The 224944-nt window shown below is 44.9% G+C and overlaps 2 protein-coding genes and 1 non-coding gene across 3 annotated transcripts; all 3 read right to left on the bottom strand.

Moving 5' to 3' along the window:
• Positions 1-2210: 2210 nt before the first annotated feature.
• On the bottom strand, positions 2211-112716 carry LOC137548607 (very low-density lipoprotein receptor-like). Its single transcript, XM_068271159.1, has 20 exons — positions 112608-112716; positions 108024-108197; positions 103226-103438; positions 101393-101628; positions 94690-94819; positions 91777-91955; positions 70865-71051; positions 66077-66295; positions 65816-65999; positions 64885-65086; positions 64649-64813; positions 38747-38947; positions 34601-35159; positions 33945-34070; positions 33133-33240; positions 28065-28310; positions 25404-25845; positions 23789-23930; positions 5358-5388; positions 2211-2281 (listed from the first exon to the last, which is right to left on the bottom strand). The coding sequence occupies exons 1-19, from the start codon at positions 112687-112689 to the stop codon at positions 5377-5379; spliced, it is 3807 nt and encodes a 1268-aa protein (XP_068127260.1). The 5' UTR covers positions 112690-112716; the 3' UTR covers positions 2211-2281; positions 5358-5376.
• LOC137532811 (small nucleolar RNA SNORA71) lies at positions 42286-42416 on the bottom strand. Its single transcript, XR_011024008.1, has one exon. It is a non-coding gene; the product is annotated as a small nucleolar RNA SNORA71 (small nucleolar RNA).
• A 55-nt stretch (positions 112717-112771) lies between the features above and the next one.
• Positions 112772-173323, bottom strand: LOC137507124 (very low-density lipoprotein receptor-like). The gene is made up of 15 exons (XM_068233656.1): positions 173025-173323; positions 166116-166229; positions 161845-161964; positions 159203-159427; positions 156578-156688; positions 149147-149266; positions 143274-143399; positions 140062-140271; positions 135045-135213; positions 132022-132190; positions 123906-124134; positions 120590-120712; positions 115540-115761; positions 114160-114468; positions 112772-113016 (listed from the first exon to the last, which is right to left on the bottom strand). The coding sequence occupies exons 1-15, from the start codon at positions 173179-173181 to the stop codon at positions 112772-112774; spliced, it is 2649 nt and encodes an 882-aa protein (XP_068089757.1). The 5' UTR covers positions 173182-173323.
• Between the last annotated feature and the right edge of the window lie 51621 nt (positions 173324-224944).

The following is a 224944-nucleotide window of genomic DNA, read 5'->3' as shown; positions in this document are numbered from 1 at the left end:
GCGCGCACCATGCGCGCGATCTCATGCAAAACAGAGCCCCAGGACTTTACGCCAATTGGCGTTAGGCGGTCCTGGGGCTGCCGCCGCGGCCACGCCTACTGGCGTGACGCGGGCGGCAGAAGGTTAAGAGGCCCAGCCTAAAAGACGTCATAATCAATATTAGTCAGTAGTGGGTGCGTAGCTCACTATAAACAGAATATTTATAGGTTAACAGGTTTACCTCTGGAAAAAATATGCAACACTTAGTTGAATTTTACAAAATAGATAAAAAAAATAGATAACGCATATACACAGGAATATACATCTCTCCAGTTGTTGTCCATCCAATATACATTTTCAAAGTTCCTTTAGTGAAACAAGTCCATATCATTATAGCAACTTCTGCTGTAGATTTTATCCTCCATCCATAATTATCTCGAGATTGTACAGTGTATGGTACTCACAAATATAGCTTTAGCCTTAAAAATGGTATGTAGAGTTCTATTCTTGTATAAAGAACTTTAAGTAGCTATATCTTCATCAAGCAAAGCTGGGTAGTTGTCCCTAAGCTTGCTATTGCATTTAAATAGTAATGCTTACTGACTGTGTATGAAGTATAGGATAAAAAGTGTTATCTAAAAACTTAAAAAACTGCTGAAGTTTGAAATCACAATTCTTTAGCGTCTATATAAGCCATTGTCAAATTCACCAAGAATAATGCATATTACCTCCCTTGTTTTCTAGACTCACGGTGGAAGGTAGAGTTTCTAGGCCTCAGTCAGTCAATCTGAGTAGAGTCTCAGGCTCAATGATAAAATATGCTAGCCTGCAAGGGCTTTTTATTGTAAAGTGTCTAAGATGGCATCCGTTAGGGGATTTTATGGTGACGCACAAAATTCAAACTTAGTTTAAAATGCCAGAATGTACCAGTTCAAAATATCGGGTTATCTGAGCAGGTGCATACATATGACGCTACTTGGCTTATTAACGTATGCAATTTACGTGTAATAACATTGGATTGAGACTGCACTATTTTATACCCACCACACAATGACAACTTGACCCCTCTTTCAGAGCTAAAGGAAGTGGACAGAAGGGGTAGTGGGGGAAGGAGAAGAGGAAGAAAAGAACAAAGGGAGGGGGGGCACAAAGGGGGAATGCTGGAGAGACACATGGGTCTCTGTCCCAGCCTCTGCGTAAGGGACCTGTGTGGGTCAGAGAAAAGAACCAGAGCAAAAAGTGCAGTAAAAATCGAGCCCCAACTGATGCGTTGAAGCCAGGATAGCAGGAGGGCTGATAGTTGGATCTGAAACAAGCCACCAGCAACAAGACAAAAAGAATCGTCTCATCCAGCACAGAGGACAAGCCATTCCTGAGTGTTGCTTGCTGCAGCAACAAGACGGGTGAGAGGCCCGTGGCCACAGTACTTTGTGTTTAATTGTGCCTTCACCTGGCGAGGGAGAAGGGTTCCCTGCCCCTCAGAATGCAGGAGCTAGACTCATCCATTCCTCCCACCACTCTGCTTCCACTTCTTCCCTCTGCAAGCCCTACACTGGCTCCCTATCTGTTTCAGGATCAGTTTTAAAGATTCTGTGCCTGGCCTACAAATCTGTGCACAAGACCTACCCAACCTAAATCTGAGCTCATCCACAGATCTCAACCTGCCTGCCCCCTTCAGTTCTCTAGTGATCTCTGCCTGACCACCCCCATGCATTTCTCACTTCCATGCACAACTACAGGACTTCTGAAGAGCCACCCCATGGAACTCCGCCCCCCCCCCCCCACTAACTCTCAGCCGAGCACCATGACCATTCATCTTATACCCTGGTGCATGTATATCCTTGTGCCATGTTGTATAACCGTGCGCTACCTCTGTCACTCCACGTTTGCTTTGAATGTAAACACATTTAACCTAATTGCGCCAATACAGCTTGTTGCTGCAACAGCCCTTGGTGTACCATGTGCCTTTCTGTTCTATTTAGTACCAGCAGTAGTGTCCCTGAGGGACAACTGGTATTGGCTGACTGTGGTTCTATACCATCATAGGAAGACTCATCCTGTTCAGGGAGAAATTACGTACTGATTTGATGCAGGATTATGCAAATTGTGTATCCAAATGTATGCATATATCAAACTTGTTTTGGAAAAACATTTGTAGATAATGGAATGAATAAGTCCTGTAACAGTCAATGCAGTAGTTGTATGAAAAATTCCTTTATTTGTTATCCAGCCCAAAATGTATTGCATTTATTGTTAATCATTGCAACATAATTGACAAGTATGAGAATGCAGTAATCGGCTCCTGTGAAAGAAACAGAATAGATTTCAGAAAATGTAATGCTATTTCTCTACAGCCTAGGTTCTCAACATGCGGTACGCGTACCCCAGGGGGTACTTCTGATGGGTCCAGGGGGTACTCGGGCTTGATATACTTAACCAAGAATAACAAATTTAGAGATATAGAAAATTATAATTCTTATTTAAAGGAGTACTATCGATTGAAACGACTTTAATACTCTATATTAGTGTACACATTACCACTAGTGCTAGGGGCACTTTATTTATTCACCCAGGTCTCTCTCACTATCCCTGCTTAAAAATTCATTTCTCACACAGCTCATAGTAGTTTGGGTCACCCTGAGCTGCTTGGTTACTCTGTCACACAGCTCACAAATATATTTCACTGTGTCACTCACAGCATGCAGCAGACATGAGGAGAAATAGGCTGATCTGAGGTGGTAACAGGTAACTAAATGAGCTGTAATATTGCTGGAATATAACTAGCTATACCAGGAGTCTGTGTTTACACTCAGACTGGCTGCCTGCTTGAGGCGATTCACTCCAGGCTGCATCCACTTTACAAGCTGCTGAGAGGGGCAGACCACTGTCTACAATTAGCATTATTAGTATCTTTATCAGTAAAGAGAAGCAAAGATAATAAACACACATTGCTAGAATCTTTAACCCCTTACCACCATATTAACAAGATTCTTTCAGCAAGGTGATAATTAAACTATAAACTGAGGAGTTGATAGCATCTCCCCTTTGCAGAGACATGGTCTAGCCCTCTGGGAGCTCAGTATTAGATTACATTTTGTATCCAACACTGACGCCAAAACTGACGGAGGATGTTACAGCTGAGAGGAACAGCTGTGTGGGGAATCAAATTGCTCCTAGTACCTGCCCTAATGTGTGCTACAACATACAGCATTTAAAAATAAATGCATACATCGATAGTATTCCTTTAAACAACACCAAATTAGTATTTTAAGCTAATTAAAAGCAATAATAAATGCTTGCACGTTGTTTAGAACCAATTATGTACTACATTTAAATATATATTTGTCAAGGGGTACTTGTCATGTTTATTATGCTAGGGGGTACTCGATGAGTACAGGGTTTTAAAAGGGGTACACACTTATAAAATGTTGAGAAAACTGCTCTACAGTACACTGGGTGTTAAGTACATTTCTATCTTTAAAGGATACATCCAGGCTAATAAAAAAAATCTAAATCCACTTACCTGAGGCTTCCTCCAGCCCCTGGCAGCCATCCTGTGTCCTCGCCGCAGCTCCGCTCACTGCCGGTGTCGTCCGCTGCAGAAGCAGACCTCGCCAGGTCGGCTTCTTGTGCACTCCACAGCGGGTCACATGGTCTAGCCAATGTCATCAGGTCTCTACTGCGCAGGCGCAGAACTACTGCGCATACTACTGGAGGAAGCCCCAGGTAAGTGGATTTTGATTCTTTTAGCTTGGACCTCTCCTTTAAAGTGGACCTGAACTCTTGCACTTGAGAGAAGGAAAGCATAGAGAAATGCACAATGTATTTAGAGAGTTTAGCCTCTCCAATCCCCCCTCATCTGTGACTAATCACAGCTGTAATTTGATCTCAGCTGATTCAGCTTACTGCCATGGCAGAGCAGCTAATTTGTAAACAGGATGTTAATTTGTCTTCCATGAAAGCAGGAAGTAGACACTGCAGATTTATTGCAGGATTTGTATCAGCTGTATGGCCTAGTGCACACCAGAGCGGTTCTGCTGCGGTTTGCGATCCGCTTGCGGGTGCGGATCCGCTAGGGTAATGTATTTCAATGGACTGGTGCACACCAGAGCGGGAGGCGTTTTGCAGAAACTCATACTCCCGGGCTGCTGCAGATTTTGGATTGTGGATGCGTTTCTGCCTCAATGTTAAGTATAGGAAAAACACAAACCGCTCTGAAAAACTGCACTTCAGAGCGGTTTGCCAGGCGTTTTTTTGTTACAGTAGCTGTTCAGCAACAGCTTTACTGTAACAATACATGAAATCTACTACACCAAAACCGCTTCACAAAACCGCAAAATGCTAGCTAAAACGCTACAGAAAAATAAGAAAAAGCGTTTCAAAATCTGCTAGCATTTTGCGGATCTGCTAGCGGTTTTTGGTGTGCACCAGGAATACCAGATGTTTTTCTTTAAAGGTTAGTATGTTTCTTAGCTTTTAGAGCAGAGAGGAAGTTCTGAGTTCATGTCTTTTTTTCCTTAAAGCGAAGATCGATTTACTATATCTACAGGCAGTGGCGTAGCAACAGGGGTTGCAGCGGTTGCGACCGTATTGGGGCCCTTGGGCCCCGCTGGGTCCTCCCTCAACTACAGTATTACTCTTTAATGATTACTATTAAAAGCATCTATAGAAGTGATAATTACCAGCATAGAACCAATAAACTGTTCTCCATCCCCTTCTTGCAGCTCATACTGTGGCTGTGCTTGGCAGGTTTTGGTGCACCCTATCAATTGTTATGTATAGAGTGCTTGGGGGGCCCCCCACGTGAAACTCGCTTTAGGGGCCCATAGCTCCTTAGCTACGCCACTGTCTACAGGTAATGGAAGTTGGAGCCAACTATTATTGGCCTCCCTGCTCCCCTCATCTGCTGCCTTTGAGGATGTGGTTACATACCACAACACAGCTTACAGTTCCAAACTAACCCTGCCTATGGACTGCATACCTCACTTCCCTCACTTTTTAAGGATGGCCATTTCTGATGAACTATTTCTTCACATAAATATACATACTCCGTTTTATTAAAGCACACAATGTAACAATAGGAGAATGTGGCTAAAGCTGACAGAAGTTTACCAGCAGTAAGTAGGCCAAAATTTGCAATAAAAGGAAAAATTATTAACTTCTTGCTGATGAAGAAGTTAAATTATACATTTTTGCAAGTAGACAAGACAGCTAGGCAATTAAATCATTAGCAATTCAGACATATAAAACCGAACAAGTATACAAGACATAGGTAGAGTACACTGTATGGCCTGCACATGAGCAAAATCGCCTGAATGGAACTTGGCAGCAAGTAAAGCAGCATCATGTAATGTTGCAGTTGAGATTATGATGTATACCTTAGTGATTCTGTATTTTTCAAACGTGTTCCTGGGAAAAGAAACAAAAATGTTAAACATGAAGCCGGTACATAGGAAGCCCACGCGCCACAACAGCTTCTCAATCACACAATGCCTGTGAAGGGGCATTTCAAGCTAAGCATGGATGATGGAGGTGGTCAATGAGATGCTAGTAATTTCAGCTTGCATGCGTTATGCCAGTGATGGCTAACCTTGGCACTCCAGCTGTGACAAAACTACAAATCCCATCATGCCTCTGCCTCCCCGAGTTATGCTTAGAGGTGTCAGAGTATTGCAATGCCTCATGGGACTTGTAGTTCCATCACAGCTGGAGTGCCAAGGTTAGCCATCACTGCATTATGCAAACTGTTTGCAGCTTGAGATTGGACTATTTAAATTTGCTCCCTGTTGATTTTCACTGGATCAATATCAAGCGTCTTACGAGACATTTGCATGTCTGAACATATCTACCAAGTATAAACATGTATAAGGTAAGTTTAAAGTGAGCATTGGGGCATTTCAGTACATTTACTCCACAGGTACAATGAGAACATTTGCATCAGGGCAGTAAGCTTTATGTGCTTTAGAATTGTCAATGAAATGCCTATGCTGGGAATACGCCATACGTGTTTCCGCTCAATCGATTGGTTCGATAGATAATTTCCGACACGTCAGATATTCCTTCGGATCTTTTTTGGGTCGATTTTGCATAGAAGTGAATGGAAAAATAGAAAACTAGCAGAATATGAGAATCGAGCGAGGGAAAAAAAAAAAAAAAAAAAAAAAAAAAAAAAAAAGCAGAAAAACAGTGTGTACCCTTACATTTGCATAAAATCTACATCACTATTAATGATTTATAAAGAACCAACATATTCTGTGGCGCTGTACAAAGTAAAAAAAACATGGGTTCATAATACAGACAATGGTACACACCAAATATGGACCCTGGTACAAAATACAGAATTTAGTAATTATAGTGACAAACGTAACAGGATGAATAAAAGGTATACGAATGTAAGATAGAAATCAATGAACAACAATTTCCAAGACAAAAGATCCTTACAAGCTTACAATCTAAAGGAATTTGAAGGGGGGAGGGAGAAGAGGTAGGGTAATGTACAGTTTTCATACATAGTGTGCATCTATTGGACCTTCAAACTTCCCCCATTTACTGACATTGCCCAAATGTGTACATGTAAGGCACCTGGGGGAAAAAAAGGCGTAGGTGATTGCCACTAGTATAATATTGGTAAAATTATTATCTATATTATGCTATTTCTGATAGTAAAATATGGGGAGAGACTACCAATATTTTAGTTTCAAAAGTTTGACAAGACGTCAACATAAAATCAGCATTGAAATGTCCCACTGGGACAAGAATTCACGTGTAAAAAACAGGGTATAGAAACAACATACAAAAGGAACAAGGCATGAACATATATTCCGATATTTCACTATGACCTAACCCTCCTCTCACACAGAACCCTCTACCAATGCAAAATACTTAACCCTCCCTTCTACGGATCCCTCACCCCATGGTAGTGCCCAAAACGTAACCTCCCTCTCCCCCCCCCCCCCCCCCTGTGATGCTTATCCCTTTAACCCCCGCTCCCCCTCCCCTGTGACTCCTAACCCTTAGAGTAATTAAATGATAAATTACAGTTTGCTTTAAACCTTAAAAGTTGCCAAGATATATAAAGATCACACGTGATAAAGTAATTTTCTAATCCCCAAGGTCCGTATTCCACATATGGTCTTGAAATCCCTGCCCCAGTATGAAATTGGGCCCTGGTCTTTAGTTTTCAAACCATACGTGCAAAGGACGCTGGGGGATTGATGTCAACTCCACCTCATGTCCATGTGATCCATGTAATCTAGGCAGACATCTGAAATAAGAATTATAGCAAACAAACATGATAAGACAGGCTCAGGGCTGGTTCTCCCATGAAGCAAGGTGAAACATTTGCATCAGACGCAGAGATTACAGGGGCGGCATGTTTGTACTGTATTTACACTAACAGCATGCAGTCAGAGTAAGAGGAGAGAAGAGCGAGGTGAAGAGGTTATAATTGGGGAAAAGCAGCTTGTGCTGTGTGAGGAGTCTGACCGTGAGTGAGGGGGAGGGGGGGGGAGGCAGGAGAGCAGCAGTGTTGTGTTTGACTTGCACAGCAGAAGAGAGGAGGCGGCACTGCTGTCCTGACTGAGGAGGAATGGAGTGGATAAGGGATCATGCCAAATCGGGGAAGGGGGTGGGGGAGGGAAGAGGCGCATCCTCAAATTTGCCTCAGGTAGCAAAAAGTCTAGAACCGGCCCTGGAGAGGCTGCAGCAGTTTTCCTGTCTCTTCTCTCTCCTACACACTGAAAAGAGAAGTAAATTTCATCCAGGCAGGCAGAGAGCAGGGGAACTTATTCTAGAAGAAAGGAAGCGCTCTATAGTGCATTACCCAAGGATATACTTTAATCGCAATGTAAGGTTATACTCAAGATGTGAATGGTTAAAATCGCTCATCAGCAGTACAGTCCACCGCTACTCTCAGGCAGATGGGCAACAACGCGCATTGGCCGGCAGCGCGTTCTCCGATGCTCAGGGAAGCAGTCTCGTTGTGGGAGTGGGCGTGACTGTGGATTCAGCGTGCGTATGGCGTCATTACGCGTTTCGGCGCTCTGCGCCTTCGTCAGATCTGACAATTGTATGTGTAGTTATAGCAGAATGCAGATAACTTGGGCTCTGTCTTTGAAACCCTGCCACCCTAGCCGATTCTAGTCAGCTGGATGCAACTGTTCTGGGGATCACAAGATTTTCTTTTAATTAAGACCAAAGTGTTTCCCTTCACAGGCAGATCAGTTAAGTGTTAACATGCTATCTGAAAAGATACCAGTTGGTGACACCAGCAGAAGCAAGCTTTCCTCTCAGCATGACCGAGACCTGCTGGCTCCGCTGGGAGCGGATTGAAAATGAATGAGTTTTGGCCTGGATATTGCAGCAGGGATATCGGTCGGTTCAGCTTTTATTTTGCATATGACCATCGGGATACTACTGAAGATCAGAAAGGACATTGCCATCACACGCAGTGTTTTTGCATTTAACTGGAAATCTGGTTAAGATAATAACTTGGAATGTGAAAAGTCTTAGATCGCCAAGCAAACTATCAATTTTGAAACATCTAAAGAGACTCAAGGCTGATATAGCCCTGCTGCAGGAAACCCATCTATCTGAAGACCAATTTAAATTTATGCAGAAACTTTGGGTTGGGAAGTGTGTGGGATCTGCTGCGGTGGGGAGGAAAGCTGGGGTTTTAACTCTGATCCATAAGAAACTGGACTGTGAAATTGTGTCACGATACGGATGAAGGGGAAGGCTATCAATATTGCAGTTAAAATCAAGGGGGGAGATTTTGGATATCGTCAATGTGTATGGACCGAATCAGGAAATAGTAAATGTTTTGATTCTCTGAACAGGAAATTGGCGGGTAGAACTAATACAAATTGTGTGATGGAGCGACTAATTGTGTGGCCCAGTTTAAAAGTCCTAAATCAGATGCAACAGCGCACAGAAGGGAAGTCGTTTGATACATGGAGATACTTACAGTCCATTACCCATTGTCGAGAATTGATTAGATTTTCCTGGATGCTGGCTGTGCAACGAGATTAACCACCCTGGTGTTCTATTGATTGTGCCAGGGTGGCTGTGCAGCACTTTTTTTTTTTTAAATCATGTAGCTAGCCTAGCTACACGATTCCCCCCTCCCTGCGGCATCCTTCCCACCCCTACGATCACCGCCGGTGATCAAGCCCATCCGGAAATCCAGTTCTGAACGTGATTTCCTTAAGGGCTTCCCCGTCGCCATGGCGACGAACGGAATGACGTCATCGATGTCGTGATGTCACAGGGAGTCCCGATCCACCCCTCAGCGCTGTCTGGCTGGCACTGATTGGCCAGGCTGCGCACGGGGTCTCGGGGGAGGCCCTGTTGCGCAGCGGGTAGCGGCGCATCGGCGGCGATCGTCCCCAACATGCAGCTAGCAAAGTGCTAGCTGCGTGTTTAAAAAAATTAAGAAAATTGGCCCACCAGGGCCTGAGCAGTGCCCTGCGGCGGTAATGGACGAGCTGAGCTCGTCCATACCGCCAAAGAGGTCAACAGTCAGAAATCTCAGATAGGGTTATCTCTGACCATAGCCCAGTGATCTTAAATATGATATAATATTAAGGGGTAATTAATATATATGGAGGTTTCTGGGGTTTTTGTAGAAGGATGAGAGTTTTGCGGGGCAATTAAAGGGATGGTGGCTGGAATATTTTGAAACAACTTATACGTGATGTGGCTTTATTTTGGGAGACAGCGAAAGCTATCATCAGGGGTCGTATTATAGAGCATCTGGCATTAAGGAAAAGGACAGTTCATCAAGAGTATGATTCAGCAGTAGCAAAGGCAAGGGCGGCATATAATGCTTTATCATCAGGGGGAGGAAAGATAGAGAAATTTGGAGGGAGGCAAAAAAGAACTACGATTATTGGCTGCTTAGAAAAGAGCTATATTCGAGGCCAATTAGCTGCAAAAATGTATCAATATGGTAACAAATCCGGGAGGCCATCGGCTAAACTTGCGCAACGACCAGGGGGTGGAGTAACTTTACCTATTAAGAAAAGAGGGAGTAATGAGATCTGCTCCGATGCCAAAACTGTGTTCGATATAATTCAGTATAATAGTGTTGAAATATTATAAAATATTATATAAGTCCAAGCTATGATCAAGGGGCAGCCCTGCAATTTCTTAAAAAAGGGTTAAATTACCCAAGATTCCTCAAGATGACCTGTCCTTTTTAAATGCGGAAGCTACTAAGGCAGAAGTGGAAGAGGCCATAAAAAGTTTAGCTGGGGCAAGGCCCCGGGACCTGACTGCTATTCCCCTGGAATTTTATAAGTTATTAAAAACTGAGGTTTCTGAGACACTTGGGAAACTATATCGTGCAATCCTGGAAGGTAAAATTTACCTTAATTCTGCTAACATGGCATATATCAAGGTGTTACCGAAACAGGGCAGAGATTCAACATTAGTGGAGTCATAGACCCATCTCATTAATTAACCAAGATATTAAACTTATCAAAAATTTTGGCAGACCGACTATACACCATGATACCCAAAATTAATTTCACCCAATCAAGTTGGCTTCATCAAGGGGAGATCATCTGTGGCAAACATTCATACAGTATTAATGGAACAGGCTAGGGCGTACCCTATTACATACTGTATAAACAGTGCCATCTTGAGTGTTGATTTGGAAAAAAGCTTTTGATAATGTTAATCGTCAATGGTTATAGGAGGTTTTGGGGAATATGGGTTTTGAGGGGCGGTTCCTGCGATTTTTGAAGACCATGTATCTTGACCCCAGGGCTAGGATTCACTTTCCAGGGTTTTGATCCCAATCATTTCCATTAGCTTCTGGGACTAGACAGGGTTGCCCATTATCTCTATTATTTAGCATAGCATTGGAGCCTATAGCACAAGCCTCGGAAGTTGGGAATACTGATAGAGGGGATAAAATTAGACAAAATGGAAATTAAACAGGCCCTGTTCACAGATCTTGTTCCTGGGGAATCCGCAGGATCAAATGGACCTCATATAGAAGTTTTTTAATGATATTGAGAGTTTTGCGGGATTAAAGATTAACAAAGAAAAGTTGGAACTCTTCTTAGCTAAACAGGCTGATAGCAGATGGGTGTCACCTCTTCCAATAAGGATAGCTCATCATAGTATAAAATACCTTGGTATTAGATTAGCAAGAAACCCAGGGGTACTTTAGGACTTGAATGTTACAAAATTAATAGATAAAATCATAGGGCAGCATGGTGGCGTAGTGGTTAGCACTCTCGCCTTGCAATGCTGGGTCCCCGGTTCGAATCCCAGCCAGGTCAACATTTGCAAGGAGTTTGTATGTTCTCCCTGTGTGTGCGTGGCTTTCCTCCGGGTACTCCGGTTTCCTCCCACATCCCCAAAACATACAGATAAGTTAATTGGCTTCCCCCTAAAAATTGGCCCTAGACTACTATACATGCACGACACAATACATAGGACTATGGTAGGGATTAGATTGTGAGCCCTTCATAGGGACAGTTAAGTGACAAGACCATATACTCTGTACAGCGCTGCGTAGGAGGTCGGCGCTACATAAATACTAAATAATAATAAGGCAGATTCAAACTTAGAAAAATCTACCCCTGAATTTAACAGGGAGAGCATGCCTTCTTAAAATTGTCTCATTTGGGAAAATTTTGAACCCTTTTGCAAAATATTCCAATGCTACTTAGACAATGATATTCAGAGGTTACATAAGGCTTTCACGGATTTTATGTGGAGGGGTAGAAACTATTTCACTATGTAAATTGCAACTGCCAAAGATGTGGGGAAGGTTGAGTCTACCTCATACCAGACTATATAATCTGGCATGTCTGATTAGGCACGTTAAAGACTGGCTTGATGACACAAATCGTTTTTCAAATATAGCTATGGAGAGGGAATTGGTGGAACCCTGGACTTTAAAAAGGCATCTCGCATGCAAGATGCAAAAATCTTCCGGTTAGGATCAGGAATAATGTGATGTTACGGGAGACCATAGCCTGGAGAGAAATCAGAAAACTGTTACGACTGCCATTTCAATTATCAAAATATATGACCCTCTGGGGCAATCCGGAATTTCCTCTGGCAATTCAACATTAGAGATGTAGCGAACGGTTCACCGGCAAACTGTTCCAGGCGAACTTTGGTGGTTCACGTTCGCCTAAACCAGGCGAACTTTTGCGGAAGTTCGATTCGCCCCATAATGCACTATGAGGGTCAACTTTGACCCTCTGCATCACAGTCAGCAGGCACATTGTAGCCAATCAGGCTACACTAAGCCCTGGAGCCCCACCCCCCCCTTATATAAGGCAGCCTCCGGCGGCCAGTACACTCACTCGTGCCTGCTGCAAATAGACTAGGGAGAGCTGCTGCAGATTGTTCTCCTAGGGAAAGATTAGTTAGGTTCTTGGCTGCTTAGCTTGCTCCTGGCTGATTATTATTGCTTTTATACCACCCCTCAACAGCTCTTTTCAGAGCTAATCCTGTACTTTTTTTTCTGTGTGTCAGCAAGGCTGTGCATGCAACAAAAGTGTCTAATTCATAGTGTGTGTGCCACTGCCAGCAGCCCAGCACATTTAGTGACTACCTGTGTGTGACAGGGAGCTGCACATTGTACTACCCAGTACTGCATATACCCAGTACCTGTTGTGTTTACTTAACCCACCTCATCACTGCATATACCTAGCTTTGTGTTGAGTGAACCCAGCTCACTGCATATAACTACCTTTACTGTTGAGTGAACCCAGCTCACTGCATATAACTACCTTTACTGTTCAGTGAACCCACCTCACTGCATACAACTACCTCTATTGTTCAGTGAACCCACCTCACTGCATCCAACTACCTTTATTGTTCAGTGAACCCACCTCTCTGCATCTAACTATCTTTATTAATCAGTGAACCCAGCTCACTGCATATAACTACCGGTTGTGTTGAGTGAACCCACCTCACTGCATACAACTACCTTTAGGCTAGTTACACACCAGGACGTTGCGTTTAGGGGACGTTATAGGGCACATAACGTGCCCCTAACAACGCCTGGTGCTCTCTGGTGTGGACGTCGGAGTGAGCCGCGTTGTGCAGCTCACTCTGGCGTCCGTGATGCGTATTCGGACGAATGCGGCATCACGTGGTCCCGCCCGGCCAATCGCCGCACAGAGCGGCCGCTCCAGGAAGTAAACACTGCACGTCACTGAGTGCAGTGAATATTAATTAGCCATGTGCCCGGCCGCTCTCCCCTCCTCCCCAACATAACTGAGCATGTGCAAACAGTCTAACGCGGCTTAGCCGCGTAGAACGCACAGCATGCAGCACTTTGCTGCGTTACAATGTAACGCAACGTGGGCAGTGTGAACAGCCCACTTGTGTTACATTGCTGTGCGTTGGGGGAGCATTACAGGCTGCACTAACGTGCGCCTGTAACGTCCCTGTGTGCAAGAAGCCTTATTGTTCAGTGAACCCACCTCTCTGCATCTAACTACCTTTGTGTTGAGTGAACTCACCTCACTGCATATACCTAGCATCCCCCTGAGATGGACAAAAACCGGTAGAGAAAGAGGTAGAGGCAGACCCAGAGGAAGGCCACCTAACACCGGCAGGTCTGTGCGAGGTGGGGTTGCTGTGATTTCGTGCGGACCTGGCCCAAAGTACAGTGCTCAGAAGAAGTCACGTGCCATCACTTCCCAAAATTGTGAGGACGTGGTTAGGTATTTAACACAACACCTTATCTCCCGCAGCCAGTGCCACCAGCGCTAGTACAAGCACCACATCAGCTGCATTTGACACTTCGCAGGAGTTATTTGGTGGAGAAATCACTGATTCACAGCCACTACTGCAACAAGAAGAAGGCGCAGGTACACCACCTCATACGTCTGAGTTAGGTGGCGATAGTATGGACGTAACGTGTGAGGAGGGGGATGATGAACCGCCTGATGCAGTTGTGGAGGTGTCTGAGGAAAGCGAAGCTGGGCAGGAGGATTATGATGACGATTATACGGATGCGACGTATGTTCCCAATAGAGGAGATGACCAGGGGGACAGTTCAGAGGGGGAGTCAGGAGTAGGAGGAGACTAGTCCATGATAGAAGCAGAGGGAGCTCGTCCTCAGAAACAGCTGGGGGCAGTGTCCGGCGCCATGTATCGCCAGCTATGGGCACCCAGCCAACATGCCCTTCAACGTCAGCTGCTGATGCCACCGTAGCACCATCACCCCAGGGGGGCTCAGCGGTTTGGAAATTTTTTAACATGCGTATCTCCGATCGGAGCAAAGCCATCTGTTGTCTCTGCCAGCAAAAATTGAGCCGTGGAAAGGCCAACTCTCACGTAGGGACAAGTGCCTTACGAAGGCACCTGGAGAAAAGGCACTAACAGCTATGGCAAGAACACCTGAGGAAAACAGCACCCAAAAGACAAGCCCTCCTTCTCTTCCTCCAGGTGCATCGTCTTCATCCGCTTTCTCCCTTGCACTTTCACAGCCACCCTTCACACCGACTCTGCCCTTGAGCGGTTCCTTCTCTGCCCACAGCAGTAGCCAGCTGTCGGTAAAGGAAGCATTTGAGCGGAAGCAGCAAATGTCTGCCAGTCACCCTCTTGCCTGGCGTCTGACAGCTGGCGTGGCGAAACTATTAGCTCGCCAGCTATTACCATACAAGCTGGGGGAGTCAGAGGCATTCCGTAAATTTGTGGCCATTGGGACACTGCAGTGGAAGATACCAGGCCGCAATTTTTCACAAAAGGCCATACTCAAACTGTACCGTGCAGTTGAAAGGCAAGTGGTGTCATCTATTGCGAAGAGCGTTGGGTCAAGGGTCCACCTGACCACGGATGCCTGGTCTGCCAAGCACGGGCAGGGCCGCTACATTACGTACACAGCCCATTGGGTCAACCTGGTGGCCGATGGCAGCAAGCAGGCAGTACGTGGCTGCGCAGCAGACCAACTTGTGACATCTCCACGGCTTGCAGGCAGGCCTCCCTGCCACCTCCTCTACGCCTGCTACATCCTCTTCGCTGTCGTCATCCGCCTCCTCCTCCTCCTCCTCGGCTGGTGCCGCGATCTCCTCTCCAGCTACACAGCCCCCGCACCCCAGGGCCTATGCTGCATGCCAGGTACGACGGTGTCACGCCGTCTTAGACAGGTCTTGCCTCAAAGCGGAGAGTCACAATGGAGCAGCTCTCCTGGCTGCTCTTAACAGGTCGAGCAATGGCTGACCCCACACAAGCTGGAGATCGGCAACGTGGTGTGTGACAACGGCCGCAATCTCATTTCCGCGTTGAATTTGGGAAAGCTGACAGATGTACCCTGCATGGCACATGTGCTGAATCTGGTTGTGCAAAGATTTGTGTCCAAGTACCCAGGCTCAGAGGATGTCCTGAAGCAGGCCAGGAAGTTGTGTGGGCATTTCAGGCGGTCTTACACGGCCATGGCACGCTTTGTGGAACATTCAGCGTAGAAACAACTTGCCGGTGAGACGCCTGATTTGCGATAGCCTGACTCGCTGGAATTCCACCCTGCTCATGTTCTCTCGCCTGCTAGGCCAGGAGAAAGCAGTCACCCAGTACCTGTATAATTACAGTAGGAGGACACAATCTGAAAAGATGGGGATGTTGAGGCCCAACAACTGGACACTGATGCGAAATGCATGCAGGATCATGCAGCCCTTTGAGGAGGTGACCAAACTGGTGAGTCGCGCTGAGGGCACCATCAGCGACTTGATCCCCTACGCTTACTCCCTGGAGCGTGCCGTGCGTAGAGTGGTGGATACAGCTGTGGAGGAGCGTGAACGAGAACAGATACTGCAGGAGGAGTCGTGGGAGCAATTTTCATCCGAACCAGATGTTTCCTCAACACCTGCGGCAGCACAGAGGGGGGAGGAGGAAGAAGAGGAGTCAGACTCGGAGAAGGATGATGAGGAAGGTGTTTCTGTGGAGAAGGAAGAGGCGGCGGAAGAACAACCGTAGCAGCAGTCACAGGGGGCTTCTGCTGCTCCACGTTCCCATGGTATTGTTCGTGGCTGGGGGGAGGAAGAGGAGCTGCGTGCCGTCACTGAGGAAGAGCAAGAGGAGATGGAGAGTATGTCTGCATACAGCTTTGTGCAGATGGCCTCTTTCATGTTGTCCAGCCTGTTGAGGGACCCCCGTATCAAAAAACTCAAGGGGAATGACCTGTACTGGGTGGCCACGCTACTAGACCCTCGGTACAGGAACAAAGTGGCGGACCTGTTAACAACTCAACAGAAGGCGGAAAGGCTGCAGCACTTGTAGAACAAGCTGGCAATGATGCTTTACAATGAGATTTAGGGTGATGTGACAGCACAACGCAATCTAGGTACCACTGGCAGTAATCCTCCCCCTTCCAAATCCACGCAGGCAAGGACAGGACACTCCAGCGATCTCAGGGTGATGTCGGACATGCGGACATTCTTTAGTCCAACGCCTCGCCATAGTCCTTCCGGATCCACCCTCCACCAACGCCTGGACCGGCAAGTAGCAGACTACCTGGCCTTGAGTGTGGATGTAGACACTGCGAGCAGCGACGATGAACCCTTGGACTACTGGTTGCGCAGGCTTGATCTGTGGCCAGAGCTGTCCCAATTTGCCCTGCTGCAAGCATCCTGTCAGAAAGGACCTTCAGTGCAGCTGGAGGCATAGTCACTGAGAAGAAAAAAAGTCACCTAAGTCACGACAGTGTTCAGTACCTGACCTTTATCAAAATGAATAAGGCATGGATCCCGGAGGGCTACCGCACGACCGAAGACTAAGTCAGTCCCCACACACAGCATCTCTGCCTGCAGGCCGCTTGACTGCCTTCTCCGCCACCACCAACAGGGTCCAGGACTCTAGGCGGATTCCTGAATTTTTAAGAGCAGTGGCAGCTATACTAATTTTTCTGGTGCGTGTACATGCCTGCCTAATTTTTCTGGCTGCACTGCGGGCGGCTGCAACAAAAAAAAAAATAAAGGCATGTACATGTGCCCATCCCTCTTCGTGATCATTACCTTGTCGCGGTGAAGGGGCTTGCGTATCACAATGAAGCAATGACCGCCGGCTATTTGACTGTCTCGGGTGGGGGTGGCACACAAAAGATAAGGTCGTTGCTTCATCGTGGTCAGACCAAATTTGATCAGCTGGACAGTCACTGTTCTATCATTGAGCTACCACAGCCCGGCGACCATATGGGCTTGAAAACCGCCACGGCCTACACTCGCCATGGTGCGCACCAGTCCAGCACGGCCGTCACTACGCAAACAGCTGTTTGCGGTGCGTTACAGTGAGTTTGGTGTGTCAGTGTGAAGCAGTACTCTACACTCCCTGATTGATGTATACACATGCAAGATGTTTGAAAGCACTTTAGACCTGCAATTTAGCATTGAATGTGATTTCTGCCCTTAAAACGCTGCTTTGCATCAAATCCAGATTTTTCCCTGCAACTTTGGGCATGTATCCCACTCTGCCATGCCCCCCTCCAGGTGTTAGACCCCTTGAAACAGGTTTTCCATCACTTTTGTGGCCAGCGTAATTTGTTCTATTTTTCAAAGTTCACCTCCCCATTGAAGTCTATTGCGGTTTACGAACTTTTCTGCGAACCAAACCTTCCGCTGAACGTTCGCGAACCAAAAAAAAATCGGAGGTTTGCGACATCACTATTCAACATAAAGGGTTCCGATTATGGGAGACACTGGGTATTACTAGGTTGGGCCACGTGTGATTTGAGAGAAAAAAAAAATATTGCTCACTTTTAAAGAAATTAGGCAAAAATATGGTATCCCCTCTACTCATTTCTTGTACTATACACAGGTGGTGTCCTTTTGTCCATCAGTGCTAAAGGATATAACCCCAATATTAGGAGTGACCCCATTTGATAGACTTAAGCCAGGTATTAAAGAGGTTTCTTTGTCAATGCTCTGTGCCACTTTTTCCTGATTCCAGGAAAGCATATCCTTATACTTAAAGAAAACCTGAACTGAACATTAAAAGTCAAAATAAACATACACAAGTCATACATGCCTCCTGTATAGTGTACTCAATCTATTTTTCCTTTCCTGCATCCTGTTTGTCCTCTGTGATCAATGGAATTCTCCGTCCTCCATTTTGAAAATGGCCATTACACCATAACAGCTTTCTGGTCAGCACACAGTTAAACTGTAACATCACCTACTTGAGCCATAGGGAAACATGGACACATCAGTTCTCCTCTCAGCTGTAACTGACAGCAACTGATATATAACCGACAGCAACTGATATATTTCAGTTCTGACAAACTGTCAGAACTGGAAGGGATTATTGTCAGAAGAAAATGGTGAGCTTCTGAGAGGAACTGATGGCAAGGTAACTATGTAATGTTCATTTGAAGTTACCTCGTGTTTATTTTAAATAATTTTACTCAGTACAGGTTCTCTTTAAGTTTGAAAAGTTGGGACAGAACTCTAAGACCCCGATTCCCCCACAAAGTTACTCACAGGTAATGTACTCAGAAAATTCATTACATATGAGGTTTGGAGGGAATCGCATTTGCTCTTTTTGCATAAAGCCAAATATGCGTTTGACATCAGATCTAGAAATCCCTCCCTGACTCCATGTCCGTATTCCTGCTCTTACCATGTCAGGTTCTGCTGCCTCTGCTGGCAGCGCACCTGGGACTTCCGGTGCGGCTGGCCGCATTGACAGGGATGGTGTCAGCAGCCTTCATGCGGAGATTCGGCCGCATGATGCTCAGACTGTAAGTGAGGGTGGACGCACACGCTGTCAGCGTCGCTCCTCTTATGCTCTAAGGAAACGTGTCAGCTGATTTCCTGTCAGCTGACACACATGGCTCCACCTCCGGTTCCTGATTGGCCAAGCGGCTTGGGGGTGTGTTCTCCTGCTTACCCGGGCTATTTAAGCTCTGTTCTGACACTTGCTCACTGTCTGCTCTAGCTAACACTTCACAGTGAAGGCTTCAGACCCTAGTCAGTTCCATGTGTGGCTTGAACCGGCAGGACCCCGGGGATTCCATACTAGCTCAGCTATTTATATATTGATTATTGTGTTTGACTTCTGCCTTTTTCTCTGACTACTCTTTGCCTGCCGACTCTGTACCTTTGCCAATCTGACCTGTTGCCGACCTCTGCCTGATTAACCACACTGTATTTGCCTGACGATTTTGTACCTTCTCAATCTGATCTGTTGCCAACCTGATTTGTCTGACCATTTTCTATATCTGTACTCAGTGTTAGTACTGCCTTCTACTGACATTGTAATACATTTCCCTTTGTGGGAACGTCTGTTACTTGTCTGTCTGCTAGTACTCACACACTAGCAGATTACACTCCACTTATGTCCCCCAGTGCCCCAAGTGTAAACGCCAGAATGCCAATTTATTTAATTGTGTGGGAATGTCCAATGATCGTGAACTTTTGGAATAAATTATGCAGATTGATCAAAATAGTGTGCAGGAGAGATGCAAGGAGGGATCCATGGATGTTACTGTATTGGGACCCTAAATATGATAGTAACATGTCGTTTGTAGCGGGTCGTTTATAAGTCGGGCGTTCATAAGTCGGGTCTACCTGTACTTGTATAGCTGTGATAGCAATACAGCAAATTGTATTTGTGTTTTTTGGATGGTTGGCTCAAAATATCTGTATAATGTAAAATCGATCATTGCTCAAAAAAATAGTATTTCAAGAAAATGAATGTTTTTGTGTAAGAGATACCGTACCTAGAATAGTTATGGGCGTTATATCATTTGATTTGTGGCGTCTGAACATTGTTATACCAATATTAACCATTTCAGCCCTTTTGCAGGTTTTTCACCTTATGCATCCGAGCAATTTTCACCTCATTTATTCGCCAATAACCATCACCAATTATAACAATGAATTGATCTATATCTTGTTTTTTCCGTCACTAATTAGGCTTTCTTTGGGTGGTGCATTTAGAAAAAAATTCTTAGCAAAATGTATTTCAACAGTACTAAGAAAAAGGGAAAAAAAAAAAAAAAAGTCATTTCTCAGTTTTCGGCCATTATAACTTTAAAATACATGCTACCATAATTAAAACCTATGTATTTTATTTGACCATTTGTCCCGGTTATTGCACCATTTAAATTATGCCCCTATCACAATTTATGGCACAAATATTTTATTTGGAAATAAAGGTGCATTTTTCAGTTTTGCATATATCACTATCACCATCACTATTTACAAGCTTATAATTTAAAATATATTAGTAATAGACCTTCACATGCATATGAAACAAGTTCAGACCCTTAGGTAACTTAATGTTAATTTTTTTTCTCATTCAAAATTTTATTTAGGTAATTTTTAGTGTGGATGGTAAACAGTTAATGTGTTTTATTAAATACAAAAATGTATACAGATGTAGTTTTAACTACTTGGCCACAGCTTGTTTTTTTAGTCCTCGAAGCGAATGCTCTCACTTCCAGGAAGTATAGGGAGGACTGAAAACTCTCAGAAAGACTGCGGCTTTTGATAAGAAGCCATCTGTCTTTCTGCTGGGGACTTAGATCAATGAATGGTAATTATGTTCCCATTCATTGATCTTCTGGTCTTCTGGCTAACGGGGGGGGGGGGGCGCGTGGGAGCACGCAGCAGCCGAATGGACGTGACCGTAATGTCCATGTCCATTTGGCTAAAATGGTTAAGGAGTGGCAGTAAGCCACTGCCAAGTTATTAAACTTCAGTGGCAGAACATTGCAACATATGGTGTCATAAGAATTGTTGTATTCTGAAGATTATGAATTTGTGTTTGTGTGCGAGAAGCATGGGCTAAAATATGGAAAGGTCATTTTGTTGGGCTTAAGCTTCCCACCCAAAAAAGATAACACCCAGTCCAGCCCAGGGCTGACCCCGAGATCCCGCCCGAAAAGCTAGATCATTGAAAAGGACCAGGCTGGAACACCTCCCCAGTTCTATTTTCCATCTGAATGGAACCAGCTGGAGGACCTTGACCCTGGGTTCCCTGCTACCTTCAATCTGAAACAAAGGACTTTAACTTGCTTCCACAAACTGACATATTTCTTCTGAACTTAAAGCGGTATAAAATCCTGACACAATATTCAATAAAAACAGGTTTTCCTACTTTTTATATACCATACGGTTATCTTTGCATTTGTGCATAGGTAGTATAATTTAGAAATTATACATTCCCAAACATACAGTTTTTGCTTTGAGAGCAAACACTGCATTTTATTCATAACTGGTTTTATTCATTATATATTGAAGGCAGAAATGCTTGAGTTTCTGTCTGTGTCCAGGAGCTTCTCCAGTCAGAGAATGTCACATTCCTCACTTGATACAAGTAAACAAGATAACATTATCTACACTTCGGATGAGTCCACATTTCTCTGCACTGAACTATCCAGTCCTGTGTGTAACCCTTTAAATGCTGTTCTAGTAAAAAAAAAATGCTGGTTGTATACAATATGCTGTAAATTTTTTAGAGCAAAGAAATGCTGGGTTTTATTCTGCTTTACGTATCAGTTTTTTTTTTCTTTCCCATTTTACACTGGGTTATCGTCTAATTGTTCCTTTTAATGATTTTCTGTATTATGTATTATTGCATTTATAAATAAAAGACTGTCACTTATTTTCTCAGCTGCACTCCATTATTTAGCCAACCAGAACGAATCCTAGCTTTTCGAAGAGACGCTACCTGGAATTAACTGTATTGCTATAGCCAGATAGGGTGTTCTAACAGTTTTATTTGCAGGTCTTAGAATCAGGAAGATTAGGTCCTCTGTCCTCTACAGAGGTGGTGGCAACTTTCTACCCTGAAATAGCGTGTAGTTTGTATTCTTGTAGCTCGCAAGCTCCCTTCTAGCCCGTCTGCTGCCAAAATTCCAGCTGTTTCAGCTCATTGATCAAACCACCCGATTGGACAGGCTGTGGGTTTAAACACATTGAAGGCATTGAGCGGTCCCGGCCAGTAGGGGGCCTGTGATACTACTTCTAGATATAAAGTTTACATCTGATACATCATAGTGGACAGAACAGACTCAGATATATGTATTCTTTGCACTGTACAGTTAGATTAACATGTATTGCCATTCCTACCTTTTTTGTGGCTGGAGGTGGTCTTTAACCTCCCCCCTGCATCAAAGCCTGGATTAGCAGTAAGGATCAGCAATTGGAGTGCCCAGAGGCTCCCAATAAGATAGTGGGCACAAGGGTGATCCTCTATGCAAATAGCTATACATCACTTGCCCTACATCCACTATGTATAGCCACGATTTACATAGTGGACAGCCCAGACACCTGCTATTTTATAGGGAGCCTCCGTGCGCCCAAATTTCAGATCACTGTGGCCAATTGTGGCTATTCTTGCCATAGGGTTTTGTGTGGGCCTTTTTACCAGCTTCGGCCCAAACTTCCGCCACGCCCAATATTTTCGTTTACAGCTAAAAGTTTGCAGTGGGGGATATCGGGGCACTTACGATTATGCATCATTCGGGGTAGAGTTAGGTTTAAGCATCATTGTGGGTGTTAATTAGCATGAGGCATCATTTTAGGGGGAGAGGGGGCCAGTTAAGCTTAAGCATTGGTGGGGGATTGGTTATGTTTAGGCATCAGTGGGGAAGGGGGGGGATTGGTTAGGTTTCGGCATAATTTGGAGGGATCAGTTAGGGTTAGGCAGCATGAGGTGGGGGAGGGATCGATTAAATATCAGCAATAGGCAGATTTCTTAAGGATTGGTGGTAAGGGTGATCCGTTTGGGTTAAGCATCATAAGGAGAGGGAGGGGGGGGAATAGGTTAGGGTACAGTGGGGAGGTTGTTATTGGTCAGGCATCAGTAAAGGGAGGTCTCTGAATAGGGTTAGGTTTAGTGATAATATATTGGTAAATCTTACCAATATTTTGCAGTTGGAATTACCACTGTACAAGAGTGGAAGATTGGTAAATTTACCTTTATTGTACTAGCAGCCAATTCTGGCTGTTTTCCCAGTAACCTTTTGCACGTACGCCCTGCAGTAAGGCAAAAAAAAAAAATTCTAAACACAGCCTCCTATTAAACCAAAATACACAGCTGGAGAAGTGCCTTCTATCAATCATCCCTGCAATTCTTACTGGCATGGGATAAGGAGTAACCCTGTCCATCTGAGAGGCAGGCGCATCTGTGACCTACGTCTCTAGGAGGCCAGCCCATCTGTGATACAACCCTCACATGCAAATTAAATGCAAATTTTTTATCCCAAAGCCAAGTTTAAATTAAATGCATGCCTTGTCAATTCTGAGCGGCTCTATTTTGCATTGGATATTCATGCAAGTCAGATTTATGAGAATATCAACGACCATTTCTACTTGGGAAGAACTTTGAGTGATGGAACAGAGATTGAAAGGTCTCCATTTAGGACCTATAACCAAAAGTAGTCATAGGTCTGTGCGCCATTAACTATGTAGAGAATTTGTACTAAAAGGGACACTTAAGTCAGGAATATATTAAAAAAAAAAAACAGTTCCCAGTCCCTTGCAGCCAGCTAGCTTCATTTTCACTGACAGGGAGACTGTGGGCTTTCTGCACCTGCTCAGGCCTGGCCACGCGTATCCTTCATGTTCCTGTGCTCAATAGCATCCTGCACAGGTGCAGGATGCTATTACGGACAGGAGCGCAAGGAAAAATACGCGTTGCCAGGCCTGTCAGCGAAAACTAAACTTGCTGCCGCCGCGGGACCGGAGGCTCCGTGAGTGACTGCGAAGGCATGGGATGGCTGCAGGGGGCTGGCTGCAGGGGGCTGGCAGAAGCCCCAGGAAAGTAAAACTGATTTTTTATTCCTGGCTTAGGTGTCCCTTTAAACTGTACAAGCAAAGTTATGCATTACCTGTTCAGTATTGGTATTCCCTTCGGCATCAAAAGCCTCATTAAGGAAGGTTTCACTGGATTCTGTGTGCTTTGAGTCTAATGGAAATAAGTCTTTAGCAGACTGCCGAGTCAGAGTCCTTGAAGAAGCCGAACTAAGGGTTCTACAGATGGAGATAGAAAGCATGTATTTTAATCTATCTGTATATATATATATATATATATAAAAAAAAAAAAAAAAAAAAGCCTACTCTTACTGGGCAAGCAAAAAAAAAATGCTGGAGTTCCCAGAGGAGAAATGCAACATCTCAAATTAAAATCTTTATACATTTATCACCATATAGAGCGTCCACTTTCTTCTGGGCCACCCCAACACTTCAATTTAGCACAGGGGTATCAAACAAATTACATCAGGGGCAAAAATCTAAAATATAGTCTAAAGGGGCCATACACTGATAGAAATCTGATGGTCTATTCTGCTGCAAATCTGTCAGATGCCTGTCAGGTTGAAACTGACAGTAATCAATCTGATGCGTGCCACACTAGGAACAGATTTCCAATAGATTTCCTAATGAAATCTATTGGAAATTGAAAATCGATCTAAATACATTATTGCACCATTAGATCCAATGCAACTCTATGGGCCATCGATCTGCTGCCAGCCGCAGATCGACCTAGATTTTCCCTCCTGTCAGATCAAAATCGATCAAAATCTGCTGCAAATCAATTGGCGGATTTGTAAGAACCGATTTTTGATCGATCAACTCTTGAATTGCTGAAACCACTAGTGTATGGGTCCCTTAAGTCGCAGGCCAAATTTTTAGTTTGAGAGGATTCAATAAATTAACCTTAAGTGGCATAGCTATTGCGACCTTTTTCTTCTGCAGAGTAGCACAGTGGAGCAGTTTAATATTTACCTGCTCCAGTGCTGCTTCATCTCTCCTCTGATCTTCCTGACAGACACATGCTCTATGTTGCATACCTTTAGCTCTGAATACATCACGTGATTGGGAGGTGGTGGTAAGGAAGCACAGCACATTCGGCCACCAGGAAGAAGAGAAGAGAACTGGAGCAGGTAAATTACACGGCACCGCTGTGCTAGTCCACACGGTGGAGAGATTTGGTGGGGGACATGTGTGTGTTACCAGTAGGTGGGGGGGGGGGGTGGCCACGTGCGATATTGCTGCACTCTGGCTCAATCTGAGAGTTTCTAATTGAAACATTATCACTGGTGTGTTCTTCTGGATGGGAAGGCAGTGTGTGGCCATTCTTTTACTGCTTACAATGATGCACATTTGAAGCTCTGGAGGGCCACATAAAATGGCAAGGAGGGCTGCTGCATTTGGCCTGCAGGCCTTTAGTTTGAAACCAGTGTTAGTACTCCAGTAGCAGGTACATGTGACTCCAAGCACTGTACTAGATGATGCAGGCAGGGCCGGTTCTCTCATGAAGCAAAGTGAAATATTTGCATGAGGTGCAGAAATTACAGGGGCAGCATGTTTGTACTGTGTAAACACTTCCCAGGACAGGGTTTCCACTTTATTGCAAAAACATGGCAGTTGCAATTTGCAAAACACATCCTCAGCCTAGGGCTAGGCTGCACAACCATAAAAACAGGTAGCAATTTTCAAACTAACCTTTTTAAAGCATTTCTTCGAGAAATGTGCACAAAAACTCCCGCAGCTATGCCAAACACCAGAAGAACAGCAATAGTGCTCCCAGTTAAGGCAGGAGCAAGGGAAGATAATCCATCCTGACAATAATCTCCACTATATCCCTCATCACACTGACATTTCACAGCACCATTTTCAACCACGCATGTTCCTCTCATGTTGCAAGACTCTCTGGTACAGGGCTTAGACTCCAGGATTCTCCCAACTCCATCTACTGTCAACTCATCATCCATGTCCTCAAATTCAGTAGAGGGTGCGCTAGTTACAGGAGTTGTGGCTCTGTTTAGTGTGATTTTGCCTTTAGTAGAATAGCGAAATCTTGGATAGGTCATGTGTTTAACTGTTGTCCTTTTGGTAGTCAGTGGTGAAGTACTAGTATACTTAGTGTTTTCACTGACATGCACACCTGAAAAATAGAGATCATGTTAAGCTAACAAGCAAACTACTGGTGAATTCACTTATGGTGAAACAAACCATAATGTAGTAAATGTTAAGGGTCAGTATACTAATGTACTTTTGCACAACAATCAGGATTTGCTAGTATGACAAAGAATGGCTGAGCAAGTGGAAAGTCAGATTCTGAGAATGTTGAAGTACTTAAGTGAACCAGCGGTGAGAGTGATATGGAGGCTGCCCTGTAGTGGCTGGATCGTGTACTGGTTAAGGGCTCTGCCTTTGGCATGGAAGACCAGGGTTTGAATTCTGGCTATGGTCAGTACTTATTCAGTAAAGAGTTCAAGGCAAAACTCCCCAACACTGCAGGGTGGCCTGTTGAGAGGCTGCAGCTCTTGAACACATTGGGCCATATGCAATTCACTCTTTCACCTGAGTTTTTCTCCTAGGAGAAAATGTTTCATCTTTGAGTTAACAACTTTTTAGCACTTTGCAATTGTAAAAGTACCAAATGTAAGTGAAAAAGTACTATCAAAATTTAAAATTTTTGCTTGCTGGTTGTTTACAAGGCATTTTATTGACCAGTTTGAAAATTTCACCTAGGAGAAAACTCATGTGAAAAAATGAATTGTATATGGCCCATTGAGTCAGATAGGAGAAAAGTGCTATACAAATGTTTGGATCATCATCACCAGTTGCCTGGCAGTTCTGCTGGATGTATCTGGCTGCAGTAGTGACTGAATTACACCAGAAACAAGTATGCCGCTAATCTTGCCCGATCTGACTAGGTCAGGAACACCTGATCTACTGAATGCTTGTTCAGGGTCTATGGCTAAAAGTGTTAGAGGCAGAGGATCAGCAGGACAGCCAGACAACTGGTATTGCTTAAAAGGAAAGGAATATGGCAGCCTTCATATGACTCACCTCAGTTTCACTTTACAGAATATGAAAAAAATTGTGACGTCAATTGTGACGACAAGGTCTTTAAAGATTAATACAGGACAACGAAATGCACTTTCAAATTTCATGCAGCCACTCCAGAGAAATGCCCTCTATAAACAAAAGTCAGCCACATTAGCTATAAATCTGCCCACAAAGCATAGATGTGCCATGTACCAGCACAGAGGGTGTAACTTCCTCAGTACGGAGACACCTGAAATAACACCTCCTTACTATGGTGCATAGGTGGGAGGGTTCAGGTAGGGCCGGTTCTCTCAAGCAGCAAGGTGAAACATTTGCATCAGGCACAGATTACAAGGGCAGCATGTTTATATTGTGTTTACACTAACAGCATGCAGTCAGTAGGAGGAGAAGCGAGAGGACAGTGAGAGGTGAAGAGGCCATCATTGGGGAAAAGCAGCTTGTTATGCTGTGTGTGGAGTCTGACTGTGAGTGAGGAGGGAGGAGGCAGGAGAGCAGCAGTGTTTCACCTAGACTTGCACAGCACAAGGGAGGACTGGAGGAGGTGCTACTGCTGACCTGACAGAGGAGGAATGGAGTGGCTGAGGGCGAGCAGTATGTTTTACACAGACTCTCAGCCAGCCAGTGTGCTATTGTGTTGAGCTGCAGCATGTCATGTGAGAACTTGAAATGAAGCAGCCCAAATTGTCGGGGGCTGTACAATCATTCCAAATCAAGGAGGGGGTGCGCATCCTCACAAGTTTCAGGCAGCAAAGTGTCTAGAACCGGCCCTGGGTTCAGGAGTAAGAGTTTGTACTGAGCTGTCCAAACAGTATGGTTTTGCAATGGACTTCCTATGATGCCAGACAACCAAGTATTAGAATGCAATTCAAAAACTTTTTATGATAAATGCACACAACTGTATGGAAACGAACATGTGCAATTCACAAAAGAATATGTTTTTATACTTGTAGGCAAACTGGAATTGTGCCAATAAAATGCAGTAGGACGTACGCTTCATTGGCCCAAACTGCATAGAAATGCATTATATTTTATGCAAGTCGGAATGATTTGCATCTGATTGACCACCCTTAACCAAGTAAGTCACTGATGCATAATACACTGAAATTTGACAAACCTAAAAGGAGGTCTTTAGCATTATATAAAAGTGTAAAATACTGCTCAGAGCACACATCTGTGATTGGCCAGGTACTTACATGGTTACGTGAAGCAGCAATAAGGAAGACATTACACTTTGGGAACATTATGGTAACTGCTACTTCACAACCTTTAATTTATCAAAATAACCAATTCAAATATAGAGATACTTACAATTCTTTTCATCAGATGCATCTGAACAGTCTTGTTTGCCATCACATACATATGCTTGGTGGACACATTGTAATTGTAAACCATCTGCACAAAGGTGAAATCCTTTGGGGCATTTTAAGGCTTCAAGGCAATACGTATTATTTATGAGATAATGATGAGCTGAGCAACGACATTTGCGGCGGCCCTCAAAATTTGGCAAACAAATTTGGCTACAGTCACCATTCTTTTCAGAGCAAGCATTGCTTTCTGTAATACAGAATTAGGGTATTTATGGAAATCAAGCATAATCATCGATTCTAAAAACATTACATATACACTTTATAGAGACTATCCTTAAATTGTTTCAGCTGAGCAAACTACTACCATGTCTAACAGCATTTGCTGCAGTTTCAATGATCCTGCAGGTTGGGTAGCTCTTTCCCAAACAACTCTTGTTTGATTATATTCCCGCTGTAAGGCACCACTCAATTGTCCAACCCTCCATAAAACAGAGCACACCACACACTTGGAAGATATTGCTGCTAAACAGTCACCCAAAACAATAGTTTGGGTTGACCGTTAGCCAAACCTCTGGTCATACATACCACAAGGAATAGGGGTGCAGCAGGGGTGTGTCTTAAAGGTATCCCACCCATCTAAAATTTGGTAGTTATGCTTAAAATGACAGCAGTCCCACTCTTTCATGTGATTAAACAGGGGCATGTTTCAGGCTATATAAGCAGGCTGTAGTCTGAGGAAGATCTAGGATATGCTGCAGCAAGTTTCCAGTCACTGACCCCATCCTCTCACCCCTAAGGTGGCCACTAATGATCCAATCTTTTCCATACAATTTTACCAAATCTATGTAGTATAAGGGTAAACAGTGAATATAGTGAATGGATAATTTAGGCACACCCTTATATTACATAGAAATGGTAAAATTGGATGAAAAACATTGGATCCTTAGTGACCACTATTTGAACAAACAAGATACTGGCTGGAAGATGTGTATAGCACAGAGGTTCCCAACCGGTGTGCCGCGACACATTTATGTGTCGCGGCAGCACCAGCTATGTGTCGCCGCTCTCTGCTCCCCCTGCTCGTCTCCCCCGCAGATCGTCCTTCTCAGGGCTACAAGGAAATGGCCGCCGCCGTCCACATTTGCAGACATGCGGCGGCCATTTTCTTGTAGATGTGCACTATCTACAGGCAGAGGGCGGATGCAGCGCATAGAGGACGGAGCCACGGAGGAGAAGAAGGGGCGGAGTGGTGGCTATGGAGGGGTGAGTTAGGGCGGGGATCGCCATCCTGTGGTCCGTGGGACGCTCCCAGTTGGGCCGCAGGACTGTCCTCTTCCCTTTCTGGGGCACTATACTGGCTATACTGGGGCATTATATTGGGGCACTATACTGGGGCGCTATCCTGGGGCAATATACTGGCTATACTGGGGCACTATCCTGGGGCACTATCCTGGGGCACTATACTGGCTATCCTGGGGCACTATACTGGCTATCCTGGGGCACTATACTGGCTATCCTGGGGCACTATACTGGCTATCCTGGGGCACTATACTGGCTATCCTGGGGCACTATACTGGCTATCCTGGGGCACTATACTGGCTATCCTGGGGCACTATACTGGGGCACTATACTGGCTATACTGGGGCACTATACTGGCTATACTGGGGCACTATACTGGCTATACTGGGGCACTATACTGGCTATACTGGGGCACTATACTGGCTATACTGGGGCACTATGCTAGCTATACTGGGGCACTATACTGGCTATACTGGGGCACTATACTGGCTATACTGGGACACTATACTGGGGCGCTATCCTGGGGCAATATACTGGCTATACTGGGGCACTATACTAGCTATCCTGGGGCACTATACTAGCTATCCTGGGGCACTATCCTGGGGCACTATACTAGCTATCCTGGGGCACTATCCTGGGGCACTATACTGGCTATCCTGGGGCACTATACTGGCTATCCTGGGGCACTATACTGGCTATCCTGGGGCACTATACTGGCTATCCTGGGGCACTATACTGGCTATCCTGGGGCACTATACTGGCTATCCTGGGGCACTATACTGGCTATCCTGGGGCACTATACTGGCTATCCTGGGGCACTATACTGGCTATCCTGGGGCACTATACTGGCTATCCTGGGGCACTATACTGGCTATCCTGGGGCACTATACTGGCTATCCTGGGGCACTATACTGGCTATCCTGGGGCACTATACTGGCTATCCTGGGGCACTATACTGGCTATCCTGGGGCACTATACTGGCTATCCTGGGGCACTATACTGGCTATCCTGGGGCACTATACTGGCTATCCTGGGGCACTATACTGGCTATCCTGGGGCACTATACTGGCTATCCTGGGGCACTATACTGGCTATCCTGGGGCACTATACTAGCTATACTGGGGCACTGCAGCATCAGCAGATTGTTTCTGAGCCCCTCATTGTGCCTGCAGCATCAGCAGATTGTTACTGAGCCCCTCGTTGTACCTGCAGCACCATCAGATTGTCACTGAGCCCCTCGTTGTGCCTGCAGCACCAGCAGATTGTCACTGAGCCCCTCGTGCCTGCAGCACCAGCAGATTGTCACTGAGCCCCTCGTTGTGCCTGCAGCACCAGCAGATTGTCACTGAGCCCCTCGTTGTGCCTGCAGCACCAGCAGATTGTTTCTAAACCCCTCATTGTGCCTGCAGCATCAGCAGATTGTTGCTGAGCCCCTCATTGTGCCTGCAGCATCAGCAGATTGTTACTGAGCCCCTCATTGTGCCTGCAGCATCAGCAGATTGTCACTGAGCCCCTCATTGTGCCTGCAGCATCAGCAGATTGTTATTGAGCCCCTCATTGTGCCTGCAGCATCAGCAGATTGTTACTGAGCCCCTCTTTTCTATCATACGGGATGTGTCATGTATATCTGAATGTTTGGCATGATGTGACGTGTCACGGATATCTGAATGTTTGTCGTGATGTGTCACGACCTGGAAAAGGTTGGGAACCACTGGTATAGCAGAAAACTCATGATCAGATGATGCCCCTGGGCAAGGACATAAGGCTCCTTCCTTTCCATAGCAGATTTCTTAATTTCACCACAGTTCTACCTCTACAGCCTCACTTCAGGCAGCATGTATATTAATTTGACTATTTTAAACTCTGCTAAAACTTTTTTTTACAAAATGTTTTTGTGCAAATAAAAAAGGAAAATGTGGCAGTTCATAAGTCCTCAAAACCTTCCAACTCTTTGCTCCAAGCCGTGCCCACCCACCCGTCAGTCTGAGAGTCATGCCCCAAAATAGGCTGCATAACAGTAGGAAGGCATAGCTTTAGCTGACAGCATCACTGTCATTTACATGCCCGTGTCAGTAAAGGGATGATGAGCTTGAGGAAGCAGGAAGCATAGCACTTATTTCGCATGAGAAATGAAAATAAAATTATATAGCCTTAATTTTAAAGAGTGAATTGTAAACAAGTACATTAACCAGTTATGCGATGACCACAGGAACTGAAAACTTCAAACAGGTCATTATTGACCTACATACTGCTGCCTCCCATAGGCTTGCACAAATGCATAGCAAAGAATATGGCAGAATACAAGATCAAAGGCAGTACAAAGAAAACTACAATTGTCTAACATGTTCAATGAACATGTAAGATAAGACCGAAACGTAAGTACTGCAATACTGAGACAAAAGGCAAGAGTACCCTGCAATCTAATTGCCGGTACACACCAAATATAAGCAGTTTGAAAATGGACGTGCGATACAGTTCGTCCTTTTTCAGGCTGCATACATTTTCATAATCCTGTATCAATTTATTATTGCATCTCTATTTACATCTCACTTGACTCATCCTAAATGAAATTCATCAAAGCACAACCAATCGCCGACTTCTGTTCTCACGTTTCATGGTCTATAGGTCTCCGTTCCACGACCACTTTCGCCACTTATGAAAACAGAAGGCAGTGTAAGTGCATGTCAGTGAGGCAGAGTACTGACAAAAATCCTTTAGTCTTCACCAGATGTTGCATTTAAAGCAGACTAAAAATATTTTAGCGGTGGATAGTGTGGTAAGGGGTGAAAACCTAAGATTTTCACTGCTGTCCTCTGGAGAGGAAATTATACAAAGTCTCCCAGATGGAGACATATTGGAAGTGGAGAACAAGAGGGTGAGGCAGTTAAAAATTCTGTCCAGTGGGGAGAGTTCAAATCCTTGGCCTGTGCCTCAGACTTTACAATGGTACCAGTTCAGACAGTAAGTGGATTGATACCAGTACAAGATTTTTATTTTTGCACAGTGATGAACAGTTAGAATCCTCAACTAGTTTCTTGCTGTACTTAGTTTGAACTGGTAGACCTGGGAACAGGAGATTAAGACCACAAATCCTCCAGGAAAACGTAGCAGGGTAACCTGAAGGAGCTTTCAGAAATGGAAATCTGTCCAATGGGGATACACACATTACTATCATTTCTGACAGCAACGTATCTAGGCCTTTTCCTCATAAGTCAAACCAAAAATAAACCAACTCACGATTTTTCCAATGATTAACCAGACTGGCGATTTCCTTGAGCAACATGCATTTGTTTCTGCAATCTTGTGATGTGGGTACTAGCGTAATCACGCGAATGCGGTTTAGCATTGCGCAGCGATAACAAGCGTCATGGTGGATCCCATCTTTAAGATCCCCAATGACTCCCGCGCAAAGTACCTTGATCACTTGAAGTCTTGTTTGCACCCATCGTGTGCAGTTGCGCATACCAGCCAGCAGGAGTATGCATCCATGAGCACTCGTCGTGGGACATCGCAGTGACCCATCTTCCCTAGTCACAAGGTGAATATTCAGCTTCAATGATTGTGGTGAAGTCAAGGAGTACAGTATGCCATACTAGATTGGGCTTAAAAAAAAAACAAAAACCTATTCTGAATTTGTGTTATCCTGCTACATGCTGCTGAAAGATCTGTGCTTCTAGGACAATAACAGTATTCCTTAACAGCTGGCTGCATTGCCAACAGCAAGTAAACTACAATACCACATCCAGTATTACAGGCATTATCACACTTACCTTGCCTAGTTGGTTTTCCATAAACTTTTAGATCTACCACTTTCTGCTCCATTTCAAAATACTTAATGTCTTTCATGTCCAGGTCAGCAAAGAAAACGTGTGTTGTACCTAGGGAGAAAAGCAACACATTGGGCTTTCCTAGTATTCAACTTTAACTCTTGCACTTGCCATGTACTCTTAGCTTTCAAAAATAAAAATCATATGGCGCCAGATAAGGAAAGTAACAAAGTGTGATCAGCACAGGAATGGTTTTGTAGGTTGGAGAAACTGCCCTATCGCAGCATTCCATTCAACTACAAGCCAGGCTTCTTTCACCTCATTCTGGGCCATTTATAAATATATTTCTTGGTTAATAAAAGACCAGTTTGTCAGTCAACCATATTTACAATTTAAACTATTCTTACAGTCAATCATCTCTGCATGATTTTGTTGTTTGCTCCGATCATTTTATATGTAGAGACATCCCGGGCATGAGCTATTCTTGACCATAGTTGAAATGGTTATTACTTTCTGAAACAGCCTTGAACTTCTAGTTGTTACACTGTTCTATTTTGGGAGATGGGAGCAACAATATAAATAATATGTGGGAACAGAATATTCTGTTCAAAAAGAGGACCCAGAGTTTCTGAAACAATATATTCACAGCGCTTTTGTAACAAAGCTATCAGTCTTTATAGCCTTGTTAGTAGCAGCAGCCTACTGCTGATGCACTAGGAAGAAGTACAGCATAGTGGAAAAAGTATAGGTTTATTTACCTATAAAATTTACTCAGATTTCCATAAATTACTATATACAAAACATTTTCTACATACTATTCGCGTAAACCGTCCAGAACAAAACTCCATTTCCAGCAGCAAATTTGTCCAGTCCTTGTAATCCGCTTCGTAGCACTTTATAATTTGATCCATCCACATTTATTGACTCAATAGTGTGATGTACTGCAAAACATTGGAGGTATGCATGTCAAAATTCACCAATGTACAAACTAAAGGTCAGTAAAGGCAATTATACATTATGAATAAAAATTAAAATTGCATCAATTGTGTTATCCATATGCTACAGTAAGTGAGTGAATGGCAGGAAGCAAAAGAACGACAGGAGCGTGCACACAACATTGTTCATATTAAGGGATTTACTATGAAAGGGATAGTCCGTGAGATACAAAGGATTCTGCTTTGATGCAGAATTATGCAAATGTTTTATGAAACTTGAAATCTGACCTATGCAATCCACCTCAGCTTCCGTTAATTCTTGTATTACTGTGTAATGTGCAAAAATTCAATACAATTTGAAGTTTACCTTTTTAGTTTAGCATATTTGTAAACCAGTTCCAGATTTAATAAGATTATTGTGCATTTTGGCAGCAAGAGGATTAAAATGCCACAATGGTGATTACTCAAACTAAAAATACAAAGAATACTGATTTATGACAACTTTCATAACCAAGATATATAAAAAACCCAGTTACCTTCATCAGCCCAATACAATTTAGTTCCAGAGATGGCCAAGGTCAGTCCCACCACTGCTATGCTTTTCCTCCACAGGACTTTCCGATCTATTCCATCCATATTGGCAAATTCAATCTTTGCACTGTTCTCTTGTCCTAATCCAGCATCAAAATAGCACATGATACCCAGGGCTGGGCAGATAGTAAGGCAAATAGGCTTGTTCAGATCATCTTTTATCACCACTGCTCTGTACCTGCCATTTGATGTGGCAACCTGAATTAATGGTCTAGCCGTGCTTGTCCAGTAAATATTCCCAGATATCCAGTCCACAGCAACTGAAGTCACACTATTCTCTACATTTATTATGGTTTTCCAGTCCTTCAAACTGCCATCACTTAGTTTCAGAGAAGCTATGTAGCCACCATACTTTACAGCAAACACAAGTGTTTGATCTTTGAAAACGTAGTCAAAGCATGAGAATTGATTTGCATTGGTTAGAGCTGCAATCTTTGTCTTTGCTGCAGTCTGAGTCTTTGTTGCGGATTTTTGATAGCCTAACTCTGAAGTCTGCAAGATAACCTGAAATGAATGTGTCAGTTTTAAAGAATCTGGATGGAATGCATGGCGATTTATTCATTAGGTTAAGGACTACATTTTACAATTTCAAGCAGGAAACTGATTTCATTGTTAAAAAAAAAAAATGGGATGCCCACATGTTTAAGTATAAAGAGTAAATAAATAAATGATTCTGATTCTGATTCTGATTCTAATTACAAAAAAAAGTCTCAATGCAGGCTGCAGCAGTTCACCCACCTTCAACTCCCTCTTTTTCTAGTCCTCTTGCAATCATTAAGCTCACTCTGCTCAGGCAAATGCAGGAGGGGGGGGGGATTACAGCTGCCCAGAATCCCCCTCAGACCAGGGCCAGTGCAGTGTCTGGGGACAGGTTAAAGTTGAGACACCAGAATATCTGTAGGTATCCTGCAGCTTACAGCACTGCCCCCTTTCTTTCCCTGCTACTGTTGACTGGATGGAGCAGCAGCGTGTGTACGGAGCGTGGAGCAGCAGCGTGTGTACGGAGCGTGGAGCAGCAGCGTGTGTACGGAGCGTGGAGCAGCAGCGTGTGTACGGAGCGTGGAGCAGCAGCGTGTGTACGGAGCGTGGAGCAGCAGCGTGTGTACGGAGCGTGGAGCAGCAGCGTGTGTACGGAGCGTGGAGCAGCAGCGTGTGTACGGAGCGTGGAGCAGCAGCGTGTGTACGGAGCGTGGAGCAGCAGCGGGGAACTTAGAGTCAGGTATGAGCACAGCCCTGTGCCCTGCTGTGTGAATACTTCACTTTCCCCTTCATTACCAATGTCGGCTGTCATATATATCCAAACTGCTCCTGATCGATCCTGTTGTCAGTCGGGAGCAGATCAGACATGCCGGAAATAATGGTCAGATCCTGTCAGTCGGACGGGAAATTGCATTATGTGTACCCAGCATGATGTCCTACCATATTATTATACTGTACGTGGCTGAGGGAGACCTTTCAGGAACCCCCAACCCTCTGTAATATACAACAGTAACAGTTGGCTGTACTGCTGTAGGGTTGGAAAAGTAAAGGGGGGGGGGGGGGGTGCTCTGCTGCAGTCAATTTATCCAATATTTATGAGTCAGAGAGTTTAATTTTGTGCTGTTAACCACTTGCCGACAGCACGCTTATACCGTGCGTCGGCAAAGTGGCAGCTGCAGGACCAGCGACGCAGTACTGCGTCGCCAGCTGCAGGCTGATCAATCAGGAAGCTCGCGCGAGCGGCTGCTTCCTGTCAATTCACGGCGGGGGGCTCCGTGAATAGCCTGCGGGCCGCCGATTGCGGCTCGCAGGCTAGATGTAAACACAAGCGGAAATAATCCGCTTTGTTTACATTGTACGGCGCTGCTGCGCAGCAGCGCCGTAAGGCAGATCGGGGATCCCCGGCCAATCAGAGGCCGGGGATCGCCGCCATGTGACAGGGGACAGCCTGTCACTGGCTGCACAGGACGGATAACGTCCTGTGCAGCGCGGATCACCGGGGGTGGACAGGTAGGAGAGGGAGGGGAGGAATCTCGCTGCGGAGGGGGGCTTTGAGGTGCCCCCCCGCAACACCCAGCAGGCAGGAGCGATCAGACCCCCCCAGCACATCATCCCCCTAATGGGGAAAAAAGGGGGGCGATCTGGTCGCTCTGCCTGCACCCTGATCTGTGCCGGGGGGCTGCACAGCCCACCCAGCACAGATCAGCTAAAACAGCGCTGGTCCTTAAGGGGGGGGGGGGTAAAGGGTGGGTCCTCAAGTGGTTAATATAAAACAACCTTTATATAAGGTACATTTCAAAATTTAAATACGATATATATGCCAAAATGGCCATTTCGTATTTGGAACTTGTCTGCTGGTGGTCCCAACATCCTAAAACTTTTAAAGTAGAAAATAGTTTTACACAACTGTGCCATAAAGCTTCCTCAGTAGCTTAAACCAACTGAAGGGACCCTGTAGTGAATCTAAATGCAGGAATCCTATATCAAAAGATCAGGGTTTACTGAAAGTATGTTCAAATTTCTTACACTATAGTATTTTCTTCCAAAGGGCTCAAACCGACTAGCCTTTTCTAAGCACTAGTGATTTGAAAAAGCACTTGCTAATGCAATGGATTGTTATACAATCACATCGCTCTAGTGGGATTACGCCCATAATATATTAGCAAGAGCTTTTCAAATCACAAAGCTCAGAAAAGCGCTCCTAGTGGGTTTCAGGCCTAATCCAGCAATGTGAACCACAACAGCGCCACTACAACAGCATTCAGATTTACAGGTCTGTACATTCTCAACACCTCCCTTCAGATGAGTAGGAATGATCAAGGAGATGCCAAAAATTCCTAGTGGCAGGGGCCATTTCTTGGGAAGAAAACACCCAGGGGCGAGTGCACTGCAGTCTGTTGCATCTCAGTATCCATTTAAATTGAATTAGGCTAGGTTCATACTATTGGAAAAAAAAAAAAAAAAACTGAACATTTTCCACAACTGAGATTCACTGATAAATGAACACATTCAGGGATCCAATGTTATCTATAGAACTCATTCAAACTTTAATGACCATTTGTGGCACTGCAGAACTGGAATGCAAGCCAACTTCAGGTCAGTCCACACTAGGTGCGGTTGCAGAATGCAATCCACGGTCCGGGCTCCGGTTTTCACAAACTGGAACGCAAAACGGATCCGTACTGCCCTTTCATAGCATACATTTCCAGTCAGTTTACATTTTTTAAAACTAGTCCTCAGCCCTGGCCGTGGGGGGGGAATTTAACACTCCACATCACGAGGTCCCGCCGGCCAATCAGCAGCCGCCAGTGAAGTGCATATTAAGTAGCCATGTGCGCAGCTACTGTAGCGGCTTCTCCCCACCTCCTCTCGCCCCCCACTGAGCATGTGCAAACAGTCTAACGCGGCTTAAGCCGCTCAGAACGCACAGTATGCTGCACTTTGCCCGAACGTGCAGCGTTACTGTGTAACGCAACGTGGGCAGTGTGAACAGCCTCATTGACTTTGTAGTGCTGTGCGGTGGGCTGCATTACAGGCTGCACTAACGTGCGCCTGTAATGTCCTGGTGTGCAAGTAGCCTCAATGTTAGGCATGAATGCCCCTTCTGAAACACCACATCCCTGTGGCGGATATCAGTTAATCCCCTCAAAATCCCCTGGGGAAGATTTGGGCAGTGCTTCCACATAGAGGCAAAGCTTTGAGCAGTAGCTCTGCCTCTCCTGCGTCAATCTGCGCAGATCACCGCCTCTCCCCGCCCCTCTGTCTTCTTTTACTGAGAAGTGCAGGGAGAAGTAGCAATCAGCGCTGATTGACACGCATGGAGGCAGAGCTACAGCTCAAACTTCTGCCTCCCCGGGCAGCCAAATCCACGACCAGGAAAGTTGTGGATTTTTGCCTTGTGGTTTTGGGGGATTGAGATTTCAGACGCGGGGATGCGGCGTTTCAGAGGGGGCATTCATTTCATGCCTAACAACATTGTAAAATAAAAACTGAGTTTTCAAGAGGCTTCAGGGTCTCTTTAAGCACTTCATAAGTAAGATTATAGAATACATGGTTATCTGCAGGGAAAAAGTGGTTAAGCTTGTTAAATTCAGCCTGCAAACTAATTATACCTGGAAAATTGACTTTGGCAATGCCACCATCAAAAATGGCATATGCTTCAGGGGTACACAGTCTAACAGGTTGCTTGAAAGCACAAGTCCTGTAGGGCACCAGCAGCTCCCATTTAACGAAGGCCCAATAAGGCACACGTGTGAGCACTTGAGCGTTTTGCAGGGGTTGTCCATTCTTGGTTGTAGAACTTCATGTATAACCTGAAACCAGAGGCAGAAATACACTGTAAATTACTTTCGTATATGTGATGAGTGATCTTTTCTACAACAATTGTAATGGTATGTACAGACCATTTTTTAACCAGTTTGCTTTGAGTATTTGAATACTCTGTTTAATCTCCGTGGCATTCAATTCTGCTGGATTTCTGTCCAAAAAGTGGTTCCAATTAGTTTTCATGACATTTTTGCCTGTAACTTACCAAAATGTGTCAAGCAAGGGTCTAGTACACACTGATTATAATAACTTTCAACAGGGGCGTAGCAATAGGGGTTGCAGAGGTAGCGACCGCATCGGGGCCCTTGGGCCAGAGGGGCCCCGAAGGGCCCTTCCTCAACTACAGTATTAGCTCTCTATTGGTCTTGTGCTCATAATAATCACTTCTATAGATGCTTTGAATATTGGTAATCATTAACAAACTGCTCCCCATCCCCTTCTTGCACCTCTGACACTGTAGTTGCCATTGGCAGATTTTGTTGTGCCGTATCAATTGTTACGTATAGAGTGCTTGGGGGGGCCCCATTGTAAAACTTGCATCGGGGCCCACAGCTCCTTAGCTACGCCACTGTGTTTCAAACAAATGTAAAATTTAAATTTTTCCCTTCTGTCTTTCCACAATTTACACACTTCTGTTTTTGTCTACCCCCCCCCCCCCATCCAGAAAGTGGGCAGTTTTCTGTATGCATTTCTTGTATTAAAAATTCCTGTGTGAATTTCCACATGCAGGTTTCCAGAACATGCAATAATTTGCATATGAATGCAAATTTTAATGCAAAAGCTGCATGCGAAGAAATGGAACCCCGACTTATAACAGCTGGACGAGCCTGACTCATGCATACTGAGTTCAGCTATTTTTCCTGGATGAGTCCGGTTTGCCCATGCAGTCATGGTGGTTAAAATGGTTATAGAACAGTGGGGACTGATTTTCCTGTGCCCTTAACTCAAATGTGTACACACAGATGTGGCGCTGCACCTGCCAAATATTACATGGCATATCTTTTGCTCAAATAGTAGTAGATTTGTATAGGAGTGCTTACACAATGACATTCAGAAGCAACAGTCATGAAAAAGGGCTTGCAAATACACCAAATTTCCTTCATCAGGGTTATCAGATGGCCAGTGAGATACAGATATTGACCAGCATTCATGTAAATTGTATAAAGCCTGACAATTCCTGTCAACTGATTGATCCAGTTACAAACTCCATACAGATCATGTGAAAAACATACTGAACACGTGCATGTACGCACGTGCGTGCGATAGGCATAGCCCTTGCCTTTTGTTCCCCTCTGGTCACCACTGAACCATACCAATTCAAAAAAAATAACGCATCTGAAACCCAAAGCAGTATGACTGATGGGATCAGTACAGCTTATCAGTAGAGATGTCCCAAACGGTTCGCCGGCGAACTTTCCCAGAAGTTCGATTCGCCCCATAATGCTCTATTGAGCAGAACTTTGACCCCTCCTTATAAAAGGCAAGGTCCTTGTGCCATTTGACTCACTCATCTGCCTACACTAATTAGTTAAGGGACAGCTTCTACACACTGCTAGGGAGTTTTATTAGCCTCTTGTAGGCTTACCCCTCCTCCCCCTCCACCTTCCTACCGGAGGGAGGAGGGCCTCATCTGCCAGGGAATTACAGTATTTCAAAAGCCAGCTTACATACAGTGGCTGGGAATTGAACCCAGGTCTCAGTGTATGGTAGGTAACATCCACTATACCACCAACACTACTAGCTGAAGCTAGCCTAGCATGTACCATTTATGCTCAATCCAAGAGAAAAATTAGACAAGACAAATATTTATCTCACGCTTTACTCCTGGCGGACTCAAAGCGCCAGAGCTGCAGCCACTAGGGCACGCTCTATAGGCCGTAGCAGGAAGACTTGCCTAAGGTCTCCTACTGAATAGGTGCTGGCTTACTGAACAGGCAGAGCCGAGATTTGAACTCTGGTCACCTGTCCGAGGCAGAGCCCTTAACCATTACACCATCCAGCCACTGCTTAAGGATTTGTAGCCAGGTATGGCCTTGCCTTTTGTGTTCAACAGTTGTCCAAAGAGAACCCCGGATAGCCAGGTAGATTCATCTCTCTTAGTAGGGATGGCCACCGCTTTCCGCGGACTTGTATTTTTGAGCATAAAGGGATTGAGCATAAATGGTACATGCTAGGATGGCTTCAGCATGTAGTGTTGGTGGTACCAAATCCTTAAAGAGAACCTGTACTGAGTAAAATTAAAATAAACACATGAGATAAATTCAAATGAACATTGAATAGTTACCTTGCCATCAGTTCCTCTCAGAAGCTTACCATTTTCTTCTTACAGTGACCCCTTCCAGTTCTGACAACATTTTGTCAGAATTGAAATATATCAGTTGCTGTCAGTTATATATCAGTTGCTGTCAGTTACAGCTGAGAGGAGAACTGATGTGTCCATGTTTCCCTATGGCTCAAGTGGGCGATGTTACAGTTTAACAGTGTGCTGACCAGGAAGCTGTTATGGGGTAATAGCCATTTTCAAAATGGAGGATGGAGAATTCCATTGATCACAGTGGACAAACAGGATGCAGGAGAGGAAAAATAGATTGAGGAGTAGACTACACAGGAGGTAAGTATGACTTGTGTATGTTAATTTTGACTTTTAATGTTCAGTTCAGGTTTTCTTTAAACAGTGGCTGGATGGTGTAATGGTTAAGGGCTCTGCCTCTGACAGGTGACCAGAGTTCAAATCTCGGCTCTGTCTGTTGAGTAAGCAAGAACCTATTCAGTAGGAGACCTTAGGCAAGTCTTCCTGCTACTGCCTATAGAGCGTGCCCTAGTGGCTGCAGCTCTGGCGCTTTGAGTCCGCCAGGAGAAAAGCGTGATATAAATTTGTCTTGTCTAATTTTTCTCTTGGATTGAGCATAAATAGTACATGCTAGGCTAGCTTCAGCTTTTAGTGTTGGTGGTATAGTGGATATGTTACCTACCATACACTGAGACCTGGATTCAATTCCCAGCCACAGTATGTAAGCTGGCTTTTGAAATACTACAATTCCCTGGCAGAGGAGACCCTCCAGAGGGTAGAAGGGTAGGAGGGTGAAGGGTCTTTCTCCAGGTATTAGATCTCTTGAAATATGTTTTATATGTTTTATATAATTTTTCTAGCCAGTAGAAATTTTTCTAAATTTTTAAGTTCGCCTCCCCATTGAAGTCTATTGCGGTTCGCAAACTTTTTCGCGAATTGAACTTGTCACGGAGGTTCGCGACATCACTACTTATCAGCTTATGCACCACAACTTAGAAGCCACTCACCCAATAGATAGGCAGTGAAAGTATCAAGTGTGTGAAGGCTACAGGGTGTGGTAGCTAGAATGATTAAACTCCAACACGGGAAAGGTCTTCACATGATTCTCTTCCTGCAGTATCGATGACTGGGACACAGACAGTACCACAATCACTTTCAATGCAGGGCTACATGATTTTTGAAAGGTCATTTGCCGGTTACGGCAATGGCAAATCATGTAGCATAGGTTTACAGTGAACCTGTAACCAAGGATTGCACTTCATCCCAATCAGTAGCAGATACCCTTTTTCTAACGAAAAATCTTAACCTTTTCTCAAATATATCATTGGGGAGGGGTGGTCTGTATAGCTGATACTGTGGTAAAACCCCTCCCACAGTGTGATATGTCACCTAGGTCCTGACAGTTGTCTAGGAACCTTGTTGCATTATGGGAAATAACAGCCATTTCCAACTGCCAAGCAACCAATATCTCCCTCTTTAATAGATACATACACACAAAAAACAAACAAACCCAACACCTTTTAGCCTATCGTATTATAAGTGGGTGTGGTTCTAGATAGTGGCAGTTGGTTGAGTTCCTGCAAGTAGTAAACATGATTATGTGCATGATGATTGTGGATTAAACAATATGAACAAATTACATGGAGGATATCATTTCTTGATCTCTATTTAACTTTTCACTTTGTAATGGATTTGTTTTCCCCCCTTTTCACTACAGTTCCTCTTTAAGGCAACTTTTCTGAAAGGAGGAGAACCCTAGGTTGTGAAAAGCATCTCCCTAATTACATCTGCTAATGTAATTAATCTTCACATACTACTTACCCTTGCATAACATGCTGTGAGCCATTGTTGAAACCGTACGCATTTTTGCTATTAAAAATACCATCATGAAGGGGGTTTACGTTCACTGCCAGAAGCACATTCCATACCACTTGTTAGGTTAATAACCAGCCAGACACTATTGTACGAGGATATTGTGCTTGAAACTGATGCAAGTTCTGCTTATCTTCCAACTCATTTAAATAGAGTTTGCCGTTTGCTAGCCCAGCTACATAGTATTTAAAACTTGTTCACTTTGTAACCAAGGCCTCTTTCACATTGGGACGTTGCGTTTGATGCGACATTAAAGTCGCACAACGTGCCCAACACAGCGCATGTAGATTATGAAATTAGATGTTATTTTGCACTGTGTTGTGTCTGTGCGCCGTTTACGTTGCATACTGATGGAACGAAAACTGCGCATGAGTCTAACAAAAAACCTTACTAAGCATGTGCAACACAACAATGTATTGTTAAACGCACAGCTTGCAGCACTTTCTAAATATTGCTACACGTTACACACAGCGCAACGTGTGCACTGTGAAGGTCGCACAGACTGTATTGCTGTGCATTAGTCTGCGTTTAGACTTATGTCGCACTGTGAAAGAGACCTTAAAGCAGATCCGAGATGAAAACCGAACACACCACACACACCACACACACACACACACACACACACACACACACACACACACACACACACACACACACACACACACCTGATCTAAAGTTTAGATAGTTTACACAGTATCTAGCTGCAAACCGCTTCAAATGTTTAGGATTTATTCATTCCTGTGATACAATGAGGGCAGCCATGTTCTGTTTGTCACAGGCTAAGGGCTGGAGATGCCATCAGCTTGCCTGTGTGTAAATTCCATCCCTTCTCCTCCTCCCCTCTGCCTCTGAAATCAATGGCTAGTAACCTCCTCCTGCCCAGACTGAGCTCCCATAAGCCCTTGCTACAGTGCCAAGGCACAAAATGAGCTGTGGGCGAGGCTTGTTTAGTTTATAGGGAATAAGTATTAAAACAAAAAAGGGAAAAAAAAGTATTTGGCTTGAGGAATGCCCTATAAACTATATGAAAAGAACAAAATTATGCAAAGAGTAAAAGTTTATCTCGGATCCACTTTAACATTTGTAATGTATACATTATTAAACCTTATGCCTACTGGCTATTCGAGTACTTCATGAAATTTTTGTTGGGTTGAATACATTTGTCACACGCCCCCTAGTGGCCAGACCGCATAATGCCTTCCAATCGGTTTTAGCACATAGACCATGCAATCTGGTCGCAATCGTTGCACATACACCACTGGAATTTGACAGCTAGAAGGGAGCTTGTGAGGTACGGTAACACAAATTACACACCATTTCAGGGTAGGAAACTGACACCATGCTGCAGAAGGGCAGGAGACCTAATCTCGCTGATACTAATACCTGCAAATAAAAAATGGTTAAACACACTATTTTATCTAGCTAATCAACAGTATTAGCGACTTTTTGGAATGCTAGGATTCTTTCTGGGTTGCTGAATAGTAGGTGTAGCTAAATAAATAAATGACTTTAGAGTCGTTTATTATGAATGCAATATAAATATATGGAAAATCATCAACAATTAGAGACAATAGTAGCGCAGTATGAAAATAAACAGGGAAGAAATAAATGGATACTTAAGCTCAGGGGAAAGTGTCCTTTTGGAAAAGAAATGCTAAGTCCTTGGTTTCAGAGTCAGGTGACTCAGTGTCCAAGTCCAAACAAGCCGGATGCCAGCATGACCTCAAGCTGGCAAGGATATAATCAGGATGATGTTTCAAAGTGGAGGACATGGATTTTTGGGTCCTCCTTACTGTGTCTGGGGTATAAAAATAACAGTGAGGGTGGGGACCACACACCCATTTAGAACCTGAGATGAGCCCTCCCCCTTTTCCTGGGGACCAAAAATCATATCTAATCATATATGGGCTCTATCTCACAGGACCGTCCAGGTCAGTCCGGATTTATCCAGCACAATGATACCAAACACTAGGGGTGGGACCCCTGTGGTATCACCAGGTTACTTTGGACCTACCTGACCGTCCATAACTGAGACAGTTCTGGAATCTTCTCAGTATCAGTGCCAGGCAAGGAATGACTGAGTTTGAAGGGCCTGGCAGCTTTGTAACAGGAAATACGACAAATATAGCAGTTTATGGATTATTATAGACCTCTAATGGTGCGTACACCCACTACATAAGCTAACGACTGGTCCGTCTGACCCTCCCGCTGGACGGACTTTTAGCAGACTGTAGTGCGTGTATATGCACTGTTGGCGGACTGATAAGGCTGTTCCTGAGCGATCTGCTGAGCGGATCGTTCAGAAAAAGCCTCATCAGTCCGCCGACAGTGCGTACACACACTACAGTCTGCTGAAAGTCCGCCCAGCAGGAGGGTCCGACTGACTAGTCGTTTGCTTCTGTAGTGTGTGTATGCACCTTAAAGAGAACCCAAGGCTGGGTCTGTCTATAGAGCCCAGCCTCTGTTGCTAGTTAGTTTCCTCCAAATATCCCCCTGCACTCAGCCAGACCCCATAAAACACAGCCGCGCTATGCGGCTGTGTTTACCTCATTAATGTCAGTCTCGGCTGCTCCCTCGCCTCCTGAATGGCTCCGGTCCCCGTACGCGTCCCTTCCCTCCAATCAGCAGGGAGGGAAGGGACGTGGGCGGGGACCGGTGCGATTCAGGAGGCGGGGAGAGCGGAGACTGAGTGAGAAACACAGCTGGCTGTGACAAGCTTCGTGTCCCCAGCGCGGCTGTGTTTTATGGGGTCTGACAGCGCGCAGGGGGGGCCTTTGGAGGAAACTAAATCACAACAGAGGCTAGGCTCTATAGGCAGACCCAGCCTCTGTATGGGGATTGCAATGGAAGAACCCCACCTCGGGTTCTCTTTAAAGGGATTTTGATTGGGTTTGAAGATTATTATCTGCATACAGAGGCTGGATCTGCCTATACAGCCCAGCCTCTGTTGCTATCCCAAACCCCCCTAAGGTCCCCCTGCACTCTGCAATACCTCATAAATCACAGGCATGCTGCTGACAAACAGCTTGTCAGAGCTGGCTGTGTTCATCTCTATAGTGTCAGTCCTGCCTCCTGCAGAACTCTAGTCCCCGCCTGCATCCCTTCCCTCCCTGCTGATTGGAGGGAATGGACAGGGGCAGGGACCGGAGCTATGCAGGAGGCGGGGGAGCAGCTGAGACTGACACTACAGATGTTAACACAGCCTCACAGCACGGCTGTGATTGAGGGATTGCAGAGTGCTGGGGGACTTTAGTGGGGTTTGGGATAGCAACAGAGGCTGGGCTGTATAGGCAGATCCAGCCTCTGTATGCAGATAACATTCTTTAAACACACCTCGGGTTCTCTTTAAGAGTTAAGGCCCATACACACGTCGGATTTTAGCGAACGACCCGTCGTTTGAACGTTCCGTCGTTCGGACGTTTTCGCGTCAAATCCGACGTGTGTACAGACTATCGTTCGGGTGATAAGACTGGTTACCAGCGATCCGCCCGGCGGATCGTTGGTACCCAGTCTTATCACCCGAACGATAGTCTGTACACACGTCGGATTTGACGCGAAAACGTCCGAACGACGGAACGTTCAAACGACGGGTCGTTCGCTAAAATCCGACGTGTGTATGGGCCTTAAAGGTGGTCAGTTCTAGTTGCTGGGGTTTATCAGATCAGATAAGGGGGTTTTTGAAGTAAGGCCACCAGGCTAAGTGTCAGACCCCTGCGGAGAGTCGACGCCATGGGGTCTCAACTATCCTTGTTAACCACTTTGTCCTCCTTGACGTATAAAAACGTCGAGGACAGGCGTGCTCCCGCGGCCGATCGCGCGCGTGCACGCGCACTCCCGGCCGCGGAGTCGGTAGCCACGGAATCAATGTGTCAGGCTATGGAGCCCGATCATTGATTCCTCTCCCCCGCTGAAAAAGCGACAGCTTCTCTCGGAAGCTTCACTCTTTCTGAAGCTGTGTCCCTCTAAGCGTACATTGTACGCTTAGAGTGACGTCATGTAAAAAAAAAAAAAAAATCGAGATTGCCATCTTGTGGCCAAAAAGTAAAACTACAAGTAAATACCCAAAAAGATTACACTACACCAATATTTCCCCAAATAAAACACTTTTATATCCCACCCTCCCAAAAATGCCCACATAAAATGTTTAATAAAAAAAAAAAAAACACTACTATAAAAAAAAAAAAAAAACACATTAATATTTACCTAAGGGTCTAAACTTTTTAAATATCTATGTAAAGATGAAATTTCTCTATTTTTTTTATAAGCTTGTAAATCGTGATGTGTGCAAAACGGAAAAAATGCTCTTTTATTTCCAAATAAAATATTGTCGCGATACATTGTGATAGGGACATAATTTAAATGGTGAAATAACCGTGACAAATGGGCAATAACAATACATGGGTTTTAATTATGGAGGCATGTATTTTAAAACTATAATGGCCGAAAACTGACAAATAATGAATTTTTTCATTTTTTTCTTATTCTTCCTGTTAAAATGCATTTACAATAAAGTGGCTCTTAGCAAAATGTACCCCCCAAAGAAAGCCTAATTGGTGGCGGAAAAAACAAGCTATAGATCAGTTCATTGTGATTAGTGATAAAGTTATAGGCTAATGAATGGGAGGTGAACATTGCTCGGATGCATAAGCTGAAAACGACTGAGATGTTAAGTGGTTAAATTAGTTCTGTCAAGCTCCTATCTGACTTCATCTGATGGATGGGCCCTTAACACTACTGGGTGCCTGGGAAACTTCCCCGAGAAGGCTTCCTGCCATTTTGTGAAAGGAAAACAAGTTGTCTTTTAAAAGAAGAAATGTCATTCTGATTGTTGTAATGACTGCAGTCTACCAGGAAGCGATCAGAAAATAGACTGTGCAAATCTTCCCGATTCGCCTGCACTTCTCACAGCTGTTCCGTGACACCATTTGCTTTAATTACTTATGTTTAGTGCAAAGTTTAACTCCTAGATAACTTTCCATATGTTTCATGGTTAGCAAAAAGATTAAGGTATTATGCCATTACTGAAAATGTTAATTTTTTCTGTAGTGAAAATATGAAGGCTGCCATATTAGTTTCCTTATAAATAATACCAGTTGGCTGGCAGTTCTGTTTATCCATTTGGCTGCAGTAGTGTCAGATCTGACAAGATTAGCTGCATGCTTGTTTTTGGTGTTATTCAGACAATGTCAGAAACACCTGATCTGCTGCATGCTTGTTCGAGGTCTATGGCTAAATGTATTAGAGGCATATGATCAGTAGGATAGCCATGCAACTGGCATGGTTTCAATATACTATTGCTTTATCTGTTCTATATGTATAATTAACACCAGTTATGGCTAAATGCAAGGTTATCTGCTAATTATTGTAATGCCATTTTAAATGTCAACAAGAAGGGATCCGCAACCAGGCCGATGAAAAAGGCGATTTATTGAAAAAAAAAACCCACGATAAAGTGCAATAAAAACCATATTGTCTTGTGAATAATACAGATACTGACTTTAACCACTTCACCCCAACGCGGTTTTTACCCTAACGGACGAGCAATTTTCACCTTTCAGTGCTCATCCCTTTCATTTGCCAATAGCTGAATCGCTACTAATCACAATGAAATGATCTATATTTTTTTTCACCACCAATTTTAGCTTTTTGAGGTTGATTAGTTTTCAGTAATTTTCTATGCATTTTAAAGGGAAAAACAAGGAAAATAAATACACCTTCATCCCCTATAGTTTTAATATAAAACACTGCTCCTGTGCAAAACCCACACATTTTAGCTCACTATTTGTTCTGGTTATCACAAGATTTTAACCACTTGAGGACCACAGTCTTTTCGCTCCTTAAGGACCAGAGCCTTTTTTCCCAGACCACTGCAGCTTTCACAGTTTATTGCTCGGTCATACAACCTACCACCTAAATGAATTTTACCTCCTTTTCTTGTCACTAATAAAGCTTTCTTTTTTCCCATTTGGAAGCATCTCTGACTTTTCTGAGCACCTGTCATGTTTCATGAGGGGCTAAAATTCCAGGATAGTATAGATACCCCCCAAATGACCCCATTTTGGAAAGAAGACATCCCAAAGTATTCAGTGAGAGGCATGGTGAGTTCATAGAAGATTTTATTTTTTTGTCACAAGTTAGCGGAAAATGACACTGAAAAAAAAAAAAAAAAAAAAAAAAAAAAGGTTCCATTTCTTCTAACTTGCGACAAAAAAAAAAAAAAATGAAATCTGCCACGGACTCACTATGCTCCCCTCTGAATACCTTGAAGTGTCTACTTTCCAAAATGGGGTCATTTGTGGGGTGTGTTCACTGTCCTGGCATTTTGGGGGGTGCCTAATTGTAAGCACCCCTGTAAAGCCTAAAGATGCTCATTGGACTTTGGGCCCCTTAGCGCAGTTAGGCTGCAAAAAAGTGCCACACGTGGTACCGCCGTACTCAGGAGAAGTAGTATGTGTTTTGTGGTGTATTTTTACACATACAGATGCTGGGTGGGAGAAATATCTCTAAATGACATTTGATTTTTTTTTTCACACATAATTGTCCATGTACAGAGAGATTTCTCCCACCCAGCATGGGTATGTGTAAAAATACACCACAAAACACATACTACTACTCCTGAGTACGGCGATACCACATGTGTGACACTTTTGCAGCCTAGATGCGCTAAGGGGCCCAACGTCCTATTCACAGGTCATTTTGAGGCATTTGTTTTCTAGACTACTCCACACGGTTTAGGGTCCGTAAAATGCCAGGGCAGTATAGGAACCCCACAAGTGACCCCATTTTAGAAAGAAGACACCCCAAGGTATTCTGTTAGGTGTATGACGAGTTCATAGAAGATTTTATTTTTTGTCAAAAGTTAGCGGAAATTGATATTTTTTCTTTCCTCAACTTGACAAAAAAATAAATTCTATGAACTCGTCATACACCTAACAGAATACCTTGGGGTGTCTTTCTAAAATGGGGTCACTTGTGGGGTTCCTATACCACCCTGGCATTTTACGGGCCCTAAACCGTGAGTAGTCTGGAAACCAAATTTCTCAAAATGACTGTTCAGGGGTATAAGCATCTGCAAATTTTGATGACCGGTGGTCTATGAGGGGGAAAATTTTGTGGAACCGGTCATAAGCAGGGTGGCCTCTTAGATGACAGGTTGTATTGGGCCTGATCTGATGGATAGGAGTGCTAGGGGGGGTGACAGGAGGTTATTGATGGGTGTCTCAAGGGGTGGTTAGAGGGTAAAATAGATGCAATCAATGCACTGGGGAGGTGATCGGAAGGAGGTCTGAGGGGGATCTGAGTGTTTGGCCGAGTGATCAGGAGCCCACACAGGGCAAATTAGGGCCTGATCTGATGAGTAGGTGTGCTAGGGGGTGACAGGAGGTGATTGATGGGTGTCTCAAGGTGTGATTAGAGGGGGAAATAGATGCAAGCAATGCACTGGCGAGGTGATCAGGGCTGGGGTCTGAGGGCATTCTGAGGGTGTGGGCAGGTGATTGGGTGTCCTAGGGGCAGATTAGGGTCTAATCTGATGGGTAACAGTGACAGGTGGTGATGGGGGGTGATTGATGGGTAATTAGTGGGTGTTTAGGGTAGAGAACAGATGTAAACACTGCACTTGGGAGGTGATCTGACGTCGGATCTGCGGGCGATCTATTGGTGTGGGTGATCAGATTGCCCGCAAGGGGCAGGTTAGGGGCAGATTGATGGGTGGCAGTGACAGGGGGTGATTGATGGGTGGCAGTGACAGGTGATTGACAGGTGATCAGTGGGTTATTACAGGGAAGAACAGTTGTAAATATTGCACTGGCGAATTATTAAGGGGGGGTCTGAGGGCAATCTGAGCGTGTAGGCGGGTGATTGGGTGCCCGCAAGGGGCAGATTAGGGTCTGATCTGATGGGTAACTGACAGGTGGTGATAGGGGGTGATTGATGGGTGTTTATGGTAGAGAACATATGTAAACACTGCACTTGGGAGGAGATCTGACGTCGGATCTGCGGGCAATCTATTGGTGTGGGTGGGTGATCAGATTGTGACAGGGGGTGATTGATGGGTGATTGACAGGTGATCAGTGGGTTATTACAGGGGGAAGAGAGGTATACAGTACACGGGGGGGGGGGGGTGATCAAGAGGGAGCAGGGGGCAGTTTAGGGTTAAAAAAAAATAGCGTTGACAGATAGTGACAGGGAGTGATTGATGGGTGATTAGGGGGGTGATTGGGTGTAAACATGTGTCTGGGAGGTGGGCAGGGGGGGTCTGAGGGGTGCTGAGGGCGATCAGGGGGCAGGGGGGGAGAAATCAGTGTGCTTGGGTGCAGACTAGGGTGGCTGCAGCCTGCCCTGGTGGTCCCTCGGACACTGGGAGCACCAGGGCAGGAGGCAGCCTATATAATAGGCTTTGTATACATTACAAAGCCTATTATACACTTTCCGTGCGGCGATCAGGGTGCTAGTAACCTGCCGGCGCTTCCGAACGGCCGGCGGGTTACAGCGGGGGGCGGAGCCAGTCGCCGGCGGCTGATAGCGTCACGAATGACGCGATCGACGCATAACCACGCCCGCCGCCGCCACCGCCGATGGGCGTATTGCGGTTGTTTGGGCCCAGCCCTTGCCGCCGCCCATCGGCTTAAGGCGGTCGGCGAGTTGTTAATTAGTAGGGACATAATTAAAATCTTGTGAACAAAGTATGGTGACAATATAGTATTTGGAAATCAGGTTTTTTTTCCATTATTTTCACATGCATGAGTATGCACGCGCACAGCGGCAGCAGCACTGTCTGACTTATAAAAACGGCCTGGAGCCATTAAGTGGCTCTAGCAGGACGTTTTTATAAGTCAGCATGTCATTAAGTGGTTAAGGACACCTGAAGTGAGGGGTATGGAGGCTGCCATATTTTCTTTTAAACAAATCAGAATCATTTATTTCACCAAGTACAACGGGGGTTGTACCCGGAATGGTTTTTGGCTCATACAGGGTCGGTGATGGTACAAACAAACACTTACATGCAATCTACAACACATACAATCGGGTACAGCATGGTACAAAAAAAGCATATACCTATTATACATACAGAACATAGCTATAGTGAGGGACATGTGGGGAAGTCTGGAGTGCTATGTGAGGGGAGCAGCCTGCCAACTACCGACGGCGCTCGCTCTGCAGCAGTACCAGAAGCCCCGCAGTGTGTCCTGGAAAAGAGTGGAGCTGCAGAATAAAACTCCCTGGGTACAGTTCAACAATCAGTCTTATATCTGAGGTGGAGGAGATGAGGCCTTCCAGAGCTCGCGGCCACGGGGATCCAGGGCTGCTGAGTAGGCTGGTCTGAGTGGCCTGGTGGATGATGGCAGGGCGGGGGTGGGGGGGCATGTGGGGGGAGGGGGCGACTACAGAGCAGCGCCATGTTGCTGATAACTGCAGGGCTCGGTGGTGGGGAGCAGGGCCTGTCTTAGGCAGACTCCAGGTCCTTGGATCGTCGCAGGATGGCTGCATTCCTCGGCGGCATTCGGTTGCCCCGGCAGTAGAGTTGAGGCTGCACCACGTGGGATCCTGCGGGTCTCTGTACCTTGGGGCGGTGGCTGGAGGGGCTGGCTCGGGGCAAAAGTTGGGCAGCGATGAAGGTGCCGGAGCAGGAACGCCCCCGAACAGCTGATAAGCTGTCGGCCCACAGCCAGTGTGTGAGACCGGGCGCACCCGACCAGCAGTGGCTGCAACGTGCGCAGGACGGGGGCCTCTCTGCTGGGAGCCGTCCTAGATGACGAGCTGCGGTGGTGGTGACACTGATGGTCCGGAGGCAGCGGTGGCAGGTCAAAGCAGAGCTCCATGCCTGCGCACTGCACGTGGGCCCCCAACAGCTGATCATCTTGCTGTCCTGCAGACCGCGATCCGTGACCGGTGCAGATCAAGACCAGTAGCGCCCATGTCCTCCGCCTCCTACCTCAGCAGAAGAGGAGCTCAGAGGTGAGTGGAGGTAGAGATTGCATTTAAAAAAGCAAAAAGGCCAGAACCCTGGAGCCGTGGTGTCGAGTCCGGAGCCATACATTCGTTCCATTTGCAGCAGATCATCAGATAGATCTCTGATCTGATGTGTTTAGGAACATTTTTTACTTGGAACAGCTATTCAATAGATTACAGTATGAAATCTATTGAAAAAAAATCAATCTGATGGCATTTGTTTGCCATCAGATTTCCATTACATCCAATGCGAAATAAGCCATCTCAACAGATCCACCTAGTTTTTCGATGTCAGATCGAGTGAAATCGATCGAAATCTATCGAAATCTATCGATAGATCGGCCACAAATTGGGCAATTGATTTGCGATTTTGATCGACCGGCCAATAATCTGCTGAGTGTATGGGCCCTTTACACACCTGTAGCAAGCATGTGGCTTATAGCCAGACTTCAGTCAGAGCACCTAATCTACATGCTTGTTCTGGTCTACGGCTAAAAAGTATTCGAGCCAGTGGATCGGCAGGGCAGTCAGGCAATGCGCATTGTTTAACCTCCTTGCCGGTTATTCCGAGCTCAGCTCGGTGTAACCTGCGCAGGAGGATTTCTCAGGCCCCACTGGGCCGATTTGCATCATTTTTTTTCCTACACGCAGCTAGCACTTTGCTAGCTGCATGTAGTACGCGATTGCCGCCGCTCGCCGACGATTCGCCACTACCAGCACTGAGGGGCGGATCGGGATGCCCTGTGACGTCCCGACGTCCATGACGTCACCCTGTCCCGTCGCCATGGCGACCGGGGAAGCCCTGCAGGAAATCCCGTTCTCAACGGGATTTCCTGCATACTCTGATCGCCGAAGGTGATCGGAGTGGGTGGGGGGATGCCGCCGCTCAGCAGCTATCATGTAGTGAGCCCTGGGCTCGCTACATGATTTAAAACTTTTTTTTTTAAAAAGTGCGGCGCTGCCTCCTTGCCGGATTTTTTAGACCGGCAAGGAGGTTAAGAGGAAATAAATATGGCAGCCCTCCATATTCTCACTGCAGTCGTCCTTTAATGCAGCAATTTAAAGGGAACCTAAACTGAGAGGGATATTGATGTTTCCTTTTAAACAATACCAGTTGCCTGGCAGTCCGGCTGATCTCTAGCTGCAGTAGTGGCTGAATCACAGACCTGAAACAAGCATGCAGCTAATTAAGTCTGACTTCAGTCAGAGCACCCAATCTGCATGCTTGTTCAGGGGCTGTGACTGAAAGTATTAGAGACACAGGATCAGCAGGAGGGTCAGGCAACTGGTATTTTAAAAGGAAATATCCAGATCCTTCTCAGTTTAGGTTCCCTTTAAGGAAAATTCCCTCAGGAGTGATTCAGCCACACAACCCAGACAGAGCTCAAAGTATGCTGTATTCTCCAGTACTCAAAATCTTCATACCCATTAAATCTACTTTAAAATCATGCAATAACGTTTTTTCAGTCTCTTATCACTGGATTCACTGTTACGGTCTCAAGTGCTGTTGACCCTGACACCAGTGGTTAGCGTGGACTCTCCTGGGGTGCAAGTGGCTACGGGTCTTCACCAGAGCACCCAGCAAGTGGTGGGCTGGTACCCCTAGCAGGCAATGGTCTACTTTGCTGCCTGTAGCCACCAGGTCACGGTCCCCAGGATTGCCTCACTGGAGGCAAAGAGAATGACAAGGATTATTCCACTGTGGAAAGCTTGGGCATGGTAAGTATATATTAAGCTGGAGATCAAGCTAGCAGAATACCAGCATAATATGATAACATGCTGCAGATCAAGGAAGGAGGGAGACAGGCGTAATCGGGTAAAAGGCGGTAGGTCGAGGCAGACAGCAGACCAGTATAATTGGGTAACAGCTGGTAAGTCGCAGCAGGCAGGTGTAATCTGGTAGCAGGCAAGGTCGGCAACAGGCACACAGATCAAGAGTAGTCAGGCAGGCCAAGGATCAGATAACAGGCAACAGGCTCAAGGTAAACTTGCACCAAGCTGAAATTAAGTCAAAGCACTGGACAACTGTGACCTCTCCCCTTACTTTGAATTCTGGCGCCAGAATTAGCGTTCCTGTGCAATGCGCGCAGCCAGAATACGCCTATGCGCGGCAACACAACGCTGGCCGGGACCTATAAAGAAGAGGGTGCGCGTGGCCGAATGCCAGAGCTACTGGTGTACATTTTAACATTGCTCTCCCCAAGGGTCTATATCTGGGTGCCCTCAGGTCTAGGTCTTTCAAGTTGTACAGAACTGAACTTTTTGATCAATCAGGGGCATGGATATTTAGAGACTGGTTACCAAGAATTTTCTTCCACCCCATACCCTTTCCACTTAACCAGATAGAACATCTGACCAGATCTTATTTTGGAGTCAATTGTTTCAACCTCAAATTCCTTGGAACCTTCAATCAATACGGGTGGAGGAGACTGTCGGTCCAAAAAGGAATCCAGAACAAGGAATCTGGAACGTGAGATTTCACACGATATGGAATACAAGATGAATGTTAAATCGACTGGGAAGTGTTAATTCTAGGGCCACAGGATGAATAATTCTTTTAACATGGTAGGGACCAATAAATCTAGGACCCAGATTTTTGGAGGGGGATCTGCAAATTTAGGTTATCGGTAGAAAGCCAGACCATATCCCCAGGCTTGAACAGAGAAGCTTTTAAGTTCTGTCAGCATTTTCTTTGCTCTAGCCTGGGCTTGGGATAACAGGTCAGAAATGTATTCCATTGCTGGACAAAAATCGATCCTGAAGGGCAGGTACAGCAAAGTCCTCCGGCACTCACAGTGATTAGCTGATGCTGCATAAGTGTGCTTTTTGGTTACTTGAGACTGAATGCTAAAAATAGGCCTAGTTAATAGAGTACAATCCCCGACTGTATACATACCATGAACTCTGTATTAAGTGTTAAAATACAGTAACTGAAAGTATATTAACCTTGTTAGGGCCATGGAATCTAGTTTTTAAGCACAGCAGAGCCTACAAAAAGCCTTAAAAGTTGGCCTTCACTGTAGTACTGCCAAAGAATAGTTCTGGTTGGTTGAGACTTCTGGTTAGTTGCGTTCTAGATAACTGGGACTCTGCTGTACATGGGACTTCTGGGACGCTGGGAATGGATACAAAAAACCACCCAAAAAAAAAATTAAAAAAAATAAAACCCCTTTGAGCAGAGTTCATGGAATTATACGAAAATGCAACCAGCTCAAGAACCGACCAATCCTCCTGTGAGGCTGAGGCAAAGCAACAATCAACAGACCTTGTTCCAGAGTTTGGTTAGTCCTCTCAGTCTGGCCATTGGACCGAGGATGATAGCCAGAGAAGAGTGACACATGAATGCCCAGACTTACACCATTCCCTCCAGATCTTAGATGTAAACTGTACAACCCTGTCAGAAACCATATCATTGGGTAGCCTGTGGTGTCATACAATCTCTTGGATAAAGATTTCTGCAGTTTCCAGGGCCATACCTATCACAGGGTGGCCAGACCCCTACATTCCTTCCAATGTATTTCGACCCACAGACCATCCAACCTGGTGGATGCAAATACATGAGCTTAAACAGCTGGAATTTTGCAGCAGACAGGCTAGAAGGGAGCTTGCGAGTTACAGTAACTACACACTATTTCAGGGTAGAAAGCTCCCACCACCTCTGTAGAGAACAGAGGACCTAATCTTACTGATTCTAAGACCTGCAAATAAAACAGTTAACACCCTATCTGGCTATAGCAACAGTTAATTCCTGGTCTCTTCCGAAAGCTAGGATTCGATCTGGTTGGCTGAATAATAGGGTGCAGCTGAGAAAATAAGTGACTTAAAGTCTTTTATTTATAAATGCAATATAAATAATATATACAGAAAGTCGTTAAAACTAACAATTAGACAATGATAATCCAGTGTAAAATAAAAGGGGAAAGAAAATAAACGGATACTTAAAGGGGAACTGAAGAGGTATATGGAGGCTGTCATGTTTATTTCCTTTTAATCAATACCAGTTGCCTGGCAGCCCTGCTGGTCTATTTCTCTGCAGTAGTATCTGATTAACACCAGAAACAAGCATGCAGCTAGTCTTGTCAGATCAGACTTATAAGTCTGAACCACTGAAACACCTGATCTGCTGCATGCTTGTTCAGGGGCTATGGCTAATAGTATTAGAGGCAGAGGATCAGCAGGGCTGCCAGGCAACTGGTATTGTCTAAAAGGAAACAAACATGACAGCCTCCATATACCTCACTCTTCAGTTCCCCTTTACGTTCAGAAGAAATATGTCAGTTTGTGGAAGCAAGTTAAAGTCCTTTGTTCCAGACTGAAGTAAACTGGGAACCCAGCGTTCAGGTCCTCCTGCTGGTTCTGGTCAGATGGAAAATGGGAAAACTGGGGTGGAGTTCCAGCCTGGTTCTTTTCAATGATCTAGCTTTTTGGACGGGACCTCAGGGTCAGCCCCTGGGCTCCCTGCCCAAAAAGATATTTCCATATTTCAGCGCACGCTTCTCACACAAATCACAAATTCATAATCCTCAAGAAATAGACATCAAAATGATATGAAACATTGCTACTGTAGAATGTCCAGTTCAAGATGTTTAATTGGTCATGGCTTACTACCACTCCTTAATATTGGTATCAAAAATGTTCAGCAAGACACCATGAATCAAATGATAACTCCCATAACTATCCTAAGTATGGTATCTCTTAAACAAGCAAAAACCATACAACACATTCATTTTCAATCTGCTCCCAGCGGAGCCAGCAGGTCTCAGTCATGCTGAGAGGAAAGCTTGCTTCTGCTGGTGTCACCAACTGGTATCTTTCAGATAGCATGTTCACACTTAAAGAGGAACTCCAGCCTAAACAAACTCATTAAAATACATTAGTTATGTTAATTAAAATAGATAGGTAATATAATTTCTTACCCACACTGTTTTAAACAGGCAAATGTTTGATTTCATGATGGCAGCCACCCTGAGCACCTCTCCCAGTTGCTAGGCAACATGAACATAGGAAATCCCATCATGCTCTGCACAGTATCAGGGAAAAAAAGCCTTTTTTTTCTTTGATGGGTGGAGCTTAGGTAAAAATGCAGCTAAAGATGATGCTTTGCTTTTCTTACCAAAGTTCTGATGCTGTGAAACTGTTAAAGAGAACCCGAGGTGTGTTTAAAGAATGTTTTCTGCATACAGAGGCTGGATCTGCCTATACAGCCCAGCCTCTGTTGCTATCCCAAACCCCACTAAGGTCCCCCTGCACTCTGCAATCCCTCATAAATCACAGCAGTGCTGTGAGGCTTTGTTTACATCTGTAGTGTCAGTCTCAGCTGCTCCCCCGCCTCCTGCATAGCTCCGGTCCCTGCCCCGTCCCTTCCCTCCAATCAGCAGGGAGGGAAGGGATGCAGGCGGGGACTGGAGTTCTGCAGGAGGCAGGGAGAGCAGCAGACTGACACTATAAAGATAAACACAGCCAGCTCTGACAAGCTGTTTGTCAGCAGCACGGCTGTGATTTATGAGGGATTGCAGAGTGCAGGGGGACCTTAGGGGGGTTTGGGATAGCAACAGAGGCTGGGCTGTATAGGCAGATCCAGCCTCTGTATGCAGATAATATTCTTCAAACCCACCTCGGGTTCTCTTTAAACACCAAGCCTTTTCAGTTCTGCTGAGTAGATTTTTAGTCAGGAGGTTCACTTTAACTGATCTGCCTGATAAGGGAAACCCTTTTGTCCTTGAGGGAATTGCAATCTTTTCTTTTAACTAACAACAAAGTTATTCCATGAAAAGAGCCCTAGAATGGCCAGGTTTCAAAGGCAGACCCCCCCAAGTTATTTGCATTCTGCTAGAACTACATACAGTATACAATTGGAATTGTACCATTAATCACAATCGGTGCAGAAAACAGATTGCGATTTTTAACGGCTCGTCCGTAACAGTACCTTTCATGGGGATAAAAGTGACTCATCTTGGCGAGATGGTCAGATACCACCTAGATGGTACTAAATCCTCCAGATGGGGAAATTCAACAATAAAATTCAAGGACAACATACTCCAGGGGCAGGAAGGTAAAGGGTTCAGTAGGCCTCGAGGTTTATTTCTACTAGGCACAGACAGGATTGTAGGCACATACTGCCTACAATCCAGGAACATATGGGGCCACCACAAATTCCTTTACAATAAATCAAGGGATTTAGAGAACCCAAAATGTCCTGTCAGCAGTGAATAATGACAGTTTTAAAACCCCCAGCTTGGCCTTGTTGGTTGTTATTCTTATGCATAAAGAGACTTTCCTTAATACCTAAATCTAGGCTTGTGTCTGGGGGCTACTCCCTAGAGGCTTCTTTAATGAAGTCAACTAGAACGAATGATAGTTTCAGCAGGTGTCATTCTCAGAGTTCATTCTAGACTGGTCATCAGCCTTTGCAGTCTTGGATCCAGGTTGGTATGTTATGTGCAAGTTGAACCTAGCAAAAACCAATATTCAAACTTTGCGAGGTCTGAGCAACTTTGCAGTACGAAGATATTTTTATAATTGGTTAGAACTAGAACTGGATTACTGGACCCTTCTAACAGGTATCGCTTCTAGTGCAACCTTGATTCATGATCAGCAAAATCATTTTTTTCTCAGCTGGTGACAATTTATGTGAAAAAAAAAAGGCAACAGGGTGCAGAACAGCACTAGGCCCAATCCACTGAGACAAGATTGCGCCGAGGGAGTTTTCGGAAGCATCTTCTAGCACAAAACGGTAGGGACAGATCAGGATGACACAGTATAGGAGCAGATACAAACTTGTCCTTTAATTTCAAAAATGCTTCCTGGGCCTTGTTATTCCAATAGAAAGGAGTGTTGGCAAGTTTTGTGAGGGGAGTGACAATAGCTGAAAAAATGAAATAAAAATAAAATCTTAAATCTGCAATAAGTTTGCAAACACTATAAAACGCTTAACCCCTTTTGCGATCAACTGGAGCTTACCAGTCCATAATAGAGGCCACTTTCTTAGGATTCATGCGGATACCTGCTGCAGATATAATGAAGCAGAGTAAGTGGATAGATTTTTTTTTCAAAAATCACATTTTTTCATGCTTAGTGTAAAGACCATGAGAGCAAAGACTGGAGAGAACTTTTATACGGTCCGTGTTCAGTGAGGCAACTAAAGGATCGATTAGGTCTGAAAATATAAAAAAAAATGCTGGAAAGTGGAAGGAGCATTACACAGGCCAAAAGGCATGATTAAATATTTAAAATGGCTGTATCTAGTACGAAAGGCAGTCGTTCACTCTTCCTCGTGGATACATACTAGGTTGTAGGCCCCTCAGATCAAGCTCAATTAAAACCTGAGCTGTGCATAAACATTGGAAGAACTCTGGGAACAGTGGCAGAGGGTAACTGACAGTAATTTTGTTTAAATCACTGTAGTTGATGCAAGGATGGCGGGTATAGTCTCGTCAACAAAGAAGATGCCAACTCCAGCCGAGGATGTGGAATGTCGAATAAAGCCTTTGAGATTCTCATCGATGTAAGCTTTAAGAGCGGCTTGCTCTGGTTCAGTGAGGATAAATGCACCCAAAGGGAACCTTTGCCCCAGACAAAAGTTTGATTGGGCAATCGAATTCTGTGAGGAGACAACTGATCTGCTCCCCTCTTATCAGATACACCAGCAAATTCTCTGTATACTTCGGGAATTCGTTTGAGGGTTTCTGTTCTTAGGTATAACAGAAGGAGAGCGAGATCAGCATGCTTGTAAACAATAGCGGGACGAGTAGGTAACCTGGCCAATATACCAATCAGAGGATTGTGAGCCTGTAACTAAGGCATACTCCGGATGACTGGATACAGCAGAGAAGGTATCGGATCGAAAGCGAGATATTAGGAATGACAGGATGAGGAGGTAATGAGAAAGGGATGTTTCTTGCGCAACAGGCCCATCTAATCTTTGATCCGTTGGGTAGGCAAAGATTCAAGATCTTGGTTTTGGTACCAAGAGGCAGTTGTAGCTGATGGGCTACACTAGTCGGTAAAAAAGCTGCAAGCCCTGGAGTCTATGATGACCTCAATTTCGGGTGGATCTCCTTGGCCCTGTAATGACAGGACAAGAGACACATGAGCACCAGAAGCAAGCCTATGGGTTAAGTATATAGGTGAAGGATACTGCTCCTCACCTATAGATCTGAAAAGGCAAGCTTGGAGGAAATGGGCAGAGGCCCCACAGTATAGGCAAAGATTGGCTTGACATCTGCATTGGCATTCCTCAGGTGATAAGGCAGGATGAGCCAGACTTATTTTCATGGGCTCGGGCTCCTCTCCAGTGGACCTCAGGTTGATGTTTCAGGGCTGCCTCGTTCCATTTAGTCTCGATACTCTACTGCCTAAAATCTGCTACATAGTCCTCTACAAGCCTCTTTCATTGTTGGTTACATAAAGCACTTTCAGAGGCAGCATGGCGAGGATCATCAGATTTCTGCTGAAGCCTTAAAACAGATAGTGGTAGCCAATAGTGGGCTCTGTTTATCTCTAAGGCAGAGGGCCCAGGCCGGAGGTTCATCTTAAAGTAGAGAGATAACAGTTCCAACCTTTTTGCTTCATTGATAAAACTGCGAGGTTTAAGAGAAAAATATAGCAAACTGGAACTGCCGGAACTTGCTGCAGTCAGAGAACCAGTCAGGCTCAGGAGTAGCAAACGTAGGCAAAGCAGGTAGCACTGACCAACACGCTCAAGCGTAACCTTGTGCCTCTTCAACAGATATTAGCTCAAATACAAGTATGCAGTGATTTTCCATAGTGGGGTATGCAGAAGCACCTTCCCTGGACACCATAATGGCTGTGCCTTGCTGTTATGGTCTGGAGTGCTGTTGACCCTGACACCAGTGGTTAGTATGGGCTCTCCCGGGGGGTGGATTCTAAGTGGCTACAGGTCTTCACCAGAGCACCTCACAAGGGATGATGGGCCATTCCCCTTAGCAGGCAGTGGACTACTTTGCTGCCTCGTAGCCACCAGGTTGCAGTCCCCAGGATTGCCATCCCAGAGGCAGAGAGAACAACAATCAATCAACTGCAGGAAGCTGGAGGCAAGGTGAATATATAATAAGCTGGAGATCAAGCCAGCAGAATACAAGTGTAATCAGATAACACTGTAGGTTAGGGGAGGCGGCAGACAGGCGTAATCGGTTAACAGGCGGTATGTCGAGGCACGTGGAAGACATGCATAGTCAGGTAACAGGCAAGACGGCAACAGAAACAGATCAAGAATAGTCAGGCAGGCCAAGGGTCAGACAACAGGTAACAGGTAATAACAGGCTCAAGGTAAACTTGCACCAAGCTGAAATGAAGTCAAAGCACTGGACAACTGACCTGTCCCCTTAAAAACATTGAATTTTGGTGCCAGAATTAGCGTTCCCATGTTCTGCACACGCGGCCAAAATTTGCATCGTGGCAACACACAAGATGCTGGAGGGGCCTATAAAGAGAAGAGGGTGCACGCGAATACCAACGTACATTGTAACTGCTGTATTGAAGGGGCATAGCTGTTCATGTTTTCTTTAACCTCTTGAGGACCGCAGTGTTAAACCCCCCTAAAGACCAGGCAATTTTTCAATAAATTGGCCACTGCAGCTTTAAGGTCAAGCTGCAGAGCGGCACAACACAGCACCAGTGATTCTTCCCCCCTTTTCTCCCCACCAACAGAGCTCTGTTGGTGGGGTCTGATCGCCCCCCCCAATGTTTGTGGTTTTTTTTCAAAAATGTCGTTTTTTTTAAATTGTAACCCCCCCCCTCCCTCCCCCGCTAGCCAATCCCCGTGATCAGCTGTCATAGGCTTCAGCCTATGACAGCCGATCACCTCTGCTGCTCAGTAGGGGACAGCCGTGTCACACATCTATCCCCAGTACAACACTGCTGCTGATCGCAGCACTGTACATGTAAATAGACGGCGATTACGCCGTCTAACAGTCTCCCGAGCGGCAACCGCTGCTCGGAGACTGAAGGCGGAGCTCTGCTCAGCCCACCAAACAGGAGATGCGCGCGTGCACCCTGCACGCGATCTCCTGCAAAACAGCCCCAGGACTTTACGCCAGTTGGCATTAGGCGGTCTTGGGGCTGTTAGCATTAAAAGACAATTAGTTCTACATTGCAGGCTGATATATTAGTAAAAAGGATGTTAATCAGGCAGTTGAAAAGTTTAAGTTTTTTTTTTATATGCAGTTTTTCTTTCTATGCCCCCAGGCTCTAAGAGCGTACGCACTGCCGCAGAAGAGCAGTGACAGGCAAACTGAATCTGCCTGATTGACTGATGCCTGTCACTCACTTCTCTGCTCTTTGATTGGCCGCCTTGGTCTCCCCTTCTCTCCTAGGTCCAGCTGCTGTAAGAGCGCAGGGTGTGGGACCAGAGGCCATCTACTGTCACTGTCCTCTGCCCCCCTCCTCCAGTAGCATGTCCGCGCCCCTCCCCTCAGCCTTTCTTCCCCACACTGAACATCAGGGAAGGATAAAGGTGGCGCACACAGTCCCTGAATGATGGCTCCAGGCACTGCAGTATCTTTTTTTATACTCTGCACTGCCTCCAGTGGTAGTGCAGAGAATAGATGGGAATGGCAGCACTTGGATCCATTAGCAGGCGAGTCTGTGGCTGCTGCATTTATTCCTCCCCGCTGTGCACAGAAAGTGCGGTAAGGAGGGGGATGGGGGGGGGGGGGTTGGGGGAGGATCCAGCCGGAGGACACAAGATTGCCCCTGCCAGGAACAGTCCTCTAATTTTACAATTCAAAAGACAAGAATAAAAACGTGGACACAATAGATCTGTTATACAGGTAGAGCAAGTATTTATCTACTTACATGCGTTTTGGGCGGAGGGCATTTTTTAGCTAATAGTTCCTCTTTGACCACTTGAGGACCATAGGCTAACACCCCCCTCCCCATGACTATTTTTACAATTTAGGCCACTGCAGCTTTAAGGCCTCGATGCAGGGCCATACAACCTAGCACACGTTATTTCGCCTCCCCCTTTTCTGCCCACCAACAGAGCTTTCTGTTGGTGGGCTCTGATCCCTGCCAGCACTTTGTTTTTCTTAAATTTTCCCTTTTTAAAATTATTTTATATCCCTCCCCCTGCCAGCCAATCAGGGCAGGTAGTTAACCTATAGTTAACCATGCAACTATAGGTTAATTACTTGCCGACAGCTCCACGCATTCATGCCAATTGGCGTGGAGCGGTCAGCAAGTGGTTAACCTATCATTGCATGGATATGTCAGTTACCATCTTACTGCATGTAATGAAAGATTTGGAACCAGGGATGGAATGTGGTACAAAATCCAAGGATCCTGCACAAACAGCCAGATTCACACAGTGGCTTAGGGAGGAGCCATGATCTTTTCTCAGGAATGATTCACTACTTGTTGGATAATTAACTGGGTGCAAATAAAAGAAAAAAAAATGTATTGTGGCTGGGTCCACAGGCAGGAAGTTCACCCAATAAGATTTGCAGTTACATGTAGCAAATCATAATGATCCTCCTTTCTTCAGGCTTCTTACTATTCTATTAAAAAAAAAGTCACACATGAGATTGAACACTTAAGTACTTTCTAATCTATGTACCTTGAGTCCATATGGCTGTTCATGACGCTTTATTAATACAGACACGTTCGTGGCAGTGTTCTTGTTCATTTTTTTCACAGTCTGTGCTTCAGATTCAGACCAGTAAATCTCATCTTCAAACACAGTCAAGGCAAAAGGTCTTTGAATGGCTCCCATTTGAATTACCTAGGAAGAATGAGCTTTCCAATGAATAGTCTGCAGTTTACAAGATCAAAAAGAATAAGTAAACAAAATACCTTTATGTTTGTACCATCCAGATTAGCTGAACCAATGGAACGGAATTTCTCATCTGACCAGAAAATTTTCCAGCTGAGTAGGTCAAGTGCTAAGCCCGTTGGCCAACCAAGTTGCTCAGAGATTAGAATTTTTCTTTGGCTTCCATCCATACCTGCTTCCTCTATTTGTGGTTGTACTCCAATTTCAGACCAATACATTAATCTAAAACAGTTATGTGAACACAAAGATATTAATGCCCCTAACTCAAGTTTTTCGGTTGGTTTAGTTAAAACAAAACCCATACAAGCCATTTCTCTTCCAGTAGCTTCATGTACATTAGCAAGTAAGTCAGCTGTCACTTTATATGCTCTGTGACAGGCTTCTTTCAGATACAGAGCTGAACTGCTGGTTTGTTGAGCAGTTCAGTGACCCATCTGCCACCCACGAGAGCCATTTAGGTACAACTTCAGTGCAGCTGAATGGCAATGGTTTTAATACAAAGCATGTCGGCGCTCGACATGTGGTGGTGTTCCTCCATGGCAGAAACTATATAGCACCTGAGAAGGTCTGTGGCTAGATGTGATTACGGGGGTTGGGGGGGGGGGGCGCATGTGCAACTATGGGGATGACATGGCAGTATTGAGCGCTAGCAAGCATCCGGCCAGAGCATGAGTGCAGCTAATTCGCCACCTTCAGCTGCCCAGCCGAAAGAGGCCTTACTATTGATCTAGAACCATGTGCAGACAATACATTAACATTGCAGCAGGCCCCTTCTCCCCTTCTGTTAATGAATACTCTAGGATATTGGAAGGAGTTTAGTAAATTCTTTGTGTTGGCTGGAAAGATTTCAGATTTATTGGAAAAAATAATAAAGGTTGTATCCCAAAGGGATGAAAAACCAAGTGAAAAGATCGTTCGAAAGAAACTTCTTACAAACCAAGAATAACTCACCCACTAAGAGGCTGCAACACTAATGCATGTGGCTGATCTAAATATTCATCAATTACTACGACATGTTCTGGAAGACCCTTCCATGTTGCATTCAGTGCTGTAGCAAGAATCTGCCCAGAGGTTCCATCTGTCCAGAATAGATTTCGGCCAATCCAGTCTACTGCTATGCAATCTGATTTTACTCCTGGGAGGGAAATAAAAAAAAAGTTAATTGAAATTCAATGGAGATGGCAATCAAAAGAAACGTGAGTATTTACCCACCTTTAACAAGGGTTCTTTTGACTTTTGTGTCCATGGTTATCCATTTGATGGTTTCTGCATTATGATCCACATAGAAGACTTTCTGATCCAAGGCATCATAGTCCACAGAGAAGATCATAGATTGCTTCTCAGTTGAGGTCAGAATCTCCACATCTGATGTCCGCAGCTTGTACAGTAGGAGACTAAACCGAACTGATACCAGCAAGAGAGGCTCAGTACCTAGGAAACCAGCAGATACATGACTGATATCAATTTCATTATCAAATGTCTGCCTTAATTATAAATGCAAACTACTTTGGTCCCATTTACAAAGTAGTTTTATTCAAATTTTTTGCATTAAAAAAGTTGTGACCTACAACTGGTGCGTGAGGTCTTCCTAGACTGTCATACACCTATGGCAGTATAATAGAGACAGTATAACATGACCATCCTATGACCAGACCTGATCTTGCTCTGGCTGTGCCCTCCCTAATAACTCCTGTACCCGCTCTTCAAAAGTCCAACATGACTACACTTTTTTTTTAAACATCTTATGGCATTTCCTTTGCATATAAACACATTTAACGCCATATCAGATCCTTGGGGACATACATTGACCATTTCAATATAATAGTGAGGCAACTTCCATTTCAATGCATCGGTAATCATTCTATATGCATAAGCTACAGCAGGTCTAAAAGTTTTGGTGAAGACGGGGTATCATCTAAGTACCCTAATAAGAGTTTCAGAAGACATTGAAACTATTCTGGAACATTCTCTGCAATTCTGCATGCACTAGTGCCCAGCAACGTAGTACTGCCAGGCAACATGACTCTTGGTAGTATCCATTATATTTTCCCTGTAGCTGCAGTGTCACTTTTCTGCAACCTGGCAGGAGAAATAACTTCCATGTAGAAAATAGAGTCAATAACCTATCTCGCGCTGCTACATTGACCATAAAATAGGACCCCAGACTTTTCTTCCGCATAACTGTTAGTTCAGGGATGTACACCTTCCACTTCTGCAGTAGCTTATTCAATTATGTTATTTAGGAGGCAAGATTTATAACATTCCAAGATGACCTGGACTAGCTCCTCTGCCATTTCTTCGGTAGCATGGGACAGCATCATCATGGTCTGCCCACTAGAGCAGAGTTGTGCCTTGAATGCATGCTTTAATTGGCTACATCTGAACTGCACACGATTAGGAAAATTAAATTCTCACCTAAGGGTCTGTCCACACTTCTGTGCATTTGTGCATTTTCTGCACAGGAAAACTGAAAACCAATGTTAATCAATGGGCTAGTTCACACTTAAATGTGTTTTTCACATGCAGATAAACAATTGACAGCACTGTCGACTCACGCAGAAAAACTGACGCAGAAAACCAATAGACAAGTGTGGATCCAGCCTTAGAGTGGATTGACTCAAATATTGTCAACAATAATTCTTTTAAAAGGTAATCTGAAGCGAAAATAAACTTATGCGATAATGATTTCTACAGGGGTGGAGGACAAGCGGTCGTGCAACCGCACGGGGGCCCGTCAAGATCATTCAATTAAGGGGCCTATGAAGTATCAATGATCAGTTTGTAGATCACGTCATAGACATCGCAGGCAGAGCACCGCTCTTTACCGATTCCTGCTCTTCGTGTGACGTCCCTCCCAGTCTTTCTGGCTGCAGAGCGGCAAGTTGGGATTTCTCTGAGACTCGCAGCCACTCGCTCCTCCAGGAATAGATCTGCACAGCAGAAGGGTTAGAGATGGTCGGGAGTGCTGTATTTATTTGCCATCTGACTTTCATCTGTTATCTCTGCCTGCGTCCCTCTGACCCCCTCCCTTTCTCTCCTGTCTCACCCACAGTAAATTAGCTGGTTTTCCTCTGCATGTCCCAGCCTAGCAGAGAGGTGAAGACTGGAGCCCTGGTTAGAAATCACCCTGCCAATTCCATCTCCCCCAAGCGCTCGTGTCTTCCACTTCATCTTCCCCTCTCTCTTATGCCCCCCCCCCCTTTTCTCTTTCCCACATCTATCTCCCCTCCCCATACACATGTCTCTCTTTCACACAGTCCCCATTATTGTTATTAAGGTGCCAATACATGGGCAGATCGACCAAGAGACAGATCTCTCTGATCTGAGAGAGATGTCTGCCCACACACCACAGGCCAAATTTCTGATCAATTTCAGTATGAAATTGATCAGGAATCATCCTCGTGACACCACATCCACCGCCTCACCGTTATCCCCCCTCAATGTGTTACAAAGTACATATTCAAGTCACTGACTACCCTCTGAGGAGCTCATAGTCGTCTACTACCACCACCACCACCACCACCACTACCACCACTACCACCACTACCACCACTATGTACTTATATAGCGCTCTATCCTGGATACCCCCCCTTATAATCCATTGTCTTGTCCTGCAACTGCACCTCCTGCCTCCTAGCTTACTCAGCCTGTCAGGGCCGGATTTACCATAAGGCACTGTAGGCACGTCCCTACAGGTGCCTCTTGATGGAAAGGAAAGGAGACTCACTCCCCTCCAAGCGCCTCCCTCCTTTCCTATGCAGCATCTTGAGCAGAGCGTAAATGAGGTTACTCACCCAGCTCTTGACAGTCCACTGACGAGATCTTTCAGTTGGGGGCACCTCTGGCTACCTAATGCTAAGGGGCACATGTATCTACCTATGACGGGCAAGGGAAGTAACAGCTGGGCCAACCAGCACACTTGTGGTGTTATTCAGCAGGTGTTTGTAGGTTCATGAAGCACAAAGTCTCGGGTGCCAGGAGATCTGTGCCTATAGGCCCCAGTGATGTAAATCCGGGCCTGGCCTCTGTTCTAGGTTCCAGCCAGTTAGGGCTGGTGCACACCAGAGCGGTTTCTGGAGCGTTTTTGCAGGGGGAAAACCGCTTGGCTAATGAAAGTGAATGGGATTGTGCACACCAGAGCGGGTAGTTTTTCGTTTTTTCCACAAACGCAAACTCAGGGGCTGCAGCATTTTTTAGATTTGAAGCTTTTGCCTCAATGTTAAAGTATAGGAAAGTGGAAAACAACTGAAAAATGGTAGATCAGAGCGGTTTTCCAGGCATTTTTGTTACAGAAGCTGTTCAGTAACAGCTTAAGGCCTAGTTCACATACTCTTCTGTGCGCATTTGGAAGCGCATATGTGCTGAAACACCGGAACGGTAGAAGGGCATAGACAGCCCTTCTACCGTTCACATCTACTGCGCTGCGCAGCAGTATGATGCGCTATGAAGTTTTTGCGTACTGCTGCCTGCATTTTGCCCACAAGTGCAAGGCTGATCCCATCACGGTCAATGGGCAGGATAAGCAGCGCAGATAGCATGCGATGGTAGGCGTTGCGTTCGGATCGCACGGCCATCTGCGATAGCTAGATGTGAACGAGGCCTTACTGTAAATATGTATTTACTATACAAAAACGCTCCAAAAGACGCTAGGCATGTTAGAAAACATGCCTAGAATCTAGCGTTTTGCAGATCTGCTAGAGGTTTTTGGTGTGCACTGGCCCTACGTCTAGACTACGCACTGCCACTGAAGACTGCACCATTTGGCTAGTCAGTCCTAGATTGATTTGCATTTGCTCCAGTCAGCGCCACACTCCAGTCAGATCGGATTTGCATACTTGTTCAGGGGCTACGGCTAAATGTATTAGAGGCAGAAGTACAGCAGGACAGCCAGGCAATGTGCATTGTGAAAAAAGGAAATAGGTCAGCCTCCATATAACTATTACTTCAGGTGTGCTTTTAAGTATAAAAGACATGAGCCTGTCATGTCAGGCTCTGTCTTAATGCAGGATTGGGGGTCTTGGGGTGTAAGTTTTGCTTTTATTCATCAAGCTGTATAATGCAGTTGTCATGTGCATGCATCAAGAAATAATTCTGGGCCTCAGGGAAGGTTGCCATAGACTGCCTTGGTAAATATATGCAATGTGTAACCCCACACAATTTAGTTATGCCACACCCACTTTTAGCTGCATGTCAGGGGCCCGCAATTGGTATTTTGCACAGGGGCCTGCTGCTGGCTATGTCCGCCACTGGATTTATGTGTAGTACAGCGGAGTCTGGAACATACTTAGCAGATATGTTAGCGTTGCTTAAAACGCAGGGTTAATGCATATAAACGATACTCAATGGGCCACATTAAAAACGTATGGGTATGCATTTTGTGATAGGAGTTTTTAAAAACGTATGAGTTTTTCATGCATTTTAAAACAGATTTTCTGATGCATTTCTGCTTCCTGTTTTCCTATTGATTTGAATGCAAACGCATTAAAACGCACGCAATATGCAAGAAACATGCATGCACAGGGGAAAAAAAAAAAAAAAAAAGGCAAAACCGCAGAAAACCCATGTAAAACGCATATGGAATAAAACGCAACCTTTTCCGAATTGCCAAGTGTGCACCCAACCTAAGAAATGTAACAATATTAGGCTCATATCTGTGCTACTAATGTTCTATTGGACCAAACCTAAACCATAGATTTTTTGATGCAGTCAATCAAGATTGTATTGTAACTGGTAACTAATTTTCACCATTAACAGAGCTGATGTCGTAACGTTTTGCGATTGTAATGAACATTCATAAATTTCTTCAATATGCAGAGTTGTGATTTGCACAGAGAGATGTTCATGGGAAGTTCAGAACAGGCAATTTGTAAGTGATCCATACAGACTAAAAAAAAAAATCACAGAACAAAAGGCTGCAATGTAACTAAAATTTTATAAAAATAATGGGTGGATTAAATATACCATGTAATGAGAGCTGAAGATCTAGAGAGGATATTTTACCTGTTACTTTACACTTGTGACCATCAGACTGTAGGCTGTATCCAGGATGACAAGTGCAGGTGTACGAGCCATGGTTATTGATGCAGGATTGGCTGCATGGCGATGGGTCAAGTTCCTTGCACTCATTTATATCAATGCAGTGACTCCGATTGCTGCTCATCCTAAAGCCCCCTTCACACGTGCATTTCTGAAAAACAGTTGTGTTTGTTTTTTAGAACATATGTAAATTGTACAGTGAGGAACTTCAGAAAAATGTAATTGCTACTGAACAAAATCAGTGATTCAACAAAGGACAATAAAGCAAGCAAATGACAACAACTTGTGACATCGGTAAACTAAATGGCCTCATGGTACAACAACAAGATTGCAGTCACACTAAATCGTACAAGACTGCTAATTTTGGCACAGCCATAGGCCATGATGAGAATTATGGCTATTGCGGTGCTCTGTGACTAATTTGGGCGCCAGGAATAGCTGGTGTCTGAATTATGTGCCCTCCCCAAGTTTGCTACAACACAGGGGGGATAGCACCAACGCTACCCCAGACGTGCAGCAGGCGCAGGGTGAGCAGTCTGGTCTTCACATGTATGCCAATAGTATTCAATTGTAGGGGAGATCAGAATAATTGGTACACCCTATGCCTATACAGGGGCACAGGGGTCTCATCTCCACCTGCAACCCAGACAGTATTACAGGGAATGCCTACTAAGATTTAGGGTAGGAACACACTAGGCAGAACCGCATATGAGTTTTCAACTTTATGCTATGGAAAACTCATATGCGATTCTGCCTAGTGTGTTCCTATCCTCACTCACCAGTGTGCTCCAACTAAAAGTGCATGAGTATAATAATCAGGTAGAGGGAAAACAGCATCCAGTGAAATGGATTTAAAGGTTTCACTTACATGAGAAATAGCATTCTGTTTTGAATTAGTGTACAGGTAGATATGCAGGTAGGTGGGTGCTGAGGAAAAATACTTGAATGAGTGACAGCTGCATTGCATCTCATGACACTTGCTCGCAACCTTGGCCAGAAGATCACACCAATGGTTATAGTTCAGTTGGTCTTTGTTGAGGCAACATAGCACAGCATTTTTCCTGTTTAACCACTTGAGGACCACAGTCTTTTCGCCCCTTAAGGACCAGAGCCTTTTTCTCGATTCAGACCACTGCAGCTTTCACGGTTTATTGCTCGGTCATACAACCTACCACCTAAATGAATTTTACCTCCTTTTCTTGTCACTAATACAGCTTTCTGTTGGTGCTATTTGATTGCTGCTGCGAGTTTTACTTTTTATTATATTCATCAAAAAAGACAGAAAGTTAGTCATTTTTTTTGACAAAATTCATGTGCTGACATTTTTCAAATAAAGTAAAATTTCCTATACATTTTAGAGCGAAAGTTATTCTGCTACATGTCTGATAAAAAACCATTCAGTGTATATTTATTAGTTTGGGTAAAAGTTATAGCGTTTACAAACTATGGTGCCAAAAGTGAATTTTCCCATTTGGAAGCATCTCTGATTTTTCTGAGCACCTGTCATGTTTCATGAGGGGCTAAAATTCCAGGATAGTATAAATACCCCCCAAATGACCCCATTTTGGAAAGAAGACATCCCAAAGTATTCACTGAGAGGCATGGCGAGTTCATAGATTTTATTTTTTGTCACAAGTTAGCGGAAAATGACACTGACAAAACAAAAAAAAGTTTGCGACAAAAAAAAAAAAAAAAAAAATCTGCCACAGTCACACTATGCTCCTCTCTGAATACCTTGAAGTGTCTACTTTCCAAAATGGGGTCATTTGTGGGGTGTGTTTACTGTCCTGGCATTTTGGGGGGGTGCCTAATTGTAAGCACCCCTGTAAAGCCTAAAGATGCTCATTGGACTTTGGGCCCCTTAGCGCAGTTAGGCTGCAAAAAAGTGCCACACATGTGGTATTGCCGTACTCAGGAGAAGTAGTATAATGTGTTTTGTGGTGTATTTTTACACATACCCATGCTGGGTGGGAGAAATCTCTGTAAATGGACAATTGTGTGTAAAAAAAAAAAAATCAAAAAATTGTCATTTAGAGAGATATATTTCTCCCACCCAGCATCTGTATGTGTAAAAATAGACCACAAAACATACTACTTCTCACGAGTACGGCGGTACCACATGTGTGGCACTTTTTTGCACCCTAAGTGCACTAAGGGGCCCAAAGTCCAATGAGTACCTTTAGGATTTCACAGGTCATTTTGCGACATTTGGTTTCAAGACTACTCCTCACGGTTTAGGGCCCCTAAAATGCCAGGGCAGTATAGGAACCCCACAAGTGACCCCATTTTAGAAAGACCTCAAGGTATTCCGTTAGGAGCATGGTGAGTTCATAGAAGATTTTATTTTTTGTCATAAGTTAGCGGAAAATGACACTTTGTGAAAAAAAACTTAAAATCAATTTCCGCTAAGTGTCATTTTCCGCTAACTTATGACAAAAAATAAAATCTTCTATGAACTCACCATGCTCCTAACGGAATACCTTGAGGTCTTTCTAAAATGGGGTCACTTGTGGGGTTCCTATACTGCCCTGGCATTTTAGGGGCCCTAAACCGTGAGGAGTAGTCTTGAAACCAAATGTCGCAAAATGACCTGTGAAATCCTAAAGGTACTCATTGGACTTTGGGCCCCTTAGCGCACTTAGGGTGCAAAAAAGTGCCACACATGTGGTACCGCCGTACTCGTGAGAAGTAGTATAATGTTTTGTGGTCTATTTTTACACATACAGATGCTGGGTGGGAGAAATCTATCTCTGAAAATGACAATTTTTTGATTTTTTTTTTTACACACAATTGTCCATTTACAGAGAGATTTCTCCCACCCAGCATGGGTATGTGTAAAAATACACCACAAAAAACACATACTACTCCTGAATACGGCGATACCACGTGACACTTTTTTGCAGCCTAGGTGCGCTAAGGGGCCCAACGTCCTATTCACAGGTCATTTTGAGGCATTTGGTTTCTAGACTACTCATGGTTTAGGGCCCCTAAAACGCCAGGGCAGTATAGGAACCCCACAAGTGACCCCATTTTAGAAAGAAGACACCCTAAGGTATTCCGTTAGGTGTATGGTGAGTTCATAGAAGATTTTATTTTTTGTCACAAGTTAGTGGAAAATGTCACTTTGTGAAAAAAATAATAAAAATCAATTTCCGCTAACTTGACAAAAAATAAATAATATGAACTCGTCATACGCCTAACAGAATACCTTGGGGTGTCTTCTAAAATGGGGCCACTTGTGGGGTTCCTATACTGCCCTGGCATTTTACGGGCCTAAAACCGTGAGTAGTCTGGAAACCAAATTTCTCAATATGACTGTTCAGGGGTATAAGCATCTGCAAATTTTGATGACAGGTGGTCTATGAGGGGGCAAATTTTGTGGAACTGGTCATAAGCAGCATGACAGGTTGTATTGGGCCTGATCTGATGGATAGGAGTGCTGGGGGGGGGGGGGGTGACAGGAGGTGATTGATGGGTGTCTCAAGGTGTGATTAGAGGGGGAATAGATGCAAGCAATGCACTGGCGAGGTGATCAGGGCTGGTGTCTGAGGGCGTTCTGAGGATGTGGGCGGGTGATTGGGTGCCCTAGGGGCAGATAGGGGTCTAATCTGATGGGTATCAGTGACAGGGGCTGATTGATGGGTGATCAGTGGGTGATTAGATGGCAGAACAGATGTAAACAATGCACTTTGGAGGTGGTCTGAGGGTAGGTCTGGGGCAATCCGATGGTGTGGGTGATCAGATTGGCCGCAAGGGGCAGGTTAGGGGCTGATTGATGGGTGGCAATGACAGGGGGTGATTGACAGGTGATCAGTGGGTTATTACAGGGAAGAACAGATGTAAATAATGCACTGGCGAATTGATAAGGGGGGTCTGAGGGCAATCTGAGTGTGTGGGTTGTTGATTGGGTGCCCGCAAGGGGCAGATTAGGGTCTAATCTGATGGGTAACAGTGACAGGTAGTGATAGGGGATGATGGGCAATTAGTGGGTGTTTAGGGTAGAGAACAGATGTAAACACTGCACTTGGGAGGTGATCGGACGTCGGATCTGCGGGCGATCTATTGGTGTGGGTGGGTGATCAGATTGCCTGCAAGGGGCAGGTTAGGGGCTGATTGATGGGTGGCAGAGACAGGGGGTGATTGATGGGTGATTGACAGGTGATCAGTGGGTTATTACAGGGGGGATAGAGGCATACAGTACACAGGGGGGGGGGGGTCGGGGGGGGGGGGAATCAGGAGGGAGCAGGGGCAGTTTAGGGTTAAAAAAAATAGCGTTGACAGATAGTGACGGAGTGATTGATGGGTGATTAGGGGGGTGATTGAGTGTAAACAGCGGTCTGGGGGGTGGGCAGGGGGGGTCTGAGGGGTGCTGTCGGTGATCAGGGGGGGGGGGGATCAGTGTGCTTGGGTGCGACATAGGGTGGCTGCAGCCTGCCCTGGGGGTCCCTCGGACACTGGGACCACCAGGGCAGGAGGCAGCCTGTTTAATAGGCTTTGTATACATTACAAAGCCTATTATACCCATTCTCAGCAGCGATCCGGGTGCTAGTAACCCGCCGGCGCTTCCGAACGGCCGGCGGGTTAATGCGCAAGGGGGCGGAGCCAGTCGCCGCCGGCTGATCACGTCACGAATGACGCGATTGCCGCATAACCACGCCCGCCGCCACCGCCGATGGGCGTATTGCAGTCGTTTGGGCCCAGCCCTTGCTGCTGCCCATCGGCTTAAGGCGGTCGGCAAGTGGTTAATAGAGTTAGTTTCAAGGTAAGGGCTGGGACCCACTAGGGCAGGGGTCTGGAACCTTTTCATAAATGCCACACTTTAAAATGTAATTCCGTGAGAGCCATACAATATGTTTCAAACTGGGACAGAAAGTCTCACGTCTGTTGCCATGGTGATGTGTATACAGTTTATCCGCCGGGCAGTGGAAGTGTCAGACATCTTCTCTTGTGTTTCAGCAACATCAGCAATTTCCCTGAGAGCCAGACAAGAGAAATACCAACTAACAGCTTGTACAGTTAGCTAGCCAACTTGGGGGTTGATTCACTTTTTAGGATGAGATCCCTGCACTTTGGCCCAATAGGCTGCCTGTCAAGTGACAGGCAGCCTATTGGGCCAATCAAAGTGCGGAGATCTCGTTTTACAAAGTAACTGGACCTGACAGGGTACAGAGTGGGACAATTGGAGCAGCTGTTTGTTTTGGGGTAGCGTAAGTTAGTGCATGCTACAGCAGTAGTGCGCTGCCACACTAAGCTGTGCGAGTGGTGTAGCTTAGTGAATCAACCTAATTTGTCTGAGCCAGCATGTAGCCATCAAAAGAGCCACATCTGGCTCCCGAGCCATAGGTTCCTCACCACTGCACTAGGGCATTTACTATGTAGCACTTCAGAACAGAGCTAAATATGGTCACAATTGCCTTAGGAATCGCTGTACACAGTGCTGCCACAATTTAAAAGCGCTGCTGTGATTCCTAGTGGGTTCCAGCCCTAAAGGCATCTTGTAATAAACTGGATGGTAAAAGGACTTAAAAATATTTAAAATGTATTCAAAAATTACCCAACTTACAATTTTTGTTGTGCTTAGTTCATACATTATTGCTGTATGTCAGTTATTTGTAGGTTCACACTGCATGCTGACATTTTAGCATCATACCTCTTTTGGGAGCAGACTTATATCTTAAACTTCACATAAAGCACGCCAGAAGTGAGGGATATGGATTATTTCCTTTCAAACAACAATAGCAGTTTCCCAGCATCCTGCTGATCTGTTTTGGTGCAGTAGTGTGAATCACAAATCTGAAACAAGCATGCAGCTAATCCAGTCACCAGTGGCGCAACTAAGGAGCTTGGGGCCCCGGTGTGAGTTTTACATGGGGCCCAAAGCACTATTGATATGTAGCCCCAAAACCTATCAAAGGCAGTTGCAGTGCCAAGCTGGATTCATATGACATAGCGTGAAAAAGTAGTGTTTTAGGATGGTGTGTTTGTGATTTTCTATTGCGTTTTTGGTGCATTTTGCGTTTGCATTTTTTATGCGTTTTCGGTTCGCTAATGCAAAACATGCGTTTTGTATGCTTTTTTAAATGTAGCTTCTTGCAGACCGTTCTACGCTGATTGAAGTGGACGCAGCGACAGCCCCAGGACCGCTCCACGCCGATTGGCGTGAATGGCCTTCTATGGGGCTAGCCGGAGATCATGCGCGCTGCTGCGCGCACAACCCTTCTTGGAAGGCGGAGCTTGGAAACCGCTGTCTAATATACATGTACACAGCTCTGTGATCTAAGGCAGTGCTGTACTGGGGACAGCCATGTGACATGGCTGTCCCCCTGGGGGACAAAGAAGCGATCGGCAGTGGTAGGCTGAAGCCCATAACAGCTGATCGCAGTGATTGGCTGGCCGGGGGAGGGAGGGTTGTAAAGATAAAACAAAAATACAGCATTTCATTTAAAAAAAAAAAACACATTGGGGGAGCAATCAGACCCCAGCAATAGAGAGCTCTGTTGGTGGGGAGAAAAGGTAGGGAAACTCGTGTGCTGAGTTGTGCGGCCCTGCAGCTTGGCCTTAAAGCTGCAGTGGCCATTTTATCAAAACATGGCCTGGTCACTAAGGAGGCTTAACACTGCGGTCCTCAAGTGGTTACGTTTATGCAAATCACTAGGAAGACAACTGGAAGCAGAATCACAAAGCTTCCATTTTTAATTAAAATACATAAAAAACCCCATGCAAAACGCAATGCATATGCGTTACCATAGACTAATTATGTGCGTTTTGGCAGCATCCTGCATAATATGCAACACTACCAGCATTTGTGAAACATACTGTAAAAACACATTTAAACGCAGCTTCTGCTGTGTCCCATAGACTAACATTGCTGCATAAAACGCAGAGTTTTCCCACTATGCTAGCGGTTTTGCTGTGTGTGCACCCAGCCTCAGTGGTGTATTTAGAGTAAGGAAACTGTTCAGGATTACCACTATTCTAAGCACATAGAGGTATTCATTTCCAGCATAGCACCAATAAAAAGCTAATAAGCTAATAAGAGGGATAGAGGGCCCCTAGTGAGCCCCTCTGGTCCTGGGGCCCTGATGCATTGGCATATTGAAACATCTGAATGCATGCTTGGTCAGGGTTTATGGCTCAAGTATTAGAGGCCGAATCAGCAGGACAGCCAGGCGACTAGTATTGTTTAAATAAATAAATCTGCCTCCATATCCCACTCAGTTCAGGTGTGCTTTAAAAGCTTACATATATTTATACAAATGTATTACATAGGTTTCATGCATCTACCAATTTAACAAGGGAGCAACAAATTGACACCAAGTTAGCCATTGACTACTGACCTCTTTGATTGCTGTGAGCCAATCACAGATCTTTAAAGTGCACAGACCACTGATCTTAAAGCGGCCAGAGCCATTTCGTCTGCAACAGGTTAAAAACAGACTAGTTAAGAACTACAAATATGCTACCAATAGAAGTATGATAGCATAAAGTCTGCTTGGTTTTTGAGGAGGGACCAGCTCAGAAGGAGAAAACCGACTTCTGTGATTCTGCTTTTAATGTAAAATACAGCAGTGCTCTGGTAACTAAAATAATCCATTTCTAACACCTTTGCCCGACTAAGTTACTTGTAGTTTGCACACACAAGGGATTAATGCATTTTTTGTAAAAAAAAAAAAATCACTTAGGCCTGGTTCACACTGAAAGCTTTTGAAGCGCTTTTGATTCGAAAAGCTCTTGCTAATACAATGTTATGGGCAATTTTTTATAAAATGCGTACATATATTAAGAATTTTTTTTAAATCAGAAGCGCCTCGAAAAAGCTCTTGCAATGTGAAGCAGGCCTAGAGTTGATCAGTTTAGAGCAAGCATGGGCAAACTCAGCCCTCCAGCTGTTACGGAACTACAAGTCCCACAATGCATTTGCCTTTATGAGTCATGACTGTGGCTGTCAGACTCCTGCAATGCATTGTGGGACTTGTAGTTCCTTAACAGCTGGAGGGCTAAGTTTGCCCATGTCTGGTTTAGAGTGTCCTGGTCAAAAAGGCTGATATCCCACTGAATCCAGAGCCTTGAGACAAGGAGCTAACAGGAGGTCTAATCCAAGCCAATGTGATATGCCTCCGAGTCCCCCAGAGTGCATGCACAGCAGTTTTGTTTTGCGCTGTACACAAGAAACAAATAGTGTTGCATAGAAAACTACATAGAAAACTAAATAGAACACTATGTAGAAACACTACATAGTGAGATGAAAAGAATTGTGCCAGTCAAAATTGCCAGGAACTGTATTTGATTGGCTCAGTCCTAGGATGCATGCAATTTGCATTACTTTTGTATGCAAAGTGAAATTTGCATTTCATTGGCCATCTCTAAAGCTCACTCCATTACCTCAAATCAGAGTAGTCTTCACCTGTACACTTAGTGCAGTTATTTTCCTGGAAAGTCATTTTTATTTTGGCTGTCCAAAGGAAATCTAGATTGGCAGCTGCCTGAAAAAGGGAAATTCTACCTTTAAAATGAGGAACAGAAACTCGGAACTCCAATATGGTACATTACTGCAAATCCTTTGCAAATACTGTCCTTTACCATTAAAATTAACCCCTGACTTGGCCCCACTCTCCCATGGTTACCAAAATAAAATATTTGTATTGTATTAAAAAAACATTAAAAAAGTTGAGTCCCTAAAGTAACTATTTTTTTTTAATCTCCTTAGCGGTAATCCAGAGTCTGGTTTGGGACTGCAATCTGCAGTTCAGAGCGGTAATACTGTGCCAGTGTGTGTTATATGCAGGAGCTGCTGCAGATCTCTCCGTGGTATTTTTTGTTTAGGGTCTTAAAGCTTGTGAAAAAAAAAAAATTGCACAGCTTTTAGATCCCAAGTCTGGAAATAATCATAATGCCAGGGAGGTTAATATGTATGTCATGAGGGTATATAAGGGCCCATTCACACTTGAGCGTTTTGCCGGCGATTTCGGCAAAACGCTCAAATGCTAGCGCTTTTCAAAGCGCTAGGGTAATAAAAGTCTATAGGCCCGTTCTCATTTGGGTGATTTGCGCTAATCACCCCAAAACATTAAACGCAAACTGGTAGCCTGCACCATTTTCAGGCGATTTCCTGGCAATCACGTTTTAGTGCTATAGAAGCGCAAAACACGATCGCCAAAAACGCCAGAGCTAGCGTTTTGCGATCAGCAAGTGTGAATGGGCCCTTACTTTTATTTTTGTATTCAAGGCGTTGATTGCGTGACTGATTCAAAACTGAAAAAAATACACCTTAATTTCCAAACAAAATATTGTCGCCATACATTGCACTAGGGACATCATTATTGGGACAAATGGGAAAATAAAATCTGTGGCTTTTATCCACACAGCAGTAGGTTTTATTTTAAAACGAATTGTTGAAAACTTAAATAATGAACACCTCCCTCATTTTGTTGTGAAAAGTACTGATAAAGTTATTGGTGAATGAAAGGGAGGAGCGTTAAAAGCTGAAAATTGCTCTAGTCCACAAGGGAAAAAGCTGAAAATTGCTCTAGTCCACAAGGGGAAAAACCCTCATTGGTGAAGTGGTTAAAGTGAACCAGAGGTGAAAATTAACTTAAGAGAAACAATTGTATTTATCTTACTACTCCTAAATTGACTTTAGATTCCATGGGTTTATTTTATATTTAAACATTTACAAAGTAGATTGACTGTTTTATTGTCTCTGCTCAGTGGTGGCCTATTAAGTGTCCCAGAGTTAAACTTCATGAACTATTAAACTCTCCCCCCTTCCCTCAGGAATTGTATTCTGCCAGGAAAACTTTTATGGCTGTAATTTTATCAGTGTCGTTTACTATAATTCTGTCAAGATTTTGACAAGACACAAGCTGTCACTTGCATGCCTGAACATGAACTCTTTCAGGCAGCAACACAAAAAAAAAAAAAAAAAAAAACAGAACAGCCAGCTTATTCAGGTTTTGCACTTTACATACACGTTTATATTATGTCACATCGGGTACACTTTAAGGTGACCATTAGCAATACATGGTAATCTATCGGAAAGAATTGGGCATGATTTATGTCAGAAAACCCACTAGTCAATTTGATCTGATTAATAAATCAATCCATTTTTCGGATTGATCACAGGTTTTCAAACAGTAATGGACACAATCCTTTCCAATAGATTACTGGGTGCAATTTTGTTCAGGATTGCATTGTTAATGGCCACCTTTAGGCTCACTTCTAACAGCTGTACCTTGGCAGGGTGTACTTTGTTCTCAAGGTCCTTTGTTCTTTTCTAAATGCCTCCTTTTAAAGTAAGCCTGTAAGAAAAAAAAAGTGCCTCTGGTAGGTACGTATCTCAGGAGGGGGAAGCCTTTGGAGCCTAAAGAGGCTTTCCCCATCCTCAGTAAAGGGGAGCTAGTGCTGAGACACCCGAAGGATCTCCTTGTTGGCTCCTGTAGCCATCATGGTGACAGACTGCTTGGGGGAGTTAGCGCTGGATCCGGATGCCTGGGGAAGCCTCATTAACATCCAAAGGATTTCCCCTCCTGAGCCCTCCTTTTATTCTTACATGTTTACTTTAAGCACAATATTAGCAGTCCCCTTGTGACAAAATTGCTATTCACCTGATTTCAGCAGAGTTACCATTAAAATTAGTTTGTAAAGTACATGCGATCAATAGCTTTAGTCTTGCAGTGTACATGAGAAGATCATTGAGAAGATCATCCCCTCTAAAAAGGGACTCATAGGACTGCACTCGAGAGGCCACAGATTTTCCAGTTGGGTACCAGAGTCCCACGGGGATTAAACGCTAGTTGGGATCTTGCCCTCATTACACATTGACTGTCATTAACTTTGGCTCTCTCCCTAATGGGCCCTATGTATATTTTGGCTTTGCCTCTTTTTGGTTAGCAGACAGTGTTTTGGAGTGGCCCAGCCAGAGTCCTGACTTGAACCCAATTGAGAATCTGTGGAGGGAGCTAAAGTCAAATCAGGGTGATGGCAAGAAGACCCTCCAACCTGAAAGATTTGGAGCGCATTACTAAAGATGAATGGGTAAAAATACCTGTGGAGACATTAAAAAAAGCTGGTCTGCAATGTAAGGAAGCATGTAATTGTTGTAATAGGTTTTTCTATTGATTGAGAATGGTATAAATTTTGGACCGGACACTTTTTGCTCAAATGTAAAGAGATGAGATTTACTCCACAACAATGCGTGTGTATAATATACACATACACAGAGATGTCTGTAGTGGCATTTTGTAATCCACTATGATTAAGGACTAGATTTGTCTGAACATGTCAGCTTGAGAGGTCTATGGAATTTTTTTGCGGATACGTCCAGTAGCCTCCTTCCGGGGAAGCACGTGTAGTGAGTGTTGCAACGCGTCCAATAGAACGTGTGCAAGCTATTTGGAGCACACAATATACCATGGACTTAAGAGTAAATAACCCCTTGTGTCCCCACTGCACAGCTGCCACAATTAAGCCTCTTAAATCCAGTATTCGAGTGCTTAGCCACTTGTGAGTACTTGTGAACCCATGCATATGCACCACACACCAAAGGGCCTTACAGACCGGTTAATGCTCAATCTTGGCAAATGCGGCGTTTGGTCTGTCAGCATGAAGCGGTCATAACCCTTACACTACCTAATCAACATGTACACACTCCTACATTTGTGGAATAAAGTGGTGCTTTAAAATGTCCGGAATGTAATGGGATTTCTGCCCTTTAGTGATTAAAACACTACCCTGCATCAACTATGTAATTTTTGGTGGGACTTGCCATGAATCCCCTTCTGACATGCCACAGTCCAGGTGCTAGGCCCCTAGAAAACTTTCCATCACTTGTGGCCAGAAAAAGCCCATGAAGATTTTAGAATTCACCTGCCCATTGAAGTCTATGGCAGTTCGCCTGTTTGCAAACTTTTACAGAAGCTTCAGTTCTAAGTTCACAAACCGAAAATTTGATGTTCAGGCCATCTCTAGTTCTTATGCTAGGTTCACAATGAAATTTTCTGACAGATTTACTGTCAGATCAACTATTTCCAACATGTCCGATCTGATTTCTGATCAATTTTCCGATCGATTTTTAATAGAAGTGAACAGAAAATAGATTGGAAATTAGATCAGACTTGTTGGAAATAGTTGATCTGACAGTAAATCTGTCAGAAATTAAACTGCATTGTGTGTACCTACCATAAAACTGCATAGATCCACACTAAAGTAAAATGACCTTAGAAAAAGATCCAAATCTTACAATATACATTGTACACAATAAAACACTGCAAAGTCCTTGATGGTGTTAAAGCATCAGTGACCTTAATTCAAAACTGCTCCAGTTAATATGTAATATTTAAAAATGTATTGCCTTCAGTGGTTGGTGTGTACAGGGAGCACATCTTTGGCAGCACAGCACTTTGCTTGGGAATCTACTTTGTGCTGCACTGCCATCTTGTGTCAGTTTATTGTAAATGCACATTTGTTATAATAGAATGTTAAAGAGAACCCAAGGTGGTTTCTAAGAATCCAACTAGCACAGAGGCTGGGTCTGCATATAATGCCCAGCCTCTGTTGCTATACTGTTTTCCCCAGTCTCCCCCCTGTGCTCTGCTGTGCCCCCATAAATCAAACGCTGCGCTAGCGACACGCAGCATGTCGCCAGCAGGCAGTTTACCCCTCTGACGTGTCACTCTTGCCACTCCCCCGCCTTCTCCATAGCACCGCTCCACGCCTGCTTCCCTTCCCTCCCCGCTGATTGGAGGGAAGGGACAAGAGTGACACTTCAGAGTTAAATAGCCTGATGGCGACACGCTGTGTCGCTAGCAAGGAGTGTGATTTATAGGGCACAGCATAGCACAGGGAGAGACTGGGGGAAACAGTATAGCAACAGAGGCTGGGCATTATATGCATACCCAGCCTCTGTGCTAATTTGATTCTTAGAACCCACCTCGGGTTCTCTTTAAGGCTTGAGGCTGTACAGTAGCCTGGATGAATTTTAATCACCTGATTCCAATCAACAATAAAACAATGGTTAAATGGAACATTATAAAGAGGTATTGTCAGCCACAAAATCAACTTCCATTTACCCACTGCTCTGTGTTTAATATGCAGCCTGCAATCTTACCCTGCATTGCAAGCACTCCAATCTATTCAGAATGTTTCTGCTGTAATAAATCTCATCTCAGTCAGCCTGGCCCTATTTTTTCCATTGCCAACAAGAAAGCTTATCACCCTTCCCACACTCCTGCTTTCCACCGATTAGCTGAGGGCAGTATAGAGAGTTGCTGAAATCTGATTTATGCTGTGCTTATTGTTTATAAAGCAAGCTAGCTATGAGTGTAGTTTCTAGGAGAAAAAAAAAAAAAAGTAAGGGAGCAAATGACATCAGGATTGGCTCCAGTCAGAGGGAATCAAGATGGAACATGGCAGTAACAGAATGCCATTTAATATATGGAATACACTAATCAACTTGGACAGTATAAACTTATGTACTGTATATACTCGCGTATAAGCCTAATTTTTCACCACAAAAATATGCTGAAAAGTAACCCCCTCGGCTTATGCAAGTCAGTGGAGCAGATAGTGGAGCTGGTTTTGTTACTGGCAGAGTAGTGTAAGGATAGTGCAGTAGTCATCCTGCTCTTACCAGTTGGCTCCCTGCTGTGTGTGCCCCCCATCCCCTGCAACATGGTGTGCAAAGTGCGCTGCTCAGGAGTCAGGACTACCTGTGTCCCCCAGCTTGTTGAGCAGAACGTGCAACGTGTCAGCAGTGCAAAGATCAGGGATTCTTCCTGTTTGACATCTTGAGACAGCTGTATCATCCTAGGGGCACATCTGGCTATGGAGAGGGGGCTATATTGTGGAGGGGCTTATACGCGAGTCATTCACCTTTTTCCTGGTTTCTGAGGGAAAAGTGGGTACCTCTGCTTATACACGGGTCGGCTTATATGCGAGTATATAGGGTAAGTAGAACAAGTAGTTATCTACTTATGTGTTTTTTCCTGAGAGAGTTTGGCTGTCCATGCTGTTTTAAAAAATTAAGAATCTGAAATCATAAATGGGTTCTAACTAACATAACAGAATGTTATGTAGTCTGGACCAACTCCTTTTTATGGCCATAAAGAAAATCAGCTAGTGAAAAATAGAGGTTGAATTTTATGCTGCACTGCCAAAAGTTAAATACAAACCTACTTTTGCATACCCAGAGTCTCTACCCTGTCATTTGGAGACTAAAAAAAGGGTATGTAGCTTACTATCTAGTTGGCTTACTCTCTAGGGCTGGTGCACACCAAGAGCGCTTATGAACACTTTTAAAAAGCTTTGAAAGGCGCTTGGCTAATGTGTTTTTTGGGGGGAAAAAAATCCCTCTGGTGTGATCAGTCCCATACAAACTCAAACATGGGTCCTGCAGCATTTTGGAGGAGATTACACCTCAAAGTATAGGAAAAATGGAAAAATGATCTAAAAAACGCTGAACAGAGCAATTTTTCAAAGCATTTCTTGCCCAAAGCTGTTCCAATTCCAGATCAAAGTTTACAAGAACGACAAAATCCCTACAACAAAATATTCCAAAATCACTAGGCATAAATAGGAAATCACTAGGCACATACCCAGGATGGCTACTGCAAATCAGGGCCGGCCTTTGACCTGAGCGACCGGAGCGATCGCTCAGGGCGCCGGCTTCCAGGGGGCGCTCCTGCCACCAGGCTGCATGTGGCTGCTGCGGGCCCCGACTGGGTCCCTTTCGCTCCGCCCCCTGGTGCCGCTGCTGGGGGTGATGGGGGCAAACATGTGGCCGCCGTGATGGAGGGGGGAGCCGCAGCCGCGGGGAGGGCAGCCTGACCTCTCCCTCCCTTCCTCTTCGGGCCACCCTCCGTGCTCCCCCCTCTGATGCAGACTCGGCAATGCAGAGAGAACAACTCCCCTCCCTGGTTCCGATCGCCGGCGCCTCTCACTTCCCGCTGTTCGCCTCTTCTACATTAGTTACTGATACACACTAAACTTCCTGTTAAGCAGGAAGTTTAGTGTGTATCAGCGGCTATGTAGAAGAGGCGAACAGTGGGAAGTGAGAGGCGCCGGCGATCGGAACCAGGGAGGCGAGTTCTCTCTGCATTGCCGAGTCTGCATCAGAGGGGGGAGCACGGAGGGTGGCCCGGAGAGGAAGGGAGGGAGAGGTCAGGCTGCCCTCCCCGCGGCTGCGGCTTCCCCCTCCACTATAAGGGGAGGTACCTACCTATTTAATCTATACTGGCGGCAGCTAACTATCTAGCCAATACTGGGGCACCTACCTAATCTAGCCAATACTGGGGCACCTACCTAATCTAACCTATCAGCACATGGAGCAAATAAGCAGAAGAAAACCGGCACTGCAGGAAGCTGTGTTTAATCTTGATATTCATGCAAACAAGGATGTGCACATAGGCAACAAGCAGGATTGTCTTGCACATATAAAGCATGCAGTAAGATGTGGGGTACCTGGAGGTGCGGTGGGTGCTGGGTGATCAAGCCTGACGGCCGTTTCGCGCACGTCTGCGCATCTACGGAGGCTGCAAGGCGGAAGGGATAAGTGTCCGGCATTTGTAGCCGAAAGCATAGGGCGGAAGTATGCCGCCCCTCTCTCCCCGCCTCTACGTGAACCTTCTCGTATTGCCAGACCGCTGGGACGCGAAACGCGTCATCAGCGTCTGACGTCATGGCGGCCAGAGACGCTGAAACTATTGTACAGCGTAGCGTGGCTTACGCATGCGCGCCTATGACACTCGTTGGGCTAGAATAGCACCATCTTGTGTCAAAACATGAGAAGGCATCCACAGCTGAACATCAGGTGAAGAATAGTGATGAAAAGTAGGTACATGAAAAATAGTGATTAAGACAGTGTGGAAAAAAGTGGACAAAGGCACAAGAGTGGCACAAAGATGGAAGAATACCTGGGTGATCAACTACAGGATGCTGTCTCAGCAGCAAAACATGTGTTCACTAATTCAAGTAACAACGCGCCTGAAGTTACTGTAAAAAGGAAGGGGAAGTGGAGAAGTTGTGACGTAATAAAATCAATAAAAGATCGACTATCCTGCAGAAAAATCCCCATTGGGGTATCACCTCATAGGTGGGGCTGACTAACAGGGCAGTCAATCCTTCAAGGGAGGCAAAGGAAGTTAGGAGGGATTGAGTGGACATGTAGCTGCCATGTAGCAATATTAAATAGAGCAAACTGTTCTAGAGGGAACATGGAAATGACCAAAATTTCAGCACATATTATCACATCGTATTTACAAAGGGTAGAAAGGTTAGGGGTCCAGAAAGCAAGAAAGATCAGTATAGTCATTTAGACCTAAGGGGCCCATCGCGTTGGTCCTTAAAATCAACAGGACCTCTTCACGTTTTAATTTCCTTTCACGAATGCCGCCCCTGGTAGGAGGTGGGACCTGGAGTATGCCGGCAAAGGTAAGTTTGTCTGGATCTCCTCTGTGCTCATTCCTCATGTGTTCCACTACTCTAGGGGATCCTTTTCCGGAGCCTATAGAATTGTAATGCTCCCTAAACCTCTCGCCTAATGTTCTGGTGGTCTCACCAATATAAAACCTACCGCAGGGGCACCACAGGGCATACACCACAAATTTGGTTTTACAGGTGATGAATGCCTGTACATTCCGTCGTAGGGGCCCAATTTGTAATTTAGGGCCTGTGACCATTTGTTTACATGATTTGCATCGACCGCATTTGTGGTTGCCCTGGGGTTGGCTCCTGCGTAGCCAATCACTTCCATCTGATGAATGAAATTCACTCCTACTAATTAGGGACCCAATGGTTGGTGATCTTCTAAATGAGAATAGGGGGCCCTCCTCTACCATTGGTTTCAAACTAGCATCCTTCATTAGAATGTCCCAATGTCTCATTACTGAATTCTTGATGGCATCTGACATTGTGCTGAATTCAAAGGAAAAGGGGGTTCTCCTATCCCTGATCCTCCTAGTGTCTTTTCTTTGGAGGAGTGTCTGCCTACTTTGCGAGCAAGCTCTCTTGAATGCCTCCTGAATTGAGTGTTCCTCATAGCCTCTAGCGGCTAGCCTGCATCCCAAGTCCTCAGCCTGGCGGCGGAACTCTGTATCACTAGCATTATTTCGGCGAAGCCTGAGGAACTGGCTGTAGGGAGCACTACAATTCTATAGGCTCCGGAAAAGGATCCCCTAGAGTAGTGGAACACATGAGGAATGAGCACAGAGGAGATCCAGACAAACTTACCTTTGCCGGCATACTCCAGGTCCCACCTCCTACCAGGGGCGGCAATCGTGAAAGGAAATTAAAACGTGAAGAGGTCCTGTTGATTTTAAGGACCAACGCGATGGGCCCCTTAGGTCTAAATGACTATACTGATCTTTCTTGCTTTCTGGACCCCTAACCTTTCTACCCTTGTAAATACGATGTGATAATATGTGCTGAAATTTTGGTCATTTCCATGTTCCCTCTAGAACAGTTTGCTCTATTTAATATTGCTACATGGCAGCTACATGTCCACTCAATCCCTCCCAACTTCCTTTGCCTCCCTTGAAGGATCGACTGCCCTGTTAGTCAGCCCCACCTATGAGGTGATACCCCAATGGGGATTTTTCTGCAGGATAGTCGATCCTTTATTGATTTTATTACGTCACAACTTCTCCACTTCCCCTTCCTTTTTACAGTAACTTCAGGCGCGTTGTTACTTGAATTAGTGAACACATGTTTTGCTGCTGAGACAGCATCCTGTAGTTGATCACCCAGGTATTCTTCCATCTTTGTGCCACTCGTGCCTTTGTCCACTTTTTTCCACACTGTCTTAATCATCACTATTTTTCATGTACCTACTTTTCATCACTATTCTTCACCTGATGTTCAGCTGTGGATGCCTTCTCATGTTTTGACACAAGATGGTGCTATTCTAGCCCAACGAGTGTCATAGGCGCGCATGCGTAAGCCATGCTACGCTGTACAATAGTTTCAGCGTCTCTGGCCGCCATGACGTCAGACGCTGATGACGCGTTTCGCGTCCCAGCGGTCTGGCAATACGAGAAGGTTCACGTAGAGGCGGGGAGAGGGGCGGCGTACTTCCGCCCTATGCTTTCGGCTACAAATGCCGGACACTTATCCCTTCCGCCTTGCAGCCTCTGTAGATGCGCAGACGTGCGCGAAACGGCCGTCAGGCTTGATCACCCAGCACCCACCGCACCTCCAGGTACCCCACATCTTACTGTATGCTTTATATGTGCAAGACAATCCTGCTTGTTGCCTATGTGCACATCCTTGTTTGCATGAATATCAAGATTAAACAGCTTCACGCAGTGCCGGTTTTCTTCTGCTTATTTGCTCCATGTGCTGATACGCTTGTCTACACACCTGAGCACGCTCAGCTGCCTGATCAGGGATACCTGTATTTAAGCTACCTTAGCTCACTTGCCGCACCATAGTGCCAACCCGCTTTCCTCCGTTTTTGTCTAATCTAATCTATACTGGGGGGCAGCTACCTATCTAACCTATATATGGGGGGAGCTACCTATCTAATCTATATTGCGGGTACCTACCTATCTAACCTATACTGGGGCAGCTACCTATCTAATCTATACTGGGGGCAGCTACCCATCTAGCCAATACTGGGGGCAGCTACCTATCTAATCTATAGTGGGGGCAGCTACCTATCTAATCTATAGTGGGGGCAGCTACCTATCTAATCTATAGTGGGGGCAGCTACCTATCTAATCTATAGTGGGGGCAGCTACCTATCTAATCTATAGTGGGGGCAGCTACCTATCTAATCTATAGTGGGGGCAGCTACCTATCTAACCTATATTGTGGGCACCTACCTATGTAACCTATACTGGGGCAGTTACCTATCTAACCTATATTGCAGGTACCTACCTATCTAACCTATAGCTGGGACAAATGCCTATCTAACCTATACTGGGGCAAGTATACTGGCTACCTATACTGTGGGCACCTACCTGGCTAACCTATACTGGGGGGATCTATACCTGGCTACCTTTACTGGGTCACCTATGCCTGGCTACCTGTACTGGGGGGACTTATAGCTATATGTCAGGAATCAGGATGGACGGAGGCGCGCTGAGCCTCAGGCTGCTACAGAGAAGTGTGCAGCATGTCCTGAGTGATGACGAGTCCTCTCCTGCTCGCAGAATCCTGGCACCTACACTGGCACTAAGTCTGCAGACTGCTCTGCAGACAGTAAGAAGAGAAGACTGACCAGCAAGAAGTAAGGCTCCCCAATATCCCTACGCTAAAGGGGGAATATGCTTATGCTGCTAGAGTAGATACATTAATATGGGGAGGGGGGGGGGGGGGGAGGTCAAGGGGGGGGATCTGCTGCCTAAATACACTAAAAGGGGATCTGCGACTGCAAGACTAGTAGCCTAAGCCTATATACACTAAAGGGGGGGGGATCTGCCCCCCGTATGTGTGTATGTGTGTTCACACGCGAAGAGGATAAATGTGGGGGGGCACCAAAATCTGGTTACGCTCAGGGCGCTGTGAAACCTAAGGCCGGCCCTGCTGCAAATGGTTACAAAAATCGCTGATAGTTATTACGCCTAGCGATTTTTGGTGTCCACTAGGCTTAAGACAGACAGCTTTTGCTGGAATAGCCCACCAACTCTAATTAGGCTATGTTCGCATTATAAAATCGCCAGCGCTGTTGCAAATGCTGAGCGATTGAGAGTTTTGTCAGTGCTTTTCTCTGCACTTTGAAGAGCGCTTTTCTAAGCACTTTTGCAGAGCGATTTGTTTTCTTCACTTCCTGATGTCAGTCAGGAAGTAAACTTTCACACGGAAATTAATACAATATTCATAGAAGCGCTCCGGAAATCCCTACACAAAGCGCTTGAAACAACGCTTTGTAATTTCCCTATACCTTCCAATCAGAAAAGGTACAGGCAGCACTTTTGAAAGCATATCGCAACCGAACTGCTCACATGTGAACACTCATAGGGAATCATTGCACAAGCGCTTTTAGGGAGATTTCTAAAAATCGCCAGCGCTTAAAAAAAATACAAACGCTCAGTGTGAACAAGCCCTAAATGCTTAGTTCACTTATAAAAAGGTGTCTAGTCCTGTCAGTTTTTGATAGTTGGCAGTTTCGTATGCGTTTCTATGGCTGTGTTCAGACAATTTTTTGGTCAAGTCTGGTAAAGCTGATCAAAAACTGATGCAAAACTGACCGGAAATGTGCAGATTCCTTTGCGAACTAGGCCTAAGGAAGGACTCCTAACTCAAAAAGAGCTGCCTCGTTAGAGGAAATTTGGTGAAAAGGAGGGAAAAAAATATAAATCAATACATTGCAAAGTGAGGCAAAAAAAATAGAAATCATTGATATTTGCCATGTAATTTGTTCACCAGCCTGCATGTAATCACCTTTACTACTGGCAGACCTGGGAAAAAACAAACAAAAAAAAAGCAAAAAAAAAAACCAAAAACACACCAAGTCATCTATAACCACACCTCGTAACAATACGATAGGCTAAAAAATTATAGATATCCATTTGCACAGTGGGAGATATTGCTTGCTTGGCAGTTGGAAATGGACACCATTTCCCACAATGCAACAAGGCTCCCATAGTGAGATGTCAGGACCTATACTAAATCCGCTCACTTCAACTACACTCTAAGGCTCGTACATCACTCGTTGGCGGATCGTAAAAATCCAGTGTTATCAGCTGAACGACCGACCGTATACACGCCTGATCTGAAGTCCAAACGACCGATCATTTAGAAAAATCAGACACGTGTAGGAGCCTTAAACACTTCCTTGGAACTGCACACAGCTGTCATTTGATGAGCATACAAACTCATTACATTGCAAATGTCAGTTTCAATCCTCCCTTTAAAGCTTCAGAAGTGAAAATCTTACTTACTGGACCATACGGTGACCTAAAACAGGACAGCAAGCACCTTTCTTCACATGGCTCACCACATTTCCCTCCCTCATCTGATTCATCCAGACAGTCATGTCGTCCATTACAAACAAAGCTGCTTGGAATACAGTCAAGGCTTTTACACTGGAACATGCCATCACTGCAATTTTTGGCCTCACCTAAAGAAAAAAATAAAGCCTTACAAATAGAATATGTATGTTGCCATTTCATTTCTAAGTGATTTTAAAGTACTCCTGAATCTTGTATTGCTTAACCTGTAAACCACAAAAAACAAAGACACTAACTCACCTACTCCTCGTTCCCTTCGCCATCTTCTCCAGTGGCGGAATAGGAGAACCGACAGAGCAGATAAGACGAAGGGAACCAGGAGTAGGCAATAAATGCATTTTCCCCCCTCAGACGTTATGCAGTATAGGCAATATACAGCATTACAAGGGGCGTGATCATATCCTTCCTGCCCATATTCTAGGTTCTAATCAGTCGAGAATTTTTTTTTTTTTTTTTTGGGGGGGGGGATCAATTTTGAGACGTGGGAAGAAAGTGCCTGGAGGAACCCTATACAGACTGAGCACTAAAAGTTTGCAAGTTACCTCACAGGTCTAATCATGACAGATGAGGGATCTGACTACTGTTTACACCTAGTTCAATTTAAATGTAGCACAGGGAACACTTTACTGAATTAAAAGGAATAAAACTACAGTAATTAAGTAAATGATTTGGGTGACATTTGGGGAATGATGCTGTACAGACATAGCCCTAGCACTGAGGCCAATGATGTGCTCTTTTGCTATGGAGAAGGGATGAGGGACAACAGAGTGGCTTCAGTCTGTTGACAGGGGGTTGTGAGCACAAAAATCGCTTGTGACCAGTCATGCTCGGGCATCGGGGATTGAGAAGCCAACAGGCAGGATCCTGAACTATGCCTAAGCAAAAACTAAAGTATCTTGCATGAAAAGGCACTATAACAGTCTTTAGGTGCCCAATAACCACAATTTCACTAAATGATCTTTCAATGCGATTTGAATGATCATCATAAGTAATCTGAAGCCAATTATTGATTGTTCTAATTTACTGAACTATTCTTCAAATGCGATTATAAATTCCAACTTACGGATCGATGTGATCCTATTGAGTGATTGACCAAAGAATCGTTCCTTGTAGATTGCATTCATAAACTGCAAAATTTTCAATACAATGCAATGCAATTGTAAAAATTTTAAAAGATCACATTTGGTGAAAAAAAAAAAAAAAAAAAAAAAAAAAATTGTACTGTTAACGGGCACCTTATGGCTGTGTTAGTTAAAACTGAGGTATTTAAAATGCCAAATTTGCGTTCCTATGATAGGTTTATAAAGGTGGCCACTAAATGTCCAATTTTTAGCGAAAAATAGTTTGAGCGATCAGATAATTCTGATCGGATGTGATCAGTTTGGTTGTAAATCTCAGTTGATGGTCACAATCGATCATTAACGATTATAAAAAAAACAAAAAAAAAAACAGTTGTCAATTTGGATTTTCTTGTCAGTTGTGATAGGAAGCAAAGATTGGTTTGTTGATTGTGTAGTACGATATTTCACTTCCGATCGGAATTATTTAATTGCGAACGATATTTCACCAGAAATTGGTTAGTGGCCACCTTAAAGGTTTCAAGCTGTAAAATGTTTACAGTCCTCATCCAGCCTTCTGAAATTAGTCAATTAGAAATTAGTCAAATTAGTCAATTAGAAATTAGTCAATAGAGTTTCACTTCTAAAACGTGATGACGTTTCTCTGTAGAAGATATCAAATGTGTACAGTTGTATTATTGTATATAGTGCTTAAGGACCTTCAATAAGTTACAATTCTCAAGGACAAAAAAAATAAAAAAAATTTAGTGGCCACCTTAAGAAAAAGGCTGTTCAGTATTCTAACAGTCCAATTTCTAGCAAAATACTGTTCATGTGATCAGAAATTCTGATCGGATTGATCGTAATCGATTGTGCCCATCAACTGAGATTTACAAACGATTATAAAAATAGTCTGATTGGATTTTGGTCAAACCAAAATTTGGATCTTGTTGGTTGTGATAGATAGGAAGCAAAGATTGGTTTGTTGATTGTGTAGTGAATGATTTTGCTTCCAATCAGAATTATCCGATTGCTCGAATTATTTTTCGCTAGAAATTGGACCATTAGTGGCCACCTTAATAGCTAGAAATTTACCAGTGTAGAAGATTTTATTCAACTGTCAACTTGTTCTAGGGCTGAGGCTGGGTTCACAGTGGTCAGTTGTATAACGAACAAGTTGTGATGTGTGAACTGCAATGGAGACTGGCGATAAACGATTACCAAAAACCTGCATGCAGAGATAGAGAAATGCGACCTGTTGCTGTGAACAGGCCAATAGAATTTTGTGGGCAGTGAGAGGACATGCAGAATTATTCTGCAACGCTACTGACCACTGAACAGGACCTGAACGCTGAGTGACATCTTCCGCAGCGCTTTACAAATGCTAAATCTCAACAATATAGCCATTTCGTCATGATCTCTGTAGGTGGTCTAGCTTGAAGATTTACAGTCTACATAACTTTCTATAGTGCAAAAATGGCATCTATGCCATCTGTCAGGTTATATGATCGAAGAGGACTGAATATTTTCTACTACATTTAACCTTCTGTATTTGAGGATGCTTGTATTACTCATAGACAATGTGTACATGTATAACTCAGGGACAATGTGTACATGTATAACGAACTGGACAGTTTCTGCACTAGGATGTGGTGTCAAGAATTCTGTGAAAGTACTGTAGATCATTTACTGCATTCAGAATATATAGTTTGCAGGATCTGTAAATCTGCATTGACCCATACGTGCAAAATACGCCACACATTAGTAAACTTTATTAAATCCTTACATTGAAGTTCATCACTGCCATCTCGGCAGTTCTTGATGCCATCACATCGCCAGACAGATAGGACACATTGATCTTGGCTAGTACAGGCCCATTCTGCACTCTCGCAAATGAACTTCTTGAGTTTACAGCCCTAGAGAAAATATTTTTTTAGGTAATCCGTGTGGAAGCAAGCAAGACATTCACTTACATTAAAAAAAAAGTTTTAAAAAATTAATGAGATCATTATCTCCTTACACATATTAATGTTCCATCTTCTACCATTTGTTGAGTTGTCCCCGCTCTTTGACCATATGTACTTTTGCATGCCAGAAGTGTGTCAGTCACTGCCTCTTTCAGCTGTTGTATAGGCACGTTCATAGCTTTACATATGCTATCCATGCTGTCTATCAACCTTGGCTTCTGCAGTCCTCTTATGCCCTCAGATTTTACAAGCATCAAGGATTTCTCCAAAAAGGAGTCCAGTATTTGTGTCCAAAGAACTACTACTTTACACCATCAATTAAAGCAACAGCATGAATTCTGATCACTATTTGAACGATTTTGTACCATGTGTTTGACTTGAAGGACAGCTGGAGACAGAAGCAACATTATTCCCCTGTATCGCCAACTTTAAGTCCGTGAGGGAATGAGGTTTAAAAAGGAGTGGAACAGAGACTTCATTTCTCAAGCAGGAAATAACTAGCACCTTTACACTCAGAGTTAGAACGGGGAGGGGGTAATAACCTCTGCTCAACACCAGAGCTGTGAAACAGACACTTGAAATAGGACAAAATTTGGTATGAATGCACATGAAATAAGACTATAGGATAATATTGGCAGAGAAAAGTGATGAAATGGTAACAGGTGCTGCACATGAAGTAATATAGGGTGGACAATGAAAAAAGGCCTTACAGTCTAAACGTTTAAAAGTGAACCTGAAGTAAAATTTAAAACACGACGTAGCTGCAAATTACATAATTACCTCACCATCCGTTCCTCTCAGAAGCTCACCATTTTCTTCTTACAGTGATCCTTCCACTTCTGACAATATTTTGTCAGAACTGAAACATACCAGTTGCTGTCAGTTACAACTGAATGTGCAAGGTAATGGCCATGTTTCCCTATGGCTCAAGTGGGCGATATTACAGTTTAACAGTGTGCTGACCAGGAAGCTGTTATAGGGTAATGCCCATTTTCAAAATGGAGGACGAGAAATCCATTGATCACCATGAACAGGAAGCAGGAGAAAAGAAAGATTGATGAGTAGACTGCACAGGAGGCAAGTATGATGTGTTTATTTTGACATTTAATTTTCAGTTCAGGTTCTTTTTAAAGGTATAGGACAGTAACTAAGGGAAGCTGTGTGTGGAGTGGTAGAAATGGTGGTTAGTGCCAGTGGGCACAGTGTACCAAGTAGGAGAGTATGCTTGCCTGAAGAGGCAAACATGAAATGTATCGATCAAAACAAGCTTTGCCAGTGTCTACAGAGGACTAGGAAAGCATTTGTGCCCATAGTTAGCTGCATACCACCCTTGGGAAGGGTCTACTGTATCTTTGATTTCACAGTGCACAGTCAAGAGCCAAAATCAATCCAAATTGCCCAGGAAACTATCAGTTCCAGCATGCACCCATACTCCGGTCTAAGGCAACATGTAAAAAAAAGGGGAAAGTTCACTTTTGCTGACAAAATGGTTAACAGTTTAACTGCATGTCTATGAAATGCAGTGTTTTCTATACACTGGTTGACCTCTATGGACGCATGTCTTTCAACCCAAAGAACTAGAACATGTACAGTTGTGTTTAAAATTATTCAACCCCCACTGAAATTGAGAGTTTTGGCCAGTTTGACATGGATTTTGATCATTTCAGTCATCTTGTTTACAATTAAATCAGAGGCACTTGTAAGTCAAATATAACATTTATAATTCAATAACCACAAATGTCTTTTCTGTGCTCACATTATCAGTTTTATTCAACCCCCAAGTGACATTCATTCTTAGTACTTAGTACAATATCCTTTTCCAGTTTGAGACAAGCTTGACACGTGTCTTGCAGCGATCTACGGGTATCTTAGCTCATTCTTCATGGGCAAAAGTCTCCAGTTCAGTAACATTCTTAGGCTTGCGCGCTGCAACTGCTTTCTTTAAGTCCCACCAGAGGTTCTCAAATCAGATTGAAGTCTGGTGACTGCGATGGCCACTCCAAAATGTTCCAGCCTCATCTTCAACCATGCTCTAGTGGACTCGGAGTTATGCTTGGGATCATTGTCCTGTTGAAAAGTCCAACATCTAAGCCTCAGGTTTGTGATAGACCATCACATTTTCATCCAATATCCCCTGGTACTGAAGAGAATTCATGGTACCTTGCACACACTGAAGCTTCCCTGTACCTGCAGAAGCAAAACGGCCCCAAAGCATGATTTGACCCCTCCCCCCGCCATGCTTCACAGTAGGCAAGGGATTTTTTTCATAGGCCTTGTTCTTCCTCCTCCAAACACAGCTTTGATCCATGGGCCCAAACAGTTCTAATTTTGTTTAATCAGTCCACAGAACACTACCACAAAAGTTTTGGGATAGTGTTCTGTGGACTGATGAAAAAATTAGAACTGTTTGGGCCCATGGATCAACACTGTTTGGAGGAGGAAGAACAAGGTCTATGAAAAGAACACCTCACCTACTGTGAAGCATGGCAGGGGGTCAATCATGCTTTGGGGCTGTTTTGCTTCTACAGGTACAGGGAAGAGTCAGCGTGTGCAAGGTACCATGAATTCTCTTCAGTACCAGGAGATATTGGATGAAAATGTGATGCCGCCCGTCACAAACCTGAGGCTTGGGAGACGTTGGACCTTTCAACAGGACAATGATCCCAAGCATACCTACAAGTCCACTAGAGCATGGCTGAAGATAAGGCTGGAACATTTTGGAGTGGCCATCGCAGTCACCAGACTTAAATCTGATTGAGAACCTCTGGTGGGACTTAAAGAAAGCAGTTGCAGCACGCAAGCCTAAGTGTTACTGAACTGGAGGCTTTTGCCCGTGAAGAATGCGCTAAGATACCAGTAGAACGCTGCAAGACACTTGTCAAGCTATGCTTCACGTTTAAAAGCGGTTATAACTGGAAAAGGTTTTTGTACTAAAAATGAATGTCACTTGGGGGTTGAATAAAACTGATAATGATGTGAGCACAGAAAAGACATTTGTGGTTATTGAATTATAAATGTCATGTTATATTTGTCTGACTTAAAAGCGCCTGTTTGATTTAATTGTTAAACAAGATGACTGAAATAATCAAAATCAATGTCAAACTGGCCAAAACACTCAATTTCAGTGAGGGGTTGAATAATTTTGAACACAACTGTAAACGTGCTGGTTTACTGGTCAGATCCCCAGCCAAACTTTTGGCAAGTAAAAAGTTTTGGCAAGCTCCTTCATAAGATTTATTGTTCTTGGCAGTTATAGCGCGTTTCCTATTCTGAGGACTCTTTCACAGTGTGACGTTAAAGTCGCACGTTAAAGGACTCCGAGGCCAAAATTAATAAAATCACACTATACCTTTTTTTTGCAGAATCCACGGAGGACGTCCTGCCCGTCCTCCGCTCTGTTCCGCCATCAATGCACGTCTTATTGTTCCCCTACGGCTCGGCCCGACCCCACCGAACGGGTCGCATGGATGCCACCTCTAATATGGCCGCCGCCTTGCTCCGCGGCTGCGCAGTACGCTTTGTCGCTAGCGCGACTGCGCAGCCTATTGCCCGCCTCCCGCCGCGTACTAGGTCCCGGCATGCTCCCCAAGCGTACGTCGGGCGGGCGCACACAGGCTGCGCAGTCGCGCTAGCGACAAAGCGTACTGCGCAGCCGCGGAGCAAGGCGGCGGCCATATTAGAGGTGGCATCCATGCGACCCGTTCGGTGGGGTCGGGCCGAGCCGTAGGGGAACAATAAGACGTGCATTGATGGCGGAACAGAGCGGAGGACAGGCAGGACGTCCTCCGTGGATTCTGCAAAAAAAAGGAATAGTGTGATTTTATTAATTTTGGCCTCGGAAGTCCTTTAAGACAACATTTAACGCAGAATAACTCACTGCAATAAAAAATAAATGCCCCATTCACAGTGCACACATTGCGTTGGTGACTAACACTGCATGTTAAAGTGAAAGTACTGCATGCAGTGCGTTATACACGTTATTTGCTGCATTGGACTGTTTGCACATGCTTAGTAATGGTTCTTCAGTAAATGGTTAAGCGCTCTTCTCTGCCTGTACTTTCTGGTACACTTCAAATGTATCATAAAAAGAAAGCCCCCCCCCCCCCCTTCGGGAAAAGACTCACCAGACTTCTAGGCCTCCAAGGCCAATGCTCGCATTCGGGGTATTGGCCACCCCGCAGCCTCTCTGGCAATCCTCTCTTGGTTATTCCCAGTCGGTATTCCTCACACCTCCGGTTCCCTTTAACTAATTTGTTTCTACTTTCCTGGCATATCCCATTCAGCCTTAGCACAGTATATTGACTTTCACGTCTCCTTACTCGCTAGGGACATACTAGGCAAAAACGCAAGTGGACGTCTGTCAAGCTACCACACAGAGACCGCATGGGGAGAGCCAGTATGGGGGAGATAGCTTGGGGAGAGCCAGGAGCCGATAACTGGCTCTCCCCATGCGGTCTGTGTGGTAGCGTGACAGACGGCCACTTGCGTTTTTGCCTAGTATTTTCCTAGCGAGTATGGACATCTGAACAAGGACATTATATATGTGGTTACTGTCTGTAATTGTACCTATTCTTTTAGTGAGAATTTTAAAGTGGATGTTTTTATTTCTCTTATGCTTCAGAAGTACTATTTACAACAGCTGACGTGGTATATGAGCGCAGTATAAGGGTGCTGAAATTGTTGTAAACATGCTTAGTAATGACTTGGAAACACTTCATTGCCTGTATGCTCTACTGTATGCGACCATAACGGGGCATTAAATTGTTATTTGCATTGCGACTTTAACGTCGCATCAAAACGCAACATCCTACTGTGAAAGAGGCCTGACTGTATTATAACCCGTTTGCATGGTCATTTTACCATACACGGTCAAGACAATATCTACCAGCTTATCCAACTGAGAAAGTGAAAGTATTTATTAAATTTTATCTATAGACAATCTGATTCTTATGATTGTATCAGCCATCAAGTAGTAAGTGGAAATATAGATGTACATGGCAATAGGCCGTTTGTTTTAAAGCCCTAGACTAAAGCTTGGTACACATCAAATCTGATTGGCCAATTTTACTACTTCCACATGGAGGTCAACAGATTTTTATTACTTTGAACAGATTGTATAGGTAAGCTTTCGTATTACATGGAAATGGCAAAATTTGCCAAACATCACTGGACTTTTCTATGCACCTTAATGCTGGGAATACATGGTAAGATTCTGGCGCTCGATCCTGCACCCAGACACTTTTTGCCGCTCGATTCTGTGGGCGATTCTATTACACTCGATTTTCTTTTGCCATTGTCTCCCATGCAGAATCGAGTGTGGAAAAGATTGGGCGGGAGATCACACGTGACGGAAATTATTGAGCCATCTAAATGGCTCAGAATCTTACCGTGTATTCTCAGCATAACGACACCTAAGGTAAGAGGGATATGACTGCCATATTTCCTTTTAAACAATACCAATTGTCTGGGGTCAATCAGTACAGTGAATCACACACCTAAAATAAGCATGCAGATAATCCAGTCAATCCTAAAACAAACATCTGATCTGCATACTTGTTCAGGGTCTATTCTTAAAGTATTCGAGGCAGAGGATCAGCAGGGCTGCCTCACAACTAGACATGTTTAACCAGAGCCTCAGAGGACCGGATGGCTAAAGAATGGCTGCCAGCATCTGGATTCAGCCTGATGAAAGGAGGACTTTGTTTCCTGAAACACGTTGCAATATACTGAAATTTCAATCAACACTATACGGCAGTCACAGTTTTTCCTACACGCATCGCTGCATTACAATTAGACCACTATGCCAACTTCCCGTGTCCTCTCCCCTGGAGCTGATGCTTTAAAATCCACCAGTGTTTGTGCGGCCACATATAGTGGACTCGCACACAGACAGGGTGTACAACCTCAGAGCCGCTCGCTGCCAAACAACAACCATCCAAGTGAAGGAGGAATCCAGCTGCCTTTGTGCCTGATCCCTGGCTAAAGGGATAAAGGCCTACACACTGGCTACTCCTGTACAGGTTCACCAGCAACTTCTAGAGGGGAGATTCTGAATTCACCCAATCTACTGCTGTACTGTTCCCCTGAGTGCGCTGTCCCTTTTCTAGAACTGCATCTGGATCCTGGGGGAGGGGAGTTGAAATACCCGCTACTCTACACTGTCTCCCCATACCTCCCAGGGGGCTACCCAGAGTCAGGCTGGGGAGTAACGCTCAACTTTTTTCCACCCAGAACCTGACTCAGGATTACTGCCATGGAGGTTAAAAGAAAAAATAAATATGATAGCCTCTATATCCCCCTCACTTCATTTGTCCTTTAAATCAGACACTCAGAGCAAATTCTCCTACATCAAGGTGGGAGATTTGACAGCCTCATGGCAACACTGCTGAGAAGTTGTAATAAGCCCTTGAATTTTTTTAGTTAACTGCAGCTTGCAATGGGATGACTATTTTTTTTCAAAAATTAAACTCTGCACACATGCATCTATATTTAGTATTTTATAACAAAAGTAAAGTAGCTCACCCTTTCATCACTTCCATCTTCACAATCCGTGGCGCCATCACATTTCCACTCATTTGGAATGCATTTACCATTCTGACATTTGAATTGCCCCCTTTGACAAAAAACAAGTTTTGAGACTGTACAATTTTGTTCATCCGAGTGGTCCTCACAATCATTGTCTCTATCACAGTGCATGCTGTATGGAATACACTGGCCGTCATTGCACCGGAACTGGTTAGCACTACACTGCTTAGGTTCTAGAGGGGAAAAAAAAAAAAATATCAGGCCAAGCGTGCAGAAGATGCATCTTACGGTGGCTACATACTGCAAGACTCACTTGCTATGTGTATAAAAGTATCAAAAGGTCACAGGTAGGAAACTTTAGTTCTCAAGGGCCATATCCATGCCAGTGTTTAGAATGAACTGAAATGGAGAAATGGGTTCTACTTTATGAACCATACAGTTTCTAATTAAGTCTCAATTTGAGATGTGCCAAAAGCGTGAGAACCACTGCCCATCCATGGTAAGGGAGATAAGTGAAGAAAAAAGTGGTTTTATTGTGATAACTTGCTGCCATGTGCAGCAATCATACCATTTTATTTTCTCAGGATGTCTGAAAACATTAAAACGTCAGAATATTCTGCTTCAGTAGACCAGCTGCACTGTACCAAGGTGCCAGCAGCATTATATACAAACAATTACAAGACATTATTCATGGAAGGCATAGGGCTCAACACAAAATGTTAATATTTAAACATTGCCCTGGAATGCATCCAATATTTTTTAAGTCACAAGGTGAAAAGAGGCACCCAGGGTATGCTAAAACTAAGTTAATACCAGTTAAGAAAAATGAAAAAAGTTGGTGGCTTACTTTAAAGACAGTCATACAATTAATGACAATGTGTACTGGCAACACATTTCGTGGGACTGTGCCCACTTAGGCTAAATAAAAGTGTTTAGTGTCAAGTTCAGACCCCTCAACATATGATATATTGAATTGTATGTGTAGTACGGATAATTACTAGAATATTAGAGGCAAAGTCATTTTTATTTTCAGTTATATAGCTTTATTTTTATAACATTGCATCATTCTTAATATTTGCAGTTTACAAACTACACTATTAAACTATGAAAGAGCAGAGCTAATGACCCTTTGAACTTTCCTGTAGTGAAGCCTTTGAACAGTGAGAGAAGTCTAGATAAGTGCTTTAGAAAACAGTACTGTAGCAGACCAAGCTTGGTCGGAGAGCTCAGAGAAGCTCTTTTGCATAGGTAACAACTGAAGTTTAAGGCTTCCTGTACTGAAATATGCAACTCCTACCTGTGCCACTATTCTATTTTTTAGCTTAGCTGTACTACACATACAAATCATTATCTCACAAGTTTATTTTCACTTCAGATTCCCTTTAAAGCATTGAGTCTTGAATTTTAAAGAATGCATTTAGGGTTCTAAAGCATAAGGAAACTGACATTGTGTACTTGCAGCAACTCCCATAGCGCATATACCAGAAGTAATTACTTCCAGTATACGCGTGGCTTATGGAGATGCTGCAGCTCACACGATCTGAGGTCTACTAGATTCAGGACAAGCAAGGGGGACCCAGTGTGCCTGTCCTGCTGTAGGAGGGAGCCGCCGCTGAAAATCAGAGGCAGCTGGGAGCGAGAGGAATGGGCGGGATGTCGCCACCTGAGGAAGTGGCATCACTTGGTGTCATGGGCGGGACGGTCCTGCCTCTACAAGTCGATTTTTCAAAATGATTCATGTAAATTGGATGCTAAAGCTGTACAAGACAGACACTCATGTTTGACATGGGTTTACTAAAAAGGGAAAAAAAAAAAAAAAAAGTGACCCACCACAGTCGTTCTCATCAGACTTATCAGAACAATCTGGTTTGCCATCACAGATCCAGCTTTTAGGGATACAGCGATTATCATCACACCGAATAGCACATGACTCTCGCGGTTTCCAGCAATTTTCTTCATCAGATTCATCAGGACACTGTGGCACTCCATCACATCGGTGTTTCGCTTCGATACATTTAATGCCTTTTACACATCGAAATATACCTTAAAGAACATTTGGTTATAAGAAACAAGCATGACAAACCAGCAACAAGAACAGTGATAATTCTCCATTACCCATAAGCCCATTTCTAGAAAAGCCATTTCCGCTTGGTTTATCAGTCTCAGTAACATCACATTATATACGGTGGTTAAAAAGAAAAAACAAACAAAGTGCTTCTGGCCCTGCCACATGGCCCATAGTACCCTTGCACTGTTATGTGCCATGTGATTGACAGGTATGCAACTACTATCGGAGCACACATGTAGCAAAGAATGCAGGGAAGCAGCGCAGCTTCAGGTAGCAGTCAGTTTAGAAGCAAGTGTCCCAAACAAGACATATGCAACGTTGCTGGCATAGGTTAAAGACAGGCATATTTTGTTTCATCTGTAAGAGTCTCAAAGATTAACGCATCACCTTCAGGAATAAGAAATACTTTATAAAGTTTTTGGAGAGGAGAACTGTGCAGCAACGTAATCAGATTTATATTTTTCGGACCATAAATTGCTCTTCACTTTAAGATGCACCTAAAGGACAAAAACCAGGGTAAATAAAATAAATCTGGCGGTCCATGGTGCAGAGACATCTTGTGGATCTTTTCCACTCAACACTCCGCCCCCCTCCAAATCCCCCCTTATACCTCATGTTCACCTCTTTCCTATATCTTCTCCTTGCCTGTGTCATCCTCTGTCCCTTTGTGTCCTGTCTCCTCTCACCCTAGGTCCTCCTTTTCCCCTGCTTATGCCCCTTTGTCCCCCTTCGGCCTGTCTCAGTGACTTCCTTTCCCTCGTCTATGTCCCCCATCCCCCTTTAGTCTGTGTGGTTTTCTTCTTTCCCCCCACCCACCAATGTATGCCTCAGCGTCCCATTTGCCTTGTCCCGGTGTCATCGGTCTAGGACTCCGCTTCCCCCTTTGCCCTCCTTCTCACTCCCACCCCGCAGTAGGTGACATACTTATCGTCCCAATCTGTGTGAAGGCGTGACAGGAGTTGGGTCCCACGACGAGTAGCAGAGCGGTCAACCGGACCCTTCCACATGCAGGCGGCTTCAGCTTGATGGCAGTCTTCAGCCTCCAGATACTGTGCGGCCAATCCGGTGGAGGAGTTGCAGCGAAGCCAGTTAATCACTGCTGACCGGCTGTTCTGACAGGATACGATTGTCTTGAAAGTGGAACCATGGCTCCATCAATAGGACAGTCAGAGGGGAAAAGGAGAACACCGGATAGGGGAAAAGGGCAAAAGGGGGGGAGGGGACTGACCTCGAAACAGATTGGGAAAAGGAGAAGATAGGACATGGGGACAGGGAGACAGACAGGTGAAGGACATGCCAAATGGGGGACCCTGAGGCATAGGCAGAGAAAAAGGAGGACACAGGACAATGCAAAGGAGGACACCTTTGGACCCTAAGATGCAGGGATTTTTTCCACCCACCTTTGGGGGAGAAAGTGAGATTTAATTTATAAAGCGCCAACATATTACGCAGCGCTGGACATTAGTTTAGGTTACAGACAATATTTAGGGTGACATACAATAATATGACAATACAGGAAAAGAAAAAAAGATCAGGCAGCACAGTATGAGTACAAGGTAATTCTGGGAGGGAGCATGTAGATTAGGCAAATTGAGTTCACTCAAATGCATAGCATGGGTGCACAGTAATGGAGGTGCATGATCAGGTAAGACGAAAGAAGTAGGGCCCTGCCCGAAGTCCTACAATCTAGAGGGAGCGTTTGGGACATGAAAGGTAGGGACCAGAGTTCAGCTGTGGGTTTAAATCGCTTGTGAGGGGTGGTAGGCCAGAATAAAAAAAAAAAGTGAGTTTTGAGGGCATTCTTGAAGATGTTGGAGGGGGCTGCCCTAATGGGTGGAGGTAAGAAGTTCCATAGTGCTGGTGCAGCTCTTGAGAAGTCCTAGAGCAGTGTTTCTCAAACCTGTCCTTGTGACTCCCCAACGGTGCATGTTTTGCAGGCAACCTCCCTTATGCACAGGTGGGGTAATTAGTGTCTCAGCTAGGTGGATTCCATGCAGCTCAGACGCTAATTACCCCACCTGTGCATAGGTGAGGCTGCCTGCAAAACATGCACTGTTTTGGAGCCACGAGGACCGGTTTGAGAAACACTGTCCTAGAGGCATACAGGGGACTGGGTGATGCAGGGGGCGGTCAGGCGAAGTTCATTGGAGGAGCTGAGCGAGCAGCGAGGTGTGTACCTCTGAGTGAGATCAGAAATGTAGGTTGGACAGGTTTTGTGGACAGATTTTTAAGTCAGGCACAGCATCTTGAATCTAATTCTGGACTGGATAGGAAGCCAGTGGAGGGATTCAGAGGGGAGCCGCTGTGGTGGAGCGATGGGAGGAGTGCATAATTCTGGCTGCCGCATTCTTGAGGGACTGCAGCGGGGCAATTCAGGTCATAGGGAGACCAGACAGAAGGGCATTGTAGTAGTCAAGGGGGGGGGGGGGAATTATGAGAGCATGGATGAGGAGTTTGGTGGTGGCAGAGGAAAACAAAGGGCAGATCTTGCAGATGTTACTGAGGTGGAAGTTACAGGACTTTGTGAGGTTTTGGATGTGGAGAGTGAAGGAGAGTACGGAGACCCAGACAGCGAGCTTGAGAGGTAGGGCGAATAGTGTGGTTAACACAGTGACATGCACATCTGGAAGGTTTAGGCATGGCCAGGGTGGGAAGATCATAAATTCCATTTTGTCTAGATTTAGTTTCAGGAACCTAGCGAACATCCAGGAGGAGATGGCTGATAGGCAGGAGGAGACCTTGTCCATGGTAGTGGTGGACAGGTCAGGGGTGTGGAGGTAGACCTGGGTGTCATCTGCATACAGATAGTTAAAACCCATGGAGGAGATAACCTTGCCAATGGAGGATGTTTATAGGGAGAAAAGTAGGGGGCCAAGGACTGAGCCTTGGAGAACTCCAACAGAGGTTGTTAGGGGTGGATGAGGACTCATTGAAGGAGGCCGTGAAGGAGTGGTTGGAGAGGTAGGATGAAAGCCAGGTCAGGGCATAAATGCCCATGGACTGGAGAGACTGGAGGAGTAGGGGATGGTCTAGTGTGTCAAAAGCTGCTGAAAGGTCAAGGAGAATTGAGTATTTACCTTCAGCTTTGGCTAAGGCAAAGTCATTGACCACTTTGGTGTGAGCAGTTTCAGTTAAATGGGCAGGCAAAATCCAGATTGCAGTGGGTCTAACAGTGAGTTGACATGGAGTTACTGGGTCAGGCGTCTGCCTCAAAACTCCTTGAGCGTCTGGTTCATAAAAGGGAGGAGGGAGATAGTACGGTAGTTGGAGGGCAGTGAGGTATCAAGGGAGGGGTTCTTGAGCATAAGTAGTACAGTGGCCTGCTTGAAGTCTGAGGGGAAGGTGCCTGTGGATAGGGAGAGGTTAAACAGGGTAGTGAGGACTGGGGCCAAATTATGAAGTGAGGCTGGGGTAAATCAGAAGGGATGGGGTAAAGGGGGGGGGGGAGGTAGTGGTATGGGAAGACTGCAGTAGGTGGTCAACTTCCTCAATGGTAGGAGTGAAGGATGTGAGGGGAGGATAGGGTGGGGGAGGAGCTGGATGGGAGGGGGTGGGAGGTGAAGATTGAAGATTGGATATTTCCTGATGGATGGTGACAATTTTGTTGGTGAAGTGGGCGGCTTAATATGTGGCAGAGAGGGAGGAAATGGTGGGGGGGTTTAAGCAGGGAGTTCAAAGTGGCAAAAAGACGCCGGGGGTTGGAAGCTTGTGCTCCAATGAGCTTGGTGAAGTATTCCTGCTTCGCATCAACAAGGGCAGTGTGGAACTGCAGCAGGTTAGTCTTGTACTGGTTAAGTCAAGTTTTCCTCCATTTCCATTCAGTGGCGCGCATTACCCTCTGGAGGTTGTGAGTATGGGTAGTGCACCAGGGCTGGGGGTTAGGGGCAGTTACGGTGGAATATTGGGGAGCAGCTTCCTCTAGGGCTGATGAAAGTTTGGCGATACTGAGCTGCAGCAATATTAGGACAGGTTAGGGTTGGGAGAGTGGAGGAGAGTGCATGGAGGGGGTCACCAAGGACACTAGGGTTAAGCTTGCGTAGGTCTCGCTGCCATCGAACAGGTGAGTGGGTAGTTTGGAGGTGCCTTCCGTGAGGAGGTTGAAGGTGAGACGGTAATGTCTGAGGGTGGGAAGGGTGCTATGTTAAGGTCTGTAATTGTGGTGGATTTAGTGAATATAAGGTCGAGAGTGTGACCTGCAGTATGGGTGGGGGTGTTGGTGTGCTGAACTAAGCCAAGGGAGTTTGCTTTGGTGAGTAGCTGGGTAACAGTTGTTAGGTTCATCAATGGGAATATTGAAATCTGAGGATAATGGTGAGGAGGTCAGGAGAGGATGTGTGGGAACCAGGAGGCAAAGTTGACGAGAAATTGTGGTGTGGATCCCAGAGGGTAGTATAAAACTGCAACAATGGCTGGGAGGGGATTGTAGAGGCAGATAGTGTGGGCCTCAAATGATGTGAATTGTAGAGAGGTAGGTGGAGTGAGGATGCGGTATGTATGCATGCATAATTTTTTTATATATTTATATTATACATACGTGCCATAAGGATTTGATTAGATTACCTTGCTTGCTGCAAAGGGTTGTACACGCTTCCTCATCAGAGCCATCAAAGCAATCATTTTCTCCATCACAAACAAATTCAATAGATATGCATGCTTTCGCATCCCGGCAAGGTACAAAAGTCCTTCTACAAACCAAAGGCTCCAACACAGGAAGTTTTTCTGTAGTTTCTTCACCTGGTCAAATAAGTTAACTTGCTGAGTGCCACAGTAACTACACTTAACAGAAAAAATGCAGTGACATGCATACATTGAACCTGAAGCATTTAGAGTTTCTCCTTTTGTATATGGGGACTTTGGCATTTTCCTTTTCTTTGATGGTTGCATCCAGCAATCTCCACTTTCTAAGCTCAGGCTCCTTAATTAAAAGTGGTCATTGACGATACAGCGTGAGGCATTAGTGGTAACTGCTAAGGTGAATATGGGGAATCCTGTTCCCCAAGTACTTACCAGGAAAATCTGTTATACCAGTGTGAGGGCAATACCAAGCAACTGCTATGTAGAAAGCCTTATTAAATCAGTACTTCTGATTTAAATTGAATAGTTAAGTCCAGTTTAGTGCCCCATCCGGTCAACAACCTTCGCAACAGTATTAAAGAACCTGGTCATTGAGTCCAGTAAATACACTATACTGCAAAAAAGGTATTGGGACACCCCTCCAAACCATTGAGTTCAGGTATTTCAATCACTTCCATGGGCAAGTGTAGAAAATAAAGTGCCAAGCATGCAACGTACTTCTACAAAGCTCATGGTGAACCAGCACTCCTAGAAGTGTGTAAGGGGCTATAAAGGACCCAAAATCCCCCTTATTAAATGTTATGCAAAACAGAAATTTTCTGTCTTAAACCAGAAGGTATTTGCAATTCAGATTGGAGTGAGCATCTATCTATATCTCCTTTGTTCATGTAAGCAAAACACACCTTCAGAACCGCTGGAATGCAATGAAGTGTCAGCTTTCTAAGCCACCAGGGCTGGATTTTCCATGAGTCACTGTAGGCAGGTGCCTACAGGCGCCTGATGGAAAGGTGGCTCACGCCCCTCAAGTGCCTCCCTCCCTCTTTCCCTATGTAGAGTGCAGAGCGCAGATGAGAGGTTACTCACCCAGCTCTCAGCATTCCACTGATCTTCCTTCTGGCAGGAACACCTCTAGCTGCGTACGAGAGGAATCTGTTCGGGCGACTTGGGCGCAGGATACAGCCGGTATATGGCTGATCCTGCTGCTGCATAAGTCCCGTCCGTGTTAAACACTATTCCCCTCCAGGATGCCATGGATGGTGGGGAATGAGATAATTCGGCTTCCAGCAATTGTTGGAAGCCGAATTATTGTGTTTTAAAAGTAACTACAGATCGGTCTTCTGATGGCACCAAAGTTATTCCCTGTGCGCCCAAGTCTCCTGCGCTGGATTCACTTTGTTCGCCTCTAGCTACCAAATACTTGGGGGCACATCTAGCTACTCAATACTGAGGGTATCTCTGGCTACCTAATGCTAAGGCACACCTGTATGACGGGCAAAAGTAGTGAGGGAGAAGTGACAGCAGGGCCAGCCAGTACACTTGCAGTGCGGTTTGGCAGGTGAAGTCTAAGCTGCCAGGACATCAGTGCCTATAAGCTCCTGTGATGTAAATCCGGGCCTGATTGCCACAATAATCCAACATGCATACAGACTGTTTTGCATTGGTTGACCCTCATCCGTGAATGGCATGGATTAATATAAAACATTTACACTAATATTGGCTCTCCTTATTTAGTTGCTTTAAAGAGATCCTAAGAAGAGGATGAATTAAAGTTTAATACATACCTGGGGCTGCCTCCAGCCCCCTCCGTGCAGATCGCTCCCATGCTGGCATCTAAATCCTCCAGTAGCAGCCCCATTCTCCACAGCCGGTCGGGTGTAATGTGCATGTTCAGCCTAGCCACATGCACTCTGCTTTTGTTGCTGGGAGCGTTCTGCGCATGCGCGGTACTACTGTGCAGGCGCAGAATGCTCCCAGCCACAGGAGTGAGATGGGGAGCACACTTGGCCGCATTGCGCCGACTGGCCGTAGAGATTGGGGCTGCTACCAGAGCATTTAGGAGGATTTAGACACTGGTGTGGGAGTGAATTGCACGGAGGGGGCTGGACAAAGCCCCAGGTATGTATGTATGTATGTATAAAAAAAAAAAAAAACCTTTAGTCTCCGTCTCTGGTACACTTTAAGGTTGGTTATTTGGAGGGAAAAGTGGCTTCATTAAGATGGGACTGCAGCCCGAGAGGTGGTGCTGCTGGAACAGATGGGGGGGGGGGGGGGGGGGAATTGAAAGATTGATACTTTGAGCCTGCTGAACTGCCAAGTTGGGAGCACAAGTGAGAACCAGTTTTCTTCCATGTGCAATTTCTCCATTTTTTTTCCTGCATGTGTGCCTATTTGTGCATTTTTCATGCAGTTTGGTTTTGCTTTAGTAAATATTCACATTCAACAAGTGATAAAGTATTCTGAATCCCCCCCCCCCCAAAAAAAAAATGCATAAAACATACGAATCGAATGGATTTGTGATTTACCATGGGAAACCATTGCATGAGAATTGCATGTGATTTGCATACAGGAAGTAGGAACTGGCAGTGCGAATAAAAATTACATTGGAAAATGCACTTCAATGCCATCCACAGGCTTTCATTATGTGCAATTACACACAAGTTTTACATTCCATTGCAAAATGCATGCAATTCTAATATGTGTGATCCCTGCATTATATAGTTTAGGCAGCATTGGAACAGGGCGAGAGGCCATCCAGTGTAGTACACAGTTCAAAGACAAAAATGAGGGTAGTGAAGTCCCCCTGGTGCGATCAGGCCCCCTCACTCCTGTGCTCAGCTGCTCCCAATATGTCACTGCAAAATATAGAAAAGAGGAGGGGCGCTCTGAGCCTTCAGTTTTCCACAAAATATAGTCCCCAAAGGACAGGTCTTACCTGGGTTCAACCTGGGTTCAAAGTGGCTGGCACAGCGTACACAGCCTCGATGCGCCTTGTCCCACTTAGCCGAGCCGGGGACTGAGCCCTCCACAATCGTGGGTGAAAGGGACGTCACTCGCTCAGGGAACTCCTATTAGTTGCCTAGAAACGTCAGGACACCTCGGGCTGAGCGTCCTACACAGCGTATTAGATAGCAAGTCCCCGTGGGGATAAAGGAATGCTAAAAAATAGCTATAAAAGTATACATTTATTTAAAAACACTAAGTGTGCATTAACTTGAAAAAGCGGAGACTTTCTCCGCGAAACGAGTTTTTAAATAAATTTACACTTTTATAGCTATTTAGCATTCCTTTATCCCCATGGGGACTTGCAACCTAATACGCCGTGTAGGTCGCTCAGCCCGAGGTGTCCTGGCGTTTCTAGGCAACTAATAGGAGTTCCCTGAGCGAGTGACGTCACTTCCGCCCTGCGATCATGGAGAGCTCAGTCCCCTGATTGGCTAAGTGGGACAAGGCGCATCGAGGCTGTGTATGCTGTGTCAGCCACTTTGAACCCAGGTGAGACCTGTTTGGGGATTATATTTTGTGGAAAACTGAAGGCTCAGAGCGCTCCTCTTTTCTATAGTGTAGTACACAGGCAGAGGTTCAGAATAATGTGCAGGCATATAAACATGAACGGATGTTTGCGGTCTTTGGTGCGGCAGCGAATCAGAAGGATGAGTGGCGTCGAGAGCAGTGGTGGAAGAATGAACTGTCTTGTATCCTTCTGGTGCACAGCCAGCTGATCACAATGGTGTTTTTATCTGAGATATGTTGAAATTACCATTCATAATAAAGGTTATGCTATGCAGCCTATATTTGATTTTGTTTTTCCCGAGGTTATCATACTGCTAGTTTAATTTGTATTGGATGGATCAAGGGGACACCTCAGGATAAGAACGTTAATCCTTCACAAGAGTGCACTCCTTGGAGTCGGCACTTTTGATCCAGATATTGCAATCTAATTGACTGGCCTTTTTAGCAACTATAGGAATGTTTAAATAGGGGGGGGGGGGGGGGGGGTACATCCTATAACCAGCTACTTGTAGGAGTTTGTTCATTATGAACATCAGCAGATTGCTCACTCATCCCTAACTCCCAAAGTATACCTTTGGGTTCTTAATGAGGTAGTGAACTGCCACAAGACTTGAGTCTACAGCTATTCCATATGCATATTGTGGCCTCAGTGTGACACAAGTTATGTTGGTCTGCAGGACTGTGAGACGGTAATCTGCACAAAGATGGTATGCTAGCATAGGACCTGCTTTACTATGTACCAAGAGATGGGCCATTTTTTAGAGCATCTCTTGGCCTGCAGGACTGTTCTACAGTTTGGGAAACTTGCAGTTATAATGAACCCACTCTTCCACCTACTGTATCTGCTAACTCACTTCTGTTCATGACGTTAATGAGAAGAGATACCAATTCCGTCCAAAAACCCTAATGGTCTGCCACATCAGACCACATGCCTTGCAAGGAACCCCCCCTCCCCCCCCCCCCCCCAAAAAGCACATTAATTCAGTACCAATGTACTGTATAATGAATAAAAGTTGACTTCTTACATAGAAGAAAATCACTTGAAAAGGTTGAACATACCATGAGAGCAGGTACGTTTATCATCTGGGCAGAGACAGCTTACTGTATTTGTAGAGCCAGATATGCAGATTTCCTCCAGCATACAGCCACCGTTATTCAACACACATGCAGAGTGACTTCCTTAAAGAGATAGAACTTGTTAAAAAACAAAAAAATAAAAACCTTTAATAGCGAATACTAGGAAATGTTAAAGACTTGCCTCTGACATGACTTGAGGTTACCATTACAAGTTTGGACAGGTTTGTTTCATTAACCGAGGCAAACAACTTTAAGGTCCTTCTATCCCATATTTCAATGAATGGATCGTTATAAGACAATATGAAGGGCTCAAAGGCATCCATTAATGTGCTTGTGAAGTTATCCTTCAACTGAGAAGGTTTACCTTTTAATATTCCAAATGTATGCAATCCTAAAACAAAAATTAGACAAAGTTGAAGAAGTAATCAGCCAGCATTGTCAATGCAAAAGGCAGGGCCTGACTATACTGGGGGGCTACCTAATACTGGGAGGCTCATCTGGCTCTATACTGGGCAGGGGAATATGCCTAATACTGGGGGCATATCTGGCCATCGACACCGGGCAGAGCTGCCCAATACTGGCACACATCTGGCCATCTATACTGGGGAAGGATGCTATCTAATACTGGGGGTCATATCTACCTACCTATATTGGGGGTTGACCTATTTAACACTTGGGGCACATCGGCTACCTGAGGCAGGCACAATTAGCGGGTGCTTGCATGCCCTCCATTTAATTAAGACGGCATTATGGGGTGGTTAACACCAGCTTCTGGGTATAATCGTGCATGAGCCACCGAAGTAAAATTACATTTACAGCAAACTTTTTAGTTTATGTCACTTGGACAACCCTGGAACAAAAATTAATCCAGAAGACAAGACTCCCATTGTGTGTGTCAATGGAGAATGAAAATAGAGGCCAAAAACTCCTGCATGACGATTCACAGAACCCTGCGATCATGAATGGATGTTTGAAAGGACAGTGAGAGGACAGTGAGAGGACAGTGAGGGAAAAGTATTTGATATATTTAACATCTTTGCACTGCTTGCTTATGGGAAATATAAAATGAACTTTTTTGATGGGGTAGTCATCTCCTTGCTCCCTCACTGGATCAAACAGGTAGCACCAAGCACCCTCTGTGACAAAGCAAACACCTCCTAACAGAGCGAGACTTCAAATGAAGGGAGATTAACTTTTGCCTATTATTGCAGCCCAGGTGTACAAAATACTCAATAGTAGTAATTAACATTGTCCCATCTGTGGCTTTACTATAAAAGTTGGGATGCTTTACTACAATTTTGCTTTAGGAGCACTTTATATTGCAGTAACAGTGAGAGGTTGCTAGTAAACAAACAGGATGCCTACTCAGGAAAAATCTTGTACCCGAGATATGTTGCATGGCCTATTTTAGATATATTCTGCTATCATTGCGCAATCAGTTTAGTACATTCGTAAAACCCTCAAGCGCTATTGTAAAGTAGCCTTTTAACTGCCATTTAGATTTGTAATCAATATTTGTTATTAAATTACTTACCAAAATCTTCTGTCTTCCACATAATACTATGAGAGCTTATATCTAGACTCATTTGTTGAATAGCATTTGTTTCATTCAATAAATTCTGCACATCACCACCAACTAGATTCATTTGTTGTATGCTCATCCCATTTTCCACCACATATAGCAACCTGGTGTCCCAGTCAAGCAGCAAGTGTTGTATGATGTAGCTGGACAAATAGATGACTTTTGTCCCTGACCCGGAATGCTTCGTGACACAAATCTTCTTTCCTTGGCAAGGCACCCAGTAAATGTTGCCTGTGGCTATATCCACTTTCGCCATGCAGACTAAGGGAGGAAACTGTAGTTAGTATTACTATTTTGTTGACTAAATTAATCATTTTAACAAGGTTGATCATTTTCTTGAAAAAGGGTATTACACAACATTGAAACATGCAAAATGCAATGATACAGTTATCCTTATGTTTATTGTGAGGAAAGGGGAAGGGGAATTAAAGCAAGTGAAGACAACTCTAGCAGTATTGCCCAGATACTCTCCCTTTATCTACATCTGCTTTGAGCAAGCTTGCTTTAAGTGAACAGTGTAGACATTCCATCCCATAGAACAAAAAACAGCATACTGTGTTATAGACCTAGCTGTGGATAGCAGGCATTTTCATTAAATTTGCTTTGTCATTTAGTTTCCCCCCTCCCCCCGTAAATATCCCTGAGCATGGCTAATCCTACACTTGTACATGTTGGCCTCAATTGTGTTAAATTTCCCATTTTTAAATGCTTTGCTGACTTTGCATATGGTCAGCGATATTTGTATTTCATATTGGAAAACACTGGTAAAACTGCTATACACAACAGACCTCTGCTAATCTTTTTATGATACAAATATAGGTCATTATGAGGTTGCATACATCCTTATCCAATTTGACAGCCAGTTATTAATTAGAGAGAAACTCCAACCAAGAATTGAACTTTATCCCAATCAGTAGCTGATAACCCTTTTACATGAGATATCTATTCCTTTTCACAAACAGACCATCAGGGGGCGCTGTTTGACTGCCATTGTGGTGAAACCCCTCCCACAAGAAACTGAGGACCGTGGTACTCCTGGCAGTTTCCTGTCTGTGAACCTTGTTGCACTGTGGGAAATAGCTGTTTACAGCTGTTTCCAACTGCCAAAAAAGCATGCAGCAGCTGGATCACCTGCCAACAGTAAAAATGGCACCATGTAATAAATGTCAGAATGTAAATCAGGGTTGAAAAGATTTTACAATGGGCAAACACTGACTAAATCATTTATACATAATTACTTTTTTATTACATTATTTTCACTTGAGTTCCTCTTTATGGACATATAAAATGTGGATCCATTCTTTATCAGCTGAATGATTGAAACGTGAATACCTGCTTCACCAGTGTGAATTACTTTCAGATTTCCAAAACTTTCATTAGACCGCTTGAGAAGCCCATGTTCATCTATCCAGTAAATAAGATCTCTCTTCCAGTCAAAATCCATCAAATTAAGGTTTGCTTCTTGTCGGACAAATGTCTTTTTGACAAAGGCACCTTGAAACCCAAGTTCAACCAAATGGATACTATTTGCACTATTACACATAATCTTCAGAGCTAAAGAGAAAAGTAAATAGTTCGAACTGGTATTAGTCCAAAGGCACAGATCTTTAGAAATGTTATCAGGGGTAGTTACCCATCTTATCATACCAGCCTATGTTAGATGCCAACTACAATGCATGGGCCTATATATGCAATAAACTTCCAACTACTTGTTCAATTGCAAAGTGCTGAAGTTATTTAAAATATAAATTTTTTTCTGCTAGGACAAGAGTAAATTGCATATGGGCTCTGGCCTCTTTTTTCCATCTTGTCTTTTTTTTGGGATAAAGAAAAAAGTGACTTTTCACCCTCACTAGGGTATAATCATCTAATTTACTGCTGTTGGTATTTCAAAATGATAGTTTGCTACTAGTATGCTTGGTGTTTGCTATTGTCAAAACAGAGTTCATCAGTTACATTTAGATCTACGTACTTTGAAAAGTCATACTAGTTGTCACGGACGGCTGCGGGGCTGCAGACGCGTCCTTGAACCGCCCATGAAGAAAGAGCGATCGCAATCGATTCTCTGCATCGATTGCGATGAAGATCAATAGAATCTGGATTGGTTGTGTTGGGGCTACCTGTAGCAACCTGGAGTTTCTCTTTCTCCCAGCTGTCACGGAACAGCCGGAAGAACCGTAGGCGAATCTGGCAGATTCGCCGTCAACTTTCCGATGTCTTGGTCAGATTTGCCAGTCATTGCAGCGATCAGAAAATTACTTCTTTCTGGGTTTTTTAAACCAGAGATCTGTCTCCCTGTGAGCCAAGCATTCCCCTCAAGAATGTCACACGTGGCCAGATTCCCTGCAGGGACCAGCTCATTTCCTCCCCCCCCCCCCCCCCCGCCAGATGGCTCCATGAAATGGGCCAGGAAGCTGGCTCCCCAGGGGGGCCCTAAGGAAGCCAGTCTGTCCGGCACCAACCTGGGCAGATCTGAAGGCATGTGATGTATGGTTTCTTGTCGAATATATGGCGACTGTACATCGCACAGCTATAAAATTCATATAGTCTTATGCGGTAAAATCTGGCCATCGTGCTGATATGAAATTCATTGCGATAGCCCATCCGGTTATTGAGGTATGACCCTTCTCAAGAACTGGGTCCACTGCACTAGCCATGTTTGTCATATTAATCTGTATTTTCCGACAAGTTTGAATCTGTTATCCACCTAAATATGGCTTGTATCGTTTGTGAGTTACGGCGTTTTATAAATTTAAACTTAAAATCTCAGAGGGAATGAACCGTCATTGGTGGGCAATTCAGAGGGGGCCAGCATTGCCACACCCCCAAACCAGCTTCATCAAAAGCACATGGCCTGCAGGCGGACCTCAGTCCTCCAAATTCCACCTTCACGAGAGCACGCTGCTAGCCAGGGGACCATGTGGTCAGAGCCGGGACAAGGTCCTCCAGCACCCAAGGCTGAGACACCAAAGTGCGCCCCTCCATCCCTGCCACCCCAGCCATCACACACTGATTGCTATTAGACTAAGAGGCACCACAGGGCCCACAACCTCCCCAACACCTTAATATCTAGTTATCTGACTTGCAGTCACTGCCATGTATCCCTTTTTCTTATTTCTTTCTGCTTCAAAACACAATTAGGAATGACAGCTGAATGAATTCTGCGCCCCCTCCTACACTGCGCCCTGAGGCTGGAGGCTCTCCAGCCTATGCCTCGGCCCGGCATGTGGTTAGCGGCCATCTTGTCTGAACAGAACAAAGGAACTTTGCTCTTGAACTGAAACCAGGAACTTTACAAGTTTTCCCAGAACGGACATATTTCCACAAACCCTAAGTATTTTCTCCTTTTTTTTTATTTCATACTGGCTATTAATGTTTCAATAATTGTTGATTTTAATAATTCTGTATTCATTTATGTTGCACGTAAATAAAGACTTTATCAAAGTCGTTTACTGTTCCGCTACACCTGCTATACAGCCATACACAAACTGAACTTAGGACTATGGAGAGACGCTACTATTGTATTGTTAGCTAGACAGAATAGTGTGTTTAACCGTTTTATTTGCAGGATCAGTCAGTAGGGTCCACTGGCCCATACCAGTGGTGATGGCAGATATACTCTGAAATAGTGTGTAAAGTGTATTTCCGTAACCCACAGGCTCCCTACTGGTACCAATTCCCAACGGTTTCTACGCATTGACTGCGACCACAGTTTGCACGATCCGTGCGCTGGAACAGTTTGGTAGGCATTTCGCGTCGACCACCAGGGCTCCTGTGACACTAATATGATCTTTTTACTGCTCTAGGTTATAATTATCTGCCCGTTTTACTGGTTTACACTCTTCCACACTGTTTCAGTGGTTAGGGCCTTCTCACCAACATCCAAGAGCAGCCCAATGGCTGCATAACCAGAGAGTCCAATGTAGAAACAGAAATGGTCTGCTCTACTGATACCATTTCTGTTTCTACATGGTTTACAATCTAGACAAGCAAGCAGCCCACTTCCACCCCCTCATACACCGACAGTACTTGGCAATATCTTCACAGGAGCATAAAATGAAAACCGTACAAGAGCCCATAGCATACCGTGAGAAGGTAAAAATACACATTCCTTATTGGTACATCCAAGAACTCAAATGGCACCTGAGCGCGTTTCAGACAGTGTCTTTAGTCAAAGCTTAACCAAATACAGACAGGAAGTGACATTTATACAAATGACTCCTATACAAAAGCGGATCAGCCATTAGCTGACAGAAATGACCAATACCCATAGTTATACAAACTGGACCAGAGTCCCAAATACACAGGTAAAAAATTGTTTTTATACGAACACACACACACACACACACACACACACACACACACACACACACACACACACACACACACACACACACACACACACACACACACACACACACACACACACACACACACACACACACACACACACACACACACACACACACACACACACACACACACACACACACACACACACACACACACACACACACACACACACACACACACACACACACACACACACACACACACACACACACACACACACACACACACACACACACACACACACACACACACACACACACACACACACACACACACACACACACACACACACACAAGATACCATCTGTTCAAACCATCTTGCATTCTAGTACCCAGTTGAAAGATTCACTTAGCTTTGCATAACAGTAGTTTGTGGTTGCTATCCCCACCTCTAAAAACTGGACAAATCAGTTTTTCTAAGCCCTTGAAAGAAAAGGATTTCATATCATCCTGGTGTACTTTTACTGGCAATATTTTGAATGTCGCAAAGCATTTTGTCAAAGATTTAGATCGTTAGAATTCCAGTATCCAGGGGAAATATCACCCAGAGCCTCCATGTGATCCCTCTAAATTAGCAGCAGATCATCTATCTGCCGTACCAATAAACCATCTGAAAAAGGGTTTCCAGCTCCAAAGATATAGAGCTCTTCACATCAACCCATGCAAAGGTTGGCAGCGGCGGTAGTAAACACTGATAAACATTAGTTATGTGTCAACCGATTTGCTGCCAAAACCAGGAAGTCTACCAGGGAGGGAGAGATGGATGCATACTGTTTATGTGAAAGTCTAAGGCCTTAAGGGCCAAGATATGTGGGATGGAGGAATAAAGGATGGGACATCGATAGATCCCTCTCTCGAGGCAACAGAGTCCAAGCTCACTAGAAGATGTAGGTACCCTGGGAGCTTTCTCACCAGTGGCTGAAGGCAGGAGTCAACCCAGTCCCTCAAATGTTTCCCCAAAGAGCCAATACCCTCAACAATGGGGCAGCATCTAAGGGGAAACAGACTGATGAAATTAATAGCTTTATATGAGGGAAACCAGCTAAGCAATTAGATGCATATTGCAGTATTATGCAAGTTAAATTTAATTTGCTTGATACAATTTGATGCAAATTGCACTGTGATGCAAATTGATAGAATCAGTATGCATTGCAGATAGCCTATATGAGGGAATACAGCTATACAATTTGATGCAAGTTGCATTGTATGCAATCCTCTATGTGCTTTTGAGCTCTTTGGCCATTATTATATACAGTTTTCTTATGACATTACTGTTACCCGTTAACACTGTCTGCACAGGGATGTTTTTGCCCCCTCTTATATGCATTATTGTAATCATTACTGATAGTAATTTTATCGGTCCCTGTATCTTTAAGACCGGTGAGACACCCAGTGGGTGTTCCTCACCTGCCTATACATTTTCACTTTAACCATTTGGTGTTTAAACTATGACTAAGGAGCAAAGCTATGCTCTGATATGCATAACCTTATCAGTTGTCCATGTCTACACAATAAAAAGGTCAGACTTATTAACGTATGCTCCATAGAGGTGGGGATAGGCATCACAAAATACTGTTACACAAAGCTAAGTGGATCTTTCAATCAAGAACTAGAATGCCAGATGGTTTGAACAAATGATGGGATCCCTAACCCTTTATACCTATATTTTACCCTGTGTATTTGGGACTCTGGTCCATTTTTTGCATAGCTATGGCTGACTAGGCCCCACGTGGGAGGCGTTGACTTCCAGCATTGGCTTTGCCCGGCTTATCACACTGACATTATACAATGGTGTGTGCACATAGCAGGGAATTTCTGTACACCCCAAGATGCAATTCTCTACAAATTAGATTTGCTTGAGCAATTTACTGCTGATAATGGGTCATTGTGGAGGCGATCACCTATGACATTGGCTGTAGACAGTTGATTCAAAACTGCTAGCCTATCAAAATGACTAAGATAGAATAGAAATCCACTCACAAAGCTGAATATAGAAGGTACAGAAAGTATCACCAGTCCAAAAACTTACTTTCACATTTTCCAGATGGAAGGAGAAAGAGTCCAGCAGGACATGCACACTTATAAGATTTGGAGAGCACTGGAGATAACAAGCAGAGGTGACTACAAGTTCCTGAAGAGCAAGGAGAGGCACCTGAAAATTAAAAATATAATATGGTATGAAACGTTTATACTAACTTTCAACATGATTCATGATAATACTGTATATTAGTTACCGGTACTTATGATTTCTGTACTTATCCAAACTGACTACGAAGTCCCTTATGTGACATTCTGCAAAACTGTTTGCAAAAATGGACAAAAAAAGGGTATTGGTAATTTTTCCAGTACTTAGGATATTGTAACTCATGTCAGTGTGGATATACTTCGCTCTAAGTTTAAAAACTTGAAAACTTTATAAGGCTTTTTTGTGCATTAAATAGCTTGATGTTTTTCCTTGGAGACAGGGGCCAGGTACTGGAAGTCCAGTGATGCGGAGTCTGTGGGACAGCTTCACAGGACAAGGCTTTTCAGGTGAAAATGTTTTACTAGGAGACAGCAGGACTTTGAAGTTCACTCTGGAGGTCCGCTTTAAAATGAAGTCCTTAACTTCTTGCCGACTACTCCACACCAATTGACGTGAATGAGCCGGCAGCCCCAGGACTGCTCAAAACCAATTGGCGTGAAGTCCTGGGGCGGAGATTGCAGGGGATCACGCGCGCTGATGTGCAGTGATCAGAGCCCACCAACAGAAAGCTTTGTTGGTGGGCATAAAAGGGGGCGTCACCTGTGTGCAGAGTTGTACGGCTCTGCAGCTAGCCCTTAAAGCTGCAGTGGCCTGAATTGTAAAAAATAGCCTGGTCACTAGGGGGTGTAAGCCTGTGGTCCTTAAAGGGGCACTAAGGTGAACAATTTAATATATGTGCAAACATATACAAACAAGTACTTTTTTCCAGAGTAAATGTAAATGAGTCATAAATTACCTTTCTCCTATGTTGCTGTCGCTTACAGTAGGTAGTAGAAATCTGACAGAAGCGACAGGTTTTGGACTAGTTAATCTCATGGGGTATTCTCAGCAAGGCTTTAATTCTTTATAAAGATATTCCCTAAAAAGCATTTAAACAACGATGCTGGCCAGCTTCCCTGCTCGCTACAGTTTTTGGCAGTTGGACAGAGCAACTGTCATTCACTAAGTGTTTTGAAAATAAATTCCTGAGCATCCCCTCATGAAGAGATGGACTAGTCCAAAACCTGTCGCTTCTGTCAGATTTCTACCACCTACTGTAAGTGACAGCAACATAGGAGAAAAGTAATTTATGGCTCATTTTACTCTGGAAAAAAAAAAATGTACTTCTTGTTTAGGTTTGCACATATTTTAAATTTTTCACCATAGTGCCCCTTTAACCCCCTTGGCGGTATAATAAATCCGCCAGGGGGCAGCACTTTTTTTAAAGCATGTAGCTAGCCTAGCACTAGCTACATGCTTCCCCCCTCCCTTTGCTATCCCTCCCACCCCTCCGATCGCCACTGGCGCTTTTACCCTGCAGGGAATCCCGTTCTGAACGGGATTCCCTGTATGGGCTTCCCCGTCGCCATGGCGATGGACGTGATGACGTCATGACGTCAGCGGGTGTTCCAATCCACCGCTCAGTGCTGCCTGGCATTGATTGGCCAGGCAGCGCAGGGGTCTCGTGGGGGGGCGGCGGATCGGCGGGCGGCGGCAATAGTTATGCACACGCAGCTAGCAAAGTGCTAGCTGCATGTAGCAAAAAAAAAAAAAAATGTAAATCGGCCCAGCAGGGCCTGAGCGGCACCCTCCGGCGGCTTACCCAGTGTCACACGGGGTTACCACCAAGGAGGTTAAAGCGGATCAGAGATTAAAAAACTAACTATAACAAGTAACTTGTCTATATATCTTATCTAAAGTTTAGATAGTTTACACAGCAAATCTAGCTGCAAACAGCTTTAATAGAAGGATTTTTATTCATGTCATACAATGACAGCAGCCATGTTTGTAAACATTACACAGAGGCACGCTTATCTGCACCATCAGCACTCAGACTGGGAAAACAAAAAAGTAATCCTCCTCCCCCCTCTGAAATCAATGGCTAGTAACACCTCCTGCCCAGACTGAGCTCCCATGAGCCCTTGCTACTGCCAAGGCTCTCTGAAAACCTGTGGGTGTGGTTTATTTAGTTTATAGTGAATTAGAGTATTAAAACAAAAACAAAAGAGTATTTGGCTTGAGGAATGCCCTATAAACCATAGGAAACAAACAATTATGCAATGAGTAAAAGTTCACCTCAGATCCACTTTAACCTCCTTAGCGTTAACCCAGTGTGTAAAACTGGGTAAGCCGCCGGAGGTTGCCGCTCAGGCCCTGCTGGGCCGATTGACAATTTTTTTTCAAACACGCAGCTAGCACTTTGCTAGCTGACTGTTTGGTCTGATTACCGCCGCCGATACCCACCGCGGATACAGGGCCCCCTCACATACCCCTTGCGCAGCATGGCCAATCGCCGCCATGGGGTGGATCGGGACTCCCATGGCGACGGGGGAAGCCCTCAAGGAAATCCCGTTCAGAACGGGATTTCCTTATGGGCAAGCGGCGCCGATGGGAATATATGGGGGATGCTGCAGGGAGGGGGGGGGGGGAAGCATGTAGCTAGCACTATTCTAGCTACATGCTAAAAAAAAAAAACCCCCCAAAAAAACCCCTCCCGCGGCCATGCAGCCGCGGGAATTAAACCACCGGGGGGTTAAGCAGTTAAAAGGGAATCAGAGGCCATCTTTGGGTATAAATACCCCAAACATTTTGCCCCCCCCCCCCCCCCTCGTTGCTGCTTGCTGGAATCCTCCAAAACATTGAGGCCGTGCTCCTCTCCTGGCACGAGCGCGGCTGTGGTTGCACAGTACTATGGAACCGCTCATGCACGATGTTCTTACCAACAAACCCTAGTCTGTTTTCCTGGAGGGGTCTGCACTCAGCAACAGGGGACTGGAGGACAGTGTTTGAAGCTTCTATAGGATCCAGATGCTTTCCTCTTATGCAAGTATGGTACGCGTTTTCGTACCAGGAGGTTCACCTCATACATTTTAGAAAATAATTTATGAGACATTCCAGGCTACTAATGTTCAGTCTACCATTAGTAAGACCTACAATCTCACAAGTGTATCTTCACTCAGTACTAAAACAAATATTTTAGGATTCAGAAAAAGAAATGCAGGCTTCCACAAAGAAGGGTTTCTAACTTACCTCTCCAGCCCTGACACACACACACACACACACACTGTATGGTAAGGCATATAAAAGATAAAAGAAAGACAAAAAACCAACAACAACTCACTTGTGGATTGCTGAAGTTCATGTAACACAGTGAAGGAAGAAATGTTGGAAGTGCTCAGCAATAATCGCTTCTCTCTTGGCTCATTTCTCGATAAGGAAACCAGTTGCGTGTTATCAGCCAAAAAGAACCATCCCTCAAACACTGCAAGGCCCAAAGTCTCCTGCTTTTTCTGTAGTACATCTGGGAAAGTATGTCTACCACTTCCATTTACATGAATTGTTTCTATAGACTGAAGCAAAGTAGAAATTTTAGAACTTCGCAAAGCTAAGATATGACATAAGAAAAATAAGTAAAACCAGTCTTTCCCTGTTGCTGACCCACTGCAGAGTTCAGTGAGATGAAGGGTGAATGCTCCCGATACTGTATTGAGTCACTTTTAGCTGTCAGAAATGGCGACTTATAAGATGGGCGCCTCCCTTAGGAGGCAGGTTCCACTGTTGTGCATGGCTCAAAGACTACTCTTTTCTGCTTCTTGAGTCCTCCTGTAGTACCCTGCTGATCCACAGCTGTTATCACTGCATTAGGCAGGCTCATTATCTCCCTGGAGACTAAAATTACATACACACATTCAACAAGCGCACAACGGACAAAGACCGCCCGCATTACCTGTATGTCCACACATCCGAACGGATAAATGACCAACTCATTTACATACTGCGCATAATAGCGGTACGACGGACTACACATTGAAAACAAGTACAAGTCGGTTAACAGTCGCTCAAACAACTTGTACATGGACCAACTGCTCAATATCAGACAACTGTAAGCCAACATAGATCCGACAGTTTGATCGGGTGCAATGCCTTATCAGTTGCTTGTCAAGTCGCTTGCACGTGTACACATGCCTGATTGTCGTCCAACAGTCTAAAACGACAACAATCAGGCAGTTTTGTTGAGTGTATGGGTCTAAAAGGACTGTGTCCTGTTGATTCGCTGCAGTTATCACTGCAATCATGTCCTGCTGATCATGATCCCCTGCCACTCAACCTCTTCATCAATTATTATGCCATTTAACCACTTGATGACCCACCCTTTACCCCCCTTAAGGACCAGCGTGGTTATTAGTGATCTGTGCTGGGTGGGCTCTACAGCCCCCAGCACAGATCAGGGTGCAGGCAGAGAGATCAGATTGCCCCCCTTTTTTCCCCCCTATGGGGATGATGTGCAGGGGGGGTCTGATCTCTTCTGCCTGCGTGTGGCTGGCGGGGGGCACCTCAAAGCCCCCCTCCGCGGCGAAATTCCCCCCTCCCTCTCCTACCTGTCCCCTCCCCGGTGATCCGGGCTGCACAGGACGCTATCCGTCCTGTGCAGCCAGTGACAGGACGTCCCCTGTCACATGGCAGCGATCCCCGGCCGCTGATTGGCCGGGGATCGCCGATCTGTCTTACGGCGCTGCTGCGCAGCAGCGCCGTACAAATGTAAACAAAGCGGATTATTTCCGCTTGTGTTTACATTTAGCCTGCGAGCCGCCATCGGCGGCCCGCAGGCTATTCACGGAGCCCCCCGCCGTGATTTGACAGGAAGCAGCCGCTCGCGCGAGCGGCTGCTTCCTGATTAATCAGCCTGCAGCTGCCACTTTGCCGACGCACGGTATAAGCGTGCGGTCGGCAAGTGGTTAAAGACAAGATAAGACAACAGCTAGCAGTTCTCTATCCTGCTTGGCTTGCTGCCTATACTGTCCGTTTTTTTGCTAAAAGTGACAACTTACAGTATGCTATGTCTACTTTGTTTCTTGGCCCATGCTTTACAGTTTCTGAACTTTTTTTTTGGGGGGGGGGGGATTTTTCTTCAGCAGTTGTAAGCCCTTACCAGTGGCGGCTCCAGCTTAATTTTTTTTTGAGAGGCACAAAGGGGATGAAACGATGGCTGGCTGGTGGGGCCCATTTCAGTGATCAAAATCAAGGTTTGTATGGCAGCTTTAGATATTTTTTGGGTGATACAATTGGCTAGTTTGCCGGTATGCTTTAACCACTTAAGCCTAACTGGACGAATATATATTTGTCCAGTGTAGTTGGAGACTGCACAACCAGTTTGTTACTAAATGAGGCACATGTGGTATTTTAACCGTGAAAAGTTGTAGAATACATTGGTGCGTCTGAAAGCTTGGGCCCACGTTGCATAAAAATGGGTAGGGACAAACAATCCAACAAAGTAATTTTCAAAACTATGATCAAACGTGGGAAAATCTTAGCAAAATTACAAGAGACATGTGGTAACATTTTAACCCTAATAAGTTGTAGAATGGAGTTGAGAGTTTTAGGGTTGAGGCACATGTCTTGTGTATTCTTTTAGTCACAAACTGAATTAAAAGCAATTACATTTTCACATATACTGTACCAAAATAAAAGACTTGTAAAATGAAAACAAAGTAACAGAAAATCTCTCCCTCTCAGGAATGGTCACCGCTTTCCACGGAAGTGTATTTTCCGCAATTTTAGGCAGAAATTGGTAATTCCGTTTGTTCAGAACGGAATTGCTTTTTCAATCTGGCGGAATTCCGAAATTGCCTGTGAAATTATGCGGTTATCAGTTGATGGTTTTAAGCTGAAAATTCAGTTCAATGGCATTAAGTCCTAGAAAGAGCTCATTTTTCTCTTGGGTATATCCCAATGGTACATGCTAGGCTGGCTTCAGCATGTAGCATTGTAGTGTGTTGTGTTGTGTTGGTGGCATAATGGTTGGGATAGCAGCCTACCGAGCACTAGACCTGGGTTCGATTCCCAGCCAATGTGAGTTGGCTTTTGACATGCTACAAATCCTTAAGCAAGCTCATTTTTCTCTTGATAGATCATAATGGTACATGCTAGGCTGGCTTCAGCATGCAGCATTGTAGTGTGTTGTGTTGGTCACCAGATCAAACGTTATGTTGTAATCACTATTTCCCAAATGTTCTTGAACCTGCACATTTGATACATTATCTGGTCTATTTAAAATTATCAAATCCAGTAACGCATTCCCCGTAGTTGGTTCCGTTACCATTTGAGTCAGGTAACTGTCCTGAAGTGTTGCCAGAAATCTGCTGCTTTTACCAGAATAGGTAGCCTCAATACTCCAGTCTATGTCTGGAAAGTTGAAGTCACCAATAACTATGACATTTTTATTGCAGCATTTTCAATCTGCTGTAGTAATTGCAGTTCTGCAGCTTCATGAATATGTGGTGGCCTGTAGCATACCCCAATAAGCAATTGGTAACCTTTATTTCCACCATGAATATTTACCTAAACGGACTCCACATCTTCGCAATCTTCATCCAGCTCATCGTTCAGGACAGCTGTAAAAGAGTTTAGAGAAAAACTCCACTTTTCCCTGTTCTATCCTTCCTAAACACATTGTATCCCTTCTAAATTCGCTATCCAGTCATGGCTTTCATCCAGCCATGTCTGTTATTCCCACAATGTGATAGCCTTTGTCAATCAGAATGAACTCTAGTTCGTACATTTTATTTGCAAGGCTCCTAGCATTGGTTACCATGCACTTTATATTTTTACCACCATATTTTCCAATTTTGGTTGCATGAAATGGGCTACTTGAAGTTTTACCAACCTCCTTAATCTACACTGTCCCCACCCCTCTCTCCACCCCCATAATGTTAGGCTCCCACTGTCTGACTTATCTTGTCCACATATTGAGACTTTACCCTCCCGCCTCCCCCCATATCCTAGTTTAAAATCTCCAACTGTTTAGACATCTTCCCCCCCCCCCCCCCCAATGCAGCTGCACCCTCCCGATTAAAGTGCAGCTCATCCCTGCTGTAGAACCTGTAGCAGACTACTAAGTCTGCCCAGCTCTCCAGGAGCCCAAACCCCTCCTTCCTACACCAATTTCTTAGCCACTTATTTAACTCCATATGCTCCCTCTGAGACATAGCACTTGGCACTGGCAGCATTTCAGAAAACACCACCTTGGAGGTCCTTGCTTTAAGTTTATCTCAAAGTATCTGAAAATCATTTTTGAGGACCTTCCATCTCCCACTAACTGTCATTGGTGCCAATGTGTACCACGACAGCTGAGTCTTCCCCAGCCCCACCCAATGATCTGTCAATTCGTTCTGTTACATGCCGAACCCGAGCACCTGTGAGACAGACTACGGCATTTACGATTTGTTTGACAGATTACCCTGTGTGCCTAATAACTGAATCCCCTACCACCAGTATTTGTCTAGCCTTAGCTGCACTCCTATTCCCTTTCTCATTGCAGTGGTCTGCCCCTTGGTTGTTAAGGGACACATCCTGCTGCAGCGTTGCTACTCCAGAGTCATCATCCCCAATATTACGCAAACAAGCATACTTATTAGGAAGGGACAAATCGGGACTAGCCTCCCTACCACTTTTTCACCTACCCCTTCTAACTGTGACCCAACTAGCTGCTACCTCTGCTTCTTGCTCCGGCTACACTCCACCCACTTCATCTTCACCGGTTCCGTTCAGTGTCTGGACCGTGCGATCCAAGCTCTTCATGTTGTCTATGCGTCTCAGTGTTGCGAGACGCTCATTTAGCCCTCTGACTTCAGCCTTTAATTGAGCAACACTCACACACCCAGGGCAACAGTAAACCCTCAATCTGCTGATCAAGTCATGCATACATGTTGCAGGATGTACACTGTACTGCATTGTCCAACATGATGACTATTGTATGGAGAAAAATTACTTAAAAAGTAAACTGTGGTGGTAAAAGATGAAGCAGAAGAGTGAGTGAAGCTGGGGTGAGGAGAGGGAGAATGAGTGAAACTTGGATGGAGGCGGAGAGTAAGTGTACAATGAGAAAGCAAAAAAATACAATATTGTCACCATACATTCTACTAGGAACAGAATCTAAATGTTGTAATAACCAGGATGGATGAGCAAACAACATTTGTAGGTTTAACTTATACTTAGTACTGTTTATTGTAAAGCTGTTTGGATGTAAATGGAGAAAGTGTGTTTCTTCTATTTTCTACCTTAGTTTCCCTTTAAAATGCATAGAAAATAAGGTAATTAATTTTTACACAGTCCAATTTGTCCTGAAAAAAAAAAGATAATTTAGATGTGACTAATGAATAGGAGCAGCGCTGATATGTGAAAATTGCTCTCATCCTGAAGTGGTTAATCTTTATTTGCTAGCAAGTTTGTGTGGAAAGCTCACAGAAAAATCATTCCAGCCCCCAGCCTGTGTCACATGTCTGACTGCAAGCAAGGGGATGGGGAAGAGGCAGGAGGGAGAGAAACAATATGTATTGCCTTATGTTAGTAGCTAAGCATTGCTGGAGACTAAGCTCTAGTTTATTGGCTAATATAAAAGAAAAATAAAAGTGCCCCAGCATGCTTCCGTGTAACGCCGCCCATGGCCCTAACTTCAGTTTTTATCAAACAAGAATCATTTTGAAAAGAGAATCAAATTCCTTTTTATAGGCTATACTTCCATGCCACATTTCAAGCCTCAGCGCTCTTATTGCCAATATTAAAATAATTGTGCCCTTAACATTAATTCTGTTGGATTCACTAGAAGCATTGAGGATTCACTGTAGCGTTAAGCTATAGTCAGAAACAAATGCCTAGTCTGTGGGTAGGGGTCTAAAACCACTAGACAGCTAGTGGCTCTTGATAACCGTTGTGGCTATGCAGACAATAAGACATCTTGGAAGTCTGAGGGTTAATGGTGAATCATTTGATGAGAAGTGGTAATTTATATTTTATTCTCAAATGCATTCATGAAGTCACTCATCTCCCTCAGTGCAACTTCATGTTTAGACATCTGTATCACGGGAAGGCCATTTATTTACTTATAATCTTGCTCAGCAAAGGAAAATCTTAATGCAAAGCCCAATCTACACGATAAGATTCTTTGTACGGTTCGATTACGATTCTATTTATGATTCGATTAATACAACATGTCCGATCGGGATTTTATTCGAGTCAATTCGATTTGCCATTGTTTTGCAATTGCAAATCGACCTGAATCAAATCAAATCCCGATCGGACATATCGGATTTAATCAAATTGGTAATCGAATCGTACAAAGAATTGTATCGTGTAGATTGGGCTTTAGGGAAGCAATCCACCTTCTCTTAGGACTTGATCACACTAGAGCTTTTTAAGCGCTAGTGATTTTGAAAAGCTCTTGCTAATGCAATGCTATGGGGGATTTTTACAAAATCACATGGCTCAAGTGTGATCACAGGATTAAATTAGAAAGAGCTTTTAAAATTACAAAGCTCTTAGAAAAGCTCTTGTAGTGTGAACAAGCACTCAGGGAAATTCTAATAGCATCTTATGCCTAGTACACAATATTTTCAGGCAGATTTCCTGCCAGATCAATTATTTCCAACAAGTCTGATCTGATTTCCTGATCGATTTTCTAGAGAAGTGAATGGAAATCAGATCGGAAATCAGACATGCTGGAAATCTGCCAGAACAATCTCATCGTGTGTACCTAGCATTAATGATCTGAACTTGAAAAAGTACCAGAAAACATGACAAACTACAAAATGGGAAGCATCCAGATTTGGGTTTAGGGGTGTCTGTAGGCTTTCTGGATTTACCCTAGGATTACTAGCCTCTCTAAAAAGGCAACAATAAGTATGATGAAAATGCACAGAGTATCAGAGAAAATGACAGCTGTATGCAGATCTCAGACCAAGGTGAACAGTATATATGGCTCAGCATCACCTAAGCAGAGGACATACCACTCCCCTTTAGCCATCACAGATAAAGCTACACCCAAACGGGTCTCAACCTGAAATGGCACTCTTGTATAGATGGTTAATGGGTTGCTAATCATTTTTAGATGCCAATCTTGTTACTTATGTAAATTTATGTTTCTTGAAATTATCCCAATAAAATAAGTGAGCTACTACATTTGGGACCTATTCCTTCCTGCATAAATTAACATAACATTTGCATATATTGTAAATCACAACTCATTGAACACCTCTACTCTGGCAGGATGCATGTTCTCAGCACCCTTTTCCATTGTAAAATGTATCAATGTTCATATCAGAAATCCTGAGTTGACACAAGACATGAAATAAAAGATGTATGTACAGTGCAAAGCATACAAATACCGTAACTAGGCGGTTTCTTTTTTTTTTTGTACAAGTGTGACAAATTTTCAGGTGTGCAAATTTAAGTTTCTTTCCAGTTAAGACCTAGTCAGACTATAGCATACCCCTCACTGATGGAGGGCTAAACCCTTTCCTGGCAGAGAACAGCTTCAGAGTGTAAAGAATACATAAATATAAATAGTATAGATTTTGGCTTAGAACTGCGTCGGAGTTAAAGACTCATTCTGTGCAATCTGGTCAGCTCCAATAGGAATGTTTATGTGCTCAGTCCACCCTAGGAGTTACAGGGAATGTCACAGTAAGGATGCACACCATCTAATGGGTTAATCTTTATTTCATCTTTACAATTTCTGTACATTGACATCCACAGGATATTAAAGGAAATCTTAAGCCTGAAAAAAAACACCTGGTGCTTCTTGCAGCCCCTTGCAGTCATCTCGTGCCCACACTGTTCTGCAATCCTCTAGTCAGCAGCAGTGACCCCCTAAAAGCTGGCCATGCCCCTCATTGCACCCCCATGCACAGCAGCGTTCTGCACATGCGCAGTATGGGAGAATTGCTAGAGCGCATCTGCAAAACATTCCCGGCAATAGGAGAGCGATCAGCATGCGCGCGGCTTGGTGTCATGCATGCACTGTAGCCTGAGACTGGCTACGACTGGCCAGCTTTGAGAGGATTACTGCTGCTGACTGGAGGGTTGTGGAAGAATGGCATGGGCACAGGATCACTGCACAGGGCTGCAAGTCCCAGGTAAGTCGAACTTCAGGCTTAAGTACCCTTTTAAAAAGCAAACTTGGTATACTATTCCAGGTCAATGTACAGAAAATTTGAGAATGAAAAAAGGTTTAACCTTTTAAATGGTGCAAATCCTTCCTGTAAAACATTAACTGTGAAGGACTCATACTGTCAGCTGCAGCAAATCCTACTTCAGCTTCTAAACAAAAAAAAAAAAACAACAAAAAACAGTGGGATTCTAAAAGTTTTTAGGAGTAGGAGGATAGATATGGTTGCTCACGTTTTTTTTTTTTCAGCACAGGGTCACCAAGAACATTTGATACATATTAAAGACCTTAATACCTCTTTGTATTTGCTGATCCAGTAGAGACGCCATGTAATCCGATCAAGAGTGAGACCTATTGGCTCCTCCATTGGTAAAAATACAATGACATGTCTATCAGATCCATCCATACCAGCAGACTCTATAGTAGTAATACCCTTTTTTTCATAGTTTATCCAGTACATGCATCTGAAAAAGAATTAAAAGCAATTAGATTCAAGTGGAGTTAACGGTCCATAGCAAACATTGTTGAATCTAGTAGGATTACATAGTTTCTGCGAAGGCTAAAATATTTATTTTATGTCTGTGAAGACCTTAGTACCGTACATATGGAATTTACCATAGTTTGATTTTTCCACATGGAGCAAATAATGGGCCAAGAATAAGTATTCCAGGATGCAAACTAAAAGTTACAAGACCCAAATGTGAAAAGCGGTTAAGATTTGCTACACTTCAATCTAGTAAAATTATGGCGAAAGCAGCCAAAAAGGTGACTAGCAAGTAAAGGCTCAAGAGGGTGAATACTGGTTAACATTTTATGTTGCAATACAATTTTGGTCTAATTCTTAAAAGGTAAGCACTAAATGGTTTAAAGAGGCGCCCTGGTGGTATATAAAAGCGTTTAAAAGCAGTTTAAAACCGAGAAAAGGTTTGAGGTTGCTTACCTCAAGGACGACAAATCTTTGTAGGGACAAAAGATTTTATTGGTAGCACAGGCAACGCGTTTCACGGGTCTGAGCCCGCTTCCTCAGGCCAATAGCAGTGCCAGGCCAATTGAAATCGCAAGCTAAGGGAGCCTCTATTTCAATTGGCCTGGCACTGCTATTGGTCTGCTGTTGCACTGCTTTTGCCCACATTGCGTTTATTTTGTGCTGACATGTTCAATATCCGCTCTCTCGCGACCTTCATTAAGTTGAGGAAGATCTCCGTGCACCCGACCCCACACAGCCACACAGCTCTGCTAAACTGACCAATGGTGAGCCTTGGAGCCAAATTCAAAGATGCTCTGAGCTCTGATATACTAAGTATAGCAGAGCTGCATCACCCTCCGTCTCCCTCCATGGCTTTCCGCTCTCCTCCCTGGCACCCTGCACCAATCGCTCCCACCTACACTGGCACCCTGGAGCACCCAGATAGGTTCTCCAGGGTGCCAATGTAGGAGATGGCAATAGGTGCAGTGTGCAGGGAGGAAAGCGGAAACCCAAGGAGGGAGACAACTTCTATACTTAGTATAGCAAAGCAGTTTAGCGGGGTGCAGCGTCGGACGTGTGGAGATCTTTAATCAACTTCATGAAGGATGCAAGACAATATTGCGATGGGACCTTTTCAGAGGAAATGGACGTGGGAACATTTTCTTAAAAAGGTACAGGAAAGTATTTCTGTTTAAGAAAATAAAGGACTTCGTGTTTATTTTTTTAACCCTTTGTGGAAATTGGTAAGGGGTACTTTGTACCCCTATACTCATTTCTCCTAGAAGGGTGGGAATCTAGGGGTCCCCTTCTTAAAGGAGACTCCCAAGATGCCACCATGAAACCCCCCTGGGCCAATATTTGGCCTATCGCTAGTGATAACATAGTAGCGGACCTTCATTGTCTTGGCACCATAGGTAGCCAAGCACACTAGATTTATGCTAATCCACATTGAAGAAAAACATGTCAATTTGAATCTGTAGCGTTTGTGGTAATCAAGGCTAAATAGAATAGAACAATACCACGCACAGGTAAGCTCCAGGAGGCGCTGAAAGAAATAGTGCACAAAAAAACGATGTAAACAAGGCCTTATAGAATGCAATAGTCTCCACTTTGCACAGAAGCTGATTAAAACATTTCCTCAAGCACGAGCATGCATAACATGAAGCCACACTTGCAGTAGTGTTTGTTTGAGTGACATTACAGTCCTTATTCAGCCATAGTTTTATATGAATTGCCGTATAAAGGGTTAATCATTTTCAATTCCATTTTTCAAAAACAGTTTGACTGAATTCAAACGTTCTGTTTCTTCCTCAGTAATCTCCCCCCACTTGGCCACTAGCCTTTTCAACCATTCTGTAGGCTGTCAGCAGCATGGCTTCAGCGGGCAAAGCAATTACTTTTCCCCTTGCCTTACTAAAGGGGAATGACACACGTTGGGTGTAAGCAGCATTTAGGAGACTTCTGAAATGAAGTTACCGCAAGTTTTTTGTAGAGGTGAGGCCGAATGCAGCCCCCTGAGGCTGAATACACAAATTGTATTACTTATAGATGCGGACCACTGCATCTTTAAAAATTGGCAGCCCACACAGAATAGCAGTGCCGACACCACCCTTTTACATGGAAGCCAAAAATAAGTCATTCACTGGCTTCCAATCATTCACTGCTGTCCAATTGGATGGCAGGTTGTCACCTGGGTATGCTTCTTTGTCTGGCCCACAAAGACCTCTTCGTATTGTGCTGCAGGCTTTGGCAGGCCATTTGGTGACATTATGGCTCACATATGATTTGCTGTGTTAGGGTCACAATATCTGCACTTGTTGTGTTGGTGACATAACTGCACTTGCCGAGTTGGGGGGCATACTAGCTGCACATGTTAAAATGGTCTGGTTAAATGGGAGACATTAGAGCTGCACATGTTAATAGGAGCGGTCTACAATATCTAGGTACAATGTAATGTTTTTCTACATCATTTTATGTATACTCCAGCCCCCCCAGCAGACTGAAGTAGGTTGACCCCTGCTTTAAGGTCTACTTCCACTAGGAAAGCACATTTTGCATACGTTTTTCCTGTAATTTGCGTTGTGAATTTTTATGCAAATTTTCATATGCATCTTACAATCATATGGGACACTGATGCATTGTGCAGAAATCTGCAATTCACATATTTTCTGTATCGCATGCAAATTATTTGCATTCAGTGAAAATACTCCATTGACATTTATTGGTTTCATTTTTAATGCGAAAAATCACATTGTAAATGTGTACTGAGGAGAACTGAGCTCTTACTTTATACAGCAGTACTATCTTTTATATAGATTACTTATGATTTATTTCAAGATTGTAGATTTTACCTGTTATCAGGAAACACCACAAGCTGATCTGGTACAATGTCCTTTTCAAAAAGGTTGATGAAGCCCCTGCCATCAATTAAACCAACAGATATGGACTTTCTCTGTAAACTTGCCCAATATAACTGGCCTGTAAACCAGTCCACCGACAAGCTGCTAACATCTCCAACATCTGTCAAATTAAAATTGGACAACATTTAGCCATTTAAGAACTTGAGGCTAAAATTAGTTAGCATGAATAGAAACTTAAGCATATCCAACCTGAAGCAAAGCTACCCTAGGTAAGCACAGAAGTATGTTCATGCTGGATCAAATACCTGTGCATTGGCCGTTCCTCTCCTTGTTCCCAGTGAGCTCTGTAAAGATAGCAAAAGCCTGCCTCTACCTTCCTGGAAATTGGACTTAGAGAAACTGTAACCAAGGATTGAACTTCTGTTTGAGAAAAGAGATTTCTCATGGGATGATCAGGGGGCTCTGTATGGCTGATGTTGTGGTGAAACCCCTCAGTGTGATCTCAGCACTAGGGTGCTGACACCACACCGTGGAAAACCGCTATTTCCAACTGCCAAAAAAAGCAGCATCTCCTTCAATAGACATCACCTGCCAGCAGTAAAAATGTTTCCATGCGATTAATGTCAGAATGTAATTCAGGGAGCAAAGATTTTACAACGGCCAAATATTGACTAAACCTTTTTTTGAATTACTGTAAAAATGAACAACTTTTTTTTCATGTTATTTCCACAGCAGTTCCTCTTTACCCTCTTGAGGACTGCAGGGCTAAACCCCCATAGTGACCAGGCCATTTTGAGTAAAATTGGCCACTGCAGCTTTAAGGCCAAGCTGCAGGGCCGCACAACACTGCACACAAGTGATCCCCCCCTTTTCTCCCCACCAACAGAGCTCCCTGTTGGTGGGGTCTGATCGCTCCCGCCATGTTTATTTTTTTTTCAATCAATATTTTCATTTTTTTTTTTAAAACAGGCTGTTTCTTTAAACCCCATCCCTCCCTCCCCACAGCCAGCCAATTACGGCTATCGGCTGTCATAGGCCTCTGCCTATAAGCTGATCGCTCCCTTGTCGCCAGTACAGCGCTGCTGCCGATCGCAGCGCTTTACATGCAAATAGTTTGTGAACGTGCCGTCTAACAGTCTCCCGAGCAGCAATAGCCTCTCGGAGACTAAAATGGGGCGGCACTCCGCGCCCCCCCCCCCCCCCCCCCCCCCCAAGCAGGAGATGCGCGCGATCTCCTGCATTAGCTGGCCCCAGGATGCCCATCGGCATGAAGCGGTCGGCAAGAGGTTAAAGAATGAAGAGATAAGATAACTCACTGTGTGGAGGTAAGTTTTCTCTTGCCTTATCTCCAGCATGATCTTAGTGAATTGAGGCCAATGTCAGACATGACAAGATTAGCTGCATGCTTGTTTGTGCTGTAATACACACTACTGCAGGAAAATAGATCAGCAGGGCTGCCAGGCGACTGGTATTGTTTAAAAGGAAATCAATATGCCTCCATATGCCTCTCACTACAATTCCTTTTACTCTAAGACCGCTCCACACCAATGGGTGTGGCCGCAGCGGCAGCCCCAGGACTGCCCAACGCCAGTTGGTGTCAGGTCCTGGAGCCGGCTGCTAAAGGAGATCACATGCAGCGCGCGCATCTCCTTCTCGGGGCAGAGCTCCGCCCAGTCTTCAGTCTCCGAGCGGTTATAACCGCTTGGGAGACTGTTAGACGGCGATCACGTAGTTATTTACACAGTACAGCGCTGCGATCAGCAGCGCTGTACTGGGGACAGCCGTGTGACACAGCTGTCCACCTGGGGGACAGAGCGATTGTCTCATAGGCAGAAGCCTATGACAGCCAATCGCGTGATTGGCCAGCTGGGGGTAGGGAGGGGATTGCTTAAAAAAAAATAAAAGCAAAAAAAAAAAAAAAATATGAATATAAATATTTATAAAAAAAAAAAAAAAAAAAAAAAAAAACAAGGGTGGCGATCAGACCCCACCAACAGAGAGCTCTGTTGGTGGGGAGAAAAGGGGGGGAAATAACTTGTGTGCTGTGTTGTGGCCTTAAAGCTGCAGTGGCCAATTGTGAAAATACCAGCCTGGTCTTTAGGGGTGTTTACCACTGTGGTCCTCAAGTGCTTAAGCCACATTTCCCAAGGGACCAGGAAGAGAATAGACAATGCACAGAGGTATGTGGATCCAACATAACATTCCTCATTCCTCTGTGCTTACCTTTGGTGGCTTTGCATTGGGTCAGGGGTTCTTTAAATGGAGATCTGTAAATCTAAAGGTTCTCACATACTTGCCATAAGCAAGCTCAAACTGTGGGAAGGTTTTTAAACCTTGTGTACGATCTGGGTGTCACCCACTTGCCTCACATTCCCTTAACTTATAAACCTCTGACACAAGAGGGGAGCGACGGAGGTTGAACTATAGACTCGAGCACAATCAAGTTATAGATACTCTGACTTTCTGCTAAAATACATACACCCAAAAAATTTAGTAACAGTTCACAAAATTTTACAAACAAAACTAAGGTATTGCTGTGAAAATGATGGTTATAAATTATACTCACGTGAACGGACTAAACTCTGTCCAGGTTTGCTCCTACATTTTTTTTTTAATTAAGTCATTTGTCACACTGAACCCTGATAACGTGTACAATGCTTATATACACAATAAAATATCACTACAGTCATGGCATGCTGTGTTTACGTATGTAACCTACAAAAAAAAAAAAAAAGCCAAAGTGGTCTTCACAGTTCTCTTTTCAAAACTTGTAAAAATACCACATATAACCCCTTAAAATTAACATGGCCGTGTTATGGATGTCAGCTGACCATACATAGACATGCACACAACCACCAACTGGTGCCTCATGCCTACTACTGCAAACTGTATGCACTGCTTTGTCCTGGCTCTAATACACACTACACACACTTGCAATCTTTTTCACTAGAGGCCATATGTCAACACCACGGCTTGTGTATCAGTCCAGTTTCCACAGCCAGCTCTATTTCACCAAGTACAGATCTTCTCCACTGTACTGTATGGGGGTTCCACTGGAAACTTGACGCATGCAATAGCATGTTGCCTGCCATGGGCTTTCTAAAAGTGCTTGTAGAAATTACACCATGATCTTTTTTAATTACAAGGTCCAAAAAATACTGATTTCATACTCAACCACATGGGTTAAAGATATATTGCGATCATTCATGTTGAGGTGATCCAGAAACACAGCCAACTCCCTCCTATCTCCCCGCCAGACCAGGAAGACTTAGTCAATGTAACGAATCCAACAGGTGGCGTGCGCCCCAAACGCCACATTCGCATACACCTCACTTCACTCCCAAAGTCCGAGGTGCAGGCATGCATAGGCGGGGCACACGCCGAACCTCATGGACGTCCTGATCTGGTGGTAGGATCCCCCAAATCTGAAACAATTGCAAGTCAAAACCATTTCCAATAGGAAACTATTCATTGTTGACCTATCATTATGCTCTTTAGCAACCCGAGTAAGAGAAAAAAACTCAACCGTAGCAATCGCAATATGACGTGGAATGGAAGTATATAACGCCTCAAGTATATGCTGGGTACAGCGTATTGTGGTGGTTATTGAGCTGGATGTGGAATCCTACACTGGCATGTGAATTGTGACACCATTACTGATTGACTACTACCGTGATGTGGTTTACCCCCATACAGTACAGTGATGAAGTTAAGATTTGTACTTGGTGAAATAGAGCTGGCTATAGAAACTGGACTGATAATACACAAGCCGTGGTGTTGACATATAGCCTCTAGTGAAAAACACTGCAAGTGTGTACAAAAAGCCTGGACAAAGCAGTGTATACAGTTTTCAGTAGTAGACAGTTGGTGGTTGTGTGCCTGTCTATGTATGGTCAGCTGACATCCATAACACGACTGTGTTAATTTTAAAGGGGTAGGATAAGGGGTGATAGGTGGTTGGTATTTGATACAATTTTTGAATAAAGAGAACTGTGAAGACGACAACTTTGGCCTTTTGGTTTGTAGGTTAAAGAGAGTTGCCCCAAGTAGGCTCCCAGGATTAGGGTGTCCGTTCATGATCATATTTAAGGGCTTCTCAAGTATTTTTTTGCAAGTTTGCATGTGTAACACCTTATCTGTGATTACATGTGCACTGGAGCATACACAAACTGATAATTCTGTCTTGAGCTCTATCTGGTTATTTGTATGCAGCCATCATTTTTTATGTCTTATATGTCTGGTGACTGGTTCTGATTGTACCACGATAAACGTAAATGGTTTCCTCCCCCACCCAAAATTGGAGCAGAAAGTCACTACTGCACCAGAATTCTGTATTATCACGCAGGTGAGCAAGACACCTTTATGCGTAGCATACAAATTCTTTGCTGCAGCAATGGCTAAGGTAGTAAGCCATTCATTAAGACAAATGTTTAACAATTACTCTTACTGGAAGCACAGATACATTTAAAGACCCATCCTAGCCTTGTACCCTCGGTGCAATACAGAGTGTGCGCTTGTGTTATACACCCGTTGTGGAAAGATCATCATGATCGTTCATCGTCTTTTCCCCATTGGTGATACTGGATATCTTCCAGATTACCTTACACAGGCAAGGACCACCACAGAAAAAAAAAATCTTGCTTTGACCAGGTATCCAACCGATAAGATTTGATGAATGGAGTACAAAGACTATGTTGCTGCATTACAATTCTGAAAAACCGTTGCAGAAGCCCTTACTGCCCAGAAGAAAAACTGCTCGTAGAGTGCTCAGAAATTTTCTGGTGGAGGTAGATCTGCCTGTTTGTATGCTAAATAAATGGTCTGTTTTAAAAAGGGACAGGAAAGCACTGAGGGTACAAGGCTGAGTTTTTTTTTTTTTTTAACATGTCTGTGCTTCTTGTCCCTATAGGTAGGATGAGCCCCTCTTCTGTGTCCCCGTTGTGGAGGATGAATATAAAACTATATAATGTATAACATTTCTTAAAATGAAATCCATAAACCGTTTTACCTGGGTAAAGAGCATTTGTGTTTACTGTGCCAATAAAAAACACTTGTAAAGTTTTCCTTTCAGTTATCCAAAGGTATGCTTCTTTAGCCAAATAATATGCAATAGCACTGGGCTTGTCATCAATTGTAAGAAGAGACTGGTAGTCCGCCATTCTGACATCCACGAGTCCAATTTCACCTTGCTTTGCCACTAACATAAGTGTAGCATGGCCTGAAAGAATACACAACATTGACTGCATTGTAAAGTTAAGCAATAAAATGCCTTACATCTAATTTCCCATTGGAGCTCCTTGTTGGCCCAACTCCAAATCACATTCTTTGCATCTCATTGACGATTCCTACCTGGGAGTACAGCTGTTGTGGCTATCCCTTCCCCTTGTGGTGCACCTCTCCTGATTTGTGCCCACTTCTGCGGTGTGTCCTGTGGTGCTCTTTACCTGCCAATTGCTGTGGACATAAGTGAACAGCCTCCTTGATAGGATGCAGGTCACTATGTACCCCTGTATCTCTTGATTTTAGCTTACCCGGGGCTTCTAATGCCCCCCCCCCCCCCCCCGCAGACATGTGCCAGTGCAGCCACTCACCGGTGCTCCAGTTCACTTCTGAAAACCACTGCGCCTACACGGCGGTGTCCTCGCTCCCGCTGATATCACCAGGAGCATACTGTACTGCGCAGGCGCAGACCGTACAGGCCTGCACAATACACCTGTTGACGTTAGGAGCGAGGGCGCAGCCAGGCAGTGGTTTTTTTACTTTATAGTCGGAAATTCCAGATGTGAACCGGAGGCTGGGACTGGAGCATCGGTGAGTGGCTGTGCAGGCATAGGACGTCTGCGGGGGTCCATTAGAAGCCCCAGGTAAGCTCAACTCTTTTCACCCTACCCCCCCTACAGTACTCCTTTAAGGTTTAATCCTTTGAAAGTTAGTTTAATGCTATATAGAAATCTCTCGAACCTCCGATTTTCGGTTCGCGAACTTCCGCGGAAGGTTCGGGTCGCACGAACCACAATAAACTTCAATGGGGAGGAGAACTTTTAAAACTAGAAACACTTCTGCTGGCCAGAAAAGCGATGGAAAACATGTTTCAAGGGGTCTAGCACCTGGACCTCCAGGTGGCGGAGTGGGATAGACACCAAAAGTCCCAGTGAAAAATCTGGATTTGACGCAAAGCAGCGTTTTAAGGGCAGAAATCACATTGAATGCTAAATTGCAGACCTAAAGTGCTTTCAAACATCTTGCATGTGTATACATCTATCAGGGAGTGTAATTAGAGTACTGCTTTACACTGACACACCAAACTCACTGTGTAACGCACCGCAAACAGCTGTTTGCGTAGTGACGGCAGTGCTGGATTGGTGCACAACATGGCCAGAGTGCAGGCCGTGGCGGTTTTCCAGCCCATATGGTCGCCGGGCTGTGGTAGCTCAATGATAAAACTGTCCAGCTGATCAAGTTTGCTCTGTCCACAATGAAGCAACAACCTTATCTTGTATGTAGGTAGGCATAGGTAGGTGTCCCAGTATAGGTAGATAGGCATAGGTAGGAGACCCAGTATAGGTAGGAGACCCAGTATAGGTAGGAGACCCAGTATAGGTAGGAGACCCAGTATAGGTAGGAGACCCAGTATAGGTAGGAGACCCAGTATAGGTAGGAGACCCAGTATAGGTAGGAGACCCAGTATAGGTAGGAGACCCAGTATAGGTAGGAGACCCAGTATAGGTAGGAGACCCAGTAAAGGTAGGAGACCCAGTAAAGGTAGGAGACCCAGTAAAGGTAGGAGACCCAGTAAAGGTAGGAGACCCAGTATAGGTAGGAGACCCAGTATAGGTAGGAGACCCAGTATAGGTAGGAGACCCAGTATAGGTAGGAGACCCAGTATAGGTAGGAGACCCAGTATAGGTAGGAGACCCAGTATAGGTAGGAGACCCAGTATAGGTAGGAGACCCAGTATAGGTAGGAGACCCAGTATAGGTAGGTAGGCATAGGTAGGTCCCCTAGTATAGGTAGGTGTCCCCGTATAGGCAAGTAGGTGCCCCAGTAGTTAGGTAGGCATAGGTAGGTGTCCCAGTATAGTTAGGCAGGGCCTGGCTGGAACAGTAACAATTACCAAGGTCCAGCTGCAACAGATAGGGCTGTGTAATGTCAGTGTGCAACACAAAAAAAAAAAAATAACACATCAGGAGAACATTAGCTCTCAAAAGAGCTGTTGTGGGGTGCTATTAAAGCAATAAGATCAACCAGGAGCAAGCTAACAAGCCAAGAGCCTAACTAATCTTTCCCTAGGAAAAAAAAATTTGCAGCAGCTTGCCCTAGTCTACTAGCAGGCACACGAGTGAGTGTAATGTCCAGCGAGCCTGCCTTATATAGGGGGGGGGGGCTCCAGAGCTGAGTGTAGCCGGATTGGCTACAATGTGCCTGCTGACTGATGTAGAGGGTCAAAGTTGACCCTAATGGAGCATTATGGGGCGAATCGAACTTCCACAAAAGTTCGCCTTCGCAGGCGATTGCTAACCACCCAAAGTTCGCCTGGAACCGGTCGGCGGCGAACCGTTCGGGACATCTCTAATGCTATATAGCGAAAAAAGTTGTGCAGGTAACATTTAATGACCAACTGAGATTTCCTTGCAATTTTTTTCCAACTAAGTTTCTTCAGGCATGATACAGAACAGGATTAGAACAGTAGAAAGCCATTTATTACATGAACTGGTGTGAACTTAGTAGTCATATCTGAAAAAAGTATGACAATTCCAAGTAGCAGTAAGCAGCACCAATGGCTACTCCTTAGTCTGTTTAGATCAGAGCCATTTACAAACACCAAGATGTTTTGTTTATTCTCAGGGGCGGATCTAGTTTTTTTGCTGCCTGAGGCAAACTTGAGGATGCACCCCCCCCCCCCCTTTCCCCCACCGAATTGGAAGGATCGCACAGCACCAGAAAATTTGCACCACACATAGCTGCAGCGAGCCCCCCAAAACACCCTCAGTATAGGTAGGTAGCCAGGTATAGGTGCCCCCAGTATAGGTTGGCCAGGCACTCTTCACTTCCTGTTTCTGCCTCGTGCTGCCCCCAGACTTCTGCCGCCTAAAGAAGTCGCCTCACTTGGAATCATGGGTGGACCAAGCCTGCTCATTCTGCTTGAAAAGTATAATAAATCAGGAGGTTGAGCGTTCAACATGGCAGCCAACCAGATTTTTAGTCAGTTTTCAGACTCACCTATAACTTCACAAACTGTTTTTCCTTTCAGTTCAAACCCCTTAACACAATCACACAAGAAAGACCCATTGGAGTTGCTGCACAACTGGTGGCAAGGATTATAATCGAAAGAACATTCATCAATATCTGGAAAAGAAATAAAAAATTCGTTTAAGCAAATAAAGTAAATAAATAGGATATTTTATAATTTACATTAGGGGAAAAAAAAAACTCAATCGCTTCTGCCAATTTACCATCATAGCAAGATAACCCAGCCCAAAAAAAAGCTGGACTTCATTATTTTGATACTTAAAGGCCACCCTTACAGATCTCAGCGAAAAATGTGAATGTAACAAATGACAGTCAGCCCAGAAGCTACTGCACACACCAAGTAAGTAGCAGCGACTGTTAAAGTGAACAGAGCTGAGAGCGATATGGAGGCTGCCATATTTCCTTTTCAACAATACCAGTTACCTGGCAGCCCTGCTCTCTTTTTGGCTACAGTAGTGGCTGAATTACACCAGAAACAACCATGCAGCTAATGTTGTCAGTTCTGACAATTGTCAGAAAAACCTGATCTGCATATGCTTGTTCAGGGTCAATGGCTGAATGTATTAGAGCCAGAGGATCAGCAGGACAGCCAGGCAACTGGTATTGCTTAAAAGGGAAAAAATATGGCAGCCTCCATATCACTCACTTCGGTTTCACTTTAAGGTGGACCCAAACTCTTGCACAGGACAAATAGAAAACCGAGAAATGCACCCTGTATGTATCTAGAGAGAGTTAAGCCTGCAAATCCTCCTCAGCTGTGTAATCACAAGTAGTAATTTGATCTTTCCCCTGTGTCAGCAGACTGCCATGGCAGATTAACTCATTTGAAAGCACAGAATGTTAACATTATGTCTGCTTCCATGAAAACAGGAAGTAGAAACACTGGATATTTTTGGATTTGTAAGCTGTAACAAAGCAATGTTTTTAACGGTTATTATGCTGTTGCATATCTTTTAGAGCAGAGAGGGAGTTCTGAGTTCAGGTATGCTTTAGGTGGAAAGGAAGTGATAAAGAAGTCTTTGTATTGCTAGAAAAAAAATACAGCCTGGCTCAGTAGGGTTTGTACAGATTGACCATTTCTTGTCCCTGACATCACAAAAATGTTTTGCTGTGTAACTAGAATTAGTTTCACTGCTTCATCTGTAGAACAGGTACACTGTGGAGGGTCACCTGCATTGCTAAAGACGCACGGTTTACTGCAGGCTTTTATTTATTGAATTATAGTTACAATGCAAATATACTCATTGTATGTACACTTAAAAGGGAACCCGCGCTAAGAGGGATATGGGGCTAAAATAATGTATCTCCTTTTAAGCAATGCAAGTTACCTGGCTGATCCCGCTGATCCTGTGTGTCCAAAGGTAGCCATACATCTAGCGATTTATGGGCAGATTCGACCAAGAGACAAATCCCTCTAATCGAATCTGATAAAAGCTCTGTCAGCTTTTTATACTCCAACAGCCGATTTCCAATCAATTTCATGCTGATATAGATTTGGAATTGGCCTTTTCCGCCGCATAGGTCCGTCCCGACGCTGTTCCCTAATGAAAATGTCCCCCGTGCCCAGTGTAAAGTCTACTTTACCTGTCCGCGGCTTGCGCTTCTCCCTCCACACTCCTTACTCCATACACACGCGCCACGTGGTTTCCTAATAAGTGCCTACATGTGACATCACATGCGCGCCCTTACTAGGAAACCACATGGGAAGTGTGTATGTACAGCCCTTGCGTACGTCACAAAATTGCACGCCGTTCCCACTGGGCACCCGATCGAGCATGTTGGCCCAAAATCAGATTGCCGGGCAACTGGTATTTTCTAAAAGGAAATAAATATGGCGGCCTACATATCACCCTCACCTCAGGTTCCCTTTAAAAGGACAACTAAAGTGAGAGGGATTTGGCGCCTGTCATATTTCCTGTTGTCTGGCTATCCTGCTGACCCTCTGCCCCAATAGGTAATAGGCCTTGAACAAGCATGCAGCAGATCAGGTGTTTGACTGTCAGATCTGACAAGATTAGCTGCATGCTTGTTTCTGGTGTTATTCAGACACCACTTCAGCCAAAGAGATCAACTTGAACAAATATGCCTGCGCTGCTTTAATAAACTGATGGTGCCTGTGTTAGTTCATGCTGCATGTGCTGCTCCCAATACTGGGTGGTGTCAGTGGTTCTATTTAGAAAAACAAGAGAAGGGTCTCTCCACTGGTGAATTAACCTTTTAATGAATAAAATTCTCTCTAGGTTACACTTAGTGTTTAAATGAAGAAAACGCGCATCTCAGGCCTGCCAGCAAGTCCTCTCTGCCCACAGCTTGGCCGGAGTTACAGGAGCGATGTTTCGGCGCTAAGCCACGCCTTCGTCAGGTGACACCTCAGCAGAGACAGCAGTGCTAATATCTCTGCTTAGAGGGTTGGACGGGGAGTGGCCAGGGGCGTAGCAATAGGGGGTGCAGAGGTAGCGACCGCATCGGGGCCCTTGGGCCAGAGGGGCCCCGAAGGGCCCTCCCTCAACTACAGTATTAGCTCTCTATTGGTCCTGTGCTCATAATTATCACAGATACTGTAAATAGTGGTAATCACTAACAAACTGTTCCCCATCCCCTTCTTGCACCTCTGACACTGTAGTTGCCATTGGCAGGTTTTGGTGCGCAGTGGCAATTGTTATGTATAGAGTGCTTGGGGGCCCCACTGTAAAACTTGCATCAGGGCCCACAGCTCCTTAGCTACGCCACTGGGAGTGGCAATAAGTCCCTCCCCCAGGAGACAGCTGCGATTGGCTTCAATACAATTTTATTCAAACAGAAATAAAATAAAATGTTAAACAGTCCTGCTCATATGACAAGCTTGCCTTACAGGCCTCTATTAGGAGCCAAGTTATATTCAAGCTGTGTTATAAACATTCTAATACAATAGCAATATATGATGCCTATACATAAATGTAATACACAGAAAAATAAAAAATTGTGAAGTTTAAAAATTAAAAAGGTTTTACCCCTGTGACGCCAGGCAACGCCCAGTCGTCCAAAACGCATAAAAATTGCAGATCCAGCAGTGGTTTCTGATCGCCGCAATCGATCGCACATCTATTGCAGGGCTCAGAATGACAAACTTTGGTTTTAAGATAGACCGTTCTGGGAAAGGTAGTTAATTGCGTTTAGCACATAGCTGTAACAAGCTGGTTCCCCGACCCCCTGGAGAGCTAATGGCCCCTCTCAGAGGATATGCCAGCTGTTTCATTCTGATGAGGCCTAGATTCAGCCAGGCAGGCTACGAATCCCCGGGAGGTCTTGACACCTTGCTCCCTGGTAAGGATCAAAGGGAAGCCAGCAGCCAGCACACCCTGAATGACCTGAGGCTCATAGCACAATCCATAACTTCCCAGATCATATTTCTGGGGTTTCTGAGATGGCAGCGTCGCCAAACGTGGGGAAAGTGTAGCACGAGTCCCGGTGCTGGTTCTGTGAAATTCCCAGAACTCTGTCCCCTAAACCCTCATAGCAATATGGGTTTGAAGATACGGGGGGGGGGTAAATTCTCATGATAGACCTGTCACATTTCATGTCCTAGGATTCGTAAAATCATGCTGAGTGTGAATATGCGGTATAGGTTTCAACTGCCCTCACGTGCACCCCAAGACGGGCCGAACTAGAATTCTGCCAGTCTGAGGGTCTGTAAGGATGGGACAGCCCCTGCGCCATCATCCCCAGGCTGGACTTGTGCCTGTCATAGCCTTTCCCCACAGCGATGGGTGATAAAACTATTGACAGGCTGAAACGCAAGTTTCCTCCACCTTGAAACTCCATCTTGATCACATCTGTGCCAGCTTGAGGATATGCTGGCATCTACCTGGTCTGAACTCAACTGAAACAAAAGGAACTCTACAAGTTTTTCCCACAAAAGGACATCTTTCCTCAAATCTAAGTATTTTTTTATTCCTTTTAGTTTCTTTTATACTTTGTTATCATTTGTCTCTATAATTGTTGATTTTAAAGATTTTCTGCATGTATTATGTATATTGCACGTAACAAAAATACTATCAACGTCGTTTACTGTTCTGCTACACCTGCTATACAGCCATACACAGAAACTGAACTCAGGTCTCTGAGGAGTCTCTACCATTGTTGATATCTAGACAGAATACAGCGTGTTTTAACAGTTTTATTTGCAGGGTCAGCCAGTCAGTCGGTAGGGACCACTGTCCCATACCAGTGGTGGTGGCAGATATACCCTGAAATAGTGTGTAAAGTATTTCCGTAACCCACAGGCTCCCTTCTGGTTTTTCTGCGGGCCAATTCCCAACAGTTTCTGCGCATTGACTGACCACAGTTTGCACGATCTGTGCGCTGGAACCGTTTGGAAGGCATTTTGCGTTCCAGCCACCAGGGCTCTTGTGACAACCCCTTTATAAAACGATAGGCATATTTCAAAACTGTGGAGATTATCCATATAGGGCATTGTAGTGCTATCTGGTATGGCGCGGTGCAATAAATTCCACGTGTGGAGCTGCAGAATAAGCTCGCAATAGATCTTAAAGTGCCCCACAATAAGGGGCTTAAATAAAAATTATAATGGCATGCTTATCGAGATTGTAATCTTAGGAATGGGCCTACATTCCTAGTCACTCATCTCCAATTCTAGTCTCAATAGCAAAATCATTGCCATGGTGTTGACAAACCTTTTTCAGAGGAGTTGGTAAGGGAAGGGAAAGAGGGGGGGGGGGGATGGGGTGGGGAGAAGAATGTATAGTTCTAGGAAGAGATATCAGACGGCATCTGCATTACCATGCTCCCCCCACCGCACTGCGCTCCTGTAGCTCCATCCAAGCTCAGGGGCACAGAGAGGACTTGCTGGCATGCATGAGATGCACTTTTTCTTTATTTAAACACTAAGTGTAACCTAAAGAGAATGTTATGAATTAAAAAAAGTTAATGCACCAGTGGAGCTTTTCTCCTTAGCCAAAAAGATCAGTAGGGCTTCCAGGCAACTGGTATTGTGTAAAAGGAAAAAATATGGCAGCCTCCATATCCTTCTCAGTTCAGTTGCCCTTTAAGGGAAGTGATTGTATTGCTAAGGGTCCTTTTACAACATCAGATGTAACTGAAAGGACAACTGATGCAGTCCAGGGTCCATGTTTCCCTATGGCCTCTTTCACACTATACGCTAAAAAAAAAAAAAAAAAAAAAAAAAAAATTCACAACACACTGCTATGGAGAAAAAAAATGCAGTGTAAAAGGGCCCTTACAATAGCAGAAATATGGCCATTAAAGTTTTGAGGGGTTCATTTTTTTAGATATTGCATGCTATTTGCCCATCTTGTTGGTTCACTACCTTAACCCTGTGCTCTGTGGTATATTTTGAGTTTATGACATCACTCAACATTTTGTAGACATTCAGGGTCTGAAGTTTAACAGATCCTGCTAGTTCGAGTTTGTGACCGTCATCGTGTGTGACATGCCCGTAAAAAGTTTTTGGAAGTGTGAAGATAAAACATGCTTTTTTTACTCTGCAGTGTATTACATAGAATTCTATTTTGTTTTGCGAAGGATATGTTTTCAGGCTCTTGAAATAAATTTCAAGCTGCCCAATCTCAACAATGAAAATCCAAATAACTTCTGTTGGAATACTTTATATTGTACTGCAGTAGTTTTACGCACCCCACTGACCATTATCGGGACTTGTGGGCTATCTAGGGCCTCAAAAAGCATCTTACTACACCAATGGCCAGTATTCAGATCCTTATAGACTATCCATGTTAAGTTTTGATATCTGTGGAATTTTAATATTAATGACCCAATACAACAAATTTTACGATGAGTGATTGACAGATTCCCTAAGCCTCACTTACCAGCACAATTCTGACGATCAGGCTGAAGTTTCCAACCCTCTTGGCAGGTACAGATTACTCCCCACGGTACATCTTTACAGTGATGCATGCATTCTCCATTTAAAAGAGAACAGTGGTGACCTATGCAAGATACAACAGTTAATATATAAACACTAAGTCTGATGCTTGGTGACAGATGGGTTTGAAACTTGTTGGCCAAATCCCTTTCCGAGACTCTCCCTCACCTCCTGTAGTATCTTATGTCTACAGTACATTACCAGCTTCCCAGTGCTGCAGGAACATTGATTTACTGACCCAATTCCGCCCTGCTGCTCTTCGATTGTGCAGCCATCTCTGGGGCCACACTGCAGCTTGCAGCCACAGAACATGGGGAGTTATCAGATACCAGTGCGGCATTCATGTAATTAAGGTGCTGGGAAATTTGGGCGCAGGGCAAAGCTGAAAAAGGCTTACCCTGCGCCTGCAAAAGTCTAAGCGGCATTAATTACTATTCCCCTTCCAGGCCACCATGGACTCTAGGGAAATCCGTAATTTGGCTTCCAGCAATTGATGGCGGCCGAAGCATGACTTTATAGTACTTTAGACAGCACCCAAATTACTGTCTGAGCGCCACTATAGCCATAATTTACAGTATGGCCTATGGAGGTGCATGGTGCTCCCAAATTTCCAGAGTTCTTGAACCACCGCACCATTTGCAGTGAATACAGCTGGATATTTATGGTGAGAAAAAGTAAAGTATGTAATTAAATAAATATTGGGGAACATTGATACATGACCAGTTTAAAACTGTACAATCTGGACATCCAGCAATACTAGTACAAATATATACATAGTTGGTGTGTGGTTTAAGAGAACACTATTGGTACAGAGTCATAATAAATGACAGCAAAAGAAATAGCAGGTCCCTGTTCATGCGAGCTTACAGTCTTGAGGGTAGTGGGGTGGAGACGCTATGGCAGGAGATACAGGGAATAGCAGATGAGGCTCTGATCCTCCACTGATCTGCAACAAATTATAGGTTTGTCAGAACAGATGCATTTTGAGAGAGCGTTTGAAGGTTTCCAGACTTAGAGGGTGATGGACAGGCTGTGGGAAAGCGTTCCAAAGGGGAGGTAAAACTTTTAAGAAGTCTTGTATGCAAGAGAGAGGTGGTGACCAAGCTAGGACAGGAGTTCTCCTAGGCGGAGTGTAGGTTCTGGGTAGGATGGAATTTGGAGTTTAAAGAGAATCTGTACTCTGAAATTCTTACAATAAAAAGCATACCATTCTATTCATTATGTGCTCTTGGTCCCCTCTGTGCTGTTTCTGCCATTCTCTGCTGCAAACCTGGCTTGTAATTGCCAGTTTTAGGCAGTGTTTACAAACAAACTAACCAGCTTCTAATAGGCTCAGCTAAGCAGAGTGTGTTAGTCACACAGAGCCTGCAGGGGGTGTGTACAGCTTCTAGCTAATCACAAGCAGCCCTGCACATTCCAGTCTGACTGCCTCAGCCTGACTGTGCCGACTATAGAGAGAAGATTAGATCATATAACAGAGATAACACAGCTACTGTGCAATTAGGAAAAGCTGCAGTAAGCCAGACCACATTAGAAAAGGCATAGGAACTTATAGCATAGAAGAAATAAAGATAAACAATTTGTTACAGAGTCTCTTTAAGGAAATTAATGGAGGGGTCAACTTATGCAGTGCATTGTATGGTAGGGTGAAGAGTTTAACCTGGATCTTTGGTCAATTTGTAGCCAATGGAGAGATTTTCAGAAATGGACCACCTCAGAGCAGCAGGAGAGGTTGATGAGATGGGCAGCAGAGTACTAGCCCTGCCAACAACTTGTTTAACCACTTTATCTACCACTACAGTAGATCTACATCCTCTGTCTTCATCTAAGCCATGTGGACGTAGATACAGTACAAGTCTTGTAGCTGAAGCAAAGCTGTGCACAGTTTGGCATGCGTCTGCATACCTCTGGCACTATCTGCTGCAGCACTATGGGTGAAAGGGAATAGATATTCCCTGAGCTGATAAGATTAACCAAATACCTTTATTTTCTCAGTTCATAGTGAAAACACACTAGCATTATTTCAGAATCAAATATCCACCATAAATTGAGAAAGGAACAATCTAAGTTTTGCGATAAATGGTAGAGATAGCAAAACAAAAAATTGTGTTAGTTTAAAGTAGCGCTTTTTTTTTTTAAACTGGAATTGGTGAAACTAAAAGTTTGTTTTCTCCCCTTTTTCCCATTAAAATGCATTTAACAAAATTTTGCGGGAAAAAATGCCATACAAGGAAAGCCTAGTTTGTCTTAAAAAGCAACAATATAGATTTAATTTAGGTGTCATAAGTAGGGATTAAGTAGGAACATAGCTAAAATGACCAAACTGCTCTGGTTCATAGGAGGGAAACAAGGTTTGGATGGGAAGTAGTTAAGGCCACTTAAGGTTTTGTTAAAAACACTTTTACCCAAGTAGATGTGGCAAATGATTGGTCTCTGTTAGGAGCAGGGATTGCTCCTGCAATATGAGTCAAGGCAGTGGGGAACAGCCAGCCAGGGCCATTGATCCTTTAATCTGCACGTAAGCACTTAATTTCTTCAGCCTTCTGAATTAACACTGATGAGGTACCGTAGTTCTAATGATTTGCACAGGTATATTACTTGCCTTGCTTGAAATTACACTGGCATATGTGAGGAGTTTTTTTTTTTAAGTTTGTTGTGAAAACTTGTGTCATTTTACACAGCTTAAAATCTGTATTAAATTTGCACTGTTTGAATTTGATTGTTGTAATATTGTCCTCAGTTTATATGGCTTGTCAATCTGTGGTTGAACGGTTTCCTGCACTTTGTTGGGACAAACAGGTTAGTTGTCACTACTGGGTATTAGTCTTTTTTGAAATGTGTCAAATTCCTAGTTTATTTCACCTTTCCACACGCTCTTCTGATGCAGCCCCACTGTGCCATTCTCTCCACTGGTTGCCCATTACCCAGAGGATCCAGTTCAAACTCCTGACTCTAACATACAAAGCCCTCCACGAGTTGTCTCCTCCATACATCTCCTCACTAATCTCAAGATATTGTCCCTCCCGCAACCTTCGCTCCTCCCAAGAAATTCTCCTGGCCTCTAAGCTGATCACCTCCTCTCATGCTCGCATCCAGGACTTTACACGAGCATCAGCCCTTATCTGGAACTCTCTTCCACAGCCTGTACGTCATGCTCCAAACCTGGACATCTTCAAACGCACTCTTAAAACACACCTTTTCAGACAAGCTTATAACATTCTATAGCCCTTTATTTACTTATTTGTCACAATGTAATCAGAGGCAAAGAATCACTGCCTCATCCATCCTCCACCCCCTTACCTAGTGTGTCCCCCACTACCCATTAGATTGTAAGCTCGCAAGGGCAGGGTCATCCTCCTAATGTTTACTGTTTTTGTAACAATATTTGTGCTGCTTGGAACTCTGCTGTATATTTGTTAGTTGTATCTATGTTCCCCTTGTCGTCTTATTGTGCTTTGTAAAGCGCTGCGGAATATGTTGGCGCTATATAAATAAAAAATAATAATAATAATAAATAATAATAATAATTTGGGGCAATATCTGGATCATGTTGACATGAATTTTTGCTTAGAACGTACAATTTCTGGCCCCTCTCTCTTCACCCTTTTGGGTGTTTAATAGTGTGTGGTTTTGCATTTACAATAAATAATGTATGTAATTGATATTTTCTCTGGGTCGGTGCCAATTCTGGATAGGTCTTTTGTAGGGTGTAATGGTTTTATATCCTTCGTAGATTCCAGGAGGGATAATTGATAATTGTATGGGGTTTTTAAAATTTATTTTGCCAAGGAAACATCTGAACAGAACAAAAAAGCAGCCTCTGCTCTACTGAAACGAGAATAGTGGCAAGACACTATTTGGTGGAGACAGGGGCATAACTATAAGGGAGAGGCCCCTGCGATTCCTGGCAGGGGGGGGGGGGGGGGGGAGAGCGCAGTCAGGGCCCACAAACTACTAACCTTTACTCTGTTATATTGGATCCATTCTTCAGGCAAGGATTTTTTGTGGCTACAATTATGGATGTCATGGCCTAAATTGTTCTATGACCCTTGCAAGATGGTCCCCCAGGCTGTGAGGATGACCAATAGAAGTTTTGCTGGGGGCTCCAATGATTTGTAGTTACACCACTGGTTAGAGAAAAACATGCCAACAACAAAACAGGGCTAAAAAGTTTTAAGACTTTCTTGTTTTGCAGTTGAATGGAACTGAAGTTATGTCACACGGACACGGCTGTTGTCTATAATTAAGTTTTTAAATTAAAAATACAAATAGGAGACTCCAGCAAAGTTCAATTTACCTTTAGTACTACAGTTATTTTAAGTTCAAGCTTGATTTAAATGTAAAAGGTTGCCAGAGAAGAACACCGTAAATGCCACACCCCATAACATTAAGGATTCAGCTGCTCTATTACACTGAGCCTGGAGTTCAGCAGGAAAATATACGAAGAAATGCTGGTCCTAGGTCTCACTGATTTGCCAATAGATTCAGCCAACCCATGCGTTTGCAAGTAAACCCCCTACAAATCAGTGATTAGTAGCCAAGTATTTGTACCCAGCAATGCTCTGGAGGGCACTTGTGCATGTATGCACAAAAAAGGGTGCAGAGAAATGTGGGCGCCCAGAAAACACGTGGCCAATAGCATTTTAGTGATGAAAAGTTCAAAGGGTCGTTATTGTGGTTTAGAACAAGGTTGTAAAAAGAAAGTCCTTAAAAATTGAAAATGAAAAAAAGAACCCATTCTGCGTTACTGATTTTACAGATCCTAGGGATGGCCAGAAGGGAGAACTTCCATTTCCTTCCCACCAATAATCAATGTAAACTGCTCAGTGAAATAAAAATCAAGGTTGAGCAATGCAGGGGGGCCATGGGGCTCTGGAGGGGGGAGGGTGGTGCTTTGACATGTCACAGCACCGCAGATGAACCATTTTTAACTGCTTCTGGACCACACTCATTGAAATCTGCACCCTGTTTGGAATCTGTTATTGCTGCAAGGGCATAGATTTCAATCATCCCAGTCACACGCTGCTGCCAATCGCACTGCTGCAGCCCCCTTGTTCTGCAGTCGGTATTTTTTTCCTTTTTCTGATGGCAGAGCTCCCCGAGCTTGTCAGGAGCCGATTTCATTAGCTCCTCACCCGTGATCACTTTGAGGCAATCCCATTGGCTTACATTGATGACAGGGTCAGGAGCCAATGAAATTGGCACCTGACAGGCTCAGGAAGCTCTGCTATCAGAGAAAGGAAAAAAAATAACTTGGTTCAGGGGGGCTTTAAAGTAGCCATTGTCATGAAACTTGCTATATACAGTACTCCTGAATTTAACTAGGTTTTTACTAACGGTAAACACCAGAAAATCAGTAACAGATTGAGTCTTCATTTTCAGCTAGGTACACCCCATGCATTGATCGATTTTCCACTTGATTCTCTTATCTTTTATCAATTTCCATTCACTTCTATGAAATGAAAATCGACCAGAAAATCAATCAACGATAATATTGGACATAACGGAATCTATTAAACCATCTATCAGCCGAAAACGTATGGCGTGTACCTAGCATTAGGGCTTAGTTTTTACAACCACGTTCTAAACAGCAGTTGTGTTATTCAGCATGCTCTCAGTTGGGGAGCACAGGGAGGGCTCACCCTCTCAGACAGTCAGATAAGGCATGTCTACTGAGAGCAGAGTCTAGGGACAGTTAAAACTTTAAAGGGGTTCTTTCGTGAATGAGGAAAAAAAATAAAGTTGTTTATGCATAAACTATTAAACATCCTTCTAAAATAGTGTAAAAATTTTTTTTTTTTTTTTTTTTAAATGAATGGTTTCATCAATACAACATGTATTGTAAATAGTGACGGATGACGGCTGGGAGGCTAATCCATTTGTTAGGGGTGGGTTTTTTTTCACTTTCTTCTCACAAACTGCTTAAGTAGTTTTCAGTGGTATAACCCACTTCTAGCAGGAATCGCCATTATAGCCCTAACGGCTTACCTCCACTGAGCTGCTGAATATGTGTTTACAGTGTTGCTAGGAAACCAGAGGCCATGCAGACTGGTTTGTGAAAAAGTCATAAGGTGCTGGGAGAATGAATCAGTCCCTTCTACACCATATGATTGTCAGATTCGATTCAATTTGATTCGATTCATTGATTTGATGTAATTCAATCTGACATGTCCAATTCATGATTCGATTAAATTTGAATCGAATTGAATCGAATCATGAATCGGACATGTCAGATTGACTCAAATCAATAAATCAAATTGAATAGTCCCATCTACACCATATGATTCTTTGTCAGATTCTAATTCATTCTCCCAGCACCTTATGACTTTTTCACAAACAAGTCTCTGCACGGCCTCTGGTTTCCTAGCAAAAATGTAAACACATTCAGCAGCTCAGCAGAGCTAAGCCAGTTAGGGCGATAACGGCGATTCATGCTAAAAGTGGGTTATACCACTGAAAACTACTTAGGCAGGAGTTAAGGCCCGTTCACACTTAAAATCGCAGAACGCCGGCGATTACCGCGTGGAAAAATCACTGGACACTGCGGCGGCTTTGGAGCGATCGCGATTAGCGTGCTATGCATGCTAATCACGGTTGCAAATCGCGGAACGCTCGTCGCCGGCAAACCGCTGCATGCAGCGCGGTTGCGGTTATCGCTAACCGCAACCGCGGCAGTGAGAACACTGCCACTCGCTACATTGTGTAGCGAGTGGCAGCTAGCGGTTTGCCATGAGCGGGAATCGTGCGATTCCCGCTCAGGTAAGAACGGGCCCTTATGGTTGTGAAAAGTAAAAAAAAAAAAAAAAAAAACCCTAACAAATGAATTAGCCTGCCAGTCCTTCATACGTCACTATGTACATGTTGTATTGATGAAACCATTTAAAAAAAAAAATGTTTACACCATTTTAAAAGGATGTTTAATAGTTTATGCATAAACCACTTTATTTTTTACTCATTCGCAGAAGAACCCCTTTAACCTGTGTCTAATACCTCATCTGACAGTTTTTTTTGTTATACGGACTCTGCAGGCAATCCATTGCTCTGCATCATGCTGTGTACATTTGACAGAAGTGAAGCCTGCAGTTCATATTCCCTTATAAAAAGATCCACCTCTGCACATTGCTAAAAAGGCACAGAAAATGCCAGCCAGTTTCTGACAACTCCCCCTCAGAGACAAGGCAATTACGACATCTGAGGGGCAAACACGCTCATCAGTGTAATTTGTTACTCTACTCACCCTTTCACAGAGCTAAAATGTTTTTATAAAAACCTAAACTTCATTTCTATCAAACCTTCATTGAACTCTTAATTAAAATTGTGCAGCTTTTCCCACCAGTATTGAATTACAAAGTTAAGAGCCTTCTTCCATACATACCACAAGTTCTTGTTTCATCAGAACCATCTGGGCAGTCATTCTCTCGGTTACAGATTTGAGATCCATTTAAACACACTCCATTGCTGCATTTGTAGGCTTCAGCACAATCATCTAAATCAAACACGTTAGAAAAGACTGTACAACAATAAAATCTTATCTTAAAGGACCAATATAAAAAAAAAGTAGAATATGAAATATATACACGATATATATTAATCAGTTAATGCACTATAAATTATTTTCCCCTGGGTCTGATACTTACAATTGTACAATGGGCAGAAATTTTTTTTGACTGGTTTTGGACTAGTCTACAGCCTCACGGGGGACTCTGAGGCAGGGAACTCTACACGTTTGTGAGTTTTCCTGGTACCAGCAAAAGATGTGCACAACTCTACAGGCCATTGAAGTCAATAGCGGTGGTGCCTTGCGCAGGAAATGCATGTGTTGCGTCCATTTGCGTTTTCCAAACGCACAGTTTTCTGCTTTTTCCGCACAATTGCATACAGTACACGCCACCGCAAATGCAGAAATCTTCGCTTAGATCCTTTCCAGGGAGTGATTTTATTTATCAAGAAAATACTGAAAATCCTCCATGAGAAAGACTAGTGCAAAACATGCCAGATTTTTACTGCTCACTGTGACAAACAAAACAAAAAAAAGTTGGATTGAAAAAATGTATAAATCTGGCCTTAATTGTAGTTAACTGGCAGTGGCGTATCAATAGAGGATGCAGAGGTTGCGACCGCACCGGTGCCCTTGAGCTAGAGGGACCCCAGGGGGCCCTCCCTCAAACAGTATTAACTATTGGTCCTAGGTTGGTAATCACTTCTATAGAGGTTTTGAATAACCCCATCCAGGCCTCCTAGCCAGGTTGTTGAAAATTGTCAGGCCCACCTTTGATTATACTACAAATATAACTAATGGTAGAGAGGTGAGTGCCCGGGTATCCCACTGGAGAACAGCATACACAAGCATGCAGTCCCAGCAGTCAGATGGGTCTCTCTGCCAGTCTGAAAGAGCCAGAAGTATATGCACCATGGTCTCTGCTATAATGTTACACCAGGGAACACAAACACCATGCATGCGGAAATTTAAGAATTAGAGACCATCCATGCAAAGCCAAATGTCCATATCCACCTACCGTATATTCAGGCGTATAAGACGACTGGGCGTATAAGACGACCCCCCTTAACTTTTCCAGTTAGAATATAGAGTTTGGGATATACTCCCCGTATAAGACTACCCCTCTGCCAATGCACACCAAATACAAATTAACTAATCATATACTGGTGCTATGTATGAACAGATACTGGTGCTGTACTGTATGTGGTATCCAGTATCCAAGCGATTGACTGGTTGGATTGGTCAACTCTCCCTCTCCCTAAGTGGATTGGTCAGCTCTTAGTCTACCTGTATCAGAACAGTATGGAAGAATAGATTGTGCTGTGCCCATAAAACACCTCTTTCACCCTTCTGTCCCGCCCTTGTATCCCATTTACCTCCTCTGCTTCTCAGATCTCGCACATGTGCGCCTGCACCGCTTCACTACTGTCCTCAGCAGTGAGATCTGAGTCGGTAATAGGGTAGGGCCTATCACCCGGCATCCATGACACCTGGCATACAAGACTACCCCTGACTTTTCAGATGAGTTTCAAGGGTTAAAGAGACTCACAAAATTTTAAGCCTTATTTCTTCTATCCTATAAGTTCCTATACCTGTTCTAATGTGGCCTTTCTTACTGCAGCCTTTCCTACTTGCACTGTCTCTAATAAATCTCATCTCCTTTCCTCTGTCGTGTCTGTCGGGCTAAGGCTGGAATGTGTGGAATGTGCAGCACTGCTAGTCATTGGAAGCAGCTTACACACCCCCTCCAAGCTCTGCATGAGTCACACAGTAAGCAAGTTCTCAGCCTAGGATACTGTGGTTAGAAGCCAGTCTTGTTTGTAAACACTGCCTAAAACTGTTCATTACAAGCCAGGATTGCAGCAGGGAGTGGCACTGTGGCAGAAACAGCACAGAGGGGCACAGGAGAAAAGTAATAGAATGGTATGCTTTTTATTGCAAGAATATTAGAGTACAGATTCTCTTTAAAAAGTAGTCTTATATGCAGGAATAGACAGTATGTGTAATCCTTTCCCCCAGAGTCCAAGTTCAAGAAATGTGAAGGGCTTTAAATTAACCAGCCTAGTAAGATGCAGCAGACAGAAAGACCCCCTCCACAACTAGGATGGAATATTTTTCATTATTCTTTCTGTCACTGTTAACACACATTAAACCACACTGAACGTTGTACAGGTACTGCATTGCAGTGTGATGTTACACGTTACAATGTGGCCCATACGGCCCAGCATAACACACCACTGAATGAAGCCTAATGGTCAGCCCTCAGCAGGAGGATTTTTTTTTTTTTTAAAGATTGCACATTTATGAAAACTAAATATACTGGTTGCCAACTCTAAGAAGGGAAACTTTCCCAGAATTGTGCTATCCTAAACATTTTTAGTAAACAGATTTTAAAATGTATGCAAATCTCGGCGATCACATGAATATTGTCTGACTTAGAAGATTGCTCTGACTGCTGGCTAACATCTAAGAGCAGCTATAATCTGTGTGAGGAATACGAACCACAGAGCTCTTCATCGGAACCATCCCCACAGTTGTCAATTCCATTGCATAGCCAAGACTTCATGACGCACACTTTGTTCTTGCATTGTACCCCATTTTCCATGCAGCTGTATGTTGGACAGTTCCGCTCATCTGACCCATCTTCACAGTCATTCTTGCCATTGCATATTTCCCAGCGATCAATACATTTGCCACTGCTGTGGCACTGGATGTTACCTGAACAAACTAACAAGTGAATGAATAATGTAGCAGGAACCAATACAAAGGAGAAAAAAATAGACTATTAAACTACATAACAATTGCCAGTATGAAATCTTAGGTTTTTTGACTTAATTTAGTAATGTAAAACAAAGTTACTTTATATTTACTCATCCTTTTGTTTCTTGAAATATGCTATATACAATTTGCATGTAACATTTGTCACTAATTTATATGTACCGATTTATTATTCCAGTTTTAAATATGCACATACTCGAAAGTTGAGGGATCACCATAACCAGGCAATCGTAGTGGATATTAAAAGGCCTTTGACCAGTATTCTTTTAAACTCAGTCTATATACGAACCAAAGGTGGTAAATCTACTTGGACCCGGAAGCACCTGTGAACGGCACCTTAGCGTTTCGGTTGTGGTGGGCATGTGCATGTGATTCTTTTGGTAATCCAGAGTTTCCTGGTTATGTATAGACATTGTAGATCAATGTTTTATACTATTTACAGTGCCATGGAAAATGCTGGTACTTGCAGGGCCGGTTATAGACTTTGCTGCCCGAGGCAAACGGGATACACGCCCCCCCCCCCCCCCACATTTCAAATAAATCACACAGTACCCAACAATTTACTCTGCTTTATTTAATGTTTTCAGGCAGCAAGGGAGAATATGCAACAACTCGTCCTGCCCCCCCTCACTCAGACTCCTCACACAACACAAGCTGCTTTTCCTCCCAATAATGACATTCGCTTCTCCTCCTACTCTGACTACATACTGCAAGTGTAAACAGTACACACATGCTGCCCCTGGAATCTCTGCACCTACACTTTAAGCACTTTTATAAGCTCTTTCCAATGCACTTTTGTTAGGTTTTTTTTAACTTCCCGATGACAATCAGGAGGTGAACTCTTTGCCCTGGAATAGATTATAATGTATTTTTTCAAAAGCACTCACCAAATCGCTTTGCAAAGCGATTTCGATTTTGCTATACCTTGCATTGAAGTGCAAACGCTCTAGAAATGGTGCAGGACCCGCGTTTGCGCTCAGAAGGAAAGCTCATGTGAGAACACTGCACAAGCACTTTTTATGGTGGCCATACACTGTACAATAAAAACGTTAAATTTTCCCATTTATTCGATCTAAATGATTGAATTGAATGAAAGTTGAAAATATTTTTTTTCGATCAAGAAATTCGAACGATTATCCCGTTTTTTCGGGAAAAATTATCGGACACGCTGGAAAAATCTTTATATTCAATCTAACGGAATAATCGAACTAAATTATCTAATTGAAAATTTGTACCATGTATGGCCACCTTAAAAGAGATTTTAAAATCCGTGCAATTTCCTTCTAACAGTAGGAGATAGGTAGTCTTCTCAGAACTGTTGCAGTCTATTAGAATCCCCTGAGTGAAGTAAGATGTATAATAGCAGCTATTAAAGAAAAAGGGGACTCAACTTTTTTAAATTCTAAAATCCCAGTCAGAGCACATCTTAAGGTAGGATGGATTAAATGATGTCAGTCAACCCAGATACTTCTGCTTTCGTAATAAAAAAAAAAAAAAAAAAATACTTGGATCTCCTAATAGCTGCTGGCTGGGCTTTACAAGAAGGAGGTGTCTGGTGGAAAAATTGTATTTCAATCATGTGGTGATTAAAACATTTTGGACTGGGATCACACTACACTGCAAGAGCTTTTTAAGCACTAGGGATTTGAAAAAGCTCTTGCAATGCCAATGCTATGGGGGATTTTTACAAAATCACATCACTCCAGTGAGAACAGGATTATATTGGAAAACACTTGGGGGGGGGGGAAGCAGTGCAAGCTGACAGCTCATTCCTCCAGTGTAGCAGCTTTGCACAAGTTTTAGAAGTTTAAGTATCAACTACTTTATTTCTATAAGAGTTTTTACACCGTTCTGCCAGTTTCAACATTTTTAGAGATTAATTTGTAAATTTCTATTTTGTAAGTGTAATCTGCCCCATAACACACTTATGTCACAGGCAAATGTATGCGGCTTGAAAATAGATCAAATGCCAACTTTGCATAAATTTGCATTAATCTGCATAATCCTGTACCAACTCGAAAAATGTTCACCTCATTGACCAACCCTAGTCTAAAGTACAGATAGTACATGAAGCGCAAATAATTCCAAGTTGATGATCAAAGGCGAGACCCGCCGGCAGCTGGACGCAAGGGCCTTGCCGTTGCTTTTCTGCATGGGGGGGTAGGAGAGCACTGGAGGGGGACCCTAGGGGAGGGAGGAGAGAAATCTGGGCCCCCTCCAGCAAACAGCATACTACCCCCTTTTTTCTGCTATGCGAGCGATCATTTCAGTGTGGGGGGGTGGTTGTCCATCCAAGTATGCCTCAGGCGGCAAAAAGACTAAAGCCGGCCCTGGGACCAACTAGTTAACGTTGACCGGATACTTACCACAATCTAATTCATCAGAGCCATCCAAGCAATCAGGAACGCCATCACATTTCCAACGTTTAGAAATACACTTTCCATTATCACATTGCCATGCATTCTCATCACCACGACAGGCTACATCTAAAAAACAAAAAAAAATAATGTAAAATTAAAAATACTAGATCACTGGCAGCTTAAAAAAATATATTGTATCCAGTGTATGATCTCAATGGGCCAGTCCAGCCTTGTCACTACTTTTACAGTATACCTTGGTGACTGCATGGACTCAAGCTGAAGGACTCAGTTTGCATGGCTGCTGACTTCCAGGTGGGTGTTATACATACTGCTTGACTAAGATGAACTACTGTAAATAGCTGCTCTTCCAGGACAGGCCCAGGTTGACACGGCATTCTGTGCCCGCTGATGCATTGTCTGGGTGTGTTAGAGCAGGGCTTTTCAACCTGTGGTACACGTACCACCAGTGGTACTTTGCTGTTGGCCAGGTGGTACATGCCAAGTTTAGCTGCTACTTAATTGCCCACCTGATGCTGGTCCTAGGCCCGTCCTGCCTCCACAAAGTTCAGTTACCCCTCGCAGCCCCGCTGTCACTGTGCACCGTTCGCTTGGCTGTCTCTTCACTGCGCCCGGGTTACCACTAATCTGAGGTCTGAACTATTACAAAGGATAGCACAGCGTGGAGCAAGCAAGGGGGAACCGAACTTTGTGGTGAGTTACTGCCCAGTTCTCTGGTGGTGGGGTAGGCTACCTGTATTGAACGGGGGGGGGGGGGGGGGACGACTGGATATACTACCTATACTGGCAATCTACCTACAGTAGTTGCTAATAATGGCAATCTGTAGGCTTGCAATCTGATTTTAAGCCTTTTCCCCACCAATGCCTCCTGCTATTCCCCTCCCATATGCCCCCCCCCCTTCTCAAAGTGTACCTGTAAGAAAACCATTCCCCGGGGAGGAGGAAGCCTCTGAATCCCAAAGAGGCTTCCCCCTTCCTCAGTAGAGGGGATCAAGCGCTGGAACCCCTCAAAGATCTCCTTGTTTGTGAGTGCATGCATAGTGGCTCTCTGCTTGGGCTCCGATGGAGACACACAAGTCTGATCGGGTCATATCTATTGCGCAGGTACACTGGTGGTACTTGAAAATGTTCAGGTGATAAAAGTGGTACAGTGAGTGAACAGGTTGAAAATCCCTGTGTTAGAGAGTTACAATGAAAATGAGACATTAGCTGGATCCACTTGTAATAAAAAGTTAGAACGGCTCTCTGGGTCTTGTTCTTTGAACTCACCACCCAAGTGCTGCATGCTTAGCTCCAGCCCTTTGGAGACAAGTGCTAGGGCATTTTTGAGGCGCTCAACTTGCAATACAGAGAGTGCCATGGCACTCAACTGCAAGGGGGCTGGGCTAAGCACCAGAAGATGGCACATACAGATCTTGGGTGGCAAGTTCAAAGAACAAAACATGGAGCTATAATAATTATTGCATGCAAATACAGATAATGTCTAATTTTCACTTTGCATTGGAAATGCATTGGTAGTGGACTACCACTACAAGCATCTGTTAGCACTGGTTGTTTAAGCAGTCTGAGCGGTTCAAATTTATACTAAACGAAACTTCCCCAGTCCTCAGTAGAGAGGATCCAGCACTGGCTCCCCTGAAAATCTCCTTGTTGGCACTTACCAGCATGCGCACTAGCAGCTCTCCGCTTGGGCTCCGGCAGAAACAGCTGAGCCTTATCGGGTCCGCCCTATTGTACAGGCATGAGCTGCCTGTGCAGTAGTAGAGTGGTTTCTTTATAGGAGGATCGATTTAAATCAAGTGAAGCCACAAAATAGCGATCTGTTTCCAAATTTTTTTGTTTCACACAAAATTATTTTTCTTCAAAAAAAGGTAGAAAAATTCTTTGTAAAGCAGCAAAAGAATTTGTGGTACAGACAAATAAAAAGCAATACAAAAAGCAGATCATAGACACTGCTTTGTTTGATGAAAAAAGGTAATTTTAGTTCAGGCGACGACACTAGTCCGTTTCGGGTTATTGACCCTTCGTCAGGCCTTTACAAAGCATAGAGAATTATCTTAAGGAAAGGTGGGGGAAAAGGCTGCGCATCCCTAAACACATGTTGCAATTGAATTGTTAATCGCACAGGCATACACCGCCTCTGCCAGACTGAAAAATGCATGCCCTGCATCCAAGACAAGTGCTAACATATTAAACTAGGAGGAACTTTAGCTTCCTGCGTGTGTATGCCTGTGCGATTAACCATTCAATTGCAACATGTGTTTAGGGATGCGCAGCCTTTTCCCCCACCTTTCCTTAACTTAGTTAATGTAACTGTCAGGTTAGCTGCTCCCAGCCCTGCCTCCTGAGTTTCCTGTTTGCATGATAAGTAGTAGCAGATTTGCATATGATTTGCATCTGAATTGAATGCGAAGTGTGCAGAAAATCTATTTAGGTGCTGCACACTTAGCTGGTTGTCATTTCAGATGCAGCCTTAGTGGTATGCGCTGGCGTTCTCCTTGCTGCGATAGAGAATTATCTTAACCAGAGAATATGTACAGTCATAAAAGACCAAAAATGAATTTGATTAGTAAAGAGGTATCTGTTCCAACCAGACAATACGGCACCTGACTGATGGCTGACATAGGGAAACTCAGCTTCAAACAGTAGTAGAGTGGACCTAATTGAGCTCAGCCATTTCCGGCAGCGCCCAAGTGGAGAGCTGCTACTGCGCCTGTGCAGGCAGGCCACTAAATATATTGCTGCGGTTGGCTTGGGGGTTTACAGCTCTGGAACAAGCTGCCTGGAGGGCATGAGGGAAGCCGCTTTAGGTTCCAGAGGCTTCCCCCTCCTGATGAAAGTACCCCGCTCCCAGGGCACTTTTTATCCTTACATGTTTATTTTAAACTAAAGCAGGATTCAATTTTAAAAAAAAAATGACAGTACACTACCGCTAGGGGTCTCCCTCCCCAGTGAACCTCATGCGCTAAAGCTTTTATGCAAATTACATAATCTATACATATTGTAATTTTCATAAAGTCACCCAAATACAATGAGAACCTGAGAAGAGAAGTAAAAGTAAATAAAAAAATTCACACACACCTGGTCCTTCCTACAGCCCCCTTCAGCTTGATCCGTTCATCGCTGCTGTCCTCTGCCTTCTGGATGCTCCCTTATCGGAGGAGTCTGTGCTTACTGCATATGTGCAGCCTCGGTTGTCGCTGGGAGCATTCTGCACCTGTACAGAATGCTCACAGCCGCGGGACCGCGACAGGGGAGCGTGCACAGCCACACTGCGCATGCATCAACTGGCCCAAATTATCAGGAGCATCCAGAAGGCAGAGAACAGAGGCAAGGGAGCAATCAGGCCGTAGGGGGCTGAAGGAAGCCCCAAGTATGTATGAATTTTTACTGCTCATCTCAGGTACACTTTAAGATACATACCCACGTCCATCACGATGACATGCCTCACAACAAATTTACATTTAGTTATATTTTCCCGCACACCAAAAGTCCAACTCATTTACATACTGCAGGCACAAGCGAAATGACAGACTGCATGACATGGCCGCATTCAAAACAAGTGAGTTGTTCAAACAACGTTGTAGACAAGTGGCCAACTGTATATTAGCCCAACAGTTGTGAGTTGATCCCACACATGAAACAGGCAAAACTGTTATCAGCCCGTCCCTTGTCTAGTTTGCCACACATACACATGCCTTAGGGCTGGAACCCACTAGAGCAATTTTTTGGGAGGTTTTCAAAAGGCTAGTGATTTCCCTGAACGCTCAGCTTATGGATGGGCCAAATTCCACTGATACCAAAATCACAAATGTAGGATATGCAGCATTTTTGAGCGTTAGCGATTCTGCAATGTAAAGTGTATAAATACTGGCATAATCGCTTGTCAAAACCTACACAGAGCAATTTGCGAGCATTTTTAAATTACTGCACACTAAAAAAATTAAAAACTGAAAGGACCAATCTGAATTAACCGCTACACAATTGCTGGCAAAAAGCTTACACTTTAAAATCGCTACCCAAATAGCCAGAAATTGCTCATGAAATCTCTTCATCAGGTGGTTTGAGTTGAGCATGTGTACGGGTCTTAAGACCTAAGTAACGGTTTACATTCAAATGGATTGTTTTGAAATAGGGCCTCAACAAATGGATGCTGCCAATCTTACATGTCAAAATTTAAATTAACCAGTGTACCCAGTTTTATGAACAAAAAAAAGGGTTTGCCCTTTCATTTAACAATGCACAAAAACAGATCTTACCACACTGCTCATCCGTGCCATCAGGACAGTCTCCCTGGTCATTGCACAGCCAGGTAATAGGAATGCATTTATCCTTACATGGAGTCTGAGCTGTAACACTGCAGTTAGCGGGATCTGAGAGAGAATTATACACATTTCAGAATAAGATGCATTTTAAAAGTCTACTTCCTAGCGCTATGGTGGTCACTAACGATACAATTTGACAGATCATTTACAAACGATTGTATGAACAATTGCAATCAGATCAATTTCAGTAATCGAATGGTTAGGAGATTTTTTAATGCATTAGTGGTCCCAAACATTCACTTCTGATTGTTCATACGGATAACCAACCAGAGATAAGTTTTCCTTTTACATAAATACCATGGTAGGACATTACTGTGGAGCAGGAAGCAGAAGTGTAACAAACACTACAGGGCATAGCATAAGCCGATAGGGATTGCTGTGGGGTCCGGCTATTCCCCATTTTACCCACTGCTCTTAACCCTTAGACTGCCAGCTACTTTTTTTTTTTTTACAAAGCTACACGCCAGTACCAGCTATGTTTATATTGTGTTTACTGAAAGTCTTGCCCAAATCTACATTTACCAAACTCTAAATTAGCAAGATTGTTACTGAGGTCCAAATACATTTGAGAGGATTGAGGATTATGCAAATTATGATACAGAATACAAATTACAGTAGATTCTCAGTTATCCGGCACCGACAGGAATTGGCTCATGCCGGATAAGTGTGCTTTCTGGTTGCCTGAGACTCAGTGTTAAAAATAGCCCTATATTCAAACGCTGTATCAAATAAAACCGCATGTAAAAGTATAATTAACCCCTATTTAACACTAGTAAGGCCACATCTGGAATATGGAATTCAGTTTTGGGCACCACATTACAGGAAAGATATTGCAGTCTTAGAGCAGGTGCAGAGACGAGCAACAAAACTGATACGAGGGATGGAAGGTCTCACTTACCAAGAAAGGTTAGATAAACTGAGTTTATTTAGTCTAGAGAAAAAGACACCTTAGAGGGGATCTAAGTAACATGTTTAAAGAGAATCTGTATTGTTAAAATCGCACAAAAGTAAACATACCAGTGCGTTAGGGGACATCTCCCATTACCCTCTGTCACAATTTCGCCGCTCCTCGCCGCATTAAAAGTGGTTAAAAACAGTTTTAAAAAGTTTGTTTATAAACAAACAAAATGGCCACCAAAACAGGAAGTAGATTGATGTACAGTATGTCCACACATAGAAAATACAATCATACACAAGCAGGCTGTATACACCCTTCCTTTTGAATCTCAAGAGATCATTTGTGTGTTTCTTTCCCCCTGCAGCTATCTTCCACTGAAGTGTCAGGCTGTTTCTTCCTGCAGAGTGCAGACAGCTCTGCCTGTATGTAATTCCTCAGTATGTGAAAGCCCAGCCAGCTCAGAGGAGGATTTATCCAGCTTGTAAAAGATGAGAGAAGAGAGAAGCTGCCCTAATCTAAATAATACACAGGCAGTGTGCAGAGAGGGGGCTGGAGGGGGGAGATGCATCACAGAACCACAACACTGAAGAACTTGGCAGCCTTCCAGACACAGGCTGACAAGTCTGACAAGAGAGCGATAAGTTATTTTATTACAGAGATGGTGATAGTAAAACGTGCTGCAGTAAGCCAGAACACAATAGAATAGCTTTTGGAACTTGTAGGATGATAAAAAACAGGATGCAATTTTTGTTACGGAGTCTCTTTAAATACATCAGAGGGCAATATAAAAGCTTGGCGGATGAGCTTTTTGTCCCTAGGCCTTCACAAAGGACTAGAGGACATGATCTGTGCATGGAGGAAAAAGGTTTTAGCCATTTATTTAGGAAAGGATTCTTTGCAGTAAGCATGATTAAGATGTGGAATGCATTGCCACAGGAAGTAGTTATGGCACATTCTATACCGGCATTTAAAGGGGGCTTAGATGCTGTCCTTGCGTTGAAAGACATGCATGGCTTCGATTACTAGGTGATGCCCAGTGGTGTTGATCCAGTGATTTTATCTGATTGCCATCTGAAATCGGGAAGGAATTCCCTTTCGGGGCTAATTGGACCATGCCTTTTAAGGGTTTTTCGCCTTCCTCTGGATCAACAGGGATATATGAGGGAGCAGGCTGGTTCTGTACTTTGTTCTCTGGTTGAACTCTATGGACGTGTCTTTTTTCAACCCAAATAACTATGTAACTATGTAACCTTGGGGCAGCTGTGGAACCTAGTGTGTAAACACAGCAGAGCCCACAAACAGCCTAAGAAGTTGGCCTTCACCATTGAGAGTACTGCCAGGATTTGTTGGTTGAGTTCCAGATAACTTGTACTCAAATAGTATCAAAATCTATTGTAAAATGGACCAACCAAACCTGCATCAACTTAGATTTGCATATTTTCAAGTTTAGTAGAAAGTTGGCACTGAGCCAAAACTTTGTACTAAACGCCTTTAAGACATATGTGGCGAATTAATATGGGGACGCAAAAATGCTTAGATGTAGGCAGAAATCACTTTGAATTTAAAAGCTTTTAGATGTCCATGGCACATGGATGCAAAAACACAACCCCCTTAAGATGGCGGCAGTCTAAGGGTTAAAGGTATTTTCAAAAGCACTCCATGATTTGCAGTGGCATACTCCACTGGCCAGAACAGTGTGCATGGAAGAACACTGGCTTTCCACAAGCATTGTAAAGTTATTTTATAGTGGGGAACCTTTGAAGAAAAACTGAGCATCTACCATGAAGAGATTGAATAGCCCAAAACCTTTCAGATCTGTCAGACTTTTACTAGCTGCTGTAAGTGACAGCCACATGGGAAAAAACATTGTGCATTTCACTCTGGGACAAATGTAATACGTGTATCTTACATTTTACAAATTTTCGTGAGTGTTGTCCCTTAAAGCGGAACTGTAAATTAATTTAAACCAAATAGTTTTACTTACCTGGGTCTTCCCCAAGCCCCCAGCAGCTGCCCCCCGTGGGATCTACTTTCATTACCGCCGACTTGCAACTGCGCGCCCCAGGCAATGCTACGCTTTCTTCGCGTTCCCACCCGCTAGAGCAGCTATAGTTGGCGGGAACGTTAAGAAAGCATTACATTTCCCAGGGCACGCAGGTGCAGTTGCAAGTCGGCGGTAATTTAAGTAGCTCGCGCGGGAGACCGGAAGCTCGGGAAGGACCGGCGAGGGCACAGGAAGACAGCTGGGAGCTTGGGGGAAGCCCCACGTAAGTGAAACTGGTTTAAATGAATTTACAGTTCCGCTTTAAGGGACAACACTCACGAAAATTTGTAAAATGTAAGATACACGTATTACATTTGTCCCAGAGTGAAATGCACAATAATGTTTTTTCCCATGTGGCTGTCACTTACAGCAGCTAGTAAAAGTCTGACAGATCTGAAAGGTTTTGGGCTATTCAATCTCTTCATGGTAGATTCTCAGTTTTTCTTCAAAGGTTCCCCACTATAAAATAACTTTACAATGCTTCTGGAAAGCCAGTGTTCTTCCATGCACACTGTTCTGGCCAGTGGAGTATGCCACTGCAAATCATGGAGTGCTTTTGAAAATAAAGGGATTCCTAAGAATCCCTCCATGAGGAGATTAGGCCAAAATCTGTCAATTTCAACTTCCTACTATAAAGGCTAGGTCAGTTGCGGTGCAACTTTATGGGGGAATCCTAAAGTTAATGAGTAACTGTATAAAATATAAATAAATAGATACTTGCCCAAGGAGAGGGAAGGCTCTGGATCCTATAGAGCCTCCCCGTTCCTCACAGATCTCTCATTCCAGACGCTGGCTCCAACGTAGCAGTATTCTATCAAGTTGGTAAAATACTGGTTTCTGCCACTGCATGGGGGGGTTTCAGGAGCCCGAGTGCTCCTGAAGACAGGTGGCTCAATACTGTACCTGCGCGAGCACACTCTCGCACTCACCTAGGCATTGTCTTTGGGAGCACTCGTTCCCGAAGTCCCCCGAGGCGGGGGGATTCAAACAGGGGAGCTGCCTCTACAATGAGGGGACCGAGAGAGGAGCGGGAAGGCTTTATAAGACCCAGGGCCTTCCCTCAAGTATCTAGCTGGTTTATTTTTAGTTTTTTTTTTTTAAGTTCCCATTGACAAACCTGAAGTGAAAAAACAGGATAATGAATTGTATGTGTAGTACAGCTAAGAAATAGAACATTAGTAGTAAAGAAAATAGTCCCACTGTTTTCCATTACAGGAAGAGCTAAGGCGTGTACACACACACTGGACTACGGGTCGTCAGACCCAAGCGCGGGGCGGTCGTTCTGATGACAGTCCCACGAGTACATGCTGTCAGATTGATAAGAGATTTTGACTGATACACCGAGCAGATCAGTCAAAATCATTCTTATCAGTCTGACCACACCACAGCCTGCACTCGCATGGAATTGTTGTCAGAACGATTGCCCCGCAGGCGGTCGTTTGAAAAAAATCTTAAGTGTGTACGCACCTTTAAACGTCAGTTATCTATGCTAAAGAGCTTCAGTTTGTCAACTTAACTTGGGTCGAAGACTGCTGTTTCTGAAGCACTTAATACATCAAAGAAACAGTAAGAGATAGCTTGAGATAAGGTTTGAGGGCTGGGACCCACTAGGAATCACTGCAGCCATTTAAAATTGCCACTGCGCTATGTGCAGCCTTTTCTAGGGCGATTGCGCTTGTGTTTCCCGTAGATTAAAAGCGATGTAGAGTAAACTGTAAAGGAAGAGAAACCTTTTCATTTAGGGTGCAGGGCTATGACTAAGCCAGACATCCAGACACCTGGTGAGTATAGTAAAGTTTATTTAAAATTCTAATCGCTTGGCCCCACAAATGCTGCAAAATCACTTCTATACTTCGCATTTGTGCAAACGCACTAAAAGTGCTGCATGTCCCGTGATTGCAATTACACCTCATTGCAATTGCACTAGTGGGTTCAGTCCCACTCAGATTCATTGGTAAAGTGTTTTTGGGAATCACACGTGATTGTCAGCAATCCCAAACCTTTGCCAAAAATGCCCTAGTGGGTCCCAGCCCTTACTACAGGGAAGTGCAAACAAACATTAGCGCTGCTCTGGTTTAATTTAAAATAGAGTGTGGTTGGTAAACTGCAAATATGACAGAATGAGGCATTGAAAAACAAAAAAAAGCTATAACTGAGATTATGAGACACTTCTCTTCTACTGTTCTATTCATTATCTGTACTACACATACAATTCATACACAAGTTTTTTATCACTTCAGTGTCAATTTAACTCAGAAAGTCGCACTGCAATAGTAAATCCATGCAATATTCTGAGTGCATGCGGAGCATTGGGATCCAACGCACTACAGTATCCCAATGCACTACATGCAGTACGTTTCCACATAACACGTGCCTTAAGAGGCAGTGAAGCATACTTTTCATTAACTATGCTTCAATGTCTGTACATTTAGCAGTACACATTTAAAAACACAAGCACACTGTGCTTGTTTCCATTTGCAACGCTGAGGAACACATTGCACGTGACTACCTGGGGGAAGCGGCGCTTGCAACCATTATACTGAATGGGATCACGGATGCAATTGCCCCGAATTGCAGGCAACCATGCGCTGCGGTTCAGTGGTGAATCGCAGTGCACACATGGAAACAGCAGACAGAGCAGCCTATGCACTGTCTGATGTCCCTGCAATCACATTTCCATTAGGGCCTGAAAGCATGCCCCCTCAGGGCTCATTTCCATGTAATGCAGAGCCATGCGGCTCAGCGTTGCACATTACTACCAGGGCGGAGCTTGCAATCCCATTCATTATACTGAATGGGATCAAGGGCACAATCGCCCCAAAATGCAGTCGTGCTGCGATTCAAAAGTGAATCGCAGCGCAATTATGGAAACAGCAGACAGTGCAATCAACGCATTTCCATAAGAGTAGCTGAAAGCTTGCTATATGGAAACGAGCCCTAAGGGCCTGAGCCCACTAATGCAGAAGTATGGGACAAACCCAACATAATAAGCAGCACACCCAGTAGGTCTTCTTCCTTTGCAGCATAAATCGGTCTTCAAAACTTATGTCAAGTGCCCTGGGTCTCTTTACAGAAGGAGGAGCAGCACAGCTATGCACCTTAAGGCTCACACACACACACATCAGACTATAGTCTTTGGAAAATGAAATATCACAGACCAATCTTACCACCCTTCATGTAGTAGGAGAGCCATACTCTACACAGTCTATTCTATGGAGCTGAACTCCTCAGAAAAAAAAAATCTTTTAACAGACATTCATCTGCAGATCAGATCCACCAGGATGGATTTTCAGATCTGCAGATGAATATCAATTAAACAAGGTGTGTATGATGATCTGCAGATCTCATAGACTATGAATGCAATTTGCAGGAACATATCTTTTGCAGATACTGATCTTTTGTGTCTGTACAGCATTTGTGTGTGCAGCATCTTGCAAAGATTTTTTTTCTGATGGGGAGTGCAGCTCCATAGAAAAAAGACTGTGTAGGTATGGCTCTCATACTACATGGAAGGGGATAAAATTGGTCTGTGATCTTTCATTTTCAAAAGACTATGGTCTGATGCATGTATGTGGCCTTAGTCTCACTGGCATGGGCAGGAGACTCACTGTGCTCTTTGCAGCAAAGTGCAGAGGACGCCCATCCCCCAACCCCTAACTTGGGAATGGGGTATCGCATTGACTCAGTGCAAAGGAAAGCCAGGTTTTTCAGCTTTCCAAAAATTGTTAAAGCTGGCTAGGGGATCAAACAGAACATTAACAAAAAGCTGCCAAAAAAAAATTAAATTTTTTTTCCAGAGGGGATAATACATAAGTACCAAAAATACAAAGCTTTTTTCAGATAATACCCCAGAAAAAAAAACAAAAAAAAATAAAACACACACACACACACTCTTTCTCACCTGCTAACAGACTCCCTTGTAAGAAATCAGACAGTAAAAAGACTAGCAGCATTTGTCCACACAACCACCTCATCATCGCCACATTGACTGTGTTCATGCAGGACTCAGAAAAAAGATAATAACCATAACCACATGGAAGAAAAGAGTGTTCAAACATGCTATTGCTCCCATTACTCTTATTTATCTAATTGGGTGTTGATGGCTGTTTCCTATTAGACCTTGTTATTCAATCACCACTTGCGAGAAGCTGCTGACCAATTAAGGCCTCCTTTCCACGGACCGCTGATAGGCAGGGAAATGCCTCTCAAACTCTCTCAACTGCTCACTGCTGTCTAGTAACTGCTCGTTGCTGCATGATAACTGCTTACTTCTGCCTGGTGGTAACTGCTTGCTGAGCACACAGCTCAACAATTCGTGGAAAGGAGGCCTAAGGGCTCATTTCCATGGGAGGTTGAACCGTGCGTTCAGCAAGCAGTTACCAAACAGCAGTTAGCAGTTTCCAGGCAAGCAGTAAGCAGTTGTGTATCTGAGGGCTGGTGCACACCACAAGAGCTTTTTAAACGCTAGAGATTTTGAAAGTGAAGTGATTTTACAAAAAATCACTTCGCTCCAGTGTGCTCACACACATAGGATAGCATTAGCTGGAGCTTTTAAAATCACAAAGCGCTCAGTGTGCACACCAGCGTTCTGGTGTGTGCCAACCCTCAGAAGCATTTCACTGCCTATCAACTGCTCGTGGAAAAGGGACCTTAACCTCCCTAGCGGTAAGCCCGTGCTGAGCACAGGCTATGCCGCCGGGAGGCACCGCTCAGGCCCCGCTGGGCCGATTTGCATAATTTTTTTTTTCTACACGCAGCTAGCACTTTGCTAGCTGCGTGTAGCATCCGATCGCCGCCGCTACCCGCCGATCCGCCGCTATTCCTTGCGCCGCGGCCGCCCCCCCCCTGACCCCATGCGCTGCCTGGCCAATCAGTGCCAGGCAGCGCTGTGGGGTGGATGGGAGTCCTCTTTGACGTCACGACGTCGATGATGTCGGTGACGTCATCCCGCCCGTCGCCATGGCGACGGGGGAAGCCCTCCAGGAGATCCCGTTCTTTGAACGGGATCTCCTGATCTCCGATCACCGCCGGCGATCGGAGGGGCTGGGGGGATGCCGCGGCTATCATGTAGCGAGACTTTGTCTCGCTACATGAAATTTTTTTTTTAAAAAAACACTACTTTGCTGCCCCCTGGCGGATTTTTTTAAACCGCCAGGAGGGTTAAGGAACATATTCGGCTCTATTCACAATCACACATGCCGTAATGGATTTTGGTTCTTTTCCATTAGCCGGGCGCATCCACTAGGTGGCGATAACACTCCACCAGAGTTAGGCCTCTTTTCCACAAACTGTTGAGCTGTGTGCTCAGCAAGCAGTTGCCAGGCAGCAGTGAGCAGTTACCAGGCAGCAGCAAGCAGTTGTAAGAGTTTGCGAGGCATTTCACTGCCTGTAAACAGTTCATGGAAAAGAGGCCTTACATCTTTCCCTACTATGGCGGCCTGGAAGGGGAATAGTAATCAACGCCACCTGGTGGTTGCACCCGTCTAACGGATAGTACCTGGATTTTTTACCCAAAAATTACCGCCAGCTGTAATTTCCGCATTTTTTCCGCTATGGGCTCTATTCACAATCATTTTCGCATGCGGTAACTAACTGTCGGTAAATTTCTGACAGAAATAACAGGCAGCAGTGAGCAGTTACCAGGCACCAATAAGCAGTTACCAGGCAGCAGCAAGCAGTTGTGAGAGTTTGAGAGGCATTTCACTGCCTATCAACAGTTTGTGGAAAAGAGGCCTAAGAAACAGCGGCCATTGATTAGTTGCAAATATCAGGTTAGCATATATACAGCTTTAAACTTAGCCAAATAACCTGAAGGGCTGGAACCAACTAGAGCAATTTTTTAAGCATTTAGGGAGCGCCTTAAATCGCTAGCGCTTTCCCTAAACGCTCTGCAATGTAACTAAATGTAACAAATTCCAAAGTAGCGATTGCGATTAGCAAAATCACAATCGCAGGACATGCAGCATTTTGGGAGCGTTTGCTCTTAAATGTAATATATTGAAGCGCTGGCAAATCACTCATGAATCGCTACACATAGCGATTTGAGTGCGATTGCAAGCTGTAATAAAATTCTGATACATTGAAAGGACCAGTCACAATTAAAATTGCACATTGCTACACAATCGCTGGCAAAAAGGTTACACTTTTTAAAATCTCTCCCAAAAGCGCTGGAAAACGCTCATGAAATCGCTTACAAAACTCTGAATAAAAACTCTAGCGTTTCCTATAGCTTTTTGCGATTTGTAGTGGGTTCCAGGCCTCACAGCTGCTGCCGCAAAAACGCAAATTCAACAGAACAAGAATCACATCGCAATGGCCCCCAAAGTGCTGCGTGCAGCAAGTTTGCAATTTATGCAAATTGCAAATGCTGCATTGAGAATTATACATTAGCAACAGCTTTTGATTAGCAAAGCACTGAAAAGCAGCCAAGTGTGAACCAGCCCTCAGACTGGGACACAAAGGGCTCTATTCACAATCACACATGCGGTAAGAGATTTTTTACCACTATATTACCACCAGTGATAATTTCCGCATTTTTTTTACTGTCACTAAAAATGTTCCGCATGTTTCCCGCATGCGGGAACAATGCGCAAAATTTTTTGGGAAACATGCGTAATTACATAGTAAACATGCGGAAACCATGCGGAAAAGAGTGGCATAAAAAAACTTGTCCAAAAAAAAATAATAATAAAGTTCAGCAAACACAGCACTCAAGGCTCCAGACTCCATTCAAGTCAATGGGAAGCGAAATATATCACCAAGTACTAGTAGGTGATAAAAACGGTAGTTAAGTCAGAAATAAGGCGCCTCTTTTTTTTGTAAATTTTGATTTTTTTTTTCGGGAACTACCGACTTTTGTGGACTTTTACCGCATTTTTTACGCATGTGGATTAATGCGGTAAATGTTCATGCATGCAATTTTGTGAATGTCAAGATGGTCTCATTTCAGTCGGGAAATTACCGCAAGTGCATTTCCGCATGCAGAAAATGATTGTGAATAGAGCCCAAAGAGCCCACCAGAGAAATTTCAGCTTGGGGCCCATGCACACCATGATTTAACCCCCCCTGGCGGTAATCCCGAGCTGAGCTCGGGCTGAGATTCAGCTGCTAGGAGCGGTAAGCTGGCCCAAAACCGCTGCGCGCTGCCTTTTCCTGGGTCCTGCGTGTGCATCTCCCCCACGGCCGCCGGGATCCCCTTACCTCCATTCTTCTTCTGGGCCAATCAGGACGGCCGAGTGGCAGTTTGCGGCAGTACGGCATGACTTCATTGGGGGTAAGAATTAAAGTGGACCCGGACTTTTGCACAGGAAACAAGGAGAACTGCAGATATATATATACTGTATACATACTGTTACCGATTTTTGCTGGATTTTTACTACTCTCTGCCTGCCGCCTGCACCGACGTCTGCCTGCATTTTTACTACTCTCTAAAGTTGAAGAGAAATCGAGAGCCCAATATGGTGTAGTATGTCAAAATTGATTGGATAAATGAAACAGTGAGATGGTAATACTCACAAACACGGGTTACCACCTAGGTAACCACTCATTAGGCAGGTGAGGAGATTAGACCTGTCCTCACTCAGGATTAAGAAGTCGCTCTCTGTAGATAGGAAGAAAGGGGGTAGATCACCCCTCCACCTGGGGTGGACTCAAATATATTGGTAGGTGAACAGAGGCGCCAGAAGGATAAAAGTACATAAAAATTTTTAAAAAATTGCTGGGAGGAAGTGGTGGACTCGCCTCCGTTAAAGCAGACACCAAGGACTGTAAATATATAGATATACACATTTATTGAAAATACCCCAAAGATGCAACGCGTTTCGCGGGCACAGCCCACTTCTTCAGGCAATAAGCAGGGGATAAACAACTGTAAACAAAAGACAGAGGCATAGCTATAAATGTTGCCATAAAAAGATACAAATGGATTATTATTTAGTGTAATAAGAATAGTATTTCAAACATAGTGTTTAGTGATATGTTATAGTAGGGGGGTGATTGCAAGGAATGGGTCGGTGTAAACTACATAATGTGTATAGGGGAATGGACTAGATAACAGTGGTAAAAGGTAGTTAGTAAATCAGATTAAGTTGGTATCAAATTGACGGCTTTAGGTATATTTCAGTAGAAGGTAGGGAATGGAATAAAAACTCTTGCCAGCTACAACTTATTCCATTCCCTACCTTCTACTGAAATATACCTAAAGCCGTCAATTTGATACCAACTTAATCTGATTTACTAACTACCTTTTACCACTGTTATCTAGTCCATTCCCCTATACACATTATGTAGTTTACACCGACCCATTCCTTGCAATCACCCCCCTACTATAACATATCACTAAACACTATGTTTGAAATACTATTCTTATTACACTAAATAATAATCCATTTGTATCTTTTTATGGCAACATTTATAGCTATGCCTCTGTCTTTTGTTTACAGTTGCTTATCCCCTGCTTATTGCCTGAAGAAGTGGGCTGTGCCCACGAAACGCGTTGCATCTTTGGGGTATTTTCAATAAATGTGTATATCTATATATTTACAGTCCTTGGTGTCTGCTTTAACGGAGGCGAGTCCACCACTTCCTCCGAGCAATTTTTTACAAATTTTTATGTACTTTTATCCTTCTGGCGCCTCTGTTCACCTACCAATATATTTTACTACTCTTTAGCTGCCATCTGCACTGACCTCTGCCTGGGACCTAGAGCTGTGTGATACTCCGGTTGTTTATTGCCTGATGAAGTTGGATTGTGCCCGTGAAACGCGTTGCAGTTTTATCTAGGAGTATGTGAATAAATTATTACTACCTCAAGCGACAGCATCGTGTCTGTTTTGGTGTGGCTGGTCCACCATCGCCACCTGAACGTTTAAAACTTTTTAGCACATTTTATCCTTTTGGCGCCTCTGTGAGGATCACTTTGACTACTCCTTGCCTGCCGCCTGCACCGACATCTGCCTGGATTTTGAATACTCTCTGCATGCCGCCTGCACCGACCTCTGCCTGGATTTTGACTAATCTACGCCTGCCTTATTTGTACAGTTTCACATTTTTTTAAGTTTATTCATAAATTTAATTAATTCAACAATTTTGTGTTCCAGTCTTTTATTTATATGCAGAATGTCTACAAGGCTTTTATTCTGAAATATTTTGGTGAGCTATGACCAGGGCCGGATTTACCATAAGGCACTGTAGGCATGTGCCTACAGGCGCCTGATGTTGCAAATGCGGCTTACTCCCTTCCCTTAGTGCCTCCCTCCCTCCTTCCCTAAACAGAGTCCCAAGTGGAGCATATATGAGAGGTTACTCACTAAGCTCTTGGCATGATCTTGACAAGATCTCCCTTTAGTCGGGGGCACCTCTAGCTACCTCATACCTGGGGACACCTCTAGCTACTTAGTATTAGGTAACTAGAGGTACACTCAGTATTAAGGAACACCTGTGGCTACCTACCGGGCAGGGGAAGTAAAGGGAGAAGTGACAGTTGTGCCAGCCAGCACATTTGGTGGGGATTTGCAGGTTCTTGGAGGAGAAAGTCTAAGGTGCCAGAACATCTGTGCCTACAGGCTCCTGTGATGTAAATCCAAGCCTGGTTATGACTTAAGAATTTGAGGCCTAAAATTCTTGAAAAAAATGTACCGCTTTTGACCATACCTCCCAACTTTTTGAGATGAGAAAGAGGGACACTTAAGCCACACCCCTGTCACACCCCATGGCCATGCCCCCATCACACCCCTAGCCACGCATACCATAAAGATTTGATAAGAAAAATATGTTGTTTTATAATGCAAACCACACTGGTCCTTTCTATCCTGGTCCATTTTCCTTCATATTAACATTTTAAAATTAGTAATATATCAATATTAAAGGATGGGAATCAAGTTTAGAGTCAATCAAACACATTTTTTAGTAGAGAAATATATAGATTTACGTAGAAAGAGGGACAAAGTCCTGAATGAGGAACAAATGAGGAGGAAAGAGGGACAGAGGGACTGGGCTCCCAAAGAGGGACTGTCCCTCCAAAAGAGGGACAGTTGGGAGCTATGCGTTTTGACTCATAATTCAAGACAAAAATGCACCGCCAGGGAGGTTAAGGGTCACATACTTATGTACTCTGTAAGTACTGCAGAAGTGCTACATTAAAATAATATGGCAGGACATTAGACAATGGCAGAATTAGACTGTGAACTTCTCTGATGACAGTCAGTGACGTGACTATGCAGGGGCTGGTCCAGGATTTTTGTAGTCCTCTTTTCCACGGGCAGTTGAGCTGTGTGCTCAGCAACCAGTTACCAGGCAGCAGTGAACAGCTATCAGGAAGCAGCAAGCAGTTGTGAGAGTTTGAGAGGCATTTTACTGCCCGTGAAACATCAACATAGAGCGATTGTCCAAGTGTTTTTTTTTACAACCCTCCAGACTCCACATTTTTTGGTACACTTCCAGCTCTACTGTACAAAAAATAAAACATTGGTACACCAAAATGCTCCAAAAATCGCTTGGCATAACTAGAAAATTGCTAGGCACATGCCTAGAATCGCTTATAAAAATCACTTCTAAAAACGCTGAGCGTTTGCGAGTATGCTAGTGCTTTTAGGTGCAGTGAGGGTGCTATGCAGGGGGTGGATCTGCTTGGCTAAGTAGTTGGGCATCTGCAAAAAAAATAGCGGGGCCATGCATTGGAAAGTGGATATGGTCATGATGGGTCATGAGGCAAGCTCAAATGTACAGTGCTGTCCATAATTATTCATACCCCTGGCAAATTTTGACTTAAAGTTACTATTATTCAACCAGCAAGTCATTTTTGACGGGAAATGACATAGGTGTCTCCCAAAAGATAATAAGACGATGTACTAGAGGCATTATTGTGGGGAAAAAAAAACATTTCTCATCTTTTATTTACATTCAAGCAAAAAGTGTCCTGTCCAAAATTATTCATACCCTTCACAAACTGTCAGTCTGTGGGAAAATCCAAAGTTCTATACACTACCAAATAGTCCAAGTTGTTTGTAATGATACTACCTGATCCGCGATCCAGCAAGGTTCCGAGCGCTTTCGGCTTGCGCTCCACAGCTCCTTCCTCCGGCCGGCGCGTGCGTTCCAAGCGGCGCATGGACGCTGCACGCCCGCCCTACTCCAATAGGCGGAGCGTGTTCCAAAAATGACGTCACCAGCGCTTCTTAAGCCTTCCGCGAACGCCGCGCCGTGCCAGTTATAGCTTTTTGCTAGGCTAGCTAGGTTGCTGATTTGTGCAGTTAGTTAGTATCTTATCTGTATATCTGTATTGCTCCTCTGTGTACCGACCCGATCTGCCTACTGACTACCCGATTGCCTGATCCTATACCTGTATTGCTTATCTGTGTACCGACCCGATCTGCCTACCGACTACCCGATTGCCTGATCCTATACCTGTATTGCTTATCTGTGTACCGACCCGATTTGCCTACTGACTATCCGATTGCCTGATCCTTTATTTACACTCTGTGCACCAATCCGAGCTACGCAGCCGACCATCTGAGTGCCTAGTCAGTCACTACATCGGGCTGTACCGCCTACCAGTGAAAATTACTGTGTTGAAACACTATACGCTATACACTTGTTGTAAATAAACTTGTACATTTTTAAGTGCATCACTCTGCATTCTCGTAGTGCCCACAAGCACTTCTGTACCGCACAGCCAGCCAGCCCTTACACTGTTCTAAAGCATCCTAATTCCCCTGATTAATTGGGAAGAGCTGTTTTAATTAACTCAACAGGTGAAAAACGGCAGCTCTCAGCAGCTGGTTTGTGGACAGTCATGGCTAAGACAAAGGAGCTCAGTGAGGACCTGCAGCTGCACATTGGGCTCTTTTCACAAAGAGCCAAATTTTCCGCAAAATTTTACCGCTATATTCCCGCCAGTGGTAAACTCCGCATTTTTTCAGCATTCTCTAACATTTTCCGCATGTTTGCCGCATGCGGAAAAAAAGATGCGGAAACAGCCATTATTCATGCGGGAATCATGCGGTAAAAAGGTCGCATGAAAAAGTGTTTAAAAAAAAAAGTTAAAGTCCAGCAAGCACAGCCCTTAAGCCTCCAGACTTCATTAAAGTCAATGGGATGCGGAATATATCACCTACTACTTGTAGGTGATAAAAAATTGGTAATTAAAGACGAAATGATGCGCCTGAACATTTTTGAGAATTGATCTTTTATTGCGGAAAATACCGACTTTTGTGGAATCCCGCACTTTTACCACACTTTTTCCGCAGAATTTTGAGAATTTCAATGTGGCGGTGTTTTGGTCGGTAACTTCCCGCATGCACTTTACCGCATGCGGGAAGTCTTTGAGAATAGAGCCCATTGTGGCTGCTCACAAGTCAGGAAAGGGGTACAAGGCCATTTCTAAATGTTTTCAATTTCCAGAGGCTAGAGTGTAAAGTATTATTAAAAAATACAAGATGTTCCGCACTGTGGAAAAACTCAGAAGACGTGGTCGGAAGCTAAAAGCAACACCTGTGTTGGCCAGGAGGATAGTAAGAGAGGTGAAAAAGAATCAAAGGATCACCTCCAAGGCCATCCTGAGGAATCTGGGCTATGCTGGTGGCAATGTCTCAAGGCAGACAATCCAACGGCCACTGCACGCTGCTGGGTTCCACAGGTGCAAACCAAGGAGGACACCACTTCTCTAAATAAGGCACACAAAAGCTTGTTTGGTCTTTGCAAATGCTTATCTGGACAAAGAAGAAGACTTCTGGTCTTCTGTGTTATGGTGAGATGAAACAAAAATGGAATTGTTTAGTCACAAAGATGTTTCTTTAATTTTGCATAAAAAAGGAGAAGCCTTCAACCCAAAGAACACCATCCCCACTGTCAAACATGGTGGTGAGAACCTACTGCTTTTGGGGTGTTTTTCAGCCAATGAACCAGGGAACCTAATTACAGTAAACGGCACCATGAAAAAAGAGCAATACATGAGGATTCTCAACAACAACATCAGGCAGTCTGCAGCAAAACTTGGTCTTGGGCACCAGTGGACATTTCAGCATGACAATGAGCCAAAACACACAGAAAAAGTGGTGAAGAAATGATTAGCAGACAACAACATTAACGTTTTGGAGTGGCCCAGCCAGAGCCCTGACTTGAATCCAATTGAGAATCTGTAGAGGGAGCTAAAGATCAGGGTGATGGCAAGAGGACCCTCCAACCTGAAAGATTTGGAGCTCATTGCTAAAGATGAATAGGCAAAAATACCTGTGGAGACATGCAAAAGCTGGTCTGCAATTATAGGAAGCATTTGATTGCTGTAATAGCCAATGAAGGCATTTCTATTGATTATTGAGAAGGGTATGAATCATTTTTGACTGGACCCTTTTTGGTCAAATGTAAATAAATGTATATTTGTGGTATGGGGGAGGTACCTCTGTGTTAAGGTGGGCACATGAACTATATTTCCACTTACATGCAGGAGCAGCTGCAGGGATTAGTGAGAAGGATAATATTTGTGTGGGAAAAATAGTTATTGGTTACTAACCATATACGGGTTATGATTAGGAATGCACGATAGGATAGGTGTCACTTTCTTCTTCATAAATATCTGGGTGGAGGGGGCTCTGTTATGATAGACAATGGCTATGATAGATGGCCGCACTGCCCGCAGGCACACTTTTTTTCTGAGTTTATTTGCATTGCCAATACTTTGAGCCATCCAAAGTCCGTGTAAATACAGAGAGCTAGAACGGCCTGACAGTCACTATGGTGATGTGGGCAGTAACAATGCTTAGGGGAAGGAAGATGGGGCTGTATAACCAATCAGGAACCTGAGAGGGCGGCGTCCTGACATACGGAAGTAAATATGCAATGTTGGTGGCTACGGTGGGCTGCCGGAGAGCGCATGCGCAGACCAGGGTGAAAGTGGAAGGTGGTGCGCATATGCCAGGACGGCGAGCCGAGACGGTAATATGTATTTGAAGGAAGAGGAGTGGCTGGTAAGTTGCCAGGGTCATAGGACAGGGGAGGGGTGCATATAAAGGGAAAGTCAGAGTGGGGTTTTTTAAGGCCAATAAAAACCTCCAATGAGGTGAATGAAGTCAATGGGCGGCACCTTAACACGTGAAGGATCTGAGGAATGTTTTAGCATAAATAGCGTCTCCTCCAATGGAAGGCCATGCCCCTGATGAGTCATCTATGACGAAACTAGTTGGGCGGAGCCTAACCACGGAGAGAGACGCCGGACCTCGAGGCTTTTATTGATATGCGCATTTTATATGGATGTTTGTAAGTGCAATTTTAAAACATGTTTACTGGAATAAAACGTTATTACACCATAGAAGCATTTGTTTGAGTTTAAGGTGCTGCCATACTGGAAACGTCAGTCAGAAGGAGCTATGCACGGCTCGATAAACGTTATTGCTGGTCGTGAATGGTCAGCCACACTATCTGGTAAGGGGCTAGTGTTTATGTCTAGTGCCTGGGGAGTCTTTAAAGGGGAACTGAAGAAAGAGGTATATGGAGACTGTCATGTTTATTTCCTTTTAGACAATACCAGTTGCCTGGCAGCCCTGCTGATCCTCTGCCTCTAATACTATTAGCCATAGCCCCTGAACAAGTATGCAGCAGATCAGGTGTTTCAGTGGTTCAGACTTATAAGTCTGATCTGACAAGACTAGCTGCATGCTTGTTTCTGGTTTTAATCAGATACTACTGCAGAAAAATAGACCAGCAGGGCTGCCAGGCAACTGGTATTGAATAAAAGGAAATAAACATGACAGCCTCCATATACCTCTCTCTTCAGTTCCCCTTTAAGGGCACCTGGTGACAACTGGTGAAGAACTGTGTGTTAAACACGCGGTGGTGTGTACTCAGCATTAACATACTGCGCTAGAAAGCCTCTTTCTCTTTTTATATGAATGGCTGGAACATCATTGAGGATATGAGAGATCACTGTGGATATAAGAGATCGGAGGAGTTATGCTGGCTGGGCCACATGCGCTATGTGCCAACTGTCATAATTGGCAGTGGTATCTGGTGAGCAGTATTGTTTTTCTAAATTTGGATTCCAGATTAGAGTTGAGCCGAACCTCCGATTTTAGGTTCGCGAACTGGGTTTGCGAACTTCCGCGGAAGGTTCGGTTCGCGTTAAAGTTCGCGAACCGCAATAGACTTCAATGGGGATGCGAACTTTGAAAAAAAAAATTTATGCTGGCCACAAAAGTGATGGAAAAGATGCTTCAAGGGGTCTAACACCTGGAGGGGGGCATGGCGGAGTGGGATACACGCCAAAAGTCCCCGGGAAAAATCTGGATTTGACGCAAAGCAGCGTTTTAAGGGCAGAAATCATATTGAATGCTAAATGACAGGCCTAAAGTGCTTTAAAACATCTTGCATGTGTATACATCAATCAGGTAGTGTAATTAGTGTACTGCTTCACACTGACACACCAAACTGTTCACTGAACAGAACAGGTATGCAGTGGCGGGTTCACTGAACAGAACAGGTATACAGTGGCGGGTTCACTGAACAGAACAGGTATGCAGTGCCGGGTTCACTGAACAGAACAGGTATGCAGTGGCGGGTTCACTGAACAGAACAGGTATGCAGTGGCGGGTTCACTGAACAGAACAGGTATGCAGTGGCGGGTTCACTGAACAGAACAGGTATACAGTGGTGGGTTCACTGAACAGAACAGGTATGCAGTGGCGGGTTCACTGAACAGAACAGGTATACAGTGGCGGGTTCACTGAACAGAACAGGTATGCAGTGGCGGGTTCACTGAACAGAACAGGTATACAGTGGCGGGTTCACTGAACAGAACAGGTATGCAGTGGCGGGTTCACTGAACAGAACAGGTATACAGTGGCGGGTTCACTGAACAGTACAGGTATGCAGTGGCAGGTTCACTGAACAGGTATGCAGTGGTGGGTTCACAGTACAGGTATGCAGTGGTGGGTTCACAGAACAGGTATGCAGTGGTGGGTTCACAGTACAGGTATGCAGTGGTGGGTTCACAGAACAGGTATGCAGTGGTGGGTTCACAGAACAGGTATGCAGTGGTGGGTTCACAGAACAGGTATGCAGTGGCGGGTTCACTGAACAGGTATACAGTGGTGGGTTCACAGAACAGGTATGCAGTGGTGGGTTCACAGAACAGGTATGCAGTGGTGGGTTCACTGAACAGGTATGCAGTGGTGGGTTCACAGTACAGGTATGCAGTGGTGGGTTCACAGAACAGGTATGCAGTGGTGGGTTCACAGAACAGGTATGCAGTGGTGGGTTCACAGAACAGGTATGCAGCCAGGGACAAGCTAAGCCTAACTAATCTTTCCCTATGAGAGAGAGTGTGCAGCAGCTCGCCCTACTTTCACTAATGCAGGCACACGAGTGACCGTAATGGTCGCCGCTGCCTGCCTTTTAGTAGGGGGGAGTGGCTCCAGGGGCTAGTGTAACCTAATTGGCTACACTGGGCCTGCTGACTGTGATGTAGAGGGTCAAAGTTGACCCTCCATGGTGCATTATGGGGCGAACCGAACTTCCGCAAAGGTTCGCCTGCGGGACGCGAACACGAACCACGGAAGTTCGCATGGAACCGTTCGCAGGCGAACCGTTCGGCCCAACTCTATTCCAGATGCCATTGTGTTGAGAAGTTAAACAAGCATTCTGTTGCAATTCCGGATTAGGACTTACATACTGGGACTTTTGCATTTTTGGTGTTTTGTGCATTAGATATATATTAATTAAGTCCCCCTCACTGCTGCAATTGTGATTGAGTATTGGGATATGTCGCTTAATCGTTCTGTACCTTTTAAGTAACATTTATATGTGATAATTAGGTCTTATATGCCAGGACCTGTGTGCTATCAAGTTGAATCTAAAAAATTGTAGAAACATGCTCATATATAGCCTGCTAGGAGGATATTAGCGCACAATTTAATCACCGGGGGCTTATGTATTAGGACCTGAACCAGTGTTTTTTTTGTGTGGGGAAATTGTGGTTATTTAAAGCTAACTTGCTGGAGGGTGCTGAGCCCCAGGGAATAGTCTTAAGTTAATGAGGACCTGTTGAGCGCTAACATCTTTTGAATATAAAACTCAGTATAGGTAGCCAGCTATAGGTCCCCCCAGTATAGGTAGCCAGGCATAGTATAGGTAGCCAGGCATAGGTGCCCCAGTATAGTCGCCCCCAGTATAGGTTAGCCAGGTAGGTGCCTCCAGTATAGGTAGCCGGTATAGTTGCCCCCAGTATAGGTTAGATAGGCAGGTGCCCCCGGTATAGGTTAGATAGGTAGGTGCCCCCAGTACAGATTAGCTAGGTGGGTGCCTCTAATATAGGGAGTCAGAATAGTTGCCCCCAGCCTAGGTTAGATAGATAGGGGCCTCCAGTATAGGTTAGTTAGGTAGGTGCCTCCAATATAGGTAGCCAGTATAGTTGCCACCAGTATAGGCTAGGTAGGTAGGTGCCCCCGATACAGGTTATATAGGTAGGGGCCCTCCAGTATAGGTTAGATTAGGTAGGTGCCACCCAGTATGGTTAGATTAGGTAGGTGCCCCCCAGTGTGGTTAGATTAGGTAGGTGCCCCCCAGTGTAGGTTAGATTAGGTAGGTGCCCCCAGTATAGGTTAGATTAGGTAGGTGCCCCCCAGTGTGGTTAGATTAGGTAGGTGCACCCCAGTGTGGTTAGATTAGGTAGGTGCCCCCCAGTATAGGTTAGATTAGGTAGGTGCCCCCCCCCCCAGTGTGGTTAGAAAAGGTAGGTGCTCCCCAGTATAGGTTAGATTAGGTAGATGCCCCCCACTATAGGTTAGATAGGTAGCTGCCCACCAGTATGGAGGGGGGAGTCAGCCACGGGGAGGGCAGCCCGACCTCTCCCTCCCTTCCTCGCCGCGGGCGCCCTCCGTGCTCCCCCCTCCGAGTCTGACTCTGACTGCAGGGAAGCGATGTGTAGGGAGGGCAACTCACCTCCCTGGTTCCAATTGCCGCCGGTCTCCTCTTCTCTTCATAGCCGCTGATACACACACTGCTTCCTGTTTAGCCGGAAGCAGTGTGTGTATCAGCGGCTATGAAGAGAAGAGGAGACCGGCGGCGATTGGAACCAGGGAGGTGAGTTGCCCTCCCTACACAGCGCTTCCCTGCAGTCAGAGTCAGACTCGGAGGGGGGAGCACGGAGGGCGCCCGCGGCGAGGAAGGGAGGGAGAGGTCGGGCTGCCCTCCCCGCGGCTGACTCCCCCCTCCATTACAGCGCCCACAACACCTTCGGTGCCCAGGGCGCCCGCACGGGCCGCACGGCTCTAGAAACGGGCCTGGTAAGTGACCACAGGTAATGACCGGGGAATCCTGTTTCTATTCCGGTCCGGAGTTGAAGCCTAAGAAACGGCTACCACCACACACATCCAAGGAAGGCAGCAGGCATGGCATGCACGTCCCGAGGTAGTGACCAAAAATAACAATACAGGAGGACTTTTGAGGCCCTGATGTAATGAATCAACTTTAAATCATTTAACGATAACCTATGTTGCCCAATTTTTGCACCATGAGCCTTCTAGGAGAATCCTCCGGAGGGCAAGTTTGCCATTTGTGAGTGACCACGGGTAATGGCCGGGGAATGAGGGTTCCATTCCGGTCCGCAGCCTGAGAAACGGCTACCACTACACATCCAAGGAGGGCAGCAGGCAGGCATGCAGGTCCCGAGGTAGTGACCAAAAATAACAACACAGGAGGACTTTCGAGGCCCTGATGTAATGAATCAACTTTAAATCCTTTAACGAGAATCTGTTCTGGAGGGCAAGTCTGATGGTGCCTTCACTGTGATTCACCAGGTTAGTCTCCGGCGAGAATCTGTTCTGGAGGGCAAGTCTGCCATCCATTCAAGTGAAAGGTATGCACTGACTGCCAGGTAAAATACAATGTACAGTCACAGATGCAGTGAAAGGTATGCAGTGACTGCAAACAGCCGTTTGTGTAGTGCCGGCCGTGCTGGACTGGTCTGGTGCGTACCATGACGAGAGTGCAGGTGATGGCGGCTTTAAGAGCCCATATGGTTACCTCGCTGATGTAGCTGAATGACAGAACAGTGACTGTCCAGCTGATCAAATTTGGTCTGACCACAATGAAGCAACGACCTTATTATCTTTGGTGTGCCAACCCCCGAGACACTCATATAGCCGGCTATCATTGCCTCATTGTGATACGCAAGCCCCTTCCCTGCAGCAAGGTAATGATCACGAAGGGGGATGGGCGCATGTACATGCCTTTTGTTTTGTTGTTGCAGCTGCCCGCAGTGCAGCCAGAAAAATTAGGCAGGCATGTAGACGCCCCAGAAAAATTATTATAGCGGCCGCTGCTGTCAAGCGGCCGGCGGGCAGAGGTGCAGTGTGGGGAGTGACTAAGTCTTGGGGCAGGCAGCCAGTCACACGGCGTGCAGGCAGAGATGCTGTGTGTGGGGACTGACTTCAAGAGGGCAGTAGGCATCCGGGATCCACGCCTCATTCATTTTGATAAAGGTGAGGTACTGAACACTCTTGTGATTCAGGCGACTTCTCTTCTCAGTGACAATGCCTCCAGCTGCACTGAAGGTCCTTTCTGACAGGACGCTTGCGGCAGGGCAAGAGAGAAGTTAGATGGCAAATTGGGACAGCTCTGGCCACAGGTCAAGCCTGCGCACCCAGTAGTCCAAGGGTTCATCATCGCTGCTCACAGTGTCTACATCCACACTTAAGGCCAGTTAGTCAGCTACCTGCCGGTCCTGGCGTTGGTGGAGGGTGGACCCCGAAGGGCTACGGTGAGGCGTTGGACTAAAGAATGTCCGCATGTCCGACATCACCATGAGATCGCTGGAGCGTCCTGTCCTTGCCTGCGTGGACATGGGAGGAGGATTACTGGCAGTGGTACCTTTATTGCGTTGTGTTGTCACATCACGCTTAAAGGCATTGTAAAGCATAGTTGCCAGCTTGTTCTGCATGTGCTGCATCCTTTCCGCCTTCTGGTGAGTGGGTAACAGGTCTGCCACTTTGTGCCTGTACCGAGGGTCTAGTAGCATGGCCACCCAGTACAGCTCATCCCCCTTGAGTTTTTTTATACGGGGGTCCCTCAACAGGCTGGACAACATGAAAGATGCCATCTGCACAAAGTCAGATCCAGACGTACTATCAATCTCCTCTTGCTCTTCCAGAGTGACGTCACGTAAGTCCTCTTCCTCCCCCAGCCACGAACAACACCACGGGAACTTGGAGCAGCACAATCCCCCTGCGACGCCTGCTGCGGTTGTTGTTCTTCTGACGCCGCCTCTGCTTCCTCCACAGAAACACCTTCCTCATCATCCGAGTCTGACTCCTCTTCTTCTCCACACGACTCCTCTTCTTCCTCCTCCTCCCCCTCTCTGTGGTGCCGCAGGTGTTGAGGAAACATCTGGGTCTGATGAAAATCGCTCCCACGACTCTTCCTGCCATAACTGCTCCTCCACAGCTTGATCCACCACTCTACGCACGGCACGCTCTGGGAAGTATGCGTAGGGGATCAAGTCGCTGATGGTGCCTGTGAGGATATATTGGGGTGAGGATGATATGTACGGTAATATGCAGAATATAGCCGCCGTATCGTATCGCACAGAAGCGTATTTTTCATTTTTCTGGCTGTATCACAGGTGTATGTCAGCCAGTCTGGCTATGAAGGTAGTGGCAGCTAGCTTCATGTAAACTGGTAATGTAATTCTGTATGTAGATGTACATTACCTCTGCCCACATTGTCCAGCAGGGGAAGCTGTGTCTACTGCTAATTAGCTGCCAATTGAGGAAGAATAGGCTGGTCAGCATGGCTTTTGAACTCTGGAGTCAGCCATTGTCCCATTATACAAAGCAAGACTACCAGAGTCTTGGGGACAGGGGAAGCTGACACAGGAAGGTTTGAAATTTACATGATAGCCGGCTGGAAGGGGTTTTGAAATCTCTGCAGACTTTAAAAACTGAGACAGGAAAGCTTTGATATGCTAGGAAATAATGTTGAGGAAGCCTTAATCAATTGTCACCTGGAGTGGGGGAAGTCCTTTTTGATGATCTGAATATTGGGACAGGAAAAGCCTTGACCTTAGCATAAGGTAAAGGGGGAAGAGGCGCCCAGAGCAGATAAAATACGTTAAAAACAAATAAAATGAAAAAAGTGAGGTGGCTTACCTCAATGAAGACAAATTCACGTATTCATAGAATTGTATTGCACTGCCAACGTGTTTCTTGGGTGCATACCCACTTCCTCAGGCCAAATAGCAGTGCCTACAATCATCAGACAAGGCGCTTAATGCCACAGCACTAACAGCATATCAAAAACATTATCACTACCTTTAACAAATACTACAGACAACATTGTATAATGATGTTTTTGATATGTTTATGTTTTTGATATGCTGTTAGTGCTGTGGCATTAAGTGCCTTGTCTGATGATTGTAGGCACTGCTATTTGGCCTGAGGAAGTGGGTATGCACTCACGAAACGCGTTGCCAGTGCAATAAAATTCTATTAATACGTGAATTTGTCTTCATTGAGGTAAGCCACCTCACTTTTTTCATTTTATTTTTTTTTTACGTATTTTATCTGCTCTGGGCGCCTCTTTCCCCCTTTACCTTGTGCCTTCACCCTCCTTTTGGAGGGGGATCAACCCTCTTTGACCAGTTTAGGTCATTTGAGGTTTGCTTTTTATCAGGAGTGCGACCATCCCCAGCTCCGTCTGGTCACCCGAGTGGAGTCGAGGTTATACATCTCCACCTGCTTCTAGTGGTCGGTTGCCCTTCTGCAACCCACCTTTGTGAGTATAATACATCCACATATTTTACATACTTCTGGTACTGTGACATACTGCACCATTTGGGCTCCTGTTGTCTCTGTGTTTTCTTCCTGCAGGGTGCAATTTTTATTATCCCTACTTTTTGTCCTTGACCTTAGCATATCACAGCTAGCCCAGATGTGACAGGTGGCTCGGCAGACCGTGATGTCACAATCTGGGAAATAGCATTAGGTTGTGGGACGGAACATCCATTGCTCGGAGCACACATTTTGCTAAAAAACAGCAGCCTGGGACAGTCACAAATCGTAGCTCTCTGGAGGCAAGGACGCTAAGGGCTGCCCGACTACTGGTCGAAGCGGTGTTCTCCCGCCAATGACGTTCAAACAACGCTGATAACGTTTATTTTTCCCCGTTTATTTCGGTAAGCAAATAGCTTTGTGTGTACCTTTGTAAACTCTTAATTTTGTAACTTTTTACTTTGCTTTTGTAAATCTTTTGTATATATTATTTTCTGCATTGTTCTATTTTTTTCTGGAATATTAAATTGTTATTTAATAAGTTTGACTTCTGCTGTACTAAACTAACACTCATAGCCTAGAAGAGACTGAAGTGTAACTGTGTATAAGTCCATGCCTAATTGTGTGTTTGAGCAACCCTACCATATAAGATTGTGATTGCATTGTGTGTGGGGCGTTTGTCATACATTGGCCTAAAGCGCGCAGCTGACACAACGTACGAAAACGCCAGTGCGAGTACCTTGACAGCAGAGTGGCTAACAGTATCGTTCGGAACGACTGTTAGTGGTTTTGCTTCACTACAGTGTAAGATTGCAATTGTGCGAATACAAAAACGCGGATTGCATAAGCACTCGACCGCAGAGTGAACGTTTCTAGCAACAGCTAGTGGTGGCAGTAAGGAGCGTTTGAGGGGTCCCAGCCTTGTCTGTAGCTTGAATAAGGCTGTTCCTCGCTTGATCTGGTCAAACCCGCAGTCGGGAACCGTATACGCAGGCGTGCCACGTTCCGGTTCCTGACAGTGCCTTCACTGCGACTCACCAGGTTGGTCACCTCCTCAAACGGCCGCATGAGCCTGCATGCATTTCGCATCAGTGTCCAGTTGTTGGGCCACAACATCCCCATCTCCCCAGACTGTGTCCTTCTACTGTAATTGTACAGGTACTGGGTGACGGCTTTCTCCTGTTCTAGCAGGCGAGAGAACATGAGCAGGGTCGAATACCAGTGAGTTGGGCTATCGCATATCAAGCGTCTCACCGGCAAGTTGTTTCTCCGCTGAATGTCCGCAAAGCATGCCATGACCGTGTAAGACCGCCTGAAATGCCCACACAACTTCCTGGCCTGCTTCAGGACGCCCTTTAAGCCTGGGTACTTTGACACAAATCTTTGAACGACCAGATTCAGCACATGTGCCATGCAGGGTACATGTGTCAGCTTTCCCAAATTCAAAGCAGAAAGGGGATTGCTGCCATTGTCACACACCACGTTGCCGATCTCCAGCTGGTGCTGGGTCAGCCATTGCTCCACCTCTTTGTTAAGAGCAGCCAGGAGAGCTGGTCCAGTGTGACTCTCCGCTTTGAGGCAAGACATGTCTAAGATGGCGTGACACCGTCGTACCTGGCATGCAGCGTAGGCTCTGGGGAGATGGGGCTGTGTAGCTGGAGAGGAGGAGATGGCAGCACCACTAGAGTTGAACTGCCCCTCAGGCAAGGAGGAGGAGGAGGATGACAGCAAAGAGGATGTAGCAGGAGGAGAAGGAGAGGAAGTGGCAGGAGGCCTGCTTGCAAGCCGTGGAGGTGTCACAAGTTGGTCCGCTGCGCAGCCACGAACTCCCTGCTTGCCATCGTTCACCAGGTTGACCCAATGGGCTGTGTACGTAATGTATCCATGGTCAGGTAGGTAGACCCTTGACCCAACGCTCTTCGCCAGAGATGACACCACTTGCCTCTCAACTTCACGGTTCAGTTTGGGTATGGCCTTTTTAGAAAAATAATTGCGGCCTGGTATCTTCCACTGTGGTGTCCCAATGGCCACAAATTTATGGAAAGCCTCAGAGTCCACCAGCTTGTATGGTATTAGCTGGTGAGCTAATAGTTCCGCCACGCCAGCTGTCAGAAGCCGGGCTAGGGGGTGACTGGCAGAAATTGTCTTCTTCCGCTCAAAGACTTCTTTGACGGACACCTGGCTGCTGTGGGCAGAGGAGCAGGAAACGCTCAAGGGCAGAGTCGGAGTGGAGGAGGGTGGCTGTGAAGGTGCAAGGGAGAAAGCTGCTGAAAATGCTGCACCTGAAGGAGGAAGAGGAGGCGGAGGGTGACTTGTCTTTTGTGTGCTGCTTTTGCTCAGGTGTTCTTCCCATTGCTGTTTGTGCCTTTTCTCCAGGTGCCGTCCTAAGGCAATTGTCCCTACGTGAGTGTTGGCCTTTCCACGGCTCAATTTTTGGAGGCAGAGAGAACAGATGGCTTTGCTCCGATCTGAGGCAGACACGTTAAAAATTTTCCAAACTGCTGTGCCCCCCTGGGGTGATGGCACTATGGTGGCCTCAGCAGCTGATGTTGAAGTGCATATTGGCTGGCTGTCCATAGCTGGCGATACATGTCGCTGGACACTGCCACCAGCTGTTTCTGAAGACGAGCTCCCTCTGCTTCTTTCAGGGACTCATCTACTCCTACTCCTCTCTGACTCCCCCTCTGAACTGTCCCCCTGGTCATCTCCTCTATTGGGAACATACATGGCATCTGTATAATCATCATCATAATCATCCTGCCCAGCTTCGCTTTCCTCAGACACCTCCAAAGCTGCACCAACACCAGCTACTTCATTATCCCCCTCCTCACACGTTACGTCCATAGTGTAGCTAATTCAGACGTATGAGGTGGTGTAACTTGCTTAGCGCCTTTATCTTGTTGTAGCAGTAGTGGCTGTGAATCAGTGATTTCCACACCAAATAACTCCTGCGAAGTGTCAAATGCAGCGGATGTGGTGCTTGTAGCGCTGGTGGCTGCGGAAAGTGAGGTGTTCTGTGTTAAATAGTCAACCACGTCCTGACAATCTTGGGAAGTGATGGGATGTGCTTTCTTCAGAGCACTGTACTTTGGGCCATGGCCGCACGAAATCACATCAACACGACCTAGCACACACCTGCCAGGTGGCCTTCCTCTGGGTATGGCTCTACCTCTTTCTCTACCTGTTTTGTCCGTTTTGTCCATATCGGGGGGGGGGGGGGGGGGGAAGAAGTGAAAGGTATGCACTTATTTGACTAATACAATGTGCAGTCACACAGGTGCAGCAGTTAACAGGTATGCACAGGGTGGTATATCACACTGCGTGCACTTACGTAGGTAGGTGGGTTCACTTAACACAACAGTCAGGTATATGCTGTGATGAGGTGGTTTCACTGAACACAACACTCAGGTATATGCTGTGATGAGATGGTTTCACTGAACACAACAGTTCGGTAACGGTATATGCTGTGATGATGTGGGTTCACTGAACACAACAGCTAGGTATTTGCAGTGATGATGTGGTTTCACTGAACACAACAGTCAGGTATATGCTGTGATGAGGTGGTTTCACTGAACACAACAGTCAGGTATATGCTGTGATGAGGTGGTTTCACTGAACACAACAGCCAGGTATATGCTGTGATGAGGTGGTTTCACTGAACACAACAGTTAGGTAAAGGTATATGCTGTGATGAGGTGTTTTCACTGAACACAGCAGTCAGGTATATGCTGTGATGAGGTGGTTTCACTGAACACAACAGCCAGGTATATGCTGTGATGAGGTGGTTTCACTGAACACAACCGTCAGGTATATGCTGTGATGAGGTGGTTTCACTGAACACAACAGTTAGGTAAAGGTATATGCTGTGATGAGGTGGTTACACTGAACACAACAGTCAGGTATATGCTGTGATGAGGTGAGTTCACTGAACAAAACAGCTAGGTATTTGCAGTGATGAGGTGGTTTCACTGAACACAACAGTTAGGTATATGCTGTGATGAGGTGGTTTCACTGAACACAACAGCCAGGTATATGCTGTGATGAGGTGGGTTCACTGACCAAAACAACTAGGTATTTGCAGTGATGAGGTGGTTTCACTGAACACAACAGTCAGGTATATGCTGTGATGAGGTGGTTTCACTGAACTCAACAGTTAGGTATATGCTGTGATGAGATGGTTTCACTGAACACAACAGTCGGGTATATGCTGTGATGAGGTGGTTTCACTGAACACAACAGTCAGGTATATGCTGTGATGAGGTGGCTTCACTGAACACAACAGCCAGGTATATGCTGTGATGAGGTGGGTTCACTGAACACAACAGTCAGGTATATGCTGTGATGAGGTGGTTTCACTGAACACAACAGTCAGGTATATGCTGTGATGAGGTGGTTTCACTGAACACAACAGCCAGGTATATGCTGTGATGAGGTGGTTTCACTGAACACAACAGTTAAGTAAAGGTATATGCTGTGATGAGGTGGTTTCACTGAACACAACAGCCAGGTATATGCTGTGATGAGGTGGTTTCACTGAACACAACAGCCAGGTATATGCTGTGATGAGGTGGTTTCACTGAACACAACAGTTAGGTAAAGGTATATGCTGTGATGAGGTGGTTTCACTGAACACAACAGTTAGGTAAAGGTATATGCTGTGATGAGGTGGTTTCACTAAACACAATAGTCAGGTATATACTGTGATGAGATGGGTTCACTGAACAAAACAGCTAGGTATTTGCAATGATGAGGTGGTTTCACTGAACACAACAGTCAGGTATATGCTGTGATGAGGTGGTTTCACTGAACACAACAGCCAGGTATATGCTGTGATGAGGTGGGTTCACTGAACAAAACAGCTAGGTATTTGCAGTGATGAGGTGGTTTCACTGAACACAACAGTCAGGTATATGCTGTGACAAGGTGGTTTCACTGAACACAACAGTCAGGTATATGCTGTGATGAGGTGGTTTCACTGAACACAACAGTCAGGTATATGCTGTGATGAGGTGGTTTCACTGAACACAACAGCTAGGTATATGCTGTGATGAGGTGGTTTCACTGAACACAACAGTTAGGTAAAGGTATATGCTGTGACGAGGTGGTTTCACTGAACACAACAGTCAGGTATATGCTGTGATGAGGTGTTTTCACTGAACACAACAGTCAGGTATATGCTGTGATGAGGTGGTTTCACTGAACACAACAGCTAGGTATATGCTGTGATGAGGTGGTTTCACTGAACACAACAGTTAGGTATATGTTGTAATGAGGTGGTTTCACTGAACACAACAGTCAGGTATATGCTGTGATGAGGTGGTTTCATTGAACACAACAGTCAGGTATATGCTGGGATGAGGTGGTTTCACTAAACACAACAGCCAGGTATATGCTGTGATGAAGTGGGTTCACTGAACAAAACAGCTAGGTATTTGCAGTGATGAGTTGGTTTCACTGAACACAACAGTCAGGTATATGCTGTGATGAGGTGGTTTCACTGAACTCAACAGTTAGGTCTATGCTGTGACGAGGTGGTTTCACTGAACTCAACAGTTAGGTCTATGCTGTGATGAGGTGAGTTCACTGAACACAACAGCTAGGTAGGTATATATATATATATATATATATATATATATATATATATATATATATATTCATTTATTGTATGTATAAAGCGCCAACATATTACGCATTATATATATATATATATATATATATATATATATATATATATATATATATATATATATATATATATATATATATATATATATATGCTTATATCAAAAGCTGTCCATGCAACACAAGTGCAGTGATGGGTATTACGCAATGTGCAGCTGACACAGGTGTCTGATTGTGATTGGCCTGGGCTGGCACTGGCACTGGCACACAGTGTGAATTACAACAGCTGTAGATACAACACAATTGCCAGTGACACACAGAAAAAAAAATTCACAATAACAGGATAAGCTCTGAAAAGAACTGTTGTGGGGTACTATTATAGGAATAAGAATCAGCCAGGAGCAAGCTAACAAGCCAAGAGCCTAACTAATCTTTCCCTAGGAGAAACAGTCAGCAGCAGCTCGCCCTACTCTCACTATAGCAGGCACACGAGTGAGTGTAATGGCCGGCGCTCCCTGTCTTATATACAGGGGGGAGTGGCTCCAGGACTGAGTGTAGCCTGTTTGGCTACAATGTGCCTGCTGACTGTGATGTAGAGGGTCAAAGTTGACCCTAATGGAGCATTATGGGGGCGAACCGAACTTTTGGGAAAGTTCGCCTTCGCTTGTGAAGGCGAACCACCCAAAGTTCGCCTGGAACCGTTCGTCGCTGAACCGTTCGGGCCATCTCTACTGGCAGCTGTAATTGCAGCAAAAGTTGGTTCTACAAAGTATTGACTCAGGGGGCTGAATAATTATGCACACCCCACTTTCAGGTTATTTTTTTTTAAATGTTTTGAATAATGTATGATTTTCGTTCCACTTCTCACGTGTACACCACTTTGTATTGGTCTTTCACGTGGAATTCCAATAAAATGTGGCAGTAATATGACAAAATGTGGAAAACTTCAAGGGGGCTGAATACTTTTGCAAACCACTGTACTTCATTCAGAAATTCACGTCTCTAGTCTGTCGGAATACGTAATGGACAGCCCAGAAGATAAATTAAATAACACAGTTTTTTTGCAATGCCAACCACAGATTTGGATAGCAGGAGATAAGCATACACCCATTTACTGTAATAATCTACAACCGTAAGAATGTACATATTTCCATGTCGAGTTTTGGGATAGGGTCCTATTAGATCCATTCCCAGTGATGGGCTCACAAGTAGTCATGAGTCCCTAAGGACTCGAATCCGTGATTTAAATGAGGCTTAATTGCCTCAGCTGTGCGGCTGGATGACAAGGGGTTAGTTACCCATAAGTCCGTCGTCCTCCCTGCGCTCCAAACAGCTTGCACGTGTCCTATTGGATGCGTTGCAAGCCTCACCACGTGCACGTCCTCCTTCCGGCTTGAAGGAGGAAGTGCGCATAGTGAGGCTTGCAACTCATCCAATATCATTTTCCACATTTCAGATACCTAAAGTAAGAACAACAATTAGCTGCAACTAGCATATTTATGCACACACAAAGTATGAATATTTAGAACACTATGCTATCTCCACATTCTTGTCATTTAAACCCCACGTGCTTACAGGCATATAGGGATGATCAATGATATGCAAATATTTCAGGGTCTATGCAAATGTGTGTACATTTTTATGCAAATATATGCAGCTTGAAAATGGACCAATCAATTTAAATCTTGGAGGAACTTGATTGGTTCATATCGTATCGTATCATATATTTGCATAAAAATCCCTGAATTGATGCAGTAGCCACCCTCCCGTAACTATTAGCTGCTGTGCCCCCATTTTTCTCTATTACTATTGCTAAAATGCTTGAAAGTATCAGGCTGACATGCTCGATCTGATACATGGCAATAAGCGCGTGTGATAAAAAATGTAAATGAAACCCCCAGTCACGACCCCCAAACATACATTTACCCCCATGATGTCCATGCAGTTATACTGTAGCTCTGTGCTGCTGTCTCCACACTCCCCACAGGGTTGCCAATGCACATGGGGCAAGACTGTGTGTGACACAGGTGCTCCATGTGCAGTATGCCAGTAGGGATAGTCAATGATATGCAAATATTTCTTTCCTCCTATCCCTCCTTTCCTCCCTTCCCTTCTCTCCAATCTCTCCTTCCTTTCATTCCCTCCCTCCTTCCCTTTCCTACCTCCTTTAAGTCCTTCCTTCCCTCCCTCCCTCCTTTCCTTCCCCCTTTCTTCCTTCTTCCCTCCCTCCGTTTTTTCTCTTCCTGTCCCTCCCTTCCTCCCTCCTCTTCCCTCCCTTGTCTCCTTTCAATCCTCCCTCCTTTCTTCCCTTCCCTCCTTCTCTTTCCTTCATCCTTACCTTTTCTCCCTCTTTTCTTTCCTAAACTTCTTTTCATTCCCCCCTTCCTTTTTTCCTCCCTCCCTCCTTCTCTTCTCTCTCTCCATCCCATACTTCCGTCCTTCCCTCTCCTTCCCCTTCGCTCCCTTCCCTCTTTCCCAAATCCAAAAAAGCTTCCTTCCTTTCTTTCTCACCCTCCCTTCCTTCCATCCCTAGCCTTCATTTCCTTCTTCCCTACTTCCTTACCATCCATTCACCCTCTTTCCTACCTCATTCCCATTTTTCCTTCCCTTCCCTCCATCCCTTTTTCCCTCCTTCCTTCCTTCCCTTTCTTCCTCCCTTTCCCTCCTTTTATTCCCTCCCTCCCTCCCTTTCCTGATTTCATTACGTCCCTCCTTCTTTCTCTACTTTCCTCATCTTCCTCCCCCTCCCATCCCTTCTTTCTACCCCTTCCCTCCTCTCCTTCCCTCTCTTCTTTCCTTCCCTCTTTCCCTTCTCTTCCTCCTTTTCCCCCTTCACTCCTTTAATTCCATCCTGCCTTCCTTTCCTCCCCTTCCCTCCTTTTCTTCCCCCTTTCCTCCATTCATCCCTCCAGGAGGCACCTTTACCTGGCTAAGCTATACTGGGGCACCTATACCTGGCTAGGCTATACTAGAAGCACCTATACCTGGCTAAGCTATACTGGGGCACCGATACCTGCTAACCTAAACTGGGGCAACCTTTACCTGGCTAACCTATACCTGGCTAAGCTATACTGGGGCACCTACACCTGGCTAACCTATACTGGGGCATCTATACCTGGCTAACCTATACTGGGGCACCTTTACCTGGCTAAGCTATACTGGGGCACCTATACCTAGTTAACCTATACTGGGGGCACCTATACCGGGCTAACCTATACTGGGACAACTATAACTAGCTAACCTATACTAGGGGCACCTATACTTGGTACATGCATCCAGCTACTTTTAAATGGCCAGCAGGCGCTCGTCAGCCAATCAGGATGCACTGTCATACACCCTTTACCTGCCATACCACATCTAGCAGCCATTAGCATTCAGGTGGGAGGCTTAAGTTGGATGCAATCGCAAGATTGCATCACTAGCAGGACCGCCCCGTGCAGGCATCCCTCCCACGGGGGTCCCTCCCTAACCGCTAACCTGTCCGCCGTGTACTAGAGCTGAAAAAAAAGTTGAAAAACACACGATTGGTTCACACGATGGCCAGGGGCCCCGGACCTCTCTCACTGGCCGGGGCCCCACGGCCAACGTGCGATACCTGGAGGGGAGTGCAGGTGGGCCCGGACCTTTCACACCCAGGCTCTGGACCTCTCACATCCAGAAAGCCCACCAACACTGCCTCCATACTGAATGCTACATTCGACACACACAAGCAATAGCAACAAACACAATTGCTCCCTGGAGGTGAGAGGTCCAGGGCTTGCCCGCACTTCCCTCTAGGTGTCGCATGGTGGTTTGGGGGCCCCAGTGAGTGAGAGAGACCTGGGGCCCCTGGGCTGTCATGTGGACCAGTGTTTGTGATTTTAAATTTATTTTTTGCAGCTTCTAGGATGCGGTTGACAGGTGAGTGGTTAGGGAGGGGACCGTGTGGGAGATGTGCCTACACGGGGCGTCCCTGTAAACGACGCAATTCACGATTGCGTCCAACCGAAGCCTCCCACCTGAATGCTAATCTATGTAATTCCTGCTAGGTATGGTACAGCAGGCAAAGGGTGTATGACAGTGCACCTGATTGGCTGACAAGCGTCTGCTGGCCAGATAGAGGCAGGATATTGCTCTGACTGGAAGTTAGCAATTGTGTTTGTTGCAGTTGGCATTCAGTTTAGAGGTGGTGGGGTGAGTTCCCTGGAGGTGAGAGGTCCAGGGCTTGCCCGCACTTCCCTCTAGGTGTCGCATGGTGGTTTGGGGGCCCCAGTGAGTGAGAGAGACCTGGGGCCCCTGGGCTGTCATGTGGACCAGTGTTTGTGATTTTAAATTTATTTTTTGCAGCTTCTAGGATGCGGTTGACAGGTGAGTGGTTAGGGAGGGGACCGTGTGGGAGATGTGCCTACACGGGGCGTCCCTGTAAACGACGCAATTCACGATTGCGTCCAACCGAAGCCTCCCACCTGAATGCTAATCTATGTAATTCCTGCTAGGTATGGTACAGCAGGCAAAGGGTGTATGACAGTGCACCTGATTGGCTGACAAGCGTCTGCTGGCCAGATAGAGGCAGGATATTGCTCTGACTGGAAGTTAGCAATTGTGTTTGTTGCAGTTGGCATTCAGTTTAGAGGTGGTGGGGTGAGTTCCCTGGAGGTGAGAGGTCCAGGGCTTGCCCGCACTTCCCTCTAGGTGTCGCATGGTGGTTTGGGGGCCCCAGTGAGTGAGAGAGACCTGGGGCCCCTGGGCTGTCATGTGGACCAGTGTTTGTGACACACAAACAATAGAACACAGCAGTACATGCATCCAGCTACATTAAAAAGGCCAGCAGGCGCTCGTCAGCCAATCAGGATGCACTGTCATACTGATTGGATGTGATATGGCAGGTAAAGGGTGTATGACAGTGCATCCTGATTGGCTGACGAGCGCCTGCTGGCCATTTAAGTGTAGCTGGATGCATGTACTGCTGTGTTCTATTGCTTGTGTGTGTTGAATTTAGCATTCAGTATGGAGGCAGTGTTGGTGGGCTTTCTGGATGTGAAAGGTCCAGAGCCTGGGTGTGAGAGGTCCGGGCCCACCTGCACTCCCCTCCAGGTATTGCATGTTGGCCTTGGGGCCCCGGCCAGTGAGAGAGGTCCGGGGCCCCTGGCCATCGTGTGAACCAATCGTGTGTTTTTAAATGGTTTTTTTCAGCTCTAGGACACGGCGGACAGGTGAGCGGTTAGGGAGGGACCCCGTGGGAGGGATGCCTGCACGGGGCGGTCCTGCTAGTGACGCAATCTTGCGATGGCGTCCAACTGAAGCCTCCCACCTGAATGCTAATGGCTGCTAGATGTGGTATGGCAGGTAAAGGGTGTATGACAGTGCATCCTGATTGGCTGACGAGCGCCTGCTGGCCATTTAAATGTAGCTGGATGCATGTACTGTTGTGTTCTATTGCTTGTGTGTGTCTAACTTACACATATGGCTGGCTACCAATATGGGGGGGGGGGGGGGGAGCTATATACCACATATCAAATAACATTCTTGAGCCCACAGGTTGTTGTGTTCCTGTTTTTTACACAAAACTGCTTCACACTGTGAACTTGACCTTAGGATACTTTTACACTATTTGCATTGCACATCCTGAAAAATAACACAATCGAGCATAAACTACATACCCTTTCATATGGTGCAACTTTTTCATTCTGTTGCGTTGCACTTGTTTTGTAGGGAATGGAATGCAGCTCCCACTGTGAATGTTCAGCAGCTTAAACGCCTGTTGGGTAACTGATTTGAATACGTTTGATAAAAATTAGATCCACTATACTTAGAGATACAATTTGACTTCAGAGTAAATAAAACCTTCCTATCAATCATTTGAAAGATTAATGGCCTTTCTATAATCACTTTAAACCAGTTGTTTTATCCAAAAGACTGAATCATGCTATTTATCTATAACATTAAAATAAACCTGAAGCGAAAAAAAGTTATGATATAATGAATTGTATGTGTAGTACAGATAATGAATAGAACATAAATAGCAAAGAAAAGAGTCTCATATTTTTATTCTCAGTTATATAGCTTTTTTTTATAACATTGCATCATTCTGTCATATTTGAAGTTTAGTAACCAACTTTATATTTATAAAATAAGGAACATTTGGGCGCCAGGTGTCGTCATACACCACAGCGGTGGCCGGTGTATAATCTGGATGCCGCCGATAGCCGGAGCCCTAATTCAGGTTGAGCAGGGATAGTAAGTGTTAGGCAGAGGGTTTACAGTGGGGGCTATATTTAGTAGTAGCTAGGTGTAGGATTTGTGTAGCAAAAGCCTTAGTAGACTATCAGCAGTATTGATTATATTCTACTAATGGCTTCACCAGGCTCCCAAATTTACACCGCGCTCTTTCCAAATGTACGTACTTTGAGAATAGGCATGGTGCAAATTGTCCTTTCCGTAATGTCACCCATTCTTTGATGGACTGCTTAGCAACAAGTACCCTTCAATTCCCAATACAGTAGCTCTTTCATCTAGAGCAATTTTCGCAGAACAGAAACCACAAATAAACAATTTCCAAGAGGCATTGCTCCAACACATAAGACCAAGAGAAAGAATGGGTGGGAAATGTAGGAATGCTGCATGCTAATGACAAAGCCTGTTTTAAATGCTCAAACTTGGAGAGTGTGAGGAAACACGGAAAAGCCGCCGTCTCTCAGGGTGAGGCGGCTGTTTCCGCGTCCAGCATGACGTCACAACGCGGAAAAAACGCCGCATGCCGCATAGGCAGAGCGGCGGAATCCGCATTGGGAACGGCGGAATCCGCATTGGAAGTGGCGGAATCCGCATTAGAGGCGGCTCCCACGCTCGGTTCACTGGATACATTGCAAGGCAGTACTGGTGTGGCTGGGACTGATAGTCCTCCAAGATTCAGAGTGACACGCGCGCGCGCACTGAGGCAAAGCTTATATAGTAGCCAGAAGTAGGTCAGCTGACCAAGCTGGTCAGCTGACAATTCTGAGCCCTCTCATTGGTCCAGCACTTAGGGAGGGGCTGGAGAGTGGCTGTGTATATATACTGCTGGCTGTTCAGTTGCTGGTTGTCTGGCGTTGCGATCATTACGTGGTAGCACGCAGACCTGAATCAGATCCGAAAGTGTGCCGGGACCAGCTGGAGCTGTAATCGTACACTTAGCTAGATTTGTTGATAGTTTAAAGTACTAGTTTGATTGTGATTATCTGTTATGACCTTCTGCCTGCCTGACCATTCTCCTGAATTCTGATCCTGTACTTTGTCTTTCTGATACTCTGTTGCCGAACCCCAGCTCGTCCTTAGACTCTGCATCTGCCTTCTGATTTCGTACCTCGATATTTCTGATACCCGGTTGCCGAATTCTGCCTGTACTTCAGACTTTCGCCTCTGCCTTCTGAATCTGTACTTTATCTGTCTGTGTGTTTACGACCTGGCTTGTCCGACCTCGAGAACCGACCTTACTGTTAGAGGCGGTTCCCAGTCCTGATAGTGACACTCCCTCTTGAGTGTCACTCTCGTTCTGTCGTTCCTTCTCTCAGCCTGACTCCTCCTGCCGGGAGAGTCCAGAAGGAATTGGGCAGTACTCCTTACTGCTCTGAGGCTCAGTCCTCTCATTACTACTGTTTGCACCAAACACCCTGCTTAGGTGTCCAGAGGTTAGCTTGTATATCGGATTATCGGTGATACTGCAGATCATCTATAATCTGGTATATATCTGTATTTCCAGTGATACTGCAGATCACCGGTAATCAGATCCTCTCTGTGGTACACCGATCGTTACAGAGAGGTTCTTTGGACTAAACCCTGAGTTTGGCCTCATTTTTAGCCAGAGTTGTGATAGAGGCACCAAGGCAGATTGACACTAGCACTTGGCATAGGAAGTAGGAAATTTGTGCACTTACTAGTGGCGGAAGTTTGGGTGCCATCGTAGCAAGTTCCTGCTATTTGCAACCGTGTTTTACATTGTTGGACTGTGGCACTGTAATAGAATATTGGTCAATTTAGTGATATTTTACTATCTGCTTTTCTGGGCGCCCAAATTTCCAGGCACCCTTTTTGATGTAGAGGAACTTATGTGTTCTTCTTTGGAGGAAAGTTAGTCCAATACTATTTTTCAGGACTTACTCATAGTTCCAGTAAGACAGTTTTCATTTTTGGCATTCAGATAGTCCCCGGTTAACGAATGAGATAGGGGCTGTAGGTTTTTCCTTAACCTGGATCTCTGCATAAGTCAAAACACTGTGCCATCTCTGTTCCCTGTACCTCCTCTATGTCCCCCTGTTCATCCAGTGTCCCTATCTGTTCCACCTCTGTTCCCCTGTGCCTTCAGTGCCCCCCCCCCCCCCCCCCACCATACACACACACACCGTGTCCCCCTGTGCTCTCAGCATACCACTGCAAAATGTAGTTTTAGTGGTTTAAAACCTTTTTTTTTTTCTTTGAAGTTGATTTTCTCAAAAATGTTATAACTGTGTATGTTTAATTTTTTTTTCACTTAGTAGGCACAGAAGGACTGCCTTCATATGCTTCTGGTCTGGGCCTACCACTAAGCACAAGTGAGGCTAGCGGCAGCTTGGGGCCTCAATCTTAAGGGGGCCTTGATGGCTCCTCGCAGGAACGTAACTGTAGCCCCTGCCATTGCGAGGTTGTGGTAGTTAGAGATGGGCCGAACGGTTCGCCTGCGAACGGTTCCATGCGAACTTCAGTGGTTCGCGTTCGCGTCCCGCAGGCGAACCTTTGCGGAAGTTCGGTTCGCCCCATAATGCACATGGAGGGTCAACTTTGACCCTCTACATCACAGTCAGCAGGCCCAGTGTAGCCAATTAGGCTACACTAGCCCCTGGAGCCCCACCCCCCCTTATATAAGGCAGGCAGCGGTGGCCATTACGGTCACTCGTGTGCTGCCTGCGTTAGTGAGAGTAGGGCGAGCTGCTGCAGACTGTCTCTCAGGGAAAGATTAGTTAGGCTTAACTTGTTCCTGTCTGGCTGCATACCTGTTCTGTGAACCCACCACTGCATACCTGTGCTGTGAACCCACCACTGCATACCTGTGCTGTGAACCCACCACTGCATACCTGTGCTGTGAACCCACCACTGCATACCTGTTCTGTGAACCCACCACTGCATACCTGTGCTGTGAACCCACCACTGCATACCTGTTCAGTGAACCTGCCACTGCATACCTGTTCTGTGAACCCACCACTGCATACCTGTTCAGTGAACCCACCACTGCATACCTGTTCAGTGAACCCACCACTGCATACCTGTTCAGTGAACCTGCCACTGCATACCTGTTCTGTGAACCCACCACTGCATACCTGTTCAGTGAACCCACCACTGCATACCTGTGCTGTGAACCCACCACTGCGACCATATGGGCTGTAAAGCCACCAAAACCTGCACTCTCGCCATGGTGCGCACCAGTCCAGCACGGCCGTCACTACACAAACAGCTGTTTGCGGTGCGTTACACGGTGAGTTTGGTGTGTCAGTGTGAAGCAGTACCTTAATTACACTACCTGATTGATGTATACACATGCAAGATGTTTTAAAGCACTTTAGGCCTGTCATTTAGCATTCAATGTGATTTCTGCCCTTAAAACGCTGCTTTGCGTCAAATCCAGATTTTTCCCGGGGACTTTTGGCATGTATCCCACTCCGCCATGCCCCCCTCCAGGTGTTAGATCCCTTGAAACATCTTTTCCATCACTTTTGTGGCCAGCATAATTATTTTTTTTTTTCAAAGTTCGCATCCCCATTGAAGTCTATTGCGGTTCGCGAACTTTAACGCGAACCGAACCTTCCGCGGAAGTTCGCGAACCAGGTTCGCGAACCTAAAATCGGAGGTTCGGCCCAACTCTAGGTAGTGCAGTCTGGACTCCGACCATACAGCCGGGGGTGGGCGCCCTTTAAAATCAACTTACCTTGCTGTGCATGCAGACATGTGTAGGCAACACAGCCTGTAGCTGCTTCATCTCTCCTGGCCAATAGGATCGATCTCTGGTGCAGGCAGGCTAGTGATGTAGACATGCAGTGATGCCACACTGCACGAAGCCCAAGAAAAGCGACCAACTGGATTGGAATGCAGGTGCTAGAGACATCCCCACGATGGATGAAAGGTAGAAGCACCGTGGTGTGCCATAAGTATCTTTGCTGTCTTGTCTGGACTATTAGGCAGAAGCATAGTGATGGGGAGGGAGACACACGCAGGGGCGTAGCAATAGGGGGTGCAGAGGTAGCAACCGCATCGGGGCCCTTGGGCCAGAGGGGCCCCGAAGGGTCCACCCTCTATCACAGTATTAGCTCTTTATTGGTCCTGTGCTGGTAAAAATCACTTCTATAGATGCTTTGAATAGTAGTAATCCTTAACACACTGTTCCCCATCCCCTACTTGCACCTCTGACACTGGGGTTGTCCTTGGCAGGTTTTGGTGCGCCGTATCAATTGTTATGTATAGAGTGCTTGGGGGGGCCCCATGTAAAACTTGCACCGGGGCCCACAGCTCTTTAGCTACGCCACTGGACACACGGGACAGATTTATATAAGGTGGAGAGGAGATGACAGGCACAGATGGCTCTAATTCAGAGGCACAAGGGGGCTACAATTTTAAAGGGGGAGGATTGGCAGGTAGACAGGCAGGACCTGAACTGACCAAACTGCTCAAGTATGTCAGTGTGTGCATAATGGGTTAATGATACAGGACCCTAGTTATGACTCCAGCTGTTTCCAGTCTAACTGACTCTGCACTCACTAGCTATCTGTTCCTGGACGACTGTGTATAGCAGCCGTAGCCAGAAGTGTTCTGGGCATGTGCATTTCAGAAGTGCCATTGGTGGAGCTTCTGAAGTTTGTATGATCTGAAAGCTCCTGGGTGTGGCTGCTATACAGAGCTGGGGTGGAGCATGGACATCCAGGGAGAGCAGAGTACATTAGACTGGCTCCAGTTGAAGTCATGAATGGGGCAACAGCATTGCAATGAACATAAGCCCAGCCAAACATAGGTCCTGTAAGTATCAGGACACCACACACGGACATACTGAGCAGTTTGAGGATCAGTATTACCCTCAGAGCCGGATTAAGGCTAAATGGGGCCCTAAGCAAAGTAACTGATTTGGGCCCCCCCCCCATCATGTCGTAATAGAATCAGAAGATGCAGCTGCACAGCAATATGCCGCACACACCGGGCAGCCGAGCTACTGGTTGCTATGGGTAACAGCCCGCTTTCCTCTGTGGGTGCACAATGCAGGGAATAGCAGCTGCAAAATGCAGAGTGAGAGATGAATGGCTGGGACATTTGCACTCAGAGGCTGGGGCACCCCTGTGAAGAGGGTGCCAGATATCACAGCAGCAGCACTTTCCCCCTGCATCTCCAGCCTGGCAATAGCAGAAAGCTCTGGACACCGCCAAACCGGAAGCCGTTCCCCAGACAGAATTACATAACCACTCCCACCACCGAACAACCAATTTCCTCCCAAACTAGACAGCCACCATGCAGCCTCCATCCCAGTGAATACGATAGTCCAGCAGAGAAGGCAGCCGCAGTGGGGGAGAATGACAGCACCAGATGAATCGCATTCACCTATTGCGATCCAAGCAATAGAGGTCCCGTCATCCGGAGCCCATCTGTCTCCTCTAGAGTGCTGCCGCTCTGTTACTACTACTATTACTACTTCCTACTTCCTGTCTGATCTGAGAATCAGGAAGTTCAGAGCGAGCGGCTGCACTGTAGAAGAGACAGATGGGTTTCAGATGACGGGATCTCTATCGCTTGGATCATGGATAGGTGAGTGAGCGTTTGCCATCTGCTGCTATCATTCTTGCTGCAGCTGTGGTTCTCTGTGGGAAGGGAGGGTGGAGTGGGCAGCGGCAGAGCGCACAGTAGCAGGAGGGGGACCTAGGAGGAGAGCCTGGCTCTGAAGACAATCAGCAGCGCACGGCATCATTTGACAAGACAAGACAAATAACATTTATATCACGCTTTTCTCCTGGTTGTCTCAAAGCGCCAGAGCTGCAGCCACTAGGACGCGCCCTATAGGCAGTAGCAGTGTTAGAGAGACTTGCCTACGGTCTCCTACTGAATAGGTGCTGGCTTACTGAACAGGCTAAGCCGAGATTTGAACCCTGGTCTCCTGTGTCAGCGGCAGAGCCCTTAAAGGGACTCCGAGCAGTGCCTGTGGATATGCCTTTAAGCATACCCACAACTAATTCATTACATCCTCACACCTACCAGCATGATGTTTGTAATTATATCCCCCTGGGTTCCTTATATTTCATTGCATTGTGCTGAATCGAGCTGCCAACTTTGGAGAAAAGTCGTCCTGTGGCCGTGATTTCGATCGCGAAAATATCGAAAACTAAAAGGCATAGAGCAGCCGTTTATATATCATTGGAAAGAGGAGAAAGAGAGCTTTAAAATGATATGCATCTTTCCATAGTTACTGCACTGCTCAGAGTCCCTTTAACCATTATACCATCCAGCCACCGCTGACAGGATGGCAAGGGCTGGTTTATGTGCTGATGGGGCCCCTTTGACTCTGAATGGGGCCCCAAGCGACTGCTTTTGTTGCCTGGTCGGTAATCCGGCCCTGATTACCCTCATGATCTATTGGTGCTTCAGACCCTTCCAGGCTCCTTATTGCATCTGGCCTCCCTCCATCTTGGTCCATAGCATCATGGAGGAGACCACATCACATATCATGGCCACGCCCATTTCCACAGCAGCGCACTCCCTTGTGTATGTGTGTGTGTGTGTGAGTGGGGGGGGGGGGTGGAGAGTCACAGGAATTATGTGCTGCTTGGGGCCACAAAAGCCTAAGCAGCACCCCTGTTTCTGGTACGCCTACAAATCCAGTACATAACTTTTTTCCTGTGTTCTAATCTAGACCATGCTATTGAGCTACTTATAATTCATATATACTTACAGGGTTATTACTTTTTACTGCATGAATCTTATGCTCCATATATTTCATACTCAGAAATACAGGTGATTACAAATTGCATTATGAGTAGTAGTACTGCAAAAAATCTTTGAATTGTTATATGTTATTGCTACTTATTCTTGGCAGTAATATATTGTCACTGATTACCACTTTGATCGTGTGAACAGTGGCGTAGCAATAGGGGTTGCAGAGGTTGCGACCCTCAACCACAGTATTAGCTCCATATTGGTCCTGTGCTTGTAATAATCACTTGTTCAGAAGCCTTGAATAGTAGTAATTATTAACCAACTGTTCCCCATCCCCTTCTTGCACTTCTGACACTGTGGCTTTCCTTGGCAGGTTTTGGTGCATCGTATCATTTGTTATGCATAGAGTGCTGGGGGGCCCAATGTGAAACGCGCATCGGGGTCCATAGCTCCTTAGCTACGCCCCTGCGTGTGAATCTTTGATCACATATTGACATGTAAAACACATTGCAGTGCATTCTTAGCTATTATAATCAGAAGCCATTACAGGGAAATGACTGTTTAATTTTATCAACTGGCATTTTAGTGTCTTTCTACAATTGTGCTGAAGCTGAAGGGTAAGAATGACAGAAGCCCTTAGGTATGTTCCAGCGTGCAGCGTCATAGGAAAAGAACCCTGATGGTGACTGTAATAAAAGATCGCAAGCCAAACAAATTCCTCACAAAGGTATTCCTTACATGGAAATCTGGCAACATCTGAGCAGTTTGTTCATTCTGGAGAATGGACTGGCAGAATGATGTAATCAGCCTGGGAAAATAGGAAGAGACTTTATTACAGAAATACAATAAAGCAGAAAATGTCTTTCTGAAGAAAACAATATGCTTGCACTTGAGTAAAGTAAAAGTAAACACTTTTCCGTTTTGCTACCGATATTATAGTGGACCTCAGCTCATTACAACTGCAATGAAAAATACAATTGAATATACGCTTGTGTCCACACGTAAAAAATAACTCTTGCATAACCCTAAGGCCTCGTTCACATTAGGCAACGCGTATGGCCGTGCTCTCGGGACGCAAGCGCACCTGATCACACGCCATACGCGTTGCTGTGCGTTGCACTGCTGATCCCATTCATTACAGTGAATGGGATCAGCGATGCGCTTTGCCAAAAATGCGTGCAGCAGTGTGATAGCGCATCGCACTGCTGCGCAGCGCGCATAGTATGAACGTCAGAAGGCATCCTTTCTCACATAACAGAATTCATGTGCAATTTCTGTTTGTGCAATTTTGCATTTTCTGCACATCTAATGCAAGTCAATGGCATCGTGTTTGCCTTATGTTGTTATGCGATTTTTCAGATATACGATTTTTATGGTCTATATGTATGCCTTTTTTCAGAACACACATGCGATTTGCATAGAATGGAAATCAATGGAAAAGCAGTATAATTGCAAAAATTGTATCTACGTTAAATATCGTATACAGATATAGGAAGTGTTTCTGATGCTAAAACCAGAATAATTAACATAAAAGTTGGTATCCTGAATAATTGACTACAGTCTGCTATATGTCACTATGGTGCCTGTTTAACCACTTGACGACCGCCCACAGGCGATGGGCGGCGGCAAAGTGGACGCCGAAAGGACCGCAATACGCCGAACGGCGGTGGCTCCTTTCGGCTCGTAGGGGCAGCAATCGCGTCACTGGTGACGCGTGCTGCCCCTGGCAACAGGCTCCGCCCACCCGCGACGTCATCCCGACGGCCGGTAGTAAGCGCAGGCGGGATGTTAACCACTCAATCGCCGCCATACAAGCGTATAATACGCTTTGTAATGTATACAAAGCGTATTATACAGGCTGCCTCCTGCCCTGGTGGTCCCAGTGATCGAGGGACCACCAGGGCAGGCTGCAGCCACCCTAAGTCACACCCAAATACACTGATCTGCCCCCCCTGCCCTCTGATTGCCCACAGCACACCTCAGACCCCCCTCCCCTGCCCACCCCCCAGACCCCTGTTTGCACCCAATCACCCCCCTAATCACCCATCAATCACTCCCTGTCACTTTCTGTCAGCGCTATTTTTTTTATTAGGTCCTACTCTGCCCCGTGGGGGCTCCTGATTCCCCCCCCCACACCCTCAGATCCTCCCAAGACCCCCCCAGACCCTCCCCCTGTGTACTGTATACATCTATTCTCTCCACTAGTCACCTGTCAATCACCCATCAATCACTTGTCAATCACCCATCAATCACCCCCTGTCACTAACACTGCCCCCTGGGGGCTCCTGATCACCCCCCACACCCTCAGATCCTCCCCAGACCCCCCCAGACCCTCCCCCCTGTGTACTGTTTACATCTATTCTCCCCACTAATCACCTGTCAATCACCCGTCAATTACCCGTCAATCACCCCTTGTCACTAACACTGCCCCCTGGGGGTTCCTGATCACCCCCCCACACCCTCAGATCCTCCCCAGACCCCCCCCCCATGTACTGGATACATCTATCCTCCCCTGTAATCACCTGTCAATCACCCGTCAATCACCCATAAATCACCCGTCAATCACCCCCTGTCACTAACACTGCCCCCTGGGGGCTCCTGATCACCCCCCCACACACACACCCTCAGATCCCCCCCCCCCGTGTACTGTATACATCTATCCTCCCCTGTAATCACCTATCAATCACCCGCCAATCACCTACCAATCACCCGCCAATCACCCGTCAATCACCCCCTGTCACTGCCACCCATCAGATCAGACCCTAACCTGCATCTGATCACCTGCCCGCACCCTCAGATCGCCCGCAGACCCACCCTTAGATCACCTCCAAAGTGCATTGTTTACATCTGTTCTGCCATCTAATCACTCAATGATCACCCATCAATCACCCCCTGTCACCACCTGTCACTGCTACCCATCAGATCAGACCCCTATCTGTCCCTAGGGCACCCAATCACCTGCCCACACTATCAGAACACCCTTAGACCCCCCCCAGATCCCCCCCCCTGTGTACTGTATACATCTATCCTCTCCTGTAATCACCTCTCAATCACCTGTCAATCACCATCAGACCATAACCTGCCTCTTACGGGCATCTGATCACCCACCCACACCATCAGATCGCCCGCAGACCCACCCTCAGATCACCTCCAAAGTGCATTATTTACATCTTTTCTGCCATCTAATCACCTACTGATCACCCATCAATCACCCCCTGTCACTGCTACCCATCAAATCAGACCCCTATCTGCCCCTAGGGCACCCAATCACCTGCCCACACCCTCAGAACGCCCTCAGACCCCAGCCCTGATCACTTTGCCAGTGCATTGCTTGCATCTATTCCACCCTCTAATCACACCTTGAGACACCCATCAATCACCTCCTGTCACCACCTGTCACCCCCTAGCACACCTACCCATCAGATCAGGCCCTAATTTGCTCCGTGTGGGCTCCTGATCAGTCGGCCAAACCCTCAGATCCCCCTCAGACCCCCTTCTGATCACCTCCCCAGTGCATTGATTGCATCTATTTTCCCCTCTAATCACCCCGAGACACCCATCAATCACCTCCTGTCACCCCCATAGCACTCCTATCCATCAGATCAGGCCCAATACAACCTGTCATCTAAGAGGCCACCCTGCTTATGACCGGTTCCACAAAATTCGCCCTCTCATAGACCACCTGTCATCAAAATTTGCAGGTGCTTATACCCCTGAACAGTCATTTTGAGGCATTTGGTTTCCAGACTCCTCCTCACGGTTTTGGGCCCCTAAAATGCCAGGGCAGTATAGGAACCCCACAAGTGACCCCATTTTAGAAAAAAAGACACCCCAAGGTATTCCGTTAGGTGTATGACGAGTTCATAAAAGATTTTATTTTTTGGCAAAAGTTAGCGGAAATTGATTTTTATTGTTTTTTTTCACAAAGTGTCATTTTCCACTAACTTGTGACAAAAAAATAAAAACTTCTATGAACTCACCATACACCTAACGGAATACCTTGGGGTGTCTTCTTTCTAAAATGGGGTCACTTGTAGGGTTCCTATACTGCCCTGGCATTTTAGGGGCCCTAAACCGTGAGGAGTAGTCTAGAAACCAAATGCCTCAAAATGACCTGTGAATAGGACGTTGGGCCCCTTAGCGCACCTAGGCTGCAAAAAAGTGTCACACATGTGGTATCGCCGTACTCAGGAGAAGTAGTATAATGTTTTGGGGTGTATTTTTACACATACCCATGCTGGATGGGATAAATATCTCTGTAAATGACATTTTTTTTTTTTTTTTTACACACAATTGTCCATTTACAGAGATATTTCTCCCACCTAGCATGGGTATGTGTAAAAATACACCCCAAAACACATTATAATACTTCTCCTGAGTACGGCGATGTGTGACACTTTTTTGCAGCCTAGGTGCGCTAAGGGCCCAACGTCCTATTCACAGGTCATTTTGAGGCATTTGGTTTCTAGACTACTCCTCACGGTTTAGGGCCCCTAAAATGACAGGGCATTGTAGGAACCCCACAAGTGACCCCATTTTAGAAAGAAGACACCCAAGGTATTCTGTTAGTAGTATGGTGAGTTCATAGAAGTTTTTATTTTTTTGTCACAAGTTAGTGGAAAATGACACTTTGTGAAAAAAAAAAATCAATTTCCGCTAACTTGTGACAAAAAATAGAATCTTCTATGAACTCACCGTACTACTAACGGAATACCTTGGGGTGTCTTCTTTCTAAAATGGGGTCACTTATGGGGTTCCTATACTGCCCTGGCATTTTAGGGGCCCTAAACCGTGAGGAGTAGTCTAGAAACCAAATGCCGCAAAATGACCTGTGAGATCCTAAAGGTACTCATAGGACGTTGGGCCCCTTAGCACAGTGAGGGTGCAAAAACGTGCCACGCATGTGGTATCACCGTACTCAGGAGCAGTAGTATAATGTATTTTGTGGTGTATTTTTACACATACCCATGCTGGGTGGGAGAAATATCTCTGAGAGGGAATATCCTGCACGCTGGTGCCCCCTGCTGGTCATATAGCCATTGTCTATATGCAACGGAAGCCCTCTCCAACTGACTGGCTGACTTGCTCAGCTTCTGCTTGATTAATCACTGCAAGCTAGGTGTAATATATGTGTGCACTTCTCATTGGCTTATAAGCAGCCTGCAGGCTTTATAAAGCAGCAGAGAACTGTTTGGGAGTGAGTTTCTCCATTTGTGTGTTTGGTAAGTTTTAGAGCAGCAGGAGACAGGCCTTGGGGGTGGCAGCTCCAGGGGTTTGGCTGCGCTCACATATGGTGTTAGATGCTGGTTCTGGGGCCCCGGGCAGTGAGAGTTCCCGGGGCCCCAGGCTGGCTCATGCACCATTGTTTTTAATTTTATTGTAGTATCCCATGCAGTTTAGTTAGGAGGGGGGCAGATGAGAGGGAATATCCTGCACACTGGTGCCCCCTGCTGGTCATATAGCCATTGTCTATATGCAACTGAAGCCCTCTCTAACTGACTGGCTGACTTGCTCAGCTTCTGCTTGATTAATCACTGCAAGCTAGGTGTAATATATGTGTGCACTTCTCATTGGCTTATAAGCAGCCTGCAGGCTTTATAAAGCAGCAGAGAACTGTTTGGGAGTGAGTTTCTCCATTTGTGAGTTTGGTAAGTTCTTTCTAAAATGGGGTCACTTATGGGGTTCCTATACTGCCCTGGCATTTTAGGGGCCCTAAACCGTGAGGAGTAGTCTAGAAACCAAATGCCGCAAAATGATCTGTGAGATCCTAAAGGTACTCATAGGACGTTGGGCCCCTTAGCACAGTGAGGGTGCAAAAAAGTGCCACACATGTGGTATCACCGTACTCAGGAGAAGTAGTATAATGTATTTTGTGGTGTATTTTTACACATACCCATGCTGGGTGGGAGAAATATCTCTGTAAATAGACAATTGTGTGTAAAAAAATCAAAAAATTGTCATTTACAGAGATATCTTTCCCACCCACCATGGGTATATGTAAAAATACACCACAAAACACATTATACTACTTCTCCTGAGTACGGCAGTACCACATGTGTGGCACTTTTTTGCACCCTAACTGCGCTAAGGGGCCCAAAGTCCAATGAGTACCTTTAGGATTTCACAGGTCATTTTGAGACATTTGGTTTCAAGACTACTCCTCACGGCTTAGGGCCCCTAAAATGAGAGGGCAGTATTGGAACCGCACAAGTGACCCATTTTAGAAAGAAGACACCCCAATTTATTCCATTAGGGGTATGGTGAGTTCATAGAAGATTTCATTTTTTTGTCACAAGTTAGCGGAAATTGATTTTTATTGTTTTTTCTTCACAAAGTGTCAATTTCCGCTAACTTGTGACAAAAAAAAAAAATCTTCTATGAACTCACCATACTCCTAACAGAATACCTTGTGGTGTTGTCTTTCTAAAATGGGGTCACTTGTGGGGTTCCTAAACTGCCCTGGCATTTTAGTGGCCCTAAACCGTGAGGCGCAGTCTTGAAACCAAATGTCTCAAAACGACCTGTGAAATCCTACAGGTACTCATTGGACTTTGGGCCCCTTAGCGCAGTTAGGGTGCAAAAAAGTGCCACACATGTGGTACTGCCGTACTCAGGAGAAGTAGTATAATGTGTTTTGGGGTGTATTTTTACACATACCTATGCTGGATGGGAGAAATCTCTCTGTAAATGAACAATTGTGTGTAAAAAAAAAATCAAAACATTGTCATTTACAGAGATATTTCTCCCACCCAGCATGGGTATATGTAAAAATACACCCCAAACACATTATACTACTTCTCCTTAGTACGACAATACCACATGTGTGGCACTTTTTTGCAGCCTAACTGCGCTAAGGGGCCCAAAGTCTAATGAGCACCTTTAGGCTTTACAGGGGTGCTTACAATTTAGCACCCCCCAAAATGCCAGGACAGTAAACACACCCCACAAATGACCCCATTTTGGAAAGTAGACACTTCAAGGTATTCAGAGAGGGGCATGGTGAGTCCGTGGCAGATTTCATTTTTTTATTGTCACAAGTTAGCAGAAATGGAAACTTTTTCTTTTATTTTTTGTCTCAAAGTGTCATTTTCCGCTAACTTGTGACAAAAAATAAAATCTTCTATGAACTCACCATGCCTCTCAGTGAATACTTTGGGATGTCTTCTTTCCAAAATGGGGTCATTTGGGGGGTATTTATACTATCCTGGAATTTTAGCACCTCATGAAACATGACAGGTGCTCAGAAAAGTCGGAGATGCTTCAAAATGGGAAAATTCACTTTTTGCACCATAGTTTGTAAACGCTATAACTTTTACCCAAACCAATAAATATACACTGAATGTTTTTTTTTAATCAAAGACATGTAGCACAATAAATTTGGACAAAAATGTATACAGAAATTTTACTTTATTTGACAAATTTTATCACAGAAAGTTAAAAAAAATCATTTTTTTGACAAAATTCATGTCTTTATTTATGAATATAATAAAAACTAAAAATCGCAGCAGCAATCAAATAGCACCAAAAGAAAGCTGTATTAGTGACAAAAGGAGGGAAAATTCATGTAGATAGTAGGTTGTATGACCGAGCAATAAACCGTGAAAGCTGCAGTGGTCTGAATGGAAAAAAAGGCTCTGGTCCTTAACCACCCTGGCGTTCTGATTAAATCGCCAGGGTGGCTGCGGGAGGGTTTTTTTTGAATAAAAAACAAAAACTATTTCATGCAGCCAACTGAAAGTTGGCTGCATGAAAGCCCGCTAGAGGGCGCTCCGGAGGCGTTCTTCCGATCGCCTCCGGCGCCCAGAATAAACAAGGAAGGCCGCAATGAGCGGCCTTCCTTGTTTTGCTTACATCGTCGCCATAGCGACGAGCGGAGTGACGTCATGGACGTCAGCCGACGTCCTGACGTCTGCCGCCTCCGATCCAGCCCTTAGCGCTGGCCGGAACTTTTTGTTCCGGCTACGCTGGGCTCAGGCGGCTGGGGGGACCCTCTTTCGCCGCTGCTCGCGGCGGATCGCCGCAGAGCGGCGGCGATCGGGCAGCACACGCGGCTGGCAAAGTGCCGGCTGCGTGTGCTGCTCTTTATTTGATGCAAATCGGCCCAGCAGGGCCTGAGCGGCAGCCTCCGGCGGTGATGGACGAGCTGAGCTCGTCCATACCGCCCAGCTGGTTAAGGGGTAGAAACACTGTGGTCCTCAAGTGGTTAAAATGACCCTGAAGCAAGCTGTAAAAAAAAAAAAAAAAAAGTAGATACTGATTCAACTAGAGGGAAGGCTCCGTATCCCATAGATCCTTCCCAGTCCTCTCTCCTTATTATTGTACACCTGGTGACCTTTTCTCATTCTGCATTTCTGGTTCTTGTGATTATTTACATGTATGAATTACTGTGTCTCCTATCTCAATGATTTCTCCAGGTTCTGATGCATTGGTCGCCTGGCTAATGTTCCCCCTGGCCGATCAGTAATCCTGTACAAGTAGGCAAAAAGTTTTTTGCCAAAGGAGTCCAGCAGCATAATGTATCCCACGCGGATGAATGGACGCATGTAATGCGACGTTCAGCCGTGGGAGGCAGCTGGCCCGCATATGACGTATGTGCATGCGTACTTTTGTCCACATGCGGCTGCGTCATGCGTACATGTGAATCTGATTGGCCGGTGAGATCATGTGAGCGCACCCGGAAGTTCTTTATAAGGAAGCGCTGTCTTGTTGGCGTGGAGCTCCGTCCCACACTGCCAAGATTACTAAGGGTCCTTGATGATGCATCTCTGATGTGAAACAATTGTTGACCGAGGGGTCTCTATGCTGGGTGCACCTGGATGGGGTGAAGTATTGCCTTGTACTGTCAAATCTGTTGGAATGTTTGCTATAATGCATCATTAAACACAGAGGTGTGCATTTTACTGGTGCCCACGTTTTTCTTTGCCTGTGATGAATAAGATTGAACTGTTGCTGTTTTTCAAACGTGGAGGCACAGAGAAGTTGCAAGAGCTGTGTTAGTTTCAAGTTTGTTACTTATTTTCCCACAAGGCCTCATTGTGTGCATAAGTCGCTGTATTATCTTTGAAGCTGCTACCTCTCTCCTTATTGAACCTGTGTCTTGATTATGGCTTGAAGTGTACCTGAATACTTCTGAGCAGATCTGTTCTGCCCATGTGCAAGTCCGAGATCATGCGTGCGCAGTACTGATGTATCTGTCTTCAAAAGCACTCAGGGATGTGAGTCTTTCCAAAGCCTTCTGAGGAGTCCAAATGCTCAATTTTTGAACAGGGGACAGCAAGGGAAGAAGGAGATGGAGAGGACTGGGAAGGCTCTCTTTTTTTTTTTTTAACAGCTCCCTTTGGGTTTCCTGTAAGCAATAAGATAGCGAAGCAGGTTATTTTGGTGTGCGGCGCTGAGCGCCGTGCGCTGTCATAGCAACAATGCTATGATGTGTACCCCATGTATCAGTAATTCGGGGCTCTGGTTGCTGCCAGACCTCGAATTACATCTCCCTTAGAGTTGTGACAACTCAGAGGGGGAATAGTATGTAACACCGCCTCGGAGTTTAGCGACAGCAGGGAGAGCTGTCAGCTCTCCCCGCGCCGAACTGAGTGGTGCCCAGTTAATATGTACTCATTAGATGGTAGGTTAGTCCTCAGGGTCAGCATTCTATTTCTCACAGTCTGTCCAGTACCTTTCTGCCAAAGGTGAGACTCGGCTACAGTCCCTGGATCCCGTCACACTTGCAGCAGCTTGCTCTCTCTCAGAGCCCCAGCCTCTTCCTAACAATCCCAAATACAGCATACACCTGTCTACTCACTACCCTATTTTCCGCTATCTCAGGGGATTGGCCCATCCCAAATCAGAAAAATACTGAATAATGCCTCTCACTGTAACAGGCCAGAGACACTTAAAGAGGAACTGTAGTAAAATTAACATAATGAATAAAAATGCTTATTTGTGTACAATATTAATTTATAGATTATTTAGTCTGTGTTTGTCCATTGTAAAATCTTTCCTCACCCTGATTCACATTCTGAAATGTATCACTGGTAGTGACACTTCTAGTTCTACCAGGCGATCTGTATGGAATGTTTGTTACTTCTATTCACAGAGAGAGATTTTGCTTGCTTGGTAGTTGGAAAACTCCATTATGTCCCACAATGAAACAAGGTTCACAGACAGCAGACTGTCAGGACATTGATTATAACATCACACTGTGGGAGGCAGGCCCAGATTTACCTTGGAGGAGCCTATAGGCACAGATGTCCTGGCACCTTAGACTTCGTCCTCCATGAACCTACAAATACCCCGCCGAACCGCACTGCAAGTGTGTTGGCTGTCTCAGCTGTCACTTCTCCCTTACTTCCCTTGCCTGTGATAGGCAGCTACAGGTGCCCTTCAGTATTAGGTAGCCAGAGGTATCCTCAATACTAAGTAGCTAGAGGTGCCCCCAAGTAAAAGTAACTAGAAGAACCTCAGTATTAAGTAGCTAGAGGTTCCCCTTGAATGAAGGTACATCTCATTAATGGAATGGCGAAAGCAGGGTGAGTAACCTCTCATTTACACTCTCATCACTGTTCAGTTGTTATGTATAGTGTGCTGGGGGCCCCAATGTAAAACTTGCATCGGGCCCACAGCTCTTTAGCTATGCAACTGGAGGGCCAGCACTAGAAGGAATAGAAAACAGACAGGATGGTCACACAGGCACAGCACTGGACTCCAAAGGGAAGGTTAGAGCACAGCTTCTGCTGTGCTATATTCAGCCTTTTCACACTAGACTGGGGGGGGGGGGGGGGCAGGAGGGGAACGGGATCAGATAATAGGACAAGGGGACAGAGGGAGGCACGAAGAGGGACAGAAGGAGGCACAGTTGGACAGAGGGAGGCACAGATGGAAGCACACAGAGCTGGATCATCCACAAGGCAGGGCCTGTAATGAGTCTAGGGGCCCGGGTTATGCTAACCCCCAACAAATCTTGCCAAAAAAGCTAGGTAGCCATCAAGGGTGGGCCCAAAGTCGTTGCTTACCTAGGGCACCATTTCACTTTAATCCATCTCTGGATGTGCAGGGGGGCAGAAGTGGCACAGGGGGACTGAAGGTGGCACAAGGAGACAGAAGGAGGCACAAAGAGAGACAGAAGGATGCACACGGGGACAGAGGGACAGACAGGGGGACTAAAAGTAGCACAAAGAGACAGAAGGAGGCACAAGGGGATAGAAGGAGGTACAAACACCTGTGGGTGTGTGGCTTAGTTCTGGGCAGTGCTTAGTTCAGGGGGTGGGGCTTAACCAGGGGCATGGCTCCCCCCCAGGACCAATGGCACGCCAGGCAGTGGCCTGTCATGCCTATGCCTAAAAATGCCCCTGGAGTGAGCCACCTGTAGGCACGAGATTTGACAGGAGCTCCACTCCACGGGAGTAAGTCCACTAGACACCATGGTAGATGTATGGGGGGACCACTAAATGCTAGAGTAGATAAATGGGGAGGAGGCACCACTAGACGCCAGGTACGTTGTACAGAGGCCACTAGACACCAGGGAACTTTATATGCAGAAAGGGGACCAGCAGAGAAACAATATGGCTGTGGGGGATGTTAAGAGTAGCATCCTGGGTTTGAACCCTAGGTTTATAACAAAAAATGATTTGATTTATACTTGTATCTGTTTATCTTCTTCAGTAATTTATAATATACATGAGGTGACTGAAAGCAGCTTTAATTACCTGGGGCTCCTCCAGACCCTAGAAGCCTATGTGTCCCTCGCCACAGTTTTACTCTCAGCCATTCTCCTAGGGTCCCCTGAGCTAAAAAAAATAATAGCAGATTTACTTACCTGGGGCTCCTTCCAGCCCCTAGAAGCCTATGTGGTCCCTTGCCACAGCTCCACTCTCAGCCAGTCTCATGGGGTCCCCTCCATAGCAGCCGCTGTGACTTCTGTGCGAGCACGCAGAAGAGCCGCTCACAGGCGCATGACCATGGCTGGGAGCGTTGTGCGCAGGCATAGTACTTCTGTGCCTGTGCAGAACACTCCCAGCCATGGGAACATGACTAAAGGGGCCCATACACTCAGCCGATTTTCTGGCCGACCGATCGATCCCGATCGATCGATTGATCGTTTGCAAATCGGTTGGCCAATCGACCGATCGATGGCCGATTTCGATCGATTTCGATGGATTTCCATCGAACTGGCAGGATGGAAAATTTAGGTCGATCTGATGAGATTGCTTATCAGTTTGCATTGGCCTTAATGGAAATCTGATGGCAAAAAAATGCCATCAGATCGAATTTCAATAGATTTCAAACTGAAATCTATTGGAATTCTGTCCTGGTAAAAAATGTTCTAAAAACGCACCAGATAGATCATCAGATGCATTTCTTATCTATCTGCTGCCAATCTGACGAGTGTATGGGCACCTTAAGTCGGCAGCCACTATGGAGGGGACCCCAGGAGACAGGCTGAGAGTGGAGCTGCGGCAAGGGACACAGGCTTCTAGGGGCTGGAGAAAGCCCCAGGTAAGTAAATCTGATCCTTTATTTAGTCAGCTCATGAATCCTTTAAGGTTCCTCTTTGCTTATAGCTGTGGTGTATTTAATCTGGGCTCTTGTAAGTCCATGCATATGTGGATTTAGGGTAAGCATTGAACTGCCAACTTCTTTCATGGCACATGGCTTTTCCTGATCTTCATTTGTTACTTTGACAGATTCTGCTTCTGGCTTGCTATCCTACCTGCTACTATGAAAGAACCTTTTTTCCCATGGCCATCTTTAACCACTTGCCGACCCCCCATAGCGAGATGGCGGCGGCAAAGTGGCACGCCCAGGACCGCGTAACGCCAATTGGCGGCGGCTTCTGGGACAGTAGCTGGCCGGGGATCGCGCGCTGGGATGCGCGCGCATCCGCCGGCAATAGGCTCTGCCCACCCGCGACGTCAACCCGCCGGCCGTTCGGAAGCGCCGGCGGGTTGTCAAACCCCGATCTGCCACATGTAATGCGTATAATACACTTTGTAATGTATACAAAGTGTATTATACAGGCTGCCTCCTGCCCTGGTGGTCCCAGTGATCGAGGGACCACCAGGGTAGGAGGCAGCACCCCTAGGTCGCACCCAAGCACACTAATTCTGCCCCCCCCTGCCCCCTGATCACCCACAGCACCCATCAGACCCCCCCCAATCAACCCCCCAGACCCCTGTTTGCACCCAATCACCCCCCTAATCACCCATCAATCACCCCCTGTCATTATCTGTCAACGCTATATTTTAGAATAGGTCCTAAATTGCCCCCTGGGGGCTCCTGATCACCCCCCACACCCTCAGATCCTCCCCAGCCCCCCCCCCAGACCCCCCTCTGTGTACTGTATACATCTATTCTCCCCTGTAATCACCCACTGATTACCTGTCAATTATCTGTCAATCACCCATCAATCACCCCCTGTCACCACCTGTCACTGCCACCCATCAGATCAGACCCTAACCTGCCCCTTGTGGGCACCTGATCACCCACCCACACCCTCAGATTTCAAGCAGACCCACCCTCAGATCACCTCCGAAAGTGCATTGTTTACATCTACTCTCCCCTCTAATCACCCACTGATCACCCATCAATCACCACGTCACCACCTGTCACTGCTACCCATCAGATCAGACCCTTATCTGCCCCTTGCGGGCACCCAATCACCCGCCCACACCCTCAAATAGCCCCCAGACCCCCTCTGATCAACTCGCCAGTGCATTGCTTGCATATATTCTCCCCTGTAATCACCTACTGATCACCTAGCAATCACCCCGTCACCCCCTGTCACTGCTACCCATCAGATCAGACCCTAATCTGCCCCTTGCGGGCAACCAATCACCCACCCACACCCTCATATAGCCCCCCAGACCCCCTCTGATCAACTCGCCAGTGCATTGCTTGCATATATTCTCCCCTATATTCACCTACTGATTACCTATCAATCACCCCGTCACCCCCTGTCACCACCTGTCACTTCTACCCATCAGATCAGACCCTAATCTGCCCCTTGCGGGTACCCAATCACCCGCCCACACCCTCAAATAGCCTCCCAGACCCCCTCTGATCAACACACTAGTGCATTGCTTGCAGGGCCGGATTTGTGGGCAGGCCGAATAGGCACAGGACTAGGGCGGAGCTTAAGCTGGGGCGGAGTTGCAGCTGACAGATCAGCTGTTCCATTATTACCTCTATGTGCGGGGACTTCCTGTGGCTGCCCGAGTCTCTCTCAGTATTGCACGCTGCGTGCTCTGACCCATCCCGCCCTCTCCTCTGACAGTGGGGCGGAGAGGCAGAGACAGAGCCGGGAGATTTGAAGATCAGAGCCTGGATCCAGACACACAGTCATTGCTGCCAGCTGCTCTGCAGAGACAATCCTCCTCCACCACCAATAAACAGAAAACGAGTCACTGAGGCAGACAGACCCGGTATTTTCAGGGCCGGATTTGTACTTACCAGTGCCCTAGGCCTGCTGTCACCAAGCGCCCCCCCCCCCCCGCAACCACCACCACCAAAAAACATTCTGGCCAACTATCTGACTAGTGATCACTGGTTTGAATGGGCCCATTTCAGTTGTGCTGCTGTGCCCCTCATTGAACAAAGAATCAGTGGATGCTCTCTGTTCTCTGACGATGGAAATTTGCGCTCCTGCATACTTGAGAAATTACGGTGATGTATGATCGGTACTTGTCAAGAATGCATAACACTATACTGGCCTCGGTTGCTGTGCACATCTGGGCAGGAGCAGAAAATTACAGGGAGCTCAAGTGGCCAGAGCATGCGCTGCTTCTTTATCCTCTGTGCGACTGGCTGCAGTCAGAGCCACAAACAGGTGACAGGGAGCGTGAGTGGCCAGAGCATGCGCTGCTTCTTTGTCCTCTGTGCGACTGGCTGCAGTCGGAGCCACAAATAGGTGGCAGGGCAGAGCAATGGAGAGAAGCCCATCCAAAACAGAGAACAGGTAAGTAGCAAACATCCTGTCAAGACCCACTTTGGATGTTTGGTTGTAATTAGTGTGGACCTGAACTCAGAACTTCCTCTCTGCTCTAAAAGATATGCAACAACATAACCTTTACATAAAAACATTTTTGTTACAGCTGATACAAATCCTGCAATACATAGACAGTGTGTCTATTTCCTGCTTTCATGGAAGCAAATATATTAACATCTTGTGCTTTAAAATAAGATTATATGCTGTGGCAGTCAGGTGACACAGGGAAGATATCAAATTTGTGATTAGACACAGATGTGGAAGAATTCGAAAGGTTCTCTAAATACATACAGGGTGCATTTCTCTTTTTTCCTTCTGTCCTGTGCAAGAGTTCAGCTCCACTTTAAAGCATCTGAATGACATTTATTTATATTTGCTGAAAAATCTACGTATCTCTTTTGAATGCTGAATGTACATAATAATAACATATTGGCAGTATACAGCAACAAAGTATGAAGAAGGCTTATTAGCAGAAAGATTACTCTTTTTCTTTTAAGCCAATAAATGGTATCATCCTGATTAAAAACTCTCTGCTTTTACTGATGGCTAAGATGGTAGAATGCTCTAATG

This window comes from Hyperolius riggenbachi, chromosome 1, assembly GCF_040937935.1.
Source record: "Hyperolius riggenbachi isolate aHypRig1 chromosome 1, aHypRig1.pri, whole genome shotgun sequence".
Lineage (NCBI taxonomy): Eukaryota > Metazoa > Chordata > Amphibia > Anura > Hyperoliidae > Hyperolius > Hyperolius riggenbachi.
Note: the sequence above shows the minus strand (reverse complement) of the source record. Positions and strands in the feature narration are given on the sequence as shown.

What these genes read in the sequence shown, in the direction of transcription:
- LOC137548607 (XM_068271159.1), bottom strand. Translation starts at nt 112,689, where the DNA reads ATGCTGGAGGAAATCTGCATATCTGGCTCTACAAATACAGTAAGCTGT. An exon ending in CTGGACGGTTTACGCGAATA is followed by an intron (nt 33,241 to 33,944) that starts GTATGTAGAAAA and finishes TTTTCTCCCTAG; the next exon opens with GTACAACACACGTTTTCTTT. An exon ending in TGGAAAACCAACTAGGCAAG is followed by an intron (nt 28,311 to 33,132) that starts GTAAGTGTGATA and finishes TCTGTATTACAG; the next exon opens with AAAGCAATGCTTGCTCTGAA.
- LOC137507124 (XM_068233656.1), bottom strand. Translation starts at nt 173,181, where the DNA reads ATGTTTGAACACTCTTTTCTTCCATGTGGTTATGGTTATTATCTTTTT. An exon ending in ACAAGGGAGTCTGTTAGCAG is followed by an intron (nt 166,230 to 173,024) that starts GTGAGAAAGAGT and finishes ATTCTCTCTCAG; the next exon opens with ATCCCGCTAACTGCAGTGTT. An exon ending in TGATGAAACAAGAACTTGTG is followed by an intron (nt 149,267 to 156,577) that starts GTATGTATGGAA and finishes TATCTTGCATAG; the next exon opens with GTCACCACTGTTCTCTTTTA.